Source organism: Pseudophryne corroboree, chromosome 1 (assembly GCF_028390025.1).
Source record: "Pseudophryne corroboree isolate aPseCor3 chromosome 1, aPseCor3.hap2, whole genome shotgun sequence".
Classification (NCBI taxonomy): domain Eukaryota; kingdom Metazoa; phylum Chordata; class Amphibia; order Anura; family Myobatrachidae; genus Pseudophryne; species Pseudophryne corroboree.
This window is the reverse complement of record NC_086444.1, coordinates 367930644-368219001: the sequence shown is the minus strand read 5'-3', so window position 1 is coordinate 368219001 and position 288358 is coordinate 367930644. Positions and strand designations below refer to the sequence as shown.

The window sequence follows — 288358 nt, the reverse complement described above, 5'->3', positions numbered from 1 at the left end:
AAAAGCTAGGGCAAAAGGGCAGATCCTCTCCGAATATAATGTTAGCTGCTTCTACCACTTTGCGCCAATAGGGCTGAAGAAGGGAGCACTCCCACCATATATGTAGCGGAGTGCCAACCGCCATCTTACATCTCCAACATGTATTGGGTACCCCGGGATAAATTTGAGCTAATATATTCGGACAGCGGTACCAGCACGTGAGTACTTTGTAATGTGTTTCCAAAACCATGACATTGGCAGAGGATGAGAAAATATTACTATAAATACTCTCCCAGTCATCTTCAACTACTAAACCTGTGAGATCCAATTCCCAGTCTTTGACCAATTTAGGTTGGGAGGAAAATCTATGTTCTATTATCCATTTATAAAATGTAGAGAGGGTGTGGCGGGGATAAGTGTGAGAGAGGCACAATTATTCAAACAAAGTCACAGCCCGTTTACCTTTCACAGGAGAGTAAAAGGTAATTTAGAAAGTGTTTAATTTGAAGATATCTCCAGATTTCCTTATTCGGTAGATTCCATTTAGTTTGCAGCCCAGGAAAGCATATTATGCCTGATGTATCCAGCAACTGGTCTACTCTCTGTCACGTCTAGCAGAGTTTGAGGATCCGGCAGCTGAGATTTGCCCGAGGAGGTAGCAGGCTGTGAATGAACCAGATGAGGGGGCTGGATATAGTTCCTTCGCATGGGACACGGAGCAATGAAGAACGTAGGCGGGGTTTGAGAGTCAATGGAAAGTATTTATTATGTACAGGGCTGAGGTAGAGAACCGAGGCTGGAGCACGATGGTTAAGACGTGGCTGGAGGCAAAGAACTGTGGACTGTGATTTGAAAGACGAGACTGTAGATGATGAACTGTGGAACTGTGGATGATGGTTGAAGACGTGGCTGGAGACAAGGACTGTGGACTGTGGTTTGGAAAACGAGGCTGAAGATAATAATCTGCAGGCGGTGGTCGGGGGTACAAAGGCGTGGCTGGTGAAGGAGATCTGTGGAGTGCGGCTTGAAAGATGAGGCAGAAGACCCGGGGCCAACTGTGCCCAAAGAGTCTTACTGGACCAGGTTTTCCAGGGGCGCTTCCACAGGCAGTAGCAGGGTAGGAACGGCAGGGCTGCAGCAGCAACAGAGAACCGACCAAGCAGGATCAGGAGGAACCAGAATACAGCAGGAATCCTGGGAGCACAGGCTAAAGCACCTACAACAGGGTTGTAACTTGAAGCACTGGTATCCCTGTCCTAAACCAGCCCCCTTTTATAGGGAGAGTTTCCCCTGGATTGGCTAGAAGAGACAGGAAACAGGAACTATGCTCAAAACTTGGTCTCCAACATGGCGGCGCCCAGTAATGCAGACCTTTTTGCAAAGCCACATTGCTCACTGCCCCTGGTCTCCTAGCAATGGCTCAGCAAGAGCGACCCACTGTAGCGACGTCCCGCCGCCACGAGCGGACCCCCTCACCGCCGCTACTGCTGCCCACGGATCTGGCGCAGCAGCCCACCTCCGCCGCTGCCCGCACATCACCAAGGAAGCCAGCCCCGTGGCCCCAGCGTACCGGTAAAACTCCGGACGCTGACACTCTCCGGATACCTCTATCTCGCCAGAGCTGAAACTACGAGAAATGTCATCTCGGGGGGAATTCAGGATTCTCGTACAGTGGCGCGAGTGGGGAAGGGGATGCTGAAACTTGGGGAAGGACACTTAAGTGGCGCCAGCATGTAAACGTGGGACCAGCAAGTGGATGTATCACTGTGGGACTTTAGAGAGCCATGGGGAGTCTGAGCGGAGTGTGGGAAGTGAGGCAAGTTCAATATATGCCCATTGTTTTCTGTTCGACTCGTGACTCCACTCCATTATTCTTGTTAGGAGCACTGCTTGATATTAGTAGAAAAAAAAGGGGTAGTTGAAGTCCCCCCTGGTGTTTACGCCTAAAAAGAATCTCATGCTTAAAACGAGGTTTACATCCCACCCAAATAAAATCTCTGATCTTTCGCTGCAATGCGATAAACCAAGACCGAGGGATAGCAATGGGTAAAGTTTATAAAAGGTATAGAATTCTAGGTAAAATATTAATTTTAATTACTCCTACTCTGCCTATCATGAAATTTTTTTCCTGCCCCATTTGGTGAGATCAGAATGGAGTTTGGAAAGGAGTGGGGGAAAGATAGTGATAAACCTGGGAGAGATCTTTATGTAGAGTCACCCCTAAATATTTTAGTTGTGTGGGGTGCCACACGAAGGGTGAAATAGCTTGAAGAACCTGTAGACTCGTCTGGTCTAATGTTAAAGTCATCAATGTGGACTTAGTTAGATTAATTTTGAAATTTGAAAGGGCTCCAAATCGTTTAAATTCTCTAAGGAGATTAGGTATAGAGGTTAGGGTATTGGATACTACTACAAGGAGGTCATCAGCGGACAGGGCAAGCTTATATTCTGTATCTCCCACATGCAATCCTGTGATATTAACATTCCGGCGAATGGCTCTCGCCAGGGCCTCCATACATAACACAAAAATAAGTGGCGACAGGGGACATCCCTGACGGGTGTCATTCCTTATCTGAAACGGGTTCGACTGCTCACCATTGATGCGGACACGGGCTGAGGGACTAGAATACAGAGCCCAAATTCTATGGAAGCCCACCTGCCCCAGACCCAGATGCTCCAGCACCCCCAACAGAAAGTCCCAGTCTACTCTATCAAACGCTTTCTCCGCATCTAATGAATTAGGTCCAGAACCTTAGTGGTGTTGTCCCTGGCCTCACGACCTGGAACAAAACCCCCCTGTGGAAGAAAGACCTTCAGGCGATTCACCATTAATTTAGCGAAGAGCTTCAAGTCAACATTCAATAGGGAGATGGGTCTGTAACCGGAGCACTGGGCTGGGTCCTTACCCTCTTTGGTTATTACCGAAATGGGTGGTCTTCAGTATGCCGGTGGTCGTGCTCCCGGCGACCAGCATATCGCGCCAGGAGCCCGACAGCCGGCATACCGACACTTATTCTCCCTTGTGGGGGTCCACGACCCCCCTGGAGGGAGAATAAAATAGTGTGGCGCGCGTAGCGCGCCACCGTGCCCGTAGCGTGGCAAGGGCAGCGAGCCCGCAAGGGGCTCACTTGCGCTCGCCACACTGTCGGTAAGCCGGCGGTTGGGCTCCCGGTGCCGGTATGCTGGTCGCCGGGAGCCCGACCGCCGGCATATCGTAGTGAACCCACCGAAATGTGTGCAAGCAAAGACTGAGGAGAAAAAGGGGTCTGGCCTGAAACCTGATTGAAGGCTCTAAGCATCAGTGGCGACAGAACATCTTCAAACATCTTATAGTAGGCTAGGGAGAAGCCGTCGGGGCTAGGACTCTTACCATTGGGGGTAGTTTTAATTGCTTCTTCAAGCTCTAAAAGGGTAAAAGGGGCCTCAAGGGACTCGACTTCTTCTGACGTGTCAGGAAATCCGCATCTGTTGAGAGAAGAATGGAAGGAGATTTGCAGGTCGAAGCATAATGAATTAGATCCAGAACCTTAGTGGTGTTGTCCCTGGCCTCATGACCTGGTTTTGTTCCAGGTCGTGAGGCCAGGGACAACACCACTAAGGTTCTGGACCTAATTCATTATGCTTCGACCTGCAAATCTCCTTCCATTCTTCTCTCAATAGATGCGGAGAAGGCGTTTGATAGAGTAGACTGGGACACGGGCTGAGGGCCTAGAATATAGTGCCCGAATTCTATGGAAGCCCACCTGCCCCAGACCCAGATGCTCCAGCACCCCCAACAGAAAGTCCCAGTCTACTCTATCAAACGCCTTCTCCGCATCTGTTGAGAGAAGAATGGAAGGAGATTTGCAGGTCGAAGCATAATTAATTAGGTCCAGAACCTTAGTGGTGTTGTCCCTGGCCTCACGACCTGGTTTTGTTCCAGGTCATGAGGCCAGGAACAACACCACTAAGGTTCTGGACCTAATTCATTATGCTTCGACCTGCAAATCTCCTTCCATTCTTCTCTCAACAGATGCGGATTTCCTGACACTTACGTCAGTAGAAGTTGAGTCCCTTGAGGCCCCTTTTACCCTTTTAGAGCTTGAAGAAGCAATTAAAACTACCCCCAATGGTAAGAGTCCTGGCCCCGACGGCTTCTCCCTAGCCTACTATAAGATGTTTGGAGATGTTCTGTCGCCACTGATGCTTAGAGCCTTCAATCAAGTTTCGGACCAGACCCCTTTTTCTCCTCAGTCTTTGCTTGCACACATTGCGGTAATACCCAAAGAGGGTAAGGACCCAGCCCAGTGCTCCAGTTACAGACCCATCTCCCTATTGAACGTCGCCTTGAAGCTCTTCGCTAAATTAATGGCGAATCGCCTGAAGGTCTTTCTTCCACAATTAGTACACACAGACCAGGGGGGTTTTGTTCCAGGTCGTGAGGCCAGGGACAGCACCACTAAGGTTCTGGACCTAATTCATTATGCTTCGACCTGCAAATCTCCTTCCATTCTTCTCTCAACAGATGCGGAGGAGGCGTTTGATAGAGTAGACTGGGACTTTCTGTTGGGGGTGCTGGAGCATCTGGGTCTGGGGCAGGTGGGCTTCCATAGAATTTGGGCTCTGTATTCTAGTCCCTCAGCTTGTGTACGTATCAATGGTGAGCTGTCGAACCCGTTTAAGATAAGGAACGGCACCCGTCAGGGATGCCCCCTGTCGTCACTTATTTTTGATCTATGTATGGAGGCCCTGGCGAGAGCCATTCGCCGGAATGTTAATATCACAGGATTGCATGTGGGAGATACAGAATATAAGCTTGCCCTGTCCGCTGACGACCTCCTTGCAGTAGTATCCAATTCCCTAACCTCTATACCTAATCTCCTTAGAGAATTTAAACGATTTGGAGCCCTTTCAAATTTCAAAATTAATCTAACAAAGTCCACAGCGATGACTTTAACATTAGACCAGACGAGTCTACAGGTTCTCCAAGCTATTTCACCCTTCGTGTGGCACCCCACACAACTAAAATATTTAGGGGTGACTCTACATAAAGATCTCTCCTAGGTTTTGTCACGATCCGGGTATCTGGACGCCATTTCTTACCCATCAGATGCCTCCTAAGGCTGGCTCAGCGCTCCAGGATCGGATCCCATCTGTTATCCTGATGTGTACATTCCTGTATCCTCTCCTGTCACTCTGGGACGCTGTCACAGTAAACGCCATATTACACCTGGCATGGCGTCTCCCGCGGCCTCCGCCGCCGTCCCTGAACTTCTGCATGCAGAGTGTCTGAGTGGCGATTACGTCAGCCGCGGCCTCCGCTGTGTCCGCGTGGTTGGATGTGCATCTGTCAGCCTGGCGCCTCCTGTCTCCGGTGGCCGGCGCCGCCATTACTGTTTTCATTACCACATGGATTACAAACCAAACTTCCCTCCAAGTGTCTGCATGGGCGCAGCCATCTTGGATTCTGTCAGCCGATCATTTCCACCAATCTGTTCTCAGTATTGATAATCTGCATAATTGCCTAGCCAATCCCTTCCTTGCTGCAGGTATAAATACACTGTGCCTGAACAAGGAAGGCGTCAGTGCTTTGGTTGTCAAACCTAGTTCCTGTTTGTCTCTCTCCTGTGATTGTCTTCCAGGTTCCAGCTCCTGTCTCAAGACTTCCACCATAGAGACCCGCACCAGCATTCCACCTGCGGTGTAGCCTGACTCTCCAATCCATTGTGGATTCATCTGTTTCCAGCTACAACATAACCTGCTTCCAGCTCAGCTTCCAGCAGAGTACAGCTTCCCTTAAAGGGCCGGTGTCCTTTCTACACTTTACCACTCTCCACCGGTATTATTATTTCTCCGCTCTCAAGTTCTCCATTTCAGTTCATATTTCATCGCTCCCAAGTTCATTTATTATTTAACTGGTTCCAGCCAGTATCCACTCCGTGCTAACAACAGTCTGGTTCCAGCCAGTATCCACAGCAGCTGTTTTATCTTCAGCAACCCAGCTTTTCCTGGAACACCAGCTGGCACAATCCTGGGTTATCTCCATTGCTACAGTCGGGCCTGGTAAGGACTTTCCATCTAGAAGATCATAAGAACTATCTCACACTACCAGTGCCCTGTGGCTCCTGCCATCCTGTAGTACCCAGGAACTGTATTTATTCTTTGCTGACTTTTACGTTTTCTTTTACTGCTGCTGTGTTGCGGAGTTGTCATAATAAACATCATTGACTTTTATCCAAGTTGTCGTGGTCACGCCTTCGGGCAGTTATTATTCATGTTACTTACATGTCCAGGGGTCTGATACAACCTCCCAGGTTCCGGTACATCTCAGCCCCTACAACTGATGCTGCCTCCCGTCAGCTCAGGCCCTCAGTTGTGACAGTAAGCACTGACCTAATGAATCCAGCCGGAGACCAGGATCAAGCGGCCAGGCCGATGCAAGAACTGGCAGCCCGACTAGAACATCAGGAGGCTGCACAGGGCCACATCATCCGCTGTATCCAGGATCTCTCTACTCGGCTGGATGGGATTCAGACAACTCTCCGTGGATCAGGCGCGTCTGGTGCGTCAACCACAGTGACTCCAGCTATAACCCCACCCACCTTACCCATTTCTGCTCCACGTCTTCATCTTCCAACGCCAGCAAAATTTGACGGATCTCCAAGATTCTGCAGGGGATTTCTCAACCAGTGTGAGATTCAGTTTGAGCTACAACCTGGCAATTTTCCCAGTGACCGTACAAAAATTGCCTACATTATTTCTCTTCTCAGTGGCTCAGCCCTTGATTGGGCATCACCGTTATGGGAGAGGTCCGACACCCTGCTATCTTCCTACACTGCCTTCGTGTCAACATTCAGGCGCATCTTCGACGAGCCAGGCCGGGTAACCTCAGCTTCATCCGAGATTCTCCGTTTACGCCAGGGGTCACGTACTGTAGGACAATATCTGATACAGTTCCAGATCCTGGCATCCGAACTGGCATGGAACGACGAGGCCCTGTATGCTGCATTCTGGCATGGCTTATCTGAGCGTATTAAAGATGAGTTAGCTACCAGAGACTTACCTTCTAAGTTAGATGAGCTAATCTCACTCTGCACGAAAGTTGATTTACGTTTCAGAGAGAGAGCAACTGAGCGTGGAAGATCATCTGCTCCAAAATCTTCTGCTCCTCCTCCTCGTCAACTGTCACCATCTAAAGATGAGCCCATGCAACTTGGCCGTTCCCGTTTAACTCCTGCTGAGCGCCGAAGACGTCTCTCCGAGTTTCTCTGTCTCTATTGTGCAGCTCCGTCTCACACCATTAATGCCTGTCCCAAACGTCCGGGAAACTCCAAATCCTAGCTCGCCAAGGAGAGGGCCGGCTAGGAGTAATGATCTCATCTCCATCTCCTCAAGATTGTAATCTCCCAGTCTCGCTTCAAGTTGCTCAACGTTATCGGAACGTCATTGCCCTCCTTGATTCCGGAGCAGCTGGGAACTTTATTACCGAAGCCTATGTTAAACGGTGGTCCCTACCCACCGAGAGACTTCCTTCGTCCATTTCTTTAACTGCCGTGGATGGCAGCAAAATTTTTGATGCAGTTATTTCTTTAAGGACTCTACCAGTTCGTCTGAGAGTGGGAGTTCTTCATTCCGAACTTATTTCTTTTTTAGTGATTCCAAGAGCCACACATCCTGTGGTCCTGGGCCTTCCATGGCTCCGTCTTCACAATCCTACAATTGATTGGACGACTACGCAAATCCTGGCATGGGGTTCTTCCTGTGCTGAGACATGTTTGTTTAAAGTATTGCCTGTCTGTTCTTCCTCCCCCAGGTCGTCTGATGTTCCACCTCTTCCATATCAAGATTTCACGGATGTGTTCAGTAAAGCTTCTGCTGATATCCTTCCTCCTCATAGAGAATGGGACTGTCCGATTGATCTCGTTCCAGGGAAGGTTCCACCTCGAGGCCGAACTTATCCGTTGTCTCTGCCTGAGACGCATTCTATGGAGGAATATATTAAAGAGAACCTAGCAAAGGGGTTCATTCGACCTTCTTCTTCTCCAGCCGGCGCAGGCTTCTTTTTTGTAAAAAAGAAAGATGGTGGTCTGCGGCCGTGCATCGACTACAGAGGTTTGAACGACATTACCATCAAGAACCGTTATCCTTTACCCCTGATTACTGAGCTCTTTGACAGAGTTAGCGGAGCTACCATCTTTACAAAGCTGGACTTGCGAGGTGCATACAATCTCATCCGGATCCGTGAGGGTGACGAGTGGAAGACCGCCTTTAACACCCGTGACGGACATTATGAGTACCTCGTCATGCCCTTCGGATTGAGCAATGCTCCAGCTGTCTTCCAGCATTTTGTCAATGAGATCTTCAGAGACATTCTATACCGTCATGTCGTGGTCTATCTAGACGATATCCTCATTTTTGCCAACGATTTAGAGGAACATCGTTTTTGGGTTAAAGAGGTTCTGTCCCGTCTCCGTGTCAATCATCTCTATTGCAAATTAGAAAAATGCGTCTTTGAAGTCAAGTCCATTCCGTTTCTAGGGTACATTGTGTCCGGTTCCGGACTAGAGATGGATCCTGAGAAACTACAAGCAATTCAAAATTGGCCGGTACCCTTAACCCTCAAAGGGGTCCAGAGGTTCTTAGGGTTCGCCAACTATTACCGAAAGTTTATACGAGACTTTTCCACCATTGTGGCGCCTATTACTGCTTTCACTAAGAAGGGTGCTAACCCGTCCAAGTGGTCTGAAGAAGCCATGCAAGCATTTCATCTTTTAAAACAAAGGTTCATCTCTGCGCCTGTTCTGAAACAGCCTGACATCGACTCTCCTTTCATCTTAGAGGTGGATGCCTCCTCCGTTGGAGTAGGACCGGTGTTATCTCAGAGGGCTAAAGATGGCCATTTACACCCTTGCAGTTTCTTCTCCCGGAAGTTCTCCCCAGCTGAGCGCAACTATGCCATTGGCGACCAGGAGTTGCTAGCCATCAAGCTCGCTCTAGAAGAGTGGAGGTATCTGTTGGAGGGAGCTTCTCATTCAATCACCATACTTACAGACCACAAGAACCTTTTATACCTGAAGGGCGCACAATGTCTCAACCCTCGTCAGGCCAGATGGGCACTTTTCTTTTCCAGGTTCGACTTTAAACTCCAGTTCTGTCCGGGCTCTCAGAATCGCAAGGCCGATGCCCTTTCCCGCTCATGGGAGCAAGAAAATGAGTCAGAGTCTTCAGACAAGCATCCTATTATAAATCCGTTGGCATTCTCCACGGTAGGGATGGACTCTACGCCCCCATCAGGGAAAAGTTTTGTGAAGCCGATGCTAAGGAAGAAGCTCATGCATTGGGCCCATGCTTCCCGTTTTGCCGGACATACAGGTATCCAAAAAAACCTGGAGTTTATCTCTAGGTCCTATTGGTGGCCAACTCTGAAAAAGGACGTCTTGGAGTTTATTGCATCTTGCCCAAAGTGTGCCCAACATAAAGTATCCCGCCAGTCGCCTGCGGGGCAACTGGTTCCACTATCCGTTCCCCGTCGACCATGGACCCACTTGTCGATGGATTTCATTACAGACTTACCCATGTGCAACAAGTTCAATACCATCTGGGTGGTAGTTGACCGGTTCACCAAGATGGCACACTTCATTCCTCTCACCGGTCTTCCGTCAGCTTCCAAGTTGGCTCAAGTATTCATACAAGAGATCTTCCGACTCCACGGTCTTCCTGAAGAAATTATCTCAGATCGAGGAGTTCAATTCACAGCCAAATTCTGGCGAAGTTTATGTCAAGTCCTCCAAGTCAAGCTAAAGTTTTCCACGGCTTACCATCCTCAGACCAATGGTCAAACCGAGAGGGTGAATCAGGACTTGGAGGCCTTCCTCCGCATCTATGTGTCCTCCTCTCAAGATGACTGGGTTCAATTACTTCCCTGGGCCGAGTTCTGTCATAACAACCAGTATCATTCTTCATCTGCTTCAACACCATTCTTCACTAACTTTGGATTCCACCCTAAAGTCCCTGAGTTCCAACCGCTTCTAGCAACTTCTGTTCCCGCAGTGGATATCACCTTGCATCAGTTTGCCAATATCTGGAAGAGCGTATGATCAGCTCTGCTCAAGGCATCGTTCAGGTACAAGAAGTTTGCGGATAAGAAGCGTCGAGCAGTTCCTGCTCTCAAGGTGGGTGATCGGGTATGGTTATCCACGAAGAATTTGAGGTTAAGAGTTCCCAGTATGAAGTTTGCACCTCGCTATATCGGTCCTTTCAAGATTGAACAAGTCATCAATCCTGTTGCTTACAGACTCCAGTTGCCTCCCTTCTTAAAAATACCCAGGACATTCCATGTTTCCCTGTTGAAACCGCTGATCTTGAATCGGTTTCATTCCTCACTTCCTCCAACTCCGAAAGTCCAAACTCAACGAGGCGTTGAGTATGAAGTGGCCAAGATCCTGGACTCACGTCACCGTTACGGTCAACTACAATATCTTATTGACTGGAAGGGTTATGGTCCTGAGGAACGTTCATGGACCAATGCTTCTGATGTCCATGCTCCTGCCTTGGTCCGGAGATTCCATTCCAAGTTTCCTCAAAAGCCAAAGAAGTGTCCTGGGGCCACTCCTAAAGGGGGGGGTGCTGTCACGATCCGGGTATCTGGACGCCATTTCTTACCCATCAGATGCCTCCTAAGGCTGGCTCAGCGCTCCAGGATCGGATCCCATCTGTTATCCTGATGTGTACATTCCTGTATCCTCTCCTGTCACTCTGGGACGCTGTCACAGTAAACGCCATATTACACCTGGCATGGCGTCTCCCGCGGCCTCCGCCGCCGTCCCTGAACTTCTGCATGCAGAGTGTCTGAGTGGCGATTACGTCAGCCGCGGCCTCCGCTGTGTCCGCGTGGTTGGATGTGCATCTGTCAGCCTGGCGCCTCCTGTCTCCGGTGGCCGGCGCCGCCATTACTGTTTTCATTACCACATGGATTACAAACCAAACTTCCCTCCAAGTGTCTGCATGGGCGCAGCCATCTTGGATTCTGTCAGCTGATCATTTCCACCAATCTGTTCTCAGTATTGATAATCTGCATAATTGCCTAGCCAATCCCTTCCTTGCTGCAGGTATAAATACACTGTGCCTGAACAAGGAAGGCGTCAGTGCTTTGGTTGTCAAACCTAGTTCCTGTTTGTCTCTCTCCTGTGATTGTCTTCCAGGTTCCAGCTCCTGTCTCAAGACTTCCACCATAGAGACCCGCACCAGCATTCCACCTGCGGTGTAGCCTGACTCTCCAATCCATTGTGGATTCATCTGTTTCCAGCTACAACATAACCTGCTTCCAGCTCAGCTTCCAGCAGAGTACAGCTTCCCTTAAAGGGCCGGTGTCCTTTCTACACTTTACCACTCTCCACCGGTATTATTATTTCTCCGCTCTCAAGTTCTCCATTTCAGTTCATATTTCATCGCTCCCAAGTTCATTTATTATTTAACTGGTTCCAGCCAGTATCCACTCCGTGCTAACAACAGTCTGGTTCCAGCCAGTATCCACAGCAGCTGTTTTATCTTCAGCAACCCAGCTTTTCCTGGAACACCAGCTGGCACAATCCTGGGTTATCTCCATTGCTACAGTCGGGCCTGGTAAGGACTTTCCATCTAGAAGATCATAAGAACTATCTCACACTACCAGTGCCCTGTGGCTCCTGCCATCCTGTAGTACCCAGGAACTGTATTTATTCTTTGCTGACTTTTACGTTTTCTTTTACTGCTGCTGTGTTGCGGAGTTGTCATAATAAACATCATTGACTTTTATCCAAGTTGTCGTGGTCACGCCTTCGGGCAGTTATTATTCATGTTACTTACATGTCCAGGGGTCTGATACAACCTCCCAGGTTCCGGTACATCTCAGCCCCTACAACTGAGGCTGCCTCCCGTCAGCTCAGGCCCTCAGTTGTGACAGGTTTATCACTCTAACTTTCCCCCACTCCTTTCCAAACTCCATTCTGATCTCACCAAATGGGGCAGGAAAAAAATGTAATGGATAGGCACAGTAGGAGTAATTAAAATTAATATTTTACCTAGAATTCTATACCTTTTATAAACTTTACCCGTTGCTATCCCTCGGTCTTGGTTTGGAGTATGTGATTTAAGTTTAGGTATAAATGATGCTGCCCGCTGGGCCTGCAGTGTTCGCGCCAGTAGCTTTCCGGGTTTATTTCCCCATAAAAAGTAGCGACTACGGCATTTTCTTGCATCCAATTTTAATCTGTAAGACATAAGCAAGTCTAGTTCCTTCCGAGCCTGTAAAAGAGACTAGAGAACATCATCTGATAGAGCTGATTTGTGAAGAAGCTCTAACGCCTGGATTTTCTGTATCAAAGCTTCCCGCACCGACAAACATTGCTTTTTTATGTGAGCACCCAGCTGTATGAATTTGCCCCTTATTAAACATTTGTGGGCCTCCCAGACCACCACTTTAGAGATCTCGGCAGTATCATTAACATCAATATAGTCAGTTATCCCCTCCCTAATCTGCTGTTGACAATAGGGGTCCTGGAGGACCAAATCATTCAATCTCCATGTGTAAGAATTTGTGTGGACGGGGGTCAGACGAACCACCAGACAGATAGGTGCATGATCCACCCAGGATATATTAGCCACAATAGAAACTTCAGCCAAATGCAAAAATCTATGAGAGAGAAATAAGTAATCAATCCTAGTGTATGTGCTGTGTGGGTGCAAATAGAAGGTATAATCATGCATAGAGGGGTGGTGGACTCGCCAGACATCAATAAGTTGAAAGTTATGGAGACTTTTCTGAACCCTGCGATGAAGTTTGTCCGAGTATCAAGGGGGGGGCGGGGGGGGGGGGGGGGTTAGAGGAGTCTAAACGAGGATCCAAAGACCAGTTTAAGTCCCTACCAAAAAGCAAAATCCCATTAATAAAAGGTTGGGCCAGATTGAGCACCTTATCTAAAAAAAGCCGGTTGTGCCTTATTAGGTGCATAGACATTAAGAAAAGTGAGAGCTCTATTGGCTACAGTACAGTTTATAAGCAAAGCCCTACCAGGTACGAGTTGGTGACATATTACATCAGCGAGGGCAACATGTCTGGCAAACAAGATCGCTACACCTAAAGTTTTACCATCAGTGTTGTTAGAGAAATGGCCTATTGGGAAATCCCTCCCTTCCTTAAAATTAGTTTCCTGCACAAAGGCAACATCAGTCTTCTCAGCCTTTAGTTCCCGTAAGGCCCTTGACCGTCTCTCAGGAATATTGAGCCCCCGAGCATTCATAGAAATTGCCTTTAGTAGAGCCGTTTATATATTACAAAAAGTAAAGACAGATCGAGCCTCGTAAAGATTGCAGCTGCATAAGAGAGAGTTCGAAACCCGCCGAACCCAGGTAATTCAGGAGGAGAGGAAAGAAACAGAAGAAAAGGGAAATGAAGAAGAAAAACAAAAAGAGAGCATCAAAATATAAAAACATAGCACAACAAAACAATTGAAGAAAAAAACACAATAGAAGTTGCACACTGCTCCCGGGCAGCCGAGCAGTGAAAACAGTGTTCCCACTGATCGGACCAGGACCAACCATTGTGGTGCAAACGGGGCAACAAGGGAGGAATGGATCAACCCTCCAACACACACCGCAAAAATAAAATACAATGAAGGAGACCTCACAGTTTCTAAGGGAAGTCTACATAGAAAAGTAGTGGTCAAATAAAAATAAAAATATAAAAAGAACAGGAAATTCAGTGACCACAAAAATGCAAATGTGACAAAACAATATAGTAATGATAGAAGGAAACCCAAACTATAGTAGAACAGTGAAGACTATTGGAAAAATAGTCAGTTATCCTCTTAATCAAGCGCAGCAATGATTAAACCTTTCAGAGGAAAAACAATGATCCGACTAAATAATATAACTCTTGGGACAATGGACTGTCCAACAATTGAATGCTCACAGGGGCGAGTCCAGTGGAGGGATACCTACCCTCTCAACAGGTTCTCAATGAGGCAGTCCATATTTACAGGGATCGACAAATCGCGTATGGCTAATTGATGAGGCAGGGAAAGGAGTACAAGATTCAAGTGTTCGCTGCTGGTGAGGATAATGAAGAGGACGGGAAGGAGCAGTTCCATTTCTGCGATGATCAGGGTGAACCCGCTATATGGAAAGGTGGATCAACCCGCGGGGGTTGAGGGGGGCAAATCTTTGAGCGCAGGGATTGCCAGTCAGGGATCCGAACGGGGTCAATAGGTAATGTGGAGCAGAAAGACATGACGTCTTCGGGACCTGGATTGTGGCTGACCGACCCTTGTTGGTAGCTGTAAGGCTAAATGGAAATTCCCATCTGTATTTGATATTACGCTTACAGAGAGCATCTGTAAGGGCTTCAGTTGACGCCTGGATTGTAAGGTATGCCATGAAAGATCCTGAAAAACTTGAATAGGTGAACCATTGAAGTCCAAGTCCCCTGAGTTTCGAAGTTTTCGAAGGATTTCATCTTTTTGGCTGAAGTAGTGGAGGCGGCAAATAATATCTCGTGGCCGTTCGGACTGCATGCCTCTAGGACGCAATGCCCTATGAGCCCTGTCGAAGACAATGGAATCGTTCGGGTCAATGTCCAAGACTTCACTGAAGATTTTGGTTAGTACGTCTGGAATGCTCTGTTGCGGGATATCTTCGGGGATGCCCCTCACCCGCAGGTTATTACGGCGCACCCTGTTGTCAATGTCGTCAAGGTGGTCGTGTAGGTTCTGAATCTCATCCGCCTGGTGTTTAATGGCGTCCACTAGAGCAAGTTGAAAAGTATTGGAGTCTGCTTCAGTGGTTTCCAGGGTGTCAATACGAGAACACAGTTGCGATAATTTGGACCGAAGCGTGGATACCTCAGAGTGCACCACATCTCAAAGTTTTCTTTCCAAAGATGTGAAGTCCGCCTTAGTGGGCAAGGACTGTAGGAGCTTAAGGACTTTCTGCATGTCTTGTTGTCCATCGAGGCCTGAAGCAGTTGAAAGAGCCCTAGCTGCGGCTGGCGTTTCAGACCCCTCCGATTGAGCAGGAGAGGCGGTTGTCGATGGGGCCGACATGTCTGGATCTTTCTGGAAACTGAGATACCGCCTTAGATCGGAACAGGAAGAACTTCGGACTGGCGGGTATCGGTCTTTACTCGCTTGCATTTTCTGCGACTCATGAAAAGGCAGCTCTTGTCTACAAAGAAGGCTGCCAAATGGAGAGTAGTGAATGATGGGATCTAGCATCTGCACCTATTCAGCGAGCTCAGAATCAAGAATAGGAGGTGCCTAAATGGAGCAAATCTCATGAGGTCAGCTCCCCTGAACACGTCACTCTCATGCAAAAACGAACATTAAACGGGCCCAACTTGGCATTTGCTTGGATGGCAGGTTCGATCACAGCATTAGAAATCAAGTGCAGTCACGGAGGCTAAGCATAACGATATGGCAGTACAGCAGAACCAGGTCATGCAAAAGAGTGGTAGGGTAATAAGACAAAGCCGTGGTCACATTACAGGTCGGATGTGTCAGAAGACGTCCGCCATCACTCCTCGAGAAAGCCGTACATATTAGGTGAAGGAGGCATCAACTCCCGTCAGTGGGGGACGGACTCACATGACAATGATAGCTCCTTGTTGAAAAAGCCGTTTTGTTATAATACAAGCCAGTCTGAAAGAAGGGAGAGCGTGATTCAGGAAGCCACCACAGGGTGGAGCTTCAGTCCCCCAGGTCAGACAGAATGTTTGCAATGAGGCTTGTCGTGTCCCACACAGTACTGGTAAAGGCAGGGATCTTCTACATTAGCACAGTGATATTGGGAACAGTCAGCACCTTTGCTTCAGAAAGGGGTATTGGCAGGGCCAGAGACAGACCCCACAAGCCCCAGTGACACTTCCAAGCACAGGGGCCAGCTATACAGATTTCTCCTCACTGCACAGGCTCCAGGAAATGACAAGCAGTGTGTGAAGGACAGAGGAAGGGGGCGGGGGAGCAGCTGGGACACAGCTCACTGCTCACTGCGTTACCCAACTGGACAGATTCCCCAGTAGCCCAGCGCCAGGTCTCCCTTAGAAATCGTGCTGATCAGGGGCTGTAGACAATTCACCCCTCACCTCAAGATGGCCGCTGCCCGCGGTCCCAACTCTGGCCAGCCGCGTCTCGCGATCCGCCACACGGAGGGAAGCAGGCTCCAAGGAGAGGCAGCATCGTAGAGAGGTGTGAGTAAGCAGAGGAGAGAGGAACGGGTCCGTCCACCGGTGCGCCTCAGAGCCCCGGCTGGTGATGCAAGATTTTAGTCTCCGGCTACAGGGAGGCGGGAAGGCCACAACCCGCAGAGACAGGGGAACCCTATCTCCCGGCTCCGCAGCTCTTTCCCACCTTACCAGGGCACAGAGCACAGACAGGAGCCGCAAGGTAGGGCAGAGGAACGGGGCAGATTGGGGTAAAAAGATGCTTTAACGGGGGAGTCCGCCGGAGCTCAGTAAAGCTGCTGCCTTCCAGTTAGCTGGCCAGGCCACGCCCCTATCTATCTATCTAACTATTGTGACAAGAACACTGGAATAGTGTTTGAGGGCAGGTATGTTTGTCCCAGGTTCTTGTCTTACCTGTATTAGGAAAATGTTTTGTTTTGTCAGAAATTCAGAACCTTTTCAGTTTATTGGAATACTGGATAAGGGCCCTGAAAGAAAGATAGGGCAAGTTCCAGACGTTGGGCCCAGTTCGGGTCTTTAGCCTCACAGAGGGCTAATCAGGGTTTCAGCTGTGTAAGTGCATTATAGGGCTGCTAGCCTGATTAGTGTGGGCAGACTACCTGGGAAGACTGCAGGATCTCTGTGAGAGAGATACGCTTCCTTATACAAGTGAGCTAAACAGTATTGACTGGAAGACTCTGTGTTTTTGTTTAGAGACAGTTAGGAACGTCTTGTGTTTAGTTAGTGCCGGACAGGCAAGGTATTTTCTTTTGGTGTTTGTTTTATTTTCTGTTTAATAAAACTGGTCATGGCCAGTTGCACCATAAACTGGACTTGTATGATTCCTCAGCAGCTGCAAGGTGCCATTTACCCCAGGAAATGGCACCTTGTTCCCTTACAGCGTTACAACTTGGTGGAGAATGCTAGCATTCCGTTCTGAACATAAGTGAACGCAGCAGCTTTATGAGGCCTGCAGAAAACGGTGGTTTATGCAGATACAGCCCGGTGTGAAGTTGCTGAGACTCACCCCTGAGGATTTGATATATGTCCTGGGTGAAAGCAGCTACAAAGCCGCCTGAAAAATCTGTCGACATGGAGGAACTGCTTATAGCCTTGCTGCAAGCTACAGCGGCTCAGCAGGAGGCCAACAGACAGCAGCAGGTGGCAATGGAGGAAAATTGGAGACTACAGCAGGAGGCCAACAGACAGCAGCAGGTGGCAATGGAGGAAAATAGGAGACAGCAGCAGGTGGCTATTGACGAACTTTACAGGCGTCAGGATAGAGAGGCCTTAACAGAAGTGGTGCAGAGCCTTGCAGCCCGGATTGGAGATGTGGCCGTCAGTGCTCCGACCAGCTCTAGTTCTATACGGGCCAGTCACTTCCTGCAGAAAATGACAGAGGCTGATGATGTGGAGGCCTACCTGACCACGTTTGAAAGGACTGCCGAGCGTGAGAACTGGCCGAAAGCACGGTGGGCCAGTCTGCTGGCACCTTTTCTGTCAGGTGAACCCCAAAAAGCGTACTTTGATTTAAGCCCTGCTGAGGCTCGGGACTATGATAAACTAAAGACTGAGATCCTGACCCGCCTGGGAGTCACGCTGTCAGTACGAGCACAACGGGTGCACCGTTGGGTGTACGCCATGGAGAAGCCTCCTCGCTCCCAGATGCACGACCTTATTGAGCTAACAAAAAAATTGTTACAGCCAGAGACATTAACTGGTCCCCAGATGGTTGAAAGAGTCGTCATGGACCGCTATTTGAGATCTTTGCCCATGGTCCTGCGCAAGTGGGTGAGCCATGGAAACCCGGGTACTGCTGACCAATTAGTGGACATGGTAGAGAGGTATTTGGCAGCAGAGGAATTACTGATGACCACCCAGCAACCCATAGATCCTCGACAGCGCCCTTCAGTAAAGACTGGTAAGACTGTTCCGTGGGAAAATGTTGCTGGGCAGTTAAGAGAACGCAAGGCTGGAGAGACTGTAAACACTGGCCCTGGAGACAGGCCAATTGGGCTAGAACGGTCTATGCTGCCTAAACGTGTTGATAATAGTGTGGTTAAATGTTTTAGGTGTGGTGTGCCAGGTCATGTTATTGCCAATTGCCCAGTCACGCAAGAACCCATGCAATGTGATGCTGCCTTTGAATGTCGCAGAATGTCTTTCTTTGCTAGGTTAGCCTGTACTGTGGTACCTTCACCTGAGTTGGAAAAACAAATGTGTGACGTGTTCTAAGAGGGTAACCGGGTAGAGGCCTTGCTAGATTCAGGAAGTTTAGTTACCCTCGTGAAAGCTGGGTTAGTGAACCCCTTAAAGGTCCAGCAAATACCTATTGGGGTAACTTGCATACATGGGGATACCCAACATTATGTCACTGCTGAAGTTAATATAGAAACTTGTTGTGGGTCAGCAATGGTTAAAGTAGGATTGGTCCCCACCTTGGTGCATGAGGCCATAATAGGGAGGGATTTTCCTCATTTTTGGAAACTGGGAATCACGTTTATCAACAGATGTGAGAAGTAAAGAGCCAGTTGATAATACTGGTGATTTTATGGATGTATGTGTGTCTTCAGAACTTTCTGACCCTTTGCTAGTTTGGCTGGGGAAGTGACAGATGGGGAGTCCAGTGAGGACCCTCTTGCTGGGAACAGAGACATAGTAGGAAGTCAAAAAAGAAAGAAAGAAAGAAAGAATTCCCTATATTGGGCACACTCGGACTGTATTGTTTTCATGAAGTCAAATATCTATCATGATAGATGACCACTAATCTAAAATATAGCTTTTATTAAATTGTTTAAAACATAGGCGAAATATGGTGCATGTGAATAAATTGTGAAAACATAATAAAGTGAATTAAAAAGCTTAGTCACTGTAATTGTTGTGTTTCTTCACTGTCTCCAGTATTTGAACACTGTTGCAATATCTGTAGCAATGCTAGTTGCCTTGTGTCTGATATTGTTACCTTTGTATCTAGGAGTGAAATACTCCTGTTGCAATTTCAATATGCCACCACTATTATGGTTTTTGCAGTGTGCGCATCACTGACTAGTTATATTTGAGTGGTGGGTCGTACTTTAAGTGCCTCCTGTTGTTAGGAATTTGCTGCCCCTAGGAGAATTCCCAGTGTTACTGCTCCCTGTATATGAAGCCTGAATTTATAATTTATTCAGGATGTTTTGCTCTATATGTCATTAACCTTATTAATGGTTTATGTTTCACCACCAAATATATATATACACACGTGACGTATGGGGAAGTTTATATCACCTCTCACATACAGTTTTTCATGTACTGCTGAACTAAGAGCACTTGTTTTTTTATATATAATAATTTTTGTTGCTAGAATTGCAACGCTCTTTTTCTGTGTGGTTGTGATCCACGCTTGTTGCTTTACCTGTCAGCACCTATTGCACACACGTGTATGATGTGTATTAAGGTTCTATGACACTTTCATATATGTTTTTTCCTTAGAGTTCTCATTTACTGCACATAATGGGAGATTCATTCATAAACACTGTATGTGTTACTCTCTCTCTTACATACAGTGTAACATCCCGTTGTAATATATCCCCTCAATAGCGCACTGATCACTATTCCCTCACTGGGATATATATGTGTGTATGTACCCAGTTGTCGGGGCCCCACATTTGCTAGCTGCAGAGTGTGGCTCTGTTGTCCCGCAGCGTTCTATTCAGTAACGCCGCGCGTGTCAGCTGTGCGCCGCTAGCCGTGGCTCTCCTGTGTGGAAACACCCGACTGACTCAGTGCGGTGGGAGGGCTGTTTGTAGTGCAGTAGGCACACGGTTTGTCCTACGCCAGGAACAGCACCTATCCCAATAGACGGGCACAGTTTTATAACAGACTGGCAACAATAAATATATACACAGTGACTATGCTAAATGATGGAAAGGACACATGATGGTTGTGTCCGATCCCCTAACGATCGTTTCGCATCTGCTTAATCATAGGAAACCCGATTTCCGGGTTTGAGGGAAATATATCCCCTGTCTCAGTCTCTCATTCGCCAACCATTTTTGATTGACAGGTCTAATAGCCTATCCATAATTTTTTGATGTAATATACCTTATTTTTTTTTTTTTTTATTTGCTGATACTAAAATCGAAGTTACTGGGGCATAGTGGTCTTAGGTTAATCCTCTCCCTCTTTGGATGATTTCCATCTATATTTCATACTCTCCCATTCCCTCTTATTTTTATTGGAAGGTTCTAGATATTCCTAAAATATATTCAAAACAAAACACATGAAATGCAGTATAGTGTAACTCAAATTAAACTAGATTCTAGTGTAGTCAGATGGGAAATTATTAAATTAGTTCTTTCAGCTGGAGACATAGTAGTTAGAACTGAAAGCGTGCCTGACCTGGAGGTAAAGAAGGATCTGTTTGCATCTGAACAGTTAAAGGATCCTACCTTGATAAAGGCTAGAGAGAATGTTAAGATTGTTAATGGGGAACCTGTGGTACCAGGTGACAGGGTTACGTATCCCCACATGGCCATCTGTAATGAGCTCTTGTACCACATTGTCAAAAAGGGTGAGGATGTGGTGGAACAGCTGGTAGTTCCCCAGCCTTATCGGAGAACGGTACTAGATTTAGCTGATAGTCACGTTACAGCAGGACATTTAGGGGCAGAAAAAAACCACTGAAAGAGTTTTACAAAGGTTCTTTTGGCCAGGGGTTTATAAAGAAGTGTCTGAATATTGTTCTTCCTGTCCTGAATGCCAGTATCATGCCCCTAGACCCCATTTCAGGAGCCCACTAGTTCCCATGCTTATTATAGAGGTTCCGTTTGACAGAATAGCCATGGATCTCGTGGGGCCCTTGTTAAAGTCCGCTCGGGGCCATCAGTATATCTTGGTAATAATGGACTATCCACTCGATATCCTGAGGCTGTCCATTTACGCACTATCACAACCAAGGCGATAGCTAGGGAGCTGGTGCAGGTTTTCAGTAGAGTGGGAATACCAAAAGAAATTTTGACCTACCAAGGTACTCCATTTATGTCAAGGATCATGAAAGAATTGTGCAAATTATTTAAGGTCACTCACCTCAGGACGTCCATTTACCATCCCCAAACTGATGGGTTGGTGGAAAGGTTTAATAAAACATTAAAAAGTATGTTAAAAAAGGTTGTTGATAAAGATGGGAAAAACTGGGATTGTTTGTTGCCCTACTTGTTAATGGCCATCAGAGAAGTTCCTCAGTCCTCTACAGGGTTTTCTCCATTTGATTTGTTGTATGGTAGCCACCCCAGAGGGCTGTTGGACATTGCCAAAGAGACGTGGGAAGGACAGCCCACTCCTTATAGAAGCGTTGTTGAACATGTAACACAAATGCAGGATAGGATTGCAGCCGTGGTACCTATTGTCAGAGAGCACATGGAACAGGCCCAAAGTGCTCAACAAGGGGTATATAACCGGAGTGCCAAGATACGGGAATTTGCTCCTGGAGATTCTTGTTTTAGTACCCACTGTGGAAAGCAAGTTCTTAGTTAAATGGCAGGGTCCATTTGAGATTAGGGAAAAAGTGAATGAGGTTAATTACAAAGTATACCAACCAGGAAAGAGAAAACCAGAACAAATCTTCCATGTTAACTTAAGCAAACCCTGGAAAGATAGGTTGTCTCTGTCAGCGGAGCCTTGCCCTTCGGTGTCTTCACCTCGGTTGCTTCCCGCAGTAAAGGTGTCAGAGACATTATCAGTTGATCAGAACAGTCAGGTTAAAGAATTTCTCATCCAAAATAGGGAGATATTTTCAGAGCTGCCTGGCCGAACGACCATAATAAAACATGACATTGTCAAAGAACCAGGGGTCAGGGTCCATTTAAAGCCACGGAATAGGGATGTATCTGCACACACACAATTAACTGGATAAGAATTTGGAACAAAAGTTCCTTATAAGACCCCTATAAGTTATTGGTAAATACCATTTATCATGGGGGTGCTACCAACTACAGCTGAAGTGAATGCCAACAAAAGAAAAGGAAAGGGCTGTACTATCGGTGCACATAAAGAGAGGTGGTTTGGTTATCACTTCTCCATAAAATTTTACTTTTATTATTATTCTCATAAAAAATAGTGTAGAATGTCTTTATTTAGACTGCAAGTTAAGGCGAAACATAGAGGTTAAAATCAATGACATAAACAAAACATGTAGAAGTGCAATGGAAATTAATGAATGTGAATTAAGATTAAAAATGTGTGTCAGCGTTCTTCATTCTGATGTCCAAAGAAATATAATATTTGTCCCAAATTAAGCCAGTAGTCAGTTATTCTTTAATTTGTCCACATTGTATTTATGGATATTAATTTCACTATATACTCGATGTGAGATTTCTATAATATAGAGGTATGTTGGAAAGTGCAGGTCCTGTTTAGTATTGTTATAATAGTTCAAAGTTCTATAATAGGTCTTAGATCAAAGCAGATAAGTCAATTATTGTTATTTCTAATTGCAGTGCCAGACACCCTGGCCGTCATCCAGCAGGTGGTGGTAACACTAATTGCACTGATGGAATATAGTGCTAGTGAATCTAGTGAGCGTTATTTAGTATATAATCTACTATGGATGTATAATATACCATCCAAATAATGTATATATACCTCCTCAGTGAAGGCAATGCACTAGGTCTGATTATACTAGGTGATACACCTTGGAGGATATATACCTTCATTAACTATGTGATAGTTATAATAATCTGGTGCACACACAATTGTTGTCCTTAGAGGAGAAGCACCCTCATTATTTGGGACTGGTGGCACCCTCTTAACTAATCACATTTAAATCCATGCGTATAAAGATGATAGGTATATTTCAATTTATATATGATAATGCCTCATTGTGAGGTGTATCACTAGATCAATAAATTATGCACACCTTTTTAGATATACAGAGTATGCTACTATAGGAGGATTTATTCTACACATTCATAGAGAACATTAATTCAGATATTGATTTTATTATTGCTCACTATTCGCACACCACAACTGCGTGCTCATTAAGTTATTGTCACTAATGATATTAGGACATTTGTTATGCTCATCTGCAAGATTCTTCCCAGATGTCATACAGCCTGCATAAATATCTCCTGTGTATATACAGTGTCTCAATACTAGGCTGACATTGTTGCCATCTGTTAGCTATTGAAACATTTGTTGCATCCTTATAAGGACAGTTATACCACGGATGTTTCACAGTGGTCATATGCTCCTCACGTTAGTGTATAATGCACCTATTATTTTTGTTGCCATCGATTCGCCACTTATTATCTAGGCACTTGGCAATCCATATAGTACTAAACAGTTCTCATATTACTATGATCTAATTATCTGCCTGCACTTTACAGCAATACCTAAATTCGTTTACATTTACTGAATTGTTAACTGGCTAATCATTATTTCAATGCTTAGGTTTGGACATAGGAAGACGCTGAACACACGCTGCCCACACGCGTGTTCCGCCGTTACTCTGACAGCTTCATCAGGGCTTGAACCCGAATGCCTCTCCTGGCATATAATTTAAGCTTTCCCCGCTATCCAATCCGAGGGGATCGATTAGTCATGTGTGGCTATTAGCCAATCTCAATGCCCGTCCAGTAGTCACATGATTTCTTAGACCAATCATGGGGCTTCCTTATTACCATGACAACAATTGTTGTCTGTACGAGATCACGGGTGCTACCGCTCGTCGGCGCCCCGTCAGTGGTCACATGACTTATTAAGCCAATGATACGGCTTCCTTGTTGTCATGACAAAGATTCTATCTGTATGAAGTCACGGGCGCTGCCGCTCGTTATCGCCCCGTCATCTGTATAAGTAGAGTCGTATTCATGTATTCTCCATGTTATATTGTCTCCAAAGTCCTCCCGGCGATATCAATAATTCTGTTCAATCAGACACATCAGTTGGAGTGGATATCACACAATTCCCACTTCCTAGAATGTGCCTTTTCCCATTCATGTCATTAAAAGTATACATGTCCCATACTTCTAGAAACCCTGTACCATGTATGGGATCAGGATCTCCAGCAGTTAATTATATCCATATTATGACATCTCAAAATGGGAGCAAAAATAAAGATATTAATGTCTGGATCATTGGATCGATTATAGTAGGTAAGCATATCAGTATTATTTCACAGTTGTAAAGATATCTGTTAGTACATATATCATATACAGAACCAATCCTCATTACTATTATAATATAGTTATCATCAGTTCCATATTAGTATCACCAGATTATTATAACTATCACATAGTTAATGAAGGTATATATCCTCCAAGGTGTATCACCTAGTATAATCAGACCTAGTGCATTGCCTTCACTGAGGAGGTATATATACATTATTTGGATGGTGTATTATACATCCATAGTAGACTATATACTAAATAACGCTCCCTAGATTCACTAGCACTATATTCCATCAGTGCAATTAGTGTTACCACCACCTGCTGGATGACGGCCAGGGTGTCTGGCACTGCAATTAGAAATAACAATAATTGACTTATCTGCTTTGATATAAGACCTATTATAGAACTTTGAACTATTATCACAATACTAAACAGGACCTGCACTTTCCAACATACCTCTATATTATAGAAATCTCACATCGAGTATATAGTGAAATTAATATCCATAAATACAATGTGGACAAATTAAAGAATAACTGACTACTGGCTTAATTTGGGACAAATATTATATTTCTTTGGACATCAGAATGAAGAATGCTGACACACATTTTTAATCTTAATTCACATTCATTAATTTCCATTGCACTTCTACATGTTTTGTTTATGTCATTAATTTTAACCTCTATGTTTCGCCTTAACTTGCAGTCTAAATAAAGACATTCTACACTATTTTTGATGAGAATAATAACAAAAGTAAAATTTTATGGAGAAGTGATAACCAAACCACCTCTCTTTATGTGCACCGATAGTACAGCCCTTTCCTTTTCTTTTGTTGGCATCCATTTAAAGCCATATAGGATTCCTGAAGCTCAGCGAGAAGCTGTTTCTAAAGAAGTTAAAACCATGTTAGAACTTGGAGTCATAGAGGAATCTAACAGTGAGTGGTCCAGTCCCATAGTTCTTATCCCGAAGCCAGACGGTAGCATACGCTTCTGTAATGACTTTCGTAAGTTAAATGAGGTGTTCAAGTTTGACGCATACCCCATGCCCCGTGTGGATGAGCTTATAGAAAGACTGGGAACAGCCAGGTTTCTCACCACGTTGGACCTGACCAAAGGTTACTGGCAAATACCTTTATCTGATAGAGCAAAATAAAAAACAGCCTTTTCGGTTCCGGAGGGGCTGTACCAGTATAAGATGTTACCCTTTGGGTTGCATGGGGCTCCAGAAACCTTTCAACGGGCGATGGATAAAATTTTGAGGCCCCATAGAAAATATGCAGCTGCCTATTTGGATGATGTGGTAATTCACAGTACAAGCAGTACTGGAATCAATCAGAGAGGCAGGGTTAACTGCTAACCCAAAGAAGTGCTGCCTCGCAATGGAGGAGGTCAAATACTTGGGCTTCACCATAGGCAGAGGTCTGATTAGGCCCCAATTGAATAAAATTGATGCTATTCAAAACTGGCCTCGTCCAGTGAATAAAAAACAGGTAAGGGCTTTTTTGGGAATAACTGGATACTATAGACGGTTTATTCCCAATTTTGCGACCACAGCTGGGCCGTTGTCAGGCCTTACCAAAGGGAAGCAGTCAAATATGGTGAAATGGAACCCTGATACAGAAAAAGCATTCCAAGCGTTAAAAGTGGCTTTGTGTTCACAACCTTGTTGATAACACCAGATTTTTCAAAAGAATTTGTGGTACAGACAGATGCCTCAGAGGTAGGGATAGGGGCTGTGCTGTCCCAAACCAGAGATGGGGACGAACACCCTATCATTTATTTGAGTAGGAAACTCAATGAGCATGAAAAAAGGTATGCCATTGTGGAAAAGGAGGCTTTGGCCATTAAGTGGGCAATAGATACCTTGAGATATTACTTCTTGGGTAGACAATTCAGACTAGTGACAGATCATGCCCCTTTAAAATGGATGTATGTAAATAGAGGCAAGAATGCTCGTGTAACTAGATGGTTTCTAGCATTGCAGGATTTTAAGTTTACTGTCGAACATAGACCGGCTACACAATTGGCCAACGCAGATGCATTGTCCCGCATCTTCTGTTTGGGGGCTACAAGTGTTCCGGCCCCTAGGTCGAAACAGGGGAGGGGGATATGTGACAAGAACACTGGAATAGTGTTTGAGGGCAGGTATGTTTGTCCCAGGTTCTTGTCTTACCTGTATTAGGAAAATGTTTTGTTTTGTCAGAAGTTCAGAACCTTTTCAGTTTATTGGAAAACTGGATAAGGGCCCTGAAAGAAAGATAGGTTAAGTTCCAGACGTTGGGCCCAGCTCGGGTCTTTAGCCTCACAGAGGGCTAATCAGGGTTTCAGCTGTGTAAGTGCATTATAGGGCTGCTAGCCTGATTAGTGTGGGCAGACTACCTGGGAAGAGTGAGCTAAACAGTATTGACTGGAAGACTCTGTGTTTTTGTTTAGAGACAGTTAGGAACGTCTTGTGTTTAGTTAGTGCTGGACAGGCAAGGTATTTTCTTTTGGTGTTTGTTTTATTTTCTGTTTAATAAAACTGGTCGTAGCCAGTTGCACTATAAACTGGGCTTGTATGATTCCTCAGCTGCTGCAAGGTGCCATTTACCCCAGGAAACGGCACCTTGTTCCCTTACAGCGTTACAACTATCTATCTAAAGTGGTTGGGGAACATCTGTATAGTGCACAGTCAAATAAACAGTTTTTAAATAAGTAACTATGATGACAAAATAATTGCAAATATATAACTCGCTTGCCCTCCAGGAATGATACTAAAATGCATGTAGAAGAAGAATATTTAGCTTGGTAAACTGTAAATTTCTGTCTGTGTGTATGGATTTGTATAAGAATTATTGTAATGAGCCATAATACACTGATTAGGGTATTAAGTACACGGAGGTATAATAGGTCAACAGTGTCTAGGTCGACACCAAATGGTCGACATGCACAAAGTCAACGTGTGAAAATGGTCAACACAATTAAAAGGTCGACATGGAAATTGACGACACATGGAAAGATCGACGTGAGTTTTTCATGGTTTTTTGGTGTCAAATTTTAGCTTACAGCACATGGAACACCCCAATTACTGTACCCAGTGGCGTAAGTTTATCCCAGTTGCCCGGAGGCAAGGAAAATATTGGTGCCCCCCCTCCCCGTATATCATCCGTGAGCCAATAAGATGCCGTTTTGAGATCCGAGTAACACCGAGTAAAACCGAACCCGCTCATCTCTAATTCTAACTATATGAAGCTACTACAAAACTGTTGCAACTAGGCAGATCTATGTAGTGGTCCAACCACACACTACATGGATCTGCTCAGTCACTCACAATGTTGATTATTTCTCTGACAATTAATTTGCAAGTGTCATATCCAGGATTAGAACCCACAACCTATTACACTGGAAGCATGCACCTTACTGATGGAGATATCTGCTCCTGCATAGGAAGTATGAGAATTCTAACTATATGAAGTTACTTGTAATGGTCAGAGAAATAGCTTCATATAGTTAGAATTCTCATGTTTCCTTTATAGGAGCAGATAGCTTCATCAGTAAGGTGTCTGCTTCCAGTATATCTATAATAAAGAGGGTGTGATTTGTAAGGTGCAGTGACTAGTGTGGAAGTCGGCTACGGAAGAGATACTGGCTGCTGTCAATTAACTTAACTGATTAATGTCGCTGAACACACGGAAGAGGAGGAGAGGTGCCCCCCTTCAAAGCAGGAGCCCGGCGGCAGCTGACTCCGTTGCCTCCCAGAGTTCTGCCTCTGACTGTACCACCTCCCAGCGCATGGCGAGCATTCGGGCAAGGTGCCTCGCTCTGCTACTAATGCACTTGGCACAGGTTACCATTCCCAATTTTAAAGAAAAAAAGAATGCGTGTGTAACTTGCACCAAGAGACGGCAGCCTAGTTCTATTTTCCAAGCCACACCATACTCAAATATAATAATTCTCAACCTGAATGAAATAAACCAAAGGCTCTGTTTATGTTATGAATGTCCACTTAGTAAAGTAGACTGCAATGGACACAATGGCCCTCATTCCGAGTTGTTCGCTCGCTAGCTGCTTTTAGCAGCATTGCACACGCTAAGCCGCCGCCCTCTGGGAGTGTATCTTAGCTTAGCAGAATTGCGAACGAAAGATTAGCAGAATTGCGAATAGAAATTTCTTAGCAGTTTCTGAGTAGCTCGAGACTTACTCCTACATTGCGATCAGTTCAGTCAGTTTCGTTCCTGGTTTGACGTCACAAACACACCCAGCGTTCGCCCAGACACTCCCCCGTTTCTTCAGACACTCCGCGTTTTTCCCAGAAACGCCAGCGTTTTTTCGCACACTCCCAGAAAACGGCCAGTTTCCGCCCAGAAACACCCACTTCCTGTCAATCAGACTACGATCACCAGAACGATGAACAATCCTCGTTAGGCCGTGAGTAAAATACTTAACTTTTGTGTAAAACAACTAAGCGCATGCGCTCTGTGAACCTTGCGCATGCACAGTAAGCGACTAATCGCAGTATAGCGAAAATCGTCAACGAGCGAACAACTCGGAATGACCCCCATGATCTTCACATTCTGTTCAGTGCATCAACTCCCATCTCTCCACTGCATAAAGAAGAAAACAAAACAGATGGTGAGAATTCTGGGTCACTGCCATATCACCCTTAAAGTTTGAGGATCTCCTCGGCACTCACCTGGAGTGCTGTGCAAGACATCAGGAGAGGAGCAATAAAGGAAAAACCAGATGATTGACATTCGGCACTATTACCATTACCATATGTGTGTAATTTCTGACCTCAGTGCAGCTGAAAGTTGGTGTTCCAATCATACTTCTATGTATCTTTGTGGTCATTCCGAGTTGATCGCTCGCTAGCAGTTTTTAGCAGCCGTGCAAACGCTATGCCGCCGCCCACTGGGAGTATATTTTTGCTTAGCAGAAGTGCAAACTAATGTATTGCAGAGCGGCTACAAAGTTTTTTTGTGCAGTTTCAGAGTAGCTCAAAACCTACTCAGTGCTTGCGATCACTTCAGACTGTTCAGTTCCTGTTTTGACGTCACAAACCCGCCCAGCGTTCGCCCAGCCACGCCTGCATTTTTCCTGGCACGCCTGCGTTTTTCCGAACACTCCCTGAAAACGGTCAGTTGCCACACAGGAACGCCCACTTCATGTCAATCACTCTGCGGCCACCAAAGCGACTGAAATGCTTCGCTAGACCCTGTGCAAAACTACATCGGTTGTTGTGCCCGTACGACGCGTGTGCGCATTGCGCCGCATACGCATGCGCAAAACTGCCAGTTTTTAACCTGATCGCTGCGCTGCGAACAACGGCAGCTAGCGATCAACTCGGAATGACCCCCCTTGACTCTTGCCATGTTATGTAACGGAACCCAACTTAAAGTGACTGCTCTGCAGAGGAACCTAATTGAGGCAGAGATTCTAATAGGATATGACTCAGATGATACTGTGTTTATACCAGTTATAACCTAACCCTCAACAATTTAACTTTTCTATTCAAGCACCTGCAGTACCTGTAAGCGTCTGCTTCGCTGTGACAATCAATAAGTTGCAGGGGCAAACAGTCAGGGCTACAGACATAGATCTCAGGACCAGCTGCTTCTCCCATGGGCAGCTTTATGTGGCTTGCTCAAGAGTTAGTAGTCCCATGCATCTTTTTGTGTTAATCCCTGAAGGAAAAATGGCAAATATTGTTTACAAAGAAATGTTATGAGCAATGTACACAATATAAAATATACATCACAATATTAGATGACACTACTGTCTTTGTAAAATTAGTTCCCCTGAGCAATAACAGGCCTCCATGCAAGCGAAGCCTAGGGCAAACGCTAGTGATTGAAATAAAAAGACTAATTTCCATATTTTTTATTTATTTTTATTTTAAATGTGTTTATAGAGTAAAAAAACAAATATATATACAAAAATAACAGAACAGAAGATGGTACATGGTAATTAAGGTACAGAAACATAGTCCAACAGGGCAGCAATACATGAGTGTGGAGTTTAAAACAAAATATAATGATATCATACATGACATCAGCATTATAAGGAGCACTATAACAATTAGAACGCCAATGAATCCTCAAATAAGGGAGCCAAATTGCAAAGAAAAAATGTTCACTCTAGAGTCCACATCTATAGAGCATTCAATCCAATCCATCTGCTACAAATAAAATAAATGGGACTACATAAGAGATATGGGAATAGGATCTTTATCTATCCACTAGGACAAAATGACTTTCTTTGAAGCAGCTGCTATATGGGCAAGTGACAGATGAACCCCTTTTAATCTGGGAGATAAGGTCGAAGGAGTATAATAATTTCAAAACCCACAGTACATATGGACCATAAAGGGTATACCCAGGGGCGGATTGGGATCGAAAACCAGCCCGGGAAATTTATGGAAGCAGCCCTAATAGAAGTGTGGGGTTTGTTGAGGGGTATGGAATCTGTCAAGGGGGCGGGATTACTGCTCAGAAGGCCTGATTATAGGCATGCTTGGAAAGTTTTTAGGGGCGTGGCTTCATTGGGAAGGGGCGTGGCCACATAATAGTGCCAATTCACATTACACCACACAGTAGTGTCGTTTATATACATTGCACCAGGTAGAAACTCCTATACACACTGCACCAGGTAGAGCATGTTATACAATTTGCGCCAGGTAGAGCACGGTATACACTTTGTGCCAGGCAGAGCACATTATACACATTGCACCAGGTAAAGCACATTATACGCTTTGTGCCAGGCAGTGCACATTATACACATTACACCAGGTAAAGCACATTATACACACTGCACCAGGTAGAGCACGTTATACACTTTGCACCAGGTAGAGCACATTATACACATTGCACCAGGTAAAGCACATTATACACATTGCACTAGGCAGAACACATTATAAAATTTGTGCCAGGCAGAGCACATTATACACATTGCACCAGGTAAAGTAAATTATACACATTGCACCAGGTAAAGCACATTATACACATTGCACCAGGTAGAGCACATTATACACTTTGCACCAGGTAGAGCACATTATACACATTGCACCAGGTAAAGCACATTATACACATTGCACTAGGCAGAGCACATTATAAAATTTGCGCCAGGCAGAGCACATTATACACATTGCACCAGGTAAAGTACATTATACACATTGCACCAGGTAAAGCACATTATACATATTGCACCAGTTAGTTGTTATACATATTGCACCAGTTAGTTGTACATTATGACTTACTGACTATCACATAACTGGTGTGTGGCGCAATCAGAATTGGCTGGTTGCCGGCTCCTGCCGTGCCTGCTAGCTGCAGAAGCCACGAGTCCATTGTGCAGTGTGCTTGCTGTGACGGCCCAGGCTGGAGGGAAGGTGGAACACATGATGCGCTGTAGGCATACCTTCCAACTTTGTCCTTAAAATAGGGTGTGACCTGTGAAAAGGGGGCGTGGCTTCATGGGAGGACCCACTATCGCGAGCCACGCCCCCGGTTTCGTCACTGAGGGGGCATGTCCAGCGCTCTGTGAGCCACTGGCATGCCCTCTCTCCCTCTGTCTGCACTGAATAGACGCTGTGTGCATGCGCACAGCGTCTATTCACCACTGCTTTGCTAAGCAGAGCAGCGAGTGCAGGAGACTCCCAACTGCCCCCCCACCCCCACCCCCACCACGGGACACTGCGGCCTGCGGGTGGGACAGCAGGACAGTCCCCAAAAAACGGGACTGTCCCGCGAAAATCGGGACAGTTGGGAGGTATGCTGTAGGGGAGGCAGAGCTGTCAGTAGTCCAGGAGGAGTTGCTGCGCATGCACAGAAACTCGGACGGCTGCCATTTTCAAAGTGCTTCACTGCGGCCATTACTGTCTGTCTATGTACACACCCATACCTCCCAACATGAACCTCTCCAGGAGGGACAAAATGCTCTGCTAGTGGATTTTTCTCTTAATTTATGGTTGCCGGCACCTGTGTTGAACAGGTTAATGGATGCGAATCTTTCGTTCGCAATTCTGCTAAGCTAAGATACACTCCCAGAGGGCGGCGGCTTAGCGTGTGCACTGCTGCTAAAAGCAGCTAGCGAGCGAACAACTCGGAATGACCACATAAATGTTTTAATGTCTCCAAAAGAGAGGGGAGCGATGTCCAGAACACACTAAAATTTAACAGGAAGTCATCTGCAAAAGCAGAGACTTTAATATTGTGGCCCCCAACAGCAATCCCCCTCCAAGAGACATCTCAAGGAGAAGTTCTGATCAATGGGTCCAGGGTCATATTACAAAGCAACAGGGAAAGAGGGCCTCCCTTGGTGAGTACCTTGATAAAACTGAAAGGAAGAGGTGTAAAGACTATTGGTCGTAAGCAAAGCAGTTGGCTGAGCGTAGAGCATATGGAAAAAACATGAACAAATCCAGGGCTAAATTCCTGCTGATGAAGAACCCTTAAAATATGGGACCAAGAAACCAAGTCAAAAGCCTTACCTGCGTAACAGCTGACGATGATAGCCTCACAATTAACTGGGCACTGTGAGGGAAGCATAGCTTCAATTAATATATGGACATTGGTGGTCATTCCGAGTTGTTCGCTACCTGCAATCGTTCGCTGTGCAGCGATGATGCAAAAAAAGGCACTTCTGCGCATGCGTATATGGCGCAATGCGCATGAGTGGCGTACTATTACAACGAACGATGTAGTTTCACACAGGGTCTAGCAAAGCATTTCAGTCGTACTGGTGGCCGCAGAGTGATTGACATGAAGTGGGCGTTTCTGGGTGTCAACTGACCATTCTCAGGGAGTGTTCGGAAAACGCAGGCGTGCCAGGAAAAACGCAGGCGTGGCTGGGCGAACGCAGGGCGTGTTTGTGACGTCAAAACAGGAACTGAACAGTCTGAAGTGATCGCAAGCACTGAGTAGGTTTTGAGCTACTCAGGAACTGCACAAAAAATCTTTGTAGCCGCTCTGCGATCCTTTCATTCGCACTTCTGCTAAGCTAAAATACACTCCCAGTAGGCGGCGGCATAGCGTTTGCACGGCTGCTAAAAACTGCTAGCGAGCGATCAACTCGGAATGACCACCATTGTGCACTTTACAAACCCATTTTGTGCGGGGTGAAGAATACTTGGGAGAATGGTTTGAAGATGCTGGGCAATCAACCGAGTAAACTATTTCAAATCTTGATTTAACAAAGATATGGGCCTTTAGGATTGTAAAAGAACAGGATCTTTCCCTGGTTTTGGGACATCTACAATTCTAGCTTCATTAAAACCAGGAGGTGGAGAGTGGCCATTCACTAACTAGTTAAACAAAGTATGTGAGGCATTTAATGAGGGGCGAGCTTTTGATAATACTCAGCTCCAAAGCCATCTGGGCTAGTGAATTCCCCCTTTTTAAATGTTTTGGGGAAAGGGTCGGATAGGAAGCCTCCACTGAACACCCGGGCCGTGGGGGAGCTGTATAGTGCTAGAATAGAGGATAGGATACGGTCCCTAAATCCGAATCTGAGGAGAGTTTGGCGCATGTATGCCCAGTTTAATCTGTCAAACGCCTTCTCTGCGTCCAATGAAAGCAAGAGAAGGCCCTGATCTTCAGAAAGAGAGTCTATCAGGTTGAAGACCCGACGTGTATTGTCAGATGCTTGTCTCCCAGGGACGAAGCCAGTCTGGTCCGGGTGTATCAGTGAAGGGAGGAATTTGTTAATGCGGGTTGCAATCATTTTGGCATATAGTTTGATATCGCAGTTTAGTAGCGCTATCGGGCGGTAATTGTGCACAAGGGTGGGGTCTTTGCCGGGCTTAGGTATAGTGACAATACGCGCTTCTAAGAGCTCTGGAGGGAGGGAACCACGATCTGAAAATGTATTGTATAGCGAGGTCAGGAGGGGGGAAAGGACGTCGTGGAAAGTAGTGTAGAAGTCCGAAACAAAGCCGTCTGGGCCAGGGGCCTTATTCCTGGGAGTAGATTTGATAGTTGTGGAGAGTTCATCCGCCGACCATGGGGCATTTAAAGAAGAGAGCTGGTCCTGAGTGAGAGTAGGGAGGGAGAGGTCATCTAGGAAGGATGAAACGGACGGGGGGGAGGGTTGGGGGGTGGAGGGGTCAGATGCTAAGTTGTATAATTTGGCATAATAGCTTGCGAATTGGTTCGTTATATCTTTAGGGTTCAGGATCTTTTGTTTAGAGAGAGAGTAGACACATGTAATTCTATTTCTGGCTTGTTGAACGCGGAGTTTGCGTGCGAGCATTTTGCCAGCTTTATTTCCTAGCAGGTAAAATTTGTGGCGCAATCTATTCAGGGCCGCTTGGGTGCGTGCGAGGAGTAGCTTTTGGAGTTGGCCTCGGACATTAGAGATCTCAGTTTTAAGTGCTTTGGAGGGGTGGGCCTTATTCTTAGTCTCGAGGTCCATCAGGTCGTCTTCCAGAGATTTCTGCTTTTGAAGGGCTTGTTTTTTGAGAGTGGCCCCAGCCTGAATGGCGGCACCACGGATGACGGCTTTAAAAGCACACCAATGGTTGATAGGAGAGGTATCTTGGGGGGAATTGGTAGTTAAATAGGAGTCAATAGAGTCAGAGATAATTTTTTTAGATAGGGGGTTGTTTAGTAGGTATGGATAAAGGCGCCAATGTCGGGGAGGATTGGAGGAGTTCTGGAGGTTCCATTTCCAGAGAACTGGGGCGTGGTCCGACCATGTGATTGGTAAAATAACCACACTTTTAGTTCTCTGGAGAGACCATTTATCGCATAAGATCAGATCTATTCTGGAATAGGAGTTATGGACAAGGGAGTGGAACGTGTATTCTCGGTCTGTGGGGAATTGTGTCCTCCAGATGTCGTATATGTCGAATTCTGCAAGTAGGTTGCGAAAGGCTAAGGAGGGGCCAGAGATAGAGGTTGGAACAGATTGGGGGAGTTGGCGGGACTTGTCCAGTTTAGGGTCCAAAACAAGATTAAAGTCACCCAGGACTACCAAGGAGCCCTTTAGTGCCTTTCGTATAGTGAGGAATAATTTTCGCAAAAATGGGACCTGGTTAGAGTTAGGAGCGTAAAGGGATACTAAGGTAACCAGTGTGTCGTTGAGGAGGCCAGTTATGATAATATATCTGCCGTTTTTGTCTGATAGTTGAGAGTGTAGGGAAAAGGAGACATTTTTGTTAAAGAGGATGGCTACTCCGTTTCTTTTAGATGGGCCATTAGCATAGTACCCCACTGGGAAATGGCTATCTTTAAAAAGGGGGGGGTTAACAGAAGAGAAATGGGTTTCTTGTAAAGCTATGACATCAGCTTTTTGCTTATGGAAAAAAGAAAGGGCCAGTCTGCGCTTGTTGGGAGAATTAAGTCCCTTAACATTAAGAGATATGAGGTTCAACATTGGAAATCAATAGTAGGCATGATGAAAGTGATCTGTGGGTATCTATTGGAGCGTATCTGCTCCGAGTGCAAATAGGCGTTGGTAGCCCGGAATATGGATCGAGTCTGGAGCTCGAAGGGGAGGGGGAACAGGTGGGAAATGCATGGGTTGAAATTAAAACAGGAGAGGAGGGGGTAAACAACAAAAAGAAAAGAAAAGGTCCGGTATATTGGACCTGCATGACTACTGCATGGGTAAGGGGGAAAATTCTGGGGAAAGCAGTAGTACAGAAAAGAAGTGAGGCGGGCTGGATTGGCCTGCTCCGTCACTCTAAAACAACTTCTAAGAGGGGAACCTTAGGGCGTGGGGGTCTATTGAAGGCTACTCTAATCAGGAACGTACGCCCCCTAGGTTACCAGTTGGAAATTGGTAGGTGTCAGTAAATAACTGGGCAACTTGTCGCCCCATAGAATATAACAACATTTGAACAACATGTGAGGGAGTACCCCCGTGACTTGTAAACCAAGAAATCAAACTTATACCGAGGTAAAACATTACAATTGTAGAAAGAAGCATATAAAGGATACTTTCCCTTCCCCGCATTGGAGGGGGAGAAGATCAGCAGCCTCCGTAAATCGGAGGATCTGGTGCATGGTTTGTGAGAGGACCCAGGTCGGGAGTCCAATGATTCAAGAGGTCGACCAATCGTGGCTGACGTTAGCAGCGCGTGATGTTGTAGACGGCTTCGAGACGGAGATATCCCAGTCCATCAGTAACTTCACGCCTGCATCTAGGGAGGAGATTATGTAGGTCGAGTCCTCGTATGAAACTATCAGTTTAACTGGGAATCCCCAGCGGTAGTGGATGTCGTGGGCTCTCAAAGCAAGAGTGATGGGGGTGAAAGCACGTCTCTTCGCTATGGTAGCTGCGGAGAAGTCTTGGAAAATTTGAAGACCCCCCAGTGTATCTGAGGTTTTGGATTCTCTAGCAGCCCTCATAATGCGTTCCTTGACTGGGAAGAAATGGACTCGAAGGAGGGTGTCTTTAGGAAGGTCAGATGAGACGGTTCTGGGTCTAGGGAGACGGTGAATACGGTCAATCAGGAGTTCCGAGGCATCTGCCTTAGGGAGAAGTTTCTTGAATAGGACAGTGGCGTAGGCTTCCAGTTCGGAGTTGGTAACTGAGTCAGGAATGCCTCGAATTTTGATGTTGTTCCGCCTTGATCTGTCCTCCATATCCGCCAGTTTGGATTTGAATTGATCCAGATCTTGTTGTTGGCGGTCGTGAGATGAGAGTAGGTCATTGTGGGAGGAGACCAATTCCTCCATCTTGCGTTCCAATTGATCCGTTCTGTCTCCCAGGGCTACCAGCTCAGTTTTGACCTCACGAATGGCAGAGGTCAGATCTTTAGAAAGTTCAGATTTGAAGGCAGAGAGTATTTGGCAGAGGGATCTCACGGTTAGAGGGGCATCCAACTCGCAGTCCACCCCCGATACCGAGAGAGCAGAGGACAGAACACTTGATTCCAAGGTGTCCAGTGTGGCAGAGGGGGAGGGAGTATTTTGTAGTGGGGAGATTTGGAGGGCTTTTCGCGAGGGGCAGGCAACTTTCGGGGGGATTGTTTCCTTCTTTTTTGTAGGCGCCATTTCTCGTCAGTAGCAACGCGCCTAGGGTTGTTGAAGAGACGTGCCTTGGTGATGGGTCCAATCAATCGGTAATAGTGAGGCAGGGGTGCTCAGTCACATTGGAGAGTATTACGTGTTATTCAGACAAGCATGAGTGACGGTAGACAGGTTAGAGAGCGCTCACATTATGAGGTCATTGAGGACATAGGCCCAGAGGGAGTGAGTGCCGGGGCACAGCTGAGCTGGGCGGGTTGTCAACCAGGTCTGCCTGACCGGGCGGATGAGAGGTCTGGTTTTGTCCCAAAGATGGTGTGATAGGGACAGTGAGAGTTCTTTTAGCCACCAATCTAGTGGAGTTTAGGGTGGGCTGTGTCTTGGGAGCGGGGTATGGTGATTGCCACAGGTATCCGCTAAATTTATTCCGCAGATCCTTTTCCAGAGTGGATGCTGACTCCAGAGGGAGTTATACTCAGTCTCCCTGGTGCTGGGCTGCGGGAGGAATGAGAGATGGTGGCTTGCAGGGTGGGACGGATAGGGGGAGATGCAGGTAGGTCAGCTGGAGGGGGTCGGTTATGCGTAGAGGTCACCCGTCGGCTGTGAATTCGTTAGAGTGCAGCTGCAGCTGTTTCACCCAGGGCCTCTTTGCGGTTCTGGGCAGGTAAGCCCAAGTATGAGAGGTTAGCTGGGGAGGTCTGGGGTGCCTGGGAGGTGAAAGCGGGGGCAGTTGCCAACGGATCCCACAGCGGGACTTTGTGCGCTACAGAGCCTCCTCGGTGTGCTGGCCCCCGGGGTCTGGCCTCGCTAGGCGGGCAGGAGAGAGAGTGGAAAGCAATTGGGGTCTGCGGGGAGTGTACAGGCCGTGTACAGCCGAGCGGCGCCTCTCACCTCCGTCTGCAAGATGGCCGCCGGGAGCTGACGGGCACGGCGGGCAGGCTCCCGGAGCGTGCTCTCTCAGCCGGGGTATCGATCAGCGGTCCTGCCGTATGTTCCCTCGGGGCTTCAGGCAGCGGAGGGGTGGAGCGGCGGGGCGTCTTGGTGCGCAGGGACGATTTCTCCCGGTTCTTCTTTGCGCCGTCCCACGGATCTGGAGCTCGGAGTCGGGCAGGCTCCAGAATTGAGGCCCCGGTCCCGGACAACGGAGCAGGCCGCAGACGGAGGACAGTAACAGCGGCCTTCAGCGTTCTACACCCTGTCCAGCACCCGCACAACAGCTGCAGGAAATGTATTTGAGAGGGTTCAGGGGAGAATTCGCCCCCAAAAAAGGGTTTATTAGTCGGCTTCTGCAGGAGCTCAGGGTAAGCTAGACCTCTCTCTGCAGTGTCCAAGCCACGCCCCCCTTTTTAAATGTTTTAATTAAGGAGAGAAGCTTCCGGTTCTGAAACCACTACCATTAAAAGTAGGGATGAGCGGATTCGGTTCTCAGAGAACCTAACCGCCCCAAACTTTGAGATCCAAGCCAGATCCAAGTCAGGTTCTGTTATGATTCCCGTACTCCAGACCAGATGAGATCTTATGGCAGAGGTCTGAGTACTGGAAAGATATGCTGGTTACGGGAGCAGGAAAGCCTAGTAACCCCTGGCGCCCTAACTCCGTTGTCTCGCCCGTGTTATCAGAAATCCCCTGCGAGACTATGGTTGCTTGAGCCCATGGCAGCCGCGTTCGAAGGGCGGATTATGTCTGCCCAACCCCGATGCCCCCTCAGGTCTTAATGGGAGACAAAGGGAAATCCGAGACAGGGTGATAACAAGGGGCCCTCTGACTAAGCAACCAGACCAGGGGTTACAAGCTATCTAACTTAACCAAAAGTATGTGCGGACAAACCGCCAGGGAAAAGGACAACCAAAGATCCACTGATCCGTTACTCCTATCCAGCACCGCTGGATACCAGAGTGGACTAGTGGGAGCGGAATCCTCCGCAAAAGCTCCGGAACACAATAAAACTAAATAATAAATAGTAAGCGGTCAAGCCGCAACACACGGCTACGCCGCGACTCACGAACACCACTGGATGTTAAAGGTGCTCGGTAGGACTCCAGGAAAGATGACAAATTCCGAGTACTGGATCACTGAGGACAGGAACAACCGGATGGAGCAGGACTGGAAACTCTCTGTAACAGACACAGCAACAGGAAGCTAACACCGGCGTCTGTGAGAAGTCCTGAGAGTGCTTTTATTTAGAACCCCTCCAATCCGGATCCAGACAGGGTAATGTTAATTATGCCGTGCAGCTGCATGCTGCACGGCCAGGATGCAATTTGACCTGATTCATTAGACCTAGCAACGGGGAACGCGGTCCGACAGTGGCGTCCCCGTTGCTATGGTCAGAGCGGCTCCGTGCGCCCGGCGTCTAGCGTTGCTAGGGAGCCGGCGGCTGTCTGCCTGCGGCGTCCCTAGTTGCTAGGCGCCGGGCCGCACTGACGGGCGGACCCTCGGCGCCTAACAGTACCCCCCCCTTGAGGAGGGGTCAAGGAACCCCTAAGGCCAGGCTTCTGAGGAAATTCTCGAAAAAACGCCCTTTTGAGCCTCGGGGCATGGAGATCCTCATCCAGGACCCAAGACCTTTCCTCTGGACCATAACCTCTCCAATGCACCAAAAAATAAAGCCGACCCCGGGACAACTTGGAATCGAGAACCTTCTCCACTAAGAACTCCTGCTGACCCTGTACGTCTATTGGTGATTTCCCCTGAGAGATCTTGCGAGGAAATTTACTGGACGAAACATAAGGTTTTAACAAGGAGCAATGGAAGGTATTTCCGATCCGTAAAGTTTTTGGTAACCGTAACCGGAAAGCCACTGGATTGACTTTTTTGATAATTTGAAATGGTCCAATAAATTTAGGACCCAATCTGGCTGAGGTTTGTCGAAGTTTAATGTTGCGAGTCGACAACCATACCCTATCTCCAACTTTGAAAGTGCACGGCCGCCGGAGCCTGTCAGAAAATTTTTTCTCCCGAAATGCCGCTTTTCTGAGAGCCAGGTGCACTTTTCTCCAAATGAGTTTGAGATGAGAGGTCAAGGTCAGTGAGGAGACAGAGGAATGTTGAAAAAAGGAATTAGCTCTAGGGTGAAAACCAAAAACTGTAAAAAATGGAGATACATTGGTGGAGGAATGACAGGCATTGTTGTAAGCAAACTCTGCTAACGGAAGAAACTCAGACCAGTCATTTTGGAGTTTGGCCGAGTACAAACGCAAATATTGTTTTAATGATTGATTGACTCGCTCAGTCTGCCCGTTGGATTGGGGATGGTAGCCAGACGTTAAAGATAATTTCATCTTCAATGAGGCACAAAAAGACTTCCAAAATTGTGCAATGAATTGTGGACCCCGATCAGAAACAATATCAGTGGGTAACCCATGGAGTCTGAAAACATGGCGGAGGAACAAGACTGCCAATCCCTGGGCAGATGGCAATCGGGGAAGAGCAATAAAATGGGCCATTTTGCTAAAACGGTCCACTACCACCCATATGACTCGGCATCCGGCTGACAGAGGGAGGTCCACCACAAAATCCATGGAAATATGAGACCATGGCCTAAGAGGAACATTCAAGGGCATAAGTTGACCGATAGGCAAGGAACGGGGAACCTTATGCTGTGCACAGACCTGACAAGAAAAAACAAACTCCTTAATGTCTTTGAAAAGACCAGGCCACCATACCGAGCGGGAAACTAATTCAAAAGTCTTAGCGATCCCCGGATGCCCGGCAACTTTGCTATCGTGAAACTCTGTCAAAACCGTTGCTCTCAAAAACTCGGGGACATAAAGACGACCAGCAGGAGTATTACCAGGAGCTTGATGTTGAAGCTGCTTCAACTGGGTAAATAAATCTTGTGTGAGGCCTGCCCGAATGACTGAAGACGGAAGTATGGGAGTAACAGGACTGTTGTCTTGAACTGGAAGAAAACTGCGTGATAGGGCATCTGCCTTGGTATTCTTGGAACCTGGCCTGAAGGTGATAATGAACTTGAAACGAGTAAAAAATAAAGCCCAACGAGCTTGCCGGGCATTAAGCCGTTTGGCTGATTCAATGTATTGAAGATTTTTGTGATCAGTCAAAACTGAAATGGTATGAGTGGCTCCTTCAAGCCAATGCCTCCACTCCTCAAAAGCCCATTTAATAGCCAGTAATTCCCGGTTACCAACATCGTAGTTGGATTCAGCAGATGAGAATTTCCTGGACATGAAGGCACAAGGATGTAATTCTAGGGAATCCGGATCCTTCTGAGACAGGATAGCCCCTACTCCAACCTCCGAGGCATCGACCTCAACAATGAAAGGCAATTCTGGGTTGGGATGTCTGAGGACAGGAGCTGAGACAAAGGCTTGTTTCAAGGCCTGAAAAGATAACTCCGCATCACGTGACCAGTTGGTAGGATCTGCTCCCTTCTTAGTCAGTGCCACAATGGGAGCAACTAGGTCAGAGAAAGAGTGAATAAATCTTCTATAGTAATTTGCAAACCCTAAAAAGCGCTGAATTGCTTTTAAATTGGTGGGTTGCGCCCAACTAAGGATGGCTTGGAGCTTCTTTGGTTCCATACAGAATCCCCGAGGGGAAATAATGTACCCTAAAAAGGATACCTCCGTGACATGAAATTCACACTTCTCCAGCTTGGCATATAGGTGATTTTCACGTAATTTTTTTAGAACCTGACGCACCTGGGTAACATGTTGTTCTATAGAGTCAGAATATATCAAAATATCGTCTAAGTAGACTACAACGAATTTTCCAAGAAATTCACGGAGCACATCGTTAATGAGATCCTGGAAAACTGCCGGAGCGTTGGACAGGCCGAAAGGCATAACCAGATACTCATAGTGGCCTGACTGAGTACTGAATGCCGTTTTCCACTCATCCCCTGACTTGATTCTGATGAGGTTATATGCTCCTCTCAGGTCAATCTTAGAAAAAATCACCGCCGAACGTAGCTGATCAAAGAGGACAGAAATCAGCGGCAAAGGGTAAGTATTCTTTACAGAGATTTTATTCAAGGCTCTAAAGTCGATGCAAGGTCTGAGTGATCCATCCTTCTTCTCCACGAAGAAGAAGCCTGCACTTAAAGGGGATTTAGATGGCCTGATAAATCCTTTCCCTAGGCTTTCTTTAACATACTCATTCATGGCCACAGTTTCAGGTCCGGACAATGCATATAACCTTCCCTTAGGCAAAGTGGCACCAGGAATTAACTCAATAGAACAATCATAAGGCCTATGGGGAGGCAGAATATCCGCATTGCCCTTGGAAAATACATCAACAAAATCCTGGTATACCACAGGAATGGGTGCGGGAATGACAGCAGCAATTCTGATGGGAAGCGTAATACATTCCTTATTACAGATGGTACCCCATTGTAAGATCTCCCCCAACTGCCAATCAATGATGGGATTATGAAAGGCCAGCCAAGGGTGACCCAGAACCACAGGAACTGCTGGGCAATGGGTAAGGAAAAACTCAATCTTTTCAGAATGCAGAGCTCCTACCGAAAGTAGAACAGAAGGTGTACAGAGAGAAATAACCCCATTGGACAAGGGACTCCCATCTAAACCATGCATGGTGATACACCTACCCAAGGCTAACTGAGGAATACCTAAGGCCTTGGCCCATGTTAAATCCATAAAGTTCCCTGCAGCTCCACTGTCCACAAAAGCCGAGACCGAAGAACAGAGGCTGCCAAAGGAAACTTTGGCTGGAACCAACAGTGAATTATTTGAGGAGATAAGCTGTAGACCAAAGTGAACCCCCTCACAACTCACTTGGTCGAGGCGTTTCCCGACTTGTTCGGACAACTACGGGCAAAATGTCCCTTACCCCCACAGTATAAACAAAGACCAGAATTTTGCCTTCTGGTTCTTTCTTCTGGAGACAGTTTGGAGAGGCCTATCTGCATGGGCTCCTCTATGTCCACAGGAATGGAAAAAACACAAGGAGTAGACCCGACAGATGCTCCTTTTTCAGCCCTCCGCTCTCTGAGACGACGATCAATCTTAATAGAGAGCTCCATGAGTTTATCGAGAGTCTCAGGAGCGGGATACTGAAGGAGACTGTCTTTTATAGACTCGGATAAGCCGAGGCGAAACTGACTGCGCAAGGCTGGGTCATTCCATCCACAGTCGTTCGACCAACGGCGAAACTCTGTACAATAAATCTCTGCGGGATTCCTACCCTGTCTGAGAGCACGCAACTGACTCTCGGCGGATGCCTCTCTATCAGGGTCGTCATACAAAAGCCCTAAGGACCCCAGAAAGGCGTCTACAGACAATAAAGCTGGATCGTCTGTCTTTAAACCAAAAGCCCAGGTCTGAGGATCCCCCTGTAGCAGAGAAATAATAATTCCTACCCGCTGAGATTCCGTACCTGAGGATACTGGTCTTAAACGAAAATACAGTTTACAAGACTCTTTAAAATTAAAAAACTGCTTTCTATCCCCAGAAAAACGGTCAGGCAGATGCATTTTTGGTTCAGGAATGACCCTCGGGGAAGTCCGTAACAGATCTTCCTGTGACCTCACCCGAAGGGACAGATCCTGAACCATCTGAGTAAGCTCTTGGATCTGGCTAACTAAAAGCTGGCCAGGATTTGGCCCAACACCGGTGGGATTCATGAAGCTGACAAAATCTCCCAACTGAATAAGGGAAAAAATTAACTCCTGTTAATTTTAAATTTTAGTTTGGCCGGTGTTAATGTTATGATTCCCGTACTCCAGACCAGATGAGATCTTATGGCAGAGGTCTGAGTACTGGAAAGATATGCTGGTTACGGGAGCAGGAAAGCCTAGTAACCCCTGGCGCCCTAACTCCGTTGTCTCGCCCGTGTTATCAGAAATCCCCTGCGAGACTATGGTTGCTTGAGCCCATGGCAGCCGCGTTCGAAGGGCGGATTATGTCTGCCCAACCCCGATGCCCCCTCAGGTCTTAATGGGAGACAAAGGGAAATCCGAGACAGGGTGATAACAAGGGGCCCTCTGACTAAGCAACCAGACCAGGGGTTACAAGCTATCTAACTTAACCAAAAGTATGTGCGGACAAACCGCCAGGGAAAAGGACAACCAAAGATCCACTGATCCGTTACTCCTATCCAGCACCGCTGGATACCAGAGTGGACTAGTGGGAGCGGAATCCTCCGCAAAAGCTCCGGAACACAATAAAACTAAATAATAAATAGTAAGCGGTCAAGCCGCAACACACGGCTACGCCGCGACTCACGAACACCACTGGATGTTAAAGGTGCTCGGTAGGACTCCAGGAAAGATGACAAATTCCGAGTACTGGATCACTGAGGACAGGAACAACCGGATGGAGCAGGACTGGAAACTCTCTGTAACAGACACAGCAACAGGAAGCTAACACCGGCGTCTGTGAGAAGTCCTGAGAGTGCTTTTATTTAGAACCCCTCCAATCCGGATCCAGACAGGGTAATGTTAATTATGCCGTGCAGCTGCATGCTGCACGGCCAGGATGCAATTTGACCTGATTCATTAGACCTAGCAACGGGGAACGCGGTCCGACAGTGGCGTCCCCGTTGCTATGGTCAGAGCGGCTCCGTGCGCCCGGCGTCTAGCGTTGCTAGGGAGCCGGCGGCTGTCTGCCTGCGGCGTCCCTAGTTGCTAGGCGCCGGGCCGCACTGACGGGCGGACCCTCGGCGCCTAACGGGTTCTGTTTTTCGTGCCTATCTCGGATCCGAAAATGAGGCAAAATGTTATCATCCCGCTATCGGATCTCGTGGGTTTTGGAGTCTATATATAGTCCCGGTGATCGGCGCCATCTTCACTCCGGACTTGGAGAGTGCACAGTAAGGATGTGTTCCTTCTATGCTGTATTCTGTGCTGTAATCGGATTGGCAAGTTAGGGAAGGGGAGCAGGAGAGAGCAGATGGGTTGTAGCAGGAGAGTTGAATTAACTTGGGGTGCTGCTTGTCTAGGTGTGCTGTGACTGTCATTGTGTTAGGGCTCAGCATAGTAGACAGTGCACTGCATATAGAATACTGTGGCTGTGTATAGGACCAGGCATTGTTCTTTGTCTATAAGGGGCTGTGTACTGACGTACACTACTGCTATATATCTTCTGTGTGTGATCTAAATTAAAAAAAAAATTTCTATTGGTGCGTCACTCTGACTACTAGTACAGCGACTGACGTACACTACTGCTATATATCCTCTGTGTGTGATCCAGAGCAAAAAATATATTTCTATTGGTGCGTCACTCAGTGATGACTACCAGTACTGCCGTACACTACTGTTATATATCCTCTGTGAGTGATCCAGAGCAAAAAATATATTTCTATTGGTGCATCACTCAGTGATGACTACCAGTACTGCCGTACACTACTGCTATGTATCCTCTGTGTGTGATCCAGAGCAAAATATATATTTCTATTATGTATTTGAAAGGGGTGCTCTGTCTGCTGTATCTGAAAGGGGTGAGCTGTCCGTCCATACAGGGGCTCTGCCCTAGTGTAAAATTGAAATAATAAAAGCTAAAAACAAAAAGCCTAAAATTATTAAAAAATATATCTCTTTTTTTGTTTGTGCTGTACCCCAGTGTACTATACAATTTTTATTTTATATTAATAGTACTGTGACGCTTCTGGTCAGACCGCAGTATATTATTTGACTCATATGTGCGACACTGTAGCTGCAGTGTGTGATATAAAAAATAATATATATATATTTTGATTTAAATTAATATTTTGTGCTGTGTCATCCCAGTATACATCCAGAGACTGCAGCTGCTCTGTCCATTTAGGGGTGTTCTGTCAGTCCACCCAAAATAAAATACTTTTTTTTAAAATATTTTGTGCTGTATACAGTATACAGTATATAGATAGAGAGATAGATAGATAGATAGATAGATAGATAGATAGATAGATAGATAGATAGATAGATAGATAGATAGATAGATAGATAGATAGATAGATACTGTTATTTCCTGTGTATTAATTATATTAAGAAATACCATCAGGTACTGAAGGAGATGCTTCTCTCTTGGACTCCAAATGCTAATGAAGTTCTTGCTGTTGTGAGTGGGGTACGGGTGCAGTGCCTGCTGCCGTGCAGGTGTAGTCTAACTGCTATCGAAGTCTAAAATATTATACCCACACGCATCACGTGCAAACACCACACAGAGTGGCCTCCGTTCGTGTGCTTGTTCTGCCGTGCGTGCGCATGCCCGCAGGTTGCTTATATTGGCTCACGAAGTCCTGCGTATTAACGCGTGGTATGAGTAAATACGGTAGCATACGCATTCGCATGGAAAAGCCACAAAGACATATCTGATATTTAATCCACATAGTGCATAATTTACACATAGCCTACACGCACCACACCAGCAAGTTACATTTACTTTGGAAGTATAATAACAGAGGGATTCAACTTTACAGGATATGAGGGGACAGAATTAGGTTAGGATGTGGTGTTTGGTATACAGCTGTACAGTATTTCAAGGGCAATATTCCGATGGCAATTTGCAGAAAGTATCACACTTTATTTACTTTACTCTTGATATTCGGCGGGAACCCAGTGGAGGACACCTGCAAGTGCACCTGGACCAGGCATCGCCACCTATTCAAATCGACATATGACCCCTCATGTACTGTAAATGACCAGCCTTTTGACCTATGAAAGACGAGATTACAGTTTCCTTTGTTTCATGCTTTGGACTATTGTATAAAAACCAAGCCTCCTGGCCTGCCTCAGTCTATTCTCTGAAGGTCATCTTTTCCGATTGACTGAGGACCGGATCCGGGTGGCGCAGGTGAACAAACGTATGTATCCATTGGTTGTAGCTTCTTCTCTGTAATAGTGTTGTATTTCTCTGTGAACCCCCTTTTTAAGTAAATATTTGTTGCTGCATTGGACCACAACATAACATAAACAATTGGTGTTGCATTCCTTTCCTGTTAGGGGTTAAAGTGTATTCGGCCGCACGTGTAGCTACTTTGTGCTTACAGCGTGACGGCGTGCTTACTCAACGTGTATGCATTTCATAGAGGTTTAACACACACACACTTAGAGGTCGCAGCGGCCTGAACATTTCTTTATTAAGGTAGTGCTTTTTCTTCCTGTAAGTTAATCGAACTTAACACTGCTTACCTCGCGCCGCACTTTCACCTACAGGTCACGGAATCCTCAACAGACCTGGAATCTTCACTGGAACCTGGACACGGTGACGCCCTTCCAGAAACAGACGAGCTAGGAAGGAAAGGAAATCAATGGAGTATCAACTCTTTTCCAAAGGAAAAGAGGATACTTCAGGGGTGGCGGCAACCTTCACCGCTCATTGGCATAAAACCTCAGCCACCCAATTTTAACCTAACTGCGCTCTCACGCTGAGGTGTACCCTGGACCCACTGGCATAACTACAACCTCCGCAGCCACTGCGAAAGCTGGAAGGCACAAGGCTGTGGGGGCACTGGCAAATAGAGCTGCATGTGAGGCTGGAAAGGAGGGTGTAGCGCACGCCTCTCCTGTGTCTCCGGCAGCAGTGGCGTGTCTGTCAAATGAAGCGCCGGCTCGTGAGCTAATCAGAGCTCGCAGACCAGAAGCTGCATCTCCTGTTTGGCTCACGAACCGGCGCTTTATTTGACAGACACGCCACCGGAGACACAGCTGGATGGATACAGGAGAGGCATGCGCTGTGCCCTCCTTCCCGGACTCACACACAGCACAGCAGCGGTGAGCGGGGGGAGTACCTGGCACTTGGGGGGGTATATATGGCACTGGGGGCATATGTGTATCTGGCACTGGGGGGGCATATTTGGCACTGGGGCATATGTATATCTGGCACTGGGGTGGCATATTTGACAATGGGGGCATATGTGTATCTGGCACTGGGAGGGGCATACGTGTTTCTGGCACTATGGGGGCATATTTTTATCTGGCACTGGAGCATATGTGGCACTGGGGGCACACCCCTAGCAACAAGCATTACCCCCTGGTAACAAACACGACACCCAGCTCATGAAATCCCTGGCAACAAGCATTACCCCATAGCAACGAGCATGACACACAGCGCATGAAACCCCTGGCAACGAATATTACCCCCTGGCAATGAGCTTGACACCCAGCACATGAAACCCCTGGCAACAAGCATAACACCCAGCGCATGAAACCCTTGACACTGAGCATGACACCCTGAGCATGAAAACCCCTGGCACCGTGCATGGAACCAAGAGCATGAAACCCCTGGCAATGAGCAGGTAATTTAAAAGTAATTAGAAGCCTTACTGTAGGGCTTAATGTGTAATGGGCATTGTGGTGTGTGCAATAATGTATCATGGACATTGCGGTGTGTGGCATAATGTGTCACAGGCATTACGGTGTGTGGTGTACTATATCACGGGCACTGTGGTATGTGGTATAATGTCTCAGGGGCATTGCAGTGTGTGGCATAATGTATAATGGGCATTGCGGTGTGTGTCATAATGTGTCACAGGCATTACGGTGTGTGGTAAACTATACCACAGACATTGTGGTATTTGGTATAATGTGTCAGGGGCATTGCAGTGTGTGGCCTAATGTATAATGGGCATTGCGGTGTGTGTCATAATGTGTCACAGGCATTACGGTGTGTGGTAAACTATACCACAGACATTGTGGTATGTGGTATAATGTATCAGGGGCATTGCAGTGTGTGGCATAATGTATAACAGGCATTGCGGTGTGTGTCATAATGTGCCACAGGCAAGACGGTGTGTGGTATAATGTGTCACAGGCATTACGGTGTGTGGTATACTATATCACGGGCATTGTGGTATGTGGTATAATGTCTCAGGGGCATTGCAGTGTGTGGCATAATTTATAACGAGCATTGTGGTGTGTGGCATAATGTGTCACAGGCATTACGGTGTGGCATAATGTGTCAGGGGCATTACGGTGTCTGGCATATTGTGTAATGGGCATTATGGTGTGTTGCATAATGTGTCACAGGCATTAGGGTGTGTGGCATAATGTCTAAGGGCCATTGCAGTGTGTGGCATAATGTGTAAGAGGCATTACTACAGTATGAGGAAAAATTACAAATAATGTTAGGGGCATGAATCAGGATTATTTTTTTTTCCTGTGGTGACCAATGTCTGGACGTACAGGTTGCAAAACTGGGGTATAAGGCAGTCTTTTCCTGCAATGCCACACCCCTTTCAGTGAAGCCACACCAATTTTAGTGAGGCCACACCCCTTTTTCGGTGCGCATCTTCACTTTTTTAGTGGCAATTATGGGGGAGAGGGGGGACGCCAGAGAATTTTTTGGCTTGGGGGACACAGGAACAGACAGACACAGATGATGCCCACCATTGCCAAATTTGATCTTCTCCACTTACAGGTCCCTGTAAGGTGGCAAAACGAAACAACAGCCGTGCAGGGGCTAACCTAGTGTGTGTCCGCTACACTAGCTTCATTAACAGAGCCCTCAAACTAGCTCAGGTGTATGTGGTGCAACACAAACTATGCACAAACTGTAAACAAACTTTGCCCTGCATGGAAAACAGCACACATCACAAATCACAGTACAAGCATCAACAACGGCCAGTAAGAATTACTTTGGCCTAGTGCCCAGTCACCTTATTCACCTGAGGGGCCGCCATCGCCTCTCCGCATCCAGCCGCCGCTGGACATCTTCTTTCTGGACACCGGTGTCTTCTGGCCTCTTCCGCATCCTCTTCTCTCCGGTGCCGCCCGACTCTTCAGCGCGGCCTGCTTCTTCCTGGTCCCGGCGGCGTCTGAAGTCACTCGCCAGCAGTGGGGCCAGGTGCGGCGCGGCAAGCGCTGATTGGCTCACCGCGGCTGCTTCCCATTGGCTGCCACTGCACGAGCCGTGCTTGGCTCACGAAGGGCGCAAAGTTTAAAATGCCACTGCCGCTTCGCTGCCCGCCGTCGCCGAACGAGCAGTGCCGGGAACCAACAGATGGTCCCGGCTCTGGACACCCGCTTCTGCTGTAGCACCAGCGCTGGGATCAGACACCTGATCCCAGTGCTGTCCTCTGCTGTGTCCCGCAGGGGACACAGGTCCCCTGCACTCTGCCGACCCCCCTGCACTGGGATCGGAAGCACCGTTCCAGCGCTGGACCACATCTTCACACTGTGCTGACATTCTTGCCCAAGTCATGTTGAATTCACATCTTTTTCTTGTACAGAAATGTTGGGGCTGTATCAAAATAAATATGGAAGCTTTTAATGGAAGTGGTTACAGAACCATGTTTACACTCCCATTGAAGGTTCCACTCCATTTTACTACAAAGTAGTCGTAGAATACAACGTTTTTGTATGCCTTTCACCTTTGGGTATGTTCTTCCATATAGGAAGAGTTCTGTAAGATAATTTACTCTTAAGCTATAAGTTTTAAAAATGTAACTTTTACCTTTATTAGGATATATGGATTCCTAAAAAAGATCTATCTTTTACAGTGATCCAGTAACTGGATCATATCCATTTAAGGACAAAATATATCTGTTCCACCACCATCTTATGGAATCTGGTATGTACCATATTTCTACCATTATTGAGGCTACTAATCCATTTTATTTCCGTATATTAATTGGTTCCAAATGGAATTTTTTTCCTCACCAGATATTTATTTTCGGTCTGGTATAATAAACATTTTTTTCCGATGCAACAAAGAAATTACCATATACTCACTACATAGATGGTCTTTGAGATGTACTGGCCTTAATTATTATTATTTGAATACCACCCACATTCATTATTACCCTGTATGTTCACTTTTTCACCCATTAAAGATTCTTGCTCCTGAAGAAGTCCTTTTTAGGATGAAACGCATAGGGTTTATCTACATTTAATATACAGTCCAAACTGAGAGAGGATCCTTCTGAGACCCCATACTGTACCTGAAACAGGTGGAGGAAGGCTACTGTTATGCAGTCTCCTGTATTGGATGTGACCAACTAAAAACTTTTTATAGTATGTAAAGTCATCCTGTTTTATAAATTGTAAAATTGGTTTTAAAAATAAATTGATGACTTTTACAGATTGGCCATTTTGGCTCTTTGTTTTGGGTGATCTTTTTGGTGTGCGGGTATTCCTATAGGGTTAACTTTCACCATTGTTGGACTACAAGGGTCAGGATTACTGGATTTCATTGTCAAAATAAAAGGAAGAAGAATATTCATCATTTGCTCCTCTCATTTACACTTTATGATTAATTTCAATGTACTGATGGTTGCCTTTATGTGAATGTTGAAAATTAGATATAACTTTATCTCAATATATAATAGCGCACTCTGAAATTGTTTTGTATGTTTGTGTTTTTTGGTTCTTACTAACAGAGGTTCCTCTAAGAGTTGCTGCTAATAGGTGTCGGATAAGGGTATTGTTTGTGTTATTTCCAGTGTATTAATTATATTAAGAAATAGAATACAGCAACAAAATTACCATCAAGTACTGTAGGAGATGCTTCTCTCTCTTGGCTCCAAATGCTAATGAAGATCTTGCTGTGCTGACATTCTTGCCCAAGTCATGTTGAATTCACATCTTTTTCTTGTACAGAACTGTTGGGGCTGTATCAAAATAAATATGGAAGCTTTAGGGGTGTGCACCGGACCATTTTTGGGGTTTTGGATCTCGATCTCCTTCATGTTTTGGATCTGGAGTGGTTTTGCCAAAACCACCCTTGCAGGTTTTGGTTTGGGTTTTGGATCTGTATTTAAATAATATTAATAACAATAATAATAATAATAATAATAATAATAATAATCATAAAACAGCTAAAATAACAGAATTTGGGTGTTTTTGATTCCTACCAGGGGTGTCAGAACATTTATAGTTTGGGAGGGGGGGGGGGGGCAAGAAAGATCCTCATTTTGGCACCTCTGGGGGCAGAGCCACCAGGGAGGAGGAGGCAGTGCTACTGGAATGAAAAGGAGGCAGCACCACGGTGGGAAGGATATATCTCTGTGCAACCGACCCCCCACCTCAACCCTTGCACCCACACAGAGCCGGCGGAACCCGCTCAGCGAAGGGATGCAGTGCAGGTAGGCGCCAGGCAGGAGAGGCGCTCTAACTGCTCTGCATCCCTTCACTGTGCGCTGTTGTTGCCTGCTGCTGCTGCGCCTATCACTGTACAAGCAGCGGCAGCCTGGATCGCGGATCTTCTAGTCCCCCACTTCAGCCCCGCCACTGATGTCACCTCCTCCCGTCCTGTGTCAGCGCTGTGACGCTAGCAGGAGGAGGTGTGGGGACGGGACCAACAAAGGACGGCTTCGGGAGCAGAGAGCTGCAGTTACTGCTGACAGGACTCAGGAACAAAAGAGAGACTGCCCGGGACCAGTACAGAGGAACTAAAGTGAGTGTTCTTTTTATGTGTGATTGTCTATCTGTCTGTCTGTCTGTCTGTCTGTCTATCTATCTATCTATCTATCTATCTATCTATCTGCCTAATCTATCTATGTGTCTGCCTATTATCTATCTATTTATCTATGTGTCTGCCTATTATCTATTTATCTATGTCTCTATCTATCTATCTATCTAATATCTATGGGGGAGTGTATTTTAGCATAGCAGGGCAGCAAACGCTTGTGCAGCCCTGCTATGCTAAAAAAAAGTTTAAACCAAAACAAGATCAGCCCTGCAGCTACTCACCAGTGCGATGGATCCATCGATGATGTTTCACGTCAGACATCCACCCTCCAAACGCCTGGATCCACCTGCGTTGGACTCACCACGCCTGGAAAATGGTGAGTATCCGCCCCGGAATGCCTTCTGCCTGTCCATCTTCTTGCGATCGCCGATGCGATCACATTTCTCGCTGGCGGCGTCGCTGGCCGCCGCCAGACAGCGACGCGCATGCGCAATGCATCTGGCGCACATGCGCAGTTCTGACCCATTCGCACCGCAGCGAAGAACCGCTGCGTGCGAATGGGTCGGAATGACCCCCAATGTGTGGTGTAATGTGAACAAGATTGTGCAACTTTGTGGAGTAATTTGAATTGGTACTATTGTGTGGCCACAACCCACCCGCTTCTTGCGGCGTGCGACTTCGGTGTGCACTGTCCCTTTATTAAGTATGGGAGGAAGAGCGCAAATTTATAGTTTGCAGGGAGACACCAAACACCCTTGCACCGGCCCTGCACCCACACATAACCCCCTGCTGCTGTCACTACACTGCAGGGAGGGGGTTAGGTTTAGCAGCCCCCCAGGGAGGGTTAGGGTTAAGCTACGGGGAGGGGTGGATGGTAAGGCTGCTGGAAGGCTGGGGGGGGTTAGGTTTAGGCTGAGGATAGGGTCGGGATTCTAACTATCATGATGCCATGGCACTGGCAAATTAATTCCAACCCTGCCAGAGGGAGGGAGAGAGAAAGACAGAGAGGGGAGCAAGAGAGTGTCAGGGAAAGATGGAGATACATAGTGGTCTATTCATGAAGCAGTGAAAAGAGTGGAGAAGTTGCCCATGGCAACCAATCAACATTGACTCAACATTTATAATTTACATACTATAGAATTGTACGGAGCAGCTGATTGGTTGCCATGGGCAACTTCTCCACAGGCTCACTTCTCCACGCTTTTCCCCATAGAGAGAGATAGATAGAGAGATAGAGAGAAAAAGATGTCAGGGAGAAAGAGAAAAAGACAGTGTCAGGGAGAGAGAAACTACCTGAACATCACAGCTATAGGTCTCTCATGGGGGTGGGGCTTACCTGCATTAGACCACGCCCCTTAAATGGACGTGATTCGCTGCAGTGCTCTCCTCTGGTGCTGGGAGCCATCCCTGCTAAGGTGGGATGGAGGGGGGTTAGTGTGTACTGTGTAGCATTCTGTGCGTGCACATCAATTCAAGGGCAAACGCAGGATTTATAAGGGGTGGTTTCCAGAGTGGGGGTGGAGCCAAGCACGGAAGGTGGTGACTGAGGTCCGTTAAACTGGTGTGTGTGTGTTTGTGTGTATACACACACACACACACACACACACACACACACACACACACATACACACACATACAAGTAATGTGAATCTCAAACACATTTGTGAGGCAAGAAAAATGGGAAGTCCAAAATACATCCACTCCACTTGATAAACAATCCAATTCTTTATTTTATATGACACAAATCCGTGGAGTGCTGTTACGTCTTTCTGAAGCACTGATAAAAAAAAGTCCTGTGAGACATTGACACATTGACTTTATGTTGTCTTTTTTCAATATACGCTATATGATACAAATCTACGGAGTGCCTCCTCCTTCTTTCGCCAGGGGCCTGCAGTGTCCCCACTAGAGAGACCTGCAGTATATTTACTTTATTGAAGGTACCTCGGTTTTTCCATATTATCCATTTATACACTTACCACAGACCATATACATATATATATATATATATATATATATATATATACACACACACATACAAATGGACACCAGAGGACGCTAGATTGTCAAAGGCAATTGTCCATAATAAAGTCCATAAATTATTGAGGTTTTCAGATCAACGCTTGATTATACTCAGCCGAGTGTTTTTCCTGAAAGATACCCTCACACCAAAAACATGTAGACACCCAAGATATGGCACAAAACCTTGAATTAGTAAAACATCTGATGTTTATTTATAACATCCAACATAAAATTTGATATCAAAGATTTTCACATCATATACAAGGTGTTTTTTTAGGAACCAATACACCAGGACAGATGTAAAAACAAGTGCCACCAACCACCCCAGGGTGTGAGCTCAGTGGTGGGGACTCCCAATGTAAGCAAGGTATCCTAATCACCTTTCTAACCCGACGCATTTCGTCCTTTAGCAGGACTTCCTCAGGGGTAAAAATCAAAATGTATGATAACATAAGTAGCTATGGTTCCCACCAAAATAGGCTGCAATAGTATTGCCAAAAAGGGGAAAGTTGGATAACTTCACTGGCCAAAAGAGGATTTTTATGTGAAGTATACAATCCCAATAATGTGGTTATTAGAGAAATGGGGAAATTTTAATTCCCATTCAAACCCACTGGTCAAACACGTCTCAGGGGGATCAGGAGGCACACATACATGTGTATGCCCGCAGTGATCCTATCTCCTGTTACGATCCTGATGCTCTGGACAGGGGAGATCTTATGTAGTGAGTCCTGAGCACCAAGACGGAATGCTGGGATTGGGAGATGGAAAGGAAATAGCCCCTAGCACCCTACCTCCGTTGTCTTACCCGTGTTATCAATTCACGCCTGAACGACTATGGTTTCTTGGGCCCATGGCAGCCGCGTTTGAAGGGCGGATTAGGTCTGCCCAACTCCGATGCCCCCTCAGGTCTTAAAGAGAGACAAGGCGTGAACTGAGACAGGGTAATAACAAGGGGACCTCTAACTGAAACAACCACGCTAGGGGCTATAAACTACCTAAAAACTAAATGTATGTGCGGCACGCCGCCAAAGGAAAAGAACTACAAAGAAACCACTGTCCACTCCCCTACACGGCACCGCCGAGTTCCGGGGAGGACAGTGAAAGCGGAAACCTCCGCAAATGCACCAATTCACAGTAAAGTAAACACTAAGCGGCATAGGCCGCAACACGCGGCAGAAGCCGCTACTCACGAAACCGGGCGAGCACCCCAGATGACAAACAGGTTCGCAAGGACTAGAAGGATTCCCAGGACCGGCTTTGGACCTCCAAAGTACCAAAGGGCAGGAAGCAAGATCCACCAAACACGGCTGACAGGAACAGAGTTCTGCAAGGCAGGAACAGCATACAAGAAGCTATCACCGGCAGGGCTGCAGTGTGCTGGCTCACATAAAAAGACCCTGCTGGCCAATAACAGGAGGGCCAGCAGGACCAGCCCCCAGACCCTAATTACTAGTTGCCGTGCAGCTGCCCTGCTGCACGAGCAACCTAATAAACTATTCTTAGCAGCGGGGAACGCGGTCCACCTGTGGCGTCCCCGTTGCTACGCACCCGGCGGCCCTGCACGCACGGCGTCCTGCGTTGCCAGGGACCCGGCGGCTATCGTGCGCATGGCGTCCTGGCGTTGCTAGGCGCCGTGCGGGGGACAGGGAAGGAGAGAGGCGCGGCGGCCGTGACCGCTGCTCAGTCAGGGCACGGCCGAAGACCGCCGCGCCTAACAGTACCCCCCCCCCCCTTGAGGAGGGGTTAAAGAACCCCTAGAGCCAGGTTTCTGAGGAAACTCCTGAAAGAAAATCCTCTTCAGCTTGGGAGCATGTAAATCTTTATCCAACACCCAAGATCTTTTTTCAGGGCCATAACCTTTCCAGTGGACCAAAAAATAGAGCCGACCCCGAGAAAGCTTAGAATCTAAAACCTTCTCCACCAAGAACTCTTGTTGCCCCTGAACATCCACCGGAGATCTACCCTGGGAAGTCCTCCGAGGAAATCTCCTGGAAGAAAAATACTGTTTCAAAAGAGAACAGTGAAAAGTATTGCCAATTTTGAGAGATCTCGGCAAGCGTAGCCGAAAAGCAACTGGGTTGACCTTCTTAATGATAAGGAATGGTCCAATAAATTTGGGTCCCAATCTAGCCGAAGGTTGTCGGAGCTTGATGTTGCGAGTTGACAACCATACCTTATCTCCCACCTTAAAAGTGCAAGGACGTCGGAGCCTATCAGAAAATTTATTTTCTCGGAAGGCAGCTTTTCTCAAGGCAAGGTGCACCTTTCTCCAAATTGTTCTGAGATGGGAGGTTAAGGTCAACGAGGAGACTGGAGAATGAGGAAAAAAAGAGTTGGCTCTAGGATGAAAGCCAAAGACTGAAAAGAATGGGGACTCCTTGGTGGAAGAATGACAAGAGTTATTATAAGCAAATTCGGCTAACGGAAGAAATTCAGACCAATCATTCTGGAGTTTGGCCGAATACAACCGTAAATACTGTTTTAATGACTGGTTAACTCGTTCGGTTTGTCCGTTAGAGTGTGGATGGTACCCAGATGTTAAAGAGAGTTTCATATTTAATGAGGCACAAAAACGTTTCCAGAAACGAGCAATGAATTGCGGACCCCGATCAGAGACAATATCCCTGGGCAACCCATGGGGCCTGAACACATGACGGAGAAACAAGACTGCCAACCCTTGAGCAGAGGGTAATCGGGGAAGAGCAATGAAATGAACCATCTTACTAAAACGATCTACTACCACCCAAATGACTCGAAATCCGGCTGAAAGAGGAAGGTCCACCACGAAATCCATGGATATATGTGACCATGGCCTGAGAGGAACGGCTAAAGGTACGAGTTGCCCGATTGGCAATGAACGAGGAACCTTATGCCGTGCACAAACCTGACAGGAATGGACAAATTCCCTAACATCTTTAGAAAGACTAGGCCACCACACCGAGCGAGAGACTAACTCCAAGGTCTTAGTGATACCTGGATGACCAGAGACTTTGTTGTCATGAAACTCGGCTAAAACAGTGCCTCTCAGAAATTCAGGGACAAAGAGACGATCAGCAGGAGTCGGTTTAGAAGCCTGCTGTTGAAGCTGGACTAACTGAGTAAACAAATCCTGTGTGAGGCCTGCCCGGATGACAGATGATGGAACTATGGGGGTAGTAGCAGGATGGTTATTGTGACCCGGAAGAAAACAACGTGACAGGGCATCAGCTTTAGTATTTTTGGACCGGGCCTGAAGGTGATAATAAACCTGAAACGAGTAAAAAACAATGCCCAACGTGCCTGCCGAGCATTAAGCCGTTTAGCTGACTCAATATACTGCAGGTTCTTATGGTCAGTAAACACTGTAATAGTATGCCTAGCTCCCTCCAGCCAATGCCTCCACTCCTCGAAAGCCCATTTTACTGCCAGCAATTCTCGATTACCAACGTCATAGTTGGATTCTGCGGAGGAGAATTTCCTGAACATGAAGGCACAAGGGTGTAATTCCTGAGACTCCGGATCTTCCTGAGATAGGATAGCCCCCACTCCAACCTCTGAGGCATCTACCTCAACTATAAAGGGGAGCTCCGGGTTAGGGTGCCTGAGAACAGGAGCCGAGACAAAGGCCTGCTTTAAGGCCCGAAAGGCAGACTCGGCTGCAGGCGACCAATTGGAAGGGTCCGCTCCTTTTTTAGTCAATGCTACTATAGGAGCGACCAAATCAGAAAAGGTATGAAGGAACCGCCTATAATAGTTTGCAAACCCTAAAAAGCGCTGAATTGCTTTTAAATTTGTGGGTTGCGCCCAATTAAGGATGGCCTGGAGTTTTTTCGGTTCCATGAAAAATCCCTAGGGAGAAATAATATACCCCAAGAAGGACACTTCCGTGATGTGAAAATCACATTTCTCTAGTTTTGCGTATAAATGATTCTCCCGTAGTTTTTGAAGAACCAGACGCACATATGTAATATGTTGTTCCATAAACTCAGAATAAATCAAAATGTCGTCTAAATAAACGACAACAAACTTTCCAAGAAAGTCACGAAAAACATCATTGATGAGGTCTTGAAATACCGCAGGAGCATTTGACAGCCCAAAGGGCATCACCAGGTATTCATGACCCGACTGTGTGCTGAAAGCCGTCTTCCACTCATCCCCAGATCTTATTCGGATGAGATTGTAAGCTCCTCTAAGATCGATTTTTGAGAAGATAACGGCAGAGCGTAACTGATCAAAAAGTACTGAAATCAAAGGCAAAGGGTAGGTGTTTTTAACAGAAATTTTATTCAGAGCCCGAAAATCAATACATGGTCTGAGCGACCCATCTTTTTTCTCAACAAAAAAGAATCCTGCACTCAAAGGAGATTTCGAAGGCCTAATGAAGCCTTTTTTCAGGCTTTCCTGGATATAATTATCCATAGCCATGGTTTCTGGCCCGGAGAGGGCATATAATCTCCCCTTAGGTAAAGTGGCCCCGGGAACTAAATCTAAAGCGCAGTCATAGGACCGATGGGGAGGCAGAACGTCCGCATTACCCTTGGAGAACACATCAGCAAAATCCTGATATTCCAGAGGAATAAGTTCTGGGGTAACTGCCGCAACCCGGACAGGATGGGAAATACACTCCTTAACACAAAAAGGACCCCATTGGGAAATCTCCCCAGACCGCCAATCAATGGTGGGATTATGAAAGGCAAGCCAGGGGTGACCCAAAACTACTGGAACTGCCGGACAATGTGTAAGGTAAAATTCTATTTCTTCTGAATGTAGGGCCCCCACTGTCAGCAATACTGGAGGTGTGCGGTGAGTAATAACCCCATTGGAAAGCGGACCCCCATCCAAGCCGTGCATGGTGATACGTCTATCTAAGGGTATCAGTGGAACGCCTAAAGCCTTAGCCCAAGCTAAATCCATAACATTTCCTGCAGCTCCACTGTCGACGAAGGCCGACACCAACGAACTGAGGCTGCCAAAGGAAATCTTTACCGGAACTAATAGAGAATTATTAGAGGAGATTAACTGCAGACCCAAGTGAACCCCCTCACAATTCACTTGGTCAGAGCGTTTCCCGGCTTGTTCGGGCAGTTACGTGCGATATGTCCCTTACCACCACAATACAAACAAAGACCAGAACTTAACCTTCTGGTTCTTTCCTCTGGGGACAGCTGGGAGAGACCCATTTGCATGGGCTCCTCGACGTCCTCAGGAAAAGTATATACACATGGATTAGGCCTAAAAGTTGTTCCTCTTTCAGCCCTCCGCTCTCGGAGACGACGATCAATTTTAATAGCGAGCTCCATGAGTTTGTCTAGAGTCTCAGGAGCGGGGTACTGAAGGAGACTGTCTTTAATCACTTCCGACAGACCGAGGCGAAACTGACTGCGCAGGGCCGGGTCATTCAAGCCACAGTCGTTCGACCAACGGCGAAATTCGGTACAATACACCTCTGCTGGATTTTTGCCTTGCTTAAGGGCACGCAGGTGACTCTCAGCTGATGCTTCTCTATCTGGGTCGTCATATAATCGGCCTAAGGATTTTAAAAAGGCGTCTACTGATAACAAAGCAGCATCATCCGCTCTTAGCCCAAACGCCCAGGTCTGTGGATCACCCTGAAGTTGAGACATCACAATCCCGACCCGCTGAGACTCAGTACCAGAGGAACGAGCCTTAAACGAAAATAAAGCTTACAAGCTTCCTTAAAATTAAAAAAATCCTTTCGGTTACCCGAAAAACGGTCAGGTAAATGCATCTTTGGTTCTGGAACCATACTCGGGGAGGCTCGCAAAAGATCTTCCTGTGATCTCACCCGAAGAGTAAGGTCCTGAACCATCTGAGTTAATTCCTGTATTTGGTTAACCAAAAGCTGACTGGGGTTTGGCCCTAAACCTGCCGGATTCATGAGACCGAATTTCTAGGCCCACCAATACAACGGGAAAAAAATTAAACCCCCCCTTTTTTTTTAATTTTTTATGTGGGTCGGTGATAATGTTACGATCCTGATGCTCTGGACAGGGGAGATCTAATGTAGTGAGTCCTGAGCACCAAGATGGAATGCTGGGATTGGGAGATGGGAAGGAAATAGCCCCTAGCACCCTACCTCCGTTGTCTTACCCGTGTTATCAATTCACGCCTGAACGACTATGGTTTCTTGGGCCCATGGTAGCCGCGTTTGAAGGGCGGATTAGGTCTGCCCAACTCCGATGCCCCCTCAGGTCTTAAAGAGAGACAAGGCGTGAACTGAGACAGGGTAATAACAAGGGGACCTCTAACTGAAACAACCACGCTAGGGGCTATAAACTACCTAAAAACTAAACGTATGTGCGGCACGCCGCCAAAGGAAAAGAACTACAAAGAAACCACTGTCCACTCCCCTGCACGGCACCGCCGAGTTCCGGGGAGGACAGTGAAAGCGGAAACCTCCGCAAATGCACCAATTCACAGTAAAGTAAACACTAAGCGACATAGGCCGCAACACGCGGCAGAAGCCGCTACTCACGAAACTGGGCGAGCACCCCAGATGACAAACAGGTTCGCAAGGACTAGAAGGATTCCCAGGACCGGCTTCGGACCTCCAAAGTACCAAAGGGCAGGAAGCAAGATCCACCAAACACGGCTGACAGGAACAGAGTTCTGCAAGGCAGGAACAGCATACAAGAAGCTATCACCGGCGGGGCTGCAGTGTGCTGGCTCACATAAAAAGACCCTGCTGGCCAATAACAGGAGGGCCAGCAGGACCAGCCCCCAGACCCTAATTACTAGTTGCCGTGCAGCTGCCCTGCTGCACGAGCAACCTAATAAACTATTCTTAGCAGCGGGGAACGCGGTCCACCTGTGGCGTCCCCGTTGCTATGCACCCGGCGGCCCTGCACGCGCGGCGTCCTGCATTGCCAGGGTCCCGGCGGCTATCATGCGCACGGCGTCCTGGCGTTGCTAGGCGCCGTGCGGGGGACAGGGAAGGAGAGAGGCGCGGCGGCCGTGACCGCTGCTCAGTCAGGGCACGGCCGAAGACCGCCGCGCCTAACATCTCCAAAGTGTCTGCAGTGGACTTTCCACTCATTTCCAGACTATTCTGAACACCTCACAGCTCACAATATTTTTTATCCAGTAGGCCAAAAGGTTGCACTGAGGTAGCTGGACAGAGCAGCAGCAGCCCTTGGATGTATGTACTGGGAGGACAAAATATTACAAAAAATGAATGTATTTAAAAAAGACGCATTAGGCAAGGTTCAAGATTTCAGTTTGCAAAAAGATAATTAAGGCAAAGAAGAAGAAAAAAAACAATATTTTAGATTTTATTTGTTCAATTAATTATTTTTTTATTTATTTAATTTAATTTATTTAGAATCAAATTCTTCATTTCCTCCAAGATATTTTCGATATGCAGAAAGTTCACTATATAAGTGTGGAGAGTTTATTTATATTCATTTAATTTAAATGTATCTAATTTATAATAATAATAATTATTATTAATAATATTAATTTGAATTAATTACAATGTGGTGATAAGAAGAGTTATGAAAATAGGATGATAAGTTATAATAAGAATATGAGAAACAGACACCACAGCCTGAAATGGACGGAGCATGCCTGGATGTATCCAAACAACATCAGAATTTGCTGAAAAGTTTATTGCTGCAAACAGATTTGAAATAGCAGTTATGGTTTAAAAGTTACAACACTTTTTTCGTTGCAGGTAACTGAAGATGGCTTTGACAAAACAGGAGAGAACTGAGCTCATTTTGATGTCTGGAGAACAAAGTTTCCATGTCATAGCTGCTCTAAGGCCCATGTGCAAAACTGCATACGTCTGTCTGGGTCATCCTCAGCTAGGTACTAGAGTAGCTGGATCTTGAATGGATGCCATTGATGGGCATTAAGGATTTGTACGATCGATGACTGGCTGATTCCACGTTCTGCAGACAAACGTTGTATGCTGCATTGTGGGCTCTTCATGAAGGATGCCAAAACCATTGTTGAGGTTGTCTGGTCAGTAGCACTATTTGGACGACCACTCCGTGACTTGTCAGCCACAGTACCAGTTTCTCGGAATTTGGAAATTAGGCACCTGACAGTGTTATGTGAAATTGGAGATCTTTCTGGGTGCCAGTTGTTAAAAATTTAATTCTCCAGACATCAAAATGACCTCAATTCTCTCCTCTTTTGTCAAAGCCATCTTCAGTTACCTGCAACAAATAAAGGGGCAGATGTATTAACCTGGAGAAGGCATAAGGAAGTGATAAACCAGTGATATGTGCAAGGTGATAAAGGCAGCAGACAATCAGATCCTAACTGTTAATTAACATATTGGAGTTGATTGGCTGGTGCCTTTATCACCTTACACATATCACTGGTTTATCACTTCCTTATGCCTTCTCCAGGTTAATACATCTGCCATTGGAGAATCCAGGGGTGTCTCCAGGTAAGCTGGCTCTCAGATACTGTAGGAGCCATTATCATGTGGCCTTACACTGGGAATTTAGACCCAGACATATGTGTCATTATTTATGGGGTGGGTGTGGGGTGCGGTGGCCCCTGTGTCGGTATGGCTGGGCGGCTTCAGGTCGGCACACCCTAACACTTTATTAACACTTATGATTTTCCCTATCACTTTGTATATATTTTTGTATTATTTTAATCACACCACTTACATAGCACTTCTGTGCTTCTTATTAACCCTTATTAATTTTCACCTGTGTGCTGACCTGGGGTAGCCGACCTGTGCCGACGTGATGGGGTCCTGCACCCCGGACCCATACCTAGTATTAGGGACCCCCAGTGATGGAGAAGCCTTGTCGATTGGCCTGGGGGCTTAACCCTATAGCTGCAGATATACGCAACTAAGATCTCCGTATTATCTGATTATTATTGTAACCCTACTTCCCGGTTGGCATGCCTCCACCCAAGCAGATATACCCTTGCTTGCTTGGGAAAGCCGTCCCTTAGTCAGGCAATGGGTTAGATGGTTATAATCACTTGTGTCACAATAACACTATTGAATGCAGTACTTGATAGGGACTTTAAATTCCTCACCTTTTTACTCCCGCAGCCTGGTTGATTTACTGTCCTCTTCTTTTCTGTTACAGGATTCCCAAATACACCCAACCAGCTAAAACAGGTAAGTAATTTTATTGGTACTAAATTGATCAAACAGTCTCTGTTAAACGTTTAGTATTATATGCTATATATAAATATAGTCACAAATAATACACTTATGTAAACCTATTTCACACCAGTTATGCATGCAACACAAAAAAATATAACCCACAGCATGTAAGTCTGTGGACCCGGGGTTTTCTATAATTTACCTCTTACTCTCTGCGCAGTTTACATCTAGGTAATATACTGAGTGACTATGCTTGATCACTCTAGGGTCCGTCAATATATGAGTGGCCACCCGCGGGTGTGCTTGTGGTCCTTAGTGTCATTTACTCTCCAGTAATGTATATTAACTCCAGTTACAGAGGGGATGGACGATGTGCAATCTTCTTCCCTCTCTGTTTTATTTGTGCTTGTATGGTGGTCGATAATGGCCCGTGACCATAGTAACTCCACAGAGTGGGGGTTCCTGCAGCGACTAGGAATAGCTATCTCAGTTACAAGCTCCCCTGATCTCCTATCAGGGTAGCTTGTTGGCTATCCTATCCACAGCAACCTAGAGGTGTCTTCCTGATGAACTACTGGGTGAATGTAGAACGGGCCTGGACTCTCCAGGTAATCCTGACCGGCTAGCGTCTGATTAGACCAGGTATTTACTTTACCATAGGACTAGGATCTCATTGGAAGGTTGATATTACACTTTCCACTTCACTATAGGGTCATCTCTACTCGAAGTCTCTCCTGTCTCACCACCACCTTCACAGTCTATTACACAAAAGTCACTGGATTTACACGGTGTCACCCTACTATAGATCTGATCTGGGATAGTCCTCCCATATAATTATAATATCCTGGAGTATAGCATATAAGATTACTTGGGTGCACTCCTTTTATTTTGTCGCTACAAATCTCGGCCCCCAGTATCTGAAATATAATCCTCTTCTGAGTAACTAGCACTGGTCTGACATTCAGCTAGTACCTGATGCATAAAGGCTCTCAATGAAAGTCTCGGTACATATCACGAATATCTAAATCTCTGTCTTCTACCTTTATGTCCATATATAATAAGTTCACTTTTTATGGCTAAATTATTAATTATTCTGGAAGTGTCCAGGCTGAATAATTAGGAGCGCTACACTGGGGCATGGTGTTAACTGTGAGTGCAGTATACCTTTTCAGTAGTTTCAGCTGTGACCAGCCTCCTGTAGCCTTATGTGGTGCGTAGCTCTGCCTTTTGAACCCCCCTTCCAGCCTCTCAATGCTGGGGCTTCTAGGGTGACTCCGCCCACCTCTGTCAATCCCCAGCAGGCCGCTCCTCCCCACTAGGTGCTCTGCTAACTGGCACTCCGCCTCTCTCCGCCTCTCGGGGCGGAGCAGTGACGCCTCCTGCTGATGTCACCGGTTCTCCGGGAGTCACCTCAGCTGCAGCCGGCTTCCTGTCTTCACGGAGACTGCCGGGACCCAAGATTCACCGCCACGGCTGCTGTCTCTCTCCTCGGCCGCCTCAGCTCTCTCCCGGTAACCGCTCTCACCCGCGCTGGCTCCCCCCTGCCATGCCTCCAACGGTTTTTCTCTCTTATGCAGCTCGAGCCGCTCCAGAACCTTCTCCTCCAGCTAGCGCGCGGGCCTCACTCCCATATACTGCTCTTCATCAACCTGGCACCATTTACCTTTATTATTGTACCATGCATTTTCATCACCTATTATTATAATAAACTTTTGATATATTATTATTACTAGTCCGATGGGATCTACTGGGCTACACTCTCCCCCTGGTGAGTCTAGATTTCTAAAAGACAGAATCACCACCCATAAATATGTAAACCTCCTTTGCAGGTACAGGTGCGGGGACGGCCTTATCCCTTAACTTTAAGCTAAGGGGCTGATTGAATATCAAAGTAAGGCCAGGACAGTACCCAAATGGGGTGTACTACCAAAGGTATCTCTTTAGGAGTTCCCAGTTGCTCATAAGTCAATATTCGAGGAGGCCTACGAGATCTTTGTGGCCTTGGAGCAGGTAATGCCACTACATCGGTAGTTAAAGTATCTGTAACTTCATTTAGGCCACTTGACAATTCTAGATCCCCTTCATTTGGCCATTCCTCTCCTTCTTCTTCAGAATTTCTTTCCATCCTCCAGTTCTCCAGGTATTCTGACGGCTCCTGAATTTCTCCAGAGGTTTCTTCCTCTTTTCCCACCTTAGGACTCCGTTCTTCCTTATAATAGCATCCCCTATAACACTCCTCCTCATGTCTATCAAACTCTTCCTCGGAATTTAGGGGAATGGTCTCTATTGATGGGGTCAATTGTTGAGTATTGTAGTGTTTAACCGAATCCATATCCTCATCTTTCCATCTAGTATCAAAGTCAATGGGCAACAGATGCTGCCTTGATAGGTAACCTTGGGTCCCTGTCCGTTTTCAGGGGCCAGTTGGTACACTGGAAGATTGGCAAGTTGGTTTACAATAATATAGGGTTGGGATCTCCATCGTTTTGCCATTTTCTGCCTTCGCGGGGCTCCTAACAGTCGGATTAGCACTCTATCTCCTGGGAACAGTCTATTTTCTCTTACATGACTATCGTACCTGTTCTTATTCCTTTCCCCAATATGTTCAGCTGAGTTTTGAGCCATATGATAAGCCTCTCTTAACTGCTGGTGTAAGCGTTTTACATATTGATGATGTGAGGATACTTTAGGTGAATTGACTTGCGTCCCCAAACATACATCAATTGGTAGTCTAGCCTCTCGGCCGAACATAAGGAAATATGGAGTATACCCCGTAGACTCATTCTGAGTACAACTGTAGGCATGAACCAAAGAAGAGACACACTGTTTCCATCGCCTTTTCATCTTAGCATTTAAGGTTCCCAACATATTTAATAGTGTATGGTTAAACCGTTCAGGTTGCGGGTCGCCCTGAGGATGATAGGGAGTTGTTCGCGATTTCTTTATTCCACAACATACACATAATTCTTGAATGAGACGACTTTCGAAACATTGACCTTGGTCGGAGTGTATCCGAGCAGGAAACCCATAATGTTGGAAAAATCTCTCCCAAAGGGTCTTGGCGACAGTTACTGCCTTCTGATTCGGAGTCACATAGGCTTGCGCATATTGCGTGAAATGATTTGTGATTACAAGTACATTCCCTTCCTGTCCTCCCGGCCCTTCTAATGAAAGAAAGTCAATACAGATTAAATCCATGGGCCCAGAGCTATGAATATTTACTAGAGGGGCAACTTTCATAGGTAAAGTCTTTCGAAGCACACACTTCCCACATGTCCTACAGTACTGGTCAATATCCCTACTCATAAAGGGCCAAAAGAATCGTTCCGATATCAGACCTTGAGTCTTCTCATATCCGAGATGACCATGCCGGTCATGCAGCTCCATCATCACTAACGGTTGATATTTACTGGGTAGTACTATCTGCCACTTATCCCGACCATCTCTCCTTCGGCTGTGCCGGTAGATTACGCCCTCTCTGAAGCTCAATCTTTTTGACTGTTGAAGAAGTACTCGGGATTTTGCGGACAGGGTCCTATAATTTATAGCATATTGAGGGTTTTCCAGAAGTTGAAGGATAGGGAGTATATCGGGGTCAGCCCTCTGATCCTGCGCCAATTGTTGGGTCTTAATAATTTCCAATCCGTCCATTTGAGACCTAGTTACCCTCTGGTACTGTGGTGGTATGGCCTTATCTGAGGCCCCGATCAGACGGATAGCTGCCACATGTAGATATCCAGTGCTACCGATCTGATGGCATAGTCCCCTGACGGCTGCAGCTGGGACTTCGATCCACTCATTGCTGTCCCCTTTTTCTGTTGGATGGGGAATTCTGGACAACGCATCTGCATCCTGGTTGTTGAGTCCTGGTCGATATTTGATAGTAAATTTGTAATTATTTAAAGCGGCCAGCCACCTATGACCGGTTGCATCCAGTTTTGCTGTGGACTGAACATAGGTCAAGGGATTATTGTCAGTCTGTACTAAAAATTCCACTCCATATAAATAGTCGTGAAACTTCTCAGTGACAGCCCATTTGAGAGCTAAAAACTCTAATTTATGTACCGGATAATTTTTTTCACTATGAGATAATCCGCGATTTACATATGCGATAGGTCTTAGCTGCTTATCATGAAGTTGATATAATACTCCCCCAAGTCCCTCAAAAGAGGCATCAATGTGGACCTCATAAGGAAGTTCAGGATTGGCATAGGCCAGCACCGGAGAGTTAGTTAGACTTTCTTTTAGTTGATGGAAAGCATCTTCACAGTTCCCATCCCATCTTAATCCAAAGGACTCTTTGGGCTTCAAATACTTATTCTCACAGTTAAAAGAAGAACCCGTTACTTTCCTCATGGGTGGATAGCCACGGGTCAGCTCAGTTAAGGGACGAGCGATCTTAGAATATTGCGGCACAAATTTTCTGTAATATCCGCAAAATCCCAGAAAGGATCTCAGATCTCGGAGGTTATCTGGTCGGGGCCAGTTCTTTACAGTCTCCACCTTAGCTGGATCAGTAGCCACCCCTTGCCTACTGACTATGTGACCAAGATACTTTACCGATGACCGACAGAGTTGGCATTTCTCAAGAGATGGGGCAAATGAAGGCAGTTTTAGATCTATCAGTTGCGCTCATCGGTATTTGATAATAACCACTCCTTAGATCTAATACAGAGAACCACCGACTACCCTGAAGACAATCAAGTGCTTCATCAACTTTTGGGACAGTATATTGGTCTGGAACGGTGCGGTTGTTAAGGGTACGATAGTCGATGCATAATCTGATTTCACCGTTCTTTTTACGTGCTACCACTATGGGAGACGTGTATTGGCTCTCAGAGTCAGCGATTACATTATTTTCAAGCAGCCCCCGTAGATGCTTCCTTACGTCCTCGAAATCGGCTGGTGCCAGACGTCTAGATCTTTCTCGGAAAGGCGTGTCATTGGTCAATTTAATGTGATGTTCGACCCCAGTAGCCATACCTAAATCCCATTCACTCTTGGAGAATGCCGACTCTCTCAGGAGTAATTGCTCCATGAGATGTTGCTTATTATCCTCGTCAATATCACTTCCAATAAAACAAGATTCTAACTCGAACTTTGAAAAGGGCCGTACTCCCCCATTGGGTAAGATGACCTCATTTTCTCCCGCCACCGCCTTTCCTTCCACCCGTTGACTCCTGCATTGACGGATAGAACCTACCGACTCTTGCTTCACACCTTCAATAATCTCCTGCTCTTGCTTCTCACACCATTGGATAAGGTTCTGGTACATATTTGTATTGGTGCCCACAATAACTGGCAATTTCCCATTGTCCCCAGGGGAATCAGGACATACCAAGGCTACTAAAGGAACAGTTTTGTTAGGGGAACTCAATCCAGGGTCAAAGGTGATCTGGGTAACTACATACCCAAGATATGGGTAACGTTGTTCACTCAAGCCCCATATAGTGAGACCACTAAGGGGTTGAATGGGAACATCTGACAGATGGTGGTTGTACCAAGATTCGAATATTATGGACACTTGTGATCCACTGCCCATCAAGATAGTACAATCGTGCCCGTTGATCATAGCCTTAGTTATAGGAGCATGTCCCATTAAACTATCGGGAACAGTGTGGGACCATTGGGCACTCCCCATAGCTCTAACTTGTATTATTGGGGAGTCTGTGCGGGGTCCACAGAACTCCCGTTTGAGTTTCCCCCATCAGATGCCCTTCTTCTCTCATTACAGTTACTTCCCTTCCTCTCAGACCCCCTTAGGGGGCATTCGAATGACCGATGTCCAAACTGCCCACAACTATAGCACTCGTAGGCATTCCTAAAGTCACTTCTCCTATCTCCTCTTCCTAAACCCAACAGCCTATTGGGAGCTCGTTGTTGACTAGTCTGCAGAGCTATGAGCTAGTCGATTTTCTTGTTCTGTTCTTCTATCATCTTCAATAATCTTTCATCCACGGGAGGGGGTTCCGCAGTGGGTAATACAACTTTAACTTTTTTAATGGACTTTTCCCGATTTTCCATTTGGACTTCTTCCAATTTGACCTCTCTGACTAATTCGTTCAATGTGGGTGGTCGAGCTGGAGTCATAGTAAAACGAAGTATTTGAGCTATCGGACTGTTTGTAAGAGCCCCTTTCAATATTTGCCTTAATCGCCTCTCATCCACGACATCTGATGTAAGGCCTCCTTTATCCACAATTTTATATATTAACCGGTCCACTCTATAGATGAATTGGGTTAATGTCTCTCCGTAATCTTGATAAGTGCTGTTCAGCTTGGCCAACAGATCTCCGACATCTTCCAAGGTTCCAAAGGAGAAGTCCAAAGCCTCTATATATTCCCGTAAAGTAGCATTGGGGTTGCTCCTCCGGGTCGCCTGGATCACCCTCATAGCAGGCCCACGCAGACTCTCCACCACTCTCTGTTTTCTTATATGCTCCGGGCATTGCCATTCCTCAGAATGTTGGATGGCAGCCTCCCTCCAAATATCGTACGTTTCTTCCCCTGCTGGTACAGGAGTAATTCCCGAGAATATTCTCAATCTACGATATCCTCCTTCGAAGTGCCATCTTTCCAGATGGCTAATCACTTTGTCCACTACAGGCTCCACCTGGGGTTCTGAGCTGGAAAGCTGTTTAGTTGCAGAATCTGATCCATCACGAATAATATAGGAACCTGCGGAATTAACACCAGGGAGATGTTCTCCTGCCCCTTGATCACCTCCTTGGGTGGCCTCTTCATCTTCTGACCTTTGTCCTTCCGGCCATAGTATCTGTATTTTCCTCCCTGATCCCCGTTCCAATATGATCATACCGGGAAATAACGTTCTGTCCAACACTTCCTTACCACTGAGGAGCATGGCAAACACTTTTCCATTCTGCTCCCTCCATTTATCCACTATACAGGGATGACTTACCCCATATACTTATCCCATGACTTTCAATACATCTTCTGCCTTGATGGTGGAAAGATTCCCAACCAAACTCAGGCTGTAGTTAACATTCACTCCTTTCTCTTGGCACCAACGGGTGATATCTTCGTCCGCAACCCTCTCCATCTCGACACTGGCTTCTTACCCTTAGTTAGTCAACAGAAGACGCTGGTATAATGGAATCTCCGCAGTGCCTCCACAATGTAACCCTACTTCCCGGTTGGCGTGCCTCCACCCAAGCAGATATACCCTGGCATGCTTGGGAAAGCCGTCCCTTAGTCTGGCAATGGGTTAGATGGTTATAATCACTCGTGTCACAATAACACTATTGAATGCAGTGCTTCATAGGGACTTTAAATTCCTCACCTTTTTACTCCCGCAGCCTGGTTGATTTACTGTCCTCTTCTTTTCTGTTACAGGATTCCCAAATACACCCAACCAGCTAAAACAGGTAAGTAATTTTATTGGTACTAAATTGATCAAACAGTCTCTGTTAAACGTTTAGTATTATATGCTATATATAAATATATTCACAAGTAATACACTTATGTAAACCTATTTCACACCAGTTATGCATGCAACACAAAAAAATATAACCCACAGCATGTAAGTCTGTGGACCCGGGGTTTTCTATAATTTACCTCTTACTCTCTGCGCAGTTTACACCTAGGTAATACACTGAGTGACTATGCTTGATCACTCTAGGGTCTGTCAATATATGAGTGGCCACCTGCGGGTGTGCTTGTGTTCCTTAGTGTCATTTACTCTCCAGTAATGTATATTAACTCCAGTTACAGAGGGGATGGACGATGTGCAATCTTCTTCCCTCTCTGTTTTATTAGTGCTTGTATGGTGGTCGATAATGGCCCGTGACCATAGTAACTCCACAGAGTGGGGGTTCCTGCAGCGACTAGGAATAGCTATCTCAGTTACAAGCTCCCCTGATCTCCTATCAGGGTAGCTTGTTGGCTATCCTATCCACAGCAACCTAGAGCATACTTGCCTACCTGGCCCTCTCCATGAGGGAGAAAATGCTCTGTTCCTGGACTTTCCTGGTAATGTATGATTGCCATCACCTGTGGTGAGCTAGTTAATTGATAAGAAAGGTGTTTCACCACAGGTGATGGCAATTATACATTACCAGGAAAGTCCAGGAACAGAGCATTTTCTCCCTCATGGAGAGGGTCAGGTAGGCAAGTATGTCCTAGAGGTGTCTTCCTGATGAACTACTGGGTGAATGTAGAACGGGCCTGGGCTCTCCGGGTAATCCTGACCGGCTAGCGTCTGATTAGACCCGGGGGTAAATTTACTAAGATGGGAGATTTTTAGAACTGGTGATGTTGCCCATGGCAACCAATCGTATTCTACTTACCATTTATCTAGCGGCTTCTAGCAGATAATAGATATAATCTGATTGGTTGCTATGGGCAACATCACCAGTTCTAAAAATCTCCCACCTTAGTAAATTTACCCCCAGGTATTTACTTTACCATAGGACTAGGATCTCATCGGAAGGTTGATATTACACTTTCCACTTCACTATAGGGTCATCTCTACTCGAAGTCTCTCCTGTCTCACCACCACCTTCACAGTCTATTACACAAAAGTCACTGGATTTACACGGTGTCACCCTACTATAGATCTGATTTGTGATAGTCCTCCCATACAATTATAATATCCTGGAGTATAGCATATAAGATTACTTGGGTGCACTCCTTTTATTTTGTCGCTACAAGTCTCGGCCCCCAGTATCTGAAATATAATCCTCTTCTGAGTAACTAGCACTGGTCTGACATTCAGCTAGTACCTGATGCATAAAGTCTCTCAATGAAAGTCTCGGTACATATCACGAATATCTAAATCTCTGTCTTCTACCTTTATGTCCATATATAATAAGTGCACTTTTTATGGCTAAATTATTAATTATTCTGGAAGTGTCCAGGCTGAATAATTAGGAGCGCTACACTGAGGCATGGTGTTAACTGTGGGTGCAGTATAACTTTTCAGTAGTTTCAGCTGTGACCAGCCTCCTGTAGCCTTATGTGGTGCGTAGCTCCGCCTTTTGAACCCCCCTTCCAGCCTCTCAATGCTGGGGCTTCTAGGGTGACTCTGCCCGCCTCTGTCAATCCCCAGCACGCCGCTCCTTCCCACTAGGTGCTCTGCTAACTGGCACTCCGCCTCTCTCCGCCTCTCGGGGCGGAGCGGTGACGCCTCCCGCTGATGTCACCGGTTCTCCGGGAGTCACCTCAGCTGCAGCCGGCTTCCTGTCTTCACGGAGACTGCCGGGACCCAAGATTCACCGCCACGGCTGCTGTCTCTCTCCTCGGCCGCCTCAGCTCTCTCCCGGTAACCGCTCTCACCCGTGCTGGCTCCCCCCTGCCGTGCCTCCAACGGTTTTTCTCTCTTATGCAGCTCGAGCCGCTCCAGAAACTTCTCCTCCAGCTAGCGCGTGGGCCTCACTCCCCTATACTGCTCTTCATCAACCTGGCACCATTTACCTTTATTATTGTACCATACATTAACATCACCTATTATTATAATAAACTTTTGATATATTATTATTACTAGTCCGGTGGGATCTACAGGGCTACACTATGTAGTATTATTATTATTATTTTTAACTCAGTGTGCATTAGGGAACACAAATTGTTTCTTCTTCCACAGAATTACCCCTCCCTTTTAGCACCTGAGTGAAATTACAATCTGATTGAGCAGCTCACCATCATATGTGCATTGTATTTAGAGAGGCATGGATGGGTCAGCATTAGGAGGGATTGCTGACTCCAGAGTGCCATTGGAGAATCCAGAGGTGTCTCCAGGTAAGCTGGCTCTCAGATACGGTAGGAGCCATTATCATGTGGCCTTACACTGGGAATTTAGACCCAGACATATGTGTAATTATTTATGAAGTGGGTGTGGGGTGCGGTGGCCCCTGTGTCGGTATGGCTGGGCGGCTTCAGGTCGGCACACCCTAACACTTTATTAACACTTATGATTTTCCCTATCACTTTGTATATATTTTTGTATTATTTTAATCACACCACTTACATAGCACTTCTGTGCTTCTTATTAACCCTTATTAATTTTCACCTGTGTGCTGACCTGGGGTAGCCGACCTGTGCCGACGTGATGGGGTCCTGCACCCCGGACCCATACCTAGTATTAGGGACCCCCAGTGACGGAGAAGCCTTGTCGATTGGCCTGGGGGCTTAACCCTATATCTGCAGATATACGCAACTAAGATCTCCGTATCATCTGATTATTATGTAGTATTACTATTATTATTATTTTTCACGCAGTGTGCATTAGGGAACACAAATTGTTTCTTCTTCCACAGAATTACCCCTCCCTTTTAGCACCTGAGTGAAATTACAATCTGATTGAGCAGCTCACCATCATATGTGTATAATACATCTGCCCCAAAGTGTTGTAACTTTTGAACCATAACTGCTATTTCAAATATGTTTGCAGCAATAAACTTTGATATGTTACACGACCACCTTTCCATTTGAAAAAAACCTGACTTAGATTCAAGATGGCCATTTTCAAGATGGCACCCATTTTCGGCACATACCCTAAAACATAAACCACATCACCCATACCTTACTGGAGTATTTAGTTTTCCCAATTCCTACACAGTTTTTGAAACAAAAGTATGTACTGCGACTTTTGAATCAACCTGAATTGCTCTCAGCGCATTTGCAGAGGATTCTGTGAAATAACACAAACAGATAATGGTTTTTTTTTCTTGTATAAAAAGTAGCAATGTACTGTATGATTTAACAGGAAGTCTGCTTGTTTCCACTGAACTCTGTGGTTGCACACTTTATAAGCAGATCGTGAAATATTTATCAAACATACACACGGTCAGGGCTGCCAAGAGAAATCTCGGGCCCCGTTACAACAATTTCCTGGGGCCCCCTGCCCCCACTGGAGGGGGTGTGACCACAGCATGCTGAGGGAATGCCCATTCCTCTTTGGGGCGTGTCTAGCACATCAGAAGCACCCACACACAGGAGCATGGCATGCCTCCCAGCCAGGGCAGTAGTGAGCCTGACTGGGCCCCGGTACTTTTCAGTGGGCATGGTCTAATGACCAAAGGAGGCGTGGACATGGGTCCCCACTGGGCCCCTCTATCAGACCTAGGCCCTGGTAGTTTGTACCCTCTCCCCCCCTCTCTCGACACCACTGCGCACGGTGAGATATTGACTATCTCCGATTTTGACTTTGCGATTTCCCCTGAACTCCCCGGAGCCCTAAACCACCGATATTGACTGATTTTACTTGAGATTTTGACCAAAGGGGCGTACACACGTACACACGTGTGCTGAGCGATCTAGCACAAAACGCTCAGCACACATCCCAGGACGCTCAACATACAATGCGATGTGTGCTGAGCAAGCGGGACGCTCACTTCACTCAGTGGTGAAGTGAGCGATCTAACTAGATTTGGCATGCATGCATGCCAAATCTAGAGCTGGCACCCTACACACGGAGCAATGTATGCTTAATTTCTAAACAATCTAGTCAGATTGCTTAGAAATTAAGCACACCTTGCTATATGTGTACCCCCTTAAGTGCCAATTTTGACTATACTATGTACTAGATTGTACACAATATAGTCAAGATTGACTTGTCTGCACAGCCTATATTTTCTTGCGATACCGACTCCCTTGGAGCGTACATCAGTATCGCAAGCTGTGTACACACAGAGCGATTTGCACTAACTTTCGTTACATTGCACCGTGCGTATGCACCTTTAGTGTGTCATCTACCAACAATTTCAGTTCGAGATATAGAAATAATTTGTCTGCTGATATATTCTTTCTTATATTCTCATCACGTAAATAATTAAGATTTATATATTCTTTACAATGAATCTCATGATTTGTCTCTACTTATTAATTATAATAAGATTTTAATTACTTACCGGTAAATCCTTTTCTCGTAGTCCGTAGAGGATGCTGGGGTCCACATTAGTACCATGGGGTATAGACGGGTCCACTAGGAGCCACTGGCACTTTAAGAGTTTGAGAGTGTGGGCTGGCTCCTCCCTCTATGCCCCTCCTACCAGACTCAGTCTAGAAACTGTGCCCGAGGAGATGGACAACTTCGAGAGAAGGATTTTACACAGATAGTGGCAAGATTCACACCAGCTCACACATACAAGGCAAACCAAGCTAACCAGCTTGAAACATCAGCAACGGCTGAACAATATTACTTAACCAAGTAACAAAACAGTACTTACCCAAGAACTAAGGAGTACTGAACAAAGTAACCACTGCAGGATCATAAAGCACTGGGCGGGCGCCCAGCATCCTCTACGGACTACGAGAAAAGGATTTATCGGTAGGTAATTAAAATCCTATTTTCTCCTACGTCCTAGAGGATGCTGGGGATTCCAAAAGGACCATGGGGTATAGACGGGATCCGCAGGAGACATGGGCACACTATAAGACTTTGAATAGGTGTGAACTGGCTCCTCCCTCTTTGCCCCTCCTCCAGACTCCAGTTAGACTGGACACACACTAGGGGAGCTCTCCTGAGTTTCTCTTGAAAGACTTTATGTTAGGTTTGTTATTTTCAGGGAGACCTGCTGGAAACAGGCTCTCTGCATCGTGGGACTGAGGGGAGAGAAGCAGACCTACTTCTGTGAGTTTCAAGGCTCTGCTTCTTTGGCTACTGGACACCATTAGCTCCAGAGGGTCTGATCACTTGGTTCGCCTAGCTGCTCGTTCCCGGAGCCGCACCGTCACCCCCCTCACAGAGCCAGAAGAAAGAAGCCGGGTGAGTAAAGGAAGAACAGAAGACTTCAGTGACGGCAGAAGACTTCAGAGTCTTGGAGGTACCACGCAGCGGTCGCGCTGCGCGCCATTGCTCCCACACACAAGCGGCACTACAAGGGTGCAGGGCGCAGGGGGGGCGACCTGGGCAGCAATATACCTCATAGATATTACCTGGCAAAGTGATATACAGTGCATAGGCACTATATGCTGACCCCCGCCAGTATAAAAATGTACAAAAATAACGGGACTGAAGCGCGCCGAGAAGGGGGCGTGGCTTAGCCCTCACAACTCTATACAGCTCCATTTTCTCCTCACAGAGATGCTGGGCCCGCCAAAACACTGTTAAACAGCTAACAGTGTAAAATGAGGGGGGGGGGGGGGCACAGGTGTTCAATGCAATATTGGTTCAGCCATGAAGCACTATATATATGTATATATAATGAGCGTGTGTAAAATGAGTTGGTAAAAGTTTCTGTGTTTTCCCTGTCAGAAATCTACCCATTTTAGCAATGTTGGTGGGTGTTTAGTACACGTGAGTTGACATGTGTGAGTGCTCTACCACAAATAGATATGGGAATCCCTCTGTCGGCATTGCCGACTCCAGATGGTACTTGATTCATGAGATTAGAAGTCAGCATGCCAGTAGTTGTAAGCTTTTACAAAGTAAACACTATTTGGGAGACACAGACGTATGTGGGTGACCCTGTCGGCACCAACTATTATGACTGGGTGTAAAATAATGTAAAAAAACTATACCTGTATGTATATATATGTATGGTACGTTTGCATTGAGCTGTAGCTCAAGCACAGACGTGGTAGTATTTGTGGGGGCGTCCTAGTGCAATTAGGTACATATTTCCCTCAGACCCCTCGGGGGTCACAAAAATGTTATTTTGCCCAGTTACTACTCCCCGTTGTCGACACGAATACTATATTTTATGTCGGCTATAATGTTTCCTGATTAAATCCACAACATTGGCATTCAGTACATGTTCATACACATTCAGAACACATTAATGTCACTAGGGACCCTGCTGTTCCTGACAAATTATATATATATATATATATATATATATGAGATGTATATATAGATATATGTGTGTACAGTATATGTTTATTTAAATGTGTATATTTGTATTACAATTTATTATGAATGCTGAAGTAAAGTTATTCCTTCTCATGTGCTGGCCGCTCTATTGATGAAGCTCTAGGTCAGCCGTGACAAGATGGAGTCCGAGTGTTTATTCTTTTCCCGCCGTGGATAGAATAAAGTGAAAGTCAACCCCTGGTCTGCACGGGGCCCTGTCACAAAGGATCGTATACAGGAAGCTAAGTGATATTTTAATTATATGCTTTGATGATATTTGCATTACATATGCATGGGGGAGTGCTTGTATTCAGAAATGGTCGGTTACCTTGTTATCCGATATAATTACCCTGGGGAGAGATGGGATATTCCTTAAATTGGGTCTAATCTAGAACATTGCAGCTTGCTGCCGTGCGACTACAAGAGGTATGCACTGACTCCGAGAAAAACTGGAGTATCTTCCCTTTGAAGGGATAACCTGGTTTGGGGATGGCTTTGTTAAGTTGATCTCAGCAGATACCACTGTTAAGTCTACCTTCTTGTGCTATGTTCCATCACAACGGTTGGTGACGCATTTTTTGTGGGATGCAGTCAGTTTGACCGGTTGGATACCGTTTTTATTCCCCTTCTTTGTAGGTAGAGGGAGGTGAAAAGGTAAGAGGTCTGCAGCCTTTTCAAGTTCGCAGAACCAGATATCGTCCTCTGTTTCTATCACATCCACCGCTGGGTCTATCTTGCTGGAGCCCATACCAGTGGGAACTCGTCTAATACTCTTCAGTCAGTCCTAGAATGGACTTGGACCAGTGAGTTAAGAATAGAGTCCAAAGGGGGACATACTGGAGTTTCCAGATGATTCCCCTCACCGATTCTCTTCTGGACGGGGAGGTAGTATGCAACGCCATACAATAGTTGGGTCAGGATCAGGACGTTGTCCTGCTGTCTCTGTCACAAAAAAACCCCGCTGTTATTCAAGCTTTTTCGGGCTTCTGAGCCCGGACAGCTCGGTCAGAACAATCCCAAAATGATTTCTACTTAAGAAATTGAACTACAAGATGGAATCTCTCAGGGCAGGCATCTCCAACCTGTAAAAGATGAAGGAGGGTTTAAATGCGGTTTCATCCGTATTCAGCTTACCTGGTTTTGCTATTCAGGTTTGTCATTGCCATTTCACCGGAGTGATGGCAGTATGATGGTTTTCCTTCCATAGTAAGAGCCATTATTATTCTGTACTGGGACGCTCTCCTGACTACGGAGAGGTCAAGAAACAAGTGGTACAAATCGTTGTTTCTCTATGCCAGTTCTTCAACACAGAGAATCGCTGTTGATCCCAACGATACAGATATCGGAGTTGGGAATAAGATTAGGTTCTGAACTGTTAAGAGTTGTTTTTTCCAGTGAAAAAGAGATCTGAGGATCCAGAGTCGGATCAGATTTGCAACAGTGTAAACCCATCAATATGTTCCATTGATGAAGAAGATGGTTGCGGCCTACGAGGCCATTCGGTGAGCAGGCCAAATGCCAGAGTGGTTTTTGCGGGACCAGTTGGACATGTGGTCCGGGTCTCACCTGCACATGCACCGGAAAATAATCCTATTTTTCAGGACCAGGATATCTCTCCTGTGGTGGCTTCACAGTTCTCACCTCCTAGAGGGACGAAGGTTCGGGATAAGCATCCTTGAATTAAGAGCTATTTACAACGGAACATCTTCTTCACGATCTGCCCGTCTTAGGCCCTCATTCCGAGTTGTTCGCTCGCTAGCTGCTTTTAGCAGCATTGCACACGCTAAGCCGCCGCCCTCTGGGAGTGTATCTTAGCTTAGCAGAATTGCGAACGAAAGATTCGCAGAATTGCGAATAAAAATTTCTTAGCAGTTTCTGAGTAGCTCCAGACTTACTCAGCCATTGCGATCAGTTCAGTCACTTTCGTTCCTGGTTTGACGTCACAAACGCACCCAGCGTTCGCCCAGACACTCCCCCGTTTCTTCAGACACTCCCGCGTTTTTCCCAGAAACGCCAGCGTTTTTTCGCACATGCCCAGAAAACGGCCAGTTTCCGCCCAGAAACACCCACTTCCTGTCAATCACACTACGATCACCAGAACGATGAAAAATCCTTGTTATGCCGTGAGTAAAATACCTAACTTTTGTGTAAAATAACTAAGCGCATGCGCTCTGCGAACCTTGCGCATGCGCAGTAAGCGACTAATCGCAATATAGCGAAAATTGGCAACGAGCGAACAACTCGGAATGACCACCTTAATTCTGTCGGACGACTTGACAGCAGTGGCGTAAGTAAGCCGCTAGGGCGGAACGAGGAGCAAGCGGCAATGGCAGAAGCCGCAAAAGTTTTCTGCTGGGCAGAAAGGCATGTAAACGCTCTATTAGCGGTCTTCGTTCCGTGATTGACAACGGAGAAATAGAGTTCCTCAGCAGACACGATCTCCATCCAGGAGAGTGGGGTCTTCCTCAAGAAGTTTTCACTGAAGTGACAAGTCTTTGGGGAATTCCTCTATTAGACAGGTTGGCGTCTCGCCTCAACAAGAAACTTCTGGGATATTGTTCCAGGTCAGGATACACTCAAGCAATAGCAGGGGACGCCATTGTGACACCGTGGGTGTTTCAGTCCGTCTATGTGTTCCCTCCACTTTCACTTTTTCCGAAGGTGATAAACATAAGAATAACAAAGATTCAGGCGATCCACATTGTTCCGGTCTGGTCAAGGAGGGCTTGGTATCCAGATCTTCAAGACTTACTCATAGAAGATCCCTGACCTCTTCCTCTACGAGAGGACCTGTTACAGCTAGGACTGGGCGGGTATCAAGACTTACCGCGGCTGCGTTTGACGGCATGGCGGTTGAACGCCATATCCTAGCCCGAGAGGGTATTTCCGGTGAAGTCATTCCCACATTGCTTCAGGCTAGGAAAGGAGTAACGGCGAAGCTTTTCCACTGTATTTGGAGGAAGTATGTTTCTTGGTGTGAATCCAAGAAGGCTTCTACGTGGAAAAAAATTTCCGCTGGGTCGTTTTCTCCATTTTTTGCAAACAGGTGTGAATGCAGGGCTAAAGTTAGGCTCCATTAAGGTGCAGATTTCGGCCTTATCAATTTTCTTTCAAAAAGAAGTGGCCACCCTTCCAGAAGTTCAGACTTTCGTGAAAGGGGTGCTGCACATCCATCCTCCATTTGTGCCCCCTAGTGGCACCATGGGACCTTAACGTGATGTTGCAGTTTCTTATGTCACACTGGTTGGAATCTTTACGAAAGGTTAAGTTAAAATTTCTCACTTGGAAAGTGGTCAGGCTGTGGCCTTGGCGTCCGCAAAGCGGGTGTCGGAATTAGCGGCCTTGTCTCACAAGAGCCCTATTTGCTCTTCCATGTGGATAGAGCGGAATTGAGAACTCGGCTATAATTTCTGCCGAAAGTGGTTTCTGCGTTTCACATGAACCAACCTATTTTGGTGCCTGTGGTTACTGAAGCCTTGACTGTTTCGAAGTCTCTCGATGTAGTCAGAGCTTTGAATATTTATGTTGCCAGAACGTCTCAGATTGGGGAAACAGAGGCTCTGTTTATCCTGTATGCTCCCAACAAGATTGGGGTTCCTGCTTCTAAGTAGACTGTTGCACGCTGGATCTGTGATACGATTCGGCATGCTCATTCTACGGCTGGATTTCCATTACCGGAGTCGGTGAAGGCCCATTCTACCAGGAAGGTGGGCTCTTCTTGGGCGGATGCCCGAGGAGTCTCGGCGGTTCAATTACCGAGCAGTTACTTGGTCGGGTTCAAACAATTTTGCTAAGTTCTACAAGTTTGATACCCTGGCTGAGGAGGACCTCAGGTTTGCTCAATCGGTGCTGCAGAGTCGTCCGCACTCTCCCGCCCGGTCTGGAGATTTGGTATAAACCCCATGGTCCTTTTGGAATCCCCAGCATCCTCTAGGACGTAGGAGAAAATAGGATTTTAATACCTACCAGTAAATCCTTTTCTCTTAGTCCGTAGAGAATGCTGGGCGCCCGTCCCAGTGCGTACTGTATCTGCAGCTATTGGTTGTGGTTACACTCATGTGATGTTTCTTTTCAGTCAGGTCTGTTGCTGACGTTATTCATGCCATGGCATGCGGTATGCTATTATTGGTCGTGTTTACACACAGGTTGTGTTACATTTTCGATCAGCTTATTGCTGTATATTTTTCATGCCGTCGGCTGGTGTTCTATTGAATGCCATGTTCTGCGGCATGTTCGAGGTGTGAGCTGGTATGACACTCACCGTGTTTAAACAATAAATTCTTTCCTCGAAATGTCCGTCTCCCTGGGCACAGTTATCTAACTGGAGTCTGGAGGAGGGGCATAGAGGGAGGAGCCAGTTCACACCCATTCAAAGTCTTATAGTGTGCTCATTCCTCCTGCGGATCCCGTCTATTCCCCATGGTCCTTTTGGAATCCCCAGCATCCTCTACGGACTAAGAGAAAATAAGAATTTACTCACCGGTAATTCTATTTCTCGTAGTCCATAGTGGATGCTGGGAACTCCGTAAGGACCATGGGGAATAGACGGCTCCGCAGGAGACTGGGCACATCTAAAGAAAGAATTAGGACTATCTGATGTGCACTGGCTCCTCCCCCTATGACCCTCCTCCAAGCCTCAGTTAGGACACTGTGCCCGGAAGAGCTGACACAATAAGGAAGGATTTTGAATCCCGGGTAAGACTCATACCAGCCACACCAATCACACCGTATAACTCGTGATAGGAACCCCGGTTAACAGTATGATAACAAAAGGAGCCTCTGAAGAGATGGCTCGCAATAATAACCCGATTTGTGTAACAATAACTATTTACAAGTATTGCAGACAATCCGCACTTGGGATGGGCGCCCAGCATCCACTACGGACTACGAGAAATAGAATTACCGGTGAGTAAATTCTTATTTTCTCTGACGTCCTAGTGGATGCTGGGAACTCCGTAAGGACCATGGGGATTATACCAAAGCTCCCAAAAGGGCGGGAGAGTGCGGACGACTCTGCAACACCGAATGAGAGAACTCCAGGTCCTCCTCAGCCAGGGTATCAAATTTGTAGAATTTTGCAAACGTGTTTGCCCCTGACCAAGTAGCAGCTCGGCAAAGTTGTAAAGCCGAGACCCCTCGGGCAGCCGCCCAAGATGAGCCCACCTTCCTTGTGGAATGGGCTTTTACAGATTTAGGCTGCGGTAGTCCTACCGCAGAATGCGCCAGCTGAATAGTGCTACAAATCCAGCACGCAATAGTCTGCTTAGAAGCAGGAGCACCCAGTTTGTTGGGTGCATACAGGATAAACAGCGAGTCAGTTTTCCTGACTCCAGCCGTCCTGGAAACATAAATTTTCAGGGCCCTGACTACGTCCAGTAACTTGGAATCCTCCAAGTTCCCAGTAGCCGCAGGCACCACAATAGGCTGGTTCAAGTGAAACGCTGATACCACCTTCGGGAGAAACTGAGGACAAGTCCTCAATTCTGCCCTATCCATATGGAAAATCAGATAAGGGCTTTTATAGGACAAAGCCGCCAATTCTGAAACATGCCTGGCCGAAGCCAGGGCCAACAGCATGACCACTTTCCACGTGAGATATTTCAAATCCACAGTCTTAAGTGGTTCAAACCAATGTGATTTCAGGAACTCCAAGACCACATTGAGATCCCAAGGTGCCACTAGGGGCACCAAAGGAGGCTGAATATGCAGAACTCCCTTGACAAAAGTCTGAACTTCAGGCAGGGAAGCTAGTTCTTTCTGGAAGAAAATCGACAGGGCCGAAATCTGGACCTTAATGGACCCCAATTTGAGGCCCAACGTCACCCCTGCTTGTAGGAAATGCAGGAATCAACCCAGTTGAAATTCCTCCGTTGGGGCCTTCCTGGCCTCACACCAAGCAGCATATTTTCGCCAATGCGGTGATAATGTTTTGCGGTGACATCCTTCCTGGCTTTGATCAGGGTAGGGATGACTTCCTCCGGAATGCCCTTTTCCGTCAGGATCCGGTGTTCAACCGCCATGCCGTCAAACGCAGCCGCGGTAAGTCTTGGAACAGACAGGGCCCCTGCTGCAGCAGGTCCTGTCTGAGCGGCAGAGGCCAAGGGTCCTCTGAAAGCATCTCTTGAAGTTCTGGGTACCAAGCTCTTCTTGACCAATCCGGAACCACGAGTATAGTTTTCACTCCTCGCCTTCGTATTACCTTGGGAATGAGAGGCAGAGGAGGAAACACATAAACCGACTGGTACACCCACTGTGTTACTTGAGCGTCCACAGCGATCGCCTGAGGGTCCCTTGACCTGGCGCAATATCTTTTTAGCTTTTTGTTGAGGCGGGACGCCATCGTGTCCACCTGTGGTCTTTCCCACCGGTTTACCAGTATTTGGAAGACTTCTGGATGAAGTCCCCATTCTCCCGGGTGGAGGTCGTGCCTGCTGAGGAAGTCTGCTTCCCAGTTGTCCACTCCCGGAATGAACACTGCTGTCAGTGCTAACACATGATTTTCCGCCCATCGGAGAATCCTTGTGGCTTCTGCCATTGCCCTCCTGCTTCTTGTGCCGCCTTGTCTGCTTACATGGGCGACCACCGTGATGTTGTCTGATTGGATCAGTACCGGCTGGTTCTGAAGCAGGGGCCTTGCTTGGCTTAGGGCATTGTAAATGGCCCTTAGCTCCAGAATATTTATGTGAAGCGAAATCTCCTGATTTGACCACAGTCCTTGGAAATTTCTTCCCTGTGTGGCTGCCCCCCAGCCCCGAAGGCTGGCATCCGTGGTCACCAGGACCCAGTCCTGTATTCCGAATCTGCGGCCCTCTAGTAGATGAGCCCTCTGCAGCCACCACAGCAGCGACACCCTGGTCCTTGCCGACAGGGTTATCCGCTGTTGCATCTGGAGATGGGACCCGGACCATTTGTCCAACAGGTCCCACTGGAAAGTCCTTGCGTGGAACCTTCCGAATGGAATTGCTTCGTACGAAGCTACCATTTTTCCCAGGACTCGTGTGCATTGATGTACCGACACCTGTCCCGGTTTTAGGAGGTCTCTGACTAGAGATGACAACTCCTCGGCTTTTTCCACTGGAAGAAACACTTTTTTCTGGTCTGTGTCCAGAATCATTCCCAGGAACAGAAGACGTGTCGTCGGGACCAGCTGTGACTTTGGAATATTGAGAATCCAGCCGTGCTGTTGTAGCACTTCCCGAGAAAGTGCTACCCCCACTACCAACTGTTCCTTGGACCTCGCCTTTATCAGGAGATCGTCCAAGTACGGGATAATTAAAACTCCCTTCTTGCGAAGGAGTATCATCATTTCGGCCATTACCCTGGTAAAGACCCTCGGTGCCGTGGATAACCCAAACGGCAGCGTCTGGACTGATAGTGACAGTCCTGTACCACAAATCTGAGGTACTCCTGGTGAGGGGGGTAAATGGGGACATGTAGGTACGCATCCTTGATGTCCAGGGAGACCATGTAATCCCCCTCGTCCAGGCTCGCAATAACCGCCCTGAGCGATTCCATCTTGAACTTGAACCTTTTGATATAAGTGTTCAAGGATTTTAAATTTAAGATGGGCCTCACCGAACCGTCCGGTTTCGGTACCACAAACACTGTGGAATAGTAACCCTTTCCTTGCTGAAGGAGGGGTACCTAGACAATCACTTGCTGTGAATACAGTTTCTGGATAGCCACCAACACTGCCTCCCTGACAGAGGGAGTTGCTGGTAAGGCAGATTTTAGAAAACGGCGGGGGGGGGGGGGGGACGTCTCGAATTCCAGCCTGTACCCCTGAGATACTACTTGAAGGATCCAGGGATCCACCTGTGAGAGAGCCCACTGTGTGCTGAAATTTCTGAGACGGGCCCCCACCGTACCCGGGTCCGCCTGTGAAGCCCCAGCGTCATGCTGTGGACTTACCGGACGCGGGGGAGGACTTTTGCTCTTGGGAACTGGCTGTATGCTGCAGCTTTTTCCCTCTACCTTTGCCTCTCGGCAGAAAGGATGCGCCTCGAGCCCTCTTGTGTTTATGGGGCCGAAAGGACTGTACTTGATAATACGGTGCTTTCTTTTGCTGTGGGGTAGCCTGTGGCAAAATGTCGATTTCCCAGCCGTAGCTGTGGAAACGAGGTCTGAAAGACCATCCCCAACAGTTCCACCCTTCAGCAAAATATTGTCCCTATCCAGGGTATCAATATTATCCGACAGGGAATCTGACCACGCAGCAGCAGCACTGCACATCCATGCTGATGCAATCGCTGGTCGCAATATAATGCCCGTGTGTGTATATATAGCTTTTAGGGTAGCTTCCTGCCTTCTATCAGCAGGATCCTTTTGGGCGGCCGTATCCGGAGACGGTAGTGCCACCTGTTTTGATAAACGTGTAAGCGCTTTATCTACCCTAGGGGATGTTCCCCAACGTGACCTATCCTCTGGCGGGAAAGGGTACGCTGCCAATAACCTTTAGAAATTATCAATTTCTTATCGGGGGAAGTCCAGGCTTCCTCACACACCTCATTTAATTCCTCAGATGCAGGAAAAACTACTGGTAGTTTTTTCTCACCGAACATAATAACCTTTTTTGTGGTACTTGGGGTACTATCAGAAATGTGTAATACATTTTTCATTGCCTCCATCATGTAACGGGTGGACCTATTGGAGGGTACACTAGTCTCATCGTCGTCGACACTGGAGTCGGTATCAGTGTCGACATCTGTGTCTGTCATCTGAGGTAGCTGGCGTTTTAAAGCCCCTGATGACATTTGAGACGCTGGAACAATCACAAGCTGAGTAGCCGGCTGTCCTATGTCGTCAAACCTTTTATGTAAGGAGCTGACACTGTCACGTAATTCCTTCCATAAGTCCATCCACACAGGTGTCGACCCCTCAGGGGGTGACAACACATTTACAGGCATTTGCTCTGACTCCACATCATTTTCCTCATCATACATGTCGACACAGCGGTACCGACACACAGCACACACACAGGGAATGCTCTGACAGAGGACAGGACCCCACAAAGCCCTTTGGGGAGACAGAGGGAGAGTATGCCAGCACACACCAGAGCGCTATATACCACAGGGATATCACCTATAAAGAGTGTTTTCCCCATATAGCTGCATATATATATTATACTGCGCCTAAATTTGTGCCCCCCCTCTCTTTTTTACCCTTTCTGTAGTGCAGGACTGCAGGGGAGAGCCAGGGAGCGATCCTTCCAGCGAAGCTGTGAGGGAAAATGGCGCCAGTGTGCTGAGGGAGATAACTCCGCCCCTTTTTCGGCGGGCTTTCTCCCGCTATTTTAATATTCCTGGCAGGGGTTAATATACACCTATATAGCCTCTGGGGCTATATATGGTGTCAGTTTGCCAGCCAAGGTGTTATTTATTGCTTCTCAGGGCGCCCCCCCCCCCCCCCCCAGCGCCCTGCACCCATCAGTGACCGAAGTGTGTGGTGTGCATGAGGAGCAATGGTGCACAGCTGCAGTGCTGTGCGCTACCTTGGAGAAGACAGAAGTCTTCAGCCGCCGATTTTCCGGACCTTCTTGCTTCTGGCTCTGTAAGGGGGACGGCAGCGCGGCTCCGGGAACGGACGACGAGGTCGGGTCCTGTGTGCGATCCCTCTGGAGCTAATGGTGTCCAGTAGCCTAAGAAGCCCAAGCTACCACAACTTAGGTAGGTTCGCTTCTTCTCCCCTTAGTCCCTCGGTGCAGTGAGCCTGTTGCCAGCAGGTCTCACTGTAAAATAAAAAACCTAAATTATACTTTCTTTCTAGGAGCTCAGGAGAGCCCCTAGTGTGCATCCAGCTCAGCCGGGCACAGAAATCTAACTGAGGCTTGGAGGAGGGTCATAGGGGGAGGAGCCAGTGCACACCAGATAGTCCTAATTCTTTCTTTAGATGTGCCCAGTCTCCTGCGGAGCCGTCTATTCCCCATGGTCCTTACGGAGTTCCCAGCATCCACTAGGACGTCAGAGAAAAGGATTTAGCGGTAGGTATTAAAATTCTATTTTCTCTTACGTCCTAGAGGATGCTGGGGTCCACATCAGTACCATGGGGATGTACGAAAGCTCCCAGAATGGGAGGGAGAGCGCGGAGGCTCCTGCAGAACTGACTGACCAAACTTCAGGTCCTCAGCGGCCAAAGTATCGAACTTGTAGAACTTTGCAAACGTGTTCGACCCAGACCAAGTAGCCGCTCGGCAAAGCTGTAAAGCCGAGACACCCTGGGCAGCCGCCCAGGAAGAACCCACCTTACGAGTAGAGTGGGCCTTAACAGACGTAGGACATGGCAATCCTGCCTTAGAATACGCATGCTGGATAGTGAACCTGATCCAGCGAGAGATTGTCTGCTTTGAAGCAGGACACCCTAGTTTCTTGGGATCATATAGGACAAACAGAGAGTCCGATATTCTGTGACGAGCAGTCCTTTTCACATAGATTTTCAGAGCCCTTACAACATCCAAGGACTTTGATGAAACAGTAGCAACTGGCACCACAATAGGTTGGTTGATATGAAATGCCGACACAACCTTCGGAAGGAACTGCTGATGTGTCCGGAGCTCAGCTCTATCTTCATGGAAGATCAAGCAGGGGCTCTTACAAGACAAAGCCCCCAACTCCTACACACGCCTAGCAGAAGCTAAGGCCAACAAAGTGACAGCCTTCCACGTGAGAAATTTGACCTCAACCTCTGGTAGAGGTTCGAACCAATCCGATTGGAGGAACTGTAACACCACGTTAAGATCCCAGGGTGCCATAGGCACAAAGGCTGGATGTGCAGAACCCCTTTCAGAAAAGTCTAAACCTCAGGGAAGGAAGCCAACTGTTTCTGGAAGAAAGTGGATAGGGACGAAATCTGGACCTTTACGGATCCCAACCTCGGGCCCATATCCACACCTGCGTGCAGGAAGAGGAGAAACCGTCCTAGTTGAAACTCCACCATAGGAAACTTCTTGGACTCACCAAGATACATATTTTTTCCAAATACGATGGTAATGTTTAGACGTTATTCCTTTCCTAGCCTGTATCAGGGTAGAAATAACCTTGTTTGGAATGCCCTTCCGAGCTAATATCTGGCATTCAACCTCCATGCCGTCAAACGTAGCCTCGGTAAGTCTTGATAAGCGAATGGCACCTGCTGCAACAGGTCCTCCCGAAGAGGAAGAGGCCTCTGCTCTTCTAGCAGTAGATCCAGAAGATCCGCGTACCAAGTTCTTCTTGGCCAGTCCGGAACAATGAGGATTGCCAGAACTCTTGTTCTCCTTATGAGTTTTAGAACTCCTGGAATGAGTAGAAGTGGAGGAAACACGTACACTGACTGGAACACCCACGGGGTCAATAGGGCGTCCACCACCACGGCTTGTGGGTCCTTCGACCTGGAACAATACCGCCAAAGCTTCTTGTTGAGACGAGAGGCCATCATGTCTATTTCAGGTACACCCCAAAGATCTGTTACCTCCGTGAACACCTCCGGATGGAGTCCCCACTCTCCTTGGATGGAGATCGTGTCTGCTGAGGAAGTCCATTTCCCAGTTGTCTACTCCCAGAATGAAGATTGCTGACAGCGCCAACGCGTATTTTTCTGCCCAGAGGTTGATTCTTGTTACCTCTGACATTGCAGCTCTGCTCTTTGTTCCGCCCTGTCGGTTTATGTAAGCCACCGTCGTCACATTGTCCGACTGCACTTGAATGGCTCGATCTCGCAGAAGATGGGCCGCTTGGAGAAGACCGCTGTAGATGGCTCTTAGTTCCAGAATGTTTATTGGAAGGCTGGATTCCAAGCTTCACCACCTTCCTTAGAAGGTTTCCACCTGAGTGACTGCGCCCCAGCCCTGGAGACTGGCATCCGTGGTTACAAGGATCCAGTCCTGAATCCCGAACCTGCGGCCCTCCAGAAGGTGAGGTAGTTGCAGCCACCAGAGGAGTGAAATCCTGGCTTTCGGCGACAGACGTATTCTCTGGTGCATGTGTAGATGAGATCCCAACCACTTGTCCAGGAGATCCAGTTGGAAGGACCAAGCATGAAACCTTCCATACTGTAGAGCCTTGTAAGAGGCCACCATCTTCCCCAGAAGGCGAATGCACTGATTAACCGAAACCCAGGCTGATTTCAGGACATCCCGGACCATTGTTTGTATCACCAACGCTTTCTCCTCCGGGAGAAACACCCTCTGCACTTCCGTGTCGAGGATCATTCCCAGAAAGGACAACCTCCTGGTAGGCTCCAAATGTGATTTTGGAAGGTTCAGGATCCAACCGTGTTCCCTGAGCAGACGAGTCGTGAGAACAATAGACTGCAACAACGTTTTCCTGGATGATGCCTTTATCAGCAGATTGTCCAGATATGGGATTATGCTCACCCCCTGTCTGCGGAGGAGTACCATCATCTCTGCCATCACCTTGGTGAACACCCTCGGTGCTGTGGAGAGGCCGAATGGCAGTGCCTGAAATTGATAGTGACTGTCCAACAGTGCAAATCTGAGAGAAGCCTGGTGCGGCAGCCAAATCGGAATGTGGAGGTACGCATCCTTGATATCCAGGGATACCAGAAACTCTCCTTCCTCCAGACCTGAAATCACTGCTCCGAGAGACTCCATTTTGAATTTGAACGCCCTCAGGTAAGGGTTCAAAGATTTCAAGTTCAAAATTGGTCTGACCGAACCATACGGTTTCGGTACCACGAAAAGGTTTGAATAATAACCCTTGCTTTGCATATGAGGTGGAACTGGGACAATGACCTGTGACTTTTCCAATTTTAGGATGGCTTCCTGTAGGATAGCCCTGTCTGTCAGCAAAGCTGGCAAGCCTGATTTGAAGAATCGGTGAGGCGGGAGTTCTTGAAACTCCAGCTTGTATCCCTGGAACACAATACCCTGTACCCAGGGATCCAGGCTGGACGACACCCAGACGTGTCTGAAACGTCTGAGTCTCGCACCCACCAGCCCGCCCTCCAGGCTTTGTGGTCCACCGTCATGCTGAGGATTTTGAGGAACTAGAAGCAGGTCTCTGGTCCTGGGAGCCTGCGGGTGCAGGCTGTTTGGATTTTGAACGACCACCTCTAAAGAAAGTGGTAGGAGGCTTGGACTTTTTTGCTTTAGCAGTCCGAAAGGACTGCAGCACCGCTGAAGAAAATGGTTTCTTGGTAGAAGGTCTAGCAGAGGGAAGGAAAGGTGACTTACCTGTGGTTGCCGCGGAAATCCACGCATCCAACGCTTACCCAAATACCCAAATAGAGCCTGACCTGTGTAGGGTAGGTTCTCCACACTTTTCCTGGATTCTGCATCTGCAGACCATTGGCGTAGCCAGAGTCCCCTGTGGGCTGAGACCGTCATGGAATATATCCGTGCAGTCAGCGTACCCAGGTCCTTCATGGATGCCACCATGAACATCGCAGAATCCTGTATGTTACGTAAAAACAATTCAATGTCACTTCTATCCATTGTATCCAAATCCTCTAGTAATGTGCCTGACCACTTTACTATGGCTTTAGTAAATCCATGCACAGGCAATAGTGGGCCTTAACGCCACTCTTGAAGCACTGTAAATGGATTTGAGCATAGTGTCAATCTTACGATCAGCCTGTTCTTTTAACACGGTAGATCCAGGTAAAACCACCTTTTTAGACAGTCTGGAAACAGATCCGTCAACAATGGGTGGGTTTTGCCATTTTTTCCTATCTTCCTCAGGGAAGGGAAAAGAAACCAGAACCCTTTTTGGGATCTGCAATTTTTTCTCCGGGTTTTCCCAGGATTTTTCAAATATAGCGTTTAATTCTTTAGACGCAGGGAAGGTTAGCGAGGCTTTCTTATTGTCAGTGAAGTAAGCCTCATCAACCTGCTCAGGTGTTGTGTCATTAATGTTTAACACATCTCTAATGGCCTCAATCATGAGCTGCACCCCCTTATTTCAACACCTGAGTTTCAGTCTCAGTATTAGCTACCCTAGTAGAGATCTGAGAGATCATTCCTTTAATAGAAGTTAACCACTCAGGTTCAACAATAGGGATCTGAGACAAAGCATTACAGTCCTGTATACATGGAATGGATCCTTCCTGAGAGGAAACCTCTTCTGCAGCATATGACACAGTTTCCCCCCAAGTGTGCCACAGAGAGACACAGAGATTGGAGGCAACCCACACACTGCGCTTTTTAAGGGTAGAACTAATAAAACTACCAGCGCTATCTGTGTACCTTAATAGACTACACAGACTTTACACAGCCTTCCCCCCCACCTTCTACAACCCCCTGATACCGCACAGGATAGCCGGAGTTGCTTGGAGGGACAGCTCCACCTGTCAGTGTCTGTGTACAGGAATTGCAGGCAGGAAAATGTCGCTGAACGCTGCTGGGTCCGCTCTGAGGAGAAGCTCCGCCCCCGAACATGGCGCTGCTTCCCGCTCTTCATTATATTATACTGGCCTGAGGATTTCTGCTGGCAGCGATCCGGGGACCCTGACAGGCTTGCTGACCAGTGTAGGGTATAGGCGCTGGCTCAGGGTGCCCCTCACAGCGCCGCACTATGTACCGCTGAGCTCCGGAGCGCAGTTAGTACTGCGCTCCCACCCTGTTGCCGCCATCTTCACACCGGCTCCCCACTTGCAAGGGGGGCCGGTGACTCACTCTCCACCGAAGTCTTCTGGCTCTGTAAGGGGGTGGCGGCATGCTGCGGGAGTGAGCGGTCACCTGGAGCGGCTATCGATCAGCACCCTCAGGAGCTCAGTGTCTTGTCAGCGGAGATAGTGGCTCAGACCCCGCAGGGCGGACACTACTCCCCCCTTAGTCCCACGAAGCAGGGAGGCTGTTGCCAGCAGCCTCGCTGTGCCTAAACGAACTCTTAGAAAACAATAAAACTAAAGAAGCTCTAGGAGCTCCCCTAGCTGTGACCGGTTTCTAAACTGAGTCTGGTAGGAGGGGCATAGAAGGAGGAGCCAGCCCACACGCTGGTGTCAGTGGACCCGTCTATACCCCATGGTACTAATGGGGCGCATTTTTTTTATACTGTCAATGGGGGGTGGGGGCGCATTTTTAAATCTCACACTGGGAGCCAATTGGCTAGAAACAGCCCTGCCCTAGGGCCACCATAAAGCTTACTCCAATCCTGTCTATAAACTTCTATTGGCTCCACCCTGCATTTTATTTTATGTCATGCAATAAGATGTGTTATTTTTTTCATAATTTGTAACCAGTAATCTGCCTGGTACCTTGGCTTGCACACATGTGAACGCTCAGCTCAAGGATAAACTCATTTTTTTTTTTGACAGATTCAAGAGCATTTCATAATTGTGTTTGTGTGGCATGTTGTGGACTCCACCCCACATCTATCTACTATTGATATCATTAAGACATTACATAACATAAGTACTGTGTGTCATACATGACGGCGCAGCCAATTGCTGTAACTCACAGTAAATGAATTAACAACAGTCTTCAAGAAAATGGCTGTTGGTAAAGGACATTTGCGCCAAGTAAATGCTGTCCATTCTCTGCTTGGCGGCTTTAATGAGACGCTTTCTGTGATGACGTAAATCAGGCGCCTTAGCGAGAAACTTTGCTGTGTGGCGGGGTGATTAAACAGGGGCAAGAGGAACGGCCGTCCAGAGACCATGAGCCTTCCCGGGGGTAGCCCACAGCCCAGCCTCCTGCTGGTGAGAATTCCTACGTAGAGAGGGGTAGACACCATTGCACTGACAATGCACCGGGATTAGGCGAAAGCCGGAACGGTCCGGACGTCGGACCAGCTACCTGCCACGATCTCGGCCGCTATGGAGCTCTCTGTGCACGTCTGCCGGCACCATTTACTGTGTATCATTTACTGGGACACGCACAGAGAGCTCAACAGCGGCGCAGGTCGCTGCAGGGAGCCGGAGACCGGACCGTTCCGGCTTTCACCCACTCAACGAAATACTACATATACAGCTCACAGTGTAAAACAATGCTAGGCAGCCAGGTGTGCTGCCCATAACTTACCAGCCGGGTTCACTGTACTAACTTTTGAATACAGCGATCATGTTTTGTTTATCTCCCGGTGTAATGTTTTGCCCTAGTATGTCCCCATTTCTTGTAATGTTTCTTAATACCTAGTTGATCGCCTATTTACCACCTGCGCTTGTGGCTGATGCATTTCAGGCATTAAAAAAATGTTATTCCAGTGCAACCAAATACGTCACACAGAAAGGTGCAGTAATCAGACTGGTTATATTGTTTTTGCTTTTAAACAGGCTTCACTCAAGGCTGACTGTGTGAATAAACCTTTCTTCCAAAGGTGCCAGGACCTGGTCCGAGTCATTGAGGATTTCCCTGCCAAGGTACACAGTGAGCAGTGCATGATTGATGAGCTGTGTTCTGTTATACTGGTTCATTGATTGTAATGTAAAGGGCTACCATCAGAAATTGCGGGGCCCGGGACTGACTAAATGGACAGGGCCCATCTCTCCCCAAAAAAAATTCTGCCGCACTGCTCCACCCTGCATTGTGATGTTACATATAGGTGGAGTGTTGTGGACCTACAAGAATGATTCACAGAGAGCTGATGCGCAAGGAAGGCTTGTAAGAAGTTCTCCCTGCGTTCCAGCCTCCTGATGATTCACAGACTGGTACAGCTCCACAGGTATTGGCGGTAGGAGCTAGGGGTGGGCCCCTTCTCAGTAAGGGCCTGGGACACCAGAACCCTCCCCCCCGATGATTCACAGACTGGTGCAGCTGCACAGGTATTGGCGGTAGGAGCTAGGGGTGGGCCCCCCTCTCTGTAAGGACCTGGGACACCAGTTTCCCCCCTTTCCTGATGGCTTCCCTGGTAATGTACTGTATGATTATAGGTTGTACACATCACATTTGCTCTTTATTTTGAAAAAATAATAAATTTACTTTCTTATACTTCTGCATTTTATAGATGAACTGTCCGCAGAGGGATCTAAAGATTAGAATTGATTATAGAATGAAATGGAGTGTTTACTCGGGCTTGATTTGAGGAAGAATTGTTATTGGATAAGTAGCACTGTGACATGGTCCCAGCTGAACCATTTATACAAAAAGGAGCATAGAAATGTGTTGCCAGCCACCAGAACATACCTTAACCCCGGCCCCAAGGACAAGTCATACAGTTACCCACCAACCAATCAGCTTCTAAATGTCAGTTTAAAGGCTGTTTGAAAAATGACAGGAGCTAATTGGCTGGTACTTTATCTGTCTCCAGGGGGGCGAGGGCGAGTGCAACAAGACCCTTGCGGGCTCGGTCACTCTATGGGTGTCGTGGACACCCGCAAGTGGGAATAGTCCCTGCCAATCGGTATGCCGACTGTCGGATTTCTAAGGGGGTGGGATGTAGGGGGAGGTATTGTGACCAGCGGTCTCCTATACGCCGGTCAAATAACTACATCCCCTCCAAGTGGAGCTGACAAATGAGAACCCTCATCGTTATAGTTAGCTTACAGTCCTCTGTTGCCACCATTATCTATAGGTGGCTAAGAATGAAGTCAGAGTGTAGTCAGGGGTTGTATGGGGGTACAGTCTCAAGGACTTCCACTGTGACCCAGTTGACCGGCTGGAAGAACGGGTGATGGTGTATGTTACCTTTGATTCAGAGTCGTCTGGCAGGATCTTTCCGGAGGAGCTTTTCAATGATGTCTTTCACAGCAGTTCCAAGTGCATGAAGTCTTGTAGGATGGTAATTAAGACTTTCAGTGATCATTTGGGTCATTATGGCACCAAATGAAAACCAGTCGGCACTGGCACTACTCCTACTACTACAACAAGGCCTGTCATCTGCGGATGGTAGGAAAGAATTATTGGTTCTAGTTGATGATATTCAAAAAGCGAATATATATCTTGGGGAAGCAGCTATGGATACAGCAGTTCTTACTTCGAAGATTTCAGCTTCAACCGTAGCAGCCCGGTGCTCTCTGTGGCTCCGTTTGTGGAGAGCGGACGCCTCCTCCAAGATGGCTCTGGATAAGACTGTGCCGTCGCTGGCAACTTCTAAGACGGCCTTTCTTCCGTCAGCAGCGGCCCCTAGATCCAAGAGGTCCTTTCGACCACAGGGTAGGGCTAAAGGCCAGGCCTCTTCTAGATACCAGGCCCCCGCTAAGGGCTTCAAGCCTTGTGCTAAACGACCATGGGTGACCAGATGCCCAACACCAAAACCTACGGTCAAGCCTGCCGCGTGACGGGGCAGGCCTCCCCCTGGGGGACCTTAGGGTGGGGGGCCAACTACTGTCTTTTGCACCTCGGTGGTCATAAACCACGACGGACGCCTGGGTCAGAGACATTGTCTCTCAAGGTTATGCTCTAATGTTTTGGCACCGTTCTCCAAGACTGTTTTTCACCATGGGGCTTCTGGTGGGTCCTGGAGAAGCAGAGGCTCTGCGCCAGTCTGTCAACTCCCTGCTCGCCTCCAATGTTATCATACCGGTGCCGAAGGATCAAAGAGGTCAGGGTTTCTACACCACCTTTTTTCTGGTTCAGAAACCGGACTGTTCGTATCAACCGATTCTCAACCTCAAAGAGTTGAATGTCCTATCTACGAGATCCCAGATTCCACATGGAATCTCTACGGTCTATCATCTTGGCTCTGGAACTGGGGACTATATGGTGTCTCTGGATGCATGTTCCTATACGACAAAGTCATCAACTGTTTCTCTTTGTCTGGTGTGCTCCTCGTCACTTCAATACTCTGTCCTTTCGTCTAGCCCGTCTTGTGGCTCCGGTGACCCTCTCAAACACAGTGGTTTGGGACAGTGCTTCTTCCCCAAAAGTAACCCACAATCCGTCAAAACACTCCTGCTGACGCAGACCACTCTTGTAGTCGTAGTAGATCATGGCTCTCCAGTGGCCCCTGAGCTCCATAGTGAGTTAATGAAGGAAGTGAACATACTGACTTCGGTGTGCAGTGCTGCTTCTATATGGTTCTATGATTTCATATTTCACAAGAACCTTAATTAGATATTATAGTTCACAACCAGTCATTTAGATTGTGTCTACTCTACCTATGCATTGCACATGCAGAAACTTATTGCACACCCCTCGTACTTGTACACGGTTGCTGTTCTGTTTAGCCCTGCTGCATCTAATCAGCCACTAGCATTGGTCTTTCCTATCACATGTAGCAGTGGAGGAGGTGGGCTGTGGGAGCACTTGCGAGAAAAAAAGTAGGGGGAACAGATGGGATGTGGGGACACTGGTAGATGTACACACAAAGGGTCAACCGGGAGGCATGCATTTGGAGAAAGACACACGTACACATTCAAAATTGGGGACAAGGAACCGAATATAAAGTGGGTGATGGGTACAGGGGGTTACAGAGAGCCACACATGGGAGGGTGGACCAGATTTATGGGAGGAGAAGAGAAAACAAGGATACTGTACAGGAACCTTGTTCACCCTTGGCAGTAAATCATTTGGTGCCCATTAATCTCTTTTCTCTTTCATCCACTAGGGGACACTGGAGTCATATACAATAGGGGTGTGAAGCTTGCAACCGGAGGTGTGGCACAATCTAAAAATTAGCATTGTCTGCACAGCCGGCTCCTCCCCCTTCACATCCCTCATCCCTCAGTTTGAAAAATTGTGCCTAGGAGGTAACAGGCACTGAAGGGAGCTCCTGCTCCGTGAAGAATTTTTTTATCTTAATTTATTTTATTTTTTTCTCTGACGTCCTAAGTGGATGCTGGGACTCCATAAGGACCATGGGGAATAGCGGCTCCGCAGGAGACTGGGCACAACTATAAAGAAAGCTTTAGACTACTGGTGTGCACTGGCTCCTCCCACTATGACCCTCCTCCAGACTTCAGTTAGAATCTTATGCCTGGCTGAGCTGGATGCACACTAGGGGCTCTCCTGAGCTCCTAGAAAGAAAGTATATTTTAGGTTTTTTATTTTACAGTGAGATCTGCTGGCAACAGACTCACTGCAGCGAGGGACTAAGGGGAGAAGAAGCGAACCTACCTAACAGGTGGTAGTTTGGGCTTCTTAGGCTACTGGACACCATTAGCTCCAGAGGGATCGACCGCAGGACCCGACCTTGATGTTGGTTCCCGGAGCCGCGCCGCCGTCCCCCTTACAGAGCCAGAAGCATGAAGAGGTCCGGAAAATCGGCGGCAGAAGACTTCGGTCTTCACCAAGGTAGCGCACAGCACTGCAGCTGTGCGCCATTGCTCCTCATGTACACCTCACACTCCGGTCACTGATGGGTGCAGGGCACTGGGGGGGGGCGCCCTGAGGGCAATATTACACACCTTGGCTGGCAAATATACACCATATATAGTCCCAGAGGCTATATAGGTGTAAATTAATACCCCTGCCAGAGTTTCAAAAACGCGGGAGAAGTCCGCCGAAAAAGGGGCGGGGCTAACTCCCTCAGCACACTGGCGCCATTTTTCCCTCACAGCTCCGCTGGAAGGAAGCTCCCTGGCTCTCCCCTGCAGTCTACAAGCTACAGAAGGGTAAAAAAGAGAGGGGGGGGGGGCACTAAATTGAGGCGCAGTGTGTGTATATATATATATATATATAATATATATATATATATATATCAGCTATAAGGGGATATAATTCAGTTAGTCCCTGTATTATATAGCGCTCTGGTGTGTGCTGGCATACTCTCTCTCTGTCTCCCCAAAGGGCTTTGTGGGGTCCTGTCCTCTGTCAGAGCATTCCCTGTGTGTATGCGGTGTGTCGGTACGGCTGTGTCGACATGTTTGATGAGGAGGCTTATGTGGAGGCGGAGCAAATGCCTGTAAATGTGATGTCACCCCCTGCGGGTTCGACACCTGAGTGGATGGCTCTGTGGAAGGAATTACGCGACAGTGTCGACTCCTTGCATAAAAGGTTTGACGACATACCTACTATGGGACAGCCGGCTTCTCAGCCTGTGCCTGCCCAGGCGTCTTAAAAGCCATCAGGGGCTCTAAAACGCCCGCTACCTCAGATGGCAGACACAGATGTCGACACGGATACTGACTCTAGTGTCGACGACGATGAGACTAATGTAACTTCCAATAGGGCCACACGTTACATGATTGAGGCAATGAAAAATGTGTTGCACATTTCTGATGTTACCCCCGGTACCACAAAAAAGAGTATTATGTTTGGAGAGAAAAAACTACCAGTAGCTTTTCCTCCATCTGAGGAGTTAAATGACGTGTGTGAAGAAGCGTGGGCTTCTCCTGATAAGAAACTGGTAATTTCTAAGAGGTTACTAATGGCGTACCCTTTCCCGCCAGAGGATAGGTCACGCTGGGAAACATCCCCTAGGGTGGATAAAGCGCTCACACGCTTGTCAAAGAAGGTGGCACTACCGTCTCCGGATACGGCCGCCCTGAAGGAATCTGCTGATAGAAAGCAGGAGGCTATCCTGAAGTCTATATATACACACACAGGTGTTATACTGAGGCCAGCTATTGCATCAGCATGGATGTGCAGTGCTGCAGCTGCGTGGTCAGATTCCCTGTCGGAAAATATTGATACCCTAGACAGGGACACTATATTGCTAACCGTAGAGCATATTAAAGACGCACTTTTATACATGAGGGATGCACAGAGGGATATTTGCCGGCTGGCATCCAAAATTAGTGCAATGTCCATTTCTGCCAGGAGAGGGTTATGGACTCGGCAGTGGACAGGAGATGCAGATTCCAAAAGGCACATGGAAGTTCTGCCTTATAAGGGTGAGGAGTTGTTCGGGGATGGTCTCTCGGACCTCGTTTCCACAGCAACAGCTGGGAAGTCTACATTTTTACCCCATGTTCCCTCACAGCCAAAGAAAGCACCGTATTATCAGGTACAGTCCTTTCGGACCAATAGGGGCAAGCGGGTTAAGGGCGCGTCCTTTCTGCCCAGAAGCAGAGGTAGGGGGAAAAAGCTGCAGCATACAGCCAGTTCCCAGGAGCAAAAGTCCTCCCCCGCTTCCTCTAAGTCCACAGCATGACGCTGGGGCTCCACAGGCGGAGCCAGGTACGGTGGGGGCCCGTCTCAAATATTTCAGCAATCAGTGGGCTCGCTCACGGGTGGATCCCTGGATCTTTCAAATAGTATCTCAGGGGTACAAGCTGGAATTCGAGACGTCTCCCCCCCGCCGTTTCCTCAAATCTGCCTTACCAACCACTCCCTCAGGCAGGGAGGCAGTGTTACAGGCAATTCACAAGCTGTAACAAAGAAAATAACCCGGACGCGCTGTCACAGCTGCCAGAAGGGATTGTCAGTCCCTAAAAATGTTTTTAGAAAATGAGGAAATGAAGACTGGCGCTAATGTGTTTCTCCAATAATAATGAACGACTGTGGATCAGTTTAAATAAAATAACATAAAATTTATTACCTATACATCACAATTTAAAAACTGAAAAACATCTGAACATATATATCATATATGAAATTGAGGCATATATGGAGCTAAGAAATATTTAAAGGTGGCTGCTTTCAGTGTCCACAAATGGATCCCGGACTGAGTGCCTTGTGCAAAGTTCTCTAGTAGGAGGAAATGTGTGCAGCTGGTATTACCCGTATTGATGGAGACTTCCAAAGGTTTTTGTTGTTTTTTTCAGCAAGCAAGCTGTAGTGATGAAACAACCTGGGTCTCTCCCATCGATGCTGTGCATGTAAAATTCCTCAGAGTTCCAAACGGCAAGTTTGAACGGCAAGTTTAAAAGTCCATATCTGGATCCGACTTGAAAGTGGAACACTTGTGGTGGTAGTCGCAGCTTCAACACTTAACGCGTTTCCCTAGGTAAAGTCACCTAGCTTCATCAGAAGTATGGCTCCATCTGATTTTGGGATCTATTTATACCCCATTTGATAGCCTGATGCCCCACAGGTGTGATGTAGTAATTTTCAATAATCCACAGTCTTGTTAAAAATACAAAAATTATATAAATAATGTACTCATGATATACATAAGAAAGGATGGGAGGCAAACCCACATGAAATAGAAGTCTCAAAAGCAACAAATCAATAGAATACATATCTATGATAAGGAGGGTCAAAGGTCAGTGTCGTCACATGACTCACCCCCTATATATATTATAAGTGACCACTTTTAATCAAATGAACTGATTGTATAAACTTCATTCCCCCAGTCACTGGGATGATAGTGTCCCCATAATAATTATAACTTACATGAATATCCCCAATCTGTTATATAGAGATGGGGAGGTTTTACTCCTGGGCTCCGTATAGCGCTGTGTGCTCCTTCCGGGTCACGTGACCGGCGGCGTCACGTGTCATTTGTTTTACTGAAGCGCCCTAGTTGCTAAGCAACTGAGCGTGTATCTGCGTGGTGTGTAATGACGTGATGCCGCCGTCACGTGATCGGAATCCTGAAACAGACAGATTTGTGAGGCTGGTTGCTATGTTACCCGGACGTACGCCCGCATGATGTACGTAGCAATCATGCCGCTGTGTCATGACAAAAGACTTACAGTTATATTGCTACAGAAGAGTATTACCACTGATGGACTAATCAAAAACACTTTATACATGGATATATACACATATATTTATTACAATAAGATCACTATGTCTACATTGGCTAATAACTCTTTTATATAATATATAATATATATATGCTATAAACGTCAGCATCATACTATTATACCGCCCACATGACCAGGTGTAATCATATATTGAACACTCGCTGTGCACATCAAGCCTTACGTAATAAATAATGACAAATATTACATCATATCACTCATATCCCTTGAAATGGGAGACACCTGAATACTATTGTGTTACTTTCTGTTGTTTATTTTTAATTGTTTATTTTATTATTTTCTATATATTTTATATATATATATATATATATATATATATATATATATATATTTTTTTTTTTTTTTTTTTAATATATTATTATTATTTTTATATATATATATATATAAATTTTAGCCCTCAAGAACTCTGAAAAAAAGGAGAAGGAAACATAATTTTGATCTATTTAATAATAACATTCATTACGTTTATAAATAGATTTGTCCCGTTCATGGGTGTCTGATTATGTATACTCAATAGAGAAAACTGACTCGTATTGAGTCCAGAAGATAATTAAGTATATTAAATACTGAAAATATTAAGATATGTTAGACCTCAGTCATCACAACTCTGTCGATACCCTAGGGTGGCTGTACAGCCGTGGAGTGACTCCAGTTGACAGGAGTTCCTAAACACTCAGAAGAGACTTCGATTGACCGCTGATCCTGGACGCGCTGACAGGGGTGAACACTGTCCCGTCCAGGATTGCGTGGAAATCTCCAAGGCCATACAGACCACACACAGGTGACACAGATTTGTCACCTGTACCTAGTGGTCTCGAGAGTGGTTGTTGGCATGGGATCAAAACAATGTATTAGTCAAAGATGATTAATAAATTCTAAACCACTACATTTAGTTCCATTGTCTCATTTAGACCTGAAGGGTGCACTGAATTAAACTGAAGCATCCAGTAGATTTCTCTCTTGCATAATAACGAAAATCTATCACCCCCTCTCCCCGTAGGGGCTATATGTTCCAATCCTAAGATCGAGAGACAACTAGGATCTTTCTGATGTGTGGAATAAAAATGTCGGGACACGCTATGTTTGAAAAAACCTTTTGCAATATTTCTTTTATGCTCCATGAACCTAGTGCGCAGTTTCCTGGTGGTACGGCCCACATAATATAAGTTGCAGCTACACCAAAGGAGGTAAACTACATATGAAGAATCACAGTTTATAAATGATTTAATAAAATAAGTGTCTATTTTATTTGGTAATTCGATTGACATCGTTTTCCTTGATGTATGGAGACAAACCTGGCATTTATTTTTGCCACAGTGAAAAAAACCCAAGGGTTTTTTTGTCAACCAATCAGAGCCTGATTCTTGTTTTCTGATACAATCTTTGTTCTCTACTTTTTTCAGATAGCTTGGAGCTAAAAGCGTTTTTAGAGACCTATTTTTTCGATAGATAATTAATGGGTCTTGAGGGAGTGTCTCCACCAAGATGCGGTCTTGTTTCAAAATTTTATAGTTTCTGTGTATTATGCTACGTATCTGTCCTGCACAGCTGTTAAATTTACATATAAATGCAGAACTCCTATCTTTTTTAGTTTGATCTTCTCTTTTAGAATGATACTGCAAAAGGCTATTCCTATCTAAATCAGAAACTTCCCTGAGGGCTTTTTGTAGAATATTATCTGGATATCCACACTCTCTGAAAGAGGAGAGTAGGGTATCTGCTTGTTCAGAAAAAGTGGTAAAATTGGAACAGTTTCTTCTAAGACGAATAAGTTGTCCCTTAGGAATATTTTGCTTCCAAGGTTTGTGATGTGCACTACTAAAATGCAAAAAGGAGTTGGTATTAGTTTTTTTACTAAATGTGGACGTGACTATCTTATTATTTATAATCTCTAAATCGATATCTAGAAAGTTAATTTTAGTGGTGTGAAACATAGAAGTGAAAGTGAGATTGTACTTATTATGGGATAATGACTGAATAAATTGTGAAGCAGAGTGTGAATCCCCATCCCAAATAATAAAAAGATCATCTATGTAGCGGCCATAGAGGACCAGGTTCGCCTCCCAGCCGCCCCCCCACACATGGGTTTGTTCAAACTCCCCCATGTAGAGGTTGGCATAGCTGGGTGCGAACCTGGTCCCCATGGCCATGCCCATAACCTGAAGGTAAAAATCACCAAGAAATAAAAAATAATTATGTGATAAAATAAAAGATATGGAAGAAATAAGAAAAGATTTCTGTTCCTCACTGAGGTCATCATCCATATCTAATCTCCTTTTGATTACTTCACACCCCAATTGGTGAGGGATATTTGTGTAAAGTGCAGATACATCCAAGGTGAGAAAGGAATAAGATTCTTTCCATGAGATGGTGTTTAATAAATTTAAAAAATGCGTAGTATCTTTAATGTGAGACCTCAGTGAGGACACTCTAGATTGAAGAAAAGAGTCTACATAAAAAGAAAGATTTGAGGTTAAAGAATCAATACCTGAAATAATAGGTCTCCCGGGAGGTGTAGTGAGGGATTTGTGAATTTTGGGTAAATAATAAAAAACTGGAATGTGGGGGTGAGTAGAAAAAAGAAAGTGATATATTTCTCTAGTGATGATACCTGAGTCTAAGGCTCCTTCTAATAAAGTTTTGAGGTCTGACTGGAATTTTAAAGTAGGGTCTCCCTTTAAAGTGTAATAATGTTCTGGATTGTTCAATTGTCTGCGTGATTCTGCTATATAGTCAACACGGTTCAGAATTACTAAACCCCCCCCCTTATCTGCCTCTTTTATTATAATGGTTGAATCCTCCACCAGTGATTTAAGAGCTTCCTTTTCTTTCCTACTTAGATTGGATGGTTGTTTTTTGTCATAATATTTTTGGCACATGTCCTTGAAATCATCCAAGGTGATGCGATAAAAAGTTTCGATAGAACTACTTTTTGCACTGATTGGGAAGAACTCCGATCTCTTCTTAAATCTATTTGTATTTTTAATGTCGTAGATTTTGATTTCAGTATCAGGGGAATCTTCTGAATCTACATTACCCTCCTGCCACAGGCTCTCCAAGGTGTTTAATAAAAAGGTATCTGTACTATCCAATACAATAGGGATAGAAGTGTCCTGTAAGGTTTTCAATCGTTTGTTCGCAAAATAGCGTTTACGACAAAGTGTGCGAACAAATTTGTTCAGGTCCACATATAAATCAAACAGGTTGGGACCGCTTGTGGGGGCAAACTTTAGTCCCTTCCCAAGCAGTGTTAATTCTGATTGGGTGAGTTTCTTTGAAGATAAATTAATTACTTTCTTAGAGTCCCTCTCTGGGTCTGATATATGGACTTGTTTGTTCTTAAATTGATGTTTATGTCTCAGACGTCCTCCTCTCGTGCCTCTGCACTTAGATTTCTGACTCTTTTGTTTCTGAAGTCTGCTCTCTGCCTCTTTGGTGGAGATTCCCACCTGTTGTGTCTGTACTCCCTGTCTAAAAAATGATCCTCTCTGTTTCGAATTCTACCTCTATAGGAGTCTGTGTTTGTTGGTTCCGATTTGTCTTGATAATAACTTGAGTTATTTTTATTATTAAAATCCTTTTTCCTGGCTCCTAGTTGTTTGGGAGATCTTTTAGGGTCAACTGGATGACTAAGGGCTTCAAATCTATTTGTATGTTCAAAATTTTCATGTCTATCCTGTTGGTGACGTGGATATTCCCTCTCCCTCCCTGGGTTGTTTCTAGGGGTGCCTGGCCTGTGAATTTGTTTAGAGTTATTCCTATAACTTCTAATTTGGTCATTCTTATAGTCAAATGAATCTCTCTTAAACTTTCTATATTTATTATCCATCAAGTTTTTTTCAAAGTTTATAACTCTCTCATTAACACGTCTATCTTTCTCCTTGAATTCTGGTAATGACATATATTTGTCCATTGATTTTTTCAGAACATCTATTTCTTTTTCTATTTGTTGGACCTTATACGATCTAAATTTTATAATGGTTTTCATGAGGGCTAACGAGCAATTATCTAATAAATTGTCCCATTCTTTTTGGAACTCAGGATATTCAGAAAAAATTGAGTTCTTGAATAGCCTGAGTCCCCTTGGTACCATCCCCTTATCCAGATAATTCTGTAAGTTGGTACTGTCTAACCAGTTTCTTGATTCATTTTTAAGGAGATCTTCTAAAGCATAAAAATCCTTATTCATATCATGCAATTCAGAACCTGGTTTGTCTAACATTGAATCCCCCCAATCTGTCATGTAGGTTTGCCTCCTATCACTCCTTTCTTTAAAATTGGAGAAACAACTCATGGCTGCAGCGTCTGGGTAAAGACTATGGAAAAAAACCAGAACAAAGAAAATAACCCGGACGCGCTGTCACAGCTGCCAGAAGGGATTGTCAGTCCCTAAAAATGTTTTTAGAAAATGAGGAAATGAAGACTGGCGCTAATGTGTTTCTCCAATAATAATGAACGACTGTGGATCAGTTTAAATAAAATAACATAAAATTTATTACCTATACATCACAATTTAAAAACTGAAAAACATCTGAACATATATATCATATATGAAATTGAGGCATATATGGAGCTAAGAAATATTTAAAGGTGGCTGCTTTCAGTGTCCACAAATGGATCCCGGACTGAGTGCCTTGTGCAAAGTTCTCTAGTAGGAGGAAATGTGTGCAGCTGGTATTACCCGTATTGATGGAGACTTCCAAAGGTTTTTGTTGTTTTTTTCAGCAAGCAAGCTGTAGTGATGAAACAACCTGGGTCTCTCCCATCGATGCTGTGCATGTAAAATTCCTCAGAGTTCCAAACGGCAAGTTTGAACGGCAAGTTTAAAAGTCCATATCTGGATCCGACTTGAAAGTGGAACACTTGTGGTGGTAGTCGCAGCTTCAACACTTAACGCGTTTCCCTAGGTAAAGTCACCTAGCTTCATCAGAAGTATGGCTCCATCTGATTTTGGGATCTATTTATACCCCATTTGATAGCCTGATGCCCCACAGGTGTGATGTAGTAATTTTCAATAATCCACAGTCTTGTTAAAAATACAAAAATTATATAAATAATGTACTCATGATATACATAAGAAAGGATGGGAGGCAAACCCACATGAAATAGAAGTCTCAAAAGCAACAAATCAATAGAATACATATCTATGATAAGGAGGGTCAAAGGTCAGTGTCGTCACATGACTCACCCCCTATATATATTATAAGTGACCACTTTTAATCAAATGAACTGATTGTATAAACTTCATTCCCCCAGTCACTGGGATGATAGTGTCCCCATAATAATTATAACTTACATGAATATCCCCAATCTGTTATATAGAGATGGGGAGGTTTTACTCCTGGGCTCCGTATAGCGCTGTGTGCTCCTTCCGGGTCACGTGACCGGCGGCGTCACGTGTCATTTGTTTTACTGAAGCGCCCTAGTTGCTAAGCAACTGAGCGTGTATCTGCGTGGTGTGTAATGACGTGATGCCGCCGTCACGTGATCGGAATCCTGAAACAGACAGATTTGTGAGGCTGGTTGCTATGTTACCCGGACGTACGCCCGCATGATGTACGTAGCAATCATGCCGCTGTGTCATGACAAAAGACTTACAGTTATATTGCTACAGAAGACTTACAGTTATATTGCTACAGAAGTGCTACCACTGATGGACTAATCAAAAACACTTTATACATGGATATATACACATATATTTATTACAATAAGATCACTATGTCTACATTGGCTAATAACTCTTTTATATAATATATAATATATATATGCTATAAACGTCAGCATCATACTATTATACCGCCCACATGACCAGGTGTAATCATATATTGAACACTCGCTGTGCACATCAAGCCTTACGTAATAAATAATGACAAATATTACATCATATCACTCATATCCCTTGAAATGGGAGACACCTGAATACTATTGTGTTACTTTCTGTTGTTTATTTTTAATTGTTTATTTTATTATTTTCTATATATTTTATATATATATATATATATATATATATATATATATATATATATTTTTTTTTTTTTTTTTTAATATATTATTATTATTTTTATATATATATAAATTTTAGCCCTCAAGAACTCTGAAAAAAAGGAGAAGGAAACATAATTTTGATCTATTTAATAATAACATTCATTACGTTTATAAATAGATTTGTCCCGTTCATGGGTGTCTGATTATGTATACTCAATAGAGAAAACTGACTCATATTGAGTCCAGAAGATAATTAAGTATATTAAATACTGAAAATATTAAGATATGTTAGACCTCAGTCATCACAACTCTGTCGATACCCTAGGGTGGCTGTACAGCCGTGGAGTGACTCCAGTTGAGTTTAGAATTATTATGGGGACACTATCATCCCAGTGACTGGGGGAATGAAGTTTATACAATCAGTTCATTTGATTAAAAGTGGTCACTTATATATAGGGGGTGAGTCATGTGACGACACTGACCTTTGACCCTCCTTATCATAGATATGTATTCTATTGATTTGTTGCTTTTGAGACTTCTATTTCATGTGGGTTTGCCTCCCATCCTTTCTTATGTATATCATGAGTACATTATTTATATAATTTTTGTATTTTTAACAAGACTGTGGATTATTGAAAATTACTACATCACACCTGTGGGGCATCAGGCTATCAAATGGGGTATAAATAGATCCCAAAATCAGATGGAGCCATACTTCTGATGAAGCTAGGTGACTTTACCTAGGGAAACGCGTTAAGTGTTGAAGCTGCGACTACCACCACAAGTGTTCCACTTTCAAGTCGGATCCAGATATGGACTTTTAAACTTGCCGTTCAAACTTGCCGTTTGGAACTCTGAGGAATTTTACATGCACAGCATCGATGGGAGAGACCCAGGTTGTTTCATCACTACAGCTTGCTTGCTGAAAAAACCAACAAAAACCTTTGGAAGTCTCCATCAATACGGGTAATACCAGCTGCACACATTTCCTCCTACTAGAGAACTTTGCACAAGGCACTCAGTCCGGGATCCATTTGTGGACACTGAAAGCAGCCACCTTTAAATATTTCTTAGCTCCATATATGCCTCAATTTTATATATGACATATATGTTCAGATGTTTTTCAGTTTTTAAATTGTGATGTATAGGTAATAAATTTTATGTTATTTTATTTAAACTGATCCACAGTCGTTCATTATTATTGGAGAAACACATTAGCGCCAGTCTTCATTTCCTCAATTCACAAGCTGTATTCACAACAGGTGATAGTAAAGGTGCCCCTACTTCAACAAGGACGGGGTTACTATTCCACAATGTTTGTGGTACCGAAACCGGACGGTTCGGTGAGACCCATTTTAAATTTGAAATCCTTGAACACATCTATAAAAAAATTCAAGTTCAAGATGGGATCGCTCAGGGCGATTATTGCAAGCCTGGACAAGGGGGATTACATGGTATCACTGGACATCAAGGATGCTTACCTGCATGTCCCCATTTACCATCCTCACCAGGAGTACCTCAGATTTGTGGTACAGGATTGTCATTACCAATTCCAGACGTTGCCGTTCGGTCTATCCACGGCTCCGAGGGTCTTTACCAAGGTAATGGCCGAAATGATGATACTCCTTCGAAAGAAGGGAGTTTTAATTATCCCGTACTTGGACGATCTCCTGATAAAGGCGAGGTCCAGGGAGCAGTTGTTGGTCGGGGTAGCACTATCTCGGGAGGTGCTACAACAGCACGGCTGGGTTCTAAATATTCCAAAGTCACAGCTGATCCCTACGACACGTCTACTGTTCCTGGGGATGGTTCTGGACACAGAAAAGAAAAAAGTGTTTCTCCCGGAGGAGAAGGCCAAGGAGCTGTCATCTCTAGTCAGAGGCCTCCTAAAACCAAAACAGGTGTCGGTGCATCACTGCACGCGGATCCTGGGAAAGATGGTAGCTTCCTACGAAGCAATTCCATTCGGCAGGTTCCATGCAAGAACAGTGGGACCTATTGGACAAGTGGTCCGGATCGCATCTTCAGATGCATCGGCTGATAACCCTGTCTCCAAGGACCAGGGTGTCTCTGCTGTGGTGGCTGCAGAGTGCTCATCTTCAAGAGGGCCGCAGATTCGGCATACAGGACTGGGTCCTGGTGACCACGGATGCCAGCCTTCGAGGCTGGGGGGCAGTCACACAGGGAAGAAACTTCCAAGGACTATGGTCAAGTCAGGAGACTTCCCTGCACATAAATATTCTGGAACTGAGGGACATTTACAATGCCCTAAGTCAGGCAAAACCCCTGCTTCAAAACCAGCCGGTACTGATCCAGTCAGACAACATCACGGCGGTCGCCCATGTAAACCGACAGGGCGGCACGAGAAGCAGGACGGCGATGGCAGAAGCCACAAGGATTCTCCGATGGGTGGAAAATCACGTGTTAGCACTGTCAGCAGTGTTCATTCCGGGAGTGGACAACTGGGAAGCAGACTTCCTCAGCAGGCACGACCTCCACCCGGGAGAGTGGGGACTTCATCCAGAAGTCTTCCAAATGATTGTAAACCGTTGGGAAAGGCCACAGGTGGACATGATGGCGTCCCGCCTAAACAAAAAGCTAGAAAGATATTGCGCCAGGTCGAGAGACCCTCAGGCGATAGCTGTGGACGCTCTAGTGACACCGTGGGTGTACCGGTCGGTTTATGTGTTCCCTCCTCTTCCTCTCATACCAAAGGTACTGAGGATAATAAGGAGAAGAGGAGTAAGAACTATACTCATTGTTCCGGATTGGCCAAGAAGAGCTTGGTACCCGGAACTTCAAGAAATGATCTCAGAGGACCCATGGCCTCTGCCGCTCAGACAGGACCTGCTACAGCAGGGGCCCTGTCTGTTCCAAGACTTACCGCGGCTGCGTTTGACGGCATGGCGGTTGAACACCGGATCCTGAAGGAAAAGGGCATTCCGGAGGAAGTCATTCCTACAATGATTAAAGCTAGGAAAGAAGTTACCGCAAACCATTATCACCGCATTTGGCGAAAATATGTTGCGTGGTGTGAGGCCATGAAGGCCCCAACGGAGGAATTTCAGCTAGGTCGATTTCTGCACTTCCTGCAGTCAGGGGTGACTATGGGCCTAAAATTGGGTTCCATTAAGGTCCAGATTTCGGCTCTATCGATTTTCTTCCAGAGAGAACTGGCTTCACTACCTGAAGTTCAGACTTTTGTTAAGGGAGTGCTGCATATTCAGCCCACTTTTGTGCCTCCAGTGGCACCTTGGGATCTCAACGTGGTGTTGGATTTCCTAAAGTCACATTGATTTGAGCCACTAAAAACCGTGGATTTGAAATATCTCACGTGGAAAGTGGTCATGTTGTTGGCCTTGGCTTCGGCCAGACGTGTATCAGAATTGGCGGCTTTGTCATGTAAAAGCCCTTATCTGATTTTCCATATGGATAGGGCAGAATTGAGGACTTGTCCCCAGTTTCTCCCTAAAGTGGTATCAGCTTTTCATCTGAACCAACCTATCATGGTGCCTGCGGCTACTAAAGACTTGGAGGCTTCCAAGTTGTTGGACGTAGTCAGGGCCCTGAAAGTCTGTTTCCAGGACAGCTGGAGTCAGAAAGACTGACTCGCTATTTATCCTGTATGCGCCCAACAAGTTGGGTGCACCTGCTTCAAAGCAGACTGTTGCTCGCTGGATCTGTAGTACGATTCAGCTTGCACATTCTGCGGCTGGACTGCCGCATCCTAAATCAGTGAAAGCCCATTCCACGAGGAAGGTGGGCTCTTCTTGGGCGGCTGCCCGAGGGGTCTCGGCTCTACAACTTTGCCGAGCAGCTACTTGGTCGGGGTTAAACACATTTGCAAAATTCTACAAGTTTGACACCCTGGCTGAGGAGGACCTAGAGTTTGCCCAATCGGTGCTGCAGAGTCATCCGCACTCTCCCGCCCGTTTGGGAGCTTTGGTATAATCCCCATGGTCCTTACGGAGTCCCAGCATCCACTTAGGACGTCAGAGAAAATAAGATTTTACTCACCGGTAATTCTATTTCTCGTAGTCCGTAGTGGATGCTGGGCGCCCATCCCAAGTGCGGATTGTCTGCAATACTTGTATATAGTTATTGTTTAACTAAAGGGTTATTGTTGAGCCATCTGTTGAGAGGCTCAGTTGTTATCATACTGTTAACTGGGTATTGTATCACGAGTTATACGGTGTGATTGGTGTGGCTGGTATGAGTCTTACCCGGGATTCAAAATCCTTCCTTATTGTGTCAGCTCTTCCGGGCACAGTATCCTAACTGAAGTCTGGAGGAGTGTCATAGTGGGAGGAGCCAGTGCACACCAGTAGTCTAAAGCTTTCTTTATAGTTGTGCCCAGTCTCCTGCGGAGCCGCTATTCCCCATGGTCCTTACGGAGTCCCAGCATCCACTACGGACTACGAGAAATAGAATTACCGGTGAGTAAATTCTTATTATTTCTTTTGTCTTTTGATGACTGGCCCAATCCCTCCTAACTAAAAGGAGGGTGCAGGCTTTACAAGAGGTAAAACAATGCCCAATCCCACCTACATCAAAGGAGGGTGCAGGCTCTACCTAAATACTTTAAGCTATGTCAACCTAATAAAAGGGGATAAAGGCTTTCAGAATGGAGAGACAAGGATCCCAGATAAAGGAATCTGCATCTCTCTATGGAAAATCCGGAGCACAGAGTCAGCATTTCCAAGGGCAGTGAGCACTGGTGATTTTATGGACCTTAGATATAAGGGCTATTAGACTTCTTCTAATAGGTGTACACGCTGCTGCATCCAGGCTCCCTGTAACTTAGGTCCTGGCACACTAGCAGCACAGCTCCCCCGCCGCCTCCTCCCCCCCCCCCCCCCCCCACCTCACCTCCATCTCACAGCGCGGGCTCAAACACCGCCGCCAGCGCTCCCGATAAAGGTCAGCTCCCCTGCGCCTCCCCTTCCTCTACAGCGAGGAAGCGCACTGACTTCCCGCCGCATTAATGACAACGGAGGGCTGGGGGAGGCTAATCGCGGCTGTCAGCGGCGGCGTCCTCGCATACAGCGGGGACGCGCGCGCTGTCCTCCCGCCGCACGCAGAGTTGGGCTCTCACTCTTCTCTCTCCCACCGGCAGTCAGAGGAAGACGGACGCGCTTGTCAGTAAACGGGGCGCTTAGAAAGTACGTCCAGCCGCCCGCTCAGATGGTTCCTCGTCCCTTCCCGCCGCCAGCGGAGGGCTGAGGGGGACGACAACTGTTAGTTAAGCAGGACCCTTTTCTAATAAGGCCGACCGGGGGCAGCCGTTAAGAGGGGAGAGGGACCCTAGGGAGCCTTAGTAATATATATATATATATATATATATATATAAATAAATAATGGCGGCCATTATTAAAGAATAGAGGCGCCAAATGGATCCTCCGGCGTTTTTAACTTTAAAATAGGTAGACTTCCTGGCCAGTTACAGCGCCCTCTGCTGGAGCAATAGGACTCTGCTGCAATGGATTTTTTAAATGTATGATGACAGGCATTTTTATGCTTTAGATTTTCAAGGGACTTCTAAACTAAAGATCCTGATGACATGATGGGAACGACTGGATCACAACCCCGACCTCAGAACTGAAATACAGTTGAGGGTGCGAGGGTTGCAACGTGGCTGGTGATATTATTATTATTATTATTATTATTATTATTATTATTATTATTGATATTATTAATATTATTATTCTTAATTTTTATTTTTTTTGTGTTTTGTATGTACTGGTTAGTAAGATCCAGCTAGATGAATCCAGTATACCTTTACTCCCACCACCCGTTCCTGTCTTTCTGTCCCTAATAAAAGGGGGGGAAAGCACTGAGGAGCGCTCTATGGGGTACGGTCTTTAAAAGAATCACTTACCACCAACACTAACACTGATTATGTTTGCACAAAATTTAGTAAGAGGGTGAGCGGCTCCCGGCTATGCGTGGCCTGTCTAGTTAAGGGCGCCCGGCACGGGAGGAATGCTCCGCCAATGTCATGGGAGCAAGCCCTAACAGGCATCTCAAAATACCTGTCAGAAAAAGAAAAAAAACACCCGTTACGGTCTTTCTGTTCCTATTATAAAGGTGGAAAGCACTGAGGAGCACTCTCTGGGGTACGGCTTCAAATGTTAAAAGCACTTACCAAGAGCTTACTATGTGTGCACAAACTGTAATAAGATCAGCGCTAGTTTGGGTGACTCCCGGGTATGCGTTTCCTGTTTATTTAAAGGCGCTCAACATGGGAGCAAGGTTCCGCCACGGTCAAGCTCTGACAAAGCTTTCAAAAGCAATGTCAAAATTCCGCAAACAGCAGTCAAAGGGGCTGAGGGATTATCAAAGGCCATGGAGGTATTCTGATTTAACTTAATCCCTCCTGCACAGGCATTATGCAATGTGAGCAGGGCGTTTCGGAGAACCCTCCCCATCTTACACGAAGGAGGATGAGGGTCTTAATATAGATGAAAGGGCGAGATAATTGAGTCTGCCTTAGATCAGGAACTTAGATTCCCTTATAAAAGCGGTTATGTAGATCCTACGCTTCCTGACGTAAGGAGTTCAGGAACCAGAGAGTTTTCAATTTATTCGTATCCCTCTCCTCGTTGACCAATGTCACCTATACCTAAAGTGACCGCCTTAAAGGATACGTCATGTCGCAGGGTGCACACTGCATTAAAATCATTTTATAACAGCACATTTGTCGCATGGGCTGGGCGTAAGACAGTAGCCTAGAGGAAATTTCTCAGTTAGCGGAGCATATTCGAAAATCAGCGACTTATATGTGTCAGACTTCAAGGGTCGCTAGTAGAATAGCGTCCCGCATCTCGATTTCGGCCATTTCCACTAGAAGAATTTTATGGCTCAGAGAATGGCTAGTGGTCTCCGATTCCCGGAGTAGAGGCTATTCCATTTTGGGGTTTAGATGTTATATCATGAGTTCGACAAGTAGATTTTTACAGGCAACTGCAGTGAAATCTACCGTTCTACCTATTTCTTACTCAAGCACCACTTCACACGTTAGAGGAGGTTGCTCGGGACCAGTGTTTAAGTTCATTCGATCGCTGTCGTACCTAGCCAGAAGACAGTCGACACCAGAAAAGCATGACGGTCTCCCTGATCACCTAGGGTCCACCTTGGGGACGTCTGGGCCAAAACATCACCAGACGTCTGGGTCAGCAGATATTTCCCAGGGTTACAGGATAGAGTTACAGGAGTGTACACTCAGGCTGTTTATTAGCAGTGCGAGGGCCTAAGGTGCCCATTGCGAGCACGAGCGTTGCAGAAGGCAAATTCAAAGACTCCTTCATACAAAGGCTTAGGTCGCCAGTCCCTGACCCTCACGGGAACGAGATTTTATTCAAAACTTTTGGTAATGCAAAATACCTTCATATTCCGATTTGGACCCCTCACCAAGCTTACTTAAGATTTGCGCCAGTGTGGAATTACTACCGAATCAGGGCCCTGCCATTCGGTCTATCATCAGCCCCAAGAATCTTTATAAAGATCATAACAATAGTGGTGACAGGATTGAGACAGTTGAGGGTCACGATCATACCTTCTCAAGACGATCTACTGATATAGACCTCATCTCAGAAACAGCTGATAAAGGATGCTCAGCATCTCATCAAAGTAATCAAATCAACGGACTCAATTCCTCTGTCTCATCTTGGACACTATACAATTGAGAGTATTCCTACCAGAGCACTAGATCCAGGACCCACAAAGGTTACTGGCTCAGGTACTAAGGACACAGACGGTTTCTCTACACCTCTGTGTGCTACTTCTCGAGAAGAGGGTGGCGTCATTCACAGCTCTCTGGTACGGCAGACTTCATTCCCGACCATTCCAGATGAAACTCATTGCTCAGGGAGCAGATTCGCACTGGCTTCTACATCGAAGAATCCAACTTCCACCACACATACGAACCTACTGATTTGGTGGTCGTTGCACAAGAATCTCGCAGCATGCAAGAGATTCGGCATTTGGGATTGGAGGATCCTGACAACGAACGCCAATCTCAGAGGTTGGGATGCCGTCCTAGTGGTACAAAGTCCTAACGGTTTGCAGATTCAAGATGGAATAAATCCAGTCAGTTATTGCGGGCTTAGAACATGAAGGGCAGCCTGCCCAAATACATTCTCGAACTGAGAGCAGTTGGCGGTGCGCTTCTCTTAGCCGCAGACCTAGTCATGGGTCAACACTTAAAGATACAGTCTGACAATGTCACGACGACTGCTTGCATAAACCATCAAGGGGGAACAAAGAGCAGGATGGCGTTAATGAAAGCCACAAAGATCTTGTTGTGGGCATAAAGGCGAAACATCATCCTCTCGGCAGTGTTCATTCCAGGTGTGGAAAACAGGGAAGCAGATGATCTCAACTGCCAGGACATGCATCCGGGAAAGTGGTGCCTACATCCATACAACCCCCTTTTCGCCCTACAAATGCGCCATGGGACTGTAATTTGGGTTGGAATTTTTCAGATCTCCAACGTTTGAGTCGTTGGCAAAAATAGAGCTGAACTATATCTTTGACAAGGTCACGTTATTGCTTGCCTTGGTTTCGGCCAGGCGGGTTTCTATGTTGGGAGCCCTATCGTGTAAGAGTCCTTTGAATGTCGCATGGGGTTAGAGCAGAACTCCGTACAAGAACAGGTTTCCTTCCTAAGGTGGTTTCGGGGTTTCACGTAAACCAGCCAATTGTGGTCCCATCTTTTCAGAGTCTCACAGATGGGGATGTGTCTGGCTGTTGTCCAAGCTTTATGGGTATACGTACAAGTTACGTCGGCCTTCAAACTGTCGGACCATTGTTTGTTCTTTATGAGGGTTGGCCAGCATCTAAGATGCTTTTGTCTCGATGGATTCGACTTGCCATTTGGCAAGCTTATGGTTCCTGTGGCAAACAGGTTCCGGCTCATACGGGTGCTCCTACCAGATCAATGGGTGCCTCGTGGAGGGCCGTCAGATGTGTTTTCACTACTCAACTTTGCAGAGCGGCGACGTGGTCCTCAACCCACACGTTCGCCAAATTTTACAAGTTTGATGCCTTTGCGTCCGGACACTTTAAGTTCGGACGTTTAGTTTTGCAGACCACTGACAGCACGCCCTCCCTGGGGGATAACTTTGGGACGTCCCCTATTGTATATGACTCCAGTGTCCCCTAGTGGATGAAAGAGAAAAGAGGATTTTGGTACTTACCGATAAATCCATTTCTCTGAATCCTCTAGGGGACACTGGACGCCCGCCTCGGTGCTGTCAACCTGCTGTGTTCAAGGTTCTTGTTCAAACAGTTTGTGCAAACATCGTTGGTTTTTCTGTTAAGAATTACTCGGAAGCTGTTTGATATGTGGTACGGTTCGGTTCCTCGCCATGTGCTCTAGTTTCATGTCCTCCCCTCTCGGTCAAATTTTCCAAACTGAGGGATGAGGGATGTGAAGGGGAGGAGCCGGCTGTGCAGCCAATGCTAATTTTTAGATTGTGCCACACCTCCGGTTGCAAGCTTCACACCCCTATTGTATATGACTCCCGTGTCCCCTAGAGGATTCAGAGAAATGGATTTATCGGTAAGTACCAAAATCCTCTTTTCACTTTGCTTTACGGATGAGACGAATTAAGACCAGTCACAAACAAGTAGTGCAAACTGTGCAGATGGCTGCACGCTGCCACTATAAGGCTTGCCAGCAGCCTGCGCCCCAGCAGAACAAACCTGCTGGTGCTTGCGGATTTCTAGACTTTTGAAAAGCACAGTTTTGTTTTATCAAGAAAGTATGCACGCTTTCAAATAACAAATTTTTACACATCTGAACTAATTATCAACCATCTAATAAACCTAAGATTTATGGCTTTCCATAACAAGTTCTGTGTTCTTTATTCAGCAATTCTGACATTGCTGTGTTACTAGGGGCTACAGGGGCCTAGACCTTTAGGGTTGGAGTCTTTGGCATGTAAAGTGGCACTAATGGGCCTCCCTGGATTCTAGTTTATGTACTTCTGATCTGGCAAGGCATTTGGAGGTAAACTGACATGCTAAACCTTAGAAAAAGAAATCTATGTTTTTTATGATGACTGAAAAAGCAGTGGCTTAAATATCTAATAAATTCTCAATGTTTTCCTTTCCAGCACAGCCTTTTCTAGAACATGTCTCTAGCTTTTAGTCGTAGATGATTTGTAATATGAGGATAGGGACACATTTTGCTTGAATAAACACATTTTCTTGTCTTAGGAGCTGCATGCCATCTTTCCATGGCTAGTAGAGCTGGTCTTTGGCAGCCTGGATGGCAGCATCGTAGGCTGGAACCTAAGATGTCTGCAGGAGAGAACAACTCCTTTGGAGTTCCATACTGCTCTTGAATTTTTAGATCCCGCGTAAGTCTGCCTCCATTTGTTTGTTACTTAACTCTATGACTGCATTTGCACTATGATATATCGCTTGATAAATCGAGTAATAAAATATCGCTAGTGGATCGGCGGCTGTGTACAACCAATATATCTTTGAAGGCATATCGGGTTGGCCCTGCAGCACAGCCGATATATCATCCATTTATATAGGTACATCTGGCTGTATGTACGCCGTCCACTGATGGTGTGATAGGTCGGCTGCAGCAGTCAATTAAATATGTTATAAGTGAGCAGGCATATTCAAATGATTCTGCTGCCAGACTTATCGGGCGGCAGATTGGTAAGTGTGTATGCAAAATATCATTTGCACATACACTTTTACCAATGGATAGGCCAATTTGTCGGCTCAGTGAGTAACCAGCCTCTCTCTCTCTCTTCTTCGTTCCTCCATGGCAGCCATTACAGTGGGAATAGGACCTGTTCCCCTTATTGTAGACAGGCTTTTTTTCTGTTAGCTGCTGGTTGAGCCAGTATCCAAGATGGCGCAGTGTCCGGAAGTACGGACCGCGCATGTACGACTGCCGGAAACCATGTGACGCGGCTAACAGAATGCTGTGCGGCAGCGGACTGCGCATATTCAAAGAGGTCAGAGGCTCTTAAAATGGTGCTGAGCACCGCTGTGCTTATATGCTAACCTTTCCCTCCAGAATGGAAAGAACTGCAGGAAATAATGCTGAAGCCCCATCTGAACAGCTAAGTAGTGCCCAGTTGAGGTAAGCCATTCTAGGGATGCTGTTAAACACAATTTTAGGAAAGAAAGTTAGTGATTCTAGGATTTTTGTTAGTGTGCCTAATACTTGGCCTAAGAAGAAGCTGATGAAGAAAAAGCATTTGAAATGTGTTTGTGCAGCATGTGATAAGTCGTTCTCAGGAACACAAGATGATGTTGTGTTTTGTGAAGATTGTGTGCAAAAGAATCCCACTCCTACACAGCAGTCTAAGTTGATGGATTGGATGCGAAAATCGGGTAAGGAAGAAATCTTAACTTTACAGAAAAGTAAAAGATCTAGGTCTGGTGCTAGTTTGGATTATAATGGTGTCACCTGAATATGATTCTGTGGAAGAAATTGATGACTTCTCTAGTGAGTCAGGAGATACTTGAAGACGTCAGGTCTTTTAATATGGAAATAGTAGAAAGCATGTTAAAAAGCATTTTTGACAACGAATTACAAAGATTTACAGCAGAGTTTTCCTGTTCACAAAATTATGAAGGACATTGTGTTTAATGAGTGGAGAAAGACCAGGGTAACCTATATTGTATTGATCAGATGTACCCATTTAAAGATGAGTTGCTGAAGTGGGTGTAGTAGGGTATGCCGAAGGCCGGGCTCCCGGCGATCGGCATACCGACAGCTGGGCGAGCGCAAATGAGCCCCTTACGGGCACGGTATGCGTGCCACGCTATCTATTCTCCCGCCAGGGGGGTCGTGGACCCCCAAGAGGGAGAAAAGATATCGGTATGCCGGCGCCGGTATGCTGGTCGTCGGGAACCCGGCCACCGGCAAACAGAAGACCACCCGTTGAAGTGGTGTGCATTGCCCAAGGTGGATGCTGTTGTGGCAGAGGTAATGTCTAAGACGACAATTTTACTAGGACACCCACGAGCTGGAGTAGCCTTTGGCTCCCTGCTAGCATTCTGGTGGCCGAAATCCTGGCTTCGGTATGCTGACCGACGGGATCCCGACCGCCGAGATTGTGACTACATCCCGAAAAATGGGCCCAATTTATAGAAAACAAATGGGCATTGGAAATAGGTTACTACCTGGAATTCAAAAGAAAGCTGAAAAAGAACAGATTTGTACAGTCGCAGACGCCAGTCACAAATCCAGAAAAGACCGCAATATGGGACAGTTTAAGAAGCCTAATAAAACTTCAAGCAATAAACAGAGTACCAATAGAAGATTAGAAGACAGGTTTCTTTTCATGTCTGTACCTAGTAAAAGAAACATCAGGGGACTTCAGAACTATATTGTACCTACAAGATCTAAACAAACATATAGGAACAAGGAAGTTCCATATGGAGACAATGAAATCAATAGTAGCAGGTCTAAAAAGAAGACTTTCTAAGTTCAATAGACCTGAAAGATTCTTATTTTCATTTACCAGTGAAAAACGAGTGTCAAAGATTTGAGGTTTTGTGTCAACAAGCAACACTACCAGTTCACTTGACGACCATTTGGCCTGTCCACATTCCCAAGGATATTCACGAAAATACTAACAATCAATGATCCATCTAAGAAGGAAAGGAATTCCAATATGGCCCTATTTGGACGACATATTGATTTCTGGGAAAACAAAAGATATAGTGGAAAGAAATGTATCAGACAGTACAGTTTCTACACAAAACCGGCTGGATTGTAAACTGGAAAAAGAGCCAGATAGAACCAACTCAGGATTCGGGGTTCAAATAATTACATAGAAATACCAAATCAAGCTTTTGGAGGAAAGCTGTATCAAGATACAGAAACCAAAGTGTGGAGAAAATAAATCCCATCTCAATATCAGCAAGTCATGTGTCGGGAAAGGAGAATTTCCTGGCAGATTTCTTAAGCAGAGAGGAGTTGCTACCAGGAGAATGGGAGCTAAAGACTGACATATTCCAAATGATTTGTCAACTTTTTTTTTTTTTCCCCAGACATCAGGTCTCTGGGACAAAGGGAGTAGATGTATTGGCAGAGAGATGGGTCTTCAATCTGGGATATGTTTTCCCTCCAATTCCTATGATACACTTCCTATGATACTCATTGAGCGTGGCTGCATCGCATGCGCCGCCAAGCGCACAGATGCTCCTATTCACTTTGGGGCTAGTGCGCGTTTTACGACGCACGCGCGCCCCTTTCGCTCCCAGCAGTCCACCTTGACGTTTGGAAGACATTTAGTGCATTTATCAGAGATGGAAAAAAGGCAATAAAGGCAAAGGTGGCACAACTTTTACAATTCTTGCATGAAGGATTAATTTAGGGTCTAGCTACCCTCAAGGTACAAATTTCATCCTTCAGTGTTTTGCTGGATACAAGGTTGGCAGAGGAAAATCTAGTTAAAAGATTTTGTCGGGCAATAAAAAGACAGACCACAGATCAGATCTACTATGGCTCCTTGGGACTTAAACATAATTCTAAGAGTCTTTATGAGTCCTCCATTCGAACCTCTGGAAGAAATCAACCTAAAGCATTTAACATGGAAGGTAGTCTTAATAGCAATTACATCGGCTAAAAGAGTTAATGAAATACAGGCCTTATAGGCAGAAGAGCCTTATATAAATATCAGACCAGATAGGGAGCCAGACGGGGTCCCTGAAAAAACTTCCAGTCTATACTAAGGGGAACAGGTCCTATTCCCAGTGTAGTGGCTGCCATGGAGTCTCTCAAAGAAACAGAATTAGCGGAGAGTATAATCCAATGTTTATTTTTTTTTCTTTTTTTCTTTTCTTTCATCAGTGGTGCCATGATGAAGCTAGTTTATAAGCTACAAGCGGAGGAATACAGATATGACTTTCCTGTATCATACCTTCCAGTAAGTGATCCCTCTTTGGGTAACAAATTTACCATATGACCAAAGCATTTAGCAAAATTTGGTTTAAAGTTGTGGTTTTCCTGTTTTGTTTTGTCCAGGGTCCTGTGCGAGCATCTATACAGGAGAGAGTTTTGCCTGATTGTCCTCTCTATCATAACAAGGTCAAGTTCCCACCCTCCGGAGGGCTTGGTCTGAATTTGGCTCTTAGTATCCTTTACAGTGCTTCTGAAAGAGTATGGGAACAGTGTCAGAATAGCTGAGACTTGTCTGTTGGAAAAAAGGAAATACTAAGTGCTCTATGTAGGCAGACGTTAATTTTATTGTTGGTCTTTTATTCGGTTGATAAGTAAATTAATTTTAAAGTTGGGTCACACTTGCTAATAAGCATTAATTAGTGAATTTCAGTTACCGTACTTATTTTCTAAATTAATAGATTAAAAGAGCAATTGCACTTTCAATGACAACTACAGCCATTACACCTATGATTTCTCTATCGTCCTAGTGGATGCTGGGGTTCCTGAAAGGACCATGGGGAATAGCGGCTCCGCAGGAGACAGGGCACAAAAAGTAAAGCTTTCCGATCAGGTGGTGTGCACTGGCTCCTCCCCCTATGACCCTCCTCCAAGCCTCAGTTAGATTTTTGTGCCCGGCCGAGAAGGGTGCAATCTAGGTGGCTCTCCTAAAGAGCTGCTTAGAGAAAGTTTAGCTAGGTTTTTTATTTTACAGTGAGTCCTGCTGGCAACAGGATCACTGCAACGAGGGACTTAGGGGAGAAGAAGTGAACTCACCTGCGTGCAGGATGGATTGGCTTCTTGGCTACTGGACATCAGCTCCAGAGGGACGATCACAGGTACAGCCTGGATGGTCACCGGAGCCTCGCCGCCGGCCCCCTTGCAGATGCTGAAACATGAAGAGGTCCAGAATCGGCGGCAGAAGACTCCTCAGTCTTCTAAAGGTAGCGCACAGCACTGCAGCTGTGCGCCATTTTCCTCTCAGCACACTTCACACGGCAGTCACTGAGGGTGCAGGGCGCTGGGAGGGGAGCGCCCTGGGAGGCAAATGAAAACCTTTTTGGCTAAAAAATACCTCACATATAGCCTCCGGGGGCTATATGGAGATATTTAACCCCTGCCAGAATACACTAAAGAGCGGGAGACGAGCCCGCCGGAAAAGGGGCGGGGCCTATCTCCTCAGCACACAGCGCCATTTTCCTTACACAGCTCCGCTGGTCAGGACGGCTCCCAGGTCTCTCCCCTGCACTGCACTACAGAAACAGGGTAAAACAAGAGAGGGGGGGCAAAATAGTGGCAAAAATTATATTATAAAAGCAGCTATACAGGGAGCACTTATTATAAGGCTATCCCTGTCATATATAGCGCTTTTGGTGTGTGCTGGCAAACTCTCCCTCTGTCTCCCCAAAGGGCTAGTGGGGTCCTGTCTTCGTTAAGAGCATTCCCTGTGTGTCTGCTGTGTGTCGGTACGTGTGTGTCGACATGTATGAGGACGATATTGGTGTGGAGGCGGAGCAATTGCCAAATATGGGGATGTCACCTCCTAGGGGGTCGACACCAGAATGGATGCCTTTATTTATGGAATTACGGGATAGTGTCAACACGCTAAAGCAGTCGTTTGACGACATGAGACGGCCGGACAATCAGTTAGTGCCTGTCCAGGCGCCTCAAACACCGTCAGGGGCGGTAAAACGCCCTTTGCCTCAGTCGGTCGACACAGACCCAGACACAGGCACTGATTCCAGTGGCGACGGTGACGAATCAACCGTATTTTCCAGTAGGGCCACACGTTATATGATTTTGGCAATGAAGGAGGCGTTACATTTAGCTGATACTACAGGTACCACTAAACAGGGTATTATGTGGGGTGTGAAAAAACTACCTATAGTTTTTCCCGAATCAGAAGAACTAAATGATGTATGTGATGAAGCGTGGGTTGCCCCCGATAAAAAGATGCTAATTTCAAAGAAGTTATTAGCTTTATACCCTTTCCCGTCAGAGGTTAGGGCGCGCTGGGAAACACCTCCTAGGGTGGACAAGGCGCTCACACGCTTATCTAAACAAGTGGCGTTACCCTCTCCTGAGACGGCCGCACTTAAAGATCCAGCAGATAGGAGGATGGAAAATATCCAAAAAAGTATATACACACATACAGGTGTTATACTACGACCAGCTATAGCGACAGCCTGGATGTGCAGTGCTGGAGTAGCTTGGTCAGAGTCCCTGATTGAAAATATTGATACCCTGGAAAGGGACAATGTTTTACTGTCTTTAGAGCAAATAAAGGATGCATTTCTTTATATGCGTGATGCACAGAGGGATATCTGCACACTGGCATCACGGGTAAGTGCTATGTCCATTTCAGCCAGAAGAAGTTTATGGACGCGACAGTGGTCAGGCGATGCGGACTCAAAACGGCATATGGAAGTTTTGCCGTATAAAGGGGAGGAGTTATTTGGAGTCGGTCTATCAGATTTGGTGGCCACGGCTACAGCCGGGAAATCCACTTTTTTACCTCAAGCTACTCCCCAACAGAAAAAGACACCGACTTTTCAACCGCAGCCCTTTCGTTCCTTTAAAAACAAGAGAGCAAAGGGATATTCATATCTGCCACGAGGCAGAGGAAAGGGGAAGAGACACCAACAGGCAGCTCCTTCCCAGGAACAGAAGCCCTCCCCCGCTTCTACAAAAGCCTCAGCATGACGCTGGGGCTTCTCAAGCGGACTCGGGGGCGGTGGGCGGTCGTCTCAAGAATTTCAGCGCGCAGTGGGCTCACTCGCAGGTAGATCCCTGGATCCTGCAGATAATATCTCAGGGGTACAGGTTGGAACTAGAGACAGATCCGCCTCGCCGTTTCCTGAAGTCTGCTTTACCAACGTCCCCCTCCGAAAGGGAGACGGTTTTGGAAGCCATTCACAAGCTGTACTCTCAGCAGGTGATAGTCAAGGTACCTCTTCTACAACAGGGAAAGGGGTATTATTCCACTCTATTTGTGGTACCGAAGCCGGACGGCTCGGTAAGACCTATTCTAAATCTGAAGTCCTTGAACCTATACATAAAGAAGTTCAAGTTCAAAATGGAGTCACTCAGAGCAGTGATAGCGAACCTGGAAGAAGGGGACTTTATGGTGTCCTTGGACATCAAGGATGCGTACCTCCACGTTCCAATTTACCCCTCACACCAGGGGTACCTCAGGTTCGTTGTACAAAACTGTCACTATCAGTTTCAGACGCTGCCGTTCGGATTGTCCACGGCACCTCGAGTCTTTACAAAGGTAATGGCCGAGATGATGATTCTTCTTCGAAGAAAAGGCGTATTAATTATCCCATACTTGGACGATCTCCTAATAAGGGCAAGGTCCAGAGAACAGCTAGAGAGGGGATTAGCACTGTCTCAAGAAGTGCTAAAACAGCACGGCTGGATTCTGAATATTCCAAAATCCCAGTTAATGCCGACAACTCGTCTGCTGTTCCTAGGGATGATTCTGGACACGGTTCAGAAAAAGGTTTTTCTCCCGGAGGAAAAAGCCAAGGAGTTATCCGAGCTTGTCAGGAACCTCCTAAAACCAGGAAAGGTGTCTGTACATCAATGCACAAGAGTCCTGGGAAAAATGGTGGCTTCTTACGAAGCAATTCCATTCGGCAGATTCCATGCACGAATTTTCCAGAGGGATCTGTTGGACAAATGGTCAGGGTCGCATCTTCAGATGCACCAGCGGATAACCCTGTCTCCAAGGACAAGGGTATCTCTTCTGTGGTGGTTGCAGAGTGCTCATCTATTGGAGGGCCGCAGATTCGGCATACAGGATTGGATCCTGGTGACCACGGACGCCAGCCTGAGAGGCTGGGGAGCAGTCACACAAGGAAGAAACTTCCAGGGAGTGTGGACGAGCCTGGAAACGTCTCTTCACATAAACATTCTGGAACTAAGAGCAATCTACAATGCTCTAAGCCAGGCAGAACCTCTGCTTCAAGGAAAATCGGTGTTGATCCAGTCGGACAACATCACGGCAGTCGCCCATGTAAACAGACAGGGCGGCACAAGAAGCAGGAGTGCAATGGCAGAAGCTGCAAGGATTCTTCGCTGGGCAGAGAATCATGTGATAGCACTGTCAGCAGTGTTCATCCCGGGAGTGGACAACTGGGAAGCAGACTTCCTCAGCAGACACGACCTTCACCCGGGAGAGTGGGGACTTCATCCGGAAGTCTTCCACATGCTGGTAACCCGTTGGGAAAGACCAATGGTGGACATGATGGCGTCTCGCCTCAACAAAAAACTGGACAGGTATTGCGCCAGGTCAAGAGATCCGCAGGCAATAGCTGTGGACGCGCTGGTAACGCCTTGGGTGTACCAGTCGGTGTATGTGTTTCCTCCTCTGCCTCTCATACCAAAAGTATTGAGAATTATACGGCAAAGAGGCGTAAGAACGATACTAGTGGTTCCGGATTGGCCAAGAAGGACTTGGTACCCGGAACTTCAAGAGATGATCACGGAAGATCCGTGGCCTCTACCTCTAAGGAGGGACTTGCTTCAGCAGGGTCCCTGTCTGTTTCAAGACTTACCGCGGCTGCGTTTGACGGCATGGCGGTTGAACGCCGGATCCTAAAGGAAAAAGGCATGCCGGAAGAAGTCATTCCTACTTTGATTAAAGCAAGGAAGGAAGTAACCGTGCAACACTATCACCGCATTTGGCGAAGATATGTTGCGTGGTGCGAGGATCGGAGTGCTCCGACGGAGGAATTTCAACTGGGTCGATTCCTACATTTCCTGCAATCAGGATTGTCTATGGGTCTCAAATTGGGATCTATTAAGGTTCAAATTTCGGCCCTGTCAATTTTCTTTCAAAAAGAATTGGCTTCAGTTCCTGAAGTCCAGACTTTTGTTAAGGGAGTGCTGCATATACAGCCTCCTGTGGTGCCTCCAGTGGCACCGTGGGATCTCAATGTGGTTTTGGAATTTCTAAAATCTCATTGGTTTGAACCACTAAATAAGGTGGATTTAAAATATCTCACATGGAAAGTGACCATGTTACTAGCCCTGGCTTCGGCCAGGAGAGTCAGAACTGGCAGCTTTATCTTACAAAAGCCCATATCTGATTTTCCATTCGGACAGGGCAGAACTGCGGACTCGTCCGCATTTTCTCCCTAAGGTGGTGTCAGCATTTCATCTGAACCAGCCTATTGTAGTGCCTGCGGCTACAAGTGACTTGGAGGACTCCAAGTTACTGGACGTTGTCAGAGCATTAAAAATATATATTGCAAGGACAGCTGGAGTCAGAAAATCTGACTCGTTGTTTATATTGTATGCACCCAACAAGATGGGTGCTCCTGCGTCTAAGCAGACGATTGCTCGTTGGATCTGTAGCACAATCCAACTTGCACATTCTGTGGCAGGCCTGCCACAGCCTAAATCTGTAAAGGCCCACTCCACAAGGAAGGTGGGCTCATCTTGGGCGGCTGCCCGAGGGGTCTCGGCATTACAACTTTGCCGAGCAGCTACGTGGTCAGGGGAGAACACGTTTGTAAAATTTTACAAATTTGATACTCTGGCTAAGGAGGACCTGGAGTTCTCTCATTCGGTGCTGCAGAGTCATCCGCACTCTCCCGCCCGTTTGGGAGCTTTGGTATAATCCCCATGGTCCTTTCAGGAACCCCAGCATCCACTAGGACGATAGAGAAAATAAGAATTTACTTACCGATAATTCTATTTCTCGGAGTCCGTAGTGGATGCTGGGCGCCCATCCCAAGTGCGGATTATCTGCAATAATTGTACATAGTTATTGTTAACTAATTCGGGTTATTGTTTAGGAAGCCATCTTTCGGAGGCTCCTCTGTTATCATACTGTTAACTGGGTTTGATCACAAGTTGTACGGTGTGATTGGTGTGGCTGGTATGAGTCTTACCCGGGATTCAAAATTCCTCCCTTATTGTGTACGCTCGTCCGGGCACAGTACCTAACTGAGGCTTGGAGGAGGGTCATAGGGGGAGGAGCCAGTGCACACCACCTGATCGGAAAGCTTTACTTTTGTGCCCTGTCTCCTGCGGAGCCGCTATTCCCCATGGTCCTTTCAGGAACCCCAGCATCCACTACGGACTCCGAGAAATAGAATTATCGGTAAGTAAATTCTTATTTTTTGGGTCTTCGTTCTGTTTTTTGTTATAAAATACAGTGTATTAATCGCGTACATCTTCTTACGTACTGTACAGGCACTGCAATCTGTGTGCAGAACATGAAAATCAGTATCCTTGTCCTTTTTCCACATTCATCTACTTGAATGGTACATAGGGGGTTATTCAGGTTTGTTAGCAAACCAAAAAGCGACCAACTGGGCAAAACCATGTTGCACTGCAGGTGTAACGTGCAGAGAGAGTTAGATTTGGGTGGGTTAATTGTTTCTGTGCATGGTAAATACTGGCTGCTTTATTTCTACACTGCAATTTAGATTTCAGGTTGAACACACCCCACCCAAATCTAACTCACTCTGCACATGTTATATCTGCCCCACCTGCAGTGCAACATGGTTTTGCGCAGTTGTCTGCTTTTTTGGTTTGTTAAGAAACCTGAATAAGGCCCATGATTGTATTATTCATTCAACATACATAAGGTATACTGGGGTCACATTAGTACGATGGGGTATAGATGGGGTCCAAAGGAGCCATGGCACTTTAAAACTTCAATAGTGTGTGCTGGCTCCTCCCTTCTATGCCCCCTCCCACAGCCCAGTTTAGAAAAATGTGCCCTCAGGGCCGGATGCACTGCTCTGGAGCTCCAGAGATTTTCTTCAATTTTATTTAAACTTTTATTTATTTTCAGGTATACTGTTTGGGCAACAGTTACCTGCCTCGCGGAAAGTAGGGGGGGACTGTCGCTAGCCTCTGGAAGGCGCAGAACCAGCTCCCCGCTGACAGGACCGAGTCCTGGAAGGGTCAGTGTACCGCAGGGCATGGTGCTCGGGCGCACCCCCTGCAGCTAGCCGCACACCCCTATAGCCTGAAGGATGAAGAGTGGTGAGTGTTACCCCGGGGACCCGGTTAGCAGGTTCCTGGTTCAGAGTGCGGCATGGCGCGAGGCTGGCATACACACTCCATGGGGAAATCTCATGTCCCCTGCACAGGACACTGTCGCTGACTGTAAAAGGGGATTTATCCTTGTTTTTACACTAGAGGGAGACATTGCCAGTATAAAAAATTAAGCTGAGCTCCGGCGCCATTATGGGGGCAGAGCTTACACAGAGCGGGACCAGCGGCATCATGGCGCCATTTCTCTGAAGGAAAAGACTCTGCATGGAAATTCAGCTCCTCCTGGGATACCCCATTCGCCTGAACATTGGTAACGGGTTAGACAAGGGGGAGAGCTGCTGCGGAAACCTTTATCAGGCTTCTGGTACATCTAAATTATATATTGAGCCCAGCAAGTGTATAACTATTACAAGGGGCTTGTGTGCTGGTTCCTCTCTCTCTGTGTCCCTCTCTTTCTGCCTCACTGTGGGTAAACTTGCTTGTACTTGTTTCCTCAGTGTGTGTGTGTGTGTGTGTGTGTGTAAACTGTCAGCATGGTTGGTAAAAAAAAAAGCAGTGTGTACTTCATGCAGCACCAGGTTTTCTCCTTCCCCCGCAGACTCACTTATATGTGAGCAATGTAGCCAGCCCTCATAGAACAGTGGGGCGACGGGGAGAGTTGCAAGAGCCTCCCTGGGTGGCGTCCATTAAATCAATGATGTCTCGTATGTCTAATGAAATGGCTGCTGCAAAAAGTGAAAGGCAGCAACTGCAACAGTCTGTCTCTGATTTGGCAAAAGAACATTCAGAGAGCAGAAAGGAGCCTCCCTCCACAAAATAATTACCACATAAACGTGGGTTACATGATTTACTTTCAGAAACTGATGAGGAGATTCTGGAGGAGGGGGAGGAAATTGAGGCTCAAAATAGAAGAGGAAACTGCAGCGCAGGAAGTGGAATCACTTATCCATGCTATAAGGGAAGTGCTCAATATCCCAGATAAGGAAGCAGAGGTGCCAAAGTCTTGTCTTTGCACAGAAAAAAAAGTAAATGCAACGTTTCCTGATTCTAAAGATAGATAGATATAGAAAGATAGATAACCTCTTCAGAGAGCCGTGGGTTAATCCTGACGAGAGGTTTCAAATGTCTAAAAAACTCTTGACTGTTTCTCTTACGTCCTAGAGGATGCTGGGGACTCCGTAAGGACCATGGGGTATAGACGGGCTCCGCAGGAGACATGGGCACCTATAAAGAACTTTTAGTATGGGTGTGCACTGGCTCCTCCCTCTATGCCCCTCCTCCAGACCTCAGTTAGATCCTGTGCCCAGAGGAGAAGGGTGCACTGCAGAGAGCTCTCCTGAGTTTTCTGTGGAAAAAAAAAGAATTTTGTTAGGTTTTTTATTTTCAGGGAGCACTGCTGGCAACAGGCTCCCTGCATCGTGGGACTGAGGGGAGAGGAGCAGACCTACTTAAATGATAGGCTCTGCTTCTTAGGCTACTGGACACCATTAGCTCCAGAGGGAGTCGGAACACAGGTCTCACCCTGGGGTTCGTCCCGGAGCTGCGCCGCCGTGCTCCTCACAGAGCCGGAAGATAGAAGCAGGGTGAGTATGAGAAGCAAGAAGACGTCAAAGGCGGCAGAAGACTTCAGATCTTCATGAGGTAAAGCCATTGCTCCCACACACAGACGCACAGAAAGCACTGATGGGTGCAGGGCGCAGGGGGGGCGCCCTGGGCAGCAATAAACCTCGTTTTTGGGCAAAAAAGGTCACATTAGGCTGCGGAGGCAGCAAATAGATGATACCCCGCCATTTTATTAAAATTGAAGAGGGACCGAAGCCCGCCGCTGGAGGGGGCGGAGCTTGATCCCTCAGCACTAACCAGCGCCATTTTCTCCACAGAGGCTGCAGAGAACGCTGGCTCCCCGGACTCTCCCCTGCTGAACACTTCAGAGGGCTGAAAAAGAGGAGGGGGGCACATTGGAGCGCAGTGAGTGGGAAGATTGGCATTATATAATAATATAAAAGCGCTGTCTGGATTTTCCAGTGTCAGTTTGGCGCTGGGTGTATGCTGGTATACTCTCTCTCTGTCTCTCCTAAGGGCCTGGTTGGGGATTTGTCCCCTTATAGGTATATCCCTGTGTGTGTGGGGTGTCGGTACATGCATGTCTGAAGCGGAAGGCTTCTCCAAGGAGGAGGTGGAGCAGATGAGTGGTGTGTCCCCGTCGGTAGTGCCGACTCAGGAATGGATGGACATGTGGCATATGTTGAATGCAAGTGTGGCATCTTTACATAAGAGGCTAGATAAAGCTGAATCCAGGGAGGCATCAGGGGGTCAATCCTCGGATTGGACCGACTCACAGGGCCCGTCGGGTCTCAAAAGCGTCCCTTGTCACTAATTGTGGACACTGATACTGACACGGACTCTGATTCCAGTGTCGACTATGATGAAGCTAGATTGCACCCTAAGGTGACAGAGTATTCAGTGTATGATTATTGCAATAAGAGATGTGTTGCATATTGCTGATGAACCCTCTGTTCCAGACACGAGGGTACACATGTTTAAGGGAAAGAAACAGATAATAAACTTTCCCCCATCTCATGAACTTAACAAGTTATTTGAAAAAGCTTGGGAGACTCCAGATAAGAGGCTGCAGATTCCCAAAAGAATTAATATGGCATACCCTTTCCCTACACAGGACAGGGTACGTTGGGAATCCTCTCCCACTGTGGACAAGGCTTTAACACGCCTGTCCAAGAAAGTGGCGCTGCCGTCTCCAGACACAGCGGCCCTCAAGGACCCTGCTGACCGCAGGCAGGAGACTACATTAAAGTCTATTTATTCACATACTGGTGCTTTGCTCAGACCGGCAATTGCGTCTGCATGGGTATGTAGCGCAGTTGCAGCTTGGACAGATTCCCTATCGGCTGACCTTGATACCCTAGATAGGGATGCTATTTTGTTAACTCTAGCCCATATTAAAGACGCAGTCTTGTATATGAGAGACGCTCAAAGGGACATTGGGTCGCTGGGTTCCAGAGCCAATGCCATGGCTATTTCAGCGAGACGATCCTTATGGACCCGCCAATGGACGGGTGATGCGGATTCGAAAAAGCATATGGAGGTTTTACCCTATAAGGGTGACGTGTTGTTTGGGGATGGGCTCGCGGACCTGGTTTCCACAGCTACCGCGGGTAAATCTACCTTTTTACCTTTTATTCCCCAACAGCGAAAGAAAGCTCCACAATATCACATGCAGTCCTTTCGGTCGCAAAAGTCCAGAAGAGGTCGGGGATCCTCCTTCCTTGCCAGAGGTAAGGGTAGAGGAAAGAGAACACCTGCTTCGGCTGGTGCCCAGGAACAGAAGTCCTCCCCGGCTTCTACAAAACCCACTGCATGACGCTGGGGCTCCCCTGCGGGAGTCCGCACCAGTGGGGGCACGCCTTCGACTCTTCAGCCAGGTCTGGGTCAGGTCAGACGTGAATCCTTGGGCGTTGGAAATAGTTTCCCAAGGCTACAAACTGGAATTCGAAGAGGTGCCCCCACGCCGATTTTTCAAGTCGGCCTTACCAGCTTCTACCCCAGAGCGGGATGTAGTGTTAGCTGCAATTCAAACGCTGTGTCAACAGCAAGTAACTAATTATCAGGGTTCCACTGAACCAACAGGGAAAAGGGTACTATTCGACCCTTTTTCTGGTCCCGAAGCCGGATGGTTCGGTCAGACCCATTTTAAATCTAAAATCCCTAAACCTGTACTTGAAAAGATTCAAATTCAAGATGGAATCGCTCCGAGTGGTAATAGCCAGCCTGGAGGGGGGGGATTTTATGGCGTCACTGGACATAAAGGATGCTTACCTTCATGTCCCCATATATCCCTCTCATCAGGAGTACCTGAGATCCGCTGTACAGGATTGTCATTACCAGTTTCAGACGTTGCCGTTTGGGCTTTCCACGGCCCCGAGGATTTTCACCAAGATAATGGCGGAAATGATGGTGGTCCTGCGCAAGCAAGGAGTCACAATTATCCCATACTTGGACGATCTCCTGATAAAGACGAGATCAAAAGAGCAATTGCTGAGAAGGGTGGTATTCATGTGACCGGCGGTCGGGTGACCGACAGTCACATGACCTCCTCCACCATGCCGAGCGCTCACTATCCGATGGTCGGCATGCCGACCAACAGGGACTATTTCCACTCGTGGGTGTCCACGACACCCATAGAGTGGGAATAGAACCCGTGGTGACCGCAGGTCGCCACCGAGCCCGCAGCGTGGCGAGCACAGCGTGCCCGCAAGGGGCTTGCTGCACTCGCCCCTCCCCGCCGGGATCCCGGCGTCGGTATGCTGCCGTGATCCCGGCGTCGGTAAGCTGACCGCCGGTCAGCCGTACTACACCACGTGTCGCTCTCTCTAAGAGTACTCCAGCAACACGGTTGGATTCTCAATCTACCGAAGTCACAGTTGGTTCCAACAACTCGACTAGCGTTCCTAGGTATGATACTGGACACGGAACAAAAGACGTTTTTTCTCCTGTTGGAAAAAGCCCAGGACCTCCAGAACATGGTCAGAGATCTGCTAAAGCCAAAAAGAGTGTCAGTTCATCATTGCACTCGTGTTCTGGTGAAAATGGTAGCAGCCTACCAACCTTCGGCAGGTTCCATGCGAGGACGTTTCAATGGGACCTTCTGGACAAATGGTCCGGGTCCCATCTACAATTACATCAAAAGATAACACTGTCCCCCAGGGCCAGGGTGTCTCTTCTATGGTGGCTGCAAAGTGCTCACCTCCTAGAGGGTCACAGATTCGGCATTCAGGACTGGGTTCTGGTAACCACGGACGCGAGCCTCCGAGGATGGGGAGCAGTCACCCAAGGAAGAAATTTTCAAGGACTATGGACAAGCCAGGAGTCCTGCCTGCACATCAACGTGTTGGAATTAAGGGCCATATACAACGGCCTTCGACAAGCGGAGAGTCTTCTTCGCAATCTACCGGTGCTGATTCAATCGGACAATGTCACAGCAGTGGCTCATGTGAACCACCAAGGCGGGACAAGGAGCAGAGTCGCGATGGCAGAAGCCACCAGGATTCTTCGCTGGGCGGAAAATCACGTAAGCGCTCTGTCAGCTGTCTTCATTCCGGGTGTGGACAACTGGGAGGCAGACTTCCTCAGCAGACACGATCTCCATCCAGGAGAGTGGGGACTTCATCAAGAAGTCTTTGCAGAGATAACGGGTCTTTGGGGAGTTCCTCAAATAGACATGATGGCGTCACGCCTCAACAAGAAGCTTCGGAGGTATTGTGCCAGGTCCCGGGACCCTCAGGCAATAGCAGTAGACGCTCTGGTAACGCCATGGATGTTCCAATCGGTCTACGTGTTTCCTCCTCTTCCTCTCATCACAAAGGTGTTGAGGATCATAAGGCGAAAAAGAGTACAGACAATACTCATAGTTCCAGACTGGCCTCGAAGGGCCTGGTACTCAGATCTTCAGGAGATGCTCACAGAAGATCCTTGGCCTCTTCCTCTAAGGGAGGACCTGTTGCAGCAGGGGCCCTGCATGTTCCAAGACTTACCGCGGTTACGTTTGACGGCATGGCGGTTGAACGCCGGATCCTAGCTGAGAAGGGTATTCCGGAAGAGGTCATACCTACTCTAATAAAGGCTAGGAAGGAGGTGACGGCAAAACATTATCACCGTATCTGGCGGAAATATGTCTCTTGGTGTGAAACCAGGAATGCTACTACGGAAGATTTCCATTTGGGTCGTTTTCTCCACTTCCTACAGACAGGAGTGGATATGGGCCTAAAATTAGGCTCTGTTAAGGTACAGATTTCGGCTCTGTCGATATTCTTTCAGAAGGAATTGGCTTCTCTTCCAGAAGTCCAGACTTTTGTAAATGGAGTGCTGCACATCCAGCCTCCTTTTGTGCCCCCAGTGGCACCATGGGACCTGAACGTGGTGTTGCAGTTCTTAAAATTACACTGGTTTGAACCCCTTAACACGGTTGAGTTGAAATTTCTCACCTGGAAGGTGGTCATGTTATTGGCCTTGGCATCTGCAAGGCCGGTGTCAGAATTAGCGGCCTTGTCTCACAAGAGCCCCTACTTGATTTTTCATGTTGATAGAGCAGAATTGAGGACTCATCCTCAATTTTTACCTAAGGTGGTTTCTTCATTCCATATAAACCAACCTATTGTAGTGCCTGTGGCTACAAGTGACTTGGAGGATTCCAGGTCCCTGGATTTAGTCAGGGCCTTAAGGATTTATGTAGCCAGGACGGCTAGAATTAGGAAAACAGAGGTTCTGTTTGTTCTGTATGCAGCCAACAAGATTGGCGCGCCTGCTTCAAAGCAGACTATTGCTCGCTGGATCTGTAACACGATTCAGCAGGCGTATGTTACGGCTGGATTGCCGTTACCACATTCAGTAAAGGCCCATTCCACTAGGAAGGTGGGCTCTTCTTGGGCGGCTGCCTGAAGCGTCTCGGCATTACAGCTTTGCTAAATTCTACAAGTTTGATACCCTGGCTGATGAGGACCTAGCATTTGCTCAGTCGGTGTTGCAGAGTCATCCGCACTCTCTCGCCCGATTGGGAGCTTTGGTATGAACCCCATGGTCCTTACGGAGTCCCCAGCATCCTCTAGGACGTAAGAGAAAATAAGATTTTAAACCTACCGGTAAATCTATTTCTCCTAGTCCGTAGAGGATGCTGGGCGCCCGTCCCAGTGCGGAAAATCTGCAAGACTTGTATATAGTTATTGCTTACATAAGGGTTATGTTACAGTTGGAATCGGTCTTGGACCGTTGCTGTTTGTTCATACTGTTAACTGGTTATGTGTATTCCAGGTTATATGGTATGATTGGTGTGGGCTGGTTTGAATCTTGCCCTTAGATTTACAAAATCCTTTCCTCGTATTGTCCATCTCCTCTGGGCACAGTTCTCTAGCTGAGGTCTGGAGGAGGGGCATAGAGGGAGGAGCCAGTGCACACCCATACTAAATTCTTTATAGGTGCCCATGTCTCCTGCGGAGCCCGTCTATACCCCATTTTCCTTACGGAGTCCCCAGCATCCTCTACGGACTAGGAGAAATAGATTTACCGGTAGGTTTAAAATCTTATTTTTTCCCCTTACTCAGGAGGGGAGAAAACGCTGGGAAAATTCTCCTATAGTATCTGTGGGATCCGGTCTGAAGATCGACACGGTCTAGGTCGACCATTTTTATCTTTTTTTGAACTTTTTCATACTTAACGATCCACGTGGACTACGATTGGAACGGTAACCTGTGCCGAGCGAAGCGAGGCACCTTGCCCGAAGCATGGCGAGCCATGCGAGGGGACACAGTGCACTAATTCGGCTTCCTGGTCACTGTACGCAGAAAACGACACAAAAAAACAAACAAAAAAAACCCTGTCGACCTTCCAATCCTGTCGACCTAAACATTGTGGACCTATACACTGTCGATTTGATGATCCACACCCAATATCGGTATCACGTCTGTCTAAAAAGACTGTGTTGCCGTTACCGGGAGCTATGACACTCGAGGCGGCTGATGGTAAAATAGAAAGCACATTGAGATCTATTTATATAGCTGCAGGGGCAACTCAGAGACCCATTATTGCAGGTTGTTGGATTACACAAGCCATTCACACATGGGCGGATTACCTTCAAGAGGGCCTTGCGGGTGACGCAACACTATCTGATATGGTGACACTTTACAACATATTCAGGAGTCTGCCCTTTTATTGTGCAAATCTGTCAGAGATCGGTATCATAAATGCCAGGTCTACTACTATGGCAGTCTCTACTCGCAGAGCTTTGTGGTTACGTCAGTGGGTAGCAGATAGTGAATTAAAGAAGGGTGTAGAAGCTTTGCTTTTCACAGGTGATGCCTTATTTGGAGGTGAATTGGACAAATGGATTTCACAGGCCACTGCCGGGAAATCCAAGTACCTGCCGTCTGCGGCTCCACCTGGTAGACGTCCATATTCGGGCCCATCTCTACAGTCCTTTCATTCGACAAGGTTTAGAGGTAGGGCCAGAGGTGCCTCAAACGCTGCCAGAGGAAATAGCGGAAAGTCGCGCAGACCAGCTGCCTCCAGTTCGCAGGAGCAGAACACCAACTCCTCTTCCACAAAGGCTTCCACATGACTGTGTCCCTCCATTCCTGGGGGAATCTCGGGGTGGGAGCTCGGCTTAAGTATTTCAGCCATACGTGGAGAAGCTTCCGCCAGGATGCCTGGGTAAAAGATTTAATCTCCCAGTGCTACAAAATAGAGTTCGACTTTCCTCCACTTCACAGATTCTTCAAATCAAGCTTACCAGTTTCCAAAGAAATATGGGAAACCTTACAAGAGGCATTCAATAATTGGTTCAGACTCTGGTCATTGTTCCAGTTCTACTTTCTCAGAGAAACAGGGGATATTACTCCAGTCTGTCTGTGGTACTGAAGCCGGATGGTTCGGTAAGACTAATTTTGAATCTCAAATCCTTAAACCCACATCTGAAGGTTTTCAAATTCAAGATGGAATCTCTGAAAGCGGTGATTTCAGGTCTGGAAGAGGGGGGAGTTCTTAGTGGTTTATCAGGCTTACCTACAGTTTGCAATCCTGTGCAAACACTACCAATTTCAAGCTTTACCCTTCGGCCTCTCTACGGCACCGAGGGTATTCACGAAGGTCATGGCGGAAATGATGTTCCAACTCAGTCTTCAGGTGTAAACATTGTTCCATACCTGGATGATCTGCTGATGAAGGCAGGGTCCAGAGAGCAGCTGATGAACGGCATCAGCCTCACAACACTACTACTAACTCACCATGGGTGAATTCTCAACTTACAGAAATCTCACCTCCAGCCGACTCAGACTTCAGTTTCTGGCATGGTCCTGGACACGGTAGCTCAGAAAGTTTTCCTACCCCTGGACAAAGCAAAGACACTCCAGGAGATGGTTTGCTCTCTCTTGAAGCTGAACAGGGTATCTATACAATGCAAAAAGATAAAGAAATAGAACTCAGGCTCAGTTTATAACGGGTACTCTTCTTTACAAAGAAATTGGTGTTTATAATATGTCACCACTCATTTATTGTAAAGAAATGAGTGCGGTTATTCCAATACTTTGCTTGGAGCATATTACAGATAAGAACTGGAGTCCTCCTAGATGGAAATTGTTATGACACTGATCTCTAAGGAGTTCCCTATGTTCACTGAAAGATTACTTTATGTATCTGGATCACGATAGGATCTTGACCATACCCAGGGTACTACACAGAACATATTCGAATCGAACTGACCTTAGCATAGGTCCCTGTGTTCCCATAACTGTTTCTTTAGACTGGAATTTGTAGCTCTACTGGTTTCAATATCCACTTCAGTGTAGGGCCACGAACACTTCTTAACTCCACGTAGTTAAAAAAAACAACTTTATTGGTTGTGACAACCACCAAGAATTTATAAAATGTAACAATACATATAGTTAAAAACATAAACAAAAAAGGAGGGAAAAAAAACCAATGCCTAGACTGCAGGCACTAAACTCAGAGTTTGGTTACAGGAAATCAACAGGTGGTAAATAACCTCATAGGTCCGGAAATAGAGGTAATAAGATCTTAAAAAATAGTACTTATGTATCCGGGCCTACAGCTATAGCTCCACGACTGACTCGTTTCGAATATAGATCCTTTTTCCAAGTGTGGATCTTCACTACACCGGAAGTGATTGATTCCTAACCAAGTGTGATTGACAGCTAGCACTCAAAAACATGGTTAAAGAAAAATAATACAGCCTATCGCTAATACAGTGCAACACTATGCTTCCTATTAACATTAAAAAGACTCGAATACCCAATTTCACTGTTACACACAATAAAAAATGTAAGCAATGACGTCATTCAGGGCCGGGATCACCAAATCCAGTTCATACGCAGGACCCTAAATCCATTAAAACCATCATATACAAATACTAGGAACACCAGATCGATACATTTTAAGTGTGTCCAGCGAGACCGCTAGTACACACAGATAAAAAAAGTGTCCTTATAGTGAAACCATAAGAGAAGTCCGTTTTCGCGGCCGACTTCCGGTCTTTGGAACGCAAACCGGACGTTTGGAAGTCCCGAATGGAACGCATCTCCCATGTTTGCATACATCCTCTTTACGGTAAATGGACCGCATAGCGGAAGTGAGTTGGTACAACAAGTCCCGCTGACACTTTGATAATATATTCATCCCTTATTTTTCATTGGTGATCCGGAACATTATTGTAGACGTCATAGAGGTGCTTAACGTGTAGGAACGTGTACTCAGTAAATCCCATTTAGATAATATTGGTCCTCAAATAAAACAGAAGGTTATACATTAGAGATATACATTTACCAGACCATTTTCAGTACATTACGATAGTATATACAAGTTGAAATTGAGAACAGATATTCACATTATAAAAACCATTTAAGTTCGTAATCCACATTTAACCTTTTGGGGGTCATGGTCCTCATCTTATATATACTCCGCATTTCTATTTTTTCGCTAAATCTACTTTTTTGTATCAGTCCTCCAGTTAGATTTTACACACCTAATGCCACAGAAGACCAGATTTTTTATTTCACACGCATGTGTCTCTTTAAAATGTAAAGAGACATTGTATGAAATAAGCCCCTTGCGGATATTCTGAACATGCTCAGCTAGTCTTTCCTTAAAGCATAGGTCTGCAAACTCGGTCCTCATTACCCCACACAGTGCATGTTTTGCAGGTAACCCAACAGGTGCACAGGTGTATCAATTACTCAGACACATTTTAACAGGTCCGCAGATGTAGTTATTATTTCACTTGTGATTCTGTGAGGAGACCTGAAAAACATGCACTGTATCCATAAGGGATACTGGGCGCCCGCGTCTGTGCTTCGATTTACTTCCTGCACGTTTAGTTCTTGTGTGACTGTAGTTTGGATCAGCTGTTGTTATCGTCTTTGGTTTGGCCGTTGCTAACCTCTTGTTCTGTTGTGTGCTGGTTTGTTTCCTTACCACTTTGTTACTCTTGTCCTGTTTCCTCCTCTCAAGTATGTCCGTCTCCTTCGGGCAGAGTTTTCCTAGACTGGGCTATGGGAGGGGGCATAGAGGGGAGGAGTTTTAAAGTGCCATGGCTCCTTTGGACTCCATCTATACCCCATTGTACTAATGTGACCCCAGTATCCCCATCTTGAGGAAGTCTCCGGTTGCTAGGAGACGAAACGAGTTGACGCCCACTCTTTTGAATTTGCTCTCCAGTCGGTATTTACCGCTTCTTCTAACAGCTCCCGCACACCGATGAAATTACACCCGGCAATCCCCGGCTGAATCCGGCTGAACCTTACGTGACCCCTGCTGCGAGGTCTGGATCACCAAGTAACAACACGGGTGAACACACAGGATTCCAACAGACAGCAGTACTATTAACCGCTGCAAGGATTTGCGGCTATACGCCGGGTGAGTCCGGGCTAACCTCCGCCGTGAGGACCGCATCTTACTGCATAGCTAACAAGCCGCAGAGTGTAATAGCGGGCAGCGTTTACGGGAGAGCAGGGACATACTTGCCTCCCAGCGGGGCTGTTCTGTACAGCACTATTAAACAGCAATTACCTACCATCAGATATACCACGTGTGTACTGCAAACGGAACCTTCAGGAACCAACACGGGGGTAAATATATTCAAGTTTATGCTGTCTTCCTGAGACTAATCAGTGTGATTCATTTGCGGAACATTCATTTCAGTAACACACTGGGACGCCAGTGTAATTATATAAATACCTACGAGGAGAGCAATATTCTATACTCTATTATGTGTTTATAAATATTTATGGATATATCTCTATCTAAAGAGTAATTTTCAGTGCTTATTTATAAGCTTTTAGCTTCTTATTTAATACTAATCAGATACACTATGTATAATAGTTACTAATTTACTACTTGTGTTTTGTGATTGTCATATGTCAATCGTAAATATTTTTAGATTAAAAGTATCAATATATAAAGTCTCACGGAGTCATTTATTCTTCATGATAGACTACACTTATTGAAATTTGTAAAGTGTTTCTAAGCGCAGAGTAATCTCCATTTGTTCTAATTGTTTTTGCTGTGCAGCCTAGCAAGCTGTTTTTACTCAGCAGCTCTAAAGAAACACTGGTTTTTAATGAAATATAATTAATTAGCGCCGGTTTATGGGGTTTGAGACTATTGTCTCTAACCACTTGTTCCTTCTATTTTTGTGTGTGAATAGTGACTGATTTTCTTGTTACGGTTTTTCGTACAAGCAAACAATACATCATAATTCCTGGACTTAATTTAATAAATATTGTCAACTTCCTTAATCACTTTCTCAGATCCATTTGAGTATTTTATGTTCCACTTTGCCATCTGTCTTATCACACAAAGGGTAAGTGAAGACTTGTTACTAAATTTATGTAACATTAAGAGGAAGGACACGTTTTCTGAGGGGAATTTATGAAAAGTGGAATTAGCGGAGTGTGAGGGTCAATTGTATTAAACTGGAAATTAACTAATTTCAATTAAAGATACCAGCACATTTACCTCCAGCTTATGACCATAAGATAGTGGAAATCAGATAAACATTATGTAGGTTTATATACACGTTCTGCATCTTCCATGTTTATGGAACTTCCTGTATATCACCCAGCCTTGCAGTAGAGACCAATAAATTAGGTGAACAGTTAGAATGCTTGATTACCAAGAATCTAAAGTAGCTTTAAAATGATTCTTCCCTACTGCATAAGAGGTTGACTAGACATGTCTCCACAGCAGGGACACAGAGAATCATTTACACAATCAATCAATAAAACAGACTAAAATAGTATTAAACAAAAGTTTCTTGAATCTTGTTATACTAATATGTGAATAGTCAGGTTAACCTCTAGCTATTCACTTAAAATTCCACGTCCACCATTGGTTATCACACAATTCATAAAAACACCATTACATCGCATGGATTCATATTATGGGAAATTAGTACTTAATGATGTGATTTTTATACTAAGGTAAAACTATTCTAAAAGTTACGGACGGTGTACTGCCAAATTTTCAACTGAGCAAGTCTAAAGGGGTGTGTACACGGGGAGAGAGAGAGGTGCTTAAATTCTAAGCAATCTGATTAGATGGCTTAGAAATTAAGTACGGATCTCTCCATGTGTAGGGTGCCGGCGACAGCGATGCGCGGTCCCCTGCGTCGCTATCGCCGGGTCTACATTTGGCATGCGTGCATGCCAAATCTAGTGAGATCGCTCATTTCACAGCTGTGTGAAATGAGTGTTCCCCCCTCGCTCAGCACACATCTCCCCCGTGTGAAAGGGGCTTAACACCAATTGTTTGTTTTATTTACCTTTGTTCCTGGCTGTATGAAATCTTGATTATTTGATGTTTGCGATATGAACTTTCTCCATACAGAACTATATCTCCGGGTACCTTTGTAGCACCTCAGACAGCGCCTATTTCATCTTGGTGGAGAAATACCTGAAGTGGTTCCTTCCTATTGAAGGAAATGTTCCCCCTCCTCATTTCTCCAATCCTGGCGGGTCTGTACCATCACCCGCACCTAGGTAATGTGACTCCCTTTCATTTTCAGTTGACTAGTTTCTGAAGCTGCTTATGTAAGACATTTTATTTGATTCATTAAATATGTAGAACATTTTTCCAGAAAAAAAATCAAATAGGCAAAATATAGTTGAAAATATTGCAATACAGACTTCATAACGGGATCAGTACTAAATCCCGCTGGACAGAATCCCGGCTGTCAAAATACCGACGCCGGAATCCCGACCACACAACCCCGACAGGGGCAGCGAGCGGAACGCAGCCCCTTGCGGGCCTGCTGCGCTCGCCACGCTGTGGGCACGGTGCCTCGCTATGCTCGCCACTCTAATTTATTCTCCCTCTATGGGTGTCGTGGACACCCACGGAGGGAGAATGTCGGGATTCCGGCGTCGGTATTTCGACCGCCGGGATTCAGTCCGGCAGGATCTTGACCGCATCCCTTCATAACAGGCAAATTAAGAAAAATAGCAATGTTAGGTCAGCAATGTGTATATTGTGAATTAAATGAATGCAAGCAGCAATAATCATAGTAGTTGTAGGAAATGTATCCATTGCACAGTAATGCAATAGCAAATACTGTGCGGGGCATGGCATCCCAAGTGACAGGAGGAATACAAATACAAGGCGTAAGGAAGGGCTGTCAGTCTCACAAGTGAGCCCAAATGTGGTATTTGTGGACAGCATTCAAACTAGTGTATAAATATTGCTCATGGTCAGCAGTATCAATAATACCACTTTCTTTTTCATCCACTAGGGGTCACTGGAGTACTCTTGGGATATGGACGGCTTCCGTAGGAACAGCACTGAATATTTAAATTTAGAACACTCCACCCCTCCATATCCCCGAGTACCTCAGTGTTTTTTCTGTGCTCGATAGCAACAGTTTGTTTGTTTGTGGCTGGGTCCACAATTACTTTGAATATTTTTATTTTTTTATTTTCTATTTTCTACACATCCCTTTCCCCCTTCCAACAGGCAGGGTCAGGGATAGTGCAAGCTGCTGATAGCAGCAGGGGCGTGTCGGTCCTCTCTAAAAGAGCTCCCTCACAGCCACACATACACAGATCTCCTGCAGGCTGGCCGGCGCTTACTGAGAAGCCCCGTCGGAGCCTCATCACAGAGAAGTGCAGGTATGTGAGCGGGGCGGTCAGCTTCCGCTGCCGCCCCGAGGTGTTTGGAAGGCGCTGGGTTCCTTCGGCTGACGGCCGCCCGCCGCAGCTGCTCCGGCCGCCGGGTCTCATAGCCGCCCGCTACTCCGGCCGCCGCTTCTTACAGCCCCAACACTGCTCCGGCCCCGCGTCTCGGAAGTCGCCGCTGTTCCGCCCGCCGCTTCTCCCGCTACTCCGGCCGCCGCTTGTTCTAACTCCGCTGCTGCCCGGTAATCATAGCGCTTCACACGAGCTCCCAGTCCCGCTTCCAGGTCCCGGCGCAGGGGTGCCCGCTGCCCGGCCCGCACTGCATCCGCATCGGAGCAGACGCGAGGGGGGGGGGAGAAGGAACAGCAGCAACATCAGGGTGGCTGTTGATAGTATGGCACACATATATATATATATATATATATATATATATATATATATATATAAAATGATGTTTTATACTGGCAGGGAGGCTGTTTATAAGATCAGTATGTAACTGCACTGTGATTATAAGTTAAGCATGGCAGCCATTTTAACCATGCTTCCTGTGTCTTCCTGCTGTGATTCCAGAACGTTCCAGTACTACATCTCTACTCCACCGGAGGCGCAGGGGTGTTAGTGGGAATTTGGGATCACATTTCATATTACTGGCCACGTGTACTGCACTTGGCCAGATATATATACAGAGACACGTTACTACTATTTTACTGAGTCGTGCAAGTGTCTGTTTTTTGTGTATTGTATTGTCTGTCGCCATAATGAGTAAGGCACCAGCAAAAACTAAAAAGCATAATTGCAAAGTCTGTAGCAGTGTGTTACCGGATGGATCTACCACATGTACAGTATGTTTTGTGGATTCGGTTCAGAATACCATTTCTGCTCCAGTTTTACAACCAATTTCCTCACCGAACCCTCCGTGGGGAATGTTAGTAAATGTACTGGATAGGTTACAATCAGAATTGACCGTCGCTCGACAGGAGCGGGAAACGGCAAGATCTGAGTCTAGGGTGAGACCGCCAGAACTGCCGGAGGCGTCTCAGCCTTGCGTAAGGTCCAAATCCATTTTGGGTAAACGGGATAAATTTCATATGTCTTATGATTTTCCAGTTTCTGCTATGTTGCATTCTGACGATTCCATGCCAGACCTCACGGAACAAGATGAGGGTGAGGAGGGCGAAGTGGAGTCAGATGGTGAGGATTTTAACAGTTCCGGCATTGATGATCTCATCAGAGCGGTACGTCAGTCTCTGAAGTTTACTGAAACTGAGGAGCCTCTCACAAATGATCAGGTCGTATTTACTAAACGACAAAAAACTCCAAGAAGTTTTCCGGTGTCGGAATCTCTTAATCAGATGTTAGTAGAAACACGACAGAATCCAGATAAACGGTTTTCTATACCTCGCAGATTTAAGTCTAGTTACCCGTTTCCAGACTCGGTAACATGTACATGGGAGAATCCACCAATAGTTGATTCTTCAGTGTCGAAGCTTACCAAGAAATTAACCATACCAGTGCCAGCAGCTACTACGCTTAAAGACCCTTCAGATCGCAAGATAGAAACTATGCTAAAGTCCATGTATGTAGCAGCAGGTGTGATGCTGAGACCTGGATTGGTTGGCATTTGGGTCACTAAGGCGCTCATAATATGGCTTACAGAACTCAAATCTGCTTTACATGACGAAAACCTGATACTTCTTGTAAATCAAATGAGTGAGGCTGTAGAGTATCTCTGTACAGCGTCTACTGACGTCTGTCAGCTCACTTCTCGTATTTCATCGTCTCTAGTTACGGCACGAAGAGCACTCTGGCTGCGTGCTTATCATGCGGAGGCAGAGGTCAAACGAGGTATAGAGGCGTTGCCTTACGATGGCAAGAAGTTGTTTGGTCCTGAATTGGACGCATGGATTGCTGAGGCTACGGCTAAGTCTGTTTTCTTACCATTGCCTCCACCGGTATCAAGAAGAAGGTACGCTGGACCTTCGTTCAAATCCTTTAGACCTCAGTCCTTTCGAGGACGTGGCAGAGGAACAGCCACGCCTGCTAGACGTGGTCGTGGTTTCCAACAAACCAACACAACTCGCCAGGACGCTAAGGTTACCGACAAACCAGTGGCATGATGGGCTACCAGCCCATCTCGGTTCTCCGATTGTGGGAGCACGCCTTCAGACGTTCCATTTGGCGTGGTTCCACACATCCGCGGATGGGTGGATCCGCAATTTAGTGTTAAAAGGTTACAAAATAGAGTTCGACTGTCTTCCGCCTCTGCGGTTTTTCAAGACAGGATTGCCTCTGTCGGACGACAAGAGGACGGTTCTGCAAATTGCCATTCAGTCCCTACTGGATTCGGCAGTTTTGATTCCGGTCCCTGTACACCAACAGGGTCAGGGTTATTATTCAAGTCTGTTTGTGGTACCGAAGCCGGATTGCTCAGTCAGACCAATATTGAACTTAAAGGGTCTCAATCAGTACGTAACTTACTACAGATTCAAAATGGAGTCTCTGCGTTCGGTGATTGCGGGTTTAGAGCCAAAGGAATTTATGATTGCGCTAGATCTCAAGGATGCGTACTTACACATTCCAATTTGGCAGCCTCATCAGAAATTCTTGCGGTTTGCAATACGCCAGAACCATTACCAGTTTCAGGCTCTACCGTTTGGCCTGTCGTCAGCGCCTCGGGTATTCACCAAAGTGATGTCTGTGATGATAGCTCATCTCAGATCCCTGGGAGTGACAATAGTTCCGTATTTAGACGATCTGCTCATCAAAGCTCCGTCTCAACAGATACTTCTCCAACATGCGCTGCTAACATACGATGTACTGGTTCACCACGGTTGGATTGTCAACTTCAAGAAATCACATCTAATTCCGTCGCAACGCCTTCAATTCCTAGGTATGATTCTCGATACGGTCAATCAAAGAATTTACCTACCACAGCAGAAAGTACAAATTCTACGCCATCTAGTACAATTAGTGCTCAAGCCACGCACAGTGTCTGTACACTTGTGCATTCGCCTCTTAGGCACAATGGTGGCAGCTTTCGAAGCGCTTCAGTTCGGAAGATTTCACTCGCGTCCATTTCAACTGAATGTGCTCGCCCAGTGGTCGGGCTCGCATCTGCAGATTCACCACAGGGTGAGGTTGTCGCCAAGGGCAAGAGTATCTCTGCTCTGGTGGCTCAAGGAACACAATTTAACCGCAGGAAGACGGTTCGGAGGCTGGAATTGGATAATTCTAACTACGGACGCCAGTCTCAGAGGTTGGGGAGCGGTAATTCAAAATTGTCAGCTCCAGGGTCTCTGGGCGGATCACGAAAAATTGCTGTCTATAAATGTCCTGGAACTCCACGCAATTTACAATGCGCTACGACAAGCAGTGCACATGCTTCGCTCTCAGCCTGTCCAAGTGCAGTCAGACAATGCGACGGCGGTCGCATACATCAACAAACAAGGAGGAACGAGAAGTCGCATGGCAATGCGGGAAGTAGCTTGAATCCTCAATTGGGCGGAATGCCACCAGGTGATGTTGTCGGCCGTGTTCATTCCGGGAGTGGACAACTGGGAAGCGGATTATCTCAGTCGTCGGGATTTTCATCCAGGCGAATGGGCATTAAATCCAGAAGTGTTTCACATGTTGGATCAGCGATGGGGTTATCCTCAGGTGGACCTGATGGCGTCTCGACACAATCACCAAACGTTCCAGTATGTGTCCAGAACAAGAGATCCAAAGGCAGTGGCGGCGGATGCTCTCACTGTCGCGTGGCCGTACAGTCTTGTGTATCTGTTTCCACCGTTTCCGTTGCTCCCTCTGGTGCTAAAACGGATCAAAAGAGAGTCTGTCACAGTCATACTAGTGGCGCCTCATTGGCCTCGGAGAGCTTGGTACTCGGATCTCCAAGGTCTACTCGCAGACGATCCTTGGCCGCTCCCACTACGTCCAGACCTGTTACAACAGGGTCCGTTCCTTTACCCCGATTTAGCGCGGCTGCGTTTGACGGGGTGGCTGTTGAGACCGCCCTCTTAAAAAGAGAGGGCATTCCAGAATCGGTTATACCAACCATGTTACGAGCTAGGAAGCCGGTTACGGCAGCTCATTATTACAGAGTATGGCGTGCCTATATAGGTTGGTGTGAAGCTCGGAAGTTTCCGACATCTTTCAAGTTATCCCGCCTTTTGTTGTTTCTACAAACAGGGTTAGATGGAGGACTGCGTTTATCTACACTAAAGGTGCAGGTATCTGCTTTGTCAATTTACTTTCAAAAACGATTGGCTCTATTGCCGTCTATACGCACTTTTCTCCAAGGTGTCCTCAGAGTACAGCCTCCATTCATTCCACCTACAGCGCCATGGGACTTGAATCTGGTTTTAGAGTTCTTACAGTCTTCTATTTTGAACCCTTACAGCAAGTGGATATAAAGTTTCTCACTTGGAAAACAATTTTTCTTCTAGCCTTAGCTTCGGCAAGGCGTGTTTCGGATTTGGGTGCCTTGTCATGCAAGTCACCGTATTTGGTGTTTCATGATGACAGAGCGGAACTTCGGACGAATCCCGCTTTCTTACCAAAGGTAGTGTCATCTTTTCACATCAATCAACCAATAGTAGTTCCTGTGTTGACAGCACATTCTGGAACTCTGGATGTGGTACGCGCATTACGCGTTTATGTATCCCGAACGTCTTCAGTTCGTAAGACGGATACGTTGTTTGTTCTCTATGAGGCTGCCAAGATGGGTTGGCCAGCGTCTAAACAAACCTTATCCAGATGGATAAAACTGACCATACGTCAGGCTTACCTTCATGCTAGGTTACAACCGCCTACATCAGTAACCGCTCATTCCACACGTTCTGTGGGAACTTCATGGGCAGCTGGTCGGGGAGCTTCTACGACGCAGCTTTGCCGTGCGGCTACATGGTCTTCAGTGCACACGTTTGTGCGCTTTTACAAGTTTGATACGTTTGCGGCATCAGCATCTAGCTTTGGCCGCCTAGTGTTACAGGTGCCAAACAGCTCTCCCGCCCACGGGGGAAGCTTTGGTACGTCCCAAGAGTACTCCAGTGACCCCTAGTGGATGAAAAAGAAAATAGGATTTTGGTACTTACCAGGTAAATCCTTTTCTTTGAATCCATAGGGGGCACTGGACGCCCACCCAGAGCAGTTTTACCTAGTTGTGGTGAGTTCTGAGGATCTTATGGTAACACACTCTCACCGACTGGTTCAAATTATCAAGTGCTGGTTAGGGTGTCAACTGTTTAGTTGTCAGTAACGTTATGTGTCAACTTCGTTATTGTCTTTTATGTTATATGTAATACTCCATTGTCAACCTCTCTATAGTTCCTGTTCGGCTCAGTAAAAAACACTGAGGTACTCGGGGATATGGAGGGGTGGAGTGTTCTAAATTTAAATATTCAGTGCTGTTCCTACGGAAGCCGTCCATATCCCAAGAGTACTCCAGTGCCCCCTATGGATTCAAAGAAAAGGATTTACCTGGTAAGTACCAAAATCCTATTTTCACATTGCCAGAAATAACTCGGGTTATTGCACGTGAATGCTTTGTTTAAAGCAGGGTTAAACACGGGAAGGATTCAGGTTGCTGTGCGGTGTGAACGGGTTGTTGGGTTGATGTGACCCACTACCCATTCACACTATAGGAGCAGGCGGCGACTGGAGATCATCTGATCTCCAAATGTCGCCTCTGCACGTGACGCCATTGACATGGCAATATGCTGTGTCAGTGCCACCAGTCTGAAAGGGGTCTCAAGTGGGTCGCACCTGGGAAGGACCCGTGTAGAAGTCTCGGGTGTGACATGCTATAGAGATGTAAAAGTGATATAACAAACGCCTTCCACTTATATTGTGGGTCTTAAATCTGTGGCCCTCCAGCTGCTGTGGAACTACACATCCCAGCATGCCCTGGGATGCAGATGGAGGGCTGTAGGTTGAAGAACCGTGACTTATATAAAGGAGGAGGATAAGGTGCAAGACCAGATCTAGCTATGAAAGCTTTCTCCCCCCCCCAAAAAAAATCTGCAGCAGGGTATGTAGGGTTCCACAGGGAACATGAACAAGTACTGATGTATCATTGTACGTTTTTAATTGGTAAACAGTGATTTGCCGACTGTTAAAAGCTACCCATATGTAAACCTGTAAAATATTTCTATTTTATATACAAGTACTGGCCAGTGAGATGGTTTTAGATACAATTTCTGACTATTGTCCACTTGTTTGTCCAGATCTCCATCAATTTCATTAACTTCATATGGAACGCACCCTAGCCTTCTAAAGAGACACATTTCCCACCAGCATTTGGTGAATGCAGATCCTGCAGCCCAGGAAATATGGAGGTCGGAAACCTTATTGCAAGTGAGTTCCAACAGTGTGAAGAGCTGAGGCACAGTGGTATTTTGATGAAAGGGACCTGAAACTCATTGCTGTTTATGGACTGGAGGCTCTGCTTATAGGGAAACCTTTGGAAAATTTACAGTACTGTTCCTCTATTTTCTATTTTTGTTTTGTTTTAGTAATAGTTTGCAAGTGTTTTTAGCTTCTACTTTGCTTATTTGTGGTCTTGTTTCTTAGGAAATAAATTAGGTAGCAACAAGTATTGCAGTATACTATTCTCAAATTACTAGTGTGCTGCAAAAATCAGTCCTACACAGTATGTATGGAATGTATGCACACTGCACTTTGCCCATACTTAGTGCTGGAACGTGCATTCTTAGAGTGTGTACACACGGTGACATGTTCGATTTTGGCTGAGATTTCCCTTGAACTCCCCCAGAGCCCAGATAGCACAGATAGTACAGATTTTGACTATCTGTGCTTGAGATTTTGACTAAGTGCCAATTTTGACTATACTTTGTACTAGATGGTACACTAGATAGTCAAGATTGACTTGCCTGCACAGTCTATCTAGCCTTACGATACCGACCCCACGGGAGCGCGGATCGAATCTGTATCGCAAGCTGCCTAATACCTTGAGATATGCACTAACTTTTCATAAGATTTTGACTATATAGTCAAAATCTTACAGATTTATCTCACCGTGTGTACACACCTTTACATCGCAAGTAATGGCATTAATGTCCTAATGTATTTTCTCTATCGTCCTAGTGGATGCTGGGGTTCCTGAAAGGACCATGGGGAATAGCGGCTCCGCAGGAGACAGGGCACAAAAAGTAAAGCTTTAGGATCAGGTGGTGTGCACTGGCTCCTCCCCCTATGACCCTCCTCCAAGCCTCAGTTAGATTTTTGTGCCCGGCCGAGAAGGGTGCAATCTAGGTGGCTCTCCTAAAGAGCTGCTTAGAAAAGTTTAGCTTAGGTTTTTTATTTTACAGTGAGTCCTGCTGGCAACAGGATCACTGCAACGAGGGACTTAGGGGAGAAGAAGTGAACTCACCTGCGTGCAGGATGGATTGGCTTCTTTGACTACTGGACATTAGCTCCAGAGGGACGATCACAGGTACAGCCTGGATGGTCACCGGAGCCTCGCCGCCGGCCCCCTTGCAGATGCTGAAACAAGAAGAAGGTCCAGAATCGGCGGCATGAAGACTCCTCAGTCTTCTTAAGGTAGCGCACAGCACTGCAGCTGTGCGCCATTTCCTCTCAGCACACTTCACACGGCAGTCACTGAGGGTGCAGGGCGCTGGAAGGGGGGCGCCCTGGGAGGCAATGAAAACCTATTTTTGGCTAAAAATACCTCACATATAGCCTCCGGGGGCTATATGGAGATATTTAACCCCTGCCAGAATCCGTTAAGAGCGGGAGACGAGGCCGCCGAAAAAGGGGCGGGGCCTATCTCCTCAGCACACAGCGCCATTTTCCCTCACAGAAAGGCTGGAGGGAAGGCTCCCAGGCTCTCCCCTGCACTGCACTACAGAAACAGGGTTAAAACAGAGAGGGGGGGCACTAATTTGGCGTTAGAAATATATAAAAAAGATGCTATAAGGGAAAACACTTATATAAGGTTGTCCCTATATAATTATAGCGTTTTTGGTGTGTGCTGGCAAACTCTCCCTCTGTCTCTCCAAAGGGCTAGTAGGTCCTGTCCTCTATCAGAGCATTCCCTGTGTGTGTGCTGTGTGTCGGTACGTGTGTGTCGACATGTATGAGGACGATGTTGGTGAGGAGGCGGAGCAATTGCCTGTAATGGTGATGTCACTCTCTAGGGAGTCGACACCGGAATGGATGGCTTATTTAGGGAATTACGTGATAATGTCAACACGCGGCAAGGTCGGTTGACGACATGAGACGGCCGACAAACAATTAGTACCGGTCCAGACGTCTCAAAAACACCGTCAGGGGTTTTAAAACGCCCGTTTACTTTAGTCGGTCGACACAGACACAGACAGGGACACTGAATCCAGTGTCGACGGTGAATAAACAAACGTATTCCTTATTAGGGCCACACGTTAAGGGCAATGAAGGAGGTGTTACATATTTCTGATACTACAAGTACCACAAAAGAGGGTATTATGTGGGATGTGAAAAAACTACCGTAGTTTTTCCTGAATCAGATAAATTAAATGAAGTGTGTGATGATGCTTGGGTTCCCCCCGATAGAAAATATGGGCGGTATACCCTTTCCCGCCAGAAGTTAGGGCGCGTTGGGAAACACCCCTTAGGGTGGATAAGGCGCTTACACGCTTATCAGAACAAGTGGCGGTACCGTCTATAGATAGGGCCGTCCTCAAGGAGCCAGCTGACAGGAGGCTGGAAAATATCATAAAAAGTATATACACACATACTGGTGTTATACTGCGACCAGCGATCGCCTCAGCCTGGATGTGCAGAGCTGGGGTGGCTTGGTCGGATTCCCTGACTAAAAATATTGATACCCTTGACAGGGACAGTATTTTATTGACTATAGAGCATTTAAAGGATGCATTTCTATATATGCGAGATGCACAGAGGGATATTTGCACTCTGGCATCAAGAGTAAGTGCGATGTCCATATCTGCCAGAAGATGTTTATGGACACGACAGTGGTCAGGTGATGCAGATTCCAAACGGCACAAAGGTGTATTGCCGTATAAAGGAAGAGGAGTTATTTGGGGTCGGTCCATCGGACCTGGTGGCCACGGCAACTGCTGGAAAATCCACCGTTTTTTACCCTAAGTCACATCTCTGCAGAAAAAGACACCGTCTTTTCAGCTTCAGTCCTTTCGTCCCTATAAGAGTCATATCTGCCCAGGGATAGAGGAAAGGGAAGAAGACTGCAGCAGGCAGCCCATTCCCAGGAACAGAAGCGTTCCACCGCTTCTGACAAGCTCTCAGCATGACGCTGAGACCGTACAGGACCCCTGGATCCTACAAGTAGTATCCCAGGGGTACAGATTGGAATGTCGAGACGTTTCCCCTGCGCAGGCTCCTGAAGTCTGCTTTACCAAGGTCTCCCTCCGACAAGGAGGCAGTATGGGAAACAATTCACGAGCTGTATTCCCAGCAGGTGATAATTAAATTACCCCTCCTACAACAAGAAAAGGGGTATTATTCCACACTATATTGTGGTACTGAAGCCAGAAGGCTAGGTGAGACCTATTCTAAATCTAAAAAAATTTGAACACTGACAAAGGTTCAAATCAAGATGGAGTCACTCAGAGCAGTGATAACGAACCGGGAAGAAGGGGACTATATGGTGTCCCGAGACATCAGGGATGCTTACCTCCATGTCCCAAATTTGCCCTTATCACTAAGGGTACCTCAGGTTCGTGGTACAGAACTGTCACTATCAGTTTCAGACGCTGCCATTTGGATTGTCCACGGCACCCCGGGTCTTTACCAAGGTAATGGCCGAAATGATGGTTCTTCTTCGAAGAAAAGGCGTCTTAATTATCCCTTACTTGGACGATCTCCTGATAAGGGCAAAGTCCAGGGAACAGTTGGAGGTCGGAGTAGCATGATCCCGACAACAAGTCTCCTGTGCTTAGGGATGATTCTGGACACAGTCCAGAAAAAGGTGTTTCTCCCGGAAGAGAAAGCCAGGGAGTTATCCGAGCTAGTCAGGAACCTCCTAAAATCAGTGCATCATTGCACAAGGGCCATGGTAAAAAAAAAAAATGGTGACTTCCTTCGAAGCAATTCCAGTCGGCAGATTTCATGCAAGAACTTTTCAGTGGGATCTGCTGGACAAATGGTCCGGATCGCATCTTCAGATGCATCAGCGGATAACCCTATATCCAAGGACAAGGGTGTCTCTCCTGTGGTGGTTACAGAGTGCTCATCTTCTAGAGGGCCGCAGATTCGGCATTCAGTTTTGGATGTTGGTGACCACGGAGGCCAGCCCGAGAGGCTGGGGAGCAGTCACACAAGGAAAAAATTTCCAGGGAGTGTGATCAAGTCTGGAGACTTTTCTCCACATAAATATAGCTAAGGGTAAATTTATAATGCTCTAAGCTTAGCAAGACCTCTGCTTCAAGGTCAGCCGGTATTGATCCAGTGGGATAAAACATCACGGCAGTCGCCCACGTAAATAGACAGGGCGGCACAAGAAGCAGGAGGGCAGTGGCAAAAACTGCAAGGACTTTTCGCTGGGCGGAAAATCATGTGATAGCACTGTCAGCAGTGTTTCATTCCGGGAATGGAAACTGGGAAGCAGACTTCCTCAGTAGGCACGACCTCCACCCGGCAGAGTGGGAACTTCATGGGGAAGTTTTCCACATGATTGTAAACCGTTGGGAATTACCAAAGGTGGACATGATGGCGTCCCGTCTGAACAAAAAACGGGACAGGTATTGCGCCAGGTTAAGAGACCCTCAGGCAATAGCTGTGGACGTTCTGGTAACACCGTGGGTGTACCAGTCGGTGTATGTGTTCCATCCTCTGCTTTTCATACCTAAGGTACTGAGAATTATAAGACGTAGAGGAGTAAGAACTATACTCATGGCTCCGGATTGGCCAAGAAGGACTTGGTACCCGGAACTTCAAGAGATGCTCACAGAGGACTTATGGCCTCTGCCGCTAAGAAGGGACTTGTTTCAGCAAGTACCATGTCTGTTCCAAGACTTACCGCAGCTGCGTTTGACGGCATGGCGGTGGAACGCCGGATCCTAAGGGAAAAGGCATTCAGGAAGAGGTCATTCCTACCCTGGTCAAAGCCAGAAAGGAGGTGACCGCACAACATTATCACCACATGTGGCGAAAATATGTTGCGTGGTGTGAGGCCAGGAAGGCCCCACGAAGAAATTTCAACTCGGTCGATTCCTGCATTTCCTGCAAACAGGAGTGTCTATGGGCCTCAAATTGGGGTCCATTAAGGTTCAAATTTCGGCCCTGTCGATTTTTCTTCCAGAAAGAATTGGCTTCAGTTCCTGAAGTCCAGAAGTTTGTCAAGGGAGTATTGCATATACAACCCCCTTTTGTGCCTCCAGTGGCACTGTGGGATCTCAACGTAGTTCTGGGATTCCTCAAAACACATTGGTTTAAAACCAGTCAAATCTGTGGATTTGAAGCATCTCACATGAAAAGTGAACATGCTCTTGGACCTGGCCTGGACCAGGCGAGTGTCAAATTGGTGGTTTTTTTCTCAAAAAAGCCCATATCTGTTTGTCCATTCGGACAGGGCAGAGCTGCGGACTCGTCCCCAGTTCTCTCCCTAAGGTGGTGTCAGTGTTTCACCTGAACCAGCTTATTGTGGTGTCTTGCGCCTACTAGGGACTTGGAGGACTCCAAGTTGCTAGATGTGGTCAGGGCCCTGAAAATATAGGTTCCAGGACGGCTGGAGTCAGGAAAACTGACTTGCTGTTATCCTGTATGCACCCAACAAACTGGGTGCTCTTGCTTCTAAGCAGACTTTTGCTAGTTGGATGTGTAATACAATTCAGCTTGCACATTCTGTGGCAGGCCTGCCACAGCCAAAATATGTAAATGCCCATTCCACAAGGAAGGTGGGCTCATCTTGGGCGGCTGCCCGAGGGGTCTCGGCTTTACAACTTTGCCGAGCGGCTATTTAGTCAGGGGCAAACACGTTTGTAAAATCCTACAAATTTGATAACCTGGCTAAGGAGGACCTGGAGTTCTCTCATTCGGTGCTGCAGAGTCATCCGCACTCTCCCGCCCGTTTGGGAGCTTTGGTATAATCCCCATGGTCCTTTCAGGAACCCCAGCATCCACTAGGACGATAGAGAAAATAAGAATTTACTTACCGATAATTCTATTTCTCGGAGTCCGTAGTGGATGCTGGGCGCCCATCCCAAGTGCGGATTATCTGCAATACTTGTACATAGTTACAAAAATCGGGTTATTATTGTTGTGAGCCATCTTTCAGAGGCTCCGCTGTTATCATACTGTTAACTGGGTTCAGATCACAGGTTGTACAGTGTGATTGGTGTGGCTGGTATGAGTCTTACCCGGGATTCATAAATCCTTCCTTATTGTGTACGCTCGTCCGGGCACAGTATCCTAACTGAGGCTTGGAGGAGGGTCATAGGGGGAGGAGCCAGTGCACACCACCTGATCCTAAAGCTTTACTTTTTGTGCCCTGTCTCCTGCGGAGCCGCTATTCCCCATGGTCCTTTCAGGAACCCCAGCATCCACTACGGACTCCGAGAAATAGAATTATCGGTAAGTAAATTCTTATTTTTTTGTTTGTTTGTTTTGCAGATCTTTGTGGAGATGTGGCTTCACCATTACTCTCTTGAAATGTACCATACAATGCAGTCTCCACATGCTAAGGTAATAAGCCAGTTGTGAGTGCCTAGGTGTAGTACAAGCTACTTGTGCTCTTACAACTGTGATGTGACAGTTGTCTGACCTTTCAAGAGGTTCCTGTGATACCTGCTCTGTCCTAGAACACATTACTTAAAATCCTTTATAGTCATACATAAGAATTTTCTTGAAAAAAAAAATGCAGTTTGACTTCATGATCTAAATGAGAAATGACTATTAATGGTGTGATGTCATTTCTCTTATTCCCTGAAGGCATGTAATTGTTTGATCTTTAAATGAATTGCCATTGTATGATATAGTTTTAAAAGTCCAACTCTTTGTCTTGTCCATGTGTTGTCATGCATGCGTCGATTCTGCTTCTGTTTGTGCAACTAGAGCGATTTAATAAGTAAAATATGGTGAGTGAGGTATAGAAAACTATAAACATTGCAGACAGTAGAATATTCATTATAAAGTCTATTTCTCTAGTATTAAATTACACTGGATATCATGGACACAATGCTGTGATAGGAGCTTGGGCCCTTTAAATGTACTGGCATGAAGCTCAAGCTCCTTCCCCTCCTTATCTCCATTGGCTACCTAGGGAACTTCAGTTTTGTGCCTTCCGGAGCTGGTGCTTCTTTCTTGGCTGGCTGCCTATTGGAGCCATTTTTTAAAAGTGTTTTTATTAGACATAATAAAACGGAGTATAAATCTCTAACAACAGAAGTGGGTTAATACTGAACCATGATGCAAGCGCTAGTGTCCATGGACATAGCTCAATACACGTACAAGAGAAAGTTATACATAACACATAGATGTTGTAATGTTACTATTGCTAATATAGTGTATAAAGAATATGTATGACGATGAAACATGTATAGAATAAACATTGTCATATGATTATACTCTGTCATTGTTTCAGTAAATTTACGTTTACAGGTATAACTAAGAACATACTAGTTAAACTATAAGAAATGAGACAGAAATATAGATAACAGAAGAAAAAGGAGGAAAAGTGGTGTAAAGAGAAAACATGTTAAAAAAGAAGAACCGAAAAGCATGACCATTGCTTAAAAAAACTGTATACTCAATGTACATTAATCAGTCTTTTAGGATACAGAGATATCTAATTGGAGTGGGTCAAGTGGGCAGGCTTAGCGAAACCTAAGAGTCGCCAGCACTCATTAAGTCTGAGACGAATATACGGATTCCCTCCATCTAGCCCAGATGTTTTCAAATTTAGAACATGTTCCACGAGTCATGTATATATAGCTTTCGTGATCTATAGAAGCATTCTTGGCCATGAGATGAGCGGATTCGGTTTTACTCGGTTCTCAAAACCGAATCTTATTGGCTCACGGATGTCACGTGTTTTGGATAGCCAATAAGATTCGGTTTTGAGAACCGAGTAAAACCGAGTAAAATCGAATCCGCTCATCTCTACTATATACACCTTATCTAGATCACATAGATTAGTGACATTGATTATCTGGGCTGCTGAGCACTGTCTCCACCTGAGCCCCTAATACACATAGTTATGAGGTATTTCCATGGGGATACCAGTGGCTACAATTGCGTTTTTCTATTGGAGCCATTTTTATTTGAGCTTTGATGGAATCTCTCAGCTGCAGCTGGCACCTGGTCGCTACCGACAGAGGTAGTCTCCGGGATCCTCGTGCCACCTGTGGCAATAGTCAAGTAACTGGCTCCCCTCTTAAGGAGTGGGTTAGGCCCTTCTTGGTGGGGGGAGGGGGAGTGCACAGGATTGCTATTGGGGGCATTCACTGGATGGGCTAGAAGAATGGGGGAGGTACCGTCTCTTTATAGCTTCCTCTGTGGGATGGCTTAACATTTGTCAAGCCCACCAGAATGCCGCCATTTATGGAGCAGCAGATATTTCTCTTCCCTGTATGCCCTCTAAGCTGCAAGTAAGTGCATGTACTGCTGGGTTTTCATTGGGTTCTTCCCTGACTCTTAACTGTAATTTTATTTAATTTACAGCATTATATCGTTCTGGGTTGCGCAACATGAACTGAGTTTTGCTTTTCATGTCTCATCTTTTTTTTGTCTAGAAAGGAGACTTTGTCTCTTCAAATAGTTTTGTGCTCAGATTGGATGCCCTGTGCACTGCAAGTTAAGCAAAAGCCACCACTGAAATGGCCCGGGCTATTGCAGTTCGCCACATACTGTTGTAAGCTGAGTAAGTTGGGAGTTACAAAGCTCTGAGAAACTACATTGCCCTCTCTAACCAGGGCAACTTACTCCTCCGCCTCTGCTGTGCCCGACAACCTTGCATGGTCCCTGTGCCTACCATGGTCAGTGCATGGTCTGCTTCATTTGTCCCTTTCCTTGGAGAGGGTCATGACTACAGTCACCACTTCTATACTATGAAAGCAGTATCTTCCAGGAGGTACACTTACTCCGGAGTAGTTTGACTCTGGCTTTTCTTCCCAGGAGTAAAGGTGTGTACACGGTGAGATCCTTGCTATGCCCAATTTTGACTATGCAATTTCCCTTGATCTCCCCCAGAGCCCAGATAGCACAGATTTTGTCTATGTATGATTTTGCCTATACTTTTTACTAGATAGTCCAGATTGACTTGCCTACATAGCCTTGCGATACCGACACCACGGAAGCGCGCCTCAGGATAGAATCGGTATCGCAAGCTGCCTAACACCTTGCGATTTCCACTAACTTTCCTTAAGATTTTAACTATATAGTCAAAATCTTACCGATATACACACCTAAGGGGGGGAGGGTTTTTTTTGGCAGATGGCGCTGACCCTGAGCTTCAGTCGTGTCCTGATTAGTATTCCACCAGCAAGCTGGGAGTTTTTATTAGGCAGATACTAAACCTAGGGAACAATGATTAATAAGAGGTTCCTGCCACAGGTGTTTAAAAGGAAAAATGGACTGTTTCTTTTCATCTCTTCTGCGCATTTGGAGGATCTGTAAGTGTGGTCTAAACTTGATTGCATATTTCAGGTTTCCCGCAAACTGCAGTCACTCTACTCCCATGCAAGGTTATGGCAAAATGTGAATTCTTGCCTAAGGTGTATACTCCCATAGTCTCCCTATAAGACCACCACCATTCTGATTACAAACATTGCTACCTTACAGAGTAGCATGGATAGGAAAATTGAAGCTTTCCATAAGACAATTACACATTGATGGGGGACTCCCTTTGACCCAATTTAGATTTGGCTTTGGTCCATAATGCAGTGGAGAGGTAGGTGGAACATTTGGTAGAGGATCTGTTATTTGATAGACCAAAATTGACCATCAGGAGGAAACAGCCGTTGACGTGGTCTACAATTTAAGCCTCAGCAGAAAGTGCCTTTTTGGGGTCCCTTCAATAATCATGGGAAGGCTCTTTAGTTTCCAAACTGGATTAGAGTTTGGATTTGTTTCTCAGGCTTCGAGGGAAAATAAATCTTTCCTCTCTAAGGAAAAGCAAGGTGTCCAACCTCCAGAGGTAATTTCTCTGCTCCATGTAAAGGCTGCAGAGAGAGAGAGAGGAGTGAACAGTGAAGGGTCCAGCTCCCAAGCTTTTTGACGAGCAGCCCTCATAAAGGGCAGGGCATCAGGATCTCGTGTGGCATGACTGCTTCCCTTCAAAATCAGTGGCGAGTTTCCTAAACAGACATACAGTATATATCCTTGCTCTGTAACTCCCACGAAGGAGTTATTTATTTATTTTTTAACTAACCATCTGTGTCCGAGTGTTTTCAGAAGAGGGAAGCCATACAGTACCTCCTTTCAGCAGGAGTGTCATTCCTGTCCTGAAACAGCAGAAAAGATCTGGTTTTTAGTGAAACGTCTTTCTTGTTCAAAAAAACAGTTCTTCTAGCCCATTTCTGGTCCTGAAATCCCTAACTGTTCTGAACAGTGTTAAAAGGTGTATTTGAGGTCTTCAACAACATGAAAAAAGAGGAGTTCATGGTATCCATAGACACCAAGGACTTACACTTGCATGTTGGAAGACACCAGTGCCTCTTGAGATTTGCTTTTTAAATCACTTTTTATTTTTTGTTTTGTATGCTCACCTTAACAAAGATAATGACAATGATGGCTACCCTTCTTAGATAAAGAAGCATGGTGGTCGTTACCTGGTCAATCTACTCATCAAGGCAACATCTTGGAATCTCATGTTTTGGATTCTCAGTGTCAAGAAATCCAGCTTGGCATATTCCCAGCAAACTGTACGTCTATCTGATGCCTATCAGTAGAGGGCTTGCCTCCCACCAGGGAATGGCCCAATAGGGTCAACCAGATTTTGATATGAAGGCATCTTGGTTAAAACATATTAGGGGCTGCTTCCATTCCAGGATGAGGGTTCCACAGGCATTTCTGGTTGGTGACGTGGGTTACTCAGAGTTTCCATCTTATCTACCTGGTGCTTAAGAAGATAAATTGTAAGTGTGTTTGGTTTTTCTCTGTCCTCCATCTGGGGGACGCTGCGCCGTTACTTGTGGGTTAGAGGTGTGTGGTAGTGGAGTTTGGCACAGAACTATCAAAAGCTGGGGGGCGTGGCCTGACGAGTAATGGAGTAGGACGTGTAATCCTAGCTCCCCAGCCGACAACATCCTAAAAGACATCCTGACACCCCCTGTGTGACTGCATAAGTCTATCTGCGGCTACCTGAATATCTGCTGCCCGATCTGTGCCTCATCTCAAGTGGATCCTGTGTCCAGTGTGCCTGCCAGGAACATTAGAAGGGCTGAGCTGCTCCTGACCTGCACGAGGCCGGCGCCATCTTGGATTGAGCTGCAGGGGAGCTGTGCCACTCGTCTCCCACCCGGCTCTCCTGACGTGCCCTGCGGCCGGCGAGTGGATACCGCCGGGGCCCCGCCACCTGCACAGCACATCACTCTGCTCCACTTCTCCGCTGGACGGCCAGGGCACTTGTCGCGGCCGTGCAGAGTACGGGAAACTGCCGGGCGCCATCTTGCGGTTGGCGGGCCGCAACTGCCGGGCGCCATCTTGCGGTTGGCGGGCCGCACACACGGAGCTCCGCCACCCGCCCCTGACAGCCCTGTACTAAACCCGGAGCGGCCTGTGAGCCGAGCAGGGGATACCCCCGCTGCCTGCTATAGTAGCCTTTGTCCCATGAAGTCTATAACATAATGCTGGGCTGACTGTGGGATTTTCCGGGCGCCATCTTGGGGTTGGCAACAGGATCAGCTCTGCTCCAGTCCACACCTCTCCTGCTGGAAGTGTCTATTATATGCAGCCTGGGCAGCTAGACCAGACTGGAGGCTGGTAAATAATACTAAAGAAGACCTGCATTGCTCTGCCTCGGGGGGGTGCTGTTTGTGCAGGTGGGAAGTTGCTTGACACCCTGATTCTGACCACAGCTTCCAAATCTATAGTGCCGACACACAGCCACACTGTCAGGTACACTGGTCCTTTTATATATATATATATTCGTCCTGCGTCTCTTGGCCCGTACATAGTGAGTTGGTGCCTGCGCCCCCTCTCTCTGCCTGCACTGCTTTGACATATAATTGGTCGAATACGGTGGCATTGTGTTATCCAAAATGGTGAAAGGCCGCCAACAAAATGCGGCGGCAGGCGCAATGGAAAAGTTTGTCCGCAACCCCGGTCCCCAACAACAGCGGAGGGAAACTACACAAGATGAGTCCTCGCCCCCTTCTCCTGCATGCAGCTCTGTCTCAACAGAACCACCTGATGCTGCGTTACAAAGAGTGTTGGATGCCGTGACAGCAAGTGAGGCTCGCCTGGCTGATAAAATTGGGCAGGTGCAGTCTGATCTCTCCATTATACACCAGGACCTACAACGGGTGAGAGAGAGGGTGGGTGAGGCCGAAACCCGTATCTCCAATGTCGAGGATACTGTCACTCCGCTGGGGCGGCGTACTGACACTTTGGAGTCTCAAATGACTGATGTGCGCAAAAAACTAACGGATATGGAGGGACGCCTACGTCGCAACAATGTCCGTTTCATCGGTCTGCCCGAGAAGGAGGAGGGCTCATCTCCTGAGGAATTTCTAGAGGCGTGGCTTCGGAAGGCATTTTGACCCGATGAATTCTCGCCTCATTTCACCATAGAACGAGCTCATAGAGTTCCGATGCGCCCGTTGCCTCCGGGGGCCCCGCCTCGTACCTTCATCGCCAAGTTCCTTCACTTCCGCGACCGGGACACTGTTCTGAAACTTGCTCGCACGAAAGGCCCCCTTAAATGGAACGGGTCGCCAATATCGGTCTTCCCAGACTTCGCGGTGGAGGTGCAGAAAGATAGAGCCCAATTTCTGCCTGTTAAGAGGAGACTCCGGGAACTTGAATTGCCATACGCCATGCTCTTTCCATCACGATTACGAGTGGTAGCTGATGGTGAGACCAAATTTTTTGAAGCTCCTCGAGAGGCGATGATATGGCTGGATAGACGCTTCCCGGCTAGACGGGCTCTTGCTGATTCGTGATTAATCCCTGTGACTGTGGTTGCAAAAGAATTTATGTACAGGATAAGATTATCTGCATATCTACTGGGGGGATGCAGGTTGTGGAAAATGTTTAATTATCTATGCTGCTCCCTGAGGAGGTGAGGGTGGTGGGGGGGCTAATTACTTACCTGATTTTCTGTCTTGTTATCCTTCTTATACAGGCAATTACTATATTAATAATGCTAGGATATGTCGGGTGGAGGGCTGGGGGAGAGGAGGGATATATCTGTGATCTGAATATACCCGATTATATTTTGCTCTTTAGTCCCAGGGGGTGACTTTGTATATTTCGCTCCTTTTTCTATCCTATGGGGGCGATTTAGCCTACAGGCTGGGGAAGTTTTGTTTTGTTTGTGTTTTGTTTTCTCTTTCTTAGGGCCATTATAATTTTTGGCTCCACCCAGGGTATAACAAGTTGTGTGCTCTTGGCTTGAGCCGGTGTTAGGTTCAGGGATCCAAGTATGCTGCAGGTTGGGAGTAGTGTACAGGGTGGGGGGAGGGGGGAAGTTACAGGCTACGGTTGTTTCTGGTATGGATGGTCGAGATTTGAGTGTGTATGGCTTAAGAATCTATTCATTGAGCGGTGGTGCCCTGCTCTTGTATGCAGAGAAGATGGGTCTGGCTGGCTGCGGGCTGTAGCCTCTCTTATTATCAAAACGACCCCTCATGGTTGGACTTAGGTTGGTGTCATGGAATGTGCGGGGACTCAATGACAAGATCAAGAGATCCCTTGTGCTTAGACAAATTAAGCAATATGCCGCTGATGTGATATGTCTTATGGAGACCCACCTGGTGGGCAGCAAGACCCTAGCCCTTAAGAGACCCTGGGTAGGGTGGGCATTCCATTCCACACACACTTCTGCCTCTCGGGGGGTCTCTATCCTTGTAAAGAAGACAGTTCCCTTTGCGCTGGAGTCAGTACAGACGGACCCATGGGGAAGATATGTGTTTTTAAAGTGTAAAATCCATTGTACCCCTCTGCTTTTGCTGTCCGTATATGTGCCTCCCCCGTACTCCTCCGATGTCCTGAAAAGGGTTGCCGGGTTTGTGGCCTTGTCACCGGGTATGCCCGTGGTTTGTGTGGGGGATTTCAACAATGTATTGGATAAAGCGATGGATAGATTCTCCACCAATCCTTCTGGTCCACATTCTGGTAGAAATGATTTTGCTGAGGTTGTGTCGGGACTGGGCCTGGTTGATCCTTGGAGACTGAGACATCCATCTGTTAAACAATATTCATGCTTCTCACACTCTCACTCCTCGTTCTCTAGGATTGACCTGGCCCTTCTCTCGAGCGATCTGATTCCTAGGGTCCGGGATAGCAAATATGAGACTAGGGGTATATCGGATCACTCCCCTTTAACATTGACCCTGGACTTTGGTTGCTCTAGAGGACAGGCAGTGTGGAAGTTTAACCCGTTTTGGCTTGTACATATGGGAGATGGCTCCGATTTGGTGACTGCGTGGCGGGAATTTTTTGAGATAAACAAGGCTGGGCAACCTATCTCTAATTTATGGGATGCGTTCAAGGCCTTTTTGCGGGGAACCCTAATTAAACGAGTGGCTAATTTAAAATCCTTTTTCAGGCACCGGGAGACCGAGCTAGAGACCCTAAGTGTTGCCGCAGAGGCACAATATTTACAGGATTGCTTGGATAGTTCCAAATCTGTATGGTTGACAGCTCAGGGGGATTGGAGGGAGTGTCTAATGGAAAAGACTCAGCATAGACTCCTCTTCTCCTCTCACACCTTTTACGCCTCCGGGGATAGGCCGGGATCATATTTAGCCTCCTTGGCACGAGGTGAGAGATCCGCTAATACCGTGGTGGAAATAGAGGCCTCAGACGGTACCACTGTAGTGCAGACCCCACAGATTGCGTCGGAATTCGTGTCGTACTATAGGCGATTATATAGCTCTAAACTAGACTGTACCCCGATGCAATTAGACGAATATTTACAGACTATACAGCTCCCCTTGCTGACTGGTGAGGCGCATGACTTCCTCGAGGCACCTATTTCACCAGAGGAGATTGTAGATGCGATCAGTGCTGCCCCCAATGGGAAGGCTTCAGGGCTCGATGGCATACCGTCTGAGCTATATAAACGTCATTTAGACTTTTTTGTCCCCCAATTGCTTGAGCTATATAGTCAAATATTCACACCGGAATCCCTCCCATTATCTATGGCGGAGGCATTGATTATTGTCCTACCGAAACCCGATAAGGACCACAGGAAGGTTGATTCTTATAGACCTATCTCCCTTCTACCGACCGATGTTAAAATTCTGGCCAAAATCCTGGCAAGTAGATTAAATAAGGTAATTACGCAGATTATACACCCAGATCAGACGGGATTTATGCCCAATAAATCAACATCCATAAATCTCAGACGACTATTTACCCATCTCCAGGTCCCCCGTGAGGCACCCTCATCCATAGTAGTATCATTGGACGCCGCTAAGGCCTTTGACTCCGTGGAGTGGGAGTACTTGTGGAGGGTCATGCGCAAGTTTGGTATAGGCCCCAGCTTTATCAAATTTGTCCGCCTGCTGTATTCCTCTCCCCTGGCTAGAGTGACGGTGAATGGCTTTGTGTCACATTCCTTTCCGTTGTCCAGAGGCACTCGTCAGGGATGCCCATTGTCCCCTACCCTGTTTGCTATAGCCATTGAACCCCTTGCATGTCTTCTGCGAGCGAACCCTGAGATTACTGGATACACCGTGGGCACCAGGGAGGAGAAAATAGCTCTATATGCCGATGATATCCTGCTATTTGTGGATCGCTATGCTGAGTCTATGCCTAAGATTTTAGATATTATTAATAAGTTCGGAGGTTACTCTGGGCTTCTGATCAATTGGGAGAAATCCTCCATTATCCCGTTTCAGGGTGAGGTCCCTGCCTCCCCATTGGTTGTTCTCCCGCTAAGATGGGTGAATTCCTTTAAGTATCTGGGCATTTGGGTATCCAACGACCCTCATAAATTTACTTCCCTTAATATTACACCGCAAGTATCTTATCTTCGCAATAAAGTGAAGGTCTGGGGGAAATTGCCCTTGACAGTTACAGGGAGGGTTAACCTGGTGAAAATGGTTTTTCAGCCCAAACTCCTGTACATACTTCAACAATCCCCAATATACATCCCCCAGAAAACTTTCAAACAGATAGATGGCTTGATGTCCTCTTTGGTTTGGGCTAGTAAACGGGCACGGTTGAAACTTAATACTCTGACTAGGCCCAAAACCTCAGGGGGGCTGGCTCTTCCCAACTTTCGTCTTTATTATTTTGCAGCACAATTAGCACATTTATGGGAATGGGTTAATGATTCTGACACTTCAAGTTTGCACTCACAGCTGGTTTTGCAGGAATATCCAGGTGGTTCCCCACTGAGACTGCTTCTCTGTGGAAGCGTCAAAGTGTCGGCACTACCACTCATTAAACAATATATTACTGTTTGGAGACTGGCGCACCGGATACTGCAAGGACAGGGCATTGACCCTGACACTCCGCTGGACAATAAATATGGACTGCCAGAGTTGTATCAGCTTCAAGTCAGGGAGGTGTGGGAACCATGGGGAGTAACCTCACTGGGACACTTATACACTGATGGGTTTTTTAGATCCTTCCAGCAGATTCAACAGGAATTTAACGTCCCCTCTGCGTATTTTTATCGCTTCCTTCAATTGAGACATGCGGTGTCTGCCCAATTCCCTGATGGCCCGCCGGCGTTTACTGATTCCCCGGTCAAATTGCTGTTGCAGACGGTGGGATCCGGTCACTTAGTATCCAAAATATATGGCCGGTTACTTCAAATGCATCATATAGACCCCCTTAGCTCCCTCAAGACCAAGTGGGAATCTGATCTAGGTCCAGTGTCGGATGAGATATGGGAGGGTGCCCTGGGATCGTGCCGGCTTTCAACAGCATCTGTCCGATATCAACAAATTCAGTTGTTCGTGCTGCACAGGGTATATATGTCACCTCTGCGATTGTCACATATAGGGGGATCCCACAGCTCAAAATGTCCCAAATGTGGCAGTATGGGAGCAGACTTTTGGCATATGATATGGATATGCCCTCTGGTGTCGACTTTTTGGGAGGAGGTTATACGTGCCATAGTTGTTACGGGTATCCCCTCTACCGTACTTACACCTATCTCTTGCATATTGGCAACTATAGATGAGGAAACTCTAGACCCGCCCAGTCGACGCTATGTTATAAACCTCAGTGCTCTGGCCAAGGTTTGCATAGCCAGACTATGGATGGCTAATGAAGCCCCAGCGCCACAATCCTGGATTGCTCTGGTTAATACAACTGTTGCACATGAAAAATTCGTATATCTGGCCAGGAATGCGGAAAAAAAGTTTATTGCTATATGGGGAAAGTGGATGAGCTCTCGCTATTTCGCTTCAAGGATGAATACTGCTGAACCCTAGATTTATTTTACTGCCCGATATGAGTGGTCTATGTGTGGGATCTCTGGGGTAAGCGGCCCGTGGTCGGCCGGACTAAAAGACATGATAATATCGTGACAAAGGATAACACAATGTGTGTTTAATATATAGGAAATCTGGGTCACCACTGCTCTATTGCTACTTAAGACGCTGAATGGGATAGTTAATACCACATCACACTATGCTCTCTATGATATACCGTAAGCATGTTGTTGTTACTTGTTCAAGTGTTTCAGTCTAGTTGATGTATGTATGTTATGTTTGCCCTAGGCAATGTTTAAATGTTAAAACATTGTAAAAACCAATAAAAACTTATTGAATTTAAAAAAAAGAACTATCAAAAGCTGACTCCTCCCCCCTCTAACCCCTCCCATCTCCTTCCTGCTCAGCCCTGTTCAGTTTTAGTTTTGTGCCTGTGGGGTACAGACACAGTTTTTATTTCTCTTTAGATTTTCTGTTTATTTTTTTTTATTTTCACAAATACCTAGTCCCTGTTTACAGGTGACAGGTATAACAGTGGAAGGGGTTAGTATCCCATTCCAGACTGCTGCATGGAGGCCACTATACCTTGGTCACTGGGGCCTTCAGAGAGAGAGAGAGAAGAAAGCAGCATCAGGTACTGGACAGCCACAATCTGTCATTGACAGTATTGGGCTGTCCCTATTTCCTATTGCTAATGGGGAATTTATTCTTATCTATACATCCTTCCCCCGCCGATGCCCCCCCCCCCCCTCCCCCGGAGCGCGCGACCATCCACAGACAGCCGGATGGCTGAACTGGGGTGGAATGTGATGTGGACGGACTGTGTTTAGGTCCGGGAGGGTGTTATTCACTCCCTGGACCGTTGCTGTGCTGCCGTGACAACCGCTGTGTAGCGGCGCACGGGAGCCGAACTTCCGGTTTTGACGGAGAGTGAGAGGAGTGACGTCAGGCGGGCAGAGCCGTCTTCCCGCTCAGCTCTGCCCGCGCGCGCGCTGCTGGTCACGGCGCCATCTTCTCTGCCTGCAGACAGGGGGACGCTGTGCTACGGAGGGGGATTACACTACACAAAAACCGCAAGTATAAAAGGGGGGGGGATCACACAAACTTGGGGGACAGGACATAGTACACCAGAGTACAGGATGACCAGTAAGCCAGAGAAACCTACAAAGGGAAAAACAACCTCAGTGGTTTATTTCTCATGTTCACAATGTGGCACAAAGCTGGCTAAGGGGAGTGCTGATGCAGGGACCCTCTGTACATCATGCTCGGGTGCACCAGCGGCAGATCAGCAGGCCAGATCCACAGATCAGTCAATGCCCCCTTGGGTCAAGGCCATGGTGGATGCAATTTAGATTTGCGTCAGTCAAGGTCGGAAGCAGCTTTGGCCCAGACTCAGGTGGAACCGCTGTGGGCCCAGAATATGGGAAAGTGTCTCACTGATTTGACTCAGTCTGTAAATAAATTTGTAAATTCGGCCAGTAGTTCGGCTATTGCGTTTCCGGGAGAGGAGTTGGATACTCTGACATCTCCATTGGAAGAAGGGGAGGTAGATCCTGAATGGGACGAAAATTCGGCTTGGGAAGATGAGGATTTATCTACTAGTTCAGGTGTTAGGCTACTAATCGAAGCCATTCGTCAGACCCTTAATATTCAGGATGAGGCAGTAGCCGAGACTTCTTCCCCTTTCTTCAAACGACAGAAGAGACAGGTTACTGCCTTCCCTTCTTACTCGCACTTTGCGGATATTTTAAAAGAACCCTGGCTAAAACCGGATTCGCGTTTCCAAGCTCCTAAAAAGTTAAAATTTCTATATCCTTTTACAGAGGAGGATACAAAATTTTGGGAAACTGCCCCAAAGGTAGACGCTCCTATTTTGCATTTAGCAAAAGCTACGGTTATTCCGTCAGTACAGTGTGACTTTAAAAGACTCTACCGATAGGAAGATAGAAGCATTACTAAAATCTATGTTTTCCTTATCAGGTGTCTCTCTCCGTCCAGTTCTGGCGAGTGCCTGGGTGCTTAAAGCCGTTGATGAGTGGCTTGCACAGGTTGTATCTGGGATGCAGTCAGACGATCCGTCGGAGGCCATTCAATTAGCAGAACAGATTTCTGAGGCCCTTACTTACGTGGGTGAAGCCTTATTGGATTCGGTGGCGCTACAGTCCCGTGTTTCTGCCTTAACAGTATCCGCAAGACGATCTCTTTGGCTTAGGGTTTGGAATGCTGATTCGGACTCAAAGCAGACCTTGACGGCAGTTCCTTTTGAAGGCGAGTTTCTCTTTGGATCAGAGTTAAAGAAGATCATTTCAGATACTACGGGAGGAAAGAGCCCTTTCCTTCCGTCTGCTCCTAACAAACCAAAACCTACAAGATTTCGGTCCTTTCGTACGCAGGGCAGAGGTAACTTCCAGTCCTTTCGACCCTTCTCCAGATTTCCACGGAGGGGATCATTCAGAGGTAGAGGAGCTCAGGCTACTCGCAGACCGGCCAGTAAGCCTGCCGACAAGCCTGAGGCATGACGCTTCGGGCCCTCTGGAGGGATCAATACAGGTTGGGGCTCGTTTACTTCACTTCAGGGAAGTGTGGCTCCTATCGAAACCAGATCGGTGGGTAATAGGGGTCATTTCCAGAGGATATATGTTGGATTTCGAAGAGACAGTCCCAACCCGACTATTTGTCACACCTCTCCCAGACGACCCCTCCAGACGTCAAGCTCTCCTTCAGGCAACAGCAACATTATTACAAAATGGAGTAATTCTTCCGGTCCCAGCTCCTCAGAGAGGTCGGGGCTTTTACTCTGGTCTTTTTCTCGTAGACAAGCCGGACGGTTCGTTTCGACCCATTCTAAATCTAAAAGCTCTCAATCCGTACCTTTCATCCCAAAAATTCAGGATGGAATCCATTCGCTCCATTATCGCAGCCATGGAGCCAGGGGAATATTTGGCTTCAATAGACATAAAGGACGCATACCTACATGTTCCAATTTGGATAGGACATCAATCCCTTCTGAGATTTGCAGTAGGTCCGTGGCATTTTCAGTTTCGGGCCCTTCCCTTTGGTCTCTCTACGGCTCCCCGGGTTTTTACGAAGGTCCTGGGTCATGTCGTCGCAGTTCTCCGTTGCAAAGGGGTCAACATCACCCCATACTTGGACGACCTGTTGATCAAGGCCCCGTCACCAGAGATTCTCACTCAGAACCTGCGTCTAACGATAGAGACTCTACAGTCGTTCGGGTGGATAATCAATTTTCCAAAGTCGTCTTTACTCCCGTCACAGAAAATGGTTTTTCTGGGTCTTCTATTCGACACCAACAGCCAGAAGGTGTTTCTTCCTACAGACAAGATTCAGGACTTACAAGCCAGAATCAGAACCCTGTTAAAATTGCCGGCAGTGTCAGTCCTCAGATGCATGCAGGTACTGGGCAAGATGGTGTCCTCATTCGAGGCAGTTCCATACGCCAGATTCCACGCCCGACCTCTTCAAGCTCAGATTCTCCACTGTTGGACTCGGTCGGATTCACGTCTCGAACTGCAGTTGATACGCTTGTCGATAAGAACTCGTCAGTCGCTCTACTGGTGGCTTCACAGTCACAATCTGAGGAAGGGTGCGCCGTTCACGGTCTGGTCTTGGATGATGGTAACCACGGACGCAAGCCTCAGCGGTTGGGGAGCAGTGTTCCAGACTCGTCATTTACAGGGGCGCTGGAGCAATCAAGAGTCAAAACTACAGATCAACATTCTGGAATTGAGAGCGATCCGGTATGCTCTCATTCGGATTCAGACCATGGTGCAGGGCCATCCAGTTCGGGTGCAATCCGACAATGCCACGGCAGTGGCTTACATCAACAAACAGGGAGGAACTCGCAGCTGGTCCGCAATGAGAGAGGTTGCTCAGATTCTCACGTGGGCGGAGCATTGGATTCCCGTGATTTCAGCAATTCACATTCCGGGAGTCGAAAACTGGGAAGCAGATTTTTTGAGTCGTCACACGATTCATCCGGGAGAATGGGAACTTCACCAGGAAGTGTTTCTTTCTCTAGTGGATCGCTGGGGAATGCCAGACATAGACCTGATGGCGTCACGCCTCAACAAAAAACTTCCTGTTTACGGATCAAGAACTCAGGATCCTCAAGCATTTCTGATCGATGCACTAACAGCTCCGTGGCAATTTCAGCTGGGTTACGTGTTCCCACCAATTCCATTGCTCCCACGTCTACTCCAACGCATTCGGCGAGAAGGCCTTGCAGTAATTCTGGTGGCTCCGGATTGGCCGCGCCGACAGTGGTACACTCTTCTAAGCAGCATGGTCGTCGGAGATCCCTTTCGCCTCCCTCTGCGACCAGATCTTCTTCTTCAAGGACCTTGTCGCCACCCAGATTTAAATCGGCTGGCTTTGACGGCTTGGTTCTTGAATCCAACATTTTGAAGGCAAAGGGTCTTTCTCGTGCGGTTGTTCAGACAATGATTCGGGCTAGAAAGCCGGTGACTTCTGGCATTTACCATAGAGTATGGCGTATTTACATTGCTTGGTGCGAGAAAAGGAACTTGACTCCGCATTTGTTTAGACTTCCTCGCCTGCTCTCCTTTCTCCAGGAGGGTCTTGACAAAGGTTTAAAACTTTCTTCCCTGAAGGGTCAGGTTTCGGCCTTGTCGGTTCTTTTTCAAAAGAAATTAGCAATCATCCCAGAGGTTCAAACATTCCTGCAGGGAGTACTTCGAATTCAACCACCTTTTGTTCCTCCGATTCCTCCCTGGGATTTAAACTTGGTACTTAAGGCTCTTCAAAATTCTCCATTTGAACCTCTAGAATCTGTGGAACTACGTTATCTAACACAAAAAGTTGTTTTTCTTTTGGCGATTGCCTCAGCTAGACGAGTGTCTGAGTTGGCGGCTCTTTCTTGCAGGCCGCCCTTGTTAGTGTTTCATGAAAATCGGGTAGTGCTGCGGACAAAGCCTTCATTTCTTCCAAAGGTTGTTTCAGCATTCCATTTAAATCAGGACATCGTTCTTCCAGCTTTTAATCCGTCATCTTCTCAGGGGGAGGATTCCCATTTGGCTCTCTTGGATGTTGTTCGGGCCTTACGTATTTATTTGTCTCGCACAGAGTCTTTCCGTCGTACGGATTCCTTGTTGGTATTGATTGATGCTCCCAAACGAGGTTGGCCTGCCTCTAAGAACACTGTGGCCCGTTGGGTAACTTCGGCCATCAGACAGGCTTAAGTGTCCTCAAACGTTTCGGTTCCTGACTCAATTAGGGCTCATTCGACTAGAGCAGTTGGAGCGTCTTGGGCTGTTCGCGGTGGTGCATCTGTTGAGCAACTATGCAGGGCGGCGACCTGGTCGTCAGTCCATACGTTCACAAAGTTTTACCGGTTTCATACTTTTGGTTTGGAGACTGCCTCTGTTGGGCGTCGTATTTTACAGACGGCTATGCCGTCAACGTCTCCCTCCTCTCATTAGCTTGCTTTGGGAAGTCCCACAAGTAACGGCGCAGCGTCCCCCAGATGGAGGACAGAGAAATTGGGATTTTTGTTTACTTACCGTAAAATCTCTTTCTCGGAGTCCATCTGGGGGACGCTGCGATCCCTCCCATAGGTTGTCTGGTTTAATTGGTTAATTTTTTATTCTGGTCTATCTCCTTTGGCTTGGCTAAACGTTAACTGAACAGGGCTGAGCAGGAAGGAGATGGGAGGGGTTAGAGGGGGGAGGAGTCAGCTTTTGATAGTTCTGTGCCAAACTCCACTACCACACACCTCTAACCCACAAGTAACGGCGCAGCGTCCCCCAGATGGACTCAGAGAAAGAGATTTTACGGTAAGTAAACAAAAATCCCAATATTTTGTTGTCTGACTGATCTGGAAGGCCCTGGTACATTCTAGAGGGCCCTGTATTGTTGCTGTTTCCATGACCAAAAAGTCCCCTTGGGGGCTCGGTAGCTCTCCACAGGTTCTATTCCCACTCTATTGGTGTCATGGACACCCACGAGTGGGAATTGTCATGTTGCGTTGGCATTCCGGCGTCGGTATCCTGAACGCCGGGATCCCAATAGACGGCAAATTAAACGTATACCTGAGAGGACTCTCCGTTCAATAGTAAATTGTAATTGAATTGAAAAATTGTAATTGAATTGAGAAATTTTAATTGAATTGAGGAATTTTTGTTCTCATTTGAGAGTTTTCTCCTATCCCACTTGATCTGTACTCATGATTGTGCCGCGTTTGGGCTTTGTTATACGGATACTGAAGTTCCCAGGCAGCCACTGCAGTATAGATGTGACGTGAAGTGTTTGAAGTGCCCAAATTCCCTGTCACTCCACAATATACCCATGATATCCAGTGCCACCCAATGGACTGAGAGAAAAGGATTTAAGTACACAAGTACTAAAACACTGTTGAATTGAGTGTAGATATGTTTCTCGTTGCTGCCAGCATTATAGCCATACATTGCCAATTTAATTTAATTGCTAGTAGTCATGTTGGATGGGTCAGATTGCTGAAAATGTTTTGATATTCGATTCTGCATTTATGTTGCCCTATATTTTGTGTTTTTGTTTATTTAACCATATATGTTTTCTCTCATTCCATATTTTGTGTTTTGTTATTTCTCTATTTTTGTCCCTACTCCTCCCCATCTCCTCTTCCTCGTCACCTGTTGGCTCCTGTGTGTGTTTCAGCTGGAAGCTCTTCACTACAGGCTCAATGTGTCCAGCACTTCGTACATTTTTCCTGCTCTGCCTGGGTCCCTCCATTCATACCAAGTACTTCCAGCTCTCTGGGACACACTTCTGTGTTATAAATCATAGCAGGGTGGGGGAAAGGGAGCTTCTGCCATCTTACATCCTCTTTCCAGTGCAATGTGGGAATGAGTCATTTACTGGGCATGGTCAATCATGCGACAATAAAGGGCATTTCTCTATCGTCCTAGTGGATGCTGGGGTTCCTGAAAGGACCATGGGGGATAGCGGCTCCGCAGGAGACAGGGCACAAAAGTAAAGCTTTCCGATCAGGTGGTGTGCACTGGCTCCTCCCCCTATGACCCTCCTCCAAGCCAGTTAGATTTTGTGCCCGGCCGAGAAGGGTGCAATCTAGGTGGCTCTCCTAAAGAGCTGCTTAGAAAAGTTTAGCTTAGGTTTTTTATTTTACAGTGAGTCCTGCTGGCAACAGGATCACTGCATCGAGGGACTTAGGGGAGAAGAAGTGAACTCACCTGCGTGCAGGATGGATTGGCTTCTTGGCTACTGGACATCAGCTCCAGAGGGACGATCACAGGTACAGCCTGGATGGTCACCGGAGCCTTGCCGCCGGCCCCCTTGCAGATGCTGAAGTAAGAAGAAGGTCCAGAATCGGCGGCAGAAGACTCCTCAGTCTTCTAAAGGTAGCGCACAGCACTGCAGCTGTGCGCCATTTTCCTCTCAGCACACTTCACACGGCAGTCACTGAGGGTGCAGGGCGCTGGGAGGGGGGCGCCCTGGGAGGCAAATGAATACCTATTTTGGCTAAAAATACCTCACATATAGCCTCCGGAGGCTATATGGAGATATTTAACCCCTGCCAGAATCCGTTAAGAGCGGGAGACGAGGCCGCCGAAAAAGGGGCGGGGCCTATCTCCTCAGCACACAGCGCCATTTTCCCTCACAGAAAGGCTGGAGGGAAGGCTCCCAGGCTCTCCCCTGCACTGCACTACAGAAACAGGGTTAAAACAGAGAGGGGGGGCACTAATTTGGCGTTAAAAATATATAAAAAAAAAAAAAAGATGCTATAAGGGAAAACACTTATATAAGGTTGTCCCTATATAATTATAGCGTTTTTGGTGTGTGCTGGCAAACTCTCCCTCTGTCTCTCCAAAGGGCTAGTGGGTCCTGTCCTCTATCAGAGCATTCCCTGTGTGTGTGCTGTGTGTCGGTACGTGTGTGTCGACATGTATGAGGACGATGTTGGTGAGGAGGCGGAGCAATTGCCTGTAATGGTGATGTCACTCTCTAGGGAGTCGACACCGGAATGGATGGCTTATTTAGGGAATTACGTGATAATGTCAACACGCTGCAAGGTCGGTTGACGACATGAGACGGCCGACAAACAATTAGTACCGGTCCAGACGTCTCAAAAACACCGTCAGGGGTTTTAAAACGCCCGTTTACTTTAGTCGGTCGACACAGACACAGACAGGGACACTGAATCCAGTGTCGACGGTGAATAAACAAACGTATTCCTTATTAGGGCCACACGTTAAAGGCAATGAAGGAGGTGTTTCATATTTCTGATACTACAAGTACCACAAAAGAGGGTATTATGTGGGATGTGAAAAAACTACCGTAGTTTTTCCTGAATCAGATAAATTAAATAAAGTGTGTGATGATGCGTGGGTTCCCCCCGATAGAAAATTATGGGCGGTATACCCTTTCCCGCCAGAAGTTAGGGCGCGTTGGGAAACACCCCTTAGGGTGGATAAGGCGCTCACACGCTTATCAAAAGAAGTGGCGGTACCGTCTATAGATAGGGCCGTCCTCAAGGACCAGCTGACAGGAGGCTGGAAAATATCATAAAAAGTATATACACACATACTGGTGTTATACTGCGACCAGCGATCGCCTCAGCCTGGATGTGCAGAGCTGGGGTGGCTTGGTCGGATTCCCTGACTAAAAATATTGATACCCTTGACAGGGACAGTATTTTATTGACTATAGAGCATTTTAAAGGATGCATTTCTATATATGCGAGATGCACAGAGGGATATTTGCACTCTGGCATCAAGAGTAAATGCGATGTCCATATCTGCCAGAAGATGTTATGGACACGACAGTGGTCAGGTGATGCAGATTCCAAACGGCACAAAGGTGTATTGCCGTATAAAGGAAGAGGAGTTATTTGGGGTCGGTCCATCGGACCTGGTGGCCACGGCAACTGCTGGAAAATCCGCCGTTTTTACCCTAAGTCACATCTCTGCAGAAAAAGACACCGTCTTTTCAGCCTCAGTCCTTTCGTCCCTATAAGATCATATCTGCCCAGGGATAGAGGAAAGGGAAGAAGACTGCAGCAGGCAGCCCATTCCCAGGAACAGAAGCGTTCCACCGCTTCTGACAAGTTCTCAGCATGGCGCTGAGACCGTACAGGACCCCTGGATCCTACAAGTAGTATCCCAGGGGTACAGATTGGAATGTCGAGACGTTTCCCCTTCGCAGGCTCCTGAAGTCTGCTTTACCAAGGTCTCCCTCCGACAAGGAGGCAGTATGGGAAAAAATTCACAAGCTGTATTCCCAGCAGGTGATAATTAAATTACCCCTCCTACTACAAGAAAAGGGGTATTATTCCACACTATATTGTGGTACTGAAGCCAGAAGGCTAGGTGAGACTTATTCAAAAAAATTTTTTGAACACTTACAAAGGTTCAAATCAAGATGGAGTCACTCAGAGCAGTGATAACGAACCAGGAAGAAGGGGACTATATAGTGTCCCGGGACATCAGGGATGCTTACCTCTATGTCCCAAATTTGCCCTTCTCACTAAGGGTACCTCAGGTTCGTGGTGCAGAACTGTCACTATCAGTTTCAGACGCTGCCGTTTGGATTGTCCACGGCACCCCGGGTCTTTACCAAGGTAATGGCCGAAATGATGATTCTTCTTCGAAGAAAAGGCGTCTTAATTATCCCTTACTTGGACGATCTCCTGATAAGGGCATAGTCCAGGGAACAGTTGGAGGTCGGAGTAGCACTATCTCGGATACTGCTACAACAGCACGGGTGGATTCTAAATATTCCAAAATCGCAGCTGATCCCGACGACACGTCTGCTGTGCCTAGGGATGATTCTGGACACAGTCTAGAAAAAGGTGTTTCTCCCGGAAGAGAAAGCCAGGGAGTTATCCGAGCTAGTCAGGAACCTCCTAAAAACAGTGCATCATTGCACAAGGGTCCTGGTAAAAATGGTGGCTTCCTACGAAGCAATTCCATTCGGCAGATTTCACGCAAGAACTTTTCAGTGGGATCTGCTGGACAAATGGTCCGGATCGCATCTTCAGATGCATCAGCGGATAACCCTATATCCAAGGACAAGGGTGTCTCTCCTGTGGTGGTTATAGAGTGCTCATCTTCTAGAGGGCCGCAGATTCGGCATTCAGGATTGGATGCTGGTGACCACGGAGCCCAGCCCGAGAGGCTGGGGAGCAGTCACACAAGGAAAAAATTTCCAGGGAGTGTGATCAAGTCTGGAGACTTTTCTCCACATAAATATACTGGAGCTAAGGGTAAATTTATAATGCTCTAAGCTTAGCAAGACCTCTGCTTCAAGGTCAGCCGGTATTGATCCAGTGGGAAAAACATCACGGCAGTCGCCCACGTAAACAGACAGGGCGACACAAGAAGCAGGAGGGCAATGGCAAAAACTGCAAGGACTTTTCGCTGGGCGGAAAATCATGTGATAGCACTGTCAGCAGTGTTTCATCCCGGGAATGGAAACTGGGAAGCAGACTTCCTCAGCAGGCACGACCTCCACCCGGGAGAGTGGAAACTTCATCGGGAAGTTTTTTCCACATGATTGTAAACCGTTGGGAAATACCAAAGGTGGACATGATGGCGTCCCGTCTGAACAAAAAACGGGACAGGTATTGCGCCAGGTCAAGAGACCCTCAGGCAATAGCTGTGGACGTTCTGGTAACACCGTGGGTGTACCAGTCGGTGTATGTGTTCCCTCCTCTGCTTCTCATACCTAAGGTGCTGAGAATTATAAGACGTAGAGGAGTAAGAACTATACTCATGGCTCCGGATTGGCCAAGAAGGACTTGGTACCCGGAACTTCAAGAGATGCTTACAGAGGTCTTATGGCCTCTGCCGCTAAGAAGGGACTTGCTTCAGCAAGTACCATGTCTGTTCCAAGACTTACCGCAGCTGCGTTTGTCGGCATGGCGGTGGAAAGCCGGATCCTAAGGGAAAAAGGCATTCCGGAAGAGGTCATTCCTACCCTGGTCAAAGCCAGAAAGGAGGTGACCGCACAACATTATCACCACATGTGGCGAAAATATGTTGCGTGGTGTGAGGCCAGGAAGGCCCCACAAAGAAATTTCAACTCGGTCGTTTCCTGCATTTCCTGCAAACAGGAGTGTCTATGGGCCTCAAATTGGGGTCCATTAAGGTTCAAATGTCGGCCCTGTCGATTTTCTTCCAGAAAGAATTGGCTTCAGTTCCTGAAGTCCAGAAGTTTGTCAAGGGAGTATTGCATATACAACCCCCTTTTGTGCCTCCAGTGGCACTGTGGGATCTCAACGTAGTTCTGGGATTCCTCAAATCACATTGGTTTAAAACCAGTCAAATCTGTGGATTTGAAGCATCTCACATAAAAAGTGACCATGCTCTTGGCCCTGGCCTGGACCAGGCGAGTGTCAAATTGGTGGTTTTTTCTCAAAAAAGCCCATATCTGTTTGTCCATTCGGACAGGGCAGAGCTGCGGACTCGTCCCCAGTTCTCTCCCTAAGGTGGTGTCAGTGTTTCACCTGAACCAGCTTATTGTGGTGCCTTGCACCTACTAGGGACTTGGAGGACTCCAAGTTGCTAGATGTTGTCAGGGCCCTGAAAATATGTTCCAGGATGGCTGGAGTCAGGAAAACTGACTTGCTGTTATCCTGTATGCACCCAACAAACTGGGTGCTCTTGCTTCTAAGCAGACTATTGCTAGTTGGATGTGTAATACAATTCAGCTTGCACATTCTGTGGCAGGCCTGCCACAGCCAAAATATGTAAATGCCCATTCCACAAGGAAGGTGGGCTCATCTTGGGCGGCTGCCCGAGGGGTCTCGGCTTTACAACTTTGCCGAGCAGCTACTTGGTCAGGGGCAAACACGTTTGCTAAATTCTACAAATTTGATACCCTGGCTAAGGAGGACCTGGAGTTCTCTCATTCGGTGCTGCAGAGTCATCCGCACTCTCCCGCCCGTTTGGGAGCTTTGGTATAATCCCCATGGTCCTTTCAGGAACCCCAGCATCCACTAGGACGATAGAGAAAATAAGAATTTACTTACCGATAATTCTATTTCTCGGAGTCCGTAGTGGATGCTGGGCGCCCATCCCAAGTGCGGATTATCTGCAATACTTGTACATAGTTACAAAAATCGGGTTATTATTGTTGTGAGCCATCTTTTCAGAGGCTCCGCTGTTATCATACTGTTAACTGGGTTTAGATCACAAGTTGTACGGTGTGATTGGTGTGGCTGGTATGAGTCTTACCCGGGATTCAAAATTCCTCCCTTATTGTGTACGCTCGTCCGGGCACAGTACCTAACTGGCTTGGAGGAGGGTCATAGGGGGAGGAGCCAGTGCACACCACCTGATCGGAAAGCTTTACTTTTGTGCCCTGTCTCCTGCGGAGCCGCTATCCCCCATGGTCCTTTCAGGAACCCCAGCATCCACTACGGACTCCGAGAAATAGAATTATCGGTAAGTAAATTCTTATTTTTAACCATTGTTTGAATTTGGGTGTATTGCTTCAAGCAACTTGCTGTCTTATGTTTCTGATACTCTGCATCTCAGAATGGTGCATCCTTTCCCTCTGCTAGAGGTCCTCTGGATGCCTCTTTGTTGCCTTCAACTTGCTGAGACTGGGTGATGAGCACTAAACCGCTTTGGCTGGGGAATTTGTAATTGTTTATATAGTTCTTCATGTTGCTGACAAGATGCATTCACTCTACCCAGTTATCCATCACCAGCATTTCCTGCATAATCCGGCTATGATGTACCTTCTAAAATATTGTGTATCATTGTCTACTGTAGAATGTTCCAGAGTGGGTGCAGTGCCCAGCACTTCCTCTTTTTTTTAGTCATTTTAAAGTATGTCTTTGTTCTTTCATTCTAACTTGCGTCTCAAATATGAAAACTGTCACAGAGCCAAGTGTAAATGCAGATATGCCATGCACACCATGAAAAAAAACACATTAAAGAAAAATCTTTGACATTGAACCTGTTTTCCTATTGTAACTATAGACCATTGACACTGGCTGCTGTCATATTTTTTCCTGTGTATAGGGTGAATGCGATCTTCACTAATAACGCCTTGCAGTCTGTCTCCTCTCCTTCACATGCTGTGCTCGTTGCATACTTAACTTTTACGTCTGTTTGTGCTGCAGGTTAAATATCTGTGCAGCAGTCAGTAACGTTGTTTTTTTCCCTGGCTTATAGGAGGCTTTCCAGCCCACAGAGGAACATGTTTTGGTGGTTAGAGTTCTAGTGAAACACTTGCACACTTTTGCCAACAGTCAGAGGCCAGAGCAGTCCTCTCCTTCAGTTCACTCTCACACACAAAGTCCCCTGGAAGAGCTTAAAAGGTGTGTTCTTCGTATGTGTATCTGCTTATGTGATCTGGGCAATGAAACCGATTATAAAGTAGAAGACATGGAATAGATAATAAGACGTGAATATGTTTGCAAATGCTGTAATTGGAAACAGTTTCTTTTGTTTCTCTGACGTCCTAGTGGATGCTGGGAACTCCGTAAGGACCATGGGGAATAGCGGCTCCGCAGGAGACTGGGCACAACTAAAGAAAGCTTTAGGACTACCTGGTGTGCACTGGCTCCTCCCACTATGACCCTCCTCCAGACCTCAGTTAGAATCTTGTGCCCGGCTGAGCTGGATGCACACTAGGGGCTCTCCTGAGCTCCTAGAAAGAAAGTATATTTAGGTTTTTTATTTTACAGTGAGATCTGCTGGCAACAGACTCACTGCAGCGAGGGACTAAGGGGAGAAGAAGCGAACCTACCTAACTGGTGGTAGCTTGGGCTTCTTAGGCTACTGGACACCATTAGCTCCAGAGGGATCGACCGCAGGAACCGGCCTTGATGTTCGGTCCCGGAGCCGCGCCGCCGGCCCCCTTACAGAGCCAAAAGCAAGAAGTGTTCCGGAAAATCGGCGGCAGAAGATTTCAGTCTTCACCAAGGTAGCGCACAGCACTGCAGCTGTGCGCCATTGCTTCTCATGCACACCTCACACTCCGGTCACTGATGGGTGCAGGGCGCTGGGGGGGGGGCGCCCTGAGCAGCAATATTAAGACCTTGGCTGGCAAAATAATCACAATATATAGTCCCAGAGGCTATATATGTGATAAATACCCCTGCCAGAATCCATAAAAAAGCGGGAGAAAAGTCAGCCGAAAAAGGGGCGGGGCTATCTCCCTCAGCACACTGGCGCCATTTTCTCTTCACAGTGCAGCTGGAAGACAGCTCCCTAGGCTCTCCCCTGTAGTTTTCAGGCTCAAAGGGTTAAAAAGAGAGGGGGGGCACCAAATTTAGGCGCAATATTGTTTATACAAGCAGCTATTGGGGAAAATTCACTCAGTTATAATGTTAATCCCTACATTATATAGCGCTCTGGTGTGTGCTGGCATACTCACTCTCTGTCTCCCCAAAGGGCTTTGTGGGGTCCTGTCCTCAGTCAGAGCATTCCATCTGTGTGTGCGGTGTGTCGGTACGGCTGTGTCGACATGTTTGATGAGGAGGCTTATGTGGAGGCGGAGCAGATGCCGATAAATGGGATGTCGCCCCCTGTGGGGCTGACACCAGAGTGGATGGGTAGGTGGAAGGTATTAACCGACAGTGTCAACTCCTTACATAAAAGGCTGGATGACGTAACAGCTGTGGAACAGCCGGCTTCTTAGCCCGCGCCTGCCCAGGCGTGTCAAAGGCCATCAGGGGCTCAAAAACGCCCGCTCCCTCAGATGGCAGACACAGATGTCGACACGGAGTCTGACTCCAGTGTCGACGAGGTTGAGACATATACACAATCCACTAGGAACATCCGTTGCATGATCCTGGCAATAAAAAATGTTACACATTTCTGACATTAACCCAAGTACCACTAAAAAAGGGTTTTATGTTTGGGGAGAAAAAGCAGGCAGTGTTTGTTCCCCCATCAGATGAGTGAATGAAGTGTGTGAAAAAGCGTGGGTTCCCCCTATAAGAAACTGGTAATTTCTAAAAAGTTACGGATGGCGTACCCTTTCCCGCCAGAGGATAGGTTACGCTGGGAGATATCCCCTAGGGTGGATAAGGCGCTCACACGTTTGTCAAAAAAGGTGGCACTGCCGTCTTAGGATACGGCCACTTTGAAGGTACCTGTTGATAAAAAGCAGGAGGCTATCCTGAAGTCTGTATTTACACACTCAGGTACTAGACTGAGACCTGCAATTGCCTCAGCATGGATAGTGCTGCTGCAGCGTGGTCTGTGACCCTGTCAGACAGGGATACTATTTTGCTAACATAAGAGCATATTAAAGACGTCGTCTTATATATGAGGGATGCACAGAGGGATATTTTGCCGGCTGGCATCCAGAATTAATGCAATGTCCATTCTGTCAGGAGGGTATTAGAGACCCGGCACTGGACAGGTGATGCTGACTTTAAAAAGGCACATAGAGATTCTGCCTTATAAGGGTGAGGAATTGTTTGGGGATGGTCTCTGGGACCTCGTATCCACAGCAACAGCTGGGAAGAATTTTTTTTACCTCAGGTTTCCTCACAGCCTAAGAAAGCACTGTATTATCAGGTACAGTCCTTTCGGCTTCAGAAAAGCAAGCGGGTCAAAGGCGCTTCCTTTCTGCACAGAGACAAGGGAAGAGGGAAAAAGCTGCACCAGTCAGCCAGTTCCCAGGATCAAAATTCTTCCCCCGCTTCCTCTGAGTCCACCGCATGACGCGGGGGCTCCACAGGTGTAGCCAGGTGCGGTGGGGGCGCGTCTCGAGAACTTCAGCGTCCAGTGGGCTCGCTCACAGGTGGATCCCTGGGTTCTGCATGTAGTATCACAGGGATACAAGCTGGAGTTCGAGGCGACTCCCTCTCGCCGTTACCTCAAATCAGCAAGCTGTACTTCCAGCAGGTGAAAATCAAGGTACCCCTCCTTCAACAAGGCCGGGGTTACTATTCCACAATGTTGTGGTACCGAAACCAGACTGTTCGGTGAAACCCATTCTAAAATTGAAATCCTTGAACACTTATATACGAAAGTTCAAGTTAAAAATGAAATCGCTCAGGGCGGTTATTGCAAGCCTGGACGAGGGAGATTACATGGTATCTCTGGACATCAGGGATGCTTACCTGCATGTCCCCATTTACCATCCTCACCAGGAGTACCTCAGTTTTGTGGTACAGGTTTGTCATTACCAATTCCAGACGTTGCCGTTAGGTCTGTTCACTGCACCGAGAGTATTTACCAAGGTAATGGCCGAAATGATGATACTCCTTCGAAAAAAGGGAGTTTTTAATTATCCCGTACTTGGACGATCTCCTGATAAAGGCGAGGTCCAAGGAGCAGTTATTGGTCGGGGTAGCACTATCTCGGGAAGTGCTACAACAGCACAGCTGGTTCCTACGACACGTCTACTGTTCCTGGGGATGGTTCTGGACACAGACCAGAAAAAAGTGTTTCTCCCGGAGGAGAAAGCCGAGGAGCTGTCATCTCGAGTCAGAGGCCTCCTGAAACCAAAACAGGTGTCGGTGCATCACTGCACGCGAGTCCTGGGAAAAATGGTAGCTTCCTACGAAGCAATGCCATTCGGCAGGTTCCATGCAAGAGCTTTTCAGTGGGACCTGTTGGACAAGTGGTCCGGATCGCATCTTCAGATGCATCGGCTGATAACCCTGTCTCCAAGGACCAGGGTATCTCTGCCGTGGTGACTGCAGGGTGCTCATCTTCGAGAGGGCCGCAGATTCGGCATACAGGACTGGGTTCTGGTGACCACGGATGCCAGCCTTCGAGGCTGGGGGGCAGTCACACAGGGAAAAAACTTCCAGGGACTATGGTCAAATCGGGAGATTTCCCTACACATAAACATTCTGGAACTGAGGGCCATTTACAATGCCCTAAGTCAAGCAAGACCCCTGCTTCGAAACCAGCCGGTACTGATTCAGTCAGACAACATCACGGCGGTCGCCCATGTAAACCAACAGGGCGGCACAAGAAGCAGGATGGCAATGGCAGAAGCCACAAGGATTCTCCGATGGGCGGAAAATCATGTGTTATCACTGTCAGCAGTGTTCATTCCCGGAGTGGACAACTGGGAAGCAGATTTTCTCAGCAGACACGACCTCCACCCGGGAGAGTGGGGACTTCATCCAGAAGTCTTCCAAATGATTGTACACCATTGGGAAAGGCCACAGGTGGACATGATGGCGTCTCGCCTCAACAAAAAGCTAAAAAGATATTGCGCCAGGTCAAGGGACCCTCAGGCGATAGCTGTGGACGCTCTGGTAACACCGTGGGTGTACCAGTCGGTGTATATGTTCCCTCCTCTGCCTCTCATACCCAAGGTACTGAGAATAATAAGAAGGAGAGGAGTAAGAACTATACTCGTGGTTCCGGATTGGCCAAGAAGAGCTTGGTACCCAGAACTTCAAGAAATGATCTCAGAGGACCCATGGCCTCTGCGACAGGACCTGCTGCAGCAGGGGCCCTGTCTGTTCCAAGACTTACCGCGGCTGCGTTTGACGGCATGGCGGTTGAACACCTGATCCTAAAGGAAAAAGGCATTCCGGAGGAAGTCATTCCTACGCTGATTAAGGCTAGAAAAGATGTGACCGCAAAACATTATCACCGCATATGGCGAAAATATGTTGCTTGGTGTGAGGCCAGGAAGGTCCCAACAGAAGAATTTCAACTGGGTCGATTTCTGCACTTCCTACAGTCAGGAGTGACTATGGGCCTAAAATTGGCTTCCATTAAGGTCCAGATTTCGGCTCTGTACATTTTCTTCCAGAAAGAACTGGCTTCACTTCCTGAAGTTCAGACTTGTGTTAAGGGAGTGCTGCATATTCAGCCTCTTTTTGTGTCTCCAGTGGCACCTTGGGATCTCAACGTGGTGTTGAGTTTCCTAAAGTCACATTGGTTCGAGCCACTTAAAACCGCGGATCTAAAATATCTCACGAGGAAAGTGGTCATGCTTTTGGCCTTGGCTTCGGCCAGGCGTGTGTCAGAATGGGCGGCTTTGTCATGTAAAAGCCCTTATCTGATTTTCCATATGGATAGGGCAGAATTGAGGACTCGTCCCCAGTTTCTCCCTAAGGTAGTATCAGCGTTTCACTTCAACCAACCTATCGTAGTGCCTGCGGCTACTAGGGACTTGGAGGATTCCAAGTTACTGGACGTAGTCAGGGCCTTGAAAATTTAAGGTTTCCAGGACGGCTGGAGTCAGGAAAACTGACTCGCTATTTATCCTGTATGCACCCAACAAGCTGGGTGCTCCTGCTTCGAAGCAGACGATTGCTCGCTGGATTTGTAGCACAATTTAGCTTGCGCATTCTGCGGCTGGACTGCCGCATCCTAAATCTGTAGAAGCCCATTCCACGAGGAAGGGGGCTGCTCTTGGGCGGCTGCCCGAGGGGTCTCGGCTTTACAACTTTGCCGAGTTGCTACTTGGTCAGGGTCAAACACGTTTGCAAAATTCTACAAATTTGATACCCTGGCTGAGGAGGACCTTGAGTTCTCTCATTCGGTGCTGCAGAGTCATCCGCACTCTCCCGCCCGTTTGGGAGATTTGGTATAATCCCCATGGTCCTTACGGAGTTCCCAGCATCCACTAGGACGTCAGAGAAAATAAGATTTTACTCACCGGTAAATCTATTTCTCGTAGTCCGTAGTGGATGCTGGTGGGCGCCCATCCCAAGTGCGGATTGTCTGCAATACTTGTATATAGTTATTGCCTAACTAAAGGGTTATTGTTATGAGCCATCTGTTGAGAGGCTCAGTTATGTTTCATACTGTTAACTGGGTATAGTATCACGAGTTATACGGTGTGATTGGTGTGGCTGGTATGAGTCTTACCCGGGATTCAAAATCCTTCCTTATTGTGTCAGCTCTTCCGGGCACAGTATCCTAACTGAGGTCTGGAGGAGGGTCATAATAGTGGGAGGAGCCAGTGCACATCAGGTAGTCCTAAAGCTTTCTTTAGTTGTGCCCAGTCTCCTGCGGAGCCGCTATTCCCCATGGTCCTTACGGAGTTCCCAGCATCCACTACGGACTACGAGAAATAGGTTTACCGGTGAGTAAAATCTTATTTTCTCATACGTCCTAGAGGATGCTGGGGTAACCATAAGAACCATGGGGTATAGATGGTATCCGCAGGAGACATGGGCACTTTAAGACTTTGAATGGGTGTGAACTGGCTCCTCCCTCTATGCCCCTCCTCCAGACTCCAGTTTTAGAATTGTGCCCAGGCAGACTGGATGCACGCTGAGGAGCTCTACAGAGTTTATTGGGAAAATACTGTTAGGTTTTTTTATTTTCAGGGAGACTGCTGGCAACAGTCTCCCTGCTTCGTGGGACTAAGGGGAGAGAAGTTAGACCTATTTCCAGTGAGTTCAAAGGCTCTGCTTCTGGCTACAGGACACTATTAGCTCCTGAGGGTTTGATCGCTAGGTACACCTAGATGCTCGCTCCCAGAGCCGGCCGTCACCCCGCTTACAGAGTCAGAAGATAGGTGAGTAGAAGATCAGAAGACTTCAGTGACGGCTTTCTGAGGTACCGCGCAGCGATCGCACGCTGCACGCCATGCTCCCGCAGACAGCAGCACTACAGCCCGCCCGCCCTGGGCAGCAGATAAACCTCTAAAATGGACAGGCAAGAGGGGACATAAGTGCCTAGGCACTGTCCTAACCCCCGCCAGTATAAATGTATATTTGAAAAAAGCGGGACTGAAGCGCGCCATTAAGGGGGCGGAGCTTCATCCTCAGCTCACGGAGCTCAGTGCCATTTCTGCTGCGGGGTACACTGGGCTCCTCAAGGATAGACATAGGGGGGTGTAGAGTAGGATCTTGATCCGAGGCAACAACAGGCTGAAAAGCTTTGACTGTTCCCAGAATGCATAGCGCCACCTCCTCTATAACCCCGCCTCCCTGCACAGGAGCTCAGTTTTGTAGTTGGTGCCGCAGATAGCAGGCACATAACAGAGGGGCTGCTCCAGGCAGCCCTAAGAAGAGCTTTTTTGAAGAAAAAGTGAAGACTACAAGGGCAGCAGCGGTGTGTACACTCCCGAGCCCTGGTTGCCGGATACCTACAGCAGGAGGCTCCGGTTTTCTTCATGGTCAGGCACACATGACGGGGGGGCTCTCCGGGATCGCGTGGCCGCGCTTCGGGAGGTGGTGAGTGGGTCCCGCTTGCGGGACCCGTACTTTATCGCGATCCGGCGCGGTCAGTGGGAGGCGGGCCGCGCGCGCTGGCGGTGGACACTGTGGCAGTACAGCCGATCCCACTAGATCACCAGGGCATGGGTGCGGGTCAGGTTTTCTCTCTAAACCATTTTAATAGTAGCCCACAGTACCCAGTGGTTTTGCCAGCAAGGGGATAAGGCTTAGACCTGGAGCCCCTCCCCCAGCCCCCGGGCGCCATTTCCCGCAAATGTTCCCGCCCTGGAGCTGCATATCTGTCTCTCCCTCACTCCCTGTCAGTGTCTGGGCGCCATTTCTCTCAGCTTCACTGTTCCTGGGACTGCTTGGGCAAATCCTCCTGTGTAAAGCTGCCTAGTTGTCAGTGCTGTGACTCTACATGACACTTAAGTATTCTACCTGCCTTTTAGACAGTGTTAGTTAAGAGAGAGGGCATTTAGTCAGGGTTTTCTAGTACAATTACCCTGTGATATACATCCAGTTCTTACTGTGCAGTGTTATATCTATTGACTACATAGCTATATATAAGCTAGTCCAGTGCAGTATTATTGTTAGTCACAGTTTGTACAATGCACAGGTTATTACTATCTGTGTGTGCATTAGCTCGCTGAGTGGTGTCCATTTCGTGTCTCTCACTCAACTTGCTATCCCTATATTCTATAACCTGAGGGGGCTTGGTGTGTCAGGTTTTATATTTACATAGGATTTTCACAACGATATACTGTATTACGTATTTCTCTAACGTCCTATAGGATGCTGGGACTCCGTAAGGACCATGGAGAATAGACGGGCTCCGCAGGAGGCATGGGCACTTTAAGAAAGACTTTGGACTCTGGGTGTGCACTGGCTCCTCCTTCTATGCCCCTCCTCCAGACCCCAGTTTTAGACTGTGCCCAGAGGAGAATGGGTGCACTGCAGGGAGCTCTCCTGAGTTTCCTGCTTAGAAAGCATTTTTGTTAGGATTTTTTCTCTTTTTCAGGGAGCACTGCTGGCAACAGGCTCCCTGCATCGAGGGACTGAGGAGAGAGGAGCAGACCTACTTAAATGATAGGCTCTGCTTCCTCGGCTACTGGACACCATTAGCTCCAGAGGGAGTGAACACAGGTTCGTCCTGGGCGTTCACCCCAGAGCCGCGCCGCCGTTCTTCTCACAGAGTCAGAAGAAACGAAGACAGAAGACGTCTCAGGCGGCAGAAGCCTTCGGTGCTTCACCGAATGACGCAGCTGTGCGTCATTGCTCCCATACACCTCACACACTCCGGTCACTGTAAGGGTGCAGGGCGCAGGGGGGGCGCCCTGGGCAGCAATAAAACACCTCTCATGGCAAACGTCTATATACATGAACAGGTGGGCACTGTACATGTATATAAAAGAGCCCCCGCCATTTTTTAGTAAGTTTGAGCGGGACAGAAGCCCGCCGCCGAGGGGGCGGGGCTTCTCCCTCAGCACTCACCAGCGCCATTTTCTCTCCACAGCACCGCTGAGAGGAAGCTCCCCGGACTCTCCCCTGCTTGACACACGGTGAAAGGGGGTTTTAAAGTAGAGGGGGGGCACATTATTGGCGTTTATACATTAAGCAGCGCTACTGGGTAAACAATCTGTGTTTTTCTCCAGGGTTATATAGCGCTGGGGTGTGTGCTGGCATACTCTCTCTCTGTCTCTCCAAGGGGCCTCAGGGGGAACCTGTCTTCAGAAAAGAGATTCCCTGTGTGTGTGAAGTGTGTCGGTACGTGTGTGTGTCGACATGTTTGACGAGGAAGGCTCACCTAAGGAGGAGGGGGAGTGCATGATGGTCAGGTCGCCGTCGGCAACGCCGACACTGGACTGGGTGGATATGTGGAATGTCTTGAATGCAAATGTAAATTTACTGCATAAACGATTAGACAAGGCTGAAGCTAGGGATCAGTCAGGTAGTCAGACCATGCCTGTCCCTGTGGCACCAGGACCTTCGGGGTCTCAAAAACGCACCATATCCCAGATCACTGACACAGATACCGACTCTAGTGTCGACTATGAGGATGCAAAATTACAGCCAAAGGTGGCGAAAGGTATTCGTTACATGATTATTGCCATTAAAGAGGTTTTGCATATCACTGAGGAACCCCCTGTCCCTGACACGAGGGTACACATGTATAAAGGGAAAAAGCCTGAGGTCACTTTTCCATCCTCATTTGAACTAAGCGACTTGTGCGAAAAGGCTTGGGAATCTCCAGATAGGAGACTACAAGTTCCCAAAAGGATTCTTATGGCGTATCCCTTTCCACAAAAGGACAGAATACGATGGGAATCTTCGCCGAAGGCAGACAAGGCGCTGACACGCTTATCCAAGAAGGTGGCACTGCCTTCTCAGGATACAGCTTCCCTCAAGGATCCTGCTGATCGTAAGCAGGAGGTTACCATGAAGCACATTTACACACATTCCGGTACTATCGTTAGACCGGCTATGGCATCGGCCTGGGTGTGTAGTGCTGTCGCAGCATGGACAGATTCCTTATCTACGGAACTTGACACCCTAGATAAGGATACCATTCTAATGACCCTAGAGCAGTGATTATCAACCTTTTTTTTTCTCGCGGCACACCAAACAATATTTTAAAATTGCCAAGGCACACCATCAGTTCCCCACAGAAAAAAATCATAAAACACACATTAGCCATCATAGCAAAAAAAAAAAATCCACACATACATTGGCCTACACAGAAAAAACAATCCCATTGCTCCCCACATAAATCCTATTGCTCCCCACATAAATCCTATTGCTCCCCACATGAATTATTCACATTGTTCCCCCCATAAATCCTTATTCTCCCCACATAAATCCATAAATCCTTATTCTCCCCACATAAATCCTATTGTTCCCCACAGGAGAAAAAAAATAACAAATATTAGCCCCTACCGGTCAGCTGTCCTCCTCCCTGTCCCTCAGTGGCGGGGATTGTTCATAGTGGAGTGCTGCGAATACTGATCAGTGGGCGGTCGGGCAGGTGTGGATGTGGGTGGGCAAGGAAAGCTGTGTAGGCAGGCAGGAACTGGAAGATGTGGGTGGGCTGGCTGGGTGGTGAGACGCGGTGGCCGTGACCTATGATATCACACCGCCGCATCTTCAAGGCATACGTCACGGCTGGAGCACGACTGATCCTCTAAGAAGAACCCTGGCCAACAGTTCATTCTGAAGGTGCAGGAAGCTGCTCTAGCTCCGCGGCACACCTTGAAACTGGTCGCGGCACACTAGTGTGCCACGGCACACTGGTTGAAAAAGCCTGCCCTAGAGCATATCAAAGATACTGCTTTATATATGAGGCATGCTCAAAGAGACATTTGTTTACTAAGCTCCAGAATAAATGCTATGTCTATTTCTGCTAGGCGACTCCTGTGGACCCGACAGTGGACGGGGGATGCTGACTCTAAGCGGCATATGGAGTCGTTGCCTTACAAGGGGGAGGAGTTGTTTGGAGAAGGCCTCTCGGACCTAGTCTCTACTGCTACGGCCGGTAAATCGAATTTCTTACCTTATGTCCCCCCGCAGCATACTAAAAAGGCACCTCATTATCAAATGCAGTCCTTTCATTCCAATAAAAGCAAGAAGGTACGGGGATCGTCCTTCCTTGCCAGAGGAAAAGGCAAGGGAAAAAGCTGCCTGCAGCTAGTTCCCAGGAGCAGAAGTCCTCCCCTACATCTGCAAAGTCCACCGCATGACGCTGGGGCTTCCCGGGGGGAGTCAGCTCAAGTGGGGGCACGTCTTCGATTTTTCAGCCAGGTCTGGGTTCACTCACAGGTGGATCCCTGGGCTATAGAGATTGTTTCTCAGGGATACAGGCTGGAATTCGAAGACGTGCCTCCTCGCCGGTTTTTCAAATCGGCTCAGCCAGCTTCCCCGTCAGAGAGGGAGTTAGTCTTTACTGCAATTCAAAAATTGTATCTTCAACAGGTGATAGTCAAAGTTCCTCTTCTCCAGCAAGGAAAGGGGTATTACTCAACCTGGAGGATCCGTGGCCTCTACTTCTTTGAGAGGATCTTCTGCAACAGGGGCCATTCGTCGATCAAGACTTACCGCGGCTACATTTGACGGCATGGAAGTTGAGCGTCTAATTCTAGCCCGGAAAGGGATTCCGGACAGGGTAATTCCTACCTTGATCCAAGCCAGAAAAGGGGTAACGTCTAAACATTGCCACCAGATTTGGAGAAAATGCGTCTCTTGGTGTGAAATCAGGAAATTTCCTGTGGTGGAATTTCACCTGGGTTGTTTTCTGCTTTTTCTGCAGTCTGGTGTGGATGTGGGCTTATGCCTAGGATCCATAAAAGTACAGATTTCGGCCTTATCCATTTTCTTCCGGAAACAGTTGGCTTCCCTTCCGGAGGTTCAGATGTTCTTGAAAGGTGTTCTGCACATCCAGCCGCCTTTTGTGCCTCCCACAGCACCTTGGGATCTCAACGTGGTGCTAGTTTATACAATCTGAATGATTTGAGCCTTTACAGGAGGTTGATGTAAAGTTTCTTACATGGAAGACCGTCACACTGTTGGCCTTGGCATCGGAGAGACGTGTGTCGGAATTGGGGGTGTTGTCTCACAAGTGCCCCTATTTGATTTTTCATGAAGATAGAGCTGAACTCTGAACTTGTCAGCAGTTTCTTCCAAAGGCTGTGTCTGCGTTTCATATCAACCAGCCTATTGTGGTTCCGGTGCTTACTGACCACCTCTTCTACTTCAAAGTCCCTGGATGTTGTGCGGGCTTTGAAGATCTATGTCAAACGGACAGCTTGTCACAGAAAATCGGACTCGCTGTTTGTGCTTTATGATCCCAAGAAAATTGGGTGTCCTGCTTCGAAGTAGTCTATTGCTCGCTGGAGCACGCTTACTATCAAGCATGCTTACTCTACGGCAGGTTTGCCGGTGCCTAAATCTGTTCATGCCCACTCTACTCGGTCGATGGATTCTTCCTGGGCGGCTGCCCGGGGTGTCTCAGCCTTACAGCTCTTTCGAGCAGCCACTTTGTCTGGTTCGAACACGTTTGCTAACTTCTACAAGTTCGATACTTTGGCCTCTGAGGACCTTCAGTTTGGTCAGTCAGTTTTGCTGGAACCTCAGCACTCTCCCACCCGGTTTGGGAGCTTTGGTACATCCCCATGGTACTAATGTGGACTAGTATCCTCTAGGACGTAAGAGAAAATAGGATTTTATTTACCTACCGGTAAATCCTTTTCTCGTAGTCCGTAGATGATACTGGGCGCCCGCCCAGTCCTTCGTGTTTCCTGCATGGTTACTTGGTTCAGTATTGTTCTTGGGTCAGCTGTTGCTGTTCATGTTGGGTTAACATGATTTTCTTCTGGTTTGTGTGTGCTGGTTCGAATCTCACCACTATCCTTTCTGAATCCTTCTCTCAAGATATGTCCGTCTCCTCAGGCACAGTTTCTAGACTGAGTCTGGTAGGAGGGGCATAGAGGGAGGAACCAGTGCACACTATTGATTTCTTAAAATGCCCAAGGTACATAGTGGACCCGTCTGTACCCCATGGTACTAATGTGGACCCCAGTATCCTCTACGGACTACGAGAAAAGGATTTACCGGAAGGTAATTAAAATCCTATTTTTAGCACATGGACCACAAATTAGTGCACCGCATCTCCTTGTATGGCTCGCTTTGATCACACTCGGCACAGGTTACCATTCCCAATCGTAGTCCACGTGGATGGTAAAAAATGTGGAAACCTCATGTTGACCATATGCTGTGTCAGCCATTGTCATGTCAACCTTACTGTTGACCTAAAGACCGGATACCGGGTTGTGCTTACCGTTTTTTAGAACATTTATTCCCTCCTGTATGGATTATCTTACAATGGCTAAAGTATACAAAATATATATCTATTTCTTTTGTTTGTTCCTGGCAGGGCGGTTATCCCTAGATTCATCCAGCAGAAGCTTTACATCTTCTTACAGCACTGCTTTGGGCACTGGCCTCTCGATGCCTCCTTCAGAGCGGTATATATGGCTTAAAACTTTGTCTAAATTGAACTATAGTTATTTTGTGTGTTATGTGGGAAAAATGTCCATTCTTTCCTGCAGGTGCTGGAGATGTGGCTCAGTTATGTACAGCCATGGAGATACGTTCCAGAGAGACCCACCTCGCCTGTCAGCAATGAGCTACAAAACCGCAGTGTCTCCGAAAAATGGTGAGCAGAGTAGGACCTAATATAAATTGTGAACTCAGTTTGGTTTTGGGTGGCTTAATTAAAAGCTACACTGCCATCTACTGAAATTAGTCTATTTATATGTTCTCTCCTTACTGGAGTGATGCTGAATATGCAGTGTTTTTTCCTGGGATTCTGACAATCTACAAATCAATGTACAGTAATTTGCCTCACCTCTTGCAGCACCCGCACAAGTTTATCTGCCTGGGCTGTAAGAGGAATGGGGCCATTGTGTAAGTTGTTTCATTAAGTTGTAGTGCGGCTTTAAAATTATCATCTTGTAAAAATGATTTTTTTCTGAGTGGTGCATTTATTCCTAGAACTGTGAAAGGTGCTGGTCTTTGCTTAAACATGAACAGGAAATACATTGATGCTATTATAGAGCAGATGTGATCAGTAATTTTACTTGTCTTCCATGGCAGGGCTTCATTTGTGCAGGAGAACTTGCTCATATACACAAAGCTGTTTCTTCGTTTTTTGAACCGCGCCATCCGTAGTGACCTTGTCAGCCCCAAGAACGCACTGATGCTTTTCCGAGCAGCAAAGGTTTTCTCCCAACCCAACTTGCCAGAGATGATCCAGAAAGGTATAAACCCAGTCTTAGTCTGCCAGATAAATGCTGTGCATCTTTATCCATGTGATTTTTTTTATTATTATTTTGTGATCCTTGGCTCTCTACAGGCGAGCAATTGTTACTGGAACCGGAGCCCGTTATTCCCCACAGACAGCACAGACTGCTAATGTCACCAAATCTTGGTGGTAGCTATCTTTCATCCTGGCAACCACCAATCATGGATGCTTCCTTCAAGGTGAAGAGCCATGTATATAGTCTTGAGGGACAGGAGTCCCAGTATATGCAAATGTTTGGCAGTGATGCAAGGAATCTGGTAAGTATGGAATCAGATTAAATTGCTGTAAAATCCATTTTAAAATAATTAGGCACATGCTATATACTATTAAAAAATTAGGGGGGTTCATGGTACCTGAAGGAATTGTTGGCAAAGAATTCAATTCACTACTTATATTTCTTTTGAGTAAACTATGTATCTTGAGCTGCTGGCTTCATAGAGGATACATTGGACCAGATATATGGAGCCATGAATCCGACTAGCAGATCGTGATCTTGTCAGCGCTCACCAGGTCAACAATTGGTATACAAAACGTAGTCCAGTGTAAATGACATAATATAGAAAGCCCCAGCCCAGGCGGACATGAGAATTATGTTTTGTTTTGAGGCAATTCTATATCAATAGCATAATGAATATGTTAAATTTCAAGGAGACTATTAATGTTTATATTTTTTATTAATCATTCAATATTTAGGCATTTATGTAATTCAGTAAAATGTTTCATTTTTTAACAATTATTTAAAAAAAAAAGTTATATATTTTCTCATGCAATCTTTCTTGATTTTTAAATATCACAGTGGTGTTATAGAAATGTGTATGTGTATATATATATATATATATATATATATGTGTGTGTGTGTGTATATGTATGTGTGTGTGTGTATATGTATCTATGTGTGTGTGTGTGTGTATATATATATATATATGTGTGTGTGTATATATATATATATATATATATATATATATAGTATGTGTGTGTAATAATAAAAATTCTATGTTTTCATACTGTTTCACATTTATTGTTTAGCTATCCTTTAAAGACTTCTCTTAATTCATAATGTTATTTCTGTATTGACGCATCTTTTATAATGGTCAGGTTCTTCGACTTGCTCAAATGATCATACAGGCCAAGCAGACTGCTAAATCCATATCTGACAAATCCATGGATTCCTCAGACAACCAGTCATTCCTGTCCTGGTTTGGGTTAAATTCTCCAGATTTGAACAACACTTACACGGGAAATGATGTTGATGAAGTTGGATATGACAGTATTAGGAAGACTGATGAGCACTTGGAAAAAGCCCTGGAATATCTTTGTCAAATCTTTAGAGTAAGCTACACATATAAAAACATATTGTTATATGTATATATTTTGTCTAGATTAACATTCAAAATCACATGTATATGGCAGAAGTTATTATTATTGTTTTATATCATTCTTTTTCTCTGTCATCCATCTGGGGGACACTGCGTCTGTACTGATGGGTAGAGTGTGTGGGAGGGAGCTTTGATACAGAACCTATCAAAAGAAACTCCTCCCCCCTCTAACCCCTCCCATCTCCAGCCTGGCCAGCCCAACACCTCTGTTTAAGTTTTGTGCCTGGAGAGTGCAGGCACAGTTCCTGTCTATTAGATTTTAGTTAGGTTTTATTTGTTTTATTTTATTGAAGCAGGTCCTAAGTCCCTGTTTACAGGTGACCGGTATCTGAGTGTGGGGTCTAGTTAGTGAGCGCTCCCCACTCTATGCAGCCTACGGGGAAGTCACCACTCCTGACACTGGGGCCCCCCTCTCTCTCTCCTATCCGTTGTTAAGAAGGCTTCTATGGGTATGTTCTGCAGCCACAACCAGGTCCCTGTGTTGGGCTGTTTTTACAATGTGATTTGATTGTGTGTGTAGCGCGCAGCGCGCGCTGTGCTGGTTACAGCACGCGCGGTGAAGGGGAGAGGCGATGCACTTTACAGCCGCTCTTGGCGGCGCCGGGCAGGGCGACCAGGCTACGGCTCTTCTTACTGCCGCCGGTCACCGCTGTTAGAGGCACGCGCCGCCGTGCCCGACTTCCGCTGGGCGGCGCGGCCGTGTAGGTGACCGTTAGCCGCGGCGGGAACAGTCAGTCTCCCGCTCAGCACAGCGCCGCCCACCTCAGTCTGTGGGGGCGGACTTCTTCACCGGGCTCCATTTTCTCCACACTACTGCAAGCGGGGGACGCTGCGCGCCACATCTCACACACACACACACACACACACACACACACACACACACACACACACACACACACACAGCGGGGCTCTCACCTTAAGTAGGGGATCGCCCAACTGCAAGTATTTTGTACATGAATCCCCACTAGGGGCTGTGATTATTTTTATAAATAACTGAGCCAGTAGCCTAGGGTTAGGCACCATTGTATGCTAACCGGGAGGTCCTATGTCCCTAGTACTAGTTTTCCCTTTTTGTGTTTTCTTTATCTAAGGGGGGTTTTGTTTAAAAAAAAAAAAAGTAGATAAGGGTTTAGGAGTAGTTTTTGTCAGTCCTCCTTAACACTCTCCCCTTTTTAGCATAGCCTTGATCATTAGATTTGCAGGATGGCCAATAAGCCAGAAAAATCTGCTAAGGGGAAGACAGGCTCTGCTGTTTATTTTGCTTGTTCCCAATGCGGATCCAAACTTTCTAAGGGTAGCACGGATCCAGGTTCTCTCTGCACTATATGCTCTGGGACGCCTGTAGTCGAACAGTCTAGCGGGTCGACAGATCAGTCGGTACCTCTCTGGGCTAGGAACATGGCTGATGCTATTGCGGATTTGCGTCAGTCTCAGACAGGTTCTTATACAGATCAGCCTGCAGAGGAACCACTTTGGGCTAGGAATATGGGTAAATGTCTGTCGGATTTAGCACAGTCTATTAATAAAATTGTGACTAGTTCGGGCTCAGCAGCCTCAAAACGTCAGCACCCGCTACCTGCTATCACCTTTCCTGGTGAGGAGGCAGATACAGACACTCCTTTGGAAGAGGGAGAACTGGATCCTGAGTGGGAAGATTCTTCCGCTTGGGAAGAGGAGGAATTGTCTGTAAATTCAGGTGTCAGATTGTTAATTGAGGCCATACGTCATACACTTAATGTTCAGGATACGGTGGAGGTGGAGACTACTTCTGCCTTTTTCAAACATCAGAAGAGACAAGTGGGTGGTATTCATGTGACCGGCGGTCAGCTGACCGACAGTCACATGACCTATTCCACCATCCCTACGGCTCACTATCCCGATGGTCGGCATGCCGACCAACAGGGACTATTTCCAGTTGTGGGTGTCCACGACACCCATAGAGTGGGAATAGAACCCGTGGCGACCGCAGGTCGCCACCGAGCCCGCAGCGTGGCGAGCGCAGCGAGCCCGCAAGGGGCTTGCTGCACTCGCCCCTCCCCGTCGGGATCCCGGCGTCGGTATGCTGCCGGGATCCCGGTGTCGGTCAGCCGTACTACACCCGAGACAAGTAACTGTCTTTCCTTCCTATACACATTTTGCAGATATTTTGAAAGAACCTTGGCTTAAGCCGAATTCAAGATTTCAGGCTCCTAAGAAATTAAGGTTTCTTTATCCCTTCGCGGAGCAGGATACCAGGTTCTGGGAGACTGCTCCAAAGGTGGATCTTCCTATTTCTCACCTGGCGAAGGCTACAGTAATTCCTTCAGTACAGTCAGTGACATTGAAGGATTCCACGGGTAGGAAGATTGAAGCAATTCTTAAGTCTATGTTTACCTTATCAGGTGTTTCCCTGCGTCCAGTTCTCGCTGGTGCCTGGGTACTTAAAGCTGTCGAATAATGGTTGGCGCAGGTGGTGTCGGGGATGCAATCTGATGATCCATCAGAGGCTATCCAACTAGCGGAGCAGATTTCTGAGGCTATCAATTATGTAGGGGAAGCCTTGTTGGATTCAGCTGCATTGCAGTCGCGTGTTTCTGCTCTGGCCTTTACGGCACGGCGTTCGCTCTGGCTTCGTGTTTGGAATGCTGATTCTGATTCCAAACAGACATTAACAGCTGTCCCCTTTGAGGGTGAATACCTCTTTGGTCCGGAACTTAAGAAGATTATCTCCGATACCACGGGTGGCAAGAGTCCATTTCTTCCTGTTGCTCCTCAGAAGTCGAAATCGACTAAGTTTAGTTCCTTTCGCACTCAAGGCAGGGGCAGTTTCCAGTCCTTTCGAGCCTTTTCCAGGTACCCACGGAGAGGTGCATACCGTGGTAGGTAATCACAGGCATCCTGCAGACCAGCGGTTAAGCCAGCCTACAAGCCTACCGCATGACGCGGGGAGATCTTCGGAGGGATCCTTGGTAGTGGGAGCACGGTTACTACACTTCCGGGAAGCGTGGCTCCTGTTGCAACCGGATCGGTGGGTGACGGGGGTAATATCCCGAGGGTACATTTTGGATCTGGAGGAACCTGTTCCAGACCGTTTTTTCATCACTCCCCTTCCAAACGATCCCTCCAGACGACAAGCGCTAATTCAGGCTACTTTCACACTTTTACGAGACAGAGTAATTCTTTCAGTTCCCAGGCTACAACAGGGTCAGGGTTTTTACTCAAGTCTTTTTCTTGTAAGCAAACCGGACGGTTAGTTTCGACCCATTTTGAATTTAAAAAGCCTGAACCCGTATCTTGCTGTCCAAAAATTCAAGATGGAATCGATTCGTTCGATTATCACGGCCATGGAACAGAAGGAGTATTTGGCATCTATCGACATAAAAGACGCGTACCTCCATGTTCTAATTTTATCCGGTCATCAGCATCTGTTGCGGTTCGCAATCGGTCCTTGGCACTTCCAGTTTCAGGCTCTTCCTTTCGGTCTCTCCACAGCCCCTAGAGTGTTTACAAAAATATTGGGCCATGTAGTGGCGATACTCAGATGTCAGGGAGTCAACATTACTCCTTACCTGGACGATTTGTTGATAAAAGCTCTGTTTCCGGAGCTGCTTCAACAACATCTGCGACTCACCACAGACACTCTACAATCTTTCGGATGGATTGTGAATTTCCAGAAATCTTCCTTGACTCCCTCTCAGGAGATGATTTTTCTAGGTCTCCTTTTCAACACAAAAAGTCAGAGGGCTTTTCTGCCTCAGGACAAACTCCAGGACCTCCAGTCGAGAGTCCGTTGCCTGTAACAATTACCACGGGTCTCCATTCTCTGATGTATGCAAGTACTGGGCAAGATGGTGGCGACCTTCGAAGCAGTACCGTATGCCAGGTTTCATGCTCGGGCCCTTCAATCTCAGATATTGGGCTCTTGGAATCAGGCGGGCCCACGACTTACAATTGTGCCGCCTGTCGAGTTGAGAGCAATTCGCTATGCTCTGATTCAGTTACAGACCAGTGTTCAGGGTCACCCGATACGAATTCAATCTGACAACGCCACGGCGGTGGCTTACATAAACAAACAAGGAGGAACTCCATATACTCCAGTGGGCGGAACGATGGATCCCGACTATCTCAGCCATTCACATTCCAGGCGTCGACAACTGGGAAGCGGACTTCTTAAGCCATCACACGATACATCCGGGAGAGTGGGAACTTCATCAAGAAGTCTTTAATTCTCGTGTCTCTCTGGGGAACACCCGACATAGACCTCATGGCGTCTCGTCTCAACCGAAAACTGCCCCGGTACGGGTCCCAGACTCAGGATCCTCAGGCGGCGCTGATCGATGCATTGACAGCTCCGTGGCAGTTTCAACTGGGATACATATTTCCGCCATTTCCTCTGATACCGCGACTGCTTCAACGCATTCGAAGAGAGGATCTTCCAGTCATTCTTGTGGCGCCAGACTGGCCTCGTCGCCCGTGGTACTCTCTTCTTCGCAGCATGGTGGCCAAAGACCCGTTCCGGCTACCTCTGCGACCCGATCTACTTCTAAAAGGTCCTTGTCGCCACCACGATTTAAGTAGTCTGTCTTTGACGGCATGGTTCTTGAATCAAAGATATTAAGAGCTAAGGGGTTCTCTAGGCCAGTGGTAAAAACCATTTTTCAAGCTAGAAAACTGGTTACTTCTCGTATTTATCATAGGGTATGGTGTATCTACATAGCTTGGTGTGAGAAGCGTGGACTGTCACCACACCTTTTTCATTTACCGCCTCTATTGTCCTTCCTTAAGGAGGGATTGACTAAAGGACTTCGTTTATCCTCCCTTAAGGGTCAAGTTTCAGCATTGTCAGTTCTTTTTCAAAGATGTTTGGCTATTATTCCGGAGGTTCAAACGTTCCTTCAGGGTGTACTCAGAATTCAACCTCCTTTTTTTCCACCGGTTCCACCCTGGGATTTAAATTTGGTTCTCCAGGCTCTTCAGAAGCCTCCATTTGAGCCATTAGAGGTTGTCGACTTGCGCTTTCTAACTCTGGAGGTGGTCTTTCTTTTGGCCATTGCTTCGGGCAGGTGTGTTTCTGAGTTAGCCGCTCTTTCGTGCAGACCGCCTTTGTTGGTTTTTCACAACGATCGAGTGGTCCTTCGTACAAAACCTTCCTTTTTACCAAAGGTTGTATCAGCCTTCCATATGAATCCGGACATAGTACTCCCGGCGTTTGTTCCTGAATCTTCTGGACGAGATTGTCATTTGGCATTGTTGGATGTAGTTCGAGCCTTGCACATTTATTTGTCCCGCACAGAGGCTATTCGTCATACGGATACCTTGTTGGTTTTAATTGGCGCACCCAAACGTGGCTGGCCGGCCTCTAAGAACACGGTGGCACGCTGGGTTAAGTCGGCTATTCGACAGGCCTATATTTCTTCGGATTTGCCTGTTCCTGACTCGTTAAGGGCTCATTAGACTAGAGTTGTTGGAGCCTCTTGGGCTGTTCGCAGTTGTGTGTTTGTTGAGCAGCTGTGCAGAGCGGCAACTTGGTCTTCCGTGCATACCTTTACCAGGTTTTTACTGTTTTCATACTTTTGGTTTGGAGACTGCCTCTGTTGGGCGTCAGATTTTTCGGAAGGCTCTGCCGTCTGGTTCTCCCTCCTCTACTTAGCTGGCTTTGGGAAATCCCATCAGTACAGGCGCAGCGTCCCCCAGATGGATGACCGAGAAATAGGGATTTTTGTTGCTTACCGTAAAATCTTTCTCTGATTCCATCTGGGGGACGCTGCGATCCCTCCCATATTTTTGTCTGGTTTATTGGTTGTATTCTGTGTGCCTCTTCTGGCTTTGCTAAACGTTAACTGAGGTGTTCGGCTGGCCAGGCTGGAGATGGGAGGGGTTAGAGGGGGGAGGAGTTTCTTTTAATAGGTTCTGTGCCAAAGCTCCCTCCCACACACTCTAACCATCAGTACAGATGCAGCGTCCCCCAGATGGAATCAGAGAAAGAGATTTTACGGTAAGCAACAAAAATCCCTATATTTGGTGCCACAAGGGGTTTACAGGGCCTTACAACTTACATAAACAAGAACAGTGTGAACACAAAAAAGTGAGTCTCAGTACATAACATTACAGGGGTGTGGTATATTATGTTGACAGTCATAAAGTAGATAGTGATAAAATGTCGACATATCACCTCTGGTGGCCCAGTGGTCACTTTCCTGCAACTGACAGCTGCAGCAGTTTCTGGGTCCTGGCTGTCACGTGACAGTCACTTCCGGGTCATAACTCCGATGCTTCACAGTTATGGTGAGTATTCATCCAGTAACCTTAATGCCTAACCCTTCTTCTAGTTCCTAACCCTAATGTTGATGTTTCACATGTTGACAATTTTCCTGTCGATAAAACGGTCGACATTGTCAATGTCAAGCTAATAACTACATCCCCATTGCTGGACCAGGTTATAAACATTTCTGCATAGGCAGTCACAAGACCAAAGTAAGCAGCAGGACAGCTGAACCCAAAGGTTTGGTGCCATTGTTGGTAGTGAGAAGATGTTGGTATAAGTAATGAAAGGAAAAACACACAAGGGCTTCCAATCTAAAGAGTGGGATACAGAGGTGACATAGAGGTGAGAGAGAGTTGGAAGGCTTTGATAAAGAATTGAGTCTTGAGCCCATTTGAAATTATGTGGAGAGTCTGAGAGGGAAGAGAGTTCCAGTGGTAGGGAGAAACATGGGCAGAATATTGAAGGTGAGAGGAAGTAATCAGTTGAGAGGAGAGGCAGCGTTTGGGGAGCAAAGTGGGTGGGCGAGAGTCTGAAGGGAAGAAAAGGTCATATGTAAATTGGAGAGGGCTTTGTAAGAGAGTATGTGGATTTTTAATTGGGTTCTGAAGGGAATTAATAAATGGTAGTGACTGGAGAAGGGTCTAATAGGTTGTGTGAGGTTAGTGTAGGCAACTTTTCATGAAGATTAGAGGAACATTAGAAATAGAATGGTGATTTGACAGAATTTGTGTCATTTATTTTGATTTGAGCAGGATAGAAGTGACTGATTTGTTGTTGTGCATATTGAAGTGTGCTGACAAAAGGGTGGAGAGATGTTTTCATATTTAAGATACTGTAAATACATTCACATGGTCCAGTTTATGTGAAAGTTTGAGCAATTATTTTTTTTCACATACAAGACTTTCGACAATGAAAATAGCTGGAGCCTCTTCATCTAGGATTATTTCAAAATTGGGTTTACGATTTTGGACTGGGTTGGGTATGATATGCCGGCTGTCGGGATCCCGGTGAGCAGCATACAGACATCGGGATCCCGGCAGCAGAATGCTGGAATCCCGGTGTCAGAATGCCTGCGCTTGCCACGCATCGGCCTCGCCACAGATTCTATTCCCATGGGTGTTGTGGACACCCACAAGTGGGAATAGACCCTGTGGGTCGGCATTCTGACCGCCGGCATTTTTAGCGTTCGGGATCCTGGCGTCTGCATGCTAACCGCCGGGATCTTAAGCACATAAACATAAACGCATCCCTTTTGGACTGACTGTTCAGGTCAAGGTAAAGAAGAAACTGGGGAGAGAAGTTGATGCATGGCAGTGTGGATAGCTATTGAAAAGTAATAGAACAAAGACTTGTATAATGGGGTATAAGGAGCTTTGGTTGAGATTGAGAAACGATTACATGTGATGGACTGTAAGTGTTAAGGAAATTAGAAACTGAACAGTCAGGAGAAAACGAAATCAAAGTAGCTATATGCTATAGTAAGTAGAAAAGTTGGTTAACTATTAGAGGCCAATAGGTTTGAAAAGAGTATTTGGGTCATGACTCTGAATATTAACATCATTCAAGGTGATGGTGGGCATTTCAGACAATAGGACATGAAGGAGAAAAGTTTAGTAATGCTCAGATTGGGTTTTAAACCTACCCTCTTTGCATGCTGCTGAGATTGTTCCCCTGACTCTTCACAGCAATCCCTTGGATAGAATTTTCTTCAAAAGATGGTATTCTGAAGGAGAGAAGAGATAAATTAATTTTGATTGTATACCTTCCCCATGTCCGACATGGATTGAGATCACCATGAGAAAGGGCTGCACTTGAGACCATGTCCAATTGTGTAAGACATGTTTGTTATTTGTCAGAAGGTTGAGGTAATTTGAGAAGATATGGTAAAGAAATAAAGTCAGTTTGTTGCTGACAGAGCCTGCATTTGGTAGGGCACGTTTAAAATATGAAAGTGACTGTGAGACCGGTATGTGTGAGTTTTCCTGTATTTACAGTATAGTGTGATAACAATAGTTTGAGGTACATGAGAGATGTGGGAACTTTGGCCTTTGTGATAAATCACCCCCTGCTAGAAGCAGGAAATTGTAAAAATAGACTAAAAGGTTGTGTGTTGTGCCAATAAGTGTTGTATAATGCACTTAAGAAACAAACACAGGAAAGCAGTTCATGCTTTTGGAATAGAGTAGCGAGTGTGCAATATGAGGATGGGTTAAAGGATTTCATTATAATGGGCCTTACACACTGGCAGATAACACTGAACAATATGAACGTTCTCGTTCATTAATGAACGAAGTAATTGTTCAGTGTGCAGGCACCAACGATGAACGATGCGCGGCCCCGCGCTCGTTCATCGTTGGTGCCAGGTCGCTTATGCATGCAGGCCAAATGAACAATCTGGCTAATGTCATAGAGGGAAAATAAAAGCCATTTGATGGGGGTCTGAGAATGATTGATGAGGGATTGATGCAATTACACAAGGAAGTTCTGAGAGACCATCACCAAGGTGCTGTGAATTGGTGATTGTAATTTTTCAGCTACCCTCAGAAATTGGAAAAGTGATGAGAATTCAGTTAAACAAAAGGGAGTCTCTAAGAAAGGGAGTCCCACAAACGCATTGATTAGTCACATCTTAGATAAAATATTGTCAGACATTACATATTTGACTGTTACACTAGAATTGTGGCGTGAACTTGGATCTGAGTGTATTTAGTTCATTAACTAGTGCTGTTTACTTCTAGTTGAATTCTGCTCAACTCGGGCAACTCACAGTAAACTTGGGGAACGTACAGGACGAAAATGGAAGGAATCAATTGCCGGACTGTATACAGAATGAGAATGGTGTGTTCCTCACTGCGTTAGGCAGACAGCAGGTAAGAGAGAGAACACATTACTGCTATTACTACGCCACATTGTGTAACCATATTATTTACACTGAGAACAAAAAATCATTTTTATGCCTTCTTTGTGCACAGACATCATTTAAGAACACTTTCATCCTTCCTAATTTTCCCCCCACGACTGATGTATGCCACTGTCCAACCAGCATGGGTCAGTGACAGCTGTTTGTTTTTTGTTTTATTTTTTTATTTTTTTTCATCCAGGCTGGGAGACACTGGTACCATGGGTTGCTGATGGGGACCACAGGAGCTGGCACTTAAACTAAACTGTAGCTTTAAACATAAGCCCCTCCCCTCTGAAACCCCCCAGCAGGCCAGTGTGTTCTAAGTGCCCATAGGAGCTGGGCATATTTTGGGGGGGCTGCTGTGTCAGCCCCACTGTAGCTAGATATTATTTATTTGTAACAGATGAGCTGACCAGTATAGTAAATTAAGCTACACATAAAAAATCATCTTGTTATATTTAATTTTGTCTGGGAAGGGGAGCTGACCAGCATAGTCACACTGAGAAACTGCATCCCCATGAGTAGGTGGGTGCGGTTTCTCAGCCTTTGTCTGATCTGCCCTGGCTTCGTACCATGGAGCTCGCGGCTTCCGGGTTTGAGAAGGGTTCCTCTTATTTAGAACAGTACTTTGAGTATCATAGGCTGCGTGAGGCCTATAAACGTCTTCCTTCTTCCAAGGGTCTGTTGGAGGTTTCTTCGGACAAGGGCAAATTTCAGTTCATGGACTTAGATTTGGATACCTAGGCAAAAGTGGTGGGCCCTTTCAAGTGTTGTTGCAAAAGAGTTTTTTACATTCCTATCATCTTCAGACCTTTCAAATCTTGTTCAGGAAGCCTGGAAGACACCAGATGGGAAGTTTTCTATCCCTTGCAAGTTTGCTTCTCTTTATCGTCTTCTGACGGATCATGTGACTAAGTGAGAAGAGTCTCCCAAGGTGGTTGCCCAGGTGGCATCCAGGATTGTGGCTACAGCCATTTCTGCTCGGAGAGGGCCCTTTGGGTCCACTTAGATGCAGAATCCAAGTGTTCTTTAGAAAGGGTGTGGTATGGTATGCCGGCGGTCGGGCTCCCGGCGACCAGCATACCGGCGCCGGGAGCTCGACCGCCAGCTTACCGACAGTGTGGCGAGCGCAAATGAGCCCCTTGCGGGCACGGTGGAGCGCTACGCTATTTTATTCTCCCTCCGGGGGGGGGGGGGGGGGGTCGTGGATCCCCCACGAGGGAGAATAAGTGTCGGTATGCCGGCTGTCGGGATTCCCGCGCCGGTATACTGTGCGCCGGGATCCCGACAGCCGGCATACTGAAGACCACCCCTTTAGAAGTGCTTTCCTTTGGTGGGGGTGTTCTTGGGCCTGAGTTGGATACTGTTATTGCACAGGCTACTGGTGGGAAAAGCACATTTCTCCTTCATGGTCCACAGGTTATCCACAGGATAAACATTGAGATATGAGGTAGTGACAGCGGATTGGCACCAACGATCAAAGCTTTCGGCCTCCCAGAAAGCAACGGGTCAGTCCCCTATATCCCTGCCTCCTGACTCAGGCAATTCAGTTTTTTGTTTAATGCGGCAGGAACTGGACCATGGTCAAATGAGCTGCTGGTTTTCTCTAACGTCCTAGTGGATGCTGGGAACTCCGAAAGGACCATGGGGAATAGCGGGCTCCGAAGGAGGCTGGGCACTCTAGAAAGATTTATGACTACCTGGTGTGCACTGGCTCCTCCCACTATGACCCTCCTCCAAGCCTCAGTTAGATTTCGTGCCCGGCCGAGGTTGGATGCACACTAGGGGCTCTCCTGAGCCCTTAGAAAGAAAGTATAGTTTTAGGTTTTTTATTTTCAGTGAGGCCTGCTGGCAACAGGCTCACTGCAGCGAGGGACTAAGGGGAGAAGAAGCGAACTCGCCTGCTTGCAGCCGGATTGGGATTCTTAGGCTACTGGACACCATTAGCTCCAGAGGGATCGACCGCAGGCCCAGTCCTTGGTGTTCGGTCCCGGAGCCGCGCCGCCGTCCCCCTTACAGAGCCAGAAGCAAGAAGAGGTCCGGAAAAACGGCGGCAGAAGACATCAGTCTTCACCAAGGTAGCGCACAGCACTGCAGCTGTGCGCCATTGCTTCTCATGCACACTTCACACTCTGGTCACTGAGGGTGCAGGGCGCTTGGGGGGGGGGCGCCCTGAGCTGCAATAAAAACACCTTGGCTGGCAAAAATACCACAATATATAGCCCTAGAGGCTATATATGTGGTAAATACCCCTGCCAGAATCCTGAAAAAAGCGGGAGAATAGGCCGCGGAAAAGGGGCGGAGCTATCTCCCTCAGACACACTGGCGCCATTTCTCCTTCACAGATCCGCTGGAAGGAAGCTCCCTGGCTCTCCCCTGCAGTCTACACGTCAGAACAGGGTAAAAACAGAGAGGGGGGGCACTAAAATTGGGCGCAATACATATATAATATAAAAAGCAGCTATAGGGGACATAACTCAGTTAGTCCCTGCATTATATAGCGCTCTGGTGTGTGCTGGCATACTCTCACTCTGTCCCCCCAAAGGGCTTTTGTGGGTCCTGTCCTCATTCGGAGCATTCCTTGTGTGTGTGCGGTGTGTCGGTACGGCTGTGTCGACATGTTTGATGAGGATAATGATGTGGAGGCGGAGCAGATGCCTTTAGAAGGGATGTCACCCCCTGCGGGGCAGACACCTGAGTGGATGGGCTTATGGAAAGTAATGAGTGCACGTATAGACTCCCTATATAAGAAAATCGACGACATGCCAAATGTGGGACAGCCGTCTTCTCAGCTCGTGCCTGCCCAGGCGTCGCATGGGTCGTCAGGGGCTCTAAAACGCCCGCTACCTCAAGCAGACCCAGATGTCGACACTGATACTGACGCCAGTGTCGACGACGATGAGTCAAACCTGATGCCACTAAGGCCATTCACTGTATGATTGAGGCAATGAAAGAGGTGTTAAACATTTCTGATATAACTACTGGTACCACTAAAAAGGGTATTATGTTTGGAGAGAAAAAACTACCCGTAGTTTTTCCCCCATCAGATGAATTAAATGAAGTGTGTGAAGAAGCGTGGGCTTTCCCTGATAAAAAATTGGTAATTCCTAAGAAGGTACTAATGGCGTTCCCTTTCCCGCCAGAGGATAGGTCACGTTGGGAAACACCCCCTAGAGTGGATAAAGCGCTCACACGTTTGTCTAAAAAGGTGGCACTACCGTCTCAGGATACGGCCGCCCTCAAGGAACCTGCTGATAGAAAGCAGGAGGCGATACTGAAGTCTGTATATACACACACAGGCATTATACTTAGGCCAGCTATTGCGTCAGCTTGGATGTGCAGTGCTGCCGCTGCTTGGTCAGATAAACTGTCAGAAAATATTGACACATTAGACAGAGACACGATCCTGTTAACCATAGACCATATAAAAGACTCAGTCTTATATATGAGAGATGCACAGAGGGAAATCTGCCGACTGGCATCTAAAGTAAGTGCATTGTCCATTTCTGCTAGGAGAGGCTTATGGACTCGCCAGTGGACAGGAGATGCAGATTCTAAAAAGCACATGGAAGTGTTGCCTTATAAGGGTGAGGAATTATTTGGGGATGGTCTCTCGGACCTAGTTTCCACAGCAACGTCTGGGAAGTCAGCATTTTTACCCCATGTCCCCTCACCGCCTAAGAAGGTGCCGTTTTATCAGGTTCAGTCCTTTCGGACCCAGAAAAACAGGCGTGGAAAAGGCGGGTCTTTTCTGTCCAGAGGCAGAGGTAGGGGAAAAAGGCTGCAACAAACAGCAGGTTCCCAGGAGCAAAACTCCTCCCCCGCTTCTTCTTCCAAGTCCGCCGCATGACGGTGGGGCTCCACAGGCGGAGCCAGGTACGGTGGGGGGTCGCCTCAAAAATTTCAGCGATCAGTGGGTTCGCTCACAGGTGGATCCCTGGATCCTGCAAATAGTATCTCAGGGGTACAAGCTGGAATTCGAGGCGTCCCCACCCCACCGATTCCTAAAATCTGCCTTGCCGATTGCTCCCTCAGACAGGGAGGCGGTGCTAGCGGCAATTCACAAGCTGTATTCCCAGCAGGTGATAATCAAGGTACCCCTACTTCAACAAGGCCGGGGTTATTATTCCACACTATTTGTGGTACCGAAACCGGACGGTTCGGTGAGACCCATTCTAAATTTGAAATCCTTGAACACGTACATAAAGAAATTCAAGTTCAAGATGGAATCGCTCAGGGCGGTTATTGCAAGCCTGGACGAGGGGGATTACATGGTATCCCTGGACATCAAGGATGCTTACCTACATGTCCCCATTTACCATCCTCACCAGGAGTACCTCAGATTTGTGGTACAGGATTGCCATTACCAATTCCAGACGCTGCCGTTTGGACTGTCCACGGCACCGAGGGTATTTACCAAGGTTATGGCGGAAATGATGATACTCCTTCGAAGAAAGGGAGTTTTAATTATCCCGTACTTGGACGATCTCCTAATAAAAGCGAGGTCCAAGGAACAGTTGTTGGTGGGAGTAGTACTATCTCAGGAGGTGCTGCACCAGCACGGCTGGATTCTGAATATCCCAAAGTCACAGCTGGTTCCGACGACACGGCTACTGTTCCTGGGTATGATTCTGGATACAGTCCAGAAGAAAGTGTTTCTCCCGGAGGAGAAAGCCAGGGAGTTGTCATCTCTAGTCAGAGACCTCCTGAAACCAAAACAAGTATCAGTGCATCGCTGCACACGGGTCCTGGGGAAGATGGTGGCTTCTTACGAAGCAATTCCCTTCGGCAGGTTCCATGCCAGAATCTTTCAGTGGGACCTGTTGGACCAGGGGTCCGGATCGCATCTTCAGATGCATCGCTTAATAACCCTGTCTCCAAGAACCAGGGTGTCTCTACTGTGGTGGCTGCAGAGTGCCCATCTTCTAGAGGGCCGCAGGTTCGGAATACAGGACTGGGTCCTGGTGACCACGGATGCCAGCCTTCGAGGCTGGGGGGCAGTCATACAGGGAAGAAACTTCCAAGGACTATGGTCGAGTCAGGAGACTTCCCTTCACATAAATATTCTGGAACTAAGGGCCATCTACAATGCCCTAAGTCGAGCAAAAGCCCTGCTCCTACACCAGCCGGTGCTGATCCAGTCAGACAACATCACGGCAGTCGCCCATGTAAATCGACAGGGCGGCACAAGAAGCAGGATGGCGATGGCAGAAGCCACAAGAATTCTCCGATGGGCGGAGAATCATGTACTAGCACTGTCAGCAGTGTTCATTCCGGGAGTGGACAACTGGGAAGCAGACTTCCTCAGCAGACACGACCTCCACCCGGGAGAGTGGGGACTTCACACAGAAGTCTTCCAGATGCTGGTAAACCGTTGGGAAAAACCACAGGTGGACATGATGGCGTCCCGTCTCAACAAAAAGTTAAAAAGATATTGCGCCAGGTCAAGGGACCCTCAGGCGATAGCTGTGGACGCTCTAGTGACACCGTGGGTGTACCAGTCGGTTTATGTGTTCCCTCCTCTGCCTCTCATTCCAAAGGTATTGAGAATAATAAGAAAGCGAGGAGTAAACACAATTCTCGTGGTTCCGGATTGGCCAAGACGAGCGTGGTACCCGGAACTTCAAGAGATGCTCTCAGAGGACCCGTGGCCTCTACCGCTCAGACAGGACCTGATACAGCAGGGGCCCTGTCTGTTCCAAGACTTACCGCGGCTGCGTTTGACGGCATGGCGGTTGAACACCGGATCCTAAAGGAAAAGGGTATTCCGGAAGAAGTCATTCCTACGCTTATTAAGGCCAGGAAAGATGTTACGGCAACGCATTATCACCGCATATGGCGAAAATATGTTGCATGGTGCGAGGCCAATAAGGCCCCAACAGAGGAATTTCAACTAGGTCGATTTCTGCATTTCCTGCAAGCAGGAGTGGATATGGGCCTAAAACTAGGCTCCATTAAAGTACAGATCTCTGCTCTGTCGATTTTCTTTCAAAAAGAACTAGCTTCAGTACCTGAAGTTCAGACTTTTGTAAAAGGAGTGCTGCATTTCAGCCCCCGTTTGTGCCTCCTGTGGCACCTTGGGATCTCAACGTGATGTTGAGTTTCTTAAAATCACATTGGTTTGAGCCACTAAAAACCGTGGATCTGAAATATCTCACGTGGAAAGTGGTCATGTTGTTAGCCTTGGCTTCAGCCAGGCGAGTGTCAGAATTAGCGGCTTTATCATGTAAAAGCCCTTATCTGATTTTCCATATGGATAGGGCAGAGTTGAGGACTCGTCCTCAATTTCTCCCTAAGGTGGTGTCAGCGTTTCACCTGAACCAGCCTATTGTGGTGCCGGCGGCTACTAGTGAATTGGAGGACTCCAAGTTGCTAGACGTTGTCAGGGCCCTGAAAATATATGTTTCCAGGACGGCTGGAGTCAGGAAAACTGACTCGTTGTTTATCCTGTATGCACCCAACAAGCTGGGTGCTCCTGCTTCTAAGCAGTCTATTGCTCGCTGGATTTGTAGTACAATTCAGCTTGCACATTCTGTGGCAGGCATACCACAGCCAAAATCTGTAAATGCCCATTCCACAAGGAAGGTGGGCTCATCTTGGGCGGCTGCCCGAGGGGTCTCGGCTTTACAACTTTGCCGAGCAGCTACTTGGTCAGGGGCAAACACATTTGCAAAATTCTACAAATTTGATACCCTGGCTGAGGAGGACCTGGAGTTCTCTCATTCGGTGCTACAGAGTCATCCGCACTCTCCCGCCCGTTTGGGAGCTTTGGTATAATCCCCATGGTCCTTTTCGGAGTTCCCAGCATCCACTAGGACGTTAGAGAAAATAAGAATTTACTCACCGGTAATTCTATTTCTCGTAGTCCGTAGTGGATGCTGGGCGCCCATCCCAAGTGCGGATTGTCTGCAATACTTGTACATAGTTACTGTTAACTAAAGGGTTATTGTTGAGCGATCTGTTGAGAGGCTCAGTTTTCATACTGTCAAACTGGATATAGTATCACGAGTTGTACGGTGTGGCTGGTAAGAGTCTTACCCGGGATTCTAAATCCTTCCTTATTATGTCTGCTCGTCCGGGCACGGTGTCCTAACTGAGGCTTGGAGGAGGGTCATAGTGGGAGGAGCCAGTGCACACCAGGTAGTCATAAATCTTTCTAGAGTGCCCAGCCTCCTTCGGAGCCCGCTATTCCCCATGGTCCTTTCGGAGTTCCCAGCATCAACTACGGACTACGAGAAATAGAATTACCGGTGAGTAAATCATTATTTTTAGCAGCCAAAGCTTTTTATTTTATTTTTATAGTCCTTTTTTTTCTAACGTTCTAGAGGATGCTGGGACTCCATAAGGACCATGGGGATAGACGGGCTCCGCAGGAGACATGGGCACTTTAAGAAAGACTTTGGATCTGGGTGTGCACTGGCTCCTCCCTCTATGCCCCTCCTCCTGACCTCAGTTTGATACTGTGCCCAGTGGAGACTGGGTGCTTTCAGGGAGCTCTCCTGAGTTTCCTGTAAAAGAAAGTATTTTAGTTAGGTTTTTTATTTTCAGAGAGCCTGCTGGCAACAGGCTCCCTGCATCGAGGGACTGAAGAGAGAGAAACAGACCCACTTCTCTGAGTTTCAGGGCTCTGTTTCTTAGGATACTGGACACCATTAGCTCCAGAGGTATCGGTACGCAGGTCTCACCCTTGCCGCCCCGCCGTCCTCCTCGCAGAGCCGGAAGAGAGAAGCCGGGTGAGTATGTGAGGAAAAGACTTCAGAGGCGGCAGAAGACACCTTGATCTTCATAGAGGTAACGCACAGCAGTGAAGCTGTGCGCCATTGCTCTCATTCACCTCACACACTTCGGTCACTGTAAGGGTGCAGGGCGCAGGGGGGGGGGGCGCCCTGGGCAGCAATAATCACCTCCTGTGGCAAATACACATATATACATGTACAGCTGGGCACTGTACATGTATAAAAAGAGCTTCCGCCATGTTATTAAGAAATTTGAGCGGGACAGAAGCCCGCCGCCAAGGGGGCGGGGCTTCTCCCTCAGCACTCACCAGCGCCATTTTTTCTCCACAGCACCGCTGAGAGGAAGCTCCCCGGACTCTCCCCTGCTTGACACACTGTGAAAGAGGGTTTTAAAGAAGAGGGGGGGGCACATAATTGGCGCATATACATGCTACAAAAGCACTACTGGGTAAACATTCTGTGTTTTTTCCTGGGTCATATAGCGCTGGGGTGTGTGCTGGCATACTCTCTCTCTGTCTCTCCAAAGGGCCTGGTGGGGAACCTGTCTTCAGAAAAGAGCTTCCCTGTGTGTGTGTGTGTGTGTGTGTGTGTGTGTGTGTGTGTGTGTGTGGTGTGTCGGTACGCGTGTGTCGACATGTCTGAGGTTGAAGGCTCACCTAAGGAGGAGGGGGAGTGTATGAATATTAGGTCTCCGTCGGCAGCGCCGACACCTGACTGGATGGATATGTGGAATGTTTTAAGTGCTAATGTTAATTTATTGCACAAAAGATTAGACAAAGCTGAAGCTAGGGTACAGTCAGGGAGTCAACCCATGTCTGTCCCAATGTCGCCGGGACCTTCGGGGTCTCAGAAGCGCCCACTATCCCAAATAGTTGCCACAGATACCGACACGGATTCAGACTCCAGTGTCGACTACGATGATGCAAAATTGCAGCCAAGGGTGGCTAAATGTATTCGATATATGATTATCGCAATTAAAGATGTTTTGCATATCACTGAGGAACCCCCTGTCCCTGACACGAGGGTACACATGTATAAGGGAAAGAAACCTGAGGTCACCTTTCCCTCTTCACATGAGCTGAACGAATTATGCGAAAAAGCGTGGGAAACTCCAGACAAAACACTGCAGATTCCCAAAAGGATTCTAATAGCGTATCCTTTCCTGTCACAGGACAGAATACGGTGGGAATCCTTCCCTAGGGTAGACAAAGCTTTGACACGCTTATCAAAAAAGATAGCGCTCCCATCCCAAGATACGGCTACCCTCAAGGATCCTGCTGACCGCAAGCAGGAGGTTACCTTGAAGTCCATTTACACACATTCTGGTACGTTACTCAGACCGGCAATTGCGTCGGCCTGGGTTTGTAGTGCTGTAGCAGCATGGACAGATTCCTTATCAGCGGATATTGAGACCCTTGATAAGGATACCATTTTAATGACCCTAGGGCATATAAAAGATGCTGTCTTATATATGAGGGATGCTCAAAGAGACATTAGTTTACTGGGTTCCAGAATAAACGCTATGTCCATTTCTGCTAGGCGAGTCTTATGGACCCGACAGTGGACGGGTGATGCCGACTCAAAGAGGCATATGGAGTATTTGCCTTACAAGGGTGAGGAATTGTTTGGAGAGGGCCTCTCGGACCTCGTCTCCACAGCTACGGCAGGTAAATCGAATTTTTTGCCTTATATTCCCTCACAATCTAAGAAAGCGCCTCATTATCAAATGCAGTTCTTTCGTTCAAATACAAGCAAAAGAGTACGTGGGTCGTCCTTTCTTGCCAGGGATAAGGGCAGAGGAAAAAAATAAGAATTTACTCACCGGTAATTCTATTTCTCGTAGTCCGTAGTGGATGCTGGGAACTCCGTAAAGACCATGGGGAATAGACGGGCTCCGCAGGAGACTGGGCACTCTAAAAGAAAGATTAGGTACTATCTGGTGTGCACTGGCTCCTCCCTCTATGCCCCTCCTCCAGACCTCAGTTAAGGAAACTGTGCCCGGAAGAGCTGACACAACAAGGAAAGGATTTGGAATCCAGGGTAAGACTCATACCAGCCACACCAATCACACTGTACAACTTGTGATAACCATACCCAGTTAACAGTATGAACAACAACTGAGCCTCAGTAACAGATGGCTCAAAACAATAACCCTTTAGTTAAGCAATAACTATATACATGTATTGCAGAGAGTCCGCACTTGGGACGGGCGCCCAGCATCCACTACGGACTACGAGAAATAGAATTACCGGTGATTAAATTCTTATTTTCTCTGACGTCCTAGTGGATGCTGGGAACTCCGTAAGGACCATGGGCATTATACCAAAGCTCCCAAACGGGCGGGAGAGTGCGGATGACTCTGCAGCACCGAATGAGCAAAGGCAAGGTCCTCCTCAGCCAGGGTATCAAACTTGTAGAATTTAGCAAATGTGTTTGAACCCGACCAAGTAGCAGCTCGGCAAAGCTGTAAAGCCGAGACCCCTCGGGCAGCCGCCCAAGAAGAGCCCACCTTCCTTGTGGAATGGGCTTTTACTGATTTAGGATGCGGTAACCCTGCCGCAGAATGAGCTTGCTGAATCGTGTTACAGATCCAGCGCGCAATAGTTTGCTTTGAAGCCGGAGCACCCAGTTTGTTGGGTGCATGCAGGATAAACAGCGAGTCAGTTTTCCTGACTCCAGCCGTCCTGGCTACATAGATTTTCAAAGCCCTGACTACGTCCAGCAACTTGGAAGCCTCCAAGTCCCAAGTAGCCGCAGGTACCACAATAGGTTGGTTCAAATGAAACGCTGATACCACCTTTGGGAGAAATTGGGGACGAGTCCTCAATTCTGCCCTGTCCATATGGAAGATCAGATACGGGCTTTTACATGACAAAGCCGCCAATTCTGACACACGCCTAGCTGAAGCCAAGGCCAACAGCATGACCACCTTCCACGTGAGATTCTTTAGCTCCACGGTCTTAAGTGGCTCAAACCAGTGTGATTTCAGGAAATCCAACACAACGTTAAGATCCCATGGTGCCACTGGAGGCACAAAAGGGGGCTGAATATGCAGCACTCCCTTAACAAACGTCTGAACTTCAGGCAGAGAAGCCAGTTCTTTTTGAAAGAAAATAGATAGGGCCGAAATCTGGACCTTTATGGATCCTAATTTTAGGCCCATAGTCACTCCTGACTGTAGGAAGTGCAGGAATCGCGGTGTAGTACGGGTGACCGGCGGTCTCCTGACCGCCGGTCACCTTACTGACGCCGGGATCCCGGCAGCATACCGACGCCGGGATCCCGGCGGGGAGGGGCGAATGCAGCAAGCCCCTTGCGGGCTCGCTGCGGGCTCGGTGGCGACCTGCGGTCGCCACGGGTTCTATTCCCACTCTATGGGTGTCGTGGACACCCACGAGTGGAAATAGTCCCTGTTGGTCGGCATGCCGACCATCGGGATAGTGAGCCGTCGGGCTCACGGAGGAGGTCATGTGACTGTCGGTCAGCCGACCGGCGGTCACATGACTACCACCCCAGGAATCGACCCAGCTGGAATTCCTCTGTAGGGGCCTTCCTGGCCTCACACCAAGCAACATATTTTCGCCATATACGGTGATAATGGTTTGCTGTCACGTCTTTCCTATCCTTTATTAGGGTAGGAATAACTTCATCCGGAATGCCCTTTTCCGCTAGGATCCGGCGTTCAACCGCCATGCCGTCAAACGCAGCCGCGGTAAGTCTTGGAACAGACAGGGCCCCTGCTGTAACAGGTCCTGTCTGAGAGGCAGAGGCCATGGGTCCTCTGAGATAATTTCTTGTAGTTCTGGGTACCAAGTTCTTCTTGGCCAATCCGGAACGATGAGTATAGTTCTTACTCCTCTATTTCTTACTATCCTCAGTACCTTGGGTATGAGAGGAAGAGGAGGGAACACATAAACCGACTGGTACACCCACGGTGTCACTAGTGCATCCACAGCTATCGCCTGAGGGTCCCGTGACCTGGCGCAATATTTTTTTAGCTTTTTGTTGAGGCGAGACGCCATCATGTCCACCTGTGGCAGTTCCCAACGATTTACAATCTGTGTGAAGACTTCTTGATGAAGTCCCCACTCTCCCGGGTGGAGGTCGTGCCTGCTGAGGAAGTCTGCTTCCCAGTTGTCCACTCCCGGAATGAACACTGCTGACAGTGCTAGCACGTGATTCTCCGCCCATCGAAGAATCCTTGTGGCTTCTGCCATTGCCATCCTGCTTCTTGTGCCGCCCTGGCGGTTTACATGGGCGACCGCAGTGATGTTGTCTGACTGAATCAGTACAGATTGGTTTTGAAGCAGGGGCTCTGCTTGACTCGGGCGTTGTAGATGGCCCTTAGTTCCAATATATTTATGTGTAGAGAAGTCTCCAGACTTGACCACTGTCCTTGGAAGTTTCTTCCCTGAGTGACTGCCCCCCCATCCTCGGAGGCTTGCATCCGTGGTCACCAGGATCCAGTCCTGTATGCCGAACCTGCGTCCCTCGAGAAGATGAGCACTCTGCAGCCACCACAGCAGAGACACCCTGGCCCTTGGGGACAGGGTGATCAACCGATGCATCTGAAGATGCGATCCGGACCATTTGTCCAACAGATCTGAAAGATACTTGCATGGAACCTGCCGAAGGGAATTGCTTCATAAGAAGCCACCATCTTTCCCAGGACTCGCGTGCAGTGATGCACCGACACCTGTTTTGGTTTCAGTAGGTCCCTGACCAGAGATGACAATTCCTGGGCCTTCTCCTCCTCGAGAAACACCTTCTTCTGTTCTGTGTCCAGAATCATTCCCAGGAAAAGCAGACGCGTCGTAGGAATCAGCTGCGACTTTGGGATATTCAGAATCCAGCCATGCTGTTGCAACACTTCCTGAGAGAGTGCTACGCTGACCAACAACTGCTCTTTGGACCTCGCCTTTATGAGGAGATCGTCCAAGTACGGGATAATTATAACTCCCTTTCTTCGAAGGAGTATCATCATTTCGGCCATTACCTTGGTTAATATTCTCGGAGCCGTGGAGAGACCAAACGGCAACGTCTGGAATTGGTAATGACAGTTCTGTATCACAAACCTGAGGTACTCCTGGTGAGGTGGGAAAATGGGGACATGCAAGTAAGCATCCTTGATGTCCAGCGACACCATAAAATCCCCCTCTTCCAGGCTTGCAATAACCGCCCTGAGCGATTCCATTTTGAACTTGAACTTCTTTATATAAGTGTTCAAGGATTTTAAATTCAGGATGGGTCTCACCGAACTGTCCGGTTTCGGTACCACAAACATTGTGGAATAGTAACCCCTGCCCTGTTGAAGGAGGGGGACCTTGATTATCACCTGCTGGAGGTACAGCTTGTGAATTGCCGCCAGTACTACCTCCCTTTCCCTGGGAGCAGCTGGCAAGGCTGATTTGAGGTAACTGCGAGGGGGAGTCGCCTCGAACTCCAGCTTGGATCCCTGTGATACAATTTGTACAGCCCATAGATCCACTTGTGAGCGAACCCACTAGTTGCTGAAGTTTCGGAGACGCGCCCCCACCGCACCTGGCTCCGCCTGTGGAGCCCCAACGTCATGCGGTGGACTTAATGGAAGCAGGGGAGGATTTTTGTTCCTGGGAACTGGCTGCCTGGTGCAGCTTCTTTCCTCTACCCTTGCCTCTGGCCAGAAAGGATGCGCCTCTAACCCGCTTGCCTTTCTGAGGCCGAAAGGACTGCATTTGATAATACGGTGCTTTCTTAGGCTGTGAGGGAACCTGAGGTAAAAAAGTCGACTTCCCAGCAGTTGCTGTGGATACGAGGTCCGAGAGACCGTCCCCAAATAATTCCTCACCCTTATAAGGCAAAACCTCCATGTGTTTTTTAGAATCAGCATCACCTGTCCACTGCCGAGTCCATAATACTCTCCTGGCAGAAATGGACATTGCATTAATTCTAGATGCCAGCAGGCAAATGTCCCTCTGTGCTTCCCGCATATATAAGACGACGTCTTTTATATGTTCGATGGTTAGCAAAATAGTATCCCTGTCGAGGGAATCAATGTTGTCTGACAGGGTATCAGTCCATGCTGCTGCAGCACTACACATCCAGGCTGAAGCAATAGCAGGTCTCAGTAGAGTACCAGAGTGTGTATACACAGACTTCAGGATAGCTTCCTGCTTTCTATCCGCAGGATCCTTTAGGGCGGCCGTATCCTGAGACGGCAGTGCCACCCTTTTAGATAAGCGTGTTAGCGCCTTGTCCACCTTAGGGGATGTTTCCCAACGTAACCTGTCCGTTGGCGGGAAAGGGTACGCCATCAGTAACCTCTTAGAAATCACTAGTTTCTTATCAGGGGAACTCCACGCTTCTTCACACAAATCATTTAATTCATCAGATGGGGGATAAGTCACTGGCTGCTTTTTCTCCCCAAACATAATACCCCTTTTGGTGGTAACCGGGTTAATATCAGAAATGTGAAATACATCTTTCATTGCAGTAATCATGCATCGGATGGCTTCTGAAGACTGTACATTTGTCTCATCCTCATCTACACTGGAGTCAGACTCCGTGTCGACATCTGTGTCTACCATCAGAGCTAGCGGGCGTTTTTGAGCCCCTGACGGCTTCTGAGTCGCCTGGGCAGGCGCGGGCTGAGACCCCGGCTGTCCCAAGGCTGCTGCGTCATCGAACCTTTTATGTAAGGAGTTGACACTGTCGGTTAAGACCTTCCACATATCCATCCAATCAGGTGTCGGCCCCGTCGGGGGTGACACCACATGTATCTGCCCCTGCTCCGCCTCCACGTAACCCTCCTCATCAAACATGTCGACACAGCCGTACTGACACACCGCACACACACAGGGAATGCTCAGACTGAGGACAGGACCCCACAAAGTCCTTTGGGGAGACAGAGAGAGAGTATGCCAGCACACACCACAGCGCTATATAACACAGGGATTTACACTGCTAATAAGTGATTTTCCCAATAGCTGCTTATTTGTATCGATTTGCGCCTAATTTTATGTGCCCTCCCTCTCTTTTTAACCCGTCTTGCACCTGGATACTGCAGGGGAGAGCCTGGGGAGCGTGCTTCCAGCGGAGCTGTGAAAGGAAAATGGCGCTGGTGTGCTGAGGAAGAAGGCCCCGCCCCCTCAGCGGCGGGCTTCTGTCCCGCGTTTTTTGTAACTTAATGGCGGGGGTTTTACACATATACAGTTACTGACTGTATTATGTGTATTTTTTTTGCCAAAGGTAATATAATTGCTGCCCAGGGCGCCCCCCAGCGCCCTGCACCCTACAGTGACCGGAGTGTGTGGTGTGCTGTGGGAGCAATGGCGCACAGCTGCAGTGCTGTGCGCTACCTTAATGAAGACAGGAGTCTTCTGCCGCTGATTTCATCGTTCTTCTGTCTTCTGGCTCTGCAAGGGGGACGGCGGCGCGGCTCCGGGAACGGACGATCGAGGTCAGGCCCTGTGTTCGAACCCTCTGGAGCTAATGGTGTCCAGTAGTCTAAGAAGCACAAGCTAGCTGCAAGCAGGTAGGTTTGCTTCTCTCCCCTCAGTCCCACATAGCAGTGAGTCTGTTGCCAGCAGATCTCACTGAAAATAAAAAACCTAACAAATACTTTCTTTCTAGCAAGCTCAGGAGAGCCCACTAGGAGCACCCAGCTCTGGCCGGGCACAGATTCTAACTGAGGTCTGGAGGAGGGGCATAGAGGGAGGAGCCAGTGCACACCAGATAGTACCTAATCTTTCTTTTAGAGTGCCCAGTCTCCTGCGGAGCCCATCTATTCCCCATGGTCCTTACGGAGTTCCCAGCATCCACTAGGACGTCAGAGAAAGCTGCACAACACAGCTAGTTCCCAGGAACAGAAGTCCTCCCCGGCCTCTGCAAAATCCACCGCATGACGCTGGGGCTCCCCTGAGGGAGTCCGCTCCAGTGGGAGCACGTCTTCGACTTTTCAGCCACATCTGGGTTCACTCACAGGTGGATTCCTGGGCAATAGAAATTGTTTCCCAGGGATACAAGCTGGAATTCGAAGAGGTGCCTCCTCGCCGGTTTTTCAAATCGGCGCTACCAACTTCTTTCCTGGAAAGGGAGATAGTGTTACATGCGATTCAAAAATTGTTTCTTCAACAAGTGGTGGCCGAGGTTCCCCTGCTTCAGTGAGGGAAGGGGTACTACTCAACCCTGTTTGTGGTCCCGAAACCGGACGGTTCGGTCAGACCCATTTTGAATTTAAAATCCCTGAACCTTTACTTAAAACGGTTCAAGTTCAAGATGAAATCACTCAGAGCGGTCATCGCCAGCCTGGAAGGGGGGGATTTTATGGTATCGCTGGACATAAAGGATGTATACCTGCATGTTCCCATATATCCTCCTCATCAGGCGTACCTGAGATTTGCGAATCAGTATTGTCATTACCAATTTCAGACGTTGCCGTTTGGGCTTTCCACGGCCCCGAGAATTTTCACCAAGGTAATTGCGGAAATTATGGTGCTCCTGCGCAAGCAGGGTGTCACAATTATCCAGTACTTGGACGATCTCATAAAAGCGAGATCACGGGAGAAGTTGCAAAACAGCGTATCCCTTTCACTGAGAGTGTTACAGCGACACGGCTGGATTCTCAATATTCCAAAGTCGCAGCTGAATCCTACGACTCGCCTGCCCTTCTTGGGCATGATTCTGGACACAGACCAGAAAAGGGGTTTTCTTCCGATAGAGCGCAGGAACGCATGACTCTAGTCAAGAACCTGTTGAAGCCGAAACAAGTGTCAATACATCATTGCACTCAAGTCCTGGGAAAAATGGTGGCGACATACGAAGCCATTCCCTTCGGCAGGTTCCATGCAAGGACTTTCCAATGGGGCCTATTGGACAAATGGTCCGGGTCACATCTGCACATGCATCAGCGGATCACCCTGTCCCCCAGGGCCAGGGTATCTCTCCTGTGGTGGCTGCAGAGTGCTCACCTTCTAGAGGGCCGCAGGTTCGGCATTCAGGATTGGATCCTGGTGACCACGGACGCGAGCCTCCGAGGTTGGGGAGCAGTCACACAGGGAAGAAATTTCCAAGGCCTTTGGTCAAGTCAAGAGACTTGTCTTCACATCAACATCCTGGAACTAAGGGCCATATACAACGCCCTACGTCAAGCGGAGACCTTACTTTGTGACCGACCAGTTCTGATTCAGTCAGACAACGTCACCGCAGTAGCTCATGTTAACCGCCAAGGCGGCACAAGGAGCAGAGTGGCGATGGCGGAAGCCACCAGAATTCTTCGCTGGGCGGAGAATCATGTAAGCGCACTGTCAGCAGTGTTCATTCCGGGAGTGGACAACTGGGAAGCAGATTTCCTCAGCAGACACGACCTGCATCTGGGAGAGTGGGGACTTTATCAGGAAGTCTTTGCACAGATTGCAAGTCGGTGGGGACTGCCCCAAATAGACATGATGGCGTCCCGTCTCAACAAAAAGCTACAAAGGTATTGCGCCAGGTCAAGAGACCCTCAGGCGGTAGCTGTGGACGCCGTAGTGACACCGTGGGTGTTCCAGTCGGTCTATGTATTTCCTCCTCTTCCTCTCATACCCAAGGTGTTGAGAATTATAAAGAAAAAGGGAGTGAGAACAATATTCATTGTTCTGGATTGGCCACGAAGGACCTGGTATCCGGATCTGCAGGAAATGCTCACAGAAGATCCGTGGCCTCTTCCTCTAAGACAGGACCTGTTGCAACAGGGTCCCTGTCTGTTCCAAGACTTACCGCGGGTGCGTTTGACGGCATGGCGGTTGAACGCCGGATCCTAGCGGAAAAAGGTATTCCGGATGAGGTCATTCCTACGCTGATAAAGGCTAGGAAGGACGTGACCTCTAAACATTATCACCGATTATGGAGAAAATATGTTTCTTGGTGTGAGGCCAGGAATGCTCCTACGGAAGAATTCCATCTAGGCCGCTTTCTTCACTTCCTACAAACTGGAGTGAATTTGGGCCTAAAATTAGGCTCCATTAAAGTTCAGATTTAGGCCTTATCCATTTTCTTTCAAAAGGAATTGGCCTCTCTGCCTGAAGTACAGACTTTTGTGAAGGGAGTACTGCATATTCAGCCTCCTTTTGTACCTTTGGTGGCGCCTTTGGACCTTAACGTAGTGTTAAGTTTTCTTAAGTCACATTGGTTTGAACCACTTAAAACAGTGGAGTTGAAATATCTCACTTGGAAGGTGGTCATGTTGTTAGCCTTGGCTTCGGCTAGGCGAGTTTCGGAATTTCATATGAACCAACCTATTGTCGTGCCTGTGGCTACACGTGACTTGGAGGATACCGAGTCCCTTGACGTGGTCAGGGCTTTGAAGATTTACGTGGCCAGAACAGCTAGGATCAGAAAAACAGAAGCACTGTTTGTCCTGTATGCAGCCAACAAGGTTGGCGGCCCTGCTTCAAAGCAGACTATTGCTCGCTGGATCTGTAACACGACTCAGCAGGCGCATTCTACGGCAGGATTGCCGTTACCAAAATCGGTTAAGGCCCATTCCACTAGGAAGGTGGGCTCATCTTGGGCGGCTGCCCGAAGGGTCTCGGCACTACAGCTGTGCCGAGCTGCTACTTGGTCGGGGTCAAACACCTTTGCAAAGTTCTATAAGTTTGATACCCTGGCTGAGGAGGACCTCCTGTTTGCTCAATCGGTGCTGCAGAGTCATCCGCACTCTCCCGCCCGTTTGGGAGCTTTGGTATAATCCCCATGGTCCTTACGGAGTCCCAGCATCCTCTAGGACGTTAGAGAAAATAAGATTTTAAACCTACCGGTAAATCTTTTTCTCGTAGTCCGTAGAGGATGCTGGGCGCCCGTCCCAAGTGCGGACTACTTCTGCAAGACTTGTATATAGTTATTGCTTTCATAAGGGTTATGTTATAGTTTTGTCGGTTTTGGACCGATGATATGTTGTTGTTCATACTGTTAACTAGATAGTATATCACAGGTTATACGGCGTGATTGGTGTGGCTGGTATGAATCTTGCCCTTAGATTAACAAAATCCTTTCCTCGTACTGTCCGTCTCCTCTGGGCACAGTTTCTCTAACTGAGGTCTGGAGGAGGGGCATAGAGGGAGGAGCACACCCAGATCCAAAGTCTTTCTTAAAGTGCCCATGTCTCCTGCGGAGCCCGTCTATCCCCATGGTCCTTACGGAGTCCCAGCATCCTCTACGGACTACGAGAAAAAGATTAACCGATAGGTTTAAAATCTTATTTTTTATTTTTATTTTTTTTGTGTGCGATCTTTCTAAAAAACATCTTATAAGTACCTTAGAGTCGCTCCAACAACTTGCCGCCGGGTCGCAAAAACACTTACCCACGTGTACAGTGCTGTTTCAGCGGGCGTCTGTGTAGGATGTACTAGCAAGTCCAGCAGACGTTGCCAGGCTGTGGCCGGAGCACGGGGAGAAGGTAAGGCATCGGTTCCGCTTAGCAAGGGAAACGCGAGACACAGCCGAACTGTTTTGGGATGGAGACTACGGAACAGTCGCTGATGTGGCTGCCACCTCAGGGGAACCAGCGCTAGGCCTCAGGGATCATAGGCTTCAGGGGTAGTATGAGGCCGCGATCCCTGGGGTTGATGTCAGCAGTGGGGAGTAAGACGCTCCCCTGGTCGCCTTTTTCCCCCAGTTCATGACCAGTTTCCTCAGAGTTTCCCGCCATGAACTGATTTCCCGCTTCCGTTTCAGATGCTGTGTATCTGAAAGGACCCAGTCGCAGCATAGGCGGCTGTATGACTGGTGTGACTGTGTTCACTTGGGCGTCTGTGTTCACTGTAGGTTCACGGGGCGGTTGTGTACACTAATAGAGTCTGGATCCACTCAGTGTTCACTAACGTTTTGATTGATCCTGGAAGCGGGGTGAAGTCTCCCTCTATCCCACTTTCCTAAGCTGGGTGATACAGCACTAAGTCTCTATCTACCATTGAGTACGAATAGTTGGAATAGTGCCTGATGCATATGAGTCTGTAAACTATTGCTGCTGTTTCTTTCACTGTGTGTCTGAATACGTTTAAAGTCTTCTATAAGGTAATGCAGTAATATGGTTCTCCTACATACTTGAAATGTATCTGTAGTTGATTATGTGCTCATATTGCTTATTATACTAATGTATAACCTGTGACTGATTGCTAGTGTGATTGCTGACTATTTTCTGTCCGTTTTCTGTGTATTCCGATCCTCAATGCTGGTGCAAAGCTGAGCGGGATCAGTGTGTATGTCAATTTAACAAGTTTTAAGTGATTTCAGTCACAAATTGTGTATTTAACACTGTACAGGTGTGTGATTTATGTCTAAGAGAGGCAAGGGTGCGGAGGATACACTCTCCGCAACAGCACCAACACTCATTTCATGTTTGTCTTGCAAAGCTGGGTTAACCTCTCAGGATCTGGTTTAAAATGGATTATGTGCAAACTGTTTTAGTTTTCACCAAAGCCCCCTGAATAATCCAAGCAGGCACAGGTTCAAATGGGACCCTCATGGGCTACGTTTGCACAGACATTATCCAGTATAGCTGAGCGGATAATGCCAGCTCCTATACCAGGGATAGGTTACCCTATTAACCCTTACATGCAACATTCCACCTGGGGTTTATCACATCCATTACAGGAACCTGTAGTCTTTATATTAAAAAAAAAAAACATGCTGAAAGGCCGATGGAAAGTAAATCACATAGACTTGAAACAACATCTTCACAGTCTACACATGTTTCAGATGGGGACTCAACGGAGGGTGAGGACTCAACGGAGGGTGAGGACTCAACAGAGGGTGAGGACTCATCGCACTCCGGGTCTGCATACAGAGATGAGGATGAAGGTCTCAGCTCAGTGGACATACCTGAGCTAATTACTGCTATGAAAGCCCTTCTATCCTTAGAGGAAGCAGCAGAGCCTTTGTTAAAATCTAAGTCAACTGTGTTTAAACGTCCCAAAACAGTTAGGACTGAGTTTCCTGGGTCAGAACAGCTGACGGAAATTATGCAAGAGGCTTGGGTAACACCCAGTAAAAAGTTTAGAATTCCAAAGAAATGGAATTCCCATTATCCTCTTCTGGCTGGTGACTGTTTAAAAAGGGAGGTGACTCCCAAAGTACATACGCATGTCATTCGATTGGTGCGAAAATCTAGATTACCTCTGCCTTCAGCATCATTAAATGATGTCACGGATAGGAAAATACATGTAGATGGTTTTCTAAAAAACATTTCTCGTTGTCTGGGTCAATCATAAGACCAGCCATGGCTTCAGCCTGGATGGCAAAAGCAGTGGCAGCCTGGGCTGATGCATTGGAGGATGACCTTTCATTGGCATCTAGAGAGCAAAAATCCCATATTGCACATATCAAGCAGGCGGCTATTTTTATGGAAGAAGCAGCTTTGGATATGGGTACATTTGCCTCTCAGGCATCAGTCTCAGCAGTAACAGCTCGCAGAGCGGTTTGGCTATGTACATGGAAAGCTGACTCAGAATCCAAGAAGGTTCTGGAGTCTGCCTTTTACTGGAGATATTCTTTTTGGTAAAGAATTAAACAGTATTTTGGAGTCAGAAGCAGACTCCAAGAAAGTGAAGTTCCCTTCCACACACAAATCCAAACCTAGATTTCCAGGTTTTCTGCCCTTTCGAACTCAAGTAAAAGGAAAAGGTTACGGCAAACTAGTCTCAGTCTGACAAGTCTGGTAACACTAAAAAGCATTGTGCTACCAGAGGGCCGGCTTCCAAGTCAGAAGATAAGCCATCAGCCTGATGGTGTGGGCCTCCACATGGGGACCCCAGGGTGGGAGGCTGACTTCAGTTTGCACAGACCTGGCAGCAGTCTACCACAGATGCCTGGGTGCAAGAAGCGGTATCTCACGGTTATGTGTTTGTTTTCAAGAAACACCCTCCTCAAATGCTTTTTTTGTACCAGCCCATCTTCAGTGGAAACGAAGACCAGGGCTTTGCAAGAGGCAGTTCAGAAGTTGCTTCAGTCAAGAGTGTTAATTCCAGTTCCTCCCGCACAACGAGGACAAGGTTTTTATTTTAACCTGTTTCTAGTCCAGAAGCCAAATGGGTCATTCCGGCCCATACTCAATCTCAAAGTGCTGAACAAGTACATTTTGGGGCTTCGGTTTTATATGGAGACTTTACGTTCCATTATTTTGGCCATGGAGCCGGAGGATTTTATGGTATCCCTGGATATCCAGGATGTTTACCTACACGTTCCTATAGCACTGTCCCATCAACGCTATCTCAGGTTTGCTATCTTTCAGCAACATTTTCAGTTTCAGGCCCTACCATTTGGACTGGCCACAGCTCCCAGAGTATTTACCAAAATTATGGTGGTAATGGCAGCTTATCTCTGTCAGCAGGGTATAAGGATTTTTCCATACCTCAACGATTTATTAATCCTGGCACAATCTCAGGAATTGCTTCAGTGTCATCTGCAACAGGCAATAGCTTGTTTGCAGAGAGACGGTTGGCTCATAAATTGGGCAAAGTTGTCACTGGTTCCATCACAACGGATGACTCATTTGGGGGCTGTGTTGGATTCGGGTCTTCAGAGAGTAATTATACCTCTGAACAAAATATCCAAAATTCAGTCAAGGATTCAGGAGGTGCTGCACAGTCAAAGGATATCCATTCACGCCACAATGCGCGTGATGGAATTGATGCTATCAACATGGTGGAGCATGCTCACATTCCACTCGAGGCCTCTGCAACGTCTGATCCTTTCCAAATGGAATGGTTTTCATCAGACAATAAAACGCAGACTATGGTCCTTCCTCTGGAAGTAAGGAGGTCATTAGCCTGGTGGCTACAGACATCCCACCTGGACAAAGGGAGACCCTTTTGAATATCCGATTGAGAGGGTCTGACAACGGATGCCAGTCTTCAGGGCTGGGGAGCAGTGTCTGGAAGAAGTTGCTTCCTAGGACAGTGGACCAAGGAAAATAGTTGCCTGCCAATAAATATATTGGAACTTCGGGCCATATATATGGCACTCATTCAGGCAAAGGACATTTTTCAGGGGAAACCAGTTCAAATTCGCTCTGACAATGCAACGGCAGTAGTGTACCTCAATCTTTAAGGAGGAACTTGCAGTCAAAAAGCAATGAAGGAGGTGAGCCACACGTTAAGATGGGCATAACTTCATCATCCAGCCTTGTCCGCAGTATTCATTCCAAGAGTCCTAAACTGGGTAGTGGATTTTCTCAGTCGTCACGCCATTCTTGCAAACGAATGGGCTTTACACCCCGAGGTCTTCCAGACTCTGGTAGACAAGTGGGCTTTACGGGAGATAGATCTCATGGCGTCCTGTCAGAACAACAAAGTTCCCGCATACGGGTCGAGAACAGAGGATCCCAGAGCGACCTTTGTGGATGCCCTGTCAGTGAGATGAGACTTTCATCTGGCTTGTGTTTCCACCGATCACCCTGTTGCCCAGGGTGATGCGAAAGGTAAAACAAGGAAAGGGCACCGTGATACTAATAACTCCGGCTTGGCCCAGAAGACATTGGTACACAGATCTGCAGAGGCTGTCGATGGATGCTCCATTCCTACTCCCTCACCGCCCAGATCTATTGTCTCAGGATCCTTGCTATCATAAGCACCTGGATCGAGTCTTTGACGGCCTGGCTCTCGAGACTTCCATTCTGAAAGCAAGAGGATTCTCACAACAGGTAATTCAAACAATACTCAGAGCAAGGAAACCATCCTCCGCTCTCATTTATCACCGAATATGGCAAGCCTAACCTAATGGAGCAGTGACCGGAAATTTGACCCTAGGTCTTTCAGAGTTTGAGGCGTCCTAGCATTCCTTCAGGCAGGAATGGACAAAGGTCTACGGTTGGCTTCCTTGAGAGTGGAGGTGTCAGCATTGACTGTCTGGTTCCAAAAGAAAATTGCTAACCTACAGGATGTTAGCACTTTGTTCCAGGGAATGCTTCACATCCAACCTCCTTTTGTTCCCCCTGCAGTGCCTTGGGATTTAAGTTTAGTTCTAAAGGCACTTCAAGTTGCCCCATTTGAACCACTAAAGCAAATGGATCTTAAATGGTTGACAGCTAAAGTTATCTTTCTACTGGCTATTGCTTCAGCTAGAAGAGTTTCAGATTTAGGGTCATTAATATGTCGCCCTCCTTTTCTGTGTTTTTTTTGTTTTGTTTTTTATCTAGATAGAGCGGTTCTCAGAACCAAATCTGGTTATATTCCTAAGGTGGTGTCTAAATTCTACCTTAACGAAGAAATTGTAGTCCCGGCCTTCCAAGGGCCAGACCTTTCTGCGGGAGATGCATCATTGGATGTAGTCCGTGTCTTAAGGATCTACGTGGATCGTACCAGTGCCATCAGAAAGACACACTCTTTGTTCTCTACGGATTTCACAAGAGAGGATGGCCTGCTGACAAGCAGACACTGGCGAGGTGGCTTTGAATGACTGTTTCAGAAGCATATTCTCAAGGTGATCTCCCTATTCCGGCGAATGTCTCTGCTCACTCTACTCGTAAGGTAGGTCCGTCATGGGCAGCACAACATGGTGCTTCAGCTGAACAGGTATGTAAGGCAGCCACATGGTCTTCCATTAACACATTCATTAGACATGCCTGTGATACCTTTGCCTCTCGGGACGCTGCATTTGGGCGTAGGATTCTCCTGTCCAATTAGGGGCGTCCCCACCACAATATTTGCTTTGGGACATCCCAATGTTTATCCTGTGGATAACCTGTGGGTCCTGCAGGTGGAATATGTAGTTATGGTAGACTCAGTCGATAAGTCTATTTCTCCTAAGTCCACAGTATCTACAGGGATCCCACCCTGACGCACCTGATTTGAGGATCCTTTCAATTACTAACCTCTTCTTGTATGGAAGGGTGTGCATGTGTGTTCTTCTTGCCTGATTAGGGCTCTCTATGATGCTCCTGCCTTAAGCTTTGGAAAACAACTGAATTGCCTGAGCCAGTAGGCGGGGATATAGGAGACTGGCCCATTGCATTCTGGGAGACCGTTGGTGCCAATCCGCTGTCGCTACCTCATATCCCATTGTTTATCCTGTGGACTTAGGAGAAAGAGTTATCAATGGTAAGTCTACCATAACTACATATTTCTTCCTGTGTCGGCCCCAAAAGCAGCGGGATCCATGGTTTTGTGCTTTCGTTCTTCCTTTTGGGGAGAGGGCATCCACTAGAAGTCAGTAAGACTGAGGCAGGTTTTTCCACATCAGGGGTTCACCACCAAAGGACAGATTTTCTGGAGCCAACAGGCAATCAGGAGCCATAGTTTCTGAGAAGCCTGATGGGGTCCTTCCCCACCCAGTACAGTCATGGGTAGGCGATCGCATGCTCCAGTTCAGAGACCGTGGGAAGAGTTTTTTCTTTCAATGCCTTGGGTGCTGGGCATCATTTTCAGAAGTTACATGTTCAACCTCTTTCCGTTGACTAAAAGAAAACTGGGGTTTTACTCCAACCTATTCATTGTTCAAAAGGCGAACGGCTCCTTATGGCTGATTCTGACTCTTTGTGCCTTAAACGTCAGGCTTTGGGAGGATCATATTCAGATGGCCTTCATGCCACAGATTACTGACAGAAGAGATTCCAACACATTTTGGCCTCCCTTGACATACCTTCATTTTCCTATTTGGGCCGGTAATCCTTCCTTGTGAAGGCACAGCAGGACCGCATGATGCAGGTACTTCAGGATCATGGCTCTATTCTGAATTTCAAGAAGTTGCAGTTGATACCACCCCCTAATCAGCGCTGCTGTTTCTGGGGGTGGTATTAGACACCTGTCTACAGCGAGTGTTCCTGCCAGCTGTGATATGATTTACCGGGGTCGAGAAGAAGACTGACTGCTGCATCCTGAAGGAGAGAATCCTTACAGAGGCTAGGAAAGCATACTTACCCTCCCCCAACCCTTCTTTCCAGCAGCCTAATTCTAGTCCTTCTGGGGGTGCCTAAACCTAAACCCCCTTCCCTGCGGACTGCCACTGACAGTCCCTGCATTCTTATGATCATGGTGTCGGGATTCTGACATAGTTTTGTTCGACTGCCGGCATCCTGACCGCATCCCTTCCTGCCAGAGGCCAAGGCCCATTTCCTCCATGCTTTTGTCAGGACAGTGCAGTCAGTACCTAATCAGTCAGTCTTGCTTTGCATGAAATTGTTGGGCACAATGGTCTCCACCTTCGAGACCATTCAGTACGCCAGGCTCCACTGCAAGGATTCCATGGAACATTCTCCAAAACTGGTTGTTGTCCAGAGTGCCTCTTGTCTCGCAGCAATCAATGGTGGCTGATGTCCGAGTATTTGCTCCAGGGCCGATCCTTGGCAGCCCGGATTGTGTCATTGTGAACTCGGATGCCATTCTCCTGGGTTGGGGTTCTGCGAAGTTGCATCTTTGCCTACAGGGACTTTGGTTGGAGACAGATCTTAAGATTAATGTGCTCGATCTCTGATCCATTTTTTTTTTTTGGCTCTGTCTTGGCTACCAGTGCGCCACAGCGGTGGCATATGTCAAAAACCAGGGCGCACCCAGAGTGCTGGGGGTATGTTGGTGGCAGCCCGCATTCTCGCCTGGGCGGTGTACCCGGAGGAACAAGGTTCTTTGGATTCATAAGTTAATGAGACACACAAGGAGGCACTAGTCTCAACAAATACAGTTTATAGAGAAAACTATTCACATATACTTAGCTTGGTCTGAGTGACAGAGTAATATTCAGTCTGTTAACCTAGAGAGCCTCAATCACTTCAGTGTCTGGAATCAGGTTGGTCTTTTTCATGTGGGCGCACTGCAGGTTTTGCCCCAACAAAGAGGTTAATTTTCACACTGCAGCTTATATAGCCTCTTCTATTGGGGTGAAAAAACTCCTGAATAAGCATTTTAAATGGTACAAAGATCACCTAGAAAATATTCATGAATACTAATAGACAGTAGGGGGCAATGTTGCCTTGAGTATAAGCAATAACATCTCTTCACAATGTGTACATGGATTAAACATGGTCAGTCAATAGTGATCTGTCTGCAACTCAAACACTTCTGTCTAGTCATGAAACCAGTCAGTGATCTTTGGTGGTCATTCCGACCCGTTCGCACGCAGCGGTTCTTCGCGCGAACGGATCAGAATTACATATGCGAGAAATGTGATTGCAGCGGCGATCGCAAGGAGACGGACAGGCGGGAGGCATTCCGGGGCGGATACTCACCGTTTTCCAGGTGCGGTGAGTCCCAACGCAGGCGTGTCGAGGCGTTCGGAGGGCGGATGTCTGACATCAGGACCGGGACCTTCATTGCTGGATCCATCGCACAGGGTAAGTAACTGCAGCCCTGGTCTTATTTTTTTTATTTTTTTAAATCAGTTATTTTTATTATTGTTTTACGTAAACAGAACATTTAACATCTCAAATAAACAGTTACAAAACCATATCTGTGCTTTTCATAGTTTCCGGTCATCAGTTAAGAATATTGTTATGCAGCAATGTTGCACTACAAAGACATGAATCATATTCATAAAAATACAGCCACACTGTGGTTCATGATAATCAGAAAAAACAAACAGAAACAGATATAACAGTGCGTGCTAAAGTGCGGAAATGCGCGGGGGGAGGGACAGACCAATGCGTGCCAGGGACAATACACCAGCATAAGTAACACATACGCCCGGATTTTAAAGCGTAGGGTCAATGAAGTATCTAGAATTCCTCCAAGGGTCACAAATCTTATCAAATTTCAATAAAGAATTACGTTTAGTGTGCATAAAACGTTAATGGGAAATGGTAGTATTCACAAGGGCAACCCATTCAGCAGATGACGGAGAGACACGAGCCATCCAGTTACATGCTATACATACCCGGGCCAATGTTAAAACAATATTTACATAAAGACAAGAGTGAATTGGGAGGTATTCCATCAAATCTAGTCCGAATATACAAATACGTGGATTCAACAGCGGAATCTGAATACCCGTATAGCCTACAGATGCCTTGACATCTTCCTAAAAGGCATACACCAGCGGGCACTGCCAGAGCAAGTGCCAGAACCCAGCAGCTGGAGCAGAGCATTTCGGACAGTCGTCAGAAGCCAAACCTCCAAATATGAACAGTCGAGAAGGAGTCCAATAGACTCTATGTAAGATATATAGCTGTATCTGCTGGAATCTAGCACTCGCCGAGGCCGCCCGCGGGGAGGCCAGGATATGGTTCCAGTCCTCCTCACCAATTTCACCCAAATCCTGCGTCTATTTAGCTCGAAGGGCGGTCAGCCCATCCAATCCAGAGGAGGAGAGGAGGGAGGAGTACAGAGCAGAGACCCTCCCACGAGAAGGTAACGTATGAATAATTTTGTGAACTGGAGATTCAGAGAGCTGTGGAGCAGAGCTCCGCTATTGTGCCATCAGCGCATGCCGGAGCTGTAAATACCTAAAAAAATTATGTCTAGGAATGGCGAATGTAGTGGACAGAAACTCAAAGCTATGGAGCACCCCATCTTGATAAAGTTGTCCTATTGTTGATACCTCATACGAGGTCCAAACAGAACAGCCTTCCAATTTAAAAAGTTCAGAATAGGCCGTATTATTCCAAAGTGGAGAACAAGGATCCACTGTGGAGTTACCCAGCAGCCTCTCAGTCGCCAGCCATACTCTACGAGGCTGTTGCAGCAGTTGGGGGAGAGAGGATAATGAGGTACGTGCCAGTAAAAACTGCAACGGAGAAAAGGAGAGGTCAGCTTTATCCAAAAGAGCCACAGGGAGATTCCCATAATCTCCCGGAGTAACCCACTCATAAAGTTGTACTAACTGGGCAGCTAGATAATACAAATGCAAATCTGGCAATGCCAGGCCACCTTCTATTCTGGGTCTACTAAGTGTTTTATAGGCAATACGGGCCCGTTTAGCACCCCAAATAAAGGAAGCAATATATCGGGAAATCAGCAGATATTGTGAGGCAGGAATATAAACCGGTGCATTTTGTAGTATATAAGGAAATTTGTGCAAAATAACCATTTTGACAATATTTACACGACCCGTTACAGTTAAAGGGAGTTTCTGCCAAACTTGCGTCTTTACACACAAATTATCAATCTGGGGAGCCAAATTCAAGGCAACAAAATCTTTAGGAGAATGAGAGCTTTGGATGCCAAGATATTTAAACTGGGTACACCATTGAAGGTGGAGGTCGTAGGAAATTGGGGGTGATGTAGAGGGATTTAATGGGAACACCACCGATTTACCCCAATTAATACAGATACCCGAGAAATAACCGAATTCCCGAACCAGTCCAAGAAGGGCAGGCAATGAAGGGGATATATCTTTCAAAAATTGTATCATATCATCTGCATATAAACCAATTTTTTCCTCCTGTCCCACAATACTGAGGCCCTGTATATTCGTTGCGGCCCTAACAGCACACGCCAATGGCTCTATAGCAAGAGCAAAAAGTAGTGGGGACAGAGGACACCCTTGTCGGGTACCCCTCTCCAACAAAAAAGACCCAGTGGTAAAACCATTGACCACAACTCTTGCAGCAGGACAGGAGTATAAAAGCTTAACCCAGGACAAAAAATTCGGGCCTATTCCATATCTAACAAGGGCCTCCCAGAGATACACCCATTCTACAGAATCAAAGGCGCGGGCAGCGTCCAGGGAAACCACTATCGCACCGTCCAGCTCATCCCCCGCCAACTGCATATACGTAAATAATCGTCTAAGATTGACAGTAGTAGATCTGCCCGGCATAAAGCCAGTTTGGTCACAATGGACCAACTCCAGGACCACAGTATTAACTAAAGGAGTGCTAAGTTTAGCGAGAATTTTTATATCAGTTGACAACAGTGAGATAGGACGGTACGAGTCTAAGAGTAGGGGATCTTTACCTGGCTTCGGTATCAGCACCACCAGTGCCTCGGCCATGGATGAGGGGAGAGTACCACCCCACAACAATCCCTCAAAAATTAGCAGAAGTTTAGGGGCAAAGAAATCCAAATGGGTCTTATACAGTTCAATAGGAAGGCCATCCACCCCCGGAGCCTTATTACTGGAAAAGGACTTAATAGCATTTTCAACCTCTTCCAGCGTAAGGGGTGAGTCCAAAAACTGTCTAGACTCAGAACTTAGAGAAGGAACCTCTAACATATCAAAATAATTAGATAATGCCGAGTATGTATACTGTGCCCTGGTTCTATAAACGTCTAAAAAATATGTATAAAAACTAGAAGCTATAGAAGGGGTATCCGTACAAACAACACCAGACATGCTCCTAATGCTGTGCACAATGACGGAGGGCATCTCCTGTCTAGCCAAATAAGCCAGAAATGTTCCTGATCGATCTCCCTGAATATAGAAATAATGGGCACGGACCAGTAAACTCCTCTTTGATTTGTCAAGGAGTAGGTCTGTCAGTTGTTGATGTACTATCAGCCATTCCACCCGATCCGCAGGGAGCCCACTACGCAAATAAGTCTGCTCAAGCTCAGCACTCCTCCTCTCCAACTCCTCCCCAGACTTTCTACTAGATATCTTCAACTGGGCGACTCTGGATATTAATGAACCCCGTAGAAAGGCCTTATAAGCATCCCACACCAGTGGAGTATTATTACAAATAGGGTTATTGGCAAAAAACTCCTCCCAAAGTACAATTAGTTCAGATGCTGAGCCCATCTGGGTCAGCCAAAAAGGGTTGAGCTTCCAGAACGATGCCCCCCTGGGAATATCAAAACATATAGACAACAATATAGGAGAATGATCAGATATCCCACGTGATAGGTATCGCACTGAGGACACACATGGGAGGAGGGGGCGAGTAAGCAATGCCATGTCTATACGAGAAAATACTCCATGTGAACTGGAGAAGCAAGAAAAACAACTGACCGAGGGATTATGCAGGCGCCAAACGTCTACAAGTCCCAACTCAGAAATCAAACGGGCAAAGGCAGTGGGCCCAGGAGCCACATTCTGGGCAGCAGGCCTCCATCTATCCGCAGCCTCATCCAAAACAGCATAATAATCACCAATACATATAGCCGGGGCAGTGGGAAATTCCTGCATAAAGGCACATGCCTTCACAAAAATCCCAGAATTATAAGGAGGAGGTATATATATATATATATATATATATATATATATATATATATATAGCAAGTAGCACAAATGGGGAACCGTGTATAGTGCCAGCTAAAAATACATAACACCCCAGTGGGTCAATTTGGACCTTAGTACAAACAAAATGTAAATTTTTATGAATCAGCAGCGATACACCCCTAGAATTAGAATGGAAGGTGGAGTGAAACGCCCACCCCACCCAAGGTTTCTTGAGTGAAAGGACACGGCTACCAATAAGATGCATCTCCAAGAGACAGACCAAACCAGGATTGTGGGTCCTAATATATTTCAACACTAGGGAACGCTTGACCTTATCATTAAGGCCACGAACGTTCCATGAAAAAACATTTACCATAATGACTTACAAAATGCAATTTTGACAGAACTAGGCCAGTGGTATCCCAGCACGGCGACATCCATCCCCCACGCAAAGACAGGATAAAAATAGCAGCACGCCCAATATAAAACCGCACAAGAAAAGCACATACAGGGAAGAAGAAGAAAAAAAAAAAAGGGAAAACACAACAACCAACAATAGTAAGAAAAATAACAAAACCCAACCACCCCCACCCCGCATACCAACCCCAACATAGGTACACTTAACCCCTAACATTGTAAAGACTCTAGAAGAGAGTAAAAAAACTTCCTGCGGGGCAACTAAACCCCGTAACCTTTAGGACATGAAATCCCCAGCCTACCAGCAGAAACAAGCCAATAGCAATTATTCAACCATTAGCCCCAGCAGACAAAAAAAACAGAAACGAATAATACATATAGAAGACACTCAGGGCGGAGCAGCGTGAGGATTAGGCTGCAAGTCAATCCATGCAGAGGCTTCTCTCGGAGTATCGAAAAAATATGTGCGGTTGCCAGACACCACACGGAGCCTCGCTGGGTATAACATAGAATATTGCAGTTGTAAGTCCCGCAACCACTGTTTAACCTGCGTAAATTGCGAACGGGACTTCTGGACCTCAGCCGAAAAGTCCTGAAAAACAGCCACCCTCTGCCCCCCATGCTCCAACGGGCCTTTAATCCTAGCAAGACGCAATATAGCATCCCTGTCCTTATAGTGAAGGATCTTTGCGATAAAAGTCCGTGGCTGTGCACCCGGAGGGAGGGGACACGGTGGGCCTGCTCAACAGCAAACTGTGGAGTAAACGAATCTTTACCGAATGCGGATAATAACCAGGATTCCAGAAATTGTTCCGGCTGAGAGCCCTCCGCCTTTTCAGGGAGGCCCACAAAACGAACATTATTCTGTCTGAGGCGTCCCTCGATATCCGTCAATTTAAGTTTGCACGCAGACATCTGAGATTCCAAGGAGGTAAGGCCGTCTCCCCAACTCTATCTCTGAGTTTCTGCATATCCTGGCATATAAACGATATATCAACATGGACCTCCGCCACTTTATCCGCAAGACGCTTTTCAGAATCCGTAATGGCTTGTAGCAATTGAGACATGGTAACTTCAGCAATTTCAGGAACATGCGCCATATTGGGGGAAGCGGGCGAGGAGGCAGCCAGCGATGGAGATGAAGATGCAGAGGAAACAGGGGACCTTTCCACGTGAGCAAATCGCGCTAAGCGAGCAGCAGCTGAATTGCGGCGTCTCCGGACCATCAGGCCCACCCAGCCAGAGACAGGGAGGCGAAGGTTATGTTATAAATTCCCTAGCAGATAATACAGACTGAGGGCACAGGTCCAAACAGGAGTGCACTTTTACCCCAGATGTATATGTTATAAGATGTTAGCGCTCAACAAAGTGGGTATGCAGCCCAGGGGCACAGTGGGGTAAAGAGGAGAGAGGGGGTCCCCACCACTCACCACTCCACAATGTCCAGCAGCAGAGGCAGGCAGGTTCCAGTAATGCCTGCACAGGGAGCCTATCTTCAGAATCCCTGAAGGAGGCAGGATAATGAAGTGCAGATTGTGTTCCTTCTGCAGCAGGTCTTGCAGCGGCTATGTGGGGTTTTCCCACTCATACAGTGCATCAGGCACCAATCCCGTCCCCCCACGGCAGCTTGAAAAGCAGGGACCCCAGGCGGAGTTCGGCAGCGCAAATGGCAGGAGAGGCGCAGGCAGAAGCAGGTCTGCGCTCCTCACCAGAACAAAGATGACGCCCGGCGGTCTCGCACCTCCAGCGCGTCAGTCCCGGCAGCGGGCAGAGGAGGAGGTAAGCGCCGCGGTCCGTCAGCCAGTCATCCACCAGAGCCGGGAGGCAGGCTAGTCAGCAGGAGAGTGCAGAATCCAGAGAGCGGGCTGCAGTGATCCCCAAGACGGCGCCGGTCACACACAGGCCGCGCCCGGCCAGGGTAGCACGGCACATTCAGGGGCAATATGCACAGCAGGGAGGCACTGGAATCCACTCAAAAGTAGCTCCAAACGAGTAGCAGCACCTCAGATAGCTACACTGGGCGTTCTGGGCAATCATACAGGGCAGCAGGAGCAATATCAGGAGTATGAGGCTGGGGAGTTCAGAAACTCTTGTCCTACTCCATGCCCCGCTAGGCCACCCCCCGGGTCTTGTTTTACGTGAAATTTTTTTAGTATAGCAGGGCTGTGCAAGCGTTCGCAGCCCTGCTATGCTGAAATACACTCCCCCATAGGCGGCGCCAGGTTGATCGCACGAGCAGCAAACAGTTGCTACTCTGAATGACCCTCTTTGTCATTGCTCTGTCAAAAAACACCTTTGCTTGTCGTACATAAGCATTTATTTCTATCTTTGTTCCAGTAATCTTGGCTGTGTTCATAGCAGGAGTGAAAAATTGGGAGGCCGATTTCCTAAGCAGAATGAGGTTTCTCCTGGGGGAGTGGTTGCTCCATCTGGAGGTCATCCAATTGTTTGTTCGGAAGTGCGGTCTTCCAGAGGTGTAGTTCATGGCCTATCTTCACAACTTCAGGGTTCCCCCGGTGTAGTGCAAGGTCCAGGGACTGGATGGCGTTTGCGGTGGATGCCACAACTGTTCCATGAGACTTCAGTATGGCATATTTTTTTCCCCCAGGGTCCAATTTTGCCTTGGGTATTCAAGCCGGTCAAGGATTAACAGGTCACAGTCATACTGGTGGCTCCGGACTGGCCGCAAATGGTCCTGTTACGTTCTAAAACTGTTGGTGGGTCCCGGGTGGCGCCTTCCACTGTGGCTGCAGGGTCAGTTTCTGCACCTGGACCTTCCTCGGTTAGCTTTAATGGATTGGCATTTGATGCCGGTCTCCTGAAGGCAAAGGGTTTTTCTCCCTCTGCGGTACGAACTAGGTTGCAATTACTGCAGGGTCTGGAAGATCTGCATCTTGTGGTGTGAGAAGCACAGGTTTCATACTTCCAGGTTTCGCCTTTCTCGTTTTCTTGGCCTTCCTTCTGGGGGGTTGGAGGCTAGTTTGCAGCTTCATTCTTTAAAATTGCAGATTTTGGCTGTTTACTTCATGTGGCGTCTGGCCCTTATTTTGGAAATTCTGACCTGAATGCAGAGTGTATTGCATGTTCAACATCCGTTTCGTCTGTTGGTGTAGCCCAGGGTGTTTTGTCCTGCAAGTCGTCCTTTCTTATATTTCACTATGATAGGGCAGTACTCCGTACAGTTCCTTTATTCCAGCCAAACGTTGTTTCTGCTTTTCATTTAAACCAGGAAATAGTCTTTCCGATTTGGCTCTTTCAGATGTGATCCGTGCCCTGCGGATGTAATAGGACAGAACTTCTTGCCGCACAAGTTCTATATTGGTTCTCTTTTATGCTCCGAAACATGGTTGGCCTGCTACAAAACAGACCATTGTACAGTGGATCAGTTCGGCCGTTGTTCAGGCTTATTATAGTACTCTGTTTCCGACGCACTCTACTAGGGCAGTTGCGGCCTCCTCGGTGGCTTGACATGGTACTTCCGCGGAGTAGCTATTCCTGGCAGCAACCTGGTTTTCTGTCCATACATTTGCTCGATTCTAATGCTTTCATGTGCTTGTTATCCGGTCTTGCAGCCTAGCATTTGCTCCCCTCTCGGTGTCTGTTGAACGTGTTCCCCCAGCCTGGATGAAAGGGATTTTTGGTTGAATCCTTTTCTCTGAATCCGGCTGCGGACACTGTTCCCTCCCTCATGCTCAGTCTCTGGGTTTTTGTGTTGCCGCTGTATCCCTGCGGTTCTGTTTTATTTTGGTTTCAACAGTTTCAGTGAGATACTACTTCATCTTTCTGTGCTCTTTTCAAGTTGTACTGACCTGCTGGGGGTTGCAGAGGGGAGTACCATATGTTAAAAGCTACAGTTAGTTTAGTTTAAGTGCCAGCTCCTATGGTACCAGTGTCCCCCAGCCGGATTCAGAGAAATAGATTCAACTGTGAGTAACCAAAAGTCCCCTTTTTTATTGCATGTCAAAATGCCTGGGGCTATTCTTCCTATATTTGGATAATTTAAAAAAAATAAAATAAATAAAACTGTTCTGGGGTAATAGTTTCTGCATTATTAAGTGCTGCAACAGTTGTAAGGGGGTGATTCAATTCTTGGGGATGAGCTGTTCTGGATCTGTGCATCGTGACCAGCAACATTATTCGTTTTTCTTTGCAACCTTCATAGACACTGATGTAAAAATTAATAAGCGCAGTTTTTTTTTTATTTAATTTGGGAAATGGAAAGTAGTGGGCATCACCATTAAGCAATTAATGTTAGAAACTTATTTGGCTATATGTATGTGTGTGTGTATATGTATACAGGTTGAGTATCCCATATCCAAATATTCCGAAATACGGAATATTCCGAAATACTGACTTTTTTGAGTGAGAGTGAAACCTTTGTTTTCTGATGGCTCAATGTACACAAACTTTGTTTAATACACAAAGTTATTAAAAATATTGTATTAAATGACCTTCAGGCTGTGTGTATAAGGTGTATATGAAACATAAATGAATTGTGTGAATGTACACACACTTTGTTTAATGCACAAAGTTATAAAAAATATTGGCTAAAATTACCTTCAGGCTGTGTGTATAAGGTGTATATGAAACATAAATGCATTCTGTGCTTAGATTTAGGTCCCATCACCATGATATCTCATTATGGTATGCAATTATTCCAAAATACGGAAAAATCCCATATCCAAAATACCTCTGGTCCCAAGCATTTTGGATAAGGGAGACTCAACCTGTATACACATATGTATATATACATATATATAAATATAAATATATATATATATATATATATATATAAAAAATGTGTGTGTATATGTACACATTATTTATATACACATTATATATATATATATATATATACACACACATATGTTTATCTTTTCATTTCCTTTTGGGCTTTGATAACTCTTCTACCTTCTAATTTCAGTTAATAAATGGACTGCGTAAGTTTGACATACAGTACCATGGCGATCCCGAGCTCCAGCCAATCCGTAGCTACGAGAATGCTACACTTGTACGATTCCTGTATCAGCTGTCAAGTATGCTGAATGATAGGGTAAGGCGTATTCTCCTTATAAATATTTCTGGCTACCCACGGTTTAGCATTATGCTGCCTCATGCAGAATGTTCATCTTTGAATAGGTGAGACTGACTGTGGCACTCTATTAGGTATTTCGTTTTGCAAATTGTTGGGATTCCTCTTATAAGAACACACAGCATATAATGTGAAATTTGTAGTTTCCTTTATCATCCATGGGGGACACTGAGATGACACTGGGGTATAGGTGAGCTGGAGTCTGGGCACCAGACGGTTAAGTTTCTTTTCTCAGCATCCCCGGCTCGCTCTCCCCTATACTCCACCTCTAGGTCCAGTTTTTGTATAGTGCCCAAGGAGAGTGCATGGTTTTGCACAGGGGCTGCTATTAAGCAAACTCATAATATTTTTTTTTTTATTTTTTTTTATACTTTTCCTTGATGAGGAAGCGAGTTAGTGTCTAAGCCTCCCTCACTGCTGCTCCAACTATCCCCAGCGGATGTAGCACTGGAGACTGGGCTCCAGCACATACAGCAGGGGAGACGTAGCCTGATGCATTGGGGATAGATAAGGCAGCTCCCTGCTTACAGGGAGCCACACAAATTGCATCTGTCACCGCTGGTGAGGGAGACCACTGGTGGTGCTGGCTGTGGAGGCCAGGTTGTCTCTGCATCCCCACTAGATTACCAGGGCATCTTCATGGCAATGGGGAACTACTGTATATTGTGGCTATTGACCTGGAGTCCATGCTAGATGGGGGAGGTAGGCTTTCCTCAATCCCTCCTGCAGGCAACCAACCACTGACATATTCCTCCTCTCTCAAGGAGACTCTGGGGCAGATGTATTAAACCTGGAGAAATTATAAAGTGGAAAGTGATAACGCACAAGCCAATCAGCTCCTTACTGTCAAGTTACAGTTGGGTTTGAAAAATGACAAGAGTTGACTGGCTGATGCCTTCCGCTTTACTGCTTCTCTTCTAACTATTCATTTCTAAGTGTATAGGCGTACTGTGCTTAGCCTGTACACGGTCTCTGTTTTGTTTTGTTTTCTTTACTATATGTGTAGTTATATCATACAAAAGATGCACCGAAATAGGCGCTCTCAAATTCACCAATTTCCAAAAAAGAAGAAAAGGGTGTAGAATAGTAAACAAATGGTGTGTCACCATAGAGATTTATAAAATACAATAATCACCGTTTTAGGTTCACATTATGTAGTATTCAGGACATGGAATTCAGGGCATAAATGTTACCCCATGAAATTCAGTCGTTAATCTGTAAAAATATAAAACTCCCCTACCAACAAGTGTTTATGGAAAAAGTGAGAAGCAGGACATAGTGCAAATTATCCTTGTAGAACATTAAATTTAATGTACAGGTTGCACTTACAAACAGATGTGAATAAAAAGCATATCAAATAAACTCCACATGGTACACAGCAGCAAGCAACAGCTTTCTGGTCAGACCCCTTACGATCCTGATGTGCTGTGAAACAGACTGGATCTTCCATTCCGGATGTATTGGATCCAGTAAAAAAGGTTTCACCATAAAAGCTTACAGCTGAGGGAGCCCAGGAGTCCACAGTATTAGAGCTACGCTTAACGCGTTTCAGACAAACTTAGTCCTTCATCAGACGCTTCCACATTGTGGATGTGTACTATTATGCACTGAGTGTGGCTGCATTTGAAGTTATGTTGCACACATTTGTCCATAACTGTATACCTACATACTATCTGTGTAGTGACTACTGTTTATTAATTATACATTCAATTGTGAACACCAGTTTATTTATTGGAATTCACACTGCATTGCCCCACTTATAAATGTTTATGGTGCTCTAACATTCAGTGCACTACCAATAGCATAACACTGTTCTGGCAACTTTAGTGTGTAGTGTCATTCTTGGAATTACATTAACATGTCTTCCAAGGGCAAGGCACCCATGGATAGGGGCGTTTCTATGTTGCGGAACTGTAGGAACTGTACTGAAGTGCTATTTCCTCGGGTTCCGGACCACGGTGAGTTCTCTGTCCTTTTGCCCACAGCTTCCAATCAGGAAATGGCCTGGGCTTCCATGCTTTTACAGGTAATGGTGCAGTTAATCAGAGCACAACCTCTAGACTTTCCTCCCCTGCTCAGGTAGATTCGCACCCTGCTGCTGCAGAAACAACATGGGCCCAGTCGTTATCTCAGCCTGTGCAGGGTTTGGCACATGTGTCCACATCTCTCCAATAAATGCTGGACAAGGACCATCCATGCAAGCACAAGCCTACCAGATGTGATGGCTCTATGCCCCTGTCTGGTTATGACTCTGACTTGGAGGTTTCTTCTGTCATGAGGATAATGTCTCCGTTACCTCGGATGTCGAAACATCCTCTATTCCGGAGGACTTCCTACCACGGGCGGATATTGAAGCCATGATCAGAGGAGTTAGGTCTGCACTTTTGTTCAAGAACTCAGAGCAGACATCTAAGTCAGATGCCCCGGTATTTAAACGTCAGAAGAAAGTGGCTGCTGAGTTCCCTTCTGCTCATCTTTAAGACCTCCTAGCAGAGTCTAACCTAACAAGCGCTTCCAGGTCTCTAAGCGGGATCTGGTCAAGATCCCGGCATTCGTAACACCGAAGCAGCAATTCCGACACTGCTCGTAATGCTGATGCTGACATCCCAAATAAGATCACAATCCCGGTGCCAGAATTCTGACCACTGGGATCCCGAATGACTGTGTGTGTGGAGGTGGGGAGGGTTAGATTTAGGCACCCCGGAGAGTGTTAGGCTTAGGCTGTGGAGTGAAGAAGCTTAGGCTGTGGGGGGGGTTAGGTTTTGGCACCACTGAGGAGGGTGAGGGTTAGGTTTAGGGTACGGGAAGGGAGGAGGGTTAACATACCCAACCCCTGTCAGGATTCAGACCATCGTAATTGCACGGTCAGTATTCTGACCACTAGCATATAAGCCCCAAGCCCTCTAAGCGCATTGCTACTTTCTTTTTCATCCACTAGGGGTCACTGGAGTACTCTTGGGATATGGACGGGCGGAGCCGAACAAAGGCACTGAATATTCAAATTTAGGACCCTCCCACCCCTCCATATCCCCGAGTACCTCAGTGTACTGTCTCAGTGTTTTTTCGGTGCTCACAGCACGAACATCGGCTTGTGGTATAGCCACACTTGGATTTTTATTTTTAAATTTTATTTTTAATTTTTATTTTTACAACTTAGCACATCCCTTCCCAGTTTCTGAAAAAACATGGGTCCGGGATAGTGCCGCTGCACGGGCAGCGCATGGCGTGTCGGTCCTCACAAAGAGCACCCTCACAGCCACAGACAGCATGGCGTGTCGGTCCTCACAAAGAGCACCCTCACGGCCACAGACAGCACTGCTTCTACAAACAGCAGCCAGGACTAGAGAGCTGGACGGGCTTGCAAAAAGCCGTCGCAGCCAATAGATCACTGGAAGCTGACTGCGTCACAAGGACTACAGAGCTGACGGAGCTTACACAACGAAGCCCCGTTGCAGCCATGAGTCACACCACTGAAGCTGGACGGAGCTTATACAGAAAGTCCCGCCACAGCCAGAAGTTACAGAAAGGTAGGCTGGGGAGCGGGGCGGTCAGCGCAGGCTGCCGCCCCGCTATGTGTGGGTTAATGTGAATACAATACAGCTCCGTCCCGCCGCACAGCAGGGGGAGCTCATACCCGCCAAGACAGCCACTACCTTCTGAGGAGACAAGCCGTCCCAGTGCTCCGGCAGCCGCCAACTCCGTCCTGCCGCATAGCAGGGGGAGATCAGACGACGCTAAACAGCCGCTATGTATCACACAGACGGGGACATCAAGCCGCCCGTCCCAGCGCTCCGGTCGCCGCCAAGCTCCCTCCTGCCGCAGCAGGGGGAGTTCATACGAAGCAGCTGCTCCGTCTGACATCAGGCCGCCCGTCCCAGCGCTCCGGTAGCCGCCAGTCCGTCCTGCCGCACACTGGGCTCCGTACGGCTGCACAGCAGGTAAGCCATACTTAGTACCAGTATGACCGCCGCTCCGTCACGGCCTGCAAATGCCAGGGCAGGCTTCCAACACGGCCGCCCAGCTACGTCCGGCCGCCCATCAGTCTCACTACAGAGACGATCACAAGTGCAGGCTTCCCGCAGATGATCATAGGGGGGGAAGAGGCACGGTGGAAGCTGGCGGATATATGACCAGCTGGGTATATATATATTTATATATATATCTATCACAGATATAAGCTTGTTACCGATACTGACAGTAATAATTGAACTATATTACTGGCTGTGATTTTCAGAGTTTAACCTATATTAATGGCTGCTATTAACAAAGCTAGGGAGCCTATATTAATATTAATGTCTGATGTGATCATGGCCTATCAGCTTATATATATATTTATTCATAGAACAGTTGTAACCGTCCTGTGGTTATACTGTATAATAACCTATACGGAAAGGTCAGCATGGCAAACGGGCCATTTTAACCATGCTGCCTGTTGTTTTCCAGTTTGTGATTCTGGAACATTCCTGCCCTACATCTCTAAGCCACTGGAGGCGCAGGGGTGTTAGTGGGAAATTTTAATCGGCATGTAAACTGTTTTTCTACATGATTCTAGAACATTCCTGCCCTACATCTCTAAGCCACCAGAGGCGTAGGGGGGTTAGTAGGAATTTGGTTCGGGTTTCATAGGCCATGTGAACTGCTTTTCACATAAAGATTACTCTGTTTTTTCTTCACAGCGAATAAATCTTTAGTTTTACTAAAGATTTCCGTAGAGAGAATCAACCTTGAGTTTAATATTATTATGCTGTTCACCAATACAATATATATATATGACATGATAACGTCATAAGGCGTGCAATGGCTGTCCGTGGCCTATTGGGGTGTCTGTCTGCATAGCGAGTAAGGCTCTAGTACAGACCAAAAAAAAAAAAAAAATAACATTGGCATCGGAGTCTCGGAAGTTATTCCGCCAGCTCTAACAAAAGACAGTTTTCCAGAGGAATTCCCTTTGGGTACCACAGTGCTTATTTAACTGGTCTTATAATGTAATGCACGATTCTATGTCAAATCTCACACCGATAACCACGAGTGAGAAGGGTTCATTAGACCAGCACTCAGATAGTGCAGGGTTGTTGCGAACATACATTGCTAAATTACAGGGAGTCAATGTCTCCATTGTTCCACTTAGTAGACTTTGACCACTATTTAATCGTTTACAATATGACGCCATCCGACATTGGTAAATGCGTCTGTGTCAAACATAAAGACCCATGAAACATTTGGGTCACTAGACATTACGGTTAAAAGAAGCTACAGAGTATATCTGTAAAGCTTCTAACGACGTTTCATCGTCGCCAGTTCAGCACGACAAGGCCACAGCTTGTTGGTCCTACATTTGATATTCAGCCGTTAATCGAAACGGAATTCTTGTGCCGGCATTTAATCCCTTTAGACTTCAGTTTCAAGGCGGTGATACAAACACTCACGCCTTGTAACGACAGGTCGCTACGGTCTGCAAGCCAGTAGTTGATGACCTCTTTTCCAATTGTGGGAGCGCGTCTTTACATGTTACCTTTGCGGGGTTTCCAGACTTCAACAGGGTCATGACTGCCTCTGTCGAACGGATTGGCAGGTAGCCATTTGGTCTCTACTGGGTTTCAGCTGTCTTTATAATACAGGCAGAGTCAGGGTGGCTTATTCCCCTCTGGTTGGGGTAACCAATCCATACAGCTCCGTCGCAGTTGCAATCAACAAATCACTTACTGCAGTTTGAAAATGGATTTGCTGCGGGTAGTATTGGCATATTGGAGCCACAAAATACTGGCATTTGCAATGCGTATATACCCATTCCGGTTTGTTCATCACAGGTTTTAGCGTTTGCAATTCGCCACAACCATTAACCATTTCATGTCTACCGTTGCTTATCGCTTTGGGTATTTACCAAAAGTGATGTTGGGATGATAGCTCATCTCACATACGAACTCTGTCTCAACAAAGTTCCTCTAAACTTGCGCTACTAAGGTATACTGCGGTAGCAGATCAAGTTCGAAAACAATCGCATCTAATTCCGTCTAAACGATGTCAATGCCTAGGTAAGATGATAAATACGGTAAATCAAAGACTTTTACCTACTACACCAGCAATAACAAATGTACGTCTAGTAATTAGTGCAAAACACGCACACTAGCGGTACATTGGTGTATTCACCTATTACGAATAACGATGTGTTTTCAATTTAGTTCGCCACCCTTCACTCGCGTTTTCCACAGAGGGAAAAGGGTGCATATACTCTGGACGACAGTCGCAGAGGGTCAGGATTTGTAGTTAAAATTAGCAACAAAGGTTCTAAAACACGACAGATTGCTGTCGATAAATGTCCTAGAACTCTGGGCATTTTACAATGCAATACATAATTCGCTTTCAGTCTGACCAGGTATATACTCTGGTTTCTCTTCAGAACGAATAAATCTTTCGCCTTTTACTAAAGATTTCGGTGGAGAGGAACAACCATGAGTTTCATGTAAATTTTTGATGCATGTCCCACGCTGGCCTTAAGCAGTCAAACAAGGCAACGGCAGTTGCATACACAACAACCAGTGAGAACCAAGTAGCCGCATGGCAATGCGGCAGGTAACTCAGATCCTCAATGGCTCAGAACACCATTATGTGAAAATGTCAAGAGATCATTATGTGAGTGGACATCTGTTAGACAGAGGATCTCACCCGTCAGGATTTGGATCCTGAAAACTGGACATTAAATCTAGAGGTGTTTCATATGTGAGTCCACAGAAGGGGGTTACCCTCAAGTATACATGATGGCATCTCGCCACAATTACGAAAGTTCAGTATGTGTACAAAACAGATCACAAGGGCAGTGGCGGTGGAGTCTCTCACATTCATGTGGTCATTCAGCATCGTGTATCTGGCTCCACCATTTTCCGCTGCTCTCTCCGTTGTCAAAACGGATCATAAGACAGTTTGTCACAGTCATACTGGTGGTATCTCATGGGTTTCGGAGAAGTTTGCTTCTCGAATTTTCAAGGAATACTTGCACACGATCTTGGCCCGCTCATAATACGTCCAACCTGTTACATCAGGGAACGTTAGTTTACCCATAGTTCCCTAGGTACCTATTATCTAGGTACCGCAGCTGCGGTTGACGGGGTGAGGGTTCAGACCGCCCTCTTAAGAAATTGAGCATTACAGTATCGGTTATACTAACCATGTTACGAAATAGTAAGCCGTTTAAGGCAGCTCATTTTTACAAAATTTCGTGTGCTTACATAGGTTGTAAACCTCGGAAGTTCCAACATCATCCTTCAAGTAACCCGTATTCTGTTAAACGGGGTGGGATGGAAAACTGCGTTGATCTGCACGAAGAGTGCAGGTATCTGTGTGGTAAACTTATTTTCAAAGACGTTTGCTTCTATTTGCGTCTGTACACATCTTTCTACAAGGCGTCATCAAAGTTCACACTCTATTTATCCCACCTACAGCGCCAGGCGACTTGAAGTTGGGTTCAGATTTCTTACAGTTTCATATTGTGAACCCTTTCAACAAATGGGAATTAAGTTTCTCACTTTGGAAAACAATTTTTTCTTCTAGCCTTGGCTTCGGCAAGGGTTTGTTTTCATATTTGGGTGCCTTGTATTCCAAGCCACCGTATTTCAGTTTTCTCATGACAAAGCAGATCTTCGGACGAATCACGCTTTCGTATTCTTCACATCAATGTACCAATAGGGGTTCCTGTGTGGACAGCACATTCTAGAACTGAATGTGGTACACGCATTACGCGTTTATATATGTGCCGAACGTCAACAGTACGTGATATGAATACGTTGTTTGTTCTCTATGATACTGCCAACTGGGGTTAGCCAGTTTCTCAGCAGACATTATCGAGTTGGGTAATAATAATGACTACAAGTCAGGCTTACCTTAAGGCTAGGTTACAATCGCCTACGTCAGTAATAACTCATCCCACAGGTTCTGTGGGAATGTCAGACCCAGTGGGTCGTGGAGTGTCTAAAACGCGGCTATATAGCCTTCATGTGCACCATGTTTGTGCACGTTTACACGTTATAAATGGTGGCGCCATCAGCATCTAGCCTTGGGCTGCCTACTGTTACAAGTATCAAACAGCTCTCCCGCCCACGAGGGAAGCTTTGGTACGTCCCAAGAGTACTCCAGTGACCCCTAGTGGATGAAAAAGAAAATAGGATTTTGGTACTTACCAGGTAAATCCTTTTCTTTGAATCCATAGGGGGCACTGGACGCCCACCCAGAGCAGTTTACCTGGGTTGTTTTAAGCTCAAGAGAGCTTAGGGTAACAAGTTTTACTTGATTGATATTAAGCTCAGAGGACATTATGGTAACACATTTTCACCGATTGGTTCAAATTATAAAGTTCTATCGGTTATGGTGTCAACTGTTTAGTTGACAGTAAGGTTATGGGTCAACATTGTTGTTGTCCGTTATGTTATAGGTATTCTCCATTGTCAACCTCTCTATATCGTTCCTGTTCGCTCAGTAAAAAACACTGAGACAGTACACTGAGGTACTCGGGGATATGGAGGGGTGGGAGGGTCCTAAATTTGAATATTCAGTGCCTTTGTTCGGCTCCGCCCGTCCATATCCCAAGAGTACTCCAGTGCCCCCTATGGATTCAAAGAAAAGGATTTACCTGGTAAGTACCAAAATCCTATTTTTTATCCACTCCCAGCTGCGGATAGGGTCAAATGAGAGTCCCCTCCTCCGGTATATGCTCGTATCGCCTGGTTGGTCAAATCTACTACTCTTCCTGTCTCTAACAGAGCCTCCTTTAAGGATCCGACAGATAGGAAGTCAGGGAACTTCCATAAGGCAGCGAGTGTTGAAGGCCATCAGATACTGAGCAGATGCCCTGGAGGATGCTTTCTGTTCTGGTACCCACCGGGTGAAGTTAATGATTATGGTGGAGCATATAAGGGAAGCAGGTTTCTATCTCGGTGAGGCGTCCATTGGAGTGCTTTCTGGCTTTGTGCCTGGTGTGCCGATTCAGACTATATAAAGGCACTTGAGGTTCTTCCATTTTTGGGGTAGGTTCTTTTTGGTCCAGAATTGGACAAGATCAAGGCCGCGGTAGCAATGTCAGACTGCTTTCCTTCCTTCTGCGGCAGCCCCTGGTCACAAACCTTTTTACTTTTCGCTCCTTGTGTCCGCAGGGTTAGGCTAATTGTCAGCCTTTCTTCTGGTTCCAGGGTTCTTCCACTAAAGGCTCCAAGTCCACAGGTAAACAGAACTAGTCTACCAGATGTCCTACTGACAAGCTTGACTCATGACTGGATGGGCCTCCACCCTGGAAACCCCAGCGTGGGAGGCCGGCTTCTCCTTTTCTCCTATGCTGGAACAGTGATCACGATGGATGCCTGGGTCAGAGGTGTAATTTCTTAAGGCTATGCACTAAACTTTTGGGAGTGTCCCCCAGCCCAATATTTTTCAACAGGCCTGCCAATAAATCCAGGAAAGGCAGTGGTGCTGCGGGAGTCCATCCACTCCCTTCTGGCATCATTCCAGTTCCCCTGTCCCAGATAGGCACAGGTTTCTATATTAAACTCTTCCTTGTTTAGAAGCCAGGCGGCTCACTCTGACCAATACTCAACCTGAAGTCACTCAACAGGTATCTCTGGGTTCCCAAGTTCCACATGGAGCTTCTGCACTCCATCATTCTGGCTCTGGAACCGGAAACATCCCTAGATATTTAGGATACATATTTAAATATTCCCATCCGGGTCGGTCACCAACGCTTCCTCAGGTTTGTGGTATTGAAAGAACACTTCCAATTTCAGGCATTGCCATTTGCACTTTCCACAGCTCCTTGTGTTTTTACTATGGTCATGGCAGCACCTATTCGACACGGGGGGGGGGTACGCATAGTGCCTTATCTGGACGGCTTGTGTCTCTTGGCCCATTCACCGGAGGTGCTGAGGGTTCACATTTGTCTTACTGTGGACCTACTTAAGACTTCACAGATGGATCATCAGTTGGCATTAATCTACCTTGAATCCACCTTGCTACATTTAGGGGTCTTAATGGATTCCAGTGGATGTTCTTTCCCATGGACAAGCTTCTAGCCTTACAAGCCGAAGTTCACACCTCCTTCTTGGGTCGCCGTCGAGTGTCAATCCACTCTTGCATGCATATCCTGCTTCTCTGGTTTCCTCTTTCGACATAGTGGAGTATGCCCAGTGGAACAAATCCCATCTATACCTCAAGTCGCAGACCATCATTCTCTCTGGAGAGGTCAGTCGCTCCCTTTCGTGGTGGCTCCACCAGTCCCACATGGACAAGGGCTGCCCCTTTTGGGTCCAGGACTGGGTTCTGCTCACTACCATCACAAGTCTTCGGAAGTGGGGGCAGTGACTTGTCGTCAGACGTTTCCGGGTTGGTGGACAGCTCAGGAGCTCAGTATTCTGGAGCTCAGAGTGGTATACAGAGCTTTTTGCCTAGTCCAACCTCTCCTTCAGCTTTGCCCATTAGAGGTCCAGTTGGACAGCGTGACGGTCATTGCTTACATAAACTATCTTTATGTGTCCTCTTCCGGATCTGTCAGCAGGGTGAATGGGCACTGAACCTAGGCATTTTTTAGCTCCTGGTTCTCCCAGACATTAGCATGACGTTTCTGCACAGCCACAAGTTGCCAAGATACTGCTTGCGCACCAGGGTTCCGAGAGGTCTTTTGGTGGACGCGCTAGCGTTTCAATGGACCTTCCCTCCAATCTCAGTGATTCTCCACAAATTGGGCGACATTGTAATTCTTGTGGCACTGGCTTGGCCACACAGAGCTTGGTATGGGGATCATCTGGGTCTTTCATTAATGCCGTGCTGTGTCATCTTCTCAGGCCGGACCTTTTATCACAGGGCCCGTGTTTCCAGCTCGACCTTGGCCGCCTTGCTTTGAAGGGTGAATCTTGAGACATCTGTCCTGAGAGCAAAGGGTTTCTCGCGGTCGGTCATTTGTACCATGCTTAATGCCAGGAAACTGCCTTCTGTCAGGATTTATCACAGGGTTTGAAGAACATACTTTGGTGTTCGGCCCGATGTTTCAACCCTAGATCCTTCTGTCTATCTAGAGTCCTTTTCCAGTGGCATATTGCACTGTTGCATGAGGTACAGAATTTCCTGTAGGGAGACCTTCCATGTGCAGCCTCTATTTGTTCCTCTGGTGGCTCTTTCCAGTCTCCCTTTGAGTCCTTGGACACCGTAGACATTCGATGGCTAACCTGGAAGACTGTTTTCCACCTTGCTCTCAAATCGGCCCGTAGAGTTTCTGACTTTAGCACAGTCTTGTCGTTCATTTCTTCATCTTTTTCATCCGGACAGGCTGTCCTTCGGACATGATTGGGCTACCTCCCTAAAGTAGCATCCAGGTTTCACATCAACCAGGACATCGCAGTCCCTTTTGTTTCAAATCCCAGATTCTTCTCCAGAGCGGGCCACCTTGGATGTCGTGAGGGCCCTCCAGATTTATGTAGATAGGACAAGGGTTTTCCATAAGAAGGACTCTATGTCCATATGACTTTCACGGACGGGGCTTACTAAGCAGACTTTGGGCAGATGGCTCCATTTGACTATCCGCCAGGCTTATTTGGCTGCGGACCTTCCTGTCCCTGTTGTGGTGCCACTGCGGAGCAGCTTTGTACAGCAGCCACATGGTCCTCTTCCCATAATTTCATGTTGTATTCGTTTGACAACTTCACCTTCTCGAATGCAGCTTTTGGACAAAGGTTACTCGGCTCAGGATCGTGCCTTCAATTTTTGGACGTCTATGTCATCCCTGTGTCCCCCATGGATGATAAAAGGAGATTTATGTGCTTGCCTGTCAAATTCAATGCCTGGAATCTATGGGGGACACAGGTCACCCACCCTGATGCACCTGTCTTGCAGGGTTTTGTACTGCTACCGGTTCCCTATACCTATCACTATATTCTGTACCCAAAGGTTTTAGCGGGGTCATTCAGACCTGATCGCTCGCTAGTAGTTTTTTGCAGTTCTGCGATCAGATAGTCGCCGCCTACAGGGGAGTGTATTTTAGCTGTGCGATCGCATGAGTGGTACAAAAAAACTTTGGGCAGTTTCTGAGTTGCCCAGAACTTACTCAGCCGCTGCGATCACTTCAGCCTGTCCGGGCCCGGAATTGACATCAGACACCCGCCCTGCAAACACTTCCAGAAAACGGTCAGTTGCCACCCACGAACACCTTCTTCCTGTCAATCACCTTGCGATCGGCTGTGCGAATGGATTCTTCGTAAACCATCGCACAGCAACGATCCGCTTTGTACCCTGTGATGCTCCTGCGCATTGCGGTGCATGCGTAGTTCTGTCCTGATCGCAGCGCTGCGAAAAAAGGTAGTGTGCAATCAGGTCTGAATTAGCCCCTTGGTGCGTCAGGGTCATATATATAGTGCGTCACAGTATTTACCCATTACGTGTATTCTACTGTGTACTCAGTCACATACCAGATTTTATTCGCAGGTGTTTTGTACTGTGTATTCAGTCACATACTGACTGTTTTAATCGTAGGTATTGTACTCTGTCTGGCTTTATCGTACTAAATCGCTTTGTTGCATTTGTGTACAATGTCTAACAAGAAGGGCAGTAAGTCTGTGAACGCTCCTACATCATGCAGAGCATGCGCCAAAGATTGACCAGAGGGGGATGCTGTGTATGATGGTCTGTGTACTATGTGTCCTACATCTCCCAGTCAAGTCCGCAGCTCCTGTAACCAATCAGGAGTCACCCTGGGCTGCATTCACAAACCTACTGGGTACTCTGGTGGAACGCCTTACGCCGCCTATGGGACCACCTGTGCCAAATTGACCCTATGGTTAATCCGCCTTGGGCGGAAAATTTGTCTAACCAGTTTCAGCAATTAACACATTCCTTGGTCAGGAAAAAATCTACTCCAGGTCACACATGTCTCTGGGTCATCTAAGCGGGCTGCTTCCTCCTCACAATCGACTAATCTCTCAGATGTTTCATCTGAAGACGAGGGGGAGCATACTGTCCTGTCAGACACTGAATCCGATGTTTCTGACGAGGATTCTCCATTGCAAATTGATGTCCCTGCCCTTGTGGTTGCTATTAAACAAATCCTACAAATCACTGATGATAATTCCACTACCATTTGGTGGACATCAGGCAGGAACGCTGGTCTAATCCAGGGAAGAAATTACCTCTGTCTAAACGGGCCTTGGCTCGCTATCCTTTCCCTGCAGAGTTATGCAACAAGTGGGAAATTTCACCGCCGGTGGATTCTTATGTCACCCGCCTAGTGGTGTCATCCAGTCTGTCTCCAGAAAAAGTCCTGAGACGTCAAGACAGGATAAGATGCATCATTTGTCGCCCCAGAGTGTCGATACACTCGGCGATGCAAGTACTTGGCCTGATAGTGTTGGCATTCAACGTGGTAGAGTACGCTCAATTTAATTCTCGCCCACTGCAGAGGTTAATCCTTTCCAAGTGGGACGGCCTACCTCAACGGATCAGATCTCACATGATCACTTTGATTCCAGAGGTTTGTCTGTCGCTGACCTGGTGGCTACAGGACCAGCTATTGAGCAGGGGCCATCCCTTCTGGATCCCCGACTGGGTCCTGCTGACAACGGACGCCAGTCTGAGGGGATGGGGTCCTGTGTTGAAGCAACACTCTTTTCAGGGTCGCTGGACCAAGGAGGAGTCACTCCTCCCAATAAACATTCTGGAGTTGCGGGCCGTGTTCAGTGCGCGATCTCTCGCCCTGCCCTGGTACAGAACAGGCCTGTTCAAGTACGGTCAGACAGCGCCACCGCGGTGGCATACATAAACCATCAAGGCGGCACTCAACGCCGCATGGGAATGATGGAAGTGTCAAAAATCCTTCGATGGGCGGAATACCCTCTGCCAGCAATATCGGCAGTGTTCATTCCGAGCATCATGAACTGGGAAGCGGAATTCATCAGTCGCCAGGACGTGCACGCCAGCGAGTGGAGTCTACATCCTGAAGTCTTTCAACTCCTAGTGGACAAGTTGGGCCTACCAGACGTACACCTGATGGCGTCTCGACACAAGCACAAGGTTTCCGGTCTTCGGATCAAGTACCAGGGATCCTCAAGCAGCGTTTGTGGATGCCCTGGCAATTCCATGGAACTTTCAGCTGCCTTACGTGTTCCCTCTAGTGTCACTAGTGCCCAGGATCCTACGGAAGTTCAAACAAGGAGGATTTCTACTTCTAGTCGCTCCAGCTTGGCCCAGACGGCATTGGTTCTCAGACCTGCATGGTCTATCGACAGAGCGTCCTCTTCTACTTCCTCAGCGCCCAGACCTCCTCGTACAAGGCCCTTGTCTTTATCTGGACCTGGCCAGGCTGGCTTTGACGTTGTGGCTCTTGAAGCATCACTACTGAGAGCCAAAGGATTCTCGGAGGCGGTCATCCAAACTATGTTAAAAGTCCGTAAACCGGCTTCAGCTCGGATTTATTACAGGGTCTGGAATTCTTACTTCACCTGGTGTGCTGATAAGAATTATGATGCATACAGATTCAGAACCTTCAGAATTATGGCTTTTCTGCAACGAGGCCTGGACTTAGGCCTTCGTCTGGCCTCCTTCAAGGTTCACATATCTGCCTTGTCATGATGGTTTCGGAGAAAAATTGCGCTTATTCCTGACGTTCATACATTGAGACAGTGGACCTTAAGTGGCTCACGGCCAAGGTCTTGTTTTTACTGGCTATTGGGGGTCATTCTGACCCGATGGCTCGCCGCAGTTTATCGCAGTGCAGCGATGCCGGCGCTGCAGTGCGCTGGCGCATGCCGGACGGCCGAAGACCGTCGTTTCCTAGTGATCGCCTCTGCCTGATTGACAGTCAGAGGCAGTCGCTGGGCGGGAGGGGGATAGACGGCGGTTTTAAGCCGCCGTTTAGGGTGCGCAGTCCAGCCAATGCAGGCGTGGGCGACCGTTGGGGGGGGGGGGGGGGCGGCGGTGGCTGCGTGACTTCACACGCAGCCGCTGCGACCCGGGCAGCAAAGAGCTTCTCCCGGCCAGCCGCAGGAGCTGCGCTGGCCGGGAGTTACTGCTCAAATGCAAAAGCATTGCCGCTGTGCGATGCTTTTGCATTTATGTTGGGGGGGGGGGGCGGCACTGACATGCGGGGCGGACTAGCCCTGTGCTGGGCATCCCCCGCATGTTTGAGTGCCTGATCGTAGCTGTGCTAAATTTAGCACAGGTACTATCAACTCTGAATGACCCCCATTGCCTCTGCTAGGAGGGTGTCGGACTTAGGCTCATTGTCCTGTCGTCCACCCTTTCTAATATTTCATTGTGACCGGGCAGTTCTTAGAACTTGCCAAGGTTATTTCTTTTTCATCCACTAGGGGTCACTGGAGTACTCTTGGATATGGACGGTGCGTAGCAGGGAAGGCACATTTAAATATTTAAATGAGCAACCCTTCCTTCCTCCATACTCCCAGGATCCTCAGTGTTTTTTATGTGCCTCAGGGAAGCACATCATGAGCTGAAAGCTCAATTTTGATTTTACTTTTTACACTTTTGATTTTGATTTTACAGACAATACCTTCCCCACTTACTAAGAAGTGTGGGTCCGGGATTGTACTGCCTCCAGCCGCTGCTGACACGTGGGCGCTTGTAGGAAAAGCACGGCCGTGTCAGCCAGGCAGCATGCGGTCCCTTCCCCACTTACAGAGAAGTGAGGGTCCGGGATTGAGCGCCCATCTCCTCCACATGTACACGCTGGGTAGAGGAGATATCAGAGGAGTCATATTTTTTCTAACAGGCGCTTTCAGCGCTGCTGCCGCAAGACGAAGGAGGAGGCTACATGCGGTTAGCTTCCACAGCTTCCGCAAGGTTAGTGCACTCCCCCAGTACTGCACGCTCCCAGACACACAGCAGGTGCTGGGAGTGTGGTCTTCGGCCGCTGGCCGCCCGCTCCATGCTCCCCGCTGGCCGCCGCTACGGACACCACGATGGCCGCCCGCTCCATGCTCCTCGCTGGCCGCCGCTACATACAGTCAGGCCGCACGTTGTGCTCAGCGGTCGCGCACTGATCAGTGCGCTCTCGCTGCCCGCTATTCAGCCCAGCCGCGGACAGACAGGCTGCCGCCGGTGGGCTTCTGCATCCGTCCCCCGCTGCTCTCCGGCTCCCTTCCGCTAGCTATGTCAGTGGGAAAGGGGAGAGCACTATGGCTGCACATGGGGAATTCGCGGGACACGGGGGGGGGGGATGATTATACCCGATGTGTTGTGGTGGCTTAGTGGTTAAAGCGCCTGTCTCGTAAGCAGGAGAGTATCTCATATGCACAGGTCCCGATTGCATGCATATGTTATGGATAATATGCATATATTGTAGTATCTAATATATGCATGGTGATTTATTACAGATGTATAGATGGCATGTAGATGTTGTAGTATGTCATATACGTAGGAAGTATATTACATATGTATATCTTGCATATATAGGCGGTAATATGTAATGTATACCTGATCTGTTGTGACTAACATTACTGTAAGTTGGAAATTGATTTGTATTGTTTATTTTTTTCTTATGCTCTGGTTTATTATTATTTCTCTATCGTCCTAGTGGATGCTGGGGTTCCTGAAAGGACCATGGGGGAATAGCGGCTCCGCAGGAGACAGGGCACAAAAAGTAAAGCTTTAGGATCAGGTGGTGTGCACTGGCTCCTCCCCCTATGACCCTCCTCCAAGCCTCAGTTAGATTTTTGTGCCCGGCCGAGAAGGGTGCAATCTAGGTGGCTCTCCTAAAGAGCTGCTTAGAAAAGTTTAGCTTAGGTTTTTTATTTTACAGTGAGTCCTGCTGGCAACAGGATCACTGCAACGAGGGACTTAGGGGAGAAGAAGTGAACTCACCTGCGTGCAGGATGGATTGGCTTCTTGGCTACTGGACATTAGCTCCAGAGGGACGATCACAGGTACAGCCTGGATGGTCACCGGAGCCTCGCCGCCGGCCCCCTTGCAGATGCTGAAACGAGAAGAGGTCCAGAATCGGCAGCAGAAGACTCCTCAGTCTTCTTAAGGTAGCGCACAGCACTGCAGCTGTGCGCCATTTTCCTCTCAGCACACTTCACACGGCAGTCACTGAGGGTGCAGGGCGCTGGGAGGGGGGCGCCCTGGGAGGCAAATGAAAATCTTTTTTGGCTAAAAATACCTCACATATAGCCTCCGGGGGCTATATGGAGATATTTAACCCCTGCCAGAATCCGTTAAGAGCGGGAGACGAGGCCGCCGAAAAAGGGGCGGGGCCTATCTCCTCAGCACACAGCGCCATTTTCCCTCACAGAAAGGCTGGAGGGAAGGCTCACAGGCTCTCCCCTGCACTGCACTACAGAAACAGGGTTAAAACAGAGAGGGGGGGCACTAATTTGGCGTTAGAAATATATAAAAAAGATGCTATAAGGGAAAACACTTATATAAGGTTGTCCCTATATAATTATAGCGTTTTTGGTGTGTGCTGGCAAACTCTCCCTCTGTCTCTCCAAAGGGCTAGTGGGTCCTGTCCTCTATCAGAGCATTCCCTGTGTGTGTGCTGTGTGTCGGTACGTGTGTGTCGACATGTATGAGGACGATGTTGGTGAGGAGGCGGAGCAATTGCCTGTAATGGTGATGTCACTCTCTAGGGAGTCGACACCGGAATGGATGGCTTATTTAGGGAATTACGTGATAATGTCAACACGCGCCAAGGTCGGTTGACGACATGAGACGGCCGACAAACAATTAGTACCGGTCCAGACGTCTCAAAAACACCGTCAGGGGTTTTAAAACGCCCGTTTACTTTAGTCGGTCGACACAGACAGGGACACTGAATCCAGTGTCGACGGTGAATAAACAAACGTATTCCTTATTAGGGCCACACGTTAAGGGCAATGAAGGAGGTGTTACATATTTCTGATACTACAAGTACCACAAAAGAGGGTATTATGTGGGATGTGAAAAAACTACCGTAGTTTTTCCTGAATCAGATAAATTAAATGAAGTGTGTGATGATGCGTGGGTTCCCCCCGATAGAAAATATGGGCGGTATACCCTTTCCCGCCAGAAGTTAGGGTGCGTTGGGAAACACCCCTTAGGGTGGATAAGGCGCTCACACGCTTATCAGAACAAGTGGCGGTACCGTCTATAGATAGGGCCGTCCTCAAGGAGCCAGCTGACAGGAGGCTGGAAAAATATCATAAAAAGTATATACACACATACTGGTGTTATACTGCGACCAGCGATCGCCTCAGCCTGGATGTGCAGAGCTGGGGTGGCTTGGTCGGATTCCCTGACTAAAAATATTGATACCCTTGACAGGGACAGTATTTTATTGACTATAGAGCATTTAAAGGATGTATTTCTATATATGCGAGATGCACAGAGGGATATTTGCACTCTGGCATCAAGAGTAAGTGCGATGTCCATATCTGCCAGAAGATGTTTATGGACACGACAGTGGTCAGGTGATGCAGATTCCAAACGGCACAAAGGTGTATTGCCGTATAAAGGAAGAGGAGTTATTTGGGGTCGGTCCATCGGACCTGGTGGCCACGGCAACTGCTGGAAAATCCACCGTTTTTACCCTAAGTCACATCTCTGCAGAAAAAGACACCGTCTTTTCAGCTTCAGTCCTTTCGTCCCTATAAGAGTCATATCTGCCCAGGGATAGAGGAAAGGGAAGAAGACTGCAGCAGGCAGCCCATTCCCAGGAACAGAAGCGTTCCACCGCTTCTGACAAGCTCTCAGCATGACGCTGAGACCGTACAGGACCCCTGGATCCTACAAGTAGTATCCCAGGGGTACAGTTTGGAATGTCGAGACGTTTCCCCTGCGCAGGCTCCTGAAGTCTGCTTTACCAAGGTCTCCCTCCGACAAGGAGGCAGTATGGGAAAAAATTCACGAGCTGTATTCCCAGCAGGTGATAATTAAATTACCCCTCCTACAAGAAAAGGGGTATTATTCCACACTATATTGTGGTACTGAAGCCAGAAGGCTAGGTGAGACCTATTCTAAATCTAAAAAAATTTGAACACTTACAAAGGTTCAAATCAAGATGGAGTCACTCAGAGCAGTGATAACGAACCGGGAAGAAGGGGACTATCTGGTGTCCCGAGACATCAGGGATGCTTACCTCCATGTCCCAAATTTGCCCTTATCACTAAGGGTACCTCAGGTTCGTGGTACAGAACTGTCACTATCAGTTTCAGACGCTGCCGTTTGGATTGTCTACGGCACCCCGGGTCTTTACCAAGGTAATGGCCGAAATGATGGTTCTTCTTCGAAGAAAAGGCGTCTTAATTATCCCTTACTTGGACGATCTCCTGATAAGGGCAAAGTCCAGGGAACAGTTGGAGGTCGGAGTAGCACTATCTCGGATACTGTTACAACAGCAGGGGTGGATTCTAAATATTCCAAAATCGCAGCTGATCCCGACAACAAGTCTCCTGTGCTTAGGGATGATTCTGGACACAGTCCAGAAAAAGGTGTTTCTCCCGGAAGAGAAAGCCAGGGAGTTATCCGAGCTAGTCAGGAACCTCCTAAAATCAGTGCATCATTGCACAAGGGCCATGGTAAAAAAAAAAAATGGTGACTTCCTTCGAAGCAATTCCAGTCGGCAGATTTCATGCAAGAACTTTTCAGTGGGATCTGCTGGACAAATGGTCCGGATCGCATCTTCAGATGCATCAGCGGATAACCCTATATCCAAGGACAAGGGTGTCTCTCCTGTGGTGGTTACAGAGTGCTCATCTTCTAGAGGGCCGCAGATTCGGCATTCAGTTTTGGATGTTGGTGACCACGGAGGCCAGCCCGAGAGGCTGGGGAGCAGTCACACAAGGAAAAAATTTCCAGGGAGTGTGATCAAGTCTGGAGATTTTTCTCCACATAAATATAGCTAAGGGTAAATTTATAATGCTCTAAGCTTAGCAAGACCTCTGCTTCAAGGTCAGCCGGTATTGATCCAGTGGGATAAAACATCACGGCAGTCGCCCACGTAAATAGACAGGGCGGCACAAGAAGCAGGAGGGCAGTGGCAAAAACTGCAAGGACTTTTCGCTGGGCGGAAAATCATGTGATAGCACTGTCAGCAGTGTTTCATTCCGGGAATGGAAACTGGGAAGCAGACTTCCTCAGTAGGCACGACCTCCACCCGGCAGAGTGGGAACTTCATGGGGAAGTTTTCCACATAATTGTAAACCGTTGGGAATTACCAAAGGTGGACATGATGGCGTCCCGTCTGAACAAAAAACGGGACAGGTATTGCGCCAGGTTAAGAGACCCTCAGGCAATAGCTGTGGACGTTCTGGTAACACCGTGGGTGTACCAGTCGGTGTATGTGTTCCATCCTCTGCTTTTCATACCTAAGGTACTGAGAATTATAAGACGTAGAGGAGTAAGAACTATACTCATGGCTCCGGATTGGCCAAGAAGGACTTGGTACCCGGAACTTCAAGAGATGCTCACAGAGGACTTATGGCCTCTGCCGCTAAGAAGGGACTTGTTTCAGCAAGTACCATGTCTGTTCCAAGACTTACCGCAGCTGCGTTTGACGGCATGGCGGTGGAACGCCGGATCCTAAGGGAAAAGGCATTCAGGAAGAGGTCATTCCTACCCTGGTCAAAGCCAGAAAGGAGGTGACCGCACAACATTATCACCACATGTGGCGAAAATATGTTGCGTGGTGTGAGGCCAGGAAGGCCCCACGAAGAAATTTCAACTCGGTCGATTCCTGCATTTCTTGCAAACAGGAGTGTCTATGGGCCTCAAATTGGGGTCCATTAAGGTTCAAATTTCGGCCCTGTCGATTTTTCTTCCAGAAAGAATTGGCTTCAGTTCCTGAAGTCCAGAAGTTTGTCAAGGGAGTATTGCATATACAACCCCCTTTTGTGCCTCCAGTGGCACTGTGGGATCTCAACGTAGTTCTGGGATTCCTCAAAACACATTGGTTTAAAACCAGTCAAATCTGTGGATTTGAAGCATCTCACATGAAAAGTGAACATGCTCTTGGACCTGGCCTGGACCAGGCGAGTGTCAAATTGGTGTTTTTTTTCTCAAAAAAGCCCATATCTGTTTGTCCATTCGGACAGGGCAGAGCTGCGGACTCGTCCCCAGTTCTCTCCCTAAGGTGGTGTCAGTGTTTCACCTGAACCAGCTTATTGTGGTGTCTTGCGCCTACTAGGGACTTGGAGGACTCCAAGTTGCTAGATGTGGTCAGGGCCCTGAAAATATAGGTTCCAGGACGGCTGGAGTCAGGAAAACTGACTTGCTGTTATCCTGTATGCACCCAACAAACTGGGTGCTCTTGCTTTTAAGCAGACTTTTGCTAGTTGGATGTGTAATACAATTCAGCTTGCACATTCTGTGGCAGGCCTGCCACAGCCAAAATATGTAAATGCCCATTCCACAAGGAAGGTGGGCTCATCTTGGGCGGCTGCCCGAGGGGTCTCGGCTTTACAACTTTGCCGAGCGGCTATTTAGTCAGGGGCAAACACGTTTGTAAAATCCTACAAATTTGATACCCTGGCTAAGGAGGACCTGGAGTTCTCTCATTCGGTGCTGCAGAGTCATCCGCACTCTCCCGCCCGTTTGGGAGCTTTGGTATAATCCCCATGGTCCTTTCAGGAACCCCAGCATCCACTAGGACGATAGAGAAAATAAGAATTTACTTACCGATAATTCTATTTCTCGGAGTCCGTAGTGGATGCTGGGCGCCCATCCCAAGTGCGGATTATCTGCATTACTTGTACATAGTTACAAAAATCGGGTTATTATTGTTGTGAGCCATCTTTTCAGAGGCTCCGCTGTTATCATACTGTTAACTGGGTTCAGATCACAGGTTGTACAGTGTGATTGGTGTGGCTGGTATGAGTCTTACCCAGGATTCATAAATCCTTCCTTATTGTGTACGCTCGTCCGGGCACAGTACCTAACTGAGGCTTGGAGGAGGGTCATAGGGGGAGGAGCCAGTGCACACCACCTGATCCTAAAGCTTTACTTTTTGTGCCCTGTCTCCTGCGGAGCCGCTATTCCCCCATGGTCCTTTCAGGAACCCCAGCATCCACTACGGACTCCGAGAAATAGAATTATCGGTAAGTAAATTCTTATTTTTATTATTATCCTTTATTTATATGGCGCCACAAGGGTTCCGCAGCGCCCAATTACAGAGTACATAAATAATCAAACAGGAAAACAGCAACTTACAGTTGATGACAGTATAGGACAAGTACAGGGTAAATGATCAGCAGATGACACTGGAATAAGTATCGGGTGGCAGAAGACTGCTGGAGCTGGTGCAGTTGAAGATTATTAAACTAAGAAAGGATAAGCACATGAGGGAAGAGGGCCCTGCTCGTGAGAGCTTACATTCTAAAGGGGAGGGGTAGACAGACAGGGGTGACACAGATGGGGTACATGGAGAGTGTAGAACAGAGGGTTAGGATGAGATTTGGCTGGGTTTGGTGAAGAAGTGGGTCTTGAGAGCCCGTTTGAAGTTTTATAGAGAGGTGGAGAGTCTGAGGAGGAGAGGTAGAGAATTCCAGAGAAGTGATGAAGCACGTGAAAAATCTTGGAGGTAGGAGTGGGAGGAGGTGATCCGTAGGCAGGAAAGTCGTCGTGCATTAGCAGAGCGAAGAGGACGTGTGGGAATGTAAAGGGAGATAAGATCAGAGATGTTGATGGGAGAGGAGTGGGTGAGGGTTTCTCTTCAGAACGAACAAATCTTTCGTCTGTTACTAAAGATTTCCGTGGAGAGGAGCAAAACTGAGTTTTATCTCAATTTTTGCATGCCCCATCTGATTGAAGTTAAAAAAATAAAAAATAAAAATAACATATGGTGGAAGCACATGGCACTACGCACATAGCTGGACACCATTTTAACTCAATTTCCTGTTTCTTTATCCAGGACATGTTTCTGCGGTCCTACAACACTTCCCCACTAGAGAAGCAGGGGTGGTGTTAGGAATTTTCTGTCACAAGAAGGTATGCAGCAATACTTTTATAGTTTATGTACACGTTACTTAAGATATCTAAGGGAATCCACGTGCACAGTGGGAATACCAGTCCGCATCGGACATCTATACTAATCCTGTTTGGGCGGCTACATCTAACTGTTTATAACAAAGTCACATACTCTTCTGGAGGGTCATGTGTTCTCTGTGGGAGCGCTGCGGAGTGTGTGTGCGCTGTGTGAATGGCTGATGATAAATATAAATAAATAGTACCCATCAGAGGGCGCATGCTAACATCTGCTGTGTGGTACAAAACGATTCAATGCCAGACGCAAGGCTCTGAGTTTTAATGCCACTAAGGAACCTATTTCAAATGCAAGCGTTTCTATAAGATAGAACGCAGCGAGCGCCTGTGCGGGCGTGTGTGTGTGTCCATTGTTCTAATTCTATTATTAAGCCATTCACTATACCAGAGTCTATGACAGCATTTCTGGGTGTCAAATCTTTCCAGGTCCCACCTACAACTACACTTAATGACTAGTCAGAGTGGACATTCAAGCTATGCTAATGGTAATGTCTATGCTGTAGTTGGTGTTTGGGTTACCGACTTTATAGTCGCATAAATAACGTAGTTAATAGCCAGTTCTGGCCTCAGAACAGTTTCGACGGGTTGTTACTCACATTGGTATATCACCTGAGGATTTACGCATGTCTGCTATAGATGTCAGCCATGTTAGTTCTCTTAGTTCACCATCAATCTTTGTGGTTGACAGACGCTTTGCGTGGCCTTACGCGAAAATGTGTTATTTACTCCTAAATTAGGAAGTTAAAGTTTTCACGCTCCAGCGTGAGAGTCTATTTACAGTTCTTACAAGGAAAACTGCACCAGGGTTCAAATCTTTTAAACCTCAGTCTTTTCCAGTAGGTCCTACAACACATGACATGACTACACGTGGTCGAGAAGGTGGTTTAATTGTCGTTCGGACACAACGGCTGCTGTCAAGCCAATGGCATGGCAAGTTTTTAATTGCCTTGTTTCTTCTTTTGGGCGAGCATTTCTTCTGATGTCTCATTCGACATTATTACTCAAATCCACAGATCTGCGGTAACATAATTAGTGTCAATCACACATAGAGTTCCATTGTCTACCACCTTTGCGGTGGTTTGTCAAGGCTAGTTCCAAAACTAGCCAACCTGTGTCAGAGGACACAAAGGGCAGCTCTATAGACTGCTATTCAGTCTCTCCTAGATTCAAGGTTATTTCAATTTTGTTTGAAGTACCGCAGCCAGCCGACTGTTATATTCCATATTAAACCGAAAGAGGCTCAATCAGTGGAATTCATGCGATCAGTGATTGCAGGTTTACAACCACTGAAATCATATTCTCCCTAAAAACTCAAGGATGCGTTCTTACGCGTTCAAAATTTTGCCACTACATCTGGCATACTTAAACGTTGGCAGTCCACCATTCAAGCTCTCCTGTTTGGTTTCTCATCAGCGCCTCGGGTTGTCACAAGGCTGATGTCTGTGATAAGTTATTCTCAGATCCCGGGTGGTGATAATGGTTCTGTGCTTAGATAACCTTCTACATCACAGCTCCAGTTCGACAAAGACTCCTAAATACATTACTAACGTACAATGTACTGGTTCAGTACGGTGGGATTGTCAACTTCAAGAAATCACATCTAAATTCGTCTCGACGACTTCAATTCCTAGGAATGATTCTCGATACGGTAGATCAAGGAAATGATCTACCAGAACAAAAAGTACAGAGTATTCGTCATCTGGTACCATGCACAGTCTTGGTACTTTTGTGCATTCGTCTGTTAGGCACAATGGTGACGGCTTTCGAAGCGCTTCAGTTCGGAAGTTTTCACTCACGTCCTTTTCAACTGGATGTGCTCGCACAGTGGTCGGGCTCGCATCTGCAGACTCACCACAGGGTGAGGTTGTCGCCACAGGTCAGAGTATCTCTACTCTGGTGGCTCAAGGTACACAATCTAACCGCAGGAAAACGATCCGGCGCCTGGAATTGGATAATTCTAACGACGGACGCGAGCCTCAGAGGTTGGGGAGCTGTTGTTCAAAATTGTCAGCTCCAGGGTCTCTGGGCGGATCACGAAAGATTGCTGTCTATAAATGTCCTGGAACTCCGGGCAATTTACAATGTGCTACGGAAAGCAGTGCACATGCTTCGATCTCAGACTGTCTAGGTGTAGTCAGTCAACGCGATGGCGGTCGCGTACATCAACAAACAAGGAGGAACGAGAAGCCGCATGGCAATGCGGGAAGTAGCTTGAATCCTCAATTGGGCCGAGCATCACAAAGTGATATTGTCGGCAGTGTTCATTCCGGGAGTGGACAACTGGGAGGCGGATTATCTCAGCCATTGGGATTTTCATCCGGGAGAATGGGCATTAAACCCAGAAGTGTTTCACATGCTGGTCCAGAGGGGGGGGTTACCCTCAAGTGGACCTGATGGCATTTCGCCACAATCACCAAACGCCCCAGTATGTGTCCAGAACGCGAGATCCAACGGCAGGGGCGGCGAATGCTCTCACAATCTCGTGGCCGTACAGCCTCGTGTATCTATTTCCACCGTTCCGCTCCTCCCTCGGTTGCTAAAACGGATCACAAGAGAGGCCGCCACAGTCATACTAGTAGCGCCTCATTGGTCTCGGAGAGCTTGGTTCTCGGATCTCCCCGGACTACTCGCAGACGATCCTTGCCGCTCCTACTACGTCCGGACCTTTTACAACAGGGTCCGTTCCTTTACCCCGATTTAGCGCGGCGGCGTTTGACGGGGTGGCTGTTGAGCCGCCCTCTTAAGAAGGGACGGCATTCCAGAATCGGTTATACCAACCATGTTACGTGCTAGGAAGCCAGTTACGGCAGCTCATTATTACAGAATTTGGCGTGCCTATATAGGTTGGTGTGAAGCTCGGAAGTTTCAGACATCATCTTTCAAGTTATTCCGTCTTTTGTTATTTCTACAGACGGGGTTAGATGGAGGACTGCGTTTATCTACACTAAAGGTGCAGGTATCTGCTTTGTCAATTTACTTTCAAAGACGTTTGGGCTCTATTGCCGTCTGTACACACTTTTCTGCAAGGTGTCCTCATAGTACAGCCTCCATTCATTCCACCTACAGCGCCATGAACTTGATTCTGGTTTTAGATTTCTTAGTCTTCATATTTTGAACCCTTTCAACAAGTGGATATTAAGTTTCTCACTGGGGAAACTATTTTTCTTCTAGCCTTAGCTTCGGCAGGGCGTGTTTCAGATTTGGGTGCCTTGTCATGCAAGCCACCGTATTTGGTGTTTCATGATGACAGAGCGGAACTTCGGACGAATCCCGCTTTCTTGCCAATGGTAGTGTCATCTTTTTCACATCAGTCAACCAATAGTAGTTCCTGTGTTAACAGGAAAGTCTGGAACTTTGGATGTGGTACGCGCATTACGCTTTTATGTATCCCGAATGTCTACAGTTCGTAAGACGGGCACGTTGTTGGTTCTCTATGATACTGCCAATATGGGTTGGCCAGCTTCTAAGCAGACCTTATTCAGATGGATTAAACTGACCATACGTCATGCTTACCTTCATGCTAGGTTACAGCCGCCTACATTAGTAACAGCTCATTCCACACGTTCTGGGGTAACTTCATGGGCAGCTGGTCGTGGGGCTTCTACGACGCAGCTTTTCCGTGCGGCTACATGGTCAGCAGTGCACACGTTTATGCGCTTTTACATGTTTGATACGTTTGCGGCATCAGCTTCTAGCTTTGGTCGCCTAGTGTTACAGGTGCCAAACAGCTCTCCCACCCACGGGGGAAGCTTTGGTACGTCCCAAGAGTACTCCAGTGACCCCTAGTGGATGAAAAAGAAAATAGGATTTTGGTACTTACCAGGTAAATCCTTTTCTTTGAATCCATAGGGGGCACTGGACGCCCACCCAGAGCAGTTTTACCTTGTTTGTGGTAAGTTCAGGGGATCTTATGGTAACACATTCTCACCGGCTGGTTCAAAGTTTCAAGTTCTATCGGTTATGGTGTCAACTGTTTAGTTGTCAGTAACGTTATGTGTCAACTTTATTGTTGTCCGTTATTTTATAATGTTATATGTAATTCTCCATTGTTCACTTCTCTGTCGCTCCTATTCGGCTCAGTAAAAAAACACTGAGGATCCTGGGAGTATGGAGGAAGGAAGAGGAGGGTTGCTCATTTAAATATTTAAATGTGCCTTCCCTGCTACGCACCGTCCATATCCAAGAGTACTCCAGTGCCCCCTATGGATTCAAAGAAAAGGATTTACCTGGTAAGTACCAAAATCCTATTTTACCTAAGGTGGTGTCATCTTTCACCTTAACCAAGAAATTGTGGTTTCGGCCTTCATCTCTTCTGATTTGTCCTCCAAAGAGCGGTATTTGGATGTGGTACAGGCTCTCCGTAATGTATGTGGAGAGGACTGCCTCAGTCAAGAGGTCAGACTCCCTTTTTGTCGTGTTTGGCTTTCACAAACATGGCTGGCCTGCGAATAAGCAAAACCTTGGCCAAATGGATTAGAATGGTGATTGCACAAGCTAATGCGCAGGCTGGTCTCCCAGCTCCTGCTGCTATTAATGCCCATTCTACTCGGTCTGTTGGACCTTCTTGGACGGCTCGCCGTGGCGTGTCCGCAGAACAATTGTGCAAGGCGGCTACATGGTCCTCTGTGAATATGTTTATTAGGTTCTATGTCTTTGCTACTTTCCATCTCCCCAGGATGCTTCCTTTGGACGCCGGGTTCCCTTCAGGAACTGCTTTAGGACATCCCCAATGTTTCCCTGTGGAAACCAATGTAACCTGCTGCAGAAAAGGAGAGTTATGGTAGACTTACCATTGTTATCTCTTTCTGTGAGGTACATTGGGTTCCACAGGCCGCCCGCCCTGACGCATCTAGCTTAATTGTATGGCATTAGCCGTTGGTCCCTGTCGTGAGAACATCTACCTTCTGTCTTATCTGCTCCTGCATTGGACTGGTTAACGATACTGAGCGCTCAGTGCCTGGAGGCGGGGTTATAGAGGAGGCCCCAATGCATCCTGGGACAGCCTAAAGCTTTAACCTGTTGGTGCCTCTGGATCAGATGGCTACTCCGATGTTTCCCTGTGGAACCCAATGTATATCGTAGAAAGAGTTAGCAATGGTAAGTCTACCATAACTACTTTTAACAGCACATTAATCTTTTTTTTTTCTTCTTCTTGCTGACCCTTCCTCTTCCATGCCTAATATACCCATAATACTCTTCCCTTAATCAGTTGGTAAACATTTTTTATTAATTGATACCCTAGAGAGCTTTGACTATATCGAGCAGCACAACAGATCCATACAATTTAATTTCTTAATGTATTTCTTTAAAGTTGTCATTGATTGGAAAATAGTCTGTTAGCAACTAAGGTAGGGTGAGAACATTGGGAAATGCATGATACCCAGACATGAACACCACACAGCTTTGGTAATATGTAAAGGGAATTGGGATGTGTGTATTTTTTTTTTCTCTGACGTCCTAAGTGGATGCTGGGGACTCCGTCAGGACCATGGGGATTAGCGGCTCCGCAGGAGACAGGGCACAAAACTAAAGCTTTAGGATCAGGTGGTGTGTACTGGCTCCTCCCCCTATGACCCTCCTCCAAGCCTCAGTTAGGTTTTTGTGCCCGTCCGAGCAGGGTGCAATCTAGGTGGCTCTCTTAAGGAGCTGCTTAGAAAAAGTTTTTAGGTTTCTTATTTTCAGTGAGTCCTGCTGGCAACAGGCTCACTGCATCGAGGGACTTAGGGGAGAGAAGTTCAACTCACCTGCGTGCAGGATGGATTGGCTTCTTAGGCTACTGGACACCATTAGCTCCAGAGGGAGTCGGAACACAGGTCTCACCCTGGGGTTCGTCCCGGAGCCGCGCCGCCGACCCCCCTTGCAGATGCTGAAGATTGAAGGTCCAGAAACCGGCGGCAGAAGGCTTTTCAGTCTTCATGAAGGTAGCGCACAGCACTGCAGCTGTGCGCCATTGTTGTCACACACTTCACACCATTAGGTCACGGAGGGTGCAGGGCGCTGCTGGGGGCGCCCTGGGCATCAATGTATAATACCTTATTCTGGCTAAAAATACATCACATATAGCCCCTGGAGGCTATATGGATGTATTTAACCCCTGCCAGGTCTCAGAAAAACGGGAGAAGAAGCCCGCCGAAAAGGGGGCGGGGCCTATTCTCCTCAGCACACAGCGCCATTTTCCCTCACAGAAAGGCTGGTGGGAAGGCTCCCAGGCTCTCCCCTGCACTGCACTACAGAAACAGGGTTAAAACAGAGAGGGGGGGGCACTTATTTGGCGATATATATATATATATATATATATATATATATATATATATATATATTAAAATGCTATAAGGGAAAAACACTTATATAAAGGTTGTCCCTGTATAATATAGCGTTTTTGGTGTGTGCTGGCAAACTCTCCCTCTGTCTCCCCAAAGGGCTAGTGGGGTCCTGTCCTCTATCAGAGCATTCCCTGTGTGTGTGCTGTGTGTCGGTACTTGTGTGTCGACATGTATGAGGACGATGTTGGTGAGGAGGCGGAGCAATTGCCGGTAATGGTGATGTCACTCTCTAGGGAGTCGACACCGGAATGGATGGCTTATTTAAGGAATTACGTGATAATGTCAACACGCTGCAAGGTCGGTTGACGACATGAGACGGCCGGCAAACCAATTAGTACCTGTCCAGGCGTCTAAAACACCGTCAGGGGCGTTAAAACGTCCTTTTACCTCAGTCGGTCGACACAGACACGGACACTGACTCCAGTGTCGACGGTGAAGAAACAAACGTATTTTCCTTTAGGGCCACACGGTACTTGTTAAGGGCAATGAAGGAGATGTTACATATTTCTGATACTACAAGTACCACAAAAAAGGGTATTATGTGGAGTGTGAAAAAAACTACATGTGGTTTTTCCTGAATCAGATAAATTAAATGAAGTGTGTGATGATGCGTGGGTTTCCCCCGATAGAAAATTATTGGCGGTATACCCTTTCCCGCCAGAAGTTATGGCGCGTTGGGAAACACACCTTAGGGTGGATAAGGCGCTCACACGCTTATAAAAACAAGTGGCGTTACCGTCTCCAGATACGGACGCCCTCAAGGAGCCAACTGATAGGAGGTTGGAAAATATCCTAAAAAGTATATACACACATACTGGTGTTATACTGCGACCAGCGATCGCCTCAGCCTGGATGGGCAGCGCTGGGGTGGCTTGGTCGGATTCCCTGACTGGAAATATTGATACCCTTGACAGGGACAGTATTTTATTGACTATAGAGCATTTAAAAGATGCATTTCTATATATGCGAAACTCTGGCATCAAGAGTAAGTGCGATGTCCATATCTGCCAGACGATGTTTATGGACACGACAGTGGTCAGGTGATGCAGATTCCAAACGGCACATGGAAGTATTGCCGTATAAAGGGGAGGAGTTATTTGGGGTCGGTCCATCGGACCTGGTGGCCACGGCAACAGCTAGAAAATCCACCTTTTTTACCCCAAGTCACATCTCAGCAGAAAAAGACAGTCTTTTCAGCCTCAGTCCTTTCGTCCCCATAATATCTGCCCAGGGATAGAGGTAAGGGAAGAAGACTGCAGCAGGCAGCCCATTCCCAGGAACAGAAGCCTTCCACCGCTTCTGCCAAGTCCTCAGCATGACGCTGGGGCCGTACAAACAGGTGCGGTGGGGGGTCGTCTCAAGAGTTTTCAGCACGCAGTGGGCTCACTCGCAAGTGGACCCCTGGATCCTACAAGTAGTATCCCAGGGGTACAGATTGGAAATTCGAGACGTCTCCCCCTCGCAGGTTCCTGAAGTTTGCTTTACCAACGTCTACCTCCGACAGGGAGGCAGTATTGGAAACAATTCACAAGCTGTATTCCCAGCAGGTGATAATCAAAGTACCCCTCCTACAACAAGTAAAGGGGTATTATTCCACACTATATTGTGGTACTGAAGCCAGACGGCTCGGTGAGACCTATTCTAAATGGAGTCACTCAGAGCAGTGATAGCGAACCAGGAAGAAGGGGACTATATGGTGTCCCTGGACATCAAGGATGCTTACCTCCATGTCCAAATTTGCCCTTCTCACAAAGGGTACCTCAGGTTCGTGGTACAAAACTGTCACTATCAGTTTCAGACGCTGCCGTTTGGATTGTCCACGGCACCCCGGGTCTTTACCAAGGTAATGGCCGAAATGATGATTCTTCTTCAAAGAAAAGGCGTTTTAATTATCCCTTACTTGGACGATCTCCTGATAAGGGCAAGGTCCAGAGAACAGTTGGAGGTCTGAGTAGCACTATCTCAAGTAGTTCTACGACAGCACGGGTGGATTCTAAATATTCCAAAATCGCAGCTGTCTCCGACGACACGTCTGCTGTCCCTAGGGATGATTCTGGACACAGTCCAGAAAAAGGTGTTTCTCCCGGAGGAGAAAGCCAGGGAGTTATCCGAGCTAGTCAGGAACCTCCAAAAACCAGGAAAAGTGTCAGTGCATCATTGCACAAGGGTCCTGGGAAAAATGGTGGCTTCTTACGAAGCGATTCCATTCGGCAGATTTCACGCAAGAACTTTTCAGTGGGATCTGCTGGACAAATGGTCCGGATCGCATCTTCAGATGCATCAGCGGATAACCATGTCTCCAAGGACAAGGGTGTCTCTTCTGTGGTGGTGGCTGCAGAGTGCTCATCTACTAAAGTGCCACAGTTATGCATTCAGGACTGGGTCCTGGTGACCACGGATTCCAGCTTGAAAGGCTGGGGAGCAGTCACACAAGGAAAAAATTTCCAGGGAGTGTGATCAAGTCTGGGGACTTCTCTCCGCATAAATATACTGGAGCTAAGAGCAATTTACAATGCTCTAAGCTTAGCAAGACCTCTGCTTCAAGGTCAGCCGGTATTGATCCAGTGGGACAACATCACGGCAGTCGCCCACGTAAACAGACAGGGCGGCACAAGAAGCAGGAGGACAATGGCAGAAACTGCAAGGATTCTTCGCTGGGCGGAAAATCATGTGATAGCACTGTCAGCAGTTTTCATTCCGGGAGTGGACAACTGGGAAGCAGACTTCCTCAGCACGACCTCCACCCGGGAGAGTGGGGACTTCATCGAGAAGTTGTTTCCACATGATTGTGCACCGTTGGGAAAGACCAAAGGTGGACATGATGGCGTCCCGCCTGAACAAAAAACTGGACAGGTATTGCGCCAGGTCAAGAGACCCTCAGGAAATAGCTGTGGACGTTCTGGTAACACCATGGGTGTACCAGTCGGTGTATGTGTTCCCTCCTCTGCTTCTCATACCAAAGGTACTGAGAATTATAAGACGTAGAGGAGTAAGAACTATACTCGTGGCTCCGGATGGGCCAAGAAGGACTTGGTACCCGGAACTTCATGAGATGCTCACAGAGGACTCAGGGCCTCTGCCGATAAGAAGGGACTTGCTTCAGCAAGTACCATGTCTGTTCCAAGACTTACCGCGGGTGCGTTTGACGGCATGGCGGTTGAACGCCGGATCCTAAGGGAAAAAAGGCATTCCGGAAGAGGTCATTCCTACCCTGGTCAAAGCCAGGAAGGAGGTGACCGCACAACATTATCACCACATGTGGCGAAAATATGTTGCGTGGTGTGAGGCCAGGAAGGCCCCACGAAGAAATTTCAACTCGGTCGATTCCTGCATTTCCTGCAAACAGGAGTGTCTATGGGCCTCAAATTGGGGTCCATTAAGGTTCAAATTTCGGCCCTGTCGATTTTCTTCCAGAAAGAATTGGCTTCAGTTCCTGAAGTCCAGAAATTTGACAAGGGAGTACTGCATATACAACCCCCTTTTGTGCCTCCAGTGGCACTGTGGGATCTCAACGTAGTCCTGGGATTCCTCAAATCACGTTGGTTTAAACCGCTCAAATCTGTGGATTTGAAATATCTCACATGGAAAGTGACCATGATGTTGGCCCTGGCCTCGGCCAGGCGAGTGTCAGAATTGGCGGCTTTGTCTCACAAAAGCCCATATCTGATTGTCCATTCGGACAGGGCAGAGCTGCGGACTCGTCCCCAGTTTCTCCCTAAGGTGGTGTCAGCGTTTCATCTGAACCAGCTTATTGTGGTACCTGCGGCTACTAGAGACTTGGAGGACTCCAAGTTGCTAGATGTTGTCAGGGCCCTGAAAATATAGATTTCCAGGACGGCTGGAGTCGGGAAAACTGACTTGCTGTTATCCTGTATGCACCCAAAAAACTGGGTGCTCTTGCTTCTAAGCAGACGATTGCTAGTTGAATGTGTAGTACAATTCAGCTTGCACATTCTGTGGCAGGACTGCCACAGCCAAAATATATAAATGCCCATTCCACAAGGAAGGTGGGCTCATCTTGGGCGACTGCCCGAGGGGTCTCGGCTTTACAACTTTGCCGAGCTGCTACTTGGTCAGGGGCACACCCTGGCTGAGGAGGACCTGGAGTTCTCTCACTCGGTGCTGCAGAGTCATCCGCACTCTCCCGCCCGTTTGGGAGCTTTGGTATAATCCCCATGGTCCTGACGGAGTCCCCAGCATCCACTTAGGACGTCAGAGAAAATAAGATTTTACTTACCGATAAATCTATTTCTCGTAGTCCGTAGTGGATGCTGGGCGCCCATCCCAAGTGCGGATTGTCTGCAATACTTGTACATAGTTATTGTTACAAAAAAATCGGGTTGTTATTGTTGTGAGCCGTCTGTTCAGAGGCTCCTACGTTTGTCATACTGTTAACTGGGTTTAGATCACAAGTTATACGGTGTGATTGGTGTGGCTGGTATGAGTCTTACCCGGGATTCAAAATCCTTCCTTATTGTGTACGCTCGTCCGGGCACAGTATCCTAACTGAGGCTTGGAGGAGGGTCATAGGGGGAGGAGCCAGTACACACCACCTGATCCTAAAGCTTTAGTTTTGTGCCCTGTCTCCTGCGGAGCCGCTAATCCCCATGGTCCTGACGGAGTCCCCAGCATCCACTACGGACTACGAGAAATAGATTTATCGGTAAGTAAAATCTTATTTTTTTAAAAAGGGCTTAATTTTAAAACGCTGAAGCTGCACTGCTTATATTGTTATTTCCTTCTAGTTTGGTGACACAATGACTTCAGTGTGCAGAAGACGGGACTTTCTTGGAAGATTTTGTAGCTACCATCTGATAAGCAGTCCAGCTGCAAGGAGAATGAGCCCCATGCCATCCCACATTGCCTTAGATCAGACCTCTCCTCGCATTCGTCTTCGATTCCTTGCCAACTATTGGGTTATGTTTTACCTGCTTCTTTTTTACTTTCTATCTGGCCTTCTGTCTATGGGGCCCCTTACTTGCTCATTCATTCTTCTGATTGGTTACCTTCTATATGCTGCTGTCAAGACCTTGATTGCTGAAAAGTGGAAGCCGCACGCGGACTGATGACAGTTCATTTTATATAGATATATTTTTTTTTACGCTGTGGATATTGTCAATATTTTAATGTAAAATAATGTACCAGTGTTCTGAATTAAAACCTTTCTCGTGGCTTTTGAATGTCCCCTCTTATGCCTGATTTCCTCTCTGTAGTTTCCTCCAACCATGCTGAAAACAGATACCCAGCATTCTGTAATACAATTGCAATGTTACTGAATACAGGGCTGTGCTACACCTTTTGAAGTTATAGTGTTTGTGTAGGAGTGCTCCTCTGCTCTCAGTAAGCACATGGCAATATTGCGCACACACTAAATGCTGGAAACCATCCCGAGTAACAGTGACGGAAGAGCTTGGTATAATAATGTACTGGGGTAACTACAGGCTTGGTACTGTGTTCTGATGGACATATGAGGAACTTATAATAGTGTTCTGGGAGCCCGAAGACTGGACTGAAGTACAGTTGATGTATTTAACAAAGCCGTGCCTCTTATTGGCTATTAAGAGAAAAATTGTACTGAAAATCCGAAAAGTGTAACTGACCATCAAGATTTAATAGGTGTGAGTTACTGAATTTCTGTGCAAAGGGCATTATGACAGTGGCCTATGCTGTGTGTGCGCCTACTGGCAAAGCAGGTATTTTGCATATAGTATATACATATTATTAAGTTGCATTCAAATATTTCTACGTTATCTGCATCTTAACTTTAAAGGTGGAAAGTTAGAAAGAAAATGGTTTAAAATGCTGTGCACTTGTTATTTTCCAAAATCTATATAATAATTTTACGTCTGTCCTAAATTTGATACATGTAGTGACCACACCACCAATGTGGGGACAGATTAGAGTGAGGAGGCGAGACACGGTTAGGACAGAAGCCCGCAACTGCCCTGTACAGCACTTAGGCTTTACTGCTGTTTCTACATAATTTTATGGGGGGGGGGGGGGGGGGGACATTGATAAAGAGACCCCTGAGGTTGTTCCCATATTGTAAATTCTTTAAGCATAAAAACTTTCTCTTTCATTCATGGGGGATACAGGGATCATGCCGAGGTATAGTGGAGACTAGGCACCAAATGGTTAAATTGTTAATCTTACGTCCTAGAGGATACTGGGGTCCACATTAGTACTATGGGGTATAGACTGGTCCACTAGGAGCCATGGGCACTCTAAGAAATGAATAGTGTGGGCTGGCTCCTCCCTCTGTGCCCCTCCTACCAGACTCAGTTTAGAAAATGTGTTCGGAGGAGCCGGTCACGCTTTGGAGAGCTCCTGAAGAGTTTTCTACTTTCTCATACGTCCTAGAGGATGCTGGGGTCCATTTCATGACCATGGGGTATAGACGGTTCCGCAGGAGCCATGGGCACTTTAAGACTTTTCAAGGGTGTGAACTGGCTCCTCCCTCTATGCCCCTCCTCCAGACCTCAGTTTTAGAATTGTGCCCAGGCAGACTGGATGCACTCCAGAGGAGCTCTACTGAGTTTCTCTGAAAAGACTTATGTTCGGTTTTTTATTTTCAGGGAGAACTGCTGGCAACAGTCTCCCTGCTTCGTGGGACTGAGGGGGCAGAAGTAGGAACCAACTTCCTAAAGAGTTTCATGGCTCTGCTTCTGGCTGACAGGACACCATTAGCACCTGAAGGGAACTGAACGCTAGCCGTGCCTAGATGCTCACTCCCACAGCATGCCGTCACCCCCCTTACAGAGCCAGAAGACAGGTGAATGTTAGAAGACAGATCTTCAATCAAGAAAGTGACTGCTAAAGGTACCGCGCGGCTGGCGGGAGCGCAGCGAGCCATGTTGCCCACACAGGCACTGCAGGGCGCATGAAACCTATGGAAACTGGCATAAATAAGGGGCATAAGTTGCTGAGGCACAGTCCTACCCCCGCCAGTATAAAAAAATTACCTCATAAAAGCTGAGGAGAAACACCATTGAAGAGTGGAGCTTTCTTCTCAGTCAGCCAGCACACTGCTCAGCGCCATTTTCTCTCCTCAGGCTGCAGAGACAACGCTGGTCCTCCTCCACTACTGAACAAGTATCAGGGTGCAAAACAGGAGGGGCCCACAGTGAATTTGGTGCTATATAATTGTGTGATTAGCATTATAAAAGCGCTGCATGTCAGTGGGCATTTTATGTTCACAGACATTGTGTTACTGGCGCTGGGTTGTGAACTGGCAAATCCTATCTGTGTCCCTCTGACAGATTTTACTGTGGGTCTGTCCCCTATAAGTCCCGGAGTGTCTGTGGTGTGGATGTGTACGTGTGTGACATGTCTGTGGCAGGGAATCTCTTCCTCTGTAGAAGACATGTTAGAGAGACGGAGGTGTAATATGACACCAAGAGCCTGACTGGGTGAAAGGTTACATGACAGTGTGAAACACTACTGAATCTCATACCGAAAACTGAATATAATCTGTTGAAGATATGATTTTTAATAGTTCTGCCTTTCATCCACAGGGATCCCTCTGGGTCACATACAAATTTGCACAAGTAGTACAAATTGTTACCGACACGGACTCTGTTTCCTGTGTCGACACTAGTGATTACAGGGGAATAGGTCCTAAATAAGCAAAAAAGCATTCAAAACATGTTTTAGCTATTAAGGAGATTTTTAGAAGTTACGAAGCCCCCTCTTTTACCACAAGGAGAGGGTTTACTTTAGTAAAGAAGTAATGTAATTTTCCCTCCACCTCAGAAGTTGAACAGTCTCTTGGAGGGAATCTGATTTCACCTAAAAAGAAATTTCAGATTCTCAAAAGGAATTCAGGCAGCTTACCTTTTTCCAAAAGGTGGGAGTCACCCCGCATTTTAGACAGGGCCCTGTCATAAAAGAGAAATGGTGTTTCTCCCTGCGCCTGGAATGGCTTCACTTAAGGAGCCGACAGGCGCAAGTGAGTGAGCTGATCTATTGATGTGGCCAATGGGACACTACTCAGGCCTACCATTGTCTGTGCGTAGTGCTATTGAGAAGTGGTCAGAAAACTTGTCATTAGACATTGACACAATAGATGAAGACGAGATACTCCTAACGTTAGGTCATATCAAAGAGGCTGCTGCGTACGTACTAGAAACCATGAAATATATTGGTCTCTTGGGATCAAGAACCGCTACCATGGCAGTATCGGCTCGGAGGGCGTTGTGGATTCGCCAGTGGAATGCTGATGCAGATTCCAAAAGAATGTGGTGTTGTAGTCCCTTCAATCAGATTGGTTTGAACCTCTGCAGGAGATAGAATTGAAGTTTCTCACTTGGAAAGTGGTGATGCTTTTGGCCTTGGCATCCGCAAGGCGGGTGTCTGAGTTTGGGGGCCTTGTCTCACAAGAGCCGTTACCTGATATTCCATGAAGATAGGGCAGAGTTACTCGTCAACAATTTCTTCCAAAGGTGGTTTCGTCCTTCCACATAAACCATCCTATTGTGGTGCCAGTAGCTACTGACACTTTCACTGAGTCACAGTCTATAGATGTGGTTAGAGCTTTGAAGATTTATGTCGCAAGAACAGCTCGGTTATGGAAAACAGAGGCTCTGTTTGTCCTGTATGATCCCAGCAAGATTGGGTGTCCTGCTTCTAAGCAGACTATTGCGCGCTGGATCAGAGAAACAATTCAGCATGCTCATTCTACGGCCGGATTGCCGTTACCTACGTCGGTGAAGGCCTATTCTACTAGGAAAGTGGGCTCGTCCTGGGCGGCTGCCCGGGGGGGTCTCGGCATTGCAACTTTGCCGAGCAGCTACTTGGTCAGGGTCAAACACTTTCGCTAAATTTTATAAGTTTGACACTTTGGCCAATGAGGACCTCAAGTTTGGTCAATTGGTGCTGCAGGGTCATCCGCACTCTCCCGCCCGTACTGGAGCTTTGGTATAAACCCCATGGTCATGAAATGGGCCCCAGCATCCTCTAGGACGTATGAGAAAACAGGATTTTAATACCTACCGGTAAATCCTTTTCTCCTAGTCCGTAGAGGATGCTGGACGCCCGACCCAGTGCGTACCTTACCTGCAGTTTTGTTCAGTTAGTTACACAAATGTGTTACATTTGTTTTCAGCATGTTGCTGTAAATGGTTCATGCCTGTTGGCATGTGTTATGTTGAATGCCATGTTGTGCGGCATGGTAGAGGTGTGAGCTGGTATGAATCTCACCATTAGTATAAAAGTAAATCCTTTCCTCGAAATGTCCGTCTCCCTGGGCCCAGTTCCTATAACTGAGGTCTGGAGGAGGGGCATAGAGGGAGGAGCCAGTTCACACCCTTAAAGTCTTAAAGTGCCCATGGCTCCTGTGGAACAGTCTATACCCCATGGTCATGAAATGGACCCCAGCATCCTCTACGGACTAGGAGAAACGGATTTACCGGTAGGTATTAAAATCCTGTTTTTATTTTTATTGTTTGTTTTCAGTCAGGGCTGTTTAGGCAACAGCCTGACTGCTTCGGGGGACTTAGGGGGGAGAACGGCCCAACTTCCTATAGAGTTAATGGTCCCGTCTCTCTGCTGGCAGGACACTGAGCTCCTAAGGGAGCTATTCGCAAGCCACACCATGGTGCAGCGTACACTCCCGCAGCAAGCCGCCACCCTCTAACAGAGCCTGAATAGTGAAGAGTGGTGAGTACAACGCCGGCGCCCCGATAAGCGGGTCGCCGGCGGGAATGACGGCACTAGGGTAGGAGCGCAGCTCTACTTACAGGGAGGCTCAGACGGACACACGCTCCATTTTAGGGGGCGGAGCTTCCCACTGAGCGGATCCAGCGGCTCTCCGGCGCCATTTCCCTCTGCAGCTCTGACAAGGCAGCAATGCAAGGGACGTGCAGCTCCTCTGACAGGACCCCAAATCTCCACTGTGGTACCATGGAGTTTTAGTGAGGGGGTTGGAGCGGTGTAACTGTTATAAACACTATACTGATGCTTGTTTATTGCAACCCAGCTTAGTTTTTATTACTGCTGATAGGGGCGCTGTGTGGCTGGCTCTGAACTCTGTGTCTCTCTGAGACTCTGCCTACATATACTGTGTTTTCACCATTGTGTGTGTGTGTATAGGTGTCCCTTTACAATGTCCAGGGACTGTGTTTCTTGTACAGCTGAATGTCTCTCATCCAGTGGGGACTCTCTACCCTGTATTCAGGATAGTGTTCACTCCCAGTCCAGTGGGGCTGAACCCCCCGTGGTTGGCTTCCATTTAAGGGATGATTTCAAATATTTCAACTAAACTGTCTAATAATGAAAAGGAAACACCATTCTTGAGGCAGTCTAAGGATGACCTGATACATAGAGATTCAGCTGCACCCCAGGCTCTCGCCATTTGCCCACAAAAACGTACCCTGGCCCAAATCATGCAGGCTGACACGGAACCTTATACATTAGATCAGGAAGAGGGGGAAGTTGAAGCTGTCAGAACTGTCCTACATATTCCTGACAAGTCAGAGGAGGCTGAGGAGTCGTCTTATTTTAATACAAAAAGAAATCCTCTGTTAATTTCCCCGCTTCAAAGGAATTAAATGCCCTCTTTGAAGAAGCGTGGGTTAACCCTGATAAAAAGTTTCAGATTCCTAAGAGATTGATTTCCTTTGATGTTGATATTATCTTAAACCATAAAGCTATACCTTTAAACACACCTTTACCATGGAGATGCTGCGGTCGCTAGCTCACGCTACGTACTTCGTACGCTATTTGCGCACAGAGTCCCGTACCGTATACGCACTCAGCGTACAAACGCCGCACTGTGGGTACAAAGCACACACAATTAATACACCTTAAAACCTTATAAAGTTATGCAATGATATGATTACACTTTAAACCTTATGCAGCAAAGCTCTGCAATGATGTTATACCTTTAAACCTTATGCAGCGCTGGCGATACAAAGTATCCGCAATGCGTACACCTTAACAATGCTTATACACCTTAAACAGGTTAATCTACTTTAAAGCCCAGGCAGGAAAGTGAAAACACAACACCATTTGTAGTTGAAACCACAGGGTTCTAAGGCCTCCGTGGATTGATTCTAAAAGATAAAACAATACAAGTTATACACTACAGACTAACAAGTAAATCTAAGCAGAATAATGGCTACAGAGAATGTACGTACGTGAGAATATTCGCAAGCGCAACCCAGATCCGGTCCTCCGCCATCTGATAGATAGCGTTGTGAGCCTTCTGTCTGACTAAGCCTGCTGTAGGCTCCCTTTATTCACTTCATCCAACGGACATAACACAATGGATACTGTAATCTTTGTCCATTGGACACAGGGATGGTCATTTACATTACAGGAGAGGTCATAGGTGGATTTGAATAGGTGGGCGATGTCCCTCCCCAACTGCCCCTGTGGGTGGTCTCCTCTGGACTCTCCCCGCATACACAATACACAGTAAACACAGTCAATGTTCATATTTTACTTTTGCACATAACTATACGCAGGAACAAGCGATCTTTCTCAAACCAACACCAGAATGTTTCCCTTAAAATACCCTACAGCTGGACACCAAACACCACCTTGTAACCTTGTTCTGTCCCCTCCTATCCTGTAAAGGTGAATCCCTTTGTTCTGTTACTATTTTAAACAGCTATTTCTCTGACGTCCTAAGTGGATGCTGGGGACTCCGTCAGGACCATGGGGATTAGCGGCTCCGCAGGAGACAGGGCACAAAAGTAAAAGCTTTAGGATCAGGTGGTGTGCACTGGCTCCTCCCCCTATGACCCTCCTCCAAGCCTCAGTTAGGTTTTTGTGCCCGGCCGAGAAGGGTGCAATCTAGGTGGCTCTCCTAAAGAGCTGCTTAGAGTAAAAGTTTTATTAGGTTTTTTATTTTCAGTGAGTCCTGCTGGCAACAGGCTCACTGCAACGAGGGACTTAGGGGAGAAGAAGTGAATTCACCTGCGTGCAGGATGGATTGGCTTCTTAGGCTACTGGACACTAGCTTCAGAGGGACGATCACAGGTACAGCCTGGATGGGTCACCGGAGCCGCGCCGCCGACCCCCTTGCAGATGCTGAAGAGAGAAGAGGTCCAGAAATCGGCGGCTGAAGACTTCTCAGTCTTCATGAGGTAGCGCACAGCACTGCAGCTGTGCGCCATTGCTCTCAGCACACTTCACACCAACGGTCACTGAGGGTGCAGGGCGCTGGGGGGGGCGCCCTGGGCAGCAATGAAAGTACCTATACTGGCTAAAAATACATCACATATAGCCTCTGGGGCTATATGGATGTATTTAACCCCTGCCAGGTTGTCAGAAAAACGGGAGAAGAAGCCCGCCGAAAAGGGGGCGGGGCCTATTCTCCTCAGCACACAGCGCCATTTTCCCTCACAGAACTGCTGGAGGGAAGGCTCCCAGGCTCTCCCCTGCACTGCACTACAGAAACAGGGTTAAAACAGAGAGGGGGGGGGCACTTATTTGGCGATATGATTATATATTAAGATGCTATAAGGGAAAACACTTATATAAAGGTTGTCCCTGTATAATTATAGCATTTTGGTGTGTGCTGGCAAACTCTCCCTCTGTCTCCCCAAAGGGCTAGTGGGGTCCTGTCCTCTATCAGAGCATTCCCTGTGTGTGTGCTGTGTGTCGGTACGTGTGTGTCGACATGTATGAGGACGATGTTGGTGAGGAGGCGGAGCAAATTGCCTGTAATGGTGATGTCACTCTCTAGGGAGTCGACACCGGAATGGATGGCTTATTTAGGGAATTTACGTGATAATGTCAACACGCTGCAAGGTCGGTTGACGACATGAGACGGCCGGCAAACAAATTAGTACCTGTCCAGGCGTCTCAAACACCGTCAGGGGCTTTAAAACGCCCAATTACCTCAGTCGGTCGACACGGACACTGACTCCAGTGTCGACGGTGAAGAAACAAACGTATTTTCCTTTAGGGCCACACGTTACATGTTAAGGGCAATGAAGGAGGTGTTACATATTTCTGATAATACAAGTACCACAAAAAAGGGTATTATGTGGGGTGTGAAAAAACTACCTGTAGTTTTTCCTGAATCAGATAAATTAAATGAAGGCGCTCACACGCTTATCACAAATGGCGTTACCGTCTCCAGATACGGCCGCCCTCAAGGAGCCAGCTGATAGGAGGCTGGAAAATATCCTGAAAAGTATATACACACATACTGGTGTTATACTGCGACCAGCGATCGCCTCAGCCTGGATGTGCAGCGCTGGGGTGGCTTGGTCGGATTCCCTGACTGAAAATATTGATACCCTTGACAGGGACAGTATTTTATTGACTATAGAGCATTTAAAGGATGCATTTCTATATATGCGAGATGCACAGAGGGATATTTGCACTCTGGCATCAAGAGTAAGTGCGATGTCCATATCTGCCAGAAGATGTTTATGGACACGACAGTGGTCAGGTGATGCAGATTCCAAACGGCACATGGAAGTATTGCCGTATAAAGGGGAGGGGTTATTTGGGGTCGGTCCATCGGACCTGGTGGCCACGGCAACAGCTGGAAAATCCACCTTTTTTACCCCAAGTCACATCTCAGCAGAAAAAGACACCGTCTTTTCAGCCTCAGTCCTTTCGTCCCCATAAGGGCAAGCGGGCAAAAGGCCAGTCATATCTGCCCAGGGATAGAGGAAAGGGAAGAAGACTGCAGCAGGCAGCCCATTCCCAGGAACAGAAGCCCTCCACCGCTTCTACCAAGTCCTCAGCATGACGCTGGGGCCGTACAAGCGGACTCAGGTGCGGTGGGGGGTCGTCTCAAGAGTTTCAGCACGCAGTGGGCTCACTCGCAAGTGGACCCCTGGAGCTTACAAGTAGTATCCCAGGGGGTACAGATTGGAAATTCGAGACGTCTCCCCCTCGCAGTTTCCTGAAGTCTGCTTTACCAACGTCTCCCTCCGACAGGGAGGCAGTATTGGAAACAATTCACAAGCTGTATTCCCAGCAGGTGATAATCAAAGTACCCCTCCTACAACAAGGAAAGGGGTATTATTCCACACTATATTGTGGTACTGAAGCCAGACGGCTCGGTGAGACCTATTCTAAATCTGAAATATTTGAACACTTACATACAAAGGTTCAAATCAAGATGGAGTCACTCAGAGCAGTGATAGCGAACCAGGAAGAAGGGGACTATATGGTGTCCCTGGACATCAGGGATGCTTACCTCCATGTCCCAATTTGCCCTTCTCACCAAGGGTACCTCAGGTTCGTGGTACAGAACTGTCACTATCAGTTTCAGACGCTGTCGTTTGGATTGTCCACGGCACCCCGGGTCTTTACCAAGGTAATGACCGAAATGATGATTCTTCTTCAAAGAAAATGGACGATCTCCTGATAAGGGCAAGGTCCTGAGAACAGTTGGAGGTCGGAGTAGCACTATCTCAAGTAGTTCTACGACAGCACGGGTGGATTCTAAATATTCCAAAATCGCAGCTGTTTCCGACGACACGTCTGCTGTTCCTAGGGATGATTCTGGACACAGTCCAGAAAAGGGTGTTTCTCCCGGAGAAGAAAGCCAGGGAGTTATCCGAGCTAGTCAGGAACCTCCTAAAACCAGGAAAAGTGTCAGTGCATCATTGCACAAGGGTCCTGGGAAAAATGGTGGCTTCTTACGAAGCGATTCCATTCGGCAGATTTCACGCAAGAACTTTTCAGTGGGATCTGCTGGAAAAATGGTCCGGATCGCATCTTCAGATGCATCAGCGGATAACCCTGTCTCCAAGGACAAGGGTGTTTCTTCTGCGGTGGCTGCAGAGTGCTCATCTATTAAAGGGCCGCAGATTCGGCATTCAGGACTGGGTCCTGGTGACCACGGATGCCAACCTGAGAGGCTGGGGAGCAGTCACACAGGGAAAAAATTTCCAGGGAGTGTGATATAGTCTGGAGACTTCTCTCCACATAAATATACTGGAGCTAAGGGCAATTTACAATGCTCTAAGCTTAGCAAGACCTCTGCTTCAAAGTCAGCCGGTATTGATCCAGTGGGACAACATCACGGCAGTCGCCCACGTAAACAGACAGGGCGGCACAAGAAGCAGGAGGGCAATGGCAGAAACTGCAAGGATTCTTTGCTGGGCGGAAAATCATGTGATAACACTGTCAGCAGTGTTCATTCCGGGAGTGGACAACTGGGAAGCAGACTTCCTCAGCAGGCACGACCTCCACCCGGGAGAGTGGGGACTTCATCGGGAAGTCTTCCACATGATTGTGAACCGTTGGGAAAGACCAAAGGTGGACATGATGGCGTTCCTCCTGAACAAAAAACTGGACAGGTATTGCGCCAGGTCAAGAGACCCTCAGGCAATAGCTGTGGACGTTCTGGTAACACCGTGGGTGTACCAGTCGGTGTATGTGTTCCCTCCTCTGCTTCTCATACCCAAGGTACTGAGAATTATAAGACGTAGAGGAGTAAGAACTATACTCGTGGCTCCGGATTGGCCAAGAAGGACTTGGTACCCGGAACTTCAAGAAATACTCACAGAGGACTCATGGCCTCTGCCGCTAAGAAGGGACTTGCTTCAGCAAGTACCATGTCTGTTCCAAGACTTACCGCGGCTGCGTTTGACGGCATGGCGGTGGAACGCCGGATCCTAAGGGGAAAAGGCATTCCGGAAGAGGTCATTCCTACCCTGGTCAAAGCCAGGAAGGAGGTGACCGCACAACATTATCACCACATGTGGCGAAAATATGTTGCGTAGTGTGAGGCCAGGAAGGCCCCACGAAGAAATTTCAACTCGGTCGATTCCTGCATTTCCTGCAAACAGGAGTGTCTATGGGCCTCAAATTGGGGTCCATTAGGGTTCAAATTTCGGCCCTGTCAATTTTCTTCCAGAAAAGATTGGCTTCAGTTCCTGAAGTCCAGAAGTTTGTCAAGGGAGTACTGCATATACAACCCCCTTTTGTGCCTCCAGTGGCACTGTGGGATCTCAACGTAGTTCTGGGATTCCTCAAATCACATTGGTTTAAACCGCTCAAATCTGTGGATTTGAAATATCTCACATGGAAAGTGACCATGCTGTTGGCCCTGGCCTCGGCCAGGCGAGTGTCAGAATTGGCGGCTTTGTCTCACAAAGCCCATATCTGATTGTCCATTCGGACAGGGCAGAGCTGCGGACTCGTCCCCAGTTTCTCCCTAAGGTGGTGTCAGCGTTTCACCTGCACCAGCTTATTGTGGTACCTGCGGCTACTAGGGACTTGGAGGACTCCAAGTTGCTGGATGTTGTCAGGGCCCTGAAAATATAGGTTCCAGGACGGCTGGAGTCAGGAAAACTGACTTGCTGTTATCCTGTAGGCACCCAAAAAAAACTGTGTGCTCTTGCTTCTAAGCAGACGATTGCTAGTTGGATGTGTAGTACAATTCAGCTTGCACATTCTGTGGCAGGCCTGCCACAGCCAAAATATGTAAATGCCCATTCCACAAGGAAGGTGGGCTCATCTTGGGCGGCTGCCCGAGGGGTCTCGGCTTTACAACTTTGCCGAGCTGCTACTTGGTCAGGGGCACACCCTGGCTGAGGAGGACCTGGAGTTCTCTCATTCGGTGCTGCAGAGTCATCCGCACTCTCCCGCCCGTTTGGGAGCTTTGGTATAATCCCCATGGTCCTGACGGAGTCCCCAGCATCCACTTAGGACATCAGAGAAAATAAGAATTTACTTACCGATAATTCTATTTCTCGTAGTCCGTAGTGGATGCTGGGCGCCCATCCCAAGTGCGGATTGTCTGCAATACTTGTACATAGTTATTGTTACAAAAATCGGGTTATTATTGTTGTGAGCCATCTTTTCAGAGGCTCCGCTGTTATCATGCTGTTAACTGGGTTCAGATCACAGGTTGTACAGTGTGATTGGTGTGCCTGGTATGAGTCTTACCCGGGATTCAAAATCCTTCCTTATTGTGTACGCTCGTCCGGGCACAGTATCCTAACTGAGGCTTGGAGGAGGGTCATAGGGGGAGGAGCCAGTGCACACCACCTGATCCTAAAGCTTTTACTTTTGTGCCCTGTCTCCTGTGGAGCCGCTAATCCCCATGGTCCTGACGGAGTCCCCAGCATCCACTACGGACTACGAGAAATAGAATTATCGGTAAGTAAATTCTTATTTTCTCTTACGTCCTAGTGGATGCTGGGGACTCCGTAAGGACCATAGGGAATAGACGGGCTCCACAGGAGACTGGGCACTCTAAAGAAAGATTTAGTACTACCTGGTGTGCACTGGCTCCTCCCTCTATGCCCCTCCTCCAGACCTCCGTTACAATCTGTGCCCGGCCAGAGCTGGGTGCTTTTAGTGAGCTCTCCTGAGCTTGCTAATAAGAAAGTATTTTAGTTAGGTTTTTTTATTTTCAGAGAGCTTCTGCTGGCAACAGACTCTCTGCTACGTGGGACTGAGGGGAGAGAAGCAAACCTACTAACTGTGGCTAGGTTGCGCTTCTTAGGCTACTGGACACCATTAGCTCCAGAGGGATCGAACACAGGACCTGACCTTGTCGTCTGGAGCCGCGCCGCCGTCCCCCTCGCAGAGCCAGAAGTCAGAAGCCGGCAGAAGCAAGAAGACATCGAAATCGGCGGCAGAAGACTCCTGTCTTCACATGAGGTAGCGCACAGCACTGCAGCTGTGCGCCATTGCGCCCACACTACCCACACACTCCGGTCACTGCAGGGGGGGGGGGGGGGGGGCAGGGGGCAATTAGGATACCTCTTGGCAAAAAGACACATATATATACAGCTGGGCACTGTATATATGTACGAGCCCCCGCCATTTTATTACACAGACCCGGGACAGAAGCCCGCCGCTGAGGGGGCGGGGTCTTCTTCCTCAGCACTAACCAGCGCCATTTTCTCTTCACAGCTCCGCTGAGAGGAAGCTCCCCAGGCTCTCCCCTGCAGTATCAAGGAGAAAAAGGGTAAAAAGAGAGGGGGGGCACATAAATTTAGGCGCAAATTATCATAAACAGCAGCTACTGGGTAAACACTAAGTTACTGTGTAATCCCTTGGTTATATAGCGCTGGGGTGTGTGCTGGCATACTCTCTCTCCCCAAAAGGCCTTGTGGGGTCCTGTCCTTAATTAGAGCATTCCCTGTGTGTGTGTGCGCGGTGTGTCGGTACGTTTGTGTCGACATGTTTGACGAGGACTGTTACGTGGAGGCAGAACAAGTGCAAGTGACTGAGGTGACGGCGCCGACACCTGATTGGAAGGATATGTGGAAGGTGTTAAATGATAACGTAAGCTCCTTGCATAAAAGGTTGGATATTGAGTCAGGGTCTCAACCCGTGTCTGATTCTGCAGCTGATAAAGCTAATTATTTATCTTATAACATTCACTATATATTGGTAAGAGACTCAGTACGCAATGGGCGTACGGGGTACCGTAATGGTACGCACTTAGCAGACGCTAGGCCGTGGTCGAGACGCACGAGCGGCATGTTCGCTCACGGCTTACGCTGGGTATCGAGCACGCTATAGGCGGCCCGAGCACCGTAATGCTACGCTACTAGCGTAGCGGACGCTGCGTCCACGAGAGGAACACGAGCGGCGCAGACGCTCACAGGATGACACACAGTAAACCTTGTATGCAACACACTGAAAGGCTAAGCTTATACTGTAAACCTTGGTCTTGTAATGTTAACACAATGTAACGCTGATTAACCTCTATTATATAAAAGCTGATTGAGCGATTGAGACGCTCAGAAACCCTCTATACTAGCTAGAGAAACACAGACACCTTGCTGAGGTTCCAACACCTTTACTAATGAGGTTTAGCTATGTAAAAAGGGGAAAACAGTTAACAGCTTATACACAACAGCACTAACATAAAACACCTAAACAGAATAACTGGACATAAATATACAATAGCGTCTTAATCCTAAACAATAACAGTGAGAGAGAGAGAGAATATGGCAAATACAGACAGAGAATAAGTTGGTCACAGAGAACTTACACACGTGGGGAATGATCGCTAGCGCAGTCCTGGAACCAGCTCTCTAGTTAGTCAATGATGAAAACCTTTGTGGAGAGAAGATTGAGCTGGCCCAGGCTGGCTGTTCTTATATATACAAAGTATAGTACACTACAAAGGGCCCTACAATCTCATTGTTCATTGGACACAGGAATCTGTCTTCACATTATAACGAAAGGTCATAGGTTGATTCGAACAGGTGGGCTGTGACTATTTCAAACTGCTCAGGTGGGAGGGAATCTCAGGTTTCCCGCCGCATGGATAATGA

The 288358-nt window shown here is 47.1% G+C and overlaps 1 protein-coding gene, 2 non-coding genes and 1 pseudogene across 4 annotated transcripts; all 4 read left to right on the top strand.

The window, feature by feature from the left end:
* The first annotated feature begins 92922 nt into the window (after positions 1-92922).
* SMPD4 (sphingomyelin phosphodiesterase 4) lies at positions 92923-274321 on the top strand. Of its 2 annotated transcripts, XM_063913033.1 has the most exons (19): positions 92923-93106; positions 93680-93766; positions 117143-117285; positions 120756-120831; positions 120930-121038; positions 140189-140241; positions 141267-141418; positions 148774-148903; positions 155141-155212; positions 172756-172839; positions 179241-179386; positions 192093-192183; positions 192268-192374; positions 192815-192978; positions 193074-193279; positions 194118-194351; positions 203381-203512; positions 239662-239790; positions 273887-274321. In XM_063913033.1, exons 1-19 carry the CDS (start codon positions 93065-93067, stop codon positions 274205-274207), a joined length of 2478 nt encoding a protein of 825 aa, XP_063769103.1. In that variant the 5' UTR covers positions 92923-93064; the 3' UTR covers positions 274208-274321. The 2 variants fall into 2 exon arrangements, with proteins under 2 accessions (XP_063769103.1, XP_063769104.1); XM_063913034.1 differs by lacking the exon at positions 172756-172839 and having other exon boundaries at positions 92926-93106.
* Positions 244484-244591, top strand: LOC134932438 (U5 spliceosomal RNA; annotated as a pseudogene).
* Positions 246207-246323, top strand: LOC134961266 (U5 spliceosomal RNA). Its single transcript, XR_010187877.1, has one exon. It is a non-coding gene; the product is annotated as a U5 spliceosomal RNA (small nuclear RNA).
* LOC134961830 (U5 spliceosomal RNA) lies at positions 262474-262589 on the top strand. Its single transcript, XR_010187969.1, has one exon. It is a non-coding gene; the product is annotated as a U5 spliceosomal RNA (small nuclear RNA).
* Positions 274322-288358: the final 14037 nt, after the last annotated feature.

Coding starts and splice junctions, on each gene's coding strand:
- SMPD4 (XM_063913033.1), top strand. CDS start 93,065: ATGAGCCTTCCCGGGGGTAGCCCACAGCCCAGCCTCCTGCTG. Junction 193,280..194,117: donor GCAGTGATGCAAGGAATCTG/GTAAGTATGGAA, acceptor TATAATGGTCAG/GTTCTTCGACTTGCTCAAAT. Junction 239,791..273,886: donor CAAGTATGCTGAATGATAGG/GTAAGGCGTATT, acceptor ATTTCCTTCTAG/TTTGGTGACACAATGACTTC.